General features: G+C 39.8%; 3 protein-coding genes across 6 annotated transcripts; 1 reads left to right on the forward strand and 2 right to left on the reverse strand.

The window, feature by feature from the left end:
- Nucleotides 1-12,530: 12,530 nt before the first annotated feature.
- Nucleotides 12,531-21,576, reverse strand: LOC127428262 (sterile alpha motif domain-containing protein 13-like). 2 transcript variants are annotated; one of them, XM_051676494.1, is made up of 5 exons: nucleotides 21,469-21,576; nucleotides 19,986-20,151; nucleotides 19,138-19,177; nucleotides 16,895-17,006; nucleotides 12,531-13,642 (listed from the first exon to the last, which is right to left on the reverse strand). In XM_051676494.1, exons 3-5 carry the CDS (start codon nucleotides 19,173-19,175, stop codon nucleotides 13,499-13,501), a joined length of 294 nt encoding a protein of 97 aa, XP_051532454.1. In that variant the 5' UTR covers nucleotides 19,176-19,177; nucleotides 19,986-20,151; nucleotides 21,469-21,576; the 3' UTR covers nucleotides 12,531-13,498. The 2 variants fall into 2 exon arrangements, with proteins under 2 accessions (XP_051532454.1, XP_051532452.1); XM_051676492.1 differs by having other exon boundaries at nucleotides 12,534-13,642; nucleotides 19,138-19,180.
- A 1,494-nt stretch (nucleotides 21,577-23,070) lies between these two features.
- LOC127428000 (cAMP-dependent protein kinase catalytic subunit alpha-like) lies at nucleotides 23,071-40,318 on the reverse strand. The gene is made up of 10 exons (XM_051676031.1): nucleotides 39,978-40,318; nucleotides 30,868-30,929; nucleotides 30,656-30,784; nucleotides 29,235-29,333; nucleotides 28,981-29,063; nucleotides 25,637-25,763; nucleotides 25,435-25,530; nucleotides 25,213-25,335; nucleotides 24,619-24,783; nucleotides 23,071-24,517 (listed from the first exon to the last, which is right to left on the reverse strand). The coding sequence occupies exons 1-10, from the start codon at nucleotides 40,153-40,155 to the stop codon at nucleotides 24,392-24,394; spliced, it is 1,188 nt and encodes a 395-aa protein (XP_051531991.1). The 5' UTR covers nucleotides 40,156-40,318; the 3' UTR covers nucleotides 23,071-24,391.
- A 1,898-nt stretch (nucleotides 40,319-42,216) lies between these two features.
- LOC127428164 (tubulin polyglutamylase TTLL7-like) lies at nucleotides 42,217-178,672 on the forward strand. Of its 3 annotated transcripts, none has more exons than XM_051676301.1 (21): nucleotides 42,217-42,384; nucleotides 68,682-68,930; nucleotides 69,272-69,406; nucleotides 70,861-70,982; nucleotides 78,639-78,706; nucleotides 78,817-78,975; nucleotides 88,834-89,050; nucleotides 90,003-90,167; nucleotides 94,243-94,401; nucleotides 115,561-115,655; nucleotides 121,956-122,103; nucleotides 123,260-123,333; nucleotides 128,308-128,443; nucleotides 140,634-140,720; nucleotides 141,941-142,103; nucleotides 148,546-148,871; nucleotides 154,025-154,150; nucleotides 156,971-157,051; nucleotides 160,667-160,827; nucleotides 164,437-164,610; nucleotides 175,381-178,672. In XM_051676301.1, the coding sequence occupies exons 2-21, from the start codon at nucleotides 68,906-68,908 to the stop codon at nucleotides 175,496-175,498; spliced, it is 2,739 nt and encodes a 912-aa protein (XP_051532261.1). In that variant the 5' UTR covers nucleotides 42,217-42,384; nucleotides 68,682-68,905; the 3' UTR covers nucleotides 175,499-178,672. The 3 variants fall into 3 exon arrangements, with proteins under 3 accessions (XP_051532261.1, XP_051532259.1, XP_051532260.1); XM_051676299.1 differs by having other exon boundaries at nucleotides 164,434-164,610; nucleotides 175,381-178,671; XM_051676300.1 differs by lacking the exon at nucleotides 42,217-42,384 and adding an exon at nucleotides 42,893-43,042 and having other exon boundaries at nucleotides 164,434-164,610; nucleotides 175,381-178,671.
- The last annotated feature ends 109,686 nt before the right edge of the window (nucleotides 178,673-288,358 follow it).

Genomic DNA, 288,358 nt, shown 5'->3' on the forward strand with positions numbered 1-288,358 from the left:
TCTGGACATTATAGTATTTCAAGGTAGGTGGACTAGAAATCCTGTGCTTCAGATCTTCAAAAGCATCCTGATGCTGTTTAAACCAGCACCATTCTGTGTTTTTACAGGCCAGCTCACACAGAGGGGCAGACAGCTCACTAAGGTTCGGTATGAATTTTCCTAAGTAATTAATCATACCCAGGAAGTGCTGCAGTGCAGTTACATTGTCTGGTGGCAGCATTTCTGTGATTGCTTTTGTTTTTGCTGGGTCAGGTTGTAGTCCCTTGCTTGTGAAAATGTGACTGACATAGCTCACCTCACTTAGGCAGAATTTGCACTTTTGAGGGTTCAGTCTCAAATTCATTTCACGAGCACGGTCCAACACTTTCCTTAGATCTGCATCGTGTTCCTGCTCGCCGTTACCACCCACAATGATTGTCATCGACTATGACTGCGCACGGGTAGCCAGCAAAGATCTGTTCCATAGCACGCTGAAAGACCTCGCTGGCTGAATTAATGGCAAAGGGCATCCGAAGAAATCTGAATCTTCCAAATGGCATGCCTAATGTAGTCAGTAGGGAAGACTTGTGATCCAGCAAAATCTGCCAAAAGGAGCTTTTGGCATCTAGCACTGAGAATACTGTGGAGTTTGGCATCTGCGCTGCCACTTCCTCCACTGTGCACATGGGGTGATGTGGATGTTTTAGAAACTTGTTTAGGTCTCTAGGGTCAATACAAAGTCTTATTTCATCTGAGTTTTTCTTGTGAGTGGCCAACATAGATGACACCCAATCGGTTGGCTTAGATACAGGAGTGATAACGCCTGTAGCGACCATTCTTTCCAGCTCTGCTTTTACCTTGTATTGCATTGCTGCAGGAATTCTACGTGCTGGACGGACGACAGGTTGAGCTTCTTTGTCGAGTTTCATGCAGTATGTTACAGGAAGCCTTCCTATTTCATCTCGGAAAATATCTGCATATTCTGTGTTAATCTGCTGGGCAAAACTTGAGTTTTCTTTTAGACTGACCTGGTGGATGCATTATTGAGAGAAATGAGGCCCCTTTTGATGATTTAAGGCAACTCCATCTATAAAGAATGAGTCTTCACTGCTATTTGAAGCTTTGGCAACCTCTATTTGATTTGCAGTCTTTTTTAGATTTGGTGTGCGATGAATTTTCACTGATTTGCAGCATTTTTGGAAGTGGTTCCATTTGTTGCACCTGTGACATTGCTGTCCACACCCAGGACATTTCTCCCGTTTTGCCTCATGGTTGCTTCCGCAATTGCTGCAATTATGAATTTGTTGTGGGGCAAACTTCTCTGACCTGTGTTTGGGAGTACGAAACGGTTTTCTTTTTACCGTTTGTTGAACACTGTCCACATTTGCCAAGTTGTGCTTTGGTCCTGCTAGTGTTTTAGTGTGCTGATCTGTCAGTTCATGTATTTGGCATATTTCAATGGCTTTTGTCAGCGTTAGCTCATTGTCACACAACAGGAGTTTTCTCATTCCATCATTAAGTATCCCACACACAAGTCGATCTCTTATCACTTCCTCCTGTAAATATCCAAACCTGCAACTCTGTGCCTTGTGTCATAGGTCACTTACATATGCCTCTATTGTCTCTCCTGGCTTTTGGTTTCTTGAATTAAATTTGTGTCTTTCCATCGTTATGTTCGTTTGTGGACTGCAAAGTTCACGAAACTTGCGTTTCAGACATTCTGGATCCTCACATGATTCAGCCGGAGTAATTATTCGTCGGTTTTCTCCCTCACCCGTATACCCCGCAGCGGGGGCATATACGAATGTTCGTTCATGCTCAATTGCTTCTGAGCCGGCCAGATTAAGCACGAGGGCTCAGGGGAGGGTGGGGGGTTCCAGTCCAACCCGACACTTGCGGCGGCCTGGGCAAGCATGGCGGTCAGCTCTGCGTCGGCCTCAGACTGGGTGGACAGACCCGAAGGTGGCAGCCCAGTCGAGTCCTCGGTGTCCAACATCGCCAGTGCGCTCTCTGACGCAGCGATCAAGGACTCATCCTGCTCGCGAGCCCTGAAAGAGATGTTAAGCTGGCCGTGAGGCGAGCTGGTCTCATCTCGGAACTCGACGGGGGCAGACAAGCGTGCTGGGTAACGGGAGGTCTGCGGGGAATTACCTGGTGAGACCGCGCCCATTGAAATCCCCAAATCACCTCCGCCGCCACCCAGGCTGGTCTCGTACCCGTAGGTAGAAGGCGCAGCACGGGGGGCGGCTGGAGTGGCTTTCCCTCGGAGGAAGGAAAGCCGCAACCACAACGTTGCCATGGTCATGTTCTCGCAATGAGAACACGAACCATCCACGAATGCTGCCTCAGTGTGAGTGCGGCCCAGACACGTGAGGCAGCGCCCGTGGCCGTCGGAGGCGGAGAGATAATGACCGCATCCAGGAATCACACAAAGACGGAAAGGCATCTTTAAAAAGACGTTCACATCAACGTGTTGCTCTGATAGAGGAAAATATACTCTTTGCAGAAATATATACTCTCTCAGTAGCGCTGTCGAAGCACCCAGGGGCGTAGTCTGCACTAAGCATGCAGAAGGAGAGAAAGCCGCTGAAATGCGCTGTATATCCAACAGCATACGCTTCTTTCTGAGGTGAATGGACTGGCATTGGAATTCAGCTCGCTGACACACAACCGCTCGGCTCCAAAGAAAAAATCTGAATGAGTGGTTGCGAGCCAGCTCCTTTTATACCCATATGTCCGGGAGAGTGTCATGCAAATTCCACTTGCCAATTCTCATTGGCCTTTTCTCAAAGATTAGAGGTGTTTGGGGCTCCCAAGGGTGACCCCTAATGTCACTACATCGACAAAACGTCGAGTGAGTGACAGAAGGGGAATCTGGGTTACAGTGAGGCACTTACAATGGAAGTAAATGGGGCCAATCAAAGCAGAAATGTGTAGCTAATAATTTATAAAAGCAATTACATTAATTCTTCTGTCAAACTCATATCTTATTTGAGCTGTAAAGTTGTTTAAATTTGTAATTTTTACACTCATTTTAGGGTTTGTTGACATAACATCGTCATGGCAACGAAGTTGTAAAATTGGCTATAAATTTAGACTGAAAAAGTTAGCAATTTTATAACACTAAAAATCATGTTATTACATATATTTGTCATGCTTTGCAGAGGCAGGACCCAAACGCAGAGTAAAAACAAAAAGGTTTATTTAATAAGAAAAACAAGATAACAAATATAAACTACCCCGAAGGGGAAAACAAGATTCCAGATGATGATAAAAAGGACAAGCTGGGCTGGAGCAAAAAGGGAAAAACCCACAGGACCGACTGGACAGGGAACAAGAACAAAGAACATGACCAACGAAGAAGATGAACTGGCACTGGACAGAACACATGAGGAGACTAAAATAGGGAAAGAAATCAACAGGTTAATGGGCAGGGCAGGTGAGACAAATTAACTAATAATGGGCAAACAAGGAGGCGGGGTATGACGTAGTGATGGAAAGATCGGATAATTTTACTGACTTGAATCTTTGAGTCTCGTTCAGCAAAATGATGGAATCTTCATTCAAGTCATTACATTAATTTTGTTCATTTGAGCAGAATTAAATGAAAATGTAAAATTTTCAACAGCCAAATCCCCCCAACATGTCTACTTACGCAAACTTTGATTATAGTCCCAATGAGGAAAAAATTATAATGCAGCCAAGGACAAATTATGAGAAACAGAAAGATTAGTTCACCTCTGAAATCTTCTTGTTTGAGTCGTTTGTTCTTTTGTCACGTGACAGCCGTATACACTATGAAGGACGAACGACTCGGACCAGATGACTCGAGAGGTGAACTAATCATTTCTGTTTCCTGTGTGAGCAATGCATAGTGTATACGGCTGTCACGTGACAAAAGAACAAAAGACTCGGACCAAGTGTTGTAAGGTGAACTAATAATTTCTGTTTCCCATACAGCGCCTTTGCGGTTTTCACGTAACAAATGAACGCGGCCAACACAAAATGAATGAATCACTCTCTGAGACTACTCGTTGTTCTGAGTCACATAAAAGATTCATTCAAAATGAACGAATCGTTCATGAACGACCCATCACTAGTATGACGGAGGACTGAGAGATACTAGGCAAAACAGAAACAAAACCACGTGTTCTCACAAGACACAAACACACGAATGGCACGAACGCACACCGCCCAGACAATAAGGCAATATGCGATCATGCCTACTGACAGATAGGACGAGAGAATGCATGGCAACACCAACAAAGCAATGCCATGCATTCTCACACTAGACAAAGCCTGAGCATACATCGCGAGGCAAACACCACACATTGCACGCAACAGGCGACAACACAAGAAAAGACACCTGTGCGAGACTTAAGTAACCGAACCTCAGCACAACGTGAAGACAGATCGTGACCCGAGCACACAGCGCGAAGAGAGCGCAACGCTCCGCGGTCGTGAGAGACAGACACAAACGATTGACGTGAGTGCATGCTGCCAAGATGACATAAGCACAATACACTCACGGCAATAAAAGACAAGACATGGAGCATGAGTGTACAGATCCCGACATCAAAACCAAAACCGAACCAGATGGAGAAGTCAGGATCCAGACACCACGCTCCAGACACCGACTGAAAAGCGCACAGCAGGGAAACCACAACCGAAGCCATGCGCTCACACAAAGACAGAAAACGAAACACAAGAGAGACACAGAACAATGATGTCTCGATCCTGTCACACAAAAACCCAGACTGACAGAGTGACTGGATCGTGACAATATTGTTTAGGTCTTGTAGCTATACTATTGAAAAAGTGAGTTTTTTAAAGGGTTATTCAACCAAAAAAGAAAATTCAGTCATTGTTTACACACCCCTGTGTTGTTACAACCCCATATGACTTTCTTTATTTTTCTCAACACAAAGGGAGAAATTGTGAAAAAATTTTGTGCTCAGTGATGTCATACAATGGCAGTTTATGGTGACCAGCTTCAAGCTTCAAAAGCACGCAAAAGTATAATTCAGAAGTCTAATAAATTATTCCATGAGAGTCATGATTGTTATGAAAGTGTACTAAGTGTATTAAGGTTTGGTGAGAAACAAAGAACAGAACACAGCTGCACGCAAACCAGAGAACAGAACTTACTAAATATGTCTGATGAGTTTGTTGTCTGAGATTAGATGCATTTCTATGCCCAGCCTCATTTGTTTGAAACGGAGCACTCAATCAAACCGAGAGATAGAGGAGGCGGGAATGTCTTTTCTACGGAGCCCTGCACATGACTTTCGGGGGAAAAAATTTATATCGTGGCCATGAATTAAGAAACCGTTCCCACGACTTATTAATATATGAGCACGTTTTATTAATTTGTTCCCTCGTTTTTGTTAAATCATGGTGACGTTTTACTAATTCGTTCCCTCGTTTTAGTTAAATATTTGCCACGTTTTATTAATTTGTTCCCTCGTTTTAGTTAAATCGTCACCACGTTCAATTATTTCGTGCCTTAGTTTTAATTAAATGTGACCAGTTCGTTCGTTCATTTATTACTCTGTCCCCCCTTGTGAAATGTTTCTCAAAAGCATCATTATCTAAGTAGTTCGTAAAAACTTTCGTAAATTAACGAGAGCTTTGAACCGCTCTTAAGTCCATTAAGTGCAACTTAAACATATCTTTCTGGCATCTTTCACAGTTTGTCAAAGACAATGGGACATTTAATAAATTGTATTAATATATTTTGATCAATGGAAAGCCAACTATTTTAGAGGATTAAAATTTTTTGAAAAAGCGCTATGAAATCAAAAGTCAGTCTCCACAGTCTACGCATGCAATGTGATAGGTCTAAATTTACAAGACACGTAATAAAGTATAACGTTATATTAGCGCTCTTTGATAAGCATAATTGTAATGGCAATAGAAAGACAATATGCTCTTATTAAATAGATTATTTAAGATGTGAGTAATGTGACCATGCAGTATAAAACTTAAATAAATATGCTTAAATAAATGATTAAAATATGGTTAACAAAGGAGATTAGAGTGAGAGTGTGCAATGAGAGATTTCCTATCTCTCTTCCTCCTCCTCTTCTTCATTCCTCCAATGGCTGGTTCAAATCGGCTCGCCTATAGTCTTTTTACAAGGCAGGTCTTTTTGCAACACTAACCAGCTGATCTATTAATACATTTATTTAGATAGGTCTATGAGTAGGCCAATACTTATGGCCGTCATTTTAATCCTGTTTTTTGTGCATTTGTTCAGTTTCCAGCCAAAGTAACAAAACTTTAGGCTACGTGAGAGCCCCTTATGATTCACATCGTGGACATTCACGATACATGCATTTATTGGGTCACTTTCACTAATCTCTATGATTGATAATAATCTCTATAATACATCTGAAACTCCATCTTCCTAAAGCCATCATTATTTCTTTAATTAAATTCTGTAATGGTTAACACATTTCGGCGCCTGGACAAGGCTACAAACAGGGTTGGGGAGTAATGAAATATGAGTAACGGGAATACATATTTAAAATACAAAATATAAGTAACTGTATTCCACTACAGTTACAATTTAAATCATTGGTAATTAGAATAGTTACATTCAAAAAGTATTTTGATTACTGAAGAGATTACTTTGCATTTTATTGTCATTTGCTTCATTTAATATTTAATCCTTTCAGATGGAAAAATTTATACACATAAATGATGCGATCCAAAGTGCATTTGAACAGCGGTGAAACACTTTCTTATGATGTGTTACATTAATACGAGCAGACAGAGAAGTAAGTTTGAAGTAAGTTTGGAGCAGAAGTAATAGAAATAAACCTTGTGTAAATTGTCAGCTTTACGCTAAGCTAAAATGCTATTTCTATTTTTTTAGCAAGAAAATTCACGTTGGATCATAATTTCTTTTTTCTAGTAAGACCTTTGATATTAGGGCACAAATCGTATTATTGATAATAATTTTTGTATTGTTTTCCTGTAAAAATATCTAAAAATCCTTAAAACAAGATCAATTTGATGTATCTTGTTTTAGAAACAACACTGAATAAGATACTCAGGTTTTTCAGAGAATGTATTTTTAACATGTGTATTTTGTCTTACTGTACTGGCAGAGTTTTTATAGTCAAAACAAGTAAAAAAATCTACCAGTGCTGAAGAAGTAATCCAAAGTATTTAGAATACGTTACTGACCTTGAGTAATCTAACGGAATACGTTACAAATGACATTTTACAGCATGTATTCTGTAATCTGTAGTGGAATACATTTCAAAAGTAACCCTCCCAACCCTGGCTACAAACAACTTCCATGTTTGTCAGTATTTCCACATTATTTTAATTTTGAAAAGTCAAACTCCTGGATATATATTGGCCAAAGTGACAGCTCCTGTAATGAAGCACTTAATTTCTACTTTATAACAAGTGATCTACGTGCTGGTTTGGGAAACAGGCGCTACTACATAATAAAATAACGAGCAACGTTAGTTAAAATGATCGTAAAAGCTTATGTTGCAACATTATCGGGAAACCCAGCCTCTGTCTATAACAGCAGCCATAGATGTCTCTTCACTACACAGTAAAATGACAATGGATTAATCAAATTGTGGACACAAATTAATAAAACGTGGCCACAATTTAACTAAAACGAGGGAACGAATTAAAAATCCGTGGCCATGATTTAACTAAAATGAGGGAACTAATTAATAAAACTTGCTCTCATATTAATAAGGTTAGCATTTGTGACAGACCTCCGACTGAAGAGAGCTCTACCTCAGCGAAAACATTCAGGTGTGATATTCTTGGCCAAAATCAAGTAGTTTTTAACCGGCTTGTGAGATGCTGCCTTCAATACACTGTTATGAGAAAGTTTTTGGACCGGTGCCAGTTCACAACGGGCAGGGTTGCAAGGTGCAAATCGCGCGATGCCAAAAATAGAAACCAAGCGATCGACGAAATGTATTGTCACGCATCACGGCTGGTTAGGACAAAAACTCTGATTAACATAGAAAATATACCTTTTATCACGTGTCGTTTGCCATCAGGTTAGGACACGGTGTGACTGTAGCTGCCTTAAGCCTCCTCTGTCTATCTTTCTCAGTTTGATTGAGAACTCTTTCAAATAAATAAAGCTGAGCATAGAAATGCATCTAATCTCAGAACACAAACTCATCAGACATATTTAGTAAGTTCTGTTCTCAGATTTTTGTGCAGCTGTGTTGTGTTCTGTTGTTAATATCGTTGTGGCGGACCTGTTTTAACCCTCAGGTGTCGGCGCGTCATGCTGGATTTTTTCCTCATAACAGCGGAAACAATTTAAAATACTCCGTCATTTTTGGGCATACAGATAAGTGTAAGACATCATTAGAAACTATAAAGGGTCTATTTTTCATTTGTGTACACTCACAATAACAACAAAACCTTGTGCTTTTGTAAAATAAAGAAAATAAACAGGGTGCACTTTCAGACGTCTCTGTCTCCGCGAGCATCTTTCTGAAACATGTCACAAAAATGAACTGAAATTCCGTGAATACTTATCAGACAAACATGACACATATGTCTAAAGAAAGCTTAAAATGTCTACTTTTAAATAAAACAATTCAAATTTAAAACAAATATTCTCCTGCAATGTAATCTGTATGAAACAAAGCGATGTACAGTTTCTCCTGGCTCAGCTAATCATCCCTGATGTGATCACACCCACGCGCAGAGGGCGCTATTCATACGGTAATGTGCTGAGGTGGTAAATGCCTCCGAGGCAAGTTTTATATATACTGTGTATATATATATATATATATATATATATATATATATATATATAATATATTTTAAAGCTGAATTTTCAGCATCATTACTCCAGTCTTCTGTGTCACATGATCCTTCAGAAATCATTCTAATATGATGATTTGCTGCTCAAAAAACATTTATTTTTATTATCAATGTTGAAAACAGTTGTGTACAATTTTTTTCAGGATTCTTTGATGAATAGAAAGTTCAAAATAACAGCATTTATCTGAAATAGAAAGCTTTTGTAACATTATACAAAACCATTCAAAAGTTTGGGGTCAGTAATAATTTTTATTTTTATTTTTTTTAAAGAAATTAATACTTTTATTCAGCAAGGATGCAATATATTGATCAAAAGTGACAGTAAAGACATTTATAATGTTACAAAAGCTTTCTATTTCAGATAAATGCTGTTATTTTGAACTTTCTATTCATCAAAGAATCCTTAATTTTTTTTTTTATATATTGTATATATGCCCTATATCAGATATTACATTTTATTCTGTTCCCAGGGGAGGGGTCTTTGTCTCCTCAGGTGTCAGTCATATCAATATTCATGATCATTCATGCCTCCTCGCATATGGCCTTTCTAACACTAAAAGTGTCTTACAAAAGTTAAATGACTATATTGTTTTGTATGAATGAGTGATCAGGATGGTTTTCACATCATTTTGTAGCAAAAACTCTAGGCTACAAGATCCAGTTCTCAAAAGTCCTGTGAACAAATGTTTAGTATGTGTTATATGGCCTTATTTTAGTGACTTAAAATTTTTTTTCAAAGAAACCACGCATAAACATTATTTTCTCAAAAATACAAACATGTACATACATGTTGTTCACATATTATTGTAGCCCAGTTTGTGCTGAATACAGTGTTATCAGACTTTTTCCATTAAGATGTTTTTAAGCAACTGAAAAAAGCACAAATGTCAAGGCATGTCAAAACATCTCCAGGTCCCAAAAACACCCTCAGACCCCAGAGGGTTAAATAAGCAAAAGAGTTTTCGCTTGAACGCCCCGTCTCGCAACAGATACTGCTCTCGTTCAGTCTCATAAACATGCAGAGGAGAGCAACGGTCGGTCAACAGTTTCACTAAATGATACATAAGATTTTGGTTTGTTTCTCATCAAACCTTAACAAATGCTTTCATAACAACCATGAATCTGATGGAATAAATTATTACACTTCTGAATTATAATTTTGCGTGCTTTTGAAGTTTGAAGCTGGTCACCAACTGCCATTGTATGACATCACTGAGTACAAAATGTTTTCACAATTTCTCCTTTTGTGTTAAGACAAAGAAAGAAAACCATTTGGGTTATAACATCAAAGGGGTGAGTAAAAAATGACAGAATTTTCATTTTGGGGTGAACTTTCCCTTTAACGTTTACAGATTGGTCCCATTGACTCCATTGTAAGTGCCTCACTGTAACCTCGATCTCTGCTTTTTTAAAGAAAAGGAGGGACGAGTCGAAATAATTTTTTTGTGGAAATCAATATTATGCCACAAATGCTGTCTAGAATGCTCCATTGAGAACAATGTGCAATGACTGATAAAGTGTAACATTTAGAAGTACAGGATTTATTATTGTATCCATTTTTTTCCCTGAATAAATGAAAACATTTGCTAATTTCTAGCACAAAACTGAAAATTATGAAAAGGGGTCACCATAAGCCTCCTGGTGTAAAAAGTTCTCATCTGATTTTTACAGAATGTATCAAATTTATCTGATTTAATTTTTAATAATACTTTAAAATTGTAACGATGTTGGCTGATTCACATTCAATACTTGACCAAGACACAATGGAAAACATGAGGCTTAAATACATGGACATGGGGGAACATAAACCAATGAACAAACAGAACTGATAACAAGGTAATTAAACAATAAACCAATGAAAACATGACACATGAACATGGAGGGAAAACAGAATCACATGACAAGGGAAACAGGAACTAAACATTTCAAAATAAAAGACATGAATCAACAAAATACACATGACATATCCCCCCCACTAAGGGGTGGCTCCTGACACCCCAACACATAAACAAAACACGTAAAACATGACATAAATTCAAAGAGTTGTCGGGAGCAGGGGGGGGGTGTGTGTGTCTTGAGGTGTGGGGCGTGGCAGAGTCCGTGGAGGGTGGAGCCATGAGAGGCTCAAGGGGCGGAGCCATGGAAGGCGGAGCCGTGAGAGGCTCAAGGGGCAGAGCCATGGAACTTGGTGCCCGAAGAGTAGCCGAAGACTCGAAAGGCCAAGGTGGAGCCAATGGCAGGGAGGACCAAGGCGGTGCTAGAGGCTCGGAGGAGCAAGGCGGAGCTGGGGGATTGGAAGACCAAGGTGGAGCCATAGGGAAGGAGGTCCCTGGTGGAGCTGACAGATCGGAGGGACGAGGCACAGCCAGAGGATCGGAGAGCCAAAGCGGAGCCAGGTGACCAACAGACCAAGGAGGAGCCGGAGGGACGAGAGACCCCGGCAAAGCCGACAGGCTGAAGGACTGCAGTGGAGCCGAGGGAATGCAGAGCTGAGGCAATGTCGAGGGACTGACAGGCCAAGGCGAAGTCCAGGGCACGGAGGGTCCAGGCGGGGTCGGAGGGCCGAAAGTTCCCCTTGCCTGCTCAGGAGAACGAAGGGTGGGTATAAGGGTGGGAACCATCTCCAGGTCCAACTGCTCAGATGTGGCTGTGACGTGGCATGGAGCAGGCTGAGGCGTTGCTGTGACGTGGCATGGAGCAAAAGATGGTGCTAGCTCAGCGACCATGACTAGGAACTCTGGATTGGCGGCCATGACGTGGAACTCTGGCTTGGCGGCGGCCATGTCGTGGAACTCTGGCTCGGCGGCGGCCATGTCGTGGACCTCTGGCTCGGCATCCGCCTCCCCCCACAGTGAACGTGGAACCAATGATCTGCAGGGCGAGGTCGATATACTGAGCGAGGGTAAGGGTACTCTGACCGCCTGGCATCAGAATGGAGATTGGCTCACTCAGTCCAAACCGGAAACAGTCTTTGAGTGCAACCTCATTAAAGTCCACCTGGATGGCCAGATCGCAAAAGTCTTCCACATAGTCCTCCAGGGTATGATTCCCCTGACATAGGCGCAGAAGCCGAACTGCTGGGTTCATGGTTCGGTCAAGTATTCTATAACGATGTTGGCTGATTCACATTCAATACTTGACCAAGACACAATGGAAAACATGAGGCTTAAATACATGGACATGGGGGAACATAAACCAATGAACAAACAGAACTGATAACAAGATAATTAAACAATAAACCAATGAAAACATGACACATGAACATGGAGGGAAAACAGAAATCACATGACAAGGGAAACAGGAACTAAACATTTCAAAATAAAAGACATGAATCAACAAAATACACATGACAAAAATGTAAAATATTAAATCTAATATTATATATGAAAAATGATGCATTAACAATTTTACATTAATTACATTTTGAGAGACAAATCAAATAACATTCATATATCAGAAAGGTAAACTTAAAATCATAACCTAAACTTAAGTGTCGCTTATACTAAATCCTGTGTAAAGGGATGCCTTATGAGGAATAGACTATAAATTGAGATCTAACTTTACCTTTTCCCTACACAAATATAAATTAATTCCCCTTGTTAAAGGGGGATATGCAACATTTATAACAAACAAAGTTTAAGCAACATAACCTCAAAATTATTCCACCGGAATAAATTTCACATACCGTATGTTGATGTTCAGATGAATTTAGAAGAGCACAGCCGTTCAATAAATGCGCTGGTGTGGGTTAATGTCATCTATGGTAAAAAGGGAAATCCAATCTTCCCCTTACATGTCAAAAATCTACATTATTTATAAAACTGTTTTGCAGTGGGAACCAATGTCATTGCAATGAGGATCAGACAGTAGATTTATTTCAGCACTCTGAAAAAGCACCATTTATTGCAAGCCACACTCAAGTCATGTTTTACACACTTCAACCTTTTTAAAGGACGCTGTTTCACAAACTGCTGTACAATTACAGTGTTGTACTGTCTATCAATGACAATTCCTCAGAAATCACATTGTTAGTTACAGAATTAAATAAATAAACAGAACGAATAGCAGAACAGAGCTCAGTCATTCTGAAAGGACTGCCGCAATTAAACCTCTAATGTGTTCCGCGATTACAGCTGTGAAACACAGCAAATACACAATTTTCAGACATTTGTGCTGTTACTTTATTCCAACACATTTTTATGAATTAAGAACAGGGAAAAACATAAAAGGAAAAAATGAACACCAAGATTCCAATTAAAGCACCATTGCGGCAGCAATTTACCTCTCAGTTCTGCTTAAAAGTACTTCATGCGTAACACAGAAACATCTTCAAAAAATCGTGTTTCAATTTCAGTTCAAGCCATTTTCATTTTACATTACACATCACATTATTAAACCAAGCATTTCATCTTAAAAGCAATAATGATGAATGTACAAATGCACAAAGTGAAGGTCAATGTTTTTTCTTTAACCAAATCTGAACAATAAAGACAATGTTAAGGGTCAGAAAACATCCATAAGACAAACAGTAAATGTGACTGTACAGCAGAATGAGACTTTAAAAGCAATAAATTCACCATGGAGTCGTAATTTTTTTATGTATTAAGATGCATAAGATGTATTAGTTGTGTCTGCAGTTACCCTGCGGTCCACTGCTGTGATTGTCTTCCATGCGCCCATGCGGCTGCAGCAGCTATGACACGTTACTTTTTAAGTGTTGGGTTTGGAGAGGCTTCACGTGATACTCGTATATCTTCAGTGCAGGACCCAGTTTTATTGACAGTCCGGTCAGAACGTCATTACGAGTCATTAATAAAAGGGATTTGCCATCGATTTCCTGTAGGGGGCACATGTTTATGTTTGAGTGCATCAGAAAAAGACATAGGAAGCTATTTTAAAAGGATAGTTCACTCAAAAATGAAAATTCTGTCTTCAGTTACTCACCCTCATGCCTTTCCAAACTAGGGATGTGCACGGTAACCGTTTTAAAATTTGGTTAACCCGCGAGGGTTCACGAATGGTTATAATGGTTATCGGGAATAAACGTTTATTGCAATAGATATACGTCAAACACTACTTAAAATAGCAGGTAATAAAGTGCACAGTGAGCTATAATCTTAAATAGCACAATTCATAGATCTTTAAATGATAAAAACACTCAAATTGAAGTCAAACAAAAATGATCAAACTGTCACTGACTGCAACATAGTATTCTTAACCAACAGAAAATACATAATTTAAATGCTAAACCTGATATGTGCTCTGCCCCAGGAGGTTCAAATGCCCATGATGCTGCGAACACTAGTACTGTCATGTGCATGCCCTTGCAAAAATCAGGAGTTCATTGCAAATTTGCCGCAAACTCACCACTAATCATTTTCACATGCAAATGAGCTGTGCGGCAAACTTGCGGCAATTTGTCCATTGTTGCCAAAGGTTTGCTGCAGGTTCATCATTACCAGTGAAGGGCAGCATACTTCTGGCAATCATTAGCGGCAAATCACAAGCTCATTTGCATATGAAAATAACGAGTGGCAAATTTGCGGCGAATTTGTGGCATGTTTGCGGCTAGTTTGCCAGAACTCTAGATTTTTTTAAAGGTGGAATTGCTGCGGTTTATTAGCCTCTTCAGGATGCTTTGATTTTTAAATTTATTTTATGGAATTATTTTCTGCACACCAGAGAAAAACTGAAAAAACTTTGGCTTACCAACCGTATCAAGCGCTGAAACTTTTCTAGGTGATAAACAATCTGGAATCATGTATAACATGAAGTCCTCTTTGCAACCTGAACTTCTTCAGAACGTTGAATCTTTGTGATATCTGTGCTAAAACAGCTAGACGCAGCACAACTAATGAAACACAATGCAGTTGTGTTGAGATGAGTTCATAAAAATTTCAGTCGAATCAAAAAAATGCAGCGACCCTGCATGAGATGCTGAAAAAAATTGTGGGATGCGCCACAACGATCAAAGACGTCCAACCAGTGCTTCTTTAGATAAAACAGCACAGACGTACACAAAACATTTGTGAACAGCCCCCAACTCGCCCTAAACTTGAAAAACTGACCCGAACCTGGCCCAAAATCCCGAAGGTTTGTCGCGTACCGTCAGGCTCGGATTGGGTTGAAGTCCTCTTTTGCACGAGTATAATAACCTAATAGTGATTTTGGTATTTAAATTTGAAGGAATAAAAATTCTCTCATGATTTAATAATTTACCCAGGTGTGTATGACTTTCTTTCTTCAGCAGAACACAGTAGAAAAATAGAAAATATCTCAGCTCAGTAAGTCCTTAAAATGCAAGTGGATGGTGATCAGACCTTTGAAGCTCCACAAAGAACAGATAGTCAGCATAAACGTCATCCATATGACTCCAGCAGTTAAATTAATGTCTTCTAAAAAGAAGACAAGAAGAAGATATTTTTTGGTGTGAAAAAGATCAATATTTAAGTACTCTATAACTCTAAATCCTCACTACCGGTCAGTAGAGGTATGTGCGTGTGATGTAATCGCGTTGGCATGTTCATGCGAGAACTGATGCACGTGCGACACACCCGGAAGAGCAGCGCTGTTTACAACTGAGAAGTAGGAACACTGTACAGAAGCTTCATTGGTTTTGGTTTAGATCTGTATTTGATCTGTTTGTTTACTCAATGGTGCATTTGTGTGCTTATCCTGGATGTCTCAACCAAGAGAAAAGTGTGAGATTACGTCCGTAACATGCCAATGCGAATACGTCACACGAGGACCATGTGAACTCCGCCCTCTCGTGAACGCACATACTGCAGCTGAATGGAAGCGATGCTTTATAGTCAAAAATAACTTAAATATTTATAATTTTTGCACCAAAAGCAATCATATCACTTTAGAAGACATTAATTTATCCACTGGAGTCGTCTGGAGCTTCAAAGGTCGGAGCACCATGCACTTGCATTTTAAGGACCTACTGAGCTAAGATATTTTTCTATTTTTCTTCAGATGTGTTCTACTGAAGAAAGAAAGTTAGATACATCTGGCATGGCATGAGGGTGAGTAAATGATGAGAGAATTTTCATTTTACCGAATGTCGACTAACTGTGTACATCCCTATTCCAAGACTGTATGACTTTCTTTATTCCATGGAACATTTATACAATGAAAAATGAATGGTGACCAGGGATGGAGCAACATGGACATTCTGCTTAGCAAGCTCGTTTTGTGTCCCATGAAAAAAAAAATAAAAAAAAAAATTAATTAATAATAATAATAATAATAATAATAATATATATATATATATTAACTTTCATTTTTGGGTGAAAATATGCAATATATATATCACACAAGTAAGAGTGGTGTACTGAATATCAGCATGGCTTAAGGTTGCAGGCATTCACGGCTGGGCTAATATTCAGGACGACAGCATGACTGCAAGTATGATATTAATTTAATACAACAGTTCTATAATTACGTGCTTAATTACACGTTTGGCTGCAGTTTCCCAGCAGGGGCGCCAAAAGCCATGAAAATGGTGTCCTAATCAGACAAGGTTTTAAGATGAATATTAGATGGAGGTTTTAAAGAGTAAAACATACCTCCCTAACCTAAGACTTTAACCTAAACGTAACCAATAGTGATCTAAAATAAAATGGGAGTTACATAAAAACAGACACCCATACCCTAAACCAATGCCTGAACCTAACAGATAATGAGAAATGAAAAGCAAATTTTCTAAAGCAACCACATCATTTGTTGTCGCTTCTATGACACTTTCGTCTCACGTGTGAGCTTGTGTGCTTGAATGATTTTGAATGGTAGTCTCCCGAGTACTGGAACTTTATAGTATCTTGTATAGTAGAAGCTGGATTAAAATAATTAATCGTACAGCTTAACAAAATGATAAAATGCATTTGAGGCTCTTATAAAGGGGTTAGGGGTTGTACTCATGCATTTATGCTGTATGTTGTATTTATGCATATTTTCCCTTAATTAAAATGAAGAGGGGGGATGGTACAGACCAGTAAGACCTGAATAATAAAAAAAAAGGGTTAAATGCACATCAGCATAGAAAAACATGGCTGTGGATTTCTGCCAGCACTCTTCCGAGCCCCACCTGATCCTGGAAAGCGTTGGCTTGCTCCTCAAACCCTGTAGCTTTAAAATAATTGACCACATCCGTTACGGCCCAGTGGGATGGATCTGTAAGCTGCCCATTCTCCACAGAACTATCAGAGAGAGAAAGATGTTTCATCAATGCATTAGTATCATTTAACCAAATATGCCCATATAATCATCCTTAAAACGTGAGATGTCACTTTGTTCTCTGAAAATGTTTGTGCTGAATATATGACAAATCTTTGCTTTGGTCATTACAGCTGATAAGGGCACTGGAACCCATTTTATATTAGGTGTTTTAAAGGGATAGTTCACCCAAAATGGAATATTCTGTCATCATTTACTCACCCTCATGTCGCTGCAAACCTGTATGACTTTTTTTCTTCTGTGGAACACAAAAGAAGCTATTTTGAAAAATGTCTCAGAGAGAGATTTATTTATTTTTTGTCCAAAACAATTCAAGTCAACGGGGTCCAATGATGTTTTGGACCATATTGACTTTTATTGAATGGACAAAAACAGTTGAAACATTCTTAAAAATATCTTCTTTTGTGTTCTACAGAAGAAAGAAAGTCATACAGGTTTGAAGCGACATGAGGGTGAGTAAATGTTGACAGAATTTTCATTTTTGGGTGAACAATCCTTTTAACTACTATGCACTTCCACATTACAAATAAGCATTTGATACAACATACATATTGTTTATAATAAGTGTTGTTACATGGTACTTACAAGAGTTCTCCATGTTATTACATTTGTAATTACATTGTTGACCCTGCCCCTAAACATACCCCTGACCCTATCTGTATCCTAACATGGGTAGCAAAAAAAGTTAATCTTGTGAGAGTTTTGGACAACACGCACTGTATGTACACAACAGACTGTATCAAATACTTCATTGTTTTAATCTTAGTACACCGCACTTAAAGACACATAATAAAATGAGGCATCAGGCACGGGAAGTCCTTTCAGTTTGGTAAAGATATTCAGCAATACTACAGCTGATGGTAGATGAAAATTTTAAATAAAATCAATGCTGAAATCCTTGGCAGGAAATGCCACGCAGAAATGGTTTTACAGTCCTGTTGCCATGGCTCTGCTCTCATGTGTAGTAACCGAAAGTGCATCCAAACATCCCACTGGCCCTAAAGACAGCACTTCCACTCTGACAGAAGGGCCAGAGCATAGGTTCTGAGGCTCAGGACACAAAATCTAAAGATTCGACATGGGTTATGTTTACACAACAGCAGAATACAGCTGTCAGTCCTATTTAAAGTGCTAAATACATTCTGTAAACAATTCACTTATGAAAGAGACCAACAACTGCATTCTACAAGCAAAATGATCAAATTAAGAGCGTTCCAGTTTAATGCATATGTGTGTTCCTGTAGTTCAACTGGTAGGTTGACATAAGGTCATGGGTTCAATTACCATGCAAACTTTAATGGACTTTTAAGCTGCTTTGAATAAAAGCATCTATGAATTGCATTAATATAAATGATGTGTGCTGTACGAATGTAACCACAGTCGACTACTAGTTGTCTGTCCAATTATTGACATACATATGACATGTGGTACATACTTTGTGGGTTATTCTTTGCTGTCAGTCACTAATGTTAGGGTTGTCAACCTCTCTCGGGTTTGAGAAATGGTAGAATATCGGGGTATTGTGCAGTCTGTGCACGAGACAAAACGCCTTTTAGGTGTTTTGTGGGATGGAGCAAAATGGACTAAAATCGAATTTGATGCAACCGAAGAGTTTTGGCTACATATGTGAGAAAATGAAAGCAACAGGAGCTGACTGAAAATTAAATCCTAAAAGATGCAATACAAAGTCTTGAAAGTTTATATTGTTATCTGTCAGTATGGTTACAGGCATTACTCAAAGCAATACAGATATTGTTTGTCATGTACAGTTGTCAATTCCAAACACTGCTTGTGTAAACATAGTCACTGTGTCTTGATGGACAAATTGAGGATTTAAATATTCGGCTAAACAATTCGGTTGGGAAGGAAAGCTCTGTTTCCAGACTTACTGGATCTAGAGAGGAGGAAGGCCATCAGAAACAATTCCTTTATGGTTTCATCTTTGAGCTTCTTTAGCTACTGGTTTATTTCATGTTGGACAAAGTTGACTGAACATTGCCAACATGAACTAACATGGACACACATTTTTTGCCCTCTATGTACCCTGTAAAATAACCATAGTATCAATACCCAGTTGATACCTTATACACTTACCTTATGGTGTCCACTGAACCATTTTCCTTGGTTTCCATGACTGCTGGATAAACACAAATAAAACATAACAGCTCATATGTTAGAATACAGTGGTATATATAGCGTAATTAGGTTCTCAATGGATTCAAAATCAATGGATAGTCTATCATCATCAGATCCTCTCATACTTTTCTGAGAGGTGCCATTTTGTGTATCATACAATACAATGTTGGAAATATAAGCAAATTCTGATTGATTTGTTGAGGTGGTAGTATAATAATAGAGGTCTTTGATATTGACAGCAGGGATGAACTGTAAAGAATGGAACACGGAAGTAAATGACTGCAGGTTAAACTTCAATAGGGAAATGGGAGCAAATGGGAGACCACGGCAAATATATTTGCCACTACTGACTTCCACAACTTTTCCAAAAAAAAAAAAAAAAAGAGAGTGATGGATTGCGACAGTCAGAAGAGAGAAGATGGCAAATTTACTGTCACTCTCTCAGCAAGTGTATTAGAAACCTCACCACATCTGTGGTAACTCATTTTTGAAAACTAATTCCAGGGTAATATAATACAAAGTACAATGTTATAAATGTAAACTTAATAAGTAAAAAAATAAATAAAATAAAATAAAATAAAATAAAATAAAACAAGTTTGAAAGATTTATGCTGCTAAATGAGGCAGAAACGCATCATCACAGCCCTGCCAACATGTTCTCTGACCCCACCAAAAAAATAAAGATACATTTTTTTTTAAGCAGTATATTTTTGATACATTAAGCAATGTATTTTTTAATATCTGCCAGAAATAAATATTTCTAAATAAAACCTTCTGATTATTGTGATCTGTAACTGATCGCTCACCTGCTTTTTAGAGAGTTCAGACCGCTCTATTCCATTAGATGTGTCCGGTTATTCTCTCTCCATTATTGGTGTTAATCTCCTGATGTGCCAAACTGTCACATTTTCCATACACGTACACAAACTTCCAAGTTTATGAATAAATCCTCACCTCGTCAGAGAATCAGTTCTGTAAAATAACAACAAAATAGCACTTAACACAGTAAATGATGAATGTCCTGAAGAAGATAATTAAGCATTCATTCACACAATTTCTTTAGAATCAAAATGTCAAAGCACTGTGATTTTAAATTGAGCAAATAACAGAATAATGGATAATGTACAGACAGCAGGCCATAATTGAAAAACTAAACCCAGTCAGAAGTAGAGGGGTCTTGTATCCCCCTGAAAGGTTCTTCTTATTTATTTATTTATTTTTTGCACTAATGACAGACTGACAGTAAACTATTCCACTTGATACATGTCTACATAGCAAATAATAATAATAATAATAATAATAATAATAATAATAATAAATGGACATGAAATATTGATTAAAATTGACATTTTATTATTATGTGAGAAGAATGAGGGGGCAGTGTGATAGGAGAGACATCTAACTAGCACAGCTATGCAGAAAATTGGTTGACCGGGACAACAGTCAATTCTAAAGATTAATGGTCATTGTGCAAAAATATCTGACCACACAATGTCATGACTGACCAATCAGAATCAAGTATTCCAGTCAATCATGTAATAAAGAGACAGATTGTCTGGGGAAATACAATTTTGTAAACAGAAAGGCAACCTAACTGGACATAAATCTCATTTTATTCTACAATGCAATGATGTTCACTACTTTCGGAGTAAAATGTCTACAACTGAACACTGTTTTGCACTGAAAAAACAAAAAAAAAAAACAAACAAAAAAAAACAGTTACTGCAAAAACTGTGAAAACAGCTCAAATTTCGTAGATAAAATATCACAGTCATAACAGAAATAAAAATACGAAGGTTTTCCTTCACATGTCAGCTGATTTGACAAGTTCAGTGTCTATGAAGAGAAAGACGATCAACAAAATAACAGCCATCGATTTTTAAAAACAGATCAGAATTTAAATGTATAAATAAAGCATCCACTAATTTATTGCAATTAACGCATCCAAGAATGTTTATTAATTACAACAGATTAATGTAGTATAACTAGTATTTGTATTAAGACCATGCATCCGTACCAGTATCACTGAATCTGTGATCTGACATGCTAAACAGAAGCATTTAATCATGAAACACATATTTAATGTCTTTATGAGTGTTTTACGATGATTTGAAACAGTCTGATAATTTATAAAGCAGATATGATGAACTCATTAGCCAGATAGCTTCCTTTAACTCAATATTTATAATATTTCCGCCTTTTGAAAAAAACAAAAAACAAAAAAACAACCAAACAAACAACAACAAAAAAAATATCTTAAAATATTTATCTTAAAATATTTTGTCTTACCAAATTTCACATATAATTTAAGTGGATGGATTGAATGTTACTGAATCCCGATCACTGGAACAGTATTTTTCACCAGCACAATCCGACAAATGAATGCGCGGGGGATCATGGGTAATGTAGTTTCGAAATATGGGAAATGTAGTTCATTAGCAGAGTTACCCTTCGTACCAAACGGCCCAAATGATGACTTCGGAGGGCACTTTTAAGGTATTACCGTCATTATCGCCATGCTTTAGGTCATTCCAAATGTAATTTCTAATAAACATTTCTTTAAAAGTGAATGCCAAATGACAACTATTTTTGAGCCCCACTCTTTTCAGCACTCCAAGGCTACAGTGGATGATAAAATTTTCGAAAGGGCTGTACTTGTTGAGATAATAATTGATTGATGATTATCATAATTTTAAATGATAATTAACAACAACTATTAAAATCAGCAATATTTTTGTATTAAAATATTTTTAATATTTTTCTGTTGTAATTCCCTTACTTTTAAGGTGGTCCAGTTTGTTAATATTATTAACAATAATATATATATATATATATATATATATATATATATATATATATATATATATATATATATATATATATATATATATATCATTTATTTATTTATTTATTTTTTCATTTACTCTAATGCCTTTTATCCCATTAAATACTTTTTTCTTGCAGCAGCATTTCTATAACCGGCAAAAATGTCTTAACATTCTTACAACTTAGCCTAGTCTTAGTAACCTTGAAAAGGACTTAAAGGATTATTCTCTGTTCAACTCAAGTTAAGCGCAGTCGACAGCATTTGTAGCATAATGTTGATTACCACAAAAATAAAATTTTGACTTGCCCCTCCTTTTCTTTAAAAAAAGCAAAAATCTGGTTTACAATGAGGCATTTACAATGGATGAGTATGGGGCCATTCCGTAAAAGATAAAATACTCACTATTTCAAAAGTATAGCCACAAGACATAAACAATATGCATGCAAACATGATTTAAGTATGATAAAATTGCTTTCTAACCTTTTCTGTGTAAAGTTATAGCCAATTTTACAACTTCATTGCCATGACGATGTAATGTCAACAAACCATAAAACAACCAAAAAATAACGATTTAAACAACTTTCCAGCTCAAATAATACACAAGTTTTAACAGAAGAATTAATGTAAGGGATTTTATAAAATTATAAGTTTCACATTTCTGCCTTTAAACCCTCCAAAAACTGGCCCCATTCAATTCCATTGGAAATGCCTACTTTTACCTCGATTTTTGCTTTATTTTAAAAGAAAAGGATGGACGAGTCAAACTAATTTTTTTGTGGTAATCAACATTATACCACAAATGCTGATGATTGAGCTTAAGTTGTATGGATCCTGGAATATTCCTTTAAAGGTGCTGTAAGCAATTTTAACAGTTCTAAAACTTAACGTAGCAAAAGCAACGGAAGCAAAATAGTGTTCTCAAATTTAGCGTGTATTGACAACCATCAAACTTACTGCAGCCCGCTGCCAATTCATGTTTACAGAGACTAGCGCTGCTGTCACAGAAACAGGTATGATATTTCATTGCACACAGGGTATTGGATACAAGGGCACTGGACACAATCAAGACATTACAATACAAATAATTTTATTTAATTCAGTGTCAATATAATCTGTTTCAAAAATATATTACAGCAGATATTACACACATTTCCTTTTAAAATAAATGTAATCACACTGAAAAAAGTGGTAACCTGCAATTACTGGCTCAAGGATCTATTTCTACTTGATTTAACCCATCAGAATTACTTCTGTTGGTGTTACCTAATTTGTCAGGTAAATTTATTCAGATTAAATAACATTTTGTGAATGGAATAAAACCAGTTAATTTAGACGTTTTTTTTTTTTTTTTTTTTTACAGTGCACTTTGTCCATGAAAACAACAAGAAGGTAACTGTCTTTATGATTTCAGTGCAATTAAAGACACATTTGACTTCCTTTAGGGGAAATAAACATACAAACAAGCTAAAATATTGGACACGTTCTTTGAATCATGCTATCTTCACCTTTAGTATCATACACATTCACATTCCCTCACCTGTGGTTGGGAATCATGCTTTGCATTGCTAGAGTAACACTGAACATACTGTAGACATTGCTTTAATTGAAAGTTTAATTTTAAAATTGAAGCCTGTATTTAAAAAAAAAATGCTGACATAAAAGGCATTTTATTTGATAAATTAATTAATATAAACAATTCAAAGTAAATCAACAATAAAAAAACATAAATCTTAATAAAGGTGCTGTAAGCGATTTTAGCATTCTGAAGCGTTCACGTGCCGTTTAATTAGCCCCCCCCCCATTCCAGAACCCCGCACTCCAAAGATGATTTTGAGACCAAAACCAAGCAAAAGAGCAACATTGTTTGGTCCTGTGGCTGTCAAATTCAACTGTGGCACAATAGCGCCATCAACTGACAAACATTATGAATCATAGCCTCAATGATCTGCTTCAAAGACAACACTATGAGAACGTGCAAAATGTCAATGTCAGTGATCGACGGACACATATTTGTTTACTTTTTACAAAGTCTACAGTTGTCACAGAGACCGGTGAGATATCTCAGGACACTTATTTCATTAATATCTTTTGGAAAAATTTTTGGCATATTTTTCCATGAAAAAAAATTGCATACAGCACCTTTTATCATAAATGTTTCCAAACAGATAAGCATGTAGTCAGGTTATCTCTTTTAACACCTAATTCCAAACTGTATTCAGCTTTGTGCTAAAGGCACATACGAATGAATCTTCAAATCTCCCAAAGTCTCTTTGAATTACGAAAGTGGAAGTATTTACAATAAATTATGTTCTTTGATTCTGCTTTCAAGGGGCGAAACAAAACAAAAGAACCGAATAATCTACCAGAAACAGCTTTACAGGTGCCCTAAAACTCCAAGAACTCTTTTGGACATTTCTCTGTGACAGATACCCGGATGTCTTCTTCGTCATAGTCATCAAAGTTACTTGTGTCTCCAGGCCCTCTGCACTTTGGAATAATGGGGGCTTCAACCTGTGGAAATAAACCAGTGTTCTTGATCTGAATGCACAAGAATAATTCTAAAGAACCGATTAAAAACCTGAAAGTATCGAAAATGTTTTAGAGAACCACACCTTCTTCTCATAGATTGCAATCCAGTCTGTTGTACCAAACCATCTGTGATTTTTGATGTCGTTGATGCCATTTTTCAGGTTGCCAAAGCGTTTTGTGAGATCCACCTGCAGCAGATTGCGCAGAAGATCCTTCAGGTCTGAGCTGAAATGGGAGGGAAATCGAACCTACAGAGTGCAAAAATCATGCATCATTGATCATACAAGGCAAAAAGTACACAGGAAACAAAGAATATTCAGAATATTAACGTTAGTGTATGATTTCTTTTTTTTTTTTTATTGTTTTGGGAACCAATTGCTAACATTCTAGGAACATTCCATCAAATTGATTTGTGTAATTTTTAACTAAATTAAATCAATAAAACCTAAAATATTTAGTTAAAGAATACTCGATTCACTTTCATGGAATTATGTTATGAAATCGAAATGCATACATCGTACAATATTTTTTTTTAGTAAATGTAAAACCAATTGTTACATTTGCATTGTTGTAAAAGTCAGCAAATGTTGCAAGTCTTTAGAAGCCATTTGTTCTTGGGATATGTTTGAGTGTATAATTTGAGGTTATTAATTAAAGTTTATTAAAACTATTCTGACCTTGCCAGACACTATTTTCTCATAGATCTGAATAGGCTGATCAGCAAAGAAAGGTGGATAACCAGCAGCCATCTCATAGATCAGAACACCCAGAGCCCACCAGTCCACAGCTTTATTATAGCCCTAACAAGCAAAAAGAAAACCTGTTGATGTCTCATTTAAATTCCAGAGGAGTAAAAAAAATAAAAAGAAATAATAATAATTATTGTCATATTTTCTCACCTTACTGAGGATGATCTCTGGTGCCAGGTACTCTGGTGTACCGCACAATGTCCAAGTTCTGCCTTTGACTCTTTTGGCGAAACCAAAGTCTGTCACCTAAATCAAAGAGTAAATGACAAATTTACATGAATTCAGAACACATGGAAATCTTTAAAGATGAAAGTGAAGGAAAAAAAGTATGTCTAAAGATCATTTGCCACACCTGGATGTATCCCCGTTGATCAATGAGCAGGTTTTCAGGTTTAAGATCTCTGTAGATGAGCTCTAGAGTATGAAGGTACTCGAACGTCAGAACAATTTGAGCTGCAAAGAACCGTGCATTCTGCTCACTATGAGGAGAGAAAACACAGTTATTGTAGACATAATAGCTGAAACTTTAAAAAAAAAAAAAAATGTGAGATTTACTCACCTTCATGTTGTTCAAAACCCATATGCTTTTTTTCTGTGGAACACAAAAAGAGAATTTTGGAAGAATCTGTTTGCAGATTTTCCATACAAGTTCATAGTGACCACGGCTGTCAAGCTCCAAAAAGGACCAAAAAGCACCATAAATGGAGTCCATATAACTCATGTGCTATAGTTCAAGTCCTCTAAAATAATATGAAAACTCTATGTGAGGAACAGACTGAAATTTAAATATTAACAAAAAATATTTCCCTTCCAATGCAGCCCTCACATCTCATTCTCCATTTTGTATATTTGAACTGGCACGCCATGTTTGGTTTTGACACACGCAGACAAGAACCACTGGCATTTGGTGTCAGTGACATCAAACTTGGCACGATGCATCAACGTACCATTTTTCAATATGAATGCAAAAGAGATTTCAGAGCTTTGGAGGAGGGGAATATTATCACTGAATAACGACTTACATTTTTGAAATTTTAATTTGGGACATAGCGCACAAGTCATGTGGACCACTTTTGTGGTGCTTTTTTAATCTGAATGCAAATGAAATTTTAGAGCTTTAGAAGAGGTAAATATTATTAGTGAATCACAACTTACAATTTCATTTTGGAAAATTTAATTTGGGACATAGCGCACAAGTCGTGTGGACCACTTTTGTGGTGCTTTTTTATATCAAAACAAATGAGATTTCAGAGCTTTGGAGGAGACAGATTTCTGTAAATAATAACTTACATTTAAATTTCAGACATTAGTATTTGGGACATAGTGCACTAGTCATATGCAACACTTTTGTGGTGCTTTTTTTTATTTGAACACAAATGAGATTTCAGAGCTTTGGAAGAGGAAAATATTATCAGTAAATAACACATTTAAATTTAGATTTTGGAAATGTTTATTTGGGACATAGTGGACAAGTGGTATGGTGCTTTTTTAATCTGATTACAAATGAGATTTCAGAGCTTTGAAGGAGGGGAATTTTATTAGATTAAATAAATAACATTTACATTTTGGAAATTTGAATTAATCGTCATATGGACCACTTTTGAGGTGCTTTTTAAATCTGAATGCAAATACAATTTTGGAGCTTTGGAAGAGGTAAACATTATTAGTGAATCATGACTTAAATTTGATTTTGGAGGTTTTAATTTGGGACATAGTGCACAAATGACATTTTAGAGCTATGGAGGAGCAGAATATTATCAGTGAATGATGACTTAAATTTCAATTTTCTAAATTTTAATTTGGGACATAGCCCACAAATCGTGTGGACCACTTTTGTGGTGCTTTTTTAAAACGAATGCAAATGAGATTTCAGAGCTTTGAAGGAGACAATTATCATAAATAAAATAAAAACGTATCTTTAAATTTAGGAAAATTTAATTTTGGACAGAGCGCACAAGTCGTATGGACCAATTTTGTGTTGCTTTTTAAATCTGAATGCAAATAAAATTTTAAAGCTTTGGAAGAGGTCATTATTATTAGTAAATCACGATTTAAATTTAATTTTCGAAATTTTAATTTAGGACATTGCACACAAATTAGATTTCAGATCTTTGGAAGAGGGGATATTATCAGTGAATGACAACTTAAATTTCGATTTTGGAAATTTGTATTTGGGACATAGCTCATGATTTGAATTGATCACTTTTGAGGTACTTTTTTAATCTGAACACAAATGAGATTTCAGAGCTTCAGAAGAGGAAAATATTATCTGTGAATAACGACTTAAATTCCAAATTTTGGAAATGTTAATTTGGGACAGCGCACAAGTCGTATGGACAACATTTGTGGTGCTTTTTTAATCTGAATGCAAATTCAGAGCTTCGAAATAGGAAAATATTATGTAAGGGATAACGGACAGTCAGACGGTTGTTTTCGCAAAATGCATCCTATTTCAAGACTACTTGCCAAATAAATAAATAAATGCACATAAAACATTGATTTGAGTTTAAATTATTTTATAAGCTTACTTGTAGAGATCGCACAGTGATCCAAGAAGCAGGACCGTTGGCTCACAATACCCGGATGAGCCATCTGATACGTGGATGTGCTGTTGTTACTGAGCAATATCATGATGGCACCATCGACCAATCAGAATTGAGTATTCCAGAGAGCCGTGTAATAACTGTGAATAACTACTTAAAAATTTAATTTTGGAAATGTTAATTTGGGACATTTTCGGCACAAGTCGCACCGACCACTTTTGTGGTGCTTTTTTAATCTGAACACAAATGAGATTTCAGAGCTTTGGAGAGGGGAATATTATAAGTGAATAACAATTTACATTTGAATTTTGACATTTTTATTTGGTATGTAGCACAAAAGTTGTATGTACCACTTTTGTGGTGCTTTTTAATCTCATTGTAAATAAGATTTCAGAGCTTTGGAAGAGGTAAATATTATCAGTGAATAACTACTTAAATTTACATTTTGGAAATGTCGTATGGACTGGTGCTTTTTTAATCTGAATGCAAATGTAATTTTAGAGTTTAGAAAGAGGTAAATATTATTAGGAAATCATGAGTTAAAATGTAATTTTGAACATTTTAATTTGACACATATTGCACAAGTCATATGGAACACTTTTGGTGTGCTTTTTCAATCTGAACGCAAATGAGATAACAGAGCTTTGGAAGAGGGGAATATTATTAGTGAATAACGGCTTAAATTTAGATCTTGCAAATTTAAATGTAAGACATCACATTAGTAATATGGACCACTTTTGTTGTGCTTTTTTAATCTGAACTCAAATGAGATTACAGAGCTTTGGAGGAGGGGAATATTATCTGTGAATAATGACTTAAATTTGGATTTTGGAAATAAAAAAAAAAAGGATTTTGTAAAGATTTAAGACCACTTTTGTGGTGCTTTTTTGGTGTTTGTTTGTACTTTTGGAGCTTGACAGACATTGTCACTATGGACTGTTGCTATAAGGAAAAGAGCTGCATTAAGAATCATCAAAAATTCTTCTTTTGTGTTCCATAGTAAAAAAATAAGGAATCAAAAACATCATACGGTTTTGGAATTACATGAGTTACTAATTTTCTATGAGCTACCTCTTTAAAGTTAAACGAGTCAGAAAAGATCTAAATGAGCATAATGCAATTTTTTTTAGAAACTAGCTTTTAAACTGTTCACCTGAATCTTCCGATCCGCCTCAGATGTGAGAACATCTCTCCACCTTGGATATATTCCATGACCATGTATAAATTTGAATTATCCTGTTAAGAGTAAACATTTAACTGAAATATCAGATGAAAACCATAATGTTACTGAAGTACATTTAATTCATGTGTTTATGTGAAATGGCTATATCTTCGAACATCCCACAATCCTCTTGTCCAGACACTGATGTTCTTTTATTTCTGCTCTTAAATCATTTATTTCCATACCTTAAAAGCATACTCCAGTTTCACAAGGAAAGGAAAGGACACTGCTTGTAGTATTCTCTTCTCATTTAATGTGTGTTCGATCTGTTTCAGCTTCACCACCTGAAAAAAAAAAAGAAAGTTATGGAATGCAAATAAATACTTATAATCTAAGAAGGAACCTTATCTAAAAAGTTAACATTGAATAAGAAAATATGCAACAACCAGATTTTTACATTTTCTCAAAAGTTGCTGCCATAATGGGTCTTCAGGGTGGTTGCAGGGAATTAATAGGTGTTGCTTACTGGCCTAAGTCAAAAAAGTCTTTATGATATTTTTGTCATTAGTTATGGCTCATGTCCCTCCATCAGTCTACGTCTATTGCATGGAATTTTTTATGCTCATTTTATCTGATCGCTTAGAAGAATAATATTGCACCTCTCCTCTACATGCCCCATAATTTCCGACAGGGCCGACACTAACATGTGATTTTTGGGGAGGCATTTTGATTTTTAGAGTGGGCAAGATTTCAGGTATCATTTATGTCTATTAGTAAGGAACAAGTTACGCACCAAAGTTTATTAATAAATAGGGTTAGGGGTTTGTTTAAATATTTAAAGCAAAAGTATAACCCCTTATATCTCCATTTACCTTTTTTCCATAAAAAATTCAAAGAGATAGTTCACCCCAAAATTAAATTTTCCTCATTATTTACTCACCCTTATGATATCCCAGGTGTGTATGACTTTCTTTCTTCACCAGAACACATTTGAAGAAAAATTTCTTAGCTCAGTAAGTCCTTAAAATGCAAGTGAGTGGAAATTTCTCTTTTAAAGCTCCAAAAGTCACAGACAGTCAACATAAACGTCATCCATACGACAACAGATGCTAAATTAATGTCTTCTAAAGCGACACGATTGCTTTTGGTGCGAAAAAGATCAATATTTAAGTACTTTTTTAACTCTAAATCATGCTTCCATTCTGCAGCGGTAAGCACGTGTGACACGTGCAATGGTTTACGGTTACAAAGTACTTAAAAATGTATATTTTTTCATACCAAAAGTGATCGTGTCGCTTTAGAAGACATTAATTTAACCACTGGAGTCATATCGATGACGTTTATGCTGACTGTCTATGATTTTTGGGTGAACTATCCCTTTAAGTGACTGGTGACTGGATGAATTGTCCCTTTAAAAACTGTGTGTGGAAACATTATGGCTACACACTGTGGTTTGATGCTGTCAGCAGAGGAAGTTTCCATTTCCTCTCTCTGTAAATACATTTGTAAAATTTTTACATTACATTTTTCACATGAAAGGACACTCAGACCAGCTAGACTCAATTGAAGTTGTGACATTAAACCTGTTTTTGAAATTCCAGATAAAGCACATTTTGTTGCTTACCCGCCCAAAGACCTTTTTACAGTGTTTTTACAGTTCGCTCACATTTTGTTTGTCCAAGATCTTCATAGCGTAGTATTGCCCCGTTTGTCTGTGTTTGACCAGCATCACTCTTCCAAAAGAGCCAGTGCCAAGAGTTTTCAGTCTATCAAAGTCATCCAGGCATGATGTGCTCTGCAAAAACAAATGCCAAAGGTCAGTCTATTGGAGACCATTTGACTTTAATATTTACAGTGACAATGGGAAAGCTCCCGTACCTGTGGCTGACACTCCCATTTTCTTAAGAAATCTTCTTTGGCATTTGCTAAAAACTCTTTCACTGAACAAAACATATAACAACAGAATTAACATCACTGGGGACGATAGCTCTCACACAGCTACATCTTCTACCCAAAATGCTGAAAGACTAGCCTAATTAAGCATTAGATACAATGTATTTATTGTGTAAATATGTATTGTTCTGTGAAACTTGCAAGATTCACATTTGCGGCTATAACAAGGTTGGGGTAGGCTTAGGGTTAGGTTTAGGGTCAACAGAAATTACAGATGTACCTTCATGTCATTACTTTAAATGTGAGCACATGCAACTTGTAACAAGGTGCAACATGTACTGTATATACAAGCACATTAAAATCCTTTTTTTTTTTCTTTTTTTTCATTTAAGTACATAGTAGTTAAAGACACCTATGGTAATGTAAAGTGGGCCCCATCTTTTTTTTTTTATCAGTGTGACATTTATAAACAAACATTTAGCAGATTGGGCAGCAATATCCATGTTAAGATGCACCATAAGAAGATGTATTATTAAATCACCAGAGAAGTTATGACTCAAACAATAAATGAGAACATTACTCGCTAAATGGCAATGTTTTCATAAAACCAGCTGCAATATGTTGATTGAATACATCCTAAAATCTTATATAATCCTTTTTTTATTATTATTTTCTTGGCCTAATAAATGAAAATAATTGGAAACTTAAGTAAATAGTTGAATGATAATGTTTTTAGTTTTTTTTCTGTAAAAATTATGATTGGATCTTAAATAGACACCACTTAATGTAATGAAGCTACAGTAGATTGTCAATATGACAGCAATGCAAGTTTTCTGTTGAACTGTTAACAATTAAGTATGGAATACTCATACTTGTTGTGTTTTGGCAAGGCTGTGCACACAGAAAAAAAGTGGTAATCTGCGATTTGGAGAAAACATTTTTCAGTAGTTCAAAAATAAATCCAGCCTGTTATTACATTAACTTACTCTTAAAGGAATAGTTCACCCAAAAATGAAAATTCTTTCATCATTTGTTTCTTCTGCAGAAGATTTTTAGAAGAATATCTCAGCTCTGTAGGTCCTCACAATGCAAGTGAATGGTGGCCAGGGGAAAAAGCATGTAAAGGCAGCATACAAGTAATCCATATGATTCCCATGATTAAATCCATGTCTTCAGAAGTGATATGATAGGTGTGGGTGAGAAACAGATCAATATTTAAGTCCTTTTTTTTATGGATTCCTTTAATGCTGCCTTAATTTTCTTTTTGGAGCTTCAAATTTCTGGCCACCATTCACTTGCATTGTATGGACCAACAGAGCTGAGATATTCTTCTAAAAATAGTTGTGTTCTGCAGAAGAAAGAAAGACATATGGGATGGCCTGAGTTTGAGCATAAGATGAGAGAATTTTCATTTTTTGGGGGAACATTCCTTTTACGGTAACAATTATCATTGGCCTGGAAACAGTGTGAGAGTGTGAAAGTATAGATTTGTTAATAAATGTGACAGTCTATGATCTCAAATTTCACTTTACACCCTCACTGACACTAGACATGGTGATGAGAAATGAGCACAACGCATCTAGATTTCACCATAGTGTGCAGCAACCAACGTGCAAAAACAATGCAATGTTTATATTACCAAAGACATATTAAAGTTTAAGATATTGGATATAGTTAGATATAAAACAAAATTAAATATAATGCTTGCACATATTTGGGATGTTGTGAAAATGTTATTAAAGTAAAAAATAACATTAAAATGTATTAATTTTACAGCACATACTATAATAGCAAATGCAATTGTTTTGAAGGGCTCATTATCATATTTAGATGTCTAAATGCAAAATGCAAAATGGAAACTGTGCTCTTCCTGTCTGAAACCACAGAAAGTCAGACTACAAGTGTAGATAAATATGCACATAGACACAATACCAAAATGTTTTACTTTGCACTTAGCCTTGGGCAAAAGACTGACACCATGTGAACTGAATTTGCAAATTTTCTATCAGATCTAGTAGTTAATGTAGATAGAGCTTTAATTGTTGGTGACTTCAACATTCACATAGATAATGAAAATGACACTTTGGGATTAGCATTTATCGATATTCGCAACACTCTTGGAGTCAGACAAAATATGACAGGACCAACTCATCACCATAGTCATATGCTAGATTTAATTCTGTCATACGGAGTTGATGTTGATACTATAGAAATTCTACTGCAGAGCGATCAGTTGTCACTCAATCTACACCACGCAATCGTTCAGGTTGAACTATTCTTTCAAACACAAAAGATAGCTTCACTAATAATCTTCCAGAATTGTCTCACATACTCAGTAAGCCATAAAGTCTAGATGAACTTGATGTAATAACAGAAAATATTAATACAGTCTTCTCTATCACTCTTAATAGTGTCGCCCCCTTCGATTAAAGAAAATTCAAGAAAAAAGCCTCGCACCATGGTACAATGATCACACTCATGCTCTCAAAAGAGCAGCTCGGAAAATGGAGCGCAAGTAGGAGAGTACAAAATTAGAGATATTTTGTGGTGCATGCAAGGATAGTGTCTGTAGCTACAGACAGGCACTAAAAGCTGCCAGGTCAGCATATTTGAGCAAACTCATAGAAAATAACCACAACAATCCAAGGTGTTAATTCAGTACTGTGGCTAAATTGGTTAGGAATAAACCAGATATTCCATCGCAGCACAACAGTAATGACTTCATGAATTTCTTTACTAAAATTTAGATAATCAGAAATAAAATTGGAACTATGCAATCAACTGTCACAGCACCTCAGAAAACAGTGTCTCATAATTTTCCTCACAAGCAACTTCAATCCTTCGCTGTCATAGGTCATGAAGAGCTAACAAAACGTATTAAAAAAATAAAAAGCCACAACATGTATGTTAGATCCAATACCAACTAAGCTCTTTAAAGTGGTATTCCCTGTAATCTCAGAACCTCTTCTTAATATTATTAACTCTTTGCTATCCTTAGGACATGTCCCAAGAAACTTTAAAATGGCAGTTATCAAACCGCTTATTAAGAAGCCACAGCTTGATCCTAGAGAACTGGCTAACTACAGACCGATTTCAAATCTACCATTAATGTCGAAAATACTAGAAAAGATAGTGTCCTCCCAACTATGTTCATTTCTACAGAGAAATGGTATATGAACAATTTCAGTCAGGATTTAGGCCCCATCACAGTACAGAGACTGCACTTATCAGAGTTAAAAATGACTTGCTCTTATCATCTGATTGCAGCTGCATTTCTCTACTAGTGCTTTTAGATCTTAGTGCTGCCTTCGACATGATTGATCATGACATTTTCTTGAATAGGCTGGAGAATTATGTTGGCATTAGTAGACTTGCATTAGCATGGTTCAGGTGCTATTTATCAGACCGCTACTACTTTGCATGTGTAAAAAGTGTCAAATCAAACAAAAGTTAAGTATGGAGTGCCACAGGGATCAGTTTTAGGGCCTCTGCTTTGCTCCTTATACATGCTTCCCCTGGGAGATATTATTAGGAATCATGGAATAAGTTTCCACTGTTATGCCGACGATACCCAACTTTATATTTCTTCTAAACCCAGCAAAAATTCACAATTCTCCAAATTAGCCAGAAATTTCCTTCTACTCAATTCCGACAAAACTACTCATTATTGGACCAAAAACCTCTAAAAATAAGCAGCTAAAATAGAATTGGACTCTCGATGGATGTACTGTTACGTTGTCTTCTACAGCGAAGAACTTAGGTGTTATATTTGATACCAATCTGTCCTTTGAAAATCAAATTTCCAATGTTTGTAGAACAGCATTCTTCCACCTCAGAAATACTGCTAAGTTATGCAACATGCTCTCTGTTGCTAATGCCGAAAAACGAATTCATGCATTCATGACCTCAAGACTAGATTATTGTAGTGCATTACTGGGAGGATGTCCAGCAAGTTCAATAAATAAACTTCAGTTGTTGCAAAATGCAGCTGCCAGAGTGCTGACAAGAACTAAGAAATATGATCATATTAGCCCCATTTTATCATCGTTACTTTGTCTACCTGTTAAATTTTGTATTAATTTTAAAATTATGTTAACTACTTACAAAGCTTTGAATGGTCTAGCCCCACAGTACTTAAGTGAACTTCTGACATGCTATATTCCATCACGTTCATTATGATCACAAAATTCTGGCTTGTTAATAATTTCTAGAATATCAAAATCCATGAAAAGAGGTAGATCCTTTTCCTTTTTGGCTCCTAAACTATGGAATAGTCCCCCTAACACTGTTCGGGATGCAGACACATACTCTCAGTTTAAGTCTAGACTACAGACTCATCTATTTAGCCAGGCATACACATAATTTATACATCAACTCACATTTAGGCTGCTTTAGTTAGGTCTGCCGGAACCAGAAACATCTATCATGATCAATAACTCTGCATACAATTGAATGGCATCTACGCTAATATTATTCTATTTGTTTCCATGTCTCAACCTCAGGATTCATATCCAGAGGTTACCAGAGCCGACCAGATCCAGCTCCGTTCCTGCTTGGTGTCTTTTACAATGGACTTCAGAGGATGAACTGATGCCAACTCCAATTGTAAAACATTGGATACTTCATATGCCACTGCCTGAACCTTGGATTTATGATGGACCCCACCGAAATGACCTGCTGGTTGAACTGCGATGCACCTCATTGATCTCTGCCTGCATCACCTTTGTCTATTGATGGACTGTACTCTTAAAATAGAATACATAGACTACCAATTAATTGCCAAAAAAAGCCTTCATCAGCCATCTAACAAAGGACAATGCATCTATGTGAACTTCTGCAGTTAATCCAGGATTGACTTTAAAGACATTAGTCATTAGTCTTCAGTTCATAAAAAATATTTTTTTAAACACTGGACCTTAACACTTACTTACAAATTTTAAACCATGACTTGCACTGCACACAAATAACTAATATTGGCATTATATTCATGTTGTTTAGCCAGAGGGGAACTGGCCCCCACAGTGAGCCTGGTTTCTCCCAAGGTTATTTTTCTTCATTAACCAACTTCTTATATCGGTGTGGAGCTCTTAAATTCTTTTGTTGTTTTGTTTGTTTGTCCTGTGTTTAGTAATCTTTTTCCAATCAGTTTTACCAGGGACGAACTGCTGAACATTCAGCAGCACATACCAGACAATCTTTTCCCGGTTTTTGACTATTCAGACACTTTGCTGGACATTTTATTCGAAGGCGCAGCTATGTTGTTTAAGAGATGCAGGCAAGGGAAATGAGCCGACGTGCTGGTCAAGCCAGCGCAGATTTCGAACTGCGCTGCTGAGTATTCATCTAGCGAATCCCCGCTCTCTTCCTAACAAAACGGATGAACTACATCTCCTCAACCGAACAAACAAGGACTTTTCAACCTCTGCTGCCTTGTGCTTCACAGAAACCTGGCTGAGTGAAACCACTCCGGACAGCGCGTTACATCTGCTGGGCTTTCAGCTGTTCAGAGAAGATTAATGGGGAAAACGAGAGGTGGTGGAATATGCTTTTACATCAATGAAAGTTGGTGTACAGATGTAACAGCGTTAAAGGAGATGTGCTGTCCTAATTTTGAAGCGCTCTTTATTAACTGTAAGCCTTTCTACTCGCCGCAGGAGTTTTCCTTGTTTATTCTGGTGAGTGTTTATATCTCGCCACAAGCGTGCGTGAATGCAGCGCTGCAACAGCTGGCTGATCAAGTCACAGATACGGAACAACAATACCCAGACTCAGTTATTATTATTCTTGGGGATTTTAACAAAGCAAACCTCACACGTGAACAGCCCAAATACAAACAGCACATTGCATTCCCAACCAGAGACGGAACTATACTGGATCATTGCTTCACAACAATAAAGGATGCATATTGCTCTGTCCCTAGAGCAGCTTTGGGACTCTGATCACTGTCTGGTTCATCTTCTTCCAACCTACAGGCAGAAACTAAAATCAGCTAAACCTGTAGTAAAGACTGTAAAGTTGGCAAGCCTGCTTTGACTGCACTGACTGGAGTGTTTTTGAGGCTACAGACACCAATCTGTACAAGCTCACAGATACTGTGACATCATATATCAGTTTCTGTGAGGATATGTGCATTCCTACTAGGACTTATTTACAAACAACAATGACAAACCATGGTATACAGCAGAACTCAGGCAGCTTCAATTGGCAAAAGAGGATGCTTACAGAATCTAGTACAATCAGGCCAGGAACACACTGAATTAGGAAATCAGAGTGGCTAAAAGAAGCTATTCTAATAAGCTGAAAAACAAGCTTTCAGCTAACGACCCTCCATCAGTGTGGAGTGGCCTGAAACAGTTTACTAACTACAGGACTCCTACCCCCAACACTGTACTGGACCAACAACTGGCTGACGACCTGAATGTGTTCTACTGTAGATTTGAAGGGCCCAATCTTACACCCCACACCTGCTCTGACCTTCACTTCACACAAACATCAACACCTCCTGCAACCCCCCTCCTCCCTCCTCCTGCTACTCAACCTGCACTTAAGATCTGTGAATAAGAGGTGTGCCATGTCTTCCGAAAATAAAAGACAAGGAAATCACAGGGCTCAGATGGTGTTTCACCCACTTGTCTAAAATCCTGTGCTAACCAGCTGGTCCCCATCTTCACACTGATCTTCAATTGATCACTGGAGCAGTGTGAAGTCCCATGCTGCTTCAAATGCTCAATCATCATTCCTGTCCCAAAGAAACCCAAAATCACAGGACTTAATGACTACAGACCCATCGCTCTGATGTCTGTTGTCATGAAATCATTTGAGAGACTGGTGTTGGCCCACCTCAAGGATATCACCTGACCCTTTCTAGATCCCCTTCAATTTGCTTATCGAGCAAACAGGTCTGTGGATGATGCAGTCAACATGGGATTGCATCATATCCTACAACATCTGGACAGACCAGGGACATATGCAAGGATCCTTTTTGTGAACTTCAGTTCGGCTTTCAACACCATCATCCCAGCTATTCTCCAGACTAAATTACACCAACTCTCTGTTCCCATGTCTATCTGTCAGTGGATTACCAGCTTTCTGACGGACAGGCAGCGATGAATACATGTATACAGAAGGGAGGTTGAAAGGTTGGCTCACTGGTGTAGTCAAAACAGCCTGGAGCTGAACACGCTCAAAACGGTGGAGATGACTGTGGATTTTAGGAGCAACATCCCAACACTGACCCCCCCTCACCATTCTATACAGCACTGTGGCAGCAGTGGAGTCATTCAGTTTCCTGGGGACTACCTCTCACAGGACCTGAAGTGGGAGACCCACATTGGTTCCATTGTGAAAAAGGCCCAGCAGAGGTTATACTTCCTTCGCCAGTTGAAGAAGTTCAACCTGCCACAGGCGCTGCTGATACAGTTCTACTCAGCAGTCATTGAGTCTGTCCTCTGCACTTCAGTAACTGTCTGGTTTGGTACAGCTACGAAATTGGATATCAGAAGATTACAAAGGACAGTTCGGACTGCTGAGAGGATTATTGGTTACCCCCTGCCCTCCCTTCAAGAAATGTGCAGGAAAAGAGCTGGAAAAATCACTCTGGACCCCCCTCACCCAGCCTACTACCTTTTTGAACTGTTGCCTTCTGGCAGGCGCTACAGAGCACTGAACACCAGAACCGTCAGGCACAGGAACAGTTTTTTCCCTCAGTCTATCCATCTCATGAACTGTTAAAACTGCCCCACTGAGCAATAATTATGTGCAATACACAGCTTGATCTATTTATATTTATCCAACATACCATACCTCTTCTGTCATTACATTCCCTTGCTTCTGTATCCTAGATTTGTTTTGTATTTGTATATTGTACATGTAAATACACTATATGGCCAAAAGTTTGGGGACACCATATGTGCTTGATGAACATTTGATTTCAAAGCCTTAGGCATCAATTTCCCTCTTTGCTGTAATAACAGCTTCCACTCTTTTGGGAAGGCTTTCCACTATACTGTATGTAGTAACATGGCTGCAGGGATTTGCTCTCATTCAGACACAAAGCTATCAGTGAAGTCAGGAACTGATGTTGGTCGATGGGGCCTGACTTACATTTGCTGTTCCAGTTCACCCCAAAAGGGATCAGTGGGGTTCAGGTCTGGGCTTTGTGCAGGCCAGTCAATTTCTTCCACGCCAGACACAGTAAACCATTTCTTTATGGACCTCACTTTGTTCATAGGGGCATTGTCATGCTGGAACAGAAAAGGGCTATCCCCAAACAGTTGCCACAAATTTGGAAGCACACAAAGCCCAAGCCATTACATAAAGAAACATTAAGATTTTTCTTTACTGGATTTAATGGAGTAACCAAATTCGTTAATTAAAAGGGGGTGTCCACAAACTTTAGGCCATATAGTGTGTATATATATATAATTTTTTTTTCTATTGTGTATTTCTATGAATACTTTATTTTCTATTCACTTTTTATTTTTATTCTGTTTTTTTTAATTATTATTATCTCTGTATTCTTGCTGTATTGTTTGTGCACTGGAAGCTTATGTGACCAAGACAAATTCCTTGTATGTGTAAGCATACTTGGCAATAAAGCTCATTTTGATTCTGATGCTTATGGAGTTTTGTGTTCCTTGTCACAGTCGCGTTCAGCTTGCTCACAGGGGCTCTAAATACAATTGTTATTTAATTATAAAATTTTTATACACAATTTACAATCATATTTAATCAAACTGAACAATTATCATATAAGACTTTATAGATATTACAGTTAAATGTTTTTGTTAATGCAAGATTTTCTGTAAAGCTGCTTTGAAAGTATGTGTGTTGTGAAAAGCACTATACAACTAAAAATTACGACCTGACACAATATTCTTCAATCATATTCTTTAATCTACAGTGGTTGGGACAGTAGACAAAGTTTCAAAGGCATGCACTGAAAATGCATAGGTTTGAATCAATACATCGCATATCATCAGTCAGTGTAGATCAAGATTAAACCAGTTTAAAAAATATGCATAAGACAGATTTTGAACAGAATTTATGCAACAAAGCTAAATATTCTGTTTCTAAAAAAGCTTGATTAGACTTACTTGTTGCATCCCAATGGGTGGTATACTCTGACACATGTGGCCCCTCATTCTCAAGTGTTTTCTCCTGGTTCCCTTTCCGATATTTGTAAAAAAATCGGCTGGCTAACGTGTCCAGCCTTTGAAGGGCAGAGTTAGTGCCCGCTGATTGCCCAAGGTTTGGATCTTTTGCCTGGGCCATGAGACACACTGTTCGTACACAAGTAAAACTCTCAAATTGCTTGATAACCACAAACGCTCTTCAACTAAAGCTTTTGGAGTGCAGAGAAGTCATAGTCATTTCCTGTTTGACATGCATAGTCTAGATTAACATTGCAAGTCTTTGTCTTACCACCAACTGAGCTACAGTAGTTATACTTCCTGTTAGAATATTCTTTGTTAATGAAGAAGCAAATATGGATCACCAGGCCCTTTGCTCAACTCTCAAAACAGTCTGGTGGAAAACAAAAAGACACTATGAGGTTTCAAAGGTCAACACAGCAAGTATGTACTGATTCTCACTGAGTGATAACTTGCGAAAACTACACTAACTAGCCACACTATCCTCAAAAATACAGAGCTGCAGTTAAGTTAAATAGTTTATACAATTAGTTAAATGACAACATCCAGATGTTGACCACACAAAAAGTACACAATTAAGGGTCTTAATTGTTCAATAAATATTTAGATTTTTTAAAGTTCCTTAACATCTTTATGCAATAAACTATGGCACTGTCAGACCGAATATTTCTGTATTTTTCAAATTTTTTATGTCAATATTATTATTTTTTTCCCCCACTCACATCATTATGGAAAACACATCAATTTCTCATATTTAGGCCTATCTGGATTAAGCAGATGTCACAGTACAGTATAATTTAAGTAAATAGAGACAAATGTAAACATGCCTATATGTTCATCTGACTGTAAACTTAAGATAGTGAATTCCAATTTCACCACATTAAGGATACAAGTGTAAATATATGTTATCTTTCACTCGTATAACATTATGTGTGATTATGTACTCTATAAAACAATTACGTAATTAAGCCGATTACATAGTTCAATGGTACTACTCAGTCCTCACTTTTGTAATTTCACTGCAGTGTAAGGCATGACATTATTATCATTATGAAAGTTTGGTGATGTTGAGTTGACTAATAACTCTTCATTCTCTCAGTGGTGGAGTTTCAGTTTCTGATGATCACGATTATAGTCGATAATAACCGATAAGAGCCGATGTAAAATTCACGGACATCAAGGCTTTCTCAGTGTACAGTGCTGTTACTCTGTGAGCAACTTTCAGTAAAACAGTCACCGATGCACTTTTGATGGCAGCTGGCACCCTCACAAACAAAGGTATGCAAAGAAACAAATAAAACCCCCAAACCTCAGCCAATACGTGAAAATGACGTGTGTCAATTAACTGCAAGATTGAGCAATGGCGCCATTAAGCGGAGACCGGTGGTGAAACACTAAAATAATAATAAAATTGCCTATTTTTTTATTTATTTTATTTTTAAATTAATAATAAAAGATTAAGGTTAGGATATTAAAACTTACATATTTAGTTTTTATTTTATTAAAGATTACTAAGCACTACTATATCCACCAAAAGCATAGATGGATGGATGGATGGATGGATAGATTACTATTATTATTATTATTATCATTATTATTAAAACAGCAACAGTAAGCAATTTTAAATAATAGACGAAAGGAAAACTATTACAAAAAGTATATTTATTTGCAACAACAAATTAGCAGCAATAAATAAGAGATTCCTGTTGTAAGAACAGCTGCGGTGCGTCGTCATGGTAACGTTTAAGGCGAAAATAAAGTGGAAGTGACGTATGTCTTTCATTACTCCCTTCATCAAGGGTGTTCCAAACGGCCATACATGAGACGCGAGTGCCCTGCTCCCTTCAGAGTTCTCACTTCAAGGGCTCAGCCCTTCGGAGGGAGTAGGGCATAGGGATACTCACTTCCGTTTGGATTCGCCCTGAGAGTCGGTGCGCTTTGGAAGAGACTATTTATTTTACAGTGGGTAAATGAGTGTACTTTAGAGAAAACAAACATGCAAAAAACATGCATTTATTACCTCAGATATCAAAAGTCATTTAAAACATTTTATAAGCCATATTCAAAAATTTTTTTTATATATTTTTGGTATTATTAGTATATCCAGAGAATACAGTCAATATTCCCCTATTTGAGGAATGGGTCGGTCCATCTTCATCGTACACTTGCTTTGACAGTATAACATACAGGACAAATTCAGTGCTTTCATTTATTGCCAAACATTCCCTTTGTCTTTAAAACAATAGCCTAATAATAAAAAAGACAATACGGTCAAGAATAAAACGTATGCTCGAAAGGACAAAAGAGCAAGGTACAGCGACAGTATCGCAGAAGATTGAAGAGACCGTGTGTAAGTAATCACCCCAAACCTTCTTTTTTCCCGTCATTATACATCTGATCATCACTGTTACATTGTTTTTATAATGTGACTGCGTCAATCAGGTTCAGTCAGTCCTTTGACTGTAACTCATCAGTTTGTGTCTATGTCAGGATGCGGCGCATGAACGGTGCGCATCTCTGAAAGATCAAAGCGATCACCTGCAATTTAGGCTATATTATACTGAGGATTTGCTGTATTAATATTTGCTGTACTTTAACCTGCGTATTACTCTGATCCAATCTTTTTTGCAGGTCCGCTGCATAAATACTGGCAATGCAGCACGGATTTTTATTATCATTTGGGCCTCGTTGCATCAGTGCATCATGCAGAGAATTACGTGTCAAAGTCATATGACAGCGCATGAGCGCAATGTATGCCGTATTTAACAGTGAGTTAAGAAGGGTGGTTTAGAGTGTTTAAAAGAGAAAAGTAGCTGTATGGATGTAGACCTGCTCGTGAACATCCTCATATGCGGCCTACCCACAGGCCAAGTCCTCCATCCCATACTGAAAATAAACTCACTAGTGCACATGGGCCAGATCAACACAAACTAGGACAAATGCAACAGTCTGTCTGGATGGCTGGATGGTAGTTCAGTGGTGGCGTAGTGGGCTAAAGCACAAAACTGGTAAGCAGAAGGTTGATGGTTTGATCCCCACAGCTGCCACCATTATGTCCTTGAGCAAGACACTTAACTCCAGGTTGCTCTGGGGGGATTGTCCCTGTAATAAGTGCACTGTAAGTTGCTTTGGATGTATGTAAATGGGTGGATGCAGGATTTCATCTATGCACAGAAATCTGCCTTGTACAAGCTAATCTAGGGGAGTCTGGGCATGCTCCCCCAGGATAATTTTTGGGCAAAAACAACACCAAAGCATTCAATTCTGATGACTTTGAGAAAGCATTTTTTTTCTTGAGTATGAGTAGTGTTCAAGTAACTATTGGCTAAAGCATTTCTTCCAGTAACCGTTCAGAACAGACATGTTCTCGTGCTAAAAAAGCAAAACGCACCACAACGAAAACGTTGTTATCAGTTGAAGTTTTTTTATTTATTTAAAGCGGCTTCTAAAAATACAGCACTCCCGTAAGACATGCTAAAAACAGAGTGAAACGTGACGTAGTTGTCAAAAGACATCCATATAGTGAATGTTTACATGGAAAACGATTGAAAAGCAGCACGAGTGAACCCAAAAACACGTTCAGTTGGAACAACCCCTTGTTCACATGACACAGCACTAGCTGAAGTTTCTCAAAGTTACCTCTAAGAAAGATAGCCTTTTGTCTCAATTGATTGTAGGTACATTTCCATTGTATTCAGCGCTGTTTGTTCTCTGTTTTCGTAAATATCCCGATACTGTTTTACTGTGTGAGAAACCGCACCAAATGATTCAGTACGAGAGTGCTCTGAATGAATTGTACTGAATCATAAATTGATTCAGACAGATTTGGAAGCCCGTTTGGCCATTTCAATGACTCAAAAGAATTATTCATTCGCAAACTGGTCATTGCTAGTTCTTTTAAACTGCCTCGGGACGCACTTCATGACTGATGAAATATTCTGAGAGTAAATATTTCTCATGTCAGTTGGAGCGCTCATGGTATGCACAGTGCATAGGCCTATGGCCGTACAGCTGCAGGCACCACTGGATGGATGGATAGATGGATAGATAGATAGATAGAACTTCTAGGGTATAAGTCTGCCTTTCTTTCTGTAAAGTTGTTTATGCTGTGTGTCATATAATTTCGGCCATTCGATTTTGAAATTCAACATCAAACTTAACAGGCTTTATGGCTAACTATAGAAGTTTCCTATTTTGAAACTAACTAACCTTTTCTTTCTGAACCTGTATCACAGCAAATATTAATATTACAGGTTATTAAAACAGCCGTTTGTATGAATGGTTAAACTCATTACAGCACTGCTTCATTATGTTATCTTCAGCTTCATTACAAATCAGCCAACAATTGATCCCAATCCCAATTGATAACTCTCAGCTGAAGTTCCTTTATTGTGGTTGGTTTTGCAGGACGTTATCGGTAGACTTACAGTAAGATATTGTATGTCTATGCTGTGCCATGAGCTCTATGCCGTAACAGACCAGTGATTGAAATCTAACAATAGATTACATCACTGAAGTCCTCTCTTCATGGGAGAGAATGGTTTCTGAGTTGGTGTTGTTTACTGATTTGTACTGTTTGACTAAACAGTTTCATCATTGATTGTCCAGAGTTGAAGCTTTTGAGAATCCTGGTGACTGTAGTAATCTGGGTGGCCAGGCATATTATTTTTATTTTTATTTTTTGCATTAGTACGACTGGTATGGCTAATATGTTGCCAAGGAGACATACAGTATATGCCTAAGAGCTGTTCATTATTTTAGATGTACATGAAACTTAACACCCCATGCTTAGTGTGACTTCGCACATATGGCTTATCAGAGGTTTGAGTCTTTTCTTAGACTAGCGATTTGTCTTGATGGCTCAATCCAATTCAGCTAGGATTTCCATAGATGACACAATAACCTCAGTGATGAGCACTACATAACATATAAAAAAAAAGCACTGGTTATAAAATGATAAATCGGCCAGAGCTGCATTTCCCAAAAGCATCATAAGCCTAAGTAGATCATAGAAATGATCGTACAAATCTTCTTAGAATTACGGGCTGTTTTCCGAAAGCATTGTAATGTAAGTTCTGTAGTACTTAAAAAAATCATTGTAGATCTTCAAGTGCTCTGGAATAATTATAGAGTGCTTAAAAGAATTGTTAGGACATACTTGTTCAGACACCTGCAGGAGAATGGTGAAATTATAATTGTTACAATACATTTAAAGAAATAGTTCACCCAAAAATGAAAATTCTCTCATTATTCACTTACCCTGATGCCATCCCAGATGTGTATGACTGTCTTTCTTCAGCAGAACACAAATGAAGATTTTAGTAAAATGTTGAAGCTCTGTAGGTCCTTGTAATGTAAGTAAACGGGTGCCATCAGGCTGCTGGATATTTGACGGTCCAAAAGGCATATTTAGGCAGCATATAATTAGTCCACATGACTCCAGTCGATCAATTAATGTCTTCTGTAGCAAATCAATGGATTGGTGTAAGAAACAAATGGATAATCAAAACTTTATTAACTTAAAATCGCTTCCTGCCAGCAGTCGACGCATCAGTGATGTAAACGCAATGGCGCGTTCATGCGAGAAGTCAGAACCGCTGTTTTGTACACAACAGAGGAATGAACGCCATGTGAGATTTGGTTAATTTCAAACAGCATCCCAGCGCTGGCTGAAATCAATGGTTTAAAGTTAAAAATGTTTTAATTATTGATTTGTTTCATACACCAACCTATTGATTAGCTTCAGAAGACATTAATTGATGGACTGCAGCTGTGTGGATTACTTTTATGCTGCCTAAATATGCCTTTTGGACCGTCAAACAGCCAGCAGCAGCCTGATGGCACCTGTTTATTTGCATTGTAAGGACCTACAGAGCTTCAGCATATTTCTAAAAATCTTAATTTGTGTTCTGCTGAAGAAAGACAGTCATAAACATCTGGGATGGTATCAGGGTTAGTGAACAATGAGAGAATTTTAATTTGTGGGTGAACACTGCAAACACATATATAATGAACAAAGCAGTGATTGTAGAAAAATAATAGATCTTTATGCACAAAATGATAACAAAACTATTTTATTTTGTAGTTGATTAATTGTAATAATTTCCCAGTAAATAAGTATTAATATGTTTACACACAAAGCCGCTATAATTGAATTATAGTGACAAATGATACTAAAGGGTCACATTTCAGCATTTCACATATGGACAGTTACTCTTAACAAGCACTTAAAGTGCACGTAATTCTCTCAGCTGATAACTGTGCCTGAGGGTCGAGTAACAAAAGTTACAAAAAACAAACAAAAAAACATTCACTGTTTTTTTTTGTTTTTTTTGTGAATTTTAAATAAATATTGTAAAATAAATAAATATAAAATAACTATTTTATTTAAATTCAACAATTTTGTGTACATCTTATTTCAATTGCAAATTGTATTCCATACATTGCTGGTTTGTTCCAGACTGATCCCACTGTGAATTTGGCTACAGTAGTTTAAAAGTTCTGTTGCTGAAATCGGTTTGTGCTTGCTGAAATTTGATTAGTTCCACCCAGTGGCCAAAGCTGGAAACATTTTCTAAATGTATGGCCACATGTGAGCTCCAGGGTCCGGTTGAAATATCCACAGAGTGGTGCAAAATTCGAGTTGAATCAGTAGTTAGAAGAAAATGTGCTTGCACTTGAATTGATGCTAAAGTGACTGATGGTTAATACTGCTTGTCAGTAATTCGACTGAATGGGGTTGATTTCAGGGTACATGAACTTTTGCAAGCTACATGTAGATTTGCTGTGTGATGATGTTGTTATATATGCCACTGGCCACTCATTAAAAACAAAACAAACAAAAAGACAGATTGGTCAACCACTTAAAAACAAAGAGGAATAAGAAATAACAAAGAATGTCTGATGGATGCACAGACAGTTTTCAATACTTAACACTTTTTGCAGTATGTTGGTCACTTAATGCATTTTTATTGATCGGATAGATAGATCCGATCAGAACGCATGAAGTGTAAAAACCCCCTAAATGTGTAATTATCTAAATACTATAAATAAATAGTTTTTTTTAATAGCAAAACACAATGCACATTGTCAAAAAAATTTATTTTTGTGAAATGTTTTGCTTGAAAATGTGCTTGTGCTATCTTTCATTAAAATAAATGCCACTTGGATTGATATTTTGCTAGTGTCCAAATAACACTGTAAAATAATTTGTGCAATCTGTAGGCTTATCTAATAATATTCTTTGCTTATATCACAAATGAAATAAGAACAGAAACACATTTATTTGGATACTATGTTAATTCTCTCCAGCAAAATGTCAAAATCGCCGGCTCGTCTCACGGCGAGTCTGGCTTCTTGTTCGGAGCTCGCGAAGATGATGAGCTCTTAACCAAAATGGTTAATTTTAAATAATAAGTTTAATTAATAAATTGATAGCATGTATTTGCCATTTTCGGCAAGAATCTGTAAATAATTTAATACACAACTATATTGCAATTATTTTAGTCTTGCCTCAGAAGGGCACTGAATCTTGGTTTGTTAAAATTGTAAATGATTAATACAAGTGTGTTTAAGTTTATTTTTCTCTTGTTAATGAGTTAATCAGAATAACTCCTTTCCTGTTTGTGAAGCAAGCACACTCATTAACATGGGATTTGGTTTTCTGTTCTTAGTGTTTACATTGGCAGGTCTTGCTAAATTTGAAAGGTGTTTAAAATCAGGAAGTTCTGGTATATTTTGGATTGTTTATTAATGCCATATATATTTTTTATCCAACAAATCAATACTGGACTCACAAACCTAATGCCTATTACCAAAGTAGTTTTTTTGTTTAATTTTTGTTTGTTTGTTTGTTTTTGGCTATGTGATTAGTTTTTGAAAAGTTGGTATCAGATTTTATTTGGATTGTTTTAAATGAAAGAAAGAGTTAAATTTACGGAATTTTGTCTTGTGAGGTTTTTTAAAGCAGAACACACTTGTTCCCTGTCTGTCTCTCACTCGACGTTGTGTTGATGTAGTGACACTAGGGGTCACTCTTGGGAGCCCGAGACACCTCTGGTCTTTGATAAAAGGCCAATGAAAATTGGCGAGTGGTATTTGCATGCCACTCCCCCGAACATACGGGTATAAAAGGAGCTGGTATTCAACCACTCATTCAGATTTTCTCTTCGGAGCCGAACGGTCATGCTCATTGAGCTGAATATCACTGTTTATTCACCTCTGCTGGATCTGACAGTGCATTTCAGCGGCTTCTCCCTCCTCTGCACTGGTGCACTGCAGAGAACGCCCCTGGGCGCTTCGGCAGAAAAACTAGAGAGTATATTTTCTGAAAGAGCATTTTTCCCCTCTAAAAGAGTATATATTTCTCTAAAAGAGCGCACACACAGAACGTCTTTTTAAAGACGCGTCTTTTTAAAGATGCCTTTCCGATTGTGTGTTATTCCTGGTTGCGGTCGTTATCTCTCAACTTCGGATGGTCATGATCACTGTCTTTCGTGTTTGGGCGTGACCCACACGTAAGCAGCATTTGTGAATGTAAGAAAGCAAGCCACCCCAGCGGCTCCCCGCCTCGGTCCTTCTACCTACGGGTATGAGGCCAGCGCGGCTAGCACTGGGGGCGATTTGGGGACCCCAATGGGATCGTCTCCACCGGGTATCCCCCCGCGGACCTCCCATTCCCCAGCACGCTTGTCTGCCCCAATCAGGCTTCCGGATGAGTTCGCCGGCTCGTCTCACGGCGAGTCTGGCTTCTTGTTCGGAGCTCACGAAGATGATGAGCTCTCGAGCGCAGCATCAGAGAGCAGGCTTGTCCAGTCGGGGACGATCGCCCAGTCACAGGCCGATGCCGAAATGACGGACATGCTTTCCCGGGGGCGGCCGTGAGCGTCGGGTTAGAGTGGAACCCTCTGCTCTCCCCTGAACCCTCGCGGCTTGATGATTGGTTTCTGGGCTCGCGGTGCCGCTCAAAGCAGCCGTGCCTCGCTCCAGTGCCATTCTTCCCGGAAGTGCATGAGGAGCTGACGAAGTCGTGGGAGGCACCTTTCACTGCCCAGCCCCGACTCCGCAGTTCCCCCGCTCTCACTACCCTCGATGGCGGGGCGGCCAAGGGCTATACGGCGATTCCCCTGGTGGATAAGGCGCTCGCGGTGCACTTATGCCCGCAGTGCGCCGCCACCTGGCGTGGACGCCCTAAGCTCCCGTCCAAGCCCTGTAGGCTCACATTGTCCCTGACGGCTAAAGCCTACAGTGCTGCTGGACAAGCCGCCTCTGCCCTGCACGTCATGGCTCTCCTGCAGGTCCACCAAGCCAAGGCGCTGAAAGAACTGCACAAGGGTAGTTCTGCCCCAGATTTGATGCAGGAACTGCGCTCGGCAACCGACCTCGCCCTCCGGGCGACGAAGGTCACAGCACGGTCTCTCGGGCGGACGATGGCCACACTAGTGGTCCAGGAGCGCCACCTTTGGCTAAACCTGCTCGAAATGGGCGAGGCCGACAAGACACGGTTCCTTGCTGCCCCCATTTCCCAGGCGGGCCTATTTGGCGACACCGTCGAGGACTTTGCCCAGCAGTTCTCAACGGTGAAGCAGCAGACGGAGGCAATCCGGCACATCCTGCCCCGGCGCGGCTCAAGATCCCACACCCCATCTGCACGTTGCCAAGGGCGTCCCCCCGCAGTGACTGCACCGGCTCCGCCGCAGCCCACCCCTTCGGCCCAGCCCCGGCGGTGGAGCCCACCGCAGGAAGCCGACACCACCCGTCTCACAGCCGGCGCCGAAGAACCCACGGAGGTCCTCGAAGCGCCCCTGAGATGGGCAACCCAGGGACGAGGGAACCCACTTACGTGGAGCTGGTAGGCAGACCACTCCATTCCCCGGTGGAGGGCTGGGTGGAAAATCTTTTGTTGCCTTTTTGTTTGATTTCGCCGCACGCCCAAGTGGCTGCGGTACCCAACAGTTCAGCAAAAGAGCGGCTTCCTTCCTCCCTGGGTCACATACCCGGTGTGTACAGTCGTCACCACGACTACCGTCCACGGGCTTTTTCTTGCAGGATTGGCACTCCAGCGGTGCCCTTTCCGCCCCTGAGCGCCCAGCTGTGGCACACAGCCACCCCCGATGTGGCAGCCTCCACGGGTTACGAGGACAGGCCTCTTCCTCCCCCGTCCCAGGCTGTTCCGGGGGTGGTCACAAGGAGCCAGGTAAGTGCTTCGATGTCCCTAGACTCAGCATGGCCACGACGTGCTGTGGCACATCGCGCTCCGCCCTGCCGCGAGGCCCCACCTGCCTTTACATCCAGCGACGTTGTCCCCTTGGTCCCCCTCATGCGGAATTTGGACGCGTGGCTTGCGCTTTCCAATCCGTCGCGGTGGCTGATCCGGACCATCCGACTCGGCTACGCGATTCAGTTCACCAGGCGCTGGTATTCACTTCACCTTGGTCAAGGGCAAAAACACTGCCACCCTGCGCGCGGAGATCACTACCCTCCTACGGAAGGATGCGATAGAACCTGTCCCTCCAGCCGAGATGAAGAAAGGGTTTTACAGCCCCTACTTCATTGTACCGAAAAAAGGCGGTGGGTTGCGGTCAATTTTGGACCTGCGGGTACTGAACCGGCTTTACACAGACTCCCGTTCAAGATGCTGACGCAAAGACGCATTCTGGCGAGCATCCGGCATCAAGATTGGTTTGCGGCGGTAGACTTGAAGGATGCATACTTTCACATCTCGATCCTTCCTCGACACAGACCCTTCCTGCGGTTCGCGTTTGAGGGTCAGGCGTATCAGTACAAAGTCCTCCCTTTCGGCCTGTCCCTGTCTCCTCGCGTCTTTACGAAGATCGCAGAGGCTGCCCTTGCCCCGTTAAGGGAGGTGGGCATTCGCATTCACAACTATCTCGACGACTGGCTAATCCTAGCTCACTCTCGAGACGTGTTGTGCGCACACAGGGACCTGGTGCTCTCACACCTCAGCCGACTAGGGCTTCGGGTCAACTGGGAAAAGAGCAAGCTCCTCCTGGTTCAGAGCATCTCTTTTCTCGGTTTGGAGTTGGACTCAGTCTCCTTGATGGCATGCCTTTCGAACGAGCACGCCCAGTCGGTGCTGGCCTGTTTGAAGGCGTTCAAACAGGGAACAGCAGTTCCACTGAAACTTTTTCAGAGACTCCTGGGGCATATGGCGTCCTTGGCGGTGGCCACCCCGCTCGGGTTGATGCATATGAGGCCGCTTTAGCACTGGCTCCAGACTCGAGTCCCGAGACGGGCATGGCGCCATGGGACACGCCGCATGGCCATTGCGTCGGTCTGTCACCGTCTTTTCAGCCCTTGGACCGACCTCTCGTTTCTATGAGCAGGTGTTCCTCTAGAACTGGTCTCCAGGCGCGTTGTGGTCACGACAGACGCCTCCAAAATGGGCTGCGGCGCTATTTGCAATGGGCTATTTGACACGGGCCCGCGACTGCATTGACACATCAACTGCCTCGAGTTATTGGCAATTCTGCTCGCTCTGCGGAGGTTCCGGCCGTTGATCCAGTTCAAGCACGTGTTAGTTCGGACGGACAGCACGGCAGAGGTAGCATATGTCAACTGCCAAGGCGGTCTGCGCTCTCGCTATATGTCACAACTCACCCGCCGTCTCCTCTTCCGGAGTCAGCAGCACTTCAAGTCGCTGCGAGCCACTCACATCCCGGGCAACCTCAACACTACAGCGGACGCGCTGTCACGGCAGGTTTCCCTCAGGGGAGAGTGGAGACTTCACCCTCAGGTGGTCCGGCTGATTTGGAGTCAATTCGGACAGGCACAGGTGAACCTGTTCGCCTCCCAAGAATCCTCCCACTGCCCGCTCTGGTACGCCCTCACCGAGGCTCCCCTCAGCATAGACGCGCTGGCACACAGCTGGCCCCCTGGCCTACGCAAATATGCGTTTCCCCCAGTGAGCCTGCTTGCACAGACCCTGTGCAAGGTCAGGGAGGACGAGGAGAAGGTCGTCCTGGTAGCACCCTACTGGCCCGCCCAGACATGGTTCTCGGACCTCACGCTCCTCATGACAGCTCCCCCCTGGCGAATTCCCCTGAGGAAGGACCTTCTTTCTCAGGGACAGGCACCCTCTGGCACCCGCGCCCAGACCTCTGGAATCTCCATGTCTGGTCCCTGGACAGGACACAGTGGTAGACACGATCACTCAGGCTAGGGCCCCCAGTATGCCTTTAAGTGGTGTCTATTCGCTAAGTGGTGTTCTTCCCGATGCGAAGACCCCCAGAGATGCGCAGTCAGATCAGTGCTTTCCTTCCTGCAGGAGAGGTTGGAAGGGAGGCTGTCTCCCTCCACCTTGAAGGTGTACGTTGCCGCCATAGCAGCACACCACAACGCAGTTGACGGTAAGTCCTTAGGGAAGCACGACCTGATCATCAGGTTCCTAAGAGGCACCAGGAGGCTGAATCCCTCCAGACCGTGCCTCGTTCCCTCATGGGATCTCTCCATAGTTCTTCAGGGTCTACAGAGAGCTCCCTTTGAGCCTTTGCAGTCAGCCGAGCTTAAGGCACTCTCCTTGAAGACTGCCCTCCTGACTGCGCTCACTTCCATCAAGAGGGTAGGTGACCTGCAAGCGTTCTCTGTCAGCGAAACATGCCTGGAGTTCGGTCCGGGTTACTCTCACGTGATCCTGAGACCCCGACCGGGCTATGTGCCCAAGGTTCCCACCACCCCTGGTGGTGAACCCAGGTGGTGAACCTGCAAGCGCTGCCCCAGGAGGAGGCAGACCCAGCCCTGTCGTTGCTGTGTCCGGTGCGCGCTTTACGCATCTATTTGGATCGCACGCAGAGCTTTCGAGTCTCTGAGCAGCTCTTTGTCTGCTTTGGTGCACAGCAGAAAGGAAGCGCTGTCTTCAAGCAGAGGATCGCCCACTGGCTCGTTGACGCCATAACTATGGCATATCTCGCCCAAAACATGCCGCCCCCGGTAGGGCTACGAGCCCATTCTACCCGAGGTGTAGCGGCTTCCTGGGCCCTGGCCAGAGGTGCCTCTCTAACAGACATTTGCAGAGCAGTGGGCTGGGCAACACCCAACACCTTTGCAAGGTTCTACAACCTCTGGGTGGAACCGGTTTCGTCCCAGGTAGTGGCATGCAACACAAGCGGATAAGCCCAGGATAGCTGGCCGGGTGTATCGCTTGCACAAAGCGCCTTCCACCTCCTTTGTTCCCTGGTTGACTTCCTCCGAGCCCTGTGGCAGTCGAGTCTTCGGAGAGACTCACTAACTAACACACGCTAACTAAGAGCCCTGTTCTGGGGTAGGTGCTCCGCATGTGGCGGTTCCCTGTAAGGCTAACCCCATGTGATATATATCTTCCGCTAGTTTGTTTCCCTGCTGGCAAACTGTGTCTTCTTTGGGCAGAGCCCCTCTGCCCCAGTCTCCATGTTTGTAGTAACTCCTCTCCCATTGGGCAGGATCTACCTTGAAGGCCCTCCACATGGTTGGAAAGACCATGTGATGTATTCTTCCACTTAAATATCCCCCCTTCTCTTTGGGCGAGGTGTGGTCTCCGCAGTGTCTTCCCCTTGGGAGGGACACCCCCCGACTAGACCTGGCGGCCCAGTCGGATAATTCCCCTTCTTTTTTAGGGAGTGGAAAAAGAGAAGGGGAAAAGAGGCCATGACGGGGTTAAGCCTGTCTCTATCTTTGGGTAGTCGACTTGTCTCCAAAAAGGGCCGTTCGACACTCAGCTATGTTGGGGGAGGTTACATGTCGACCTGGTGCGCTGGCTATGAGGCACACAGCAAGTCTGCCCACCACACACCTCCAGTTCATGTAACACAGTTCAGCCTTGTAGCGTTTCGTATAGGGTCCCCTAGTGTCACTACATCGACACAACGTCGAGTGAGTGACAGATAGGGAATGTCATGGTTACTGGTGTAACCTCCGTTCCCTGATGGAGGGAACGAGACGTTGTGTCCCTCCTGCCACAACGCTGAACTACCCGTGTGTTCACCTTCTCCTGTGGTGCGACTAATTGCTCCTCAGCATAAAACCTGAATGAGTGGTTGCATACCAGCACATTTTATACCTGTATGTCCGGGGGAGTGGCATGCAAATACCACTCGCCAATTTTCATTGGCCTTTTATCAAAGACCAGAGGTGTCTCGGGCTCCCAAGAGTGACCCCTAGTGTCACTGCATCGACACAACGTCTCGTTCCCTCCATCAGGGAACGGAGGTTACACCAGTTACCATGACATTCTTTGCCTCCCTGCCCTTGTAGAGATTTATCAGAGGAAAATCAGAGGAGATCTTTGACATTTCACTTTTTGTGTTAGTGATAGAATTTTCTGTTCCAAAATCTACCAATAGTCTTGTCAATGAATAATAAACTTTTCTGTTTTTATATATATATTTTTTTAAAGTAAAAATTGTGTAAAATGAGTATGAATTTAATTTTAGAAAATTTTTTTCAGCAAGTTTTATATGCCATCACTAAATTGTATTTTAGATTTTAATATTTAACACGGAAATTTGACATGTGGCTACCAACATCTGCCCATTCTACCGAGTTACTATCAAGCCCCATGTCCCATCAGACATTTTTGCATCAGTTCAGGTGTGTTCACCTTCTCCTGTGGTGCGACTAATTGCGCATGACTTCAGCAGTGTGGGAAACCTGGGTTCTCCTCTTGTGTTGAAACCAGGAAGTAATTGCTTTTGCATAGTCAGTGATGAGTGTGATTCGGCAGTTCCATTTTCCCTCTAAGATGACATTTTTACTCCACTGATGGTTAGGTTTAGGGTTGGGGTTTGGGTTAGGGGTGTAGAGTTAATAAAATATGCATTCCTCTTCACTGGATTACTGTATATTAATTACAGTTAAAAACATCTCACTTTACAACTCGCTTTTGGCGCCCCTCTATGAACATTTTACCCACAAATGGGAGCTCACACATGCCCTTACGCACCGAGTTACTGTCAAGCCCCATGTCCCACCCATTAACATCAGTTCAGGTGTGTTTGTCTTCTCCTCTGGGGCGACCGATTACATGTTGCGTCAGTAGTGTGGGAAATCCGGGTTCCATTTTCCCTCTAAGGTTACATTTTTACTCCACTGATGGTTATAGGGTTGGGGTTTAGGTTGGGGGGTAGAGTTAATAAAATATGCATTCCTCTTCACTGTATAACATCATTTACATCTAAAAACAACTCGCTTTACAACTCCCTTTTGGTGCCCCTTTGTGAGCATTTCACCTGCAAATGGGAGCTCACACATGCCCTTATGTTCAAAAACACTTCCCACTTTGCCTGCTAGGGGCAGTGCTTCAAATTTTGGTTGGCACAGACTGAGATTAGCTATAGAAAAGTCAACCGTTTCAGAATTCACAGTGAGAGGAGTCTGTTATATCGGGTATCAGCTGCCCTGCTCTCTAGATATAGGTATAGGCATTGGTCATTGAAAAATCTGTACTTGTCAGCCACTAGTTTCAGTAGTTTGGCTCTTGTGTTTCTTTATTGCTGCTTATGTTGTAACACTAGGCAACATTTATTGATTGTTGAATTTATGTATCATACTATGAATACTACTATGCATGTTATGGTTCTGATGAAAATATGCATAAAGGTTAGTGTTTTTTGCTGTTAAATAAAAATGAGAAATTGTTTTTATTTTTTATTTTTGACTGTTTAATGTTTTGATCACATAAATATAAAACAGGAGGAAACAATGAACTGAAATCAACATGGGTTATGTTCAGAATAGAATAATAGCTAACAGTTTATTAAATATTGTGCAGTATAGGCTACTGAATATTGCCTGCTATATTACAATAAATAGTAAGTAACACAGATCAGTTTCTGATAAATGTTTCGAATATTAGTATGCTACATTGTTGTCACATGACCTCATCATGAAATAATTTTTTATTTCACATTTTTAAGCACATTTTCAGTAGAAATTACTTTCTCGAGATGTGTCATCAAAGGCACCAGACAGGGAAGAATAGAAATCAATTTCACATTTTTAAGAGCCCTCCAAAGAAATCAGCTACAGACAAAACATTTATTTTTTATTTTTTTATAATATAATGCAATATTTACAATTAGAGGTCGATCGATAGTGAATTTTGTCAATACCAATAACTAACATGAAAAAGGCAGATATCCAGTTAATGGTCCGATAGTTTTTTAAAATCGATTTATTGAATGTACTTTTCTTACTATGACAGGCACAAACATAAAGGCAGCAAGTCTTCAGCAAATTTAAGATTTGGTGCATAGTGTAGGACTTTTAACTACTGCACTGTATAAACAAGCCCAAAACACACTAGGGACTCTTATTTTGAAATGACAAAGACTTGCCTCCCTTACAATGTTTATTATTAAGTATTTACCAAATTAAGTGTTTATATAGCCATTATATCCACCAGTTGGATGGTTTTGTGTATGTACATATTTCACCAGATTAAGTTTAATAATGAACAAGGTTTATTATTATTCACAAGATATGAATTTGAAGAGATAAATGTATGTGCTGACAGGGCATGTTTCTATAAATACGCATTGTTTTTTGTGTGTCTTCGCTTCAATTGAAAACACTTGATTATCTAATCAAAATAACAAAATATGCTTTGAAGTGAGGATAAAAATATGGATGAATATTGTCAATGGCGAATGATTTAGAAATAGCGAATCTGCATGAGGTTGTTTTTAATTCACTTCTAGAGGCTGCTGTTATACTGTAGAATCAAGCCATTCTAACTGTAGAATCTTACAGCGCCGGCCACAGAGGAACACGGAGGAATAAAAAAATAAATAAAAAACTGTCAGCAACTATCAGCTTATTTTTGCAGATAAACGTTAGTTCCAAAAAGCAAATATCGGCAAAGAATAATCGTAAAACCAATATATCGGTCTGCTTCTATTTACAATTTATTTTTCTTGCAAATAAACAAAACAAACAAAAAAATAAAGTAAAATAAAATACACTGCTATGTTTAAAAACATGCTTTTATGTGAATAACAAAAGACAAGGAAAGCACAGGGCAAAGACAGTGTTTCAACCACTGTCTAAAATCCTGTGCTAACCAGCTAGCCCCCATCTTCACACTGATCTTCAATAGATCACTGGAGCAGTGTGAAGTTCCATGATGCTTCAAACGCTCAATCATCATTCCTGTCCCAAAGAAACCCAAAATCACAGGACTTAATGACTACAGACCCGTCGATCTGACGTCTGTCGTCATGAAATCATTTGAGAGACTGGTGTTGGCTCACCTGAAGGACATCACCTGACCCTTTCTAGATCCTCTGCAATTTGCTTAGAGCAAAGAGGTCTGTGGATGCTGCAGTCAACATGGGATTACATCATATCTTGCAACATCTGGACAGACCAGGGACACATGCAAGGATCCTTTTTGTGGACTTCAGTTCAGCTTTCAACACCATCATCCCAGCTATTCTCCGGACTAAATTACACCAACACTCTATTCCCACGTCTATCTGTCAGTGGATCACCAGTTTTCTGATGGACAGGCAGCAGTTAGTGAGAAAGGGAAAATTCACTTCCAGCACCTGTACAATCAACACTGGTGCCCCCCAGGGTTGTGTGCTCTCCCCACTACTCTTCTCCCTGTATACCAATGACTGCACAGCCAAGCTCTCTGTCAAGCTGCTGAAGTTTGCAGACGACATTACTGTCATCTGCTTCATCCAAGATGACGATGAGTCTGTATACAGAAGGGAGGTTGAATGGCTGGCTCACTGGTGCAGTCAAAACAACCTGAAGCTGAACACGCTCAAAACAGTGGAGATGATTCTGGACTTTAGGAGGAACACCTCAACATTGACTCACCATTCTAAAGAGCACTGTGGCAGCAGTGGAGTCATTCAGTTTCCTGGGCACTACCTCTCACGGGACCTGAAGTGGGAGACCAACATTGACTCCACTGTGAAAAAGGCCCAGCAGAGGTTGTACTTCCTTCGCCAGCTGAGGAAGTTCAACCTGCCACAGGCGCTGCTGATACAGTTCTACTCAGCAGTCATTGAGTCTGTCCTCTGCACTTCAGTAACTGTCTGGTTTGGTGCAGCTATGAAATCGGACATCAGAAGACTACAAAGGACAGTTTGGACTGCTGAGAGGACTATTTGTGAGACCAGAGTGAGAAAAAGGGCTGGAAAAATCACTCTGGACCCCACTCACCCAGCCCACTACCTTTTTGAACTGTTGCCTTCTGGCTGGTGCTACAGAGCACTGAGCACCAGAACCGTAAAGATATATATATATATATATATATATATATATATATATATATATATATATATATATAGATATATATATATATAGATATATATAAACTCAGCAAAAAAAGAAACAGCCCTTTTTCAGGACACTGTATTTTAAAGATAATTTTGTAAAAATCCAAATAACTTTACAAATCTTTATTGTAAATGGTTTAAACAATGGTTTAAGCAAAGGCATGCTGCATGGAGGCATGAGGACTGCAGATGTGGCCAGGGCAATAAATTGCAATGTCCGTACTGTGAGACACCTAAGACAGCGCTACAGGGAGACAGGAAGGACAGCTGTTCGTCCTCGCAGTGGCAGACCACGTGTAACAACACCTGCACAGGATCATTACATCTGAATATCACACCAGTTACAGGATGGCAACAACAACTGCCCGAGTTACACCAGGAATGCACAATCCCTCCATCAGTGCTCAGACTGTGAGAGAGGCTGGACTGAGGGTTTGTAGGCCTGTTGTATGGCAGGTCCTTACCAGACATCACCGGCAACAATGTTGCCTATGGGCCCAAACCCACCTTCGCTGGACCAGACAGGACTGGCAAAAAGTGCTCTTCACTGACGAGTCGTGGTTTTGTCTCACCAGGGGTGATGGTCGGACTCGCGTTTATCGTCGAAGGAATGAGCGTTACACCGAGGCCTGTACTCTGGTGTGGGATCGATTTGGAGGTGGAGGGTCCGTCATGGTCTGGGGCGGTGTGTCACAGCATCATCGGATGGATCTTGTTGTCATTACAGGCAATCTCAACACTGTGCATTAAAGGGAAGACATCCTCCTCCTTCATATGGCACCCTTCCTGCAGGCTCATCCTGACATGACCCTCCAGCATGACAATGCCACCAGCCAAACTGCTCGTTCTGTGCGTGATTTCCTGCAAGACAGGAATGTCAGTGTTCTGCCATGGCCAGCGAAGAGCCCGGATCTCAATCCCATTGAGCATGTCTGGGACCTGTTGGATCGGGAACTTGCAAGTGCCTTGGTGGAAGAGTGGGGTAACATCTCACAGCAAGAACTGGCAAATCTGGTGCAGTCCATGAGGAAGAGAGGCACTGCAGTACTTAATGCAGCTGGTGATCACACCAGATACTGACTGTTACTTCTGATTTTGACCCCCCCTCCCCTTTGTTCAGGGACACATTATTCCATTTCTGTTAGTCACATGTCTGTGAAACTTGTTCAGTTTATGTCTTATGTCTTTTTCAGGACTCAAGATTACACCTTATTGTCTACGACAGACAAACACTTTTGGACATTGGTTCAGCAATTTCACACTGTAAACCGGACTTCAAATTCCTCAATGCCGACCCGCTGTTTACAAACACGCAAGCGGAGCCATTTGTCTGGGCTGCACGGCCGTGGAAACGCAGGAGGAAAAGGGGAAACAGAGCCGGCGTTCTCATCAGAGTAAGACGCCGTGCAAATCGACCCCCGCTACCCAGTATTCTACTGGCAAATGTTCAGTCTCTGGATAACAAGCTCTGCGAGTTGAAAGCGCGGATCTCTTTCCAACGAGAGACGAGGGACTGCTGCATTATCTGCCTAACAAAAACTTGGATGTCTGCGGAGATTCCAGACTCAGCCATTGAACCCGCGGTCTTCTCCGTGCACTGAGCGGACAGAGTGAAAGACCTCTCAGGTAAAAGCAGAGGTGGTGGTGTATGTTTTATGATCAACAAATCCTGGTATGATCAAAGGAACGTACATTCTATCAAGTCTTTCTGCTCTCCTGATCTGGAATTTCTCATGCTTCTGTGTCTACCATTCTGGCTACCGAGGGAATTCACAGCGGTCATTATCACAGCTGTGTACATTTCCCCACAAGCCGACACAGACCGGGCAATCAAGGAACTGTATGGGAGTATAAGTCAGCAGGAAACCGCGCACCCTGAGGCCGCGTTCATTGTGACCGGGGACTTTAATAAAGCCAGTTTCAAATCAGTCGCACCAAAATACCACAAGCACATTAGTTTCAACACACGAGGGGACCGGGTTTTGGACCATTGCTACTCTCCCTTCCGGGATGGCTACAAATCCCTCCCCCGCCCACCATTTGGCAAATCGGACCACTCTTCCATTCTGCTTCTGCCCGCTTACAGGCAGAAACTGAAACAGGAAGTACCCACCCTCAGAACAATCCAGTGCTGGTCGGACCAATCAGATTCTACGCTACAAGACTGTTTTGATCACACAGACTGGGAGATGTTCCGGTCCGCCTCTGATGACGACATCGAGCTTTACGCTGATAGCCTAATGTGTTTAATCAAAAAGTGCGTGGAGGATGTAGTTCTGACCAGAACAACACGGATCTATCCGAACCAAAAGCCATGGATAAATAGCGATGTTCGCGCGGCACTTAATGTGCGGACCTCTGCTTTCAATTCCGGGAATGCGGAGGAGCATAAACAAGCCCGTTATGCCCTCCGAAAAGCAGAACAGCAAAACACCAGTACAGGAACAAGATTGAAGGACAGTTTAACACCACCAACTCTAGAAGCATGTGGCAGGGAATTAACATCATCACAGACTTTAAAGGGAATAAAAACTCCGCCATGAACACTACTGCCTCTCTCCCGGATGAGCTAAAAACTTTTTATGCTTGTTTTGAGGGAAATAACACCACCCTCGCGGAAAGAGAGCTCTCGCGGCCGAAGCTACAGAGGTTAGTTCACTCTCCGTCTCTGTAGCGGATGTAACCTGATCCTTCCGACGGGTGAATATCCGCAAAGCTGCGGGCCCAGACGGCATTCCGGGCCGCGTCATCAGAGCGTGCACAAACCAGCTGACTGGTGTTTTTACAGACATTTTCAACCTTTCCCTCTCTTTGTCTGTAGTCCCCACATGCTTTAAAACATCCACCATTGTGCCTGTCCCAAAGCAATCAAAAATAACTTGCTTAAATGACTGGCGTCCTGTTGCACTGACCCCCATCATCAGCAAATGCTTTGAGAGACTAATCAGAGATTACATCTGCTCTGTGCTGCCTCTCTCTCTAGACCCATTGCAGTTTGCTTACTGCAACAACCGCTCCACTGATGATGCCATTGCATCTACACTACACACTGCTCTCTCCCACCTGCAAAAAAAGAACACTTATGTGAGAATGCTGTTTGTAGACTACAGCTCAGCATTCAACACCATAGTGCCCTCCAAGCTAGATGAGAAACTCCGGGCTCTGGGCTTAAACAGCTCGCTGTGCAGCTGGATCCTGGACTTCCTGTCAAGCAGACGCCAGGTGGTTAGAATAGGCAGCAACATCTCTTCATCACTGACCCTCAACACTGGAGCCCCACAGGGCTGTGTTCTCAGCCCACTCTTGTATTCCTTGTACACACATGACTGTGTGGCAACACATAGCTCCAATGCCATCATTAAGTTTGCTGATGACACAATGGTGGTAGGTCTGATCACTGACAATGATGAAACAGCCTACAGAGAGGAGGTGCACACTCTGACACACTGGTGTCAGGAGCACAACCTCTCTCTCAACGTCAGTAAGACAAAGGAGCTTGTGGTGGACTTCAGAAGAAAAGACAGAGAGCACAGTCCCATCACCATCAATGGAGCACCAGTGGAGAGAGTCAGCAGCTTCAAGTTCCTGGGTGTCCACATCACTGAGGAACTCACATGGTCCATCCACACTGAAGTCGTTGTGAAGAAGGCTCATCAGCGCCTCTTCTTCCTGAGACGGCTGAGGAAGTTTTGAATGAACCGCCACATCCTCACACTGTTCTAAACCTGCACTGTAGAGAGCATCCTGACTGGCTGCATCTCCGCCCGGTACGGCAATAGCACCGTCCACAACCGCAAAGCACTGCAAAAGGTGGTGTGAACTGCCAGACACATCATCGGAGGTGAGCTTCCCTCCCTCCAGGAAATATATACAAGGCGGTGTGTGAAAAAAGCTCGGAGGATCATCAGAGACTCCAGCCACCTGAGCCATGGGCTGTTCTCACTGCTACCATCAGGCAGGCGGTATCGCAGCATCAGGACCTGCACCAGCCGACTCCATGATAGCTTCTTCCCCCAAGCAATCAGACTTTTGAACTCTTGATCTCCCACGATCAAAATACATCAGCACTGCACTTTATTACTCTTACTCTTATATCTCACACCGGACTGTCATAAATTATATTATTATTATATTATATTCTCTCTTAACAACTTACTATCAACTGACAGCCTGAATGTCAATACAGTACAATATAACCTACTGTACATTCTATATATACTACTATATATACTTTTTTTTTTTTTTATTGAATAATGTGTATCTATATTGTGTGTATTGTATACTGTACAGTGTATGCTATTATTTGTATATTGTTGTGTGTAATTATGTGTATATTAGACTTTAAATTGTGCTGTGTTAATTTGATGTTATTGTAAATTGGTATATGTCTCATCACTGTCACGACTACTATGTTGATCGGAACTGCACCCAAGAATTTCACACACCATTGCATTTGTGTATATGGCTGTGTGACAATAAAAGTGATTTGATTTGATTTTGATTTGATTCTTAGTTGTTGAATCTTTTTATGTTCATACAAATATTTACACATGTTAAGTTTGCTGAAAATAAAAGCAGTTGAAAGTGAGAGGACGTTTCTTTTTTTGCTGAGTTTATATATATTGTCTTATTGTGTATTTCTATATATACTTATATTTTCTATTCACTTTTTATTTGTATTATTTTTTTTATTATTATCTCTGTCTTGTTGCTATATTGTTTGTGCACTGGAAGCTTCTGTCACCAAGACAAATTCCTTGTATATGTAAGCATACTTTGCAATAAAGCTAATTCTGATTCTGAATATGGTGTAGTAACAACATCTGCCTGTAGGGGCTAACTGGCCCATACTAAGCAGCCAAACTTTAACCCATTGTTTGTATAAGAGCATTGAACTTGTTTTACTCTCTGGCTCTCTCTGCCGCTGAGAGAGGTTGTCCGCAGGAAGTGTTATGATGTCTCAGAGGAAATGAAGTGTGAGTAGATTGTGGGTGGTGGAGCTGTCAGGGTGATGCATGAGAGCAGGAGATTACTCAAGCACTCATTTATCATACACAGACCTGCCTGTCAGAGTGTTGCTGTGTTGTGCTATAACAGATTGACTACAGCTTCATAAATTTAGGGGCTGTTCTAATTGCATTAGTACTTTACAATTTGGAAACTGTAGTGATAGTTACTAAAGCAGATGCTTTACATCCAAAGAAACTTTCACTAAGCTAATGGCAAGCACACAATGGTGACAGGGTTTTCCCAGAAACAGCAGTTCATAGGTTGTCTCTGCATGGAATAAAACCTTTGACGTTTGAGTCCCGAAAGGCTTGAGCTTTGTACTGCCACTTCTTTGAAAAACTAACATATTAATTGTAAAGGCCTTTATTGAAAATCCCATGTCTGATCGCACACTCCTATATGCTCTTCTATGACATTTTGAATGTATTATAGGGTTAAAGAATATATATATGTAATTTTTTTATTGTTAAAATAATTTCTCCTTTCTCAGTTTATTATGCAGAGTCACCTATAAGCCATTAATATGCTGATTTCCCAGAAAGGTGTAATTACTGTAGTTTTGTGGCTCTATAAAAACTGTTTGTTTGAGCATCCCGACCCACCAGACACAACAACTTTGGTTCAACCAATGGTTTGACCAATGGCAAATGGGGGGAGTGTTCAAGAAACCTCTTTTAAGACAGTGGCTGTGTTCGGAAATGGCATACCACTCATACTGCTTCTGACATATCAATGTATGGCATAAATAGTAAGAGTAGTATGGTAGTAGGCTTGGTATCAATGCCTTTTTCATGCATCGATGAATTTTTTTTCCCAAATTATTATCGATCTATATTGCCATTTTTTTCAGAAATAATTAGGGCTGCTTGTTTCACAGTAGTAGACTTTGTTTCTTCATACATATTTCTTAACACAACTTTGGTAAAGTGTTAGCTGCAGGGTAACTTGTAACAGATCACACACCGGACACGTCTGGTGGACAGAAGTGTTCCCAAGCCCATGTCATGATATCCATTACAGATGAATGACATTTTTTTAAGACAGCGACATCTGAGGGATCTGAGATCACGCGCATTCAGAGGTGATTTTCCAGCGGTACAATGCCAAACCACATACTGCCCAGATTGCAAGTGCATGGCTGCGTGAGCAAAGAATGCGGTTGCTAGATTGGCATACATGCAGTCCTGACCTGTCTCCAAATGAGAATGTGTTGCACATTATAAGGCACAAAATATGGCAATGAAGGTCCCGTACAATTGCGCAGCTGAAGACATGTATAATGGATGAATGGGGGGGGCCTGTTGCAATCATTTGATTTAAAATGAGTGTAAACAATTCAGTTCACAAGGTAAAACATCAATTAATAAGTTGTTGTAGTGCTTTTCTTTCCCCGAAATTGGGGTTGTGGTGTAAGTAGGGTGAAAAAGCAAAGAGAAAAAGAGTACTACGAAGAAAGAAAAAAAGAAAAGCGCAACAGATGGGTTCCAGAAGAATAAATCCCATAAATATTTTCCTTAGTCAAATAAATTTTTTATTATAATTTATAAACCTTAAAAGACAGACCTACCTTGATCTTAGGGCAGTGGTAGCTCAGTGGTTAAGGCTCTGAGTTACTGACCACTTATTGTGGCCAATAAGCACCGCCCACGTGCATGACTTTCAGTGAATGATGCAATCATCCCAAACATTCACACTCTAAAACTACTTACATATTTGTAAATATTTGATACATTTCTAATGAAATTAATATATATTGTTTCTATACTTATAATGAATAACTTTTATATTTTTCCATTGTTATTAGTTCAATTGTCATTTGCAATGGGTCATGAAATTGTAGTTTAGGCCCTCATAAAATGCAGTAATTACAAAGTCTTGTACCTTAGTCTTTTTATTTGATTTTCAAGTACTTTTTGCTTCAAATCAAAGTTTATAATGGTGTGATTCACCTCATGGCTTAGAACTCTTTTATGATGTATTTGATGAAATCCATATGGAAAAAATGAATGGGTGAAAAAGTGGACGTGCATTGTTGTGTTGTATTAAATGATGTATGTTATAAATGATGAATGTGGTAACTACTGAAACTTCAGTGAAGACAGCACCTTGCAAATGTGAGTTGAATGCTTTTCCATCAACTCACGCTATGTGAATACGTACATTATTTGAGACATAAGTGATGATCCGAGGTTGGCTAATGCGCTAAAGCTAATGGCAGCATATCATGTGCGTTTGAAACGTCACTTCCTTAAACTGAAAAATAGTGAATGATTCTGTGTAATAAAAAAATAAAAAAAAAAACATTAAATTTGAGATGATACTACACTTTGAAAACCTATACTGTAGTGTACGCACAGTGTATAGTGCATAATTTGAGACACTGCAGCTAGTCATCGTGTTTGCAATTCCAGTTGGTGATGCTTGTGGCGTGCAAATTACACACTATAAATTAAAACCAATGTGTTATAAAGGAAGTTGACAAATGGACATGAACACGATTGTTTGTTTTGTTTTAGATGCTGTAAAAAAATTTTTTTTCCACCACTTTTAAAAAGCTCTTTGATTTCACTAGTTCATTTAATTCTTGCTGTGTGACAAACTTTTTTAAAATAACAAATATTCAGTGTTGTTTCACAATTAATATGAGGGCCTGATAATAATCCTCTTCGGGGTGCTTTGATTTTTAAATGGTTTAAAATCAAATGGCATTTGACTTTTCTTATTATTGTACGTATAAATATGCACCAGAGCAAAAGAGAAACTACAGGAAAAATATCTAGTCTTACTGTTTATCAAATACTGAAACTTTGCTCGGTGTAAAACAACCTGGAATCATGTTTAATGGTGTAACATTCTCTTTTTTTATTCTGTAGAATAACAGAAAAGTGATTTCACCAAAATAGTGGTTTTGTCGAATAGTGGCGTGTCAAATTGTTAACCGAATATCGACTATTTGTGCACATACCTTCTTGTCACACCAAGGTTTCAAGGTATTAAGCTGTTGACATATTGTTTCCAACAGTAGGACTCCCATATCCTAGCTCCCACACAGATAAGTTTAACCTATTTGTCTTATTTTTAACAGATTTATGCTGATTAAGGCTGAAAATATATATTTTAATGACATGTACTGGCATCACACCACAGGACTGAATAAATGAACATGAAAGTAGTTCCACATGATCATTACAATTAAAGAGTAGGAGCTAAAAATCTCCCTTTTCCTAACTTAAAAGCTTGAAAGATGTCTTTTTACAGATCCTGTTGGCTTCCTGATTAGCAAAGTTTTCAGTTATTCCTAAGAGCTTGCCCAATCAGAAACAGATTTTGTGAGTCATTCCACAGGACTCAATAATTGTATAATAATGGTATAGTAAAAGTAAAATAGTATATTATGTAGTATATTTATAGACTTTTTTTTACATTTTAGGGCAATATGTACATTCTTGACCAGTCTTTGTTTATTTATTTATTTATTATATACAGGATTGGGACCCATGCCAACAGCTCTTACGTTTATGTGCTCCAACAACCAGTCAGCCTATGAATGGCTTACTTATAGTGCATTAAAATGGAATAGAAGTATTTTAACATCCACAAATTTAAAAATAATAGACTATCCTTTTGCATTGTTTTGTGTGTGCAAATGTATTTTTAACATACACCACCAGAGTTCAGTGTTGTCCTTTATATTGCAACATGGCACTTTCCAGAGCGTTCGGTGCCATCTGTAGTCTTACAATAACATTTAATGCAGAAATTATAAGATAAAATATTTTAAAACAAGACATTTTCCATGTCCTTGATTGCTGAATTTTGCAGAATAAAACATCGCTTATAAAGAAACCCCTATAAGCAACATCTTTTCCACAATAGAATGTAAATTCAAACATTTTCCAAAGCATCCTTTCTCAAGCATACAAAAATACAGCATGCACATTTTAAGGATTTGAGATACCTTTTCTCCCTTGTAAACAGTATGCAATTTACATTTTATCATCTTTATATAATAACAAAGAGATGCCAAATCTGTAATATCTTTTTGTCATCATGAAAATAAAAGTTCACTAAAAGTGTCTCTTGATGTACAGTATTTAGATATTTTAGTATCTGCTGAATTATAATGGACTCAATTACATTTGATCTAACATGTTGGGATTTTTTTAATTGTATTATTTTTGTTTATTACCTTTCTCTTTTTTCATATTGAGTTAAATGTTTGTTATTGAAAAGATGAGGAATTCAAATAAGCCCATAAGTGTTTCTTAACTCTCCTGCAAAAAAAGTAAAATGTGGGGCAAACAAATGCCCTCGTATTTGTTTTTTTGTTTGTTTTTTCAGGTAAGATCTGATATACAGTAGTTCTTAATATTCTATTATGGTCATAGTTATATTATGACATAAAAACTGAGTGATATTAATTTAACTCTTAAGGTAAGAGGTAATAAATTCTCAATCTTCAGAATTTGTATTAATGAATTGATTAAATTAACGTATTTCAAGTCATCAATTTTATTTATATAGTGCATTTCCCTACACGCATCGTTTCAAAGCAGCTTTATGGAAAATTATGCATTAATAGAAAATGAGGACCCTAGCCCTCCTTTTGCGTTTTAAATGAATAATGCGATTGAAAATCATGCCTTAAAAATGAATGTCTTTAGGTCCCCAGTGAGCAAGCAAAGGAGACTTTGACATAAACAGATGAGACACAGTTTATGTTTATATGTTTAGAAAAAATATGCCCACACAAAGTGAAAAAAATGACCCTGAAAATCAATAATCCAATAAGGAACAATCTTAGCATTGTGGTGGTGAATTTTGCACTGGCAACCACCACTAACATTTTCGTTAGAAAATGCACAAATCTAGTTTGGATTATGTTATATTTGTAAATTAAAGTAAAAAGAAGATTCATAGTAGGTTGCCATCAGTGCTGTATTGTTGAATCAATAGTAGCCAAGCTTTTGTGTTTTTGCTCTTCTATTGAGCATGATATTATAGTATTAGTTTTTGTAGAGCATGTTGTTCTGTTAGACATGTGCTTTAATACTTGACAGATTACAGGCGTGTAAAGCAAACATTAGAATGTTAAACATGCAGAAATTTCACCGGCTGATGAGGCAGTGACGCTAATGTTGCGTTACTTTGACAGACAGCAGACAGACCCTCATCTGCTGAAGCCAGTAAGAGCTGATCAGTGAGGTGAAACCCGCTGTCAGTGGAGCTGATATGTTTGAGTGACACAGCAAACGTCTGGCCAGACTGTGCAGTTCCCTCCAGCACTTCTCTTTGTCTGTCATTACCAGTCTTACTGTTTCTCTCTCTCTCTCTCTCTCTCTCTTTCTTTCAGACACCTTGTCCATCTGTGGCTCTGTGGAGAAGCCCTGAACCCTTTAAGATATACAGTCAACAACCACTCTTCACAACCGTTCTCTGCCCCGTTAACCTGGAGTACAGATGATCTTGCCATGTTCTAAAAGTATTGCTACAAAGAAGACGAGGAAGTAGATCGGTGCCAAACCGGGCCTTAGGAGTGTCAGGGGCCAGGCAGAGTGAGGGTTATCTGTTTAAGAAATGCCCTCGCCCCCCAATGATGGAGGTAAGTATGATCAGAGACATTTTAAGATGATTAGACAGATCACTCAAAATAAAATGAATGGTGACTGTAGGGGTGGAAGCCTTGCAGTTTAAAGAGCCAATCACCTGTTTTGCACAGGTAAGCACTGCTCGCATTTTCTTGTGAGTGAGAAAACGAAAATCTCTAGTTATTCTGTCAGGAGGTAAGCACTCTGGTGGGAATTGAAGGGGTTTTTGTGATCCAAGGGCAGAAATATATATATATATATATATATACTTTCATGCAATGATGTGCAATCAATTTAAATGCTAGAAAATAAACATGCATTTTTCTATATTTCATCCCATCTTCGTTTTCCACAGACGATCAAGGAACGTCCCCCGTGAACATGCCACCGGCTCTCTCCAATCAGAATGGAGTGAAGAGGAAGGTTCACACCAAGAAAAAGAAGAAGGGCTTTATCACAGCCAACGTTGTAGGAACAAAATATGAGATTGGTAAAACAAATTTTACATGCGACATGCCAAACGCGTTAATGTAATATTTAATAAACAGATAAAACAGAACTCCTACAAGAAAATCCCTTTGTCATGTGACATAGTCATAAATGTGAATTATAGACACTGATTTTATTTTTTTTCTTTCCTACATCAGCATAGATTCACTCCCCCTTTCTTATTTTATATTTTAAATCACAATAGTAGATAATTTGCTCAATTTGTGAACAATTACAATAGGGAAAATACAGGGGGTGTAAAGTATTTTTACTGTACTTTATTACTATATTTAAAGGAATATTCTGGGTTCAATATATGTTAAGCTCTGTCAATATCATTTAAGGCATTATGTTGATTACCAAAAAAATAAAAAATAATATATATATATATATAGTTATATAGTTAGTTTAGTGTTTGAAGAGTTTCGTGGTCATGGCAATGAAGTTGTAAAATTGGACATAACTTTAAACAGTAAAGTGATTTTATCACACTGAAATCATAAGAAGCATATTATTTACGTTTTGTGGCTATATTTTTAAAACAGTGAGCATTTTAATGTTTATAGATTGGCCCCATTCACTTCCATTTTAAGTGCCTCACTGTAGCCCAGATTTTTTTATTTATTTATATTTAAGAAAAGTCAAAATTAATTTTTGTGGTAATCAACATTATGCCACAAATAATGTCGACTGAGCTTAAATTATAGAACCCGGAATATAAGCATAGCGACCAATGTGTTTTAATGGCCCACGCTGATTGGCCGGTAACCAAAATTATGCTGATTTATACATAAAACAATAATAATTATAGCAGATACACAAAAACACTTTTTCACAATATTTACTCAAATCTGTAAATAAAATTTTTGAAAACAGAATATGGGCACTATCTCTTGACAAGGCTGACCACTTCTGTTTATCACATTCCTGTGAATTTGACTTTTATTTAAAAATAAAAGAAAATACTACCTCTGGTTGATAGTGTGTTTGTTGTTTAAACTAAATCCATTTTTATGTTGGCAAGGGTTCTCTGCTTTGAAATATCCTTATAATAGTAATTATCATAACTGTTGGCAATAAATCAATCAAATATTTACATAGCAGGGTTGCCATGTATTCTAGCTTGGGCTTAAATGGATTTCAGTGTAAGCATTATTGATTGTTGATTTATCCTTATCCATCACATCACATCATTATTATAATATTACCAATTATTGCAATTAACTAATAATTTTTGTGGAGGTTAATGAAATGCAGCTTAAAGCATTGTGGTTAAAGCAAAAGCATCATTAACACATAAACAAAACATGTTTTCATTTCAAGAAATGAACAAGATGATTTGTGTTGATGAAATGGATTCCATGTTTGTGTAAATTCTGTCACTGAAACGGAAATATGATAACATATTGTAAGAGTCAATGCATATCAAATGAATGTAATGTGATTTATTTGCAGTTCGTATTGTAATTGAGGAGATGATCTTTCATAAAGCCAGAGATGATGATGAGATGGCCAATCTCATCTGGAATGACTCCGCTGTGCAACACGAGAAAATCGCTGAGCTCAGGAACTACCAGGTACTGTGATTTGATTTTTATTTTCAGTTCAAAGAAAGAAAAAACAAACAAAGGAAAAAAAAAAACAGATAAAATCTGATACAAAAAATGTGCTTACTAAGAGATGTGACTTTACCACGGCTTATAAACACTTTCTTACCGTCCTTCACAGACATTTAGGGTTTAACCAACAGAACTGCTCTATCTAATGCTCATGCCCACAAGTAGTCAGTGTTGGGGAGTAACGGAATACATGTAATGGGATTACGTATTTAAAATACAAAATATAAGTAACTGTATTCCACTACAGTTACAATTTAAATCATTGGTAATTAGAATACAGTTACAGTCAAAAAGTATTTTGATTACTGAAGAGATTACTTTGCATTTTATTGTCATTTGTTTCATTTAATATTTAGTCCTTTCAGATGGAAAACATTTATACATATAAATGATGCGATCCAAAGTGCATTTGAACAGCGGTGAAACACTTTCTTATGAAGTGTTAGATTCATACGAGCAGACAGAGAAGTTAGTTTGAAGTAAGTCTGGAGCAGAAGAAATAGAAATAAACCTTGTGTAAATTGTCAGCTTTACGCTAAGCTAAAATGCTATTTCAAGCCATTTCACATGCACATGTTACCAGGCAGGATCATATTTTTTTATCAAGAAAATTCACATTGGATCATAAATTCTTTTTTTCTAGTAAGACCTTTGATATTAGCGCAAAAATCGTATTCTTGATAATAATTTTTGTATTGTTTTCCTGTAAGAATATCTACAAATCCTTCAAACAAGATCAGTTTAATTAATCTTGTTTTAGAAACAACACTGCATAAGATATTTAGGTTTTTCAGAGAATGTATTTTTAACATGTGTATTTTGTCTTACTGTACTGGCAGAGTTTTTATAGTCAAAACAAGTAAAAAAATCTACCACTGCTGAAGAAGTAATCCAAAGTATTTAGAATACGTTACTGACCTTGAGTAATCTAACGGAATACGTTACAAATGACATTTTACAGCATATATTCTGTAATCTGTAGTGGAATACATTTCAAAAGTAACACTCCCAACCCTGCAAGTAGTATAGTAAAGCGTCTATTGAGGTTAAACCTGCACCACACTTGCAGATTCCAAACAACTCGATTTTGGCCGAGGGTGTCACACATGCAGACTGTTTTGCTGAGATCTTGCACTCTTCAGTCAGAGGTATGACACACTTGCAATCCAAAATGGTGGAGGGGTGACAAACATACCAACTCACTGCAACTCTCTCTCTCTGATTCCCTTTCATGTGGAGCTTGCAGAAATAACAACAGGAGAACATAAACAATAGGGTGTGAACAAAATGACTAAAGACAAAATATGTGAGCATAAACAGTTACAATAAAGTGTTCTAGGGCATTTTCAGACATGTAGCTTGCTTGATTTGTGTCCATACAGGGGCTAAATGCATTGTTGCATTTTCGTCATGGTTTGGTTCGCTTTCAAAATATTTTAAAGGACCAAAACTGTAAAAACTTCCATTGTGGTTATTTTTATCCACCAGTAGTTGCTTTTGCATTATTTCTGGATTGAAAACTATCTGTTCTCACAGTGACAGAACACCTCCCACCCCCACATACCCACATACACACAGAAAAATTGAAACCACGTTTTTATCTGTCAAAAAGTTGCTGATGCCGTCCTACCTGTGTCTGTTCTGCCACTATCCAAAAGAGAGAAGTAATTGTAAAGATCTACTTATATCTAATAGAGCCACCAAAAACGTATATCTGCATTTTGATGATGAAATACAGTGATGAGCTGTCCAACAGAATTCTTCTCCATCCAGGTGGACTCTGGACCGATTGTTTTAGTGCAGACCCGAGTGCGATTACCGTGTTTATATATGCCTATACGAACCAAACAAAGGAAGAAAACCCACCAGGTTCTGAAACAAATGCTCCAAATGAGCCAGGTGTGAAAACGCCCTTAGGAAGTGATTCATGGAGAAACTTTGCCTTGTGAAAGTGCGTGATTGTGTATTTATCCCCTCGAGGCTTGCCGTAGAATGCGTATGTCCATATGCAGCCTTCAGTGAGTAAAGAAATGGTGTTCTATAACAACAGACTGTTGTGCCTCCACTTTCTGATGTCATTTTAGTGTAGGAAAAAAAAGACAGGAAAAATGCTTGGTCAGATTCACTTTGGATTATAATCAGCGTTTGTGATGATATGCAGCTGAGTACGATGAAAACATTCAGGTCAGCTTGTCGTCTTTTCAGTTCTTCAGTAAAAGAAGAAGCTCATTGGTCACTTGATGAGAACACCCCGGCAACAGAAAGATTTTTTTTCAAGCAAGCCAGTGTGCTTTTTCAGTTTTTAAAGACATTAGCTCAGCAGGGAGTCCCGACGGTCAAGTGATTAATAGTGTTTAAATTTTTCAAACATAGCCCTGGATACTTGGATGTTCTTCACCCATAGCTCGTCGTTAAAGGGGATCCTCACAATCCGCCAATCCTGTTTTTATGCAGGCGCTCCTAGGTACAAAGTGGCTAGGCTGTGTATTGGAATAGCAGGACCGTTTCTGAACATATGAGGGCCCTAAGCAAAATCCTGCTTGGAGGCCCCCTGCAGACCCCCCTCAGCCCCAACCCCAACATTACATTCTCCCTTCCCTCTCTTGCCACAAGGGGGACCCCTATACCTGTCTTATTCAGTAATAGCAGATGCCTGAGATTTTCTCACAGTTTTTAGTATATTTATTCTTGCCTTGCGTGGCTCCCTGGTGGCTCAGGGGCCTTAAGCACCGGCTTATACCACTTATATCTAGAAATGGCCTTAGGGAATAGCCACTTGAGCCCTCTTTATGTGAGCTATTGCACCTATTCTGCAACGTCTCCTGGTAGCATTTAATAACATAATGTATAATTGCTCTATTGTAGCTAATACAACTCTCCCCATAACATGGATGTCGCTCAGAGGCTCCATGATACAAAGCAGGCTCCCTGAAGATAATGCGCACAACACAGTTGATGGAAACACGTCAATGTTTTGAATTTACTTTAGTCAAATGTTCACACATGTGCATAAAAAATGTGAAATATTTGGATGGAAATCCCGGTTCCCTATCTGTCACTCACTCGACGTTGTGTCGATGTAGTGACACTAGGGGTCACTCTTGGGAGCCCCAAACACATCTGATTTTTGAAAAAAGGCCAATGGGAATTGGCGAGTGGAATTTGCATGCCACTCCCCTGGACATACGGGTATAAAAGGAGCTGGTATGCAACCACTCATTCAGATTTTCTTTTCGGAGCCGAGCGGTTGTATTCAGTGCACTGAATTCAATTCCCTCCAAAGACGCACCTCAAAACTGCTGGATTTACAGTGCATTTCAGCGGCTTCTCCCCCTCTGTACCCGTGGAGTGCAGAGAACGCCCCTGGGCACTTCGGCAGAGCAAAAAAGAGAGTATATTCTAAAAGATTATATTTTCATTCACAAAAAGAGTGGCACACGGAACATCCAGGTTTTTCCTGGTTGCGGTCATTATCTCTCCGCTTCTGAAGGCCAGGATCGCTGTCTTACGTGTCTGGGCGCTGCCCACGCGGAGACATCGTTCGTGGATGGGTCAAGTCCTCATTGCGAGAACATGACCATGGCAACGTTGTGGTCGCGGCATGCTTTCGCAAGAAAGCAAGCCACCCCAGCAGCTCCCCGCACCGTTCCTTCTACCTACGGGTTTGAGGCCATGTCGGTTAGCACTTGGGGCGATTTGGGGACATCAATGGGACCACCTCCGCCGGGTATCCCCCCATGGTCCTCCCATTCCCCAGCACGCTCGCTTGCCCCGGTTGGGCGCTCGGACGAGACCGCTGGCTCATCTCAGGGTGAGTTCGACCTCTTGTTCGGAGCCCGGGAAGACGATGAGCTCTCCTGCAAGTACAACAAGCCAAGGCGCTAAAAGAGCTGCACGAGGGTAGTTCTGACCCGGGATTGATGCAGGAACTGCGCTCGGCGACCGACCTCGCTCTCCGGGTGACGAAGGTCACGGTGCGGTCTCTCGGGCAGGTGATGTCCACCCTGGTGGTCCTTGAGCACCACCTTTAGCTCAACTTGGTTGAGATGCGAGAGGCTGACAAGGCATGGTTCCTTGACACCCCCATCTCCCAGGTTGGCCTGTTCAGCGACACTGTCGAGGACTTTGCCCAGCTGTTCTCGGCGGTGAAGAAGCAGACGGAGGCCATACAACACATCCTGCTCCGCCGCGGCTCAAGATCCCGCACCCCGTCTGCTCGTCACCAAGGGCATCCTCCTGCAGCAATGGGGAAGCATGACTTGATCATCAGGTTCCTGAAAGGATCTAGGAGGTTGAATCCCTCCAGACCACGCCTCGTCCCCTGGTGGGACCTCTCTGTAGTCCTTTGGGGTCTATGGGGAGCTCCCTTTGAGCCCTTGGAGTTAGCTGAGCTTAAGGCACTCTCTTTGAAGACTGCCCTCCTGACTGCGCTTACTTCCATCAAGAGGGTAGGGGACCTGCAGGCATTCTCTGTCAGCGAATCATGCCTGGAGTTCGGTCCGGGTTACTCTCACGTGATCCTGAGACCCCGTCCGGGCTATGTGCCCAAAGTTCCCACGACCCCTTTTAGGGATCAGGTGGTGAACCTGCAAGCGCTGCCCCAGGAGGAGGCAGACCCAGCCTTGGCGTTGCTGTGTCCGGTGCTAGCTTTACACATCTATTTGGATCACACGCAGAGCTTTAGAAGCTTTGTCTGCTTTGGTGGACAGCAGAAAGGAAGCGCTGTCTCCAAACAGAGGATTGCCCACTGGGTCATTGGCGCCATCGCGATGGCATATCAGGCTCAAGACGTGCCACCCCCTGCGCGGTTACGAGCCCACTCTACCAGGAGTGTGGCGGCCTCCGGGGCCCTGGCCAGTGGTGCCTCTTTGGCAGACATCTGCAGAGCAGCAGGCTGGGCTGCACCCAACACCTTTGCGAGGTTCTACAATCTCCGAGTTGAGCTGGTCTCATCCCGTGTATTGGCAGGCACGAGCAGGTAAGTTCTGGGATAGCTGGCCGGGTGTACCGCTTGCGCATAGCACCTTTCCTCTCCCTTGAGATGAAGACGTGCGCTCTTGACTCCCAGTCGTGTTCACAGACTGTGATCCCTGGATGACTTTCCTCCTTAGCCCTCTGGCAGTTGAGTTTGCGGAGAAACTCGGTGCCGGCCCAGTACGTGCGTTAATGAGGCCCTGTAGTGAGGTAGGTGCTCCACATGTGCTGGTTCCCCGAAGGCTACCCCATGTGATATCTTGCGCAAAATCATTTCCCTGTCGGTAAACTGCATCTTCCTTGGGCAGAGGCCCCTCTGCCCCCGGTCGCCATGCTTTGTAGAAACTTCGCCATGCTTTGTAGTCCCCCTTCGGGTAGGACCTACCATGGGACCTCTCCACATGACATACTTCTGACAAGGCTCGGTAAGACCATGTGACGTATTCCACTCAAAATACCCCCCCCCCCTTTTTGGGCAGGGTGTGGTCTCCGCGGTGCCTTCCCCTTGGGAGGGACACCCCCTGACATAGACACTTATGGCTCCCAGTCGGTTAACAAATTCCACTCTTTTTGGGGAGAAAAAAGGAAAAGAGGCCTCGGCTGGGCTAGCCTGTCCCTATTGTTGGGCAGTCGACTTGTTCCTGAAGGACTGTTCGATGCTCATAAGAGCGTTGGGCAGGTTACGTGATGGCCTGGTGTGTTGGCTACGAGGCACACAGCGGTCTGCCCGTCATGCACCACCAGTTCACGTAACACAGTTCAGATAGTTGTGGCGTTTTGTATAGAGACCCCTAGTGTCACTACATCGACACAACGTTGAGTGAGTGACAGATAGGGAACGTCATGGTTACTTTCGTAACCTCCGTTCCCTGATGGAGGGAACAAGACATTGTGTCCCTCTTGCCACAATGCTGAACTACCCGCTGAAATGGCCGGGACCTGGTCTTGGCTCCTCAGCACAAAACCTGAATGAGTGGTTGCATACCAGCTCCTTTTATACCCGTATGTCCAGGGGAGTGGCATGCAAATTCCACTCGCCCATTCCCATTGGCCTTTTTTCAAAAAAGGAGAGGTGTTTGGGGCTCCCAAGAGTGACCCCTAGTGTCACTACATCGACACAACGTCTCGTTCCCTCCATCAGGGAATGGAAGTTACGAAAGTAACCATGACGTTATGTCATACAAGCATCCATCCCTGACCATGAGAAATGGGGGTATAATTGGGTCTGTAGAAGTCAAAGTCTTTGATAAAGGTGTTGGAGAGTTCTTTGTACTATGAAACATACTGTACATTTCAGAACTCAAAACTTTCTTCCCAGTCCAAAAAGAGCATTTATTGAAACTAAACTGCCAAAACAACTCATTCTTAGCCAGATTCATTGATTAACACATGACAACCCACATTTACACGTCAACACATGCACATTTACATGTGTTCAGAAACTTGGCCCGCCTAGTCATGGTGAGGTAATAAGGAGGTAGTACGATGGATACTATTATTCCTAAACACCAGAAGAAATAATGATAAGAGTACATGTAGAAAAATCTGACAAGCTTTGTGTGTTTCTTGACTCTTGTGTAGCACCTGCCACTCTTTATCTGAATGTATCTGTTTTATCAGCCTTGGCAAAATATTGGTCAACCACTACTTTAAGGCACGGCAATAAACAACAGCCTGTTAATTATAAGCGTCAGAGATAGGGTAGAAAATGGTCATGAAAAAATAATTTATTGCTGTTGGTGCAAAAAATTCTTATGTTGTAAATGGACATCAGGGGAAAAAAATGGACCCCTATAACCAAGCATAAAACTAAGTAAAACCTATACATCGTATTTATAAAAATTTATAATAAAAAGAATTGCTTAAAACATTTTTAGAAAACATAAGGCTGATCCTTTCTCCAACTTGAAATAAATGACTTTTTCTCTCAATGTACTGTACGTGGCATTATAAAAGTGCAATATGAAACACTACTATATTGTGCTTGTGTAGCAAAGGGGTTGTTTTTATAATGCAGCCTCTATATGTCTGATAAAAATTCTCTGTCACATTTTACAGAATTACAGCAACAAAGACAAATACCTCAAACAATTGGCTTTGACACTCTGCTTCATGAAACTGTTTATATAAAGCTCTGTGTTATTTTCTCTTTTAGATATCCATGTCTTTCTTTCACACTTATTTAAAAAACTTGTTCAAAGTTTCTACCTTCTTCTGCTTTCCTGTGATTGGCTCGGCTGCCAAGCTACAGGTCATATGAGTCAAATTAATGGCCCTGTTCAGCCTCATTTGCTCAAAGAATACAGAAAAACTTCCCCCGCCCCCACCTTTCCTTTTTGCATTCAGAGCAATTCATTCATCTGTCACTACTTACAACTACACAAGCTCTGATGCAGAACCAATTACCTTGGCCCTTAGAGTCAAAAATGTTCTTCTTTTTTATTTTTAAATTAAAAACAATGTGGAGAACTAAATAGGGGTAAAGAAAGGTCTGACAACCACCTTTTGTTTTGAGTCCGTAATTGGACATAAATGTCAAAATATTATAGCCTCAGTTCAAGACTTTGGCTCTAATGCTGTGTTTTTCCTTGCAAAGGTGAATAACTGAATGCCCTCTAAAAGTGTGATTATTTTCCTCAGAGGATAAACCATTTCCCGGGAATGGGTGAGATATGTCGGAAAGACTGTTTGGCAAGGAACATGGCCAAGTAAGTTCACAAACATGATACAGTACCAAATACATGACAGATTACAGCTTCCCTGCACTCAAGTTGACTTTACTCTTCGTTTTTGTTCATTTTAATATCCTGTTTCTTAGAATGATAAAAAGTCAGCCTCAGGAATATAACTTCATCCCTAAAACCTGGATCTTCCCAGCCGAGTGCACTCAGTTCCAGAACTACGTGAAGGAGCTGAAACGAAAGCGCAAGCAGAAAACATTCATCGTTAAGCCTGCAAATGGAGCTATGGGTCATGGGTAGGTTACTGCAAAACAGAAGCTTTGACTCCTGTATGTTCGTGTGTGAATCGGTGGAGTATTTCTGCCAGCTCTACTGAAAAGATTAGCTTAAACCAGCATGAATTTCCATTCTGGTCCTGGCTGCTTTAAGCAAGTTAGTGTCGAACTAAATTAAAGCTGTTCACCAGCAAAACTTACTTTGAAGATTGTCATCTAGGGGTACGTTTCCCAAAAGCATTGTTAAAAAACAAATTTAGTCATTACCAACATACTTCAACGATTTAGTGTTTCCCGAACCTGTGGTTCCAACAAACATTCACAAACAGCATTGCAAAGTTGTTTGGTTGGAACTACAGCTCTCAACCTGTGGTTATAAGCATATTTCCTTGTTAGTTTGCTTTGTGCACATCATTTGACTTGGCTGAGGCTTCTATCTCTTTCATTTTATATACAGTATATCTTTCAATCTGTCAACACTTTGACCACATTTACATGCATTTAAGAAAACGGCTTATTCCGGGGTCTTGCAGAAAATGTCGCTCTGAAACTTCATGCAAACGTGAATGCAGCCGTTTAAGGGATTAAAGGCTGTTAAGAGAAAGTGCTTTCATCATACATGATTTCTGTCGGAGAACACAGCTTTTATGTTTATGTTAATGCATAAGTGACATTTATATGTTTGTGAAGAGTGTGCATGTGCGTATGTGCTCGAGTAGGACAGGGGTACCCCGAAGTCTGTTGTAGAGGGGAACCCCAATATTGCAGCGCAATGCATCTGTCGCATTACACAGTGCATGCCGCCTTTGTGTCTTCTGTAGCTTTTTTGCATTAAATGGCTTTCTGGTGTACGTGTAAATGAGAAATTATGATTTGATATCCGCAGAAGGTAATACTCAACCCCCTGCGTAACGTCATTAACAGCAGCTCTATATTATTGAATGGATGTGGTTTCGGGAAACAGTTGTTATTTTCTCCAATGATACATCAGACTATGGTGGTTAAGCAGTGAGTTACGTCATTGTATGGGAAATGCACCACAGCATGGTCTTTCTGGTGTAGCTGTTAGAACAGAAAGTTTTGCTGGTTAAACTACTTAAATTTTCTATAAGGTCATGGAAATCCTGGAAATATCAGGTAATTTTAAAAATGTGTGTTCCAGGCCTGGAAAAGTCATGGAAATTTATAAAATCTTCAAATTCATGGAAATTTCTGTAGTGGATATGCAGTTTTATAGTTTTGTTCTCCTCAAAAATATTTCAATTTGTGAGCGAATCGATCTTTTGAGTTGTCTCTTTTCAATGAATTGGTGGAGCCGCTTCACAAAATGGTTTAAATGAATCATCAGCGAAACTGTCTGAATTTGAATAATTTGCTAAAGGCTTAGGGAAGGGCTCTTCAGCTACTTTCTTTTGGGGGCCAGATTATCCATATTACTTATGATTTCATTTAAATGTAATTTTCTTTTTGGAAAAAAAAAGAGAAAATTTCTATTCTTCCATTTTCTCTATAAAATATCATCCTATGAGGAAAAAATTAGTTCTGCAAATATTGTGAATTTGCACACAATAGCCAGTGCAGGAGCCAGATTTTTGTGTTGGTAATCATTGGCAAAAGAATAACAAACTGATTTGATGGTGTTCGTGATTGAGAGGGCTGACTCACAGCTGTATCCACATTTTTCCTGAACGCAGAAGTGTTCCAAATTTGACTGTTTTCAGTTTCCGGTCTCCATTGTTTTCACTTGCATCAGCGTACATTCTTAGCGGGTAATGTAATGTTTAAGGTATTACATTTGTAAAAACTGTCAAAAAACATGTGGCTGTATAGTGCCGACACTTCACAGAGTTGAGATGACCGTATTTATTTGACAGTGCCTCAACTGGCATTATACGACCTGACATGAAGTGATGGTCCGAGGTTAGTTACTGTTGTTATGTTATGACAGACAAACAGCACAAGTTGAGCCTGAAATTAATTTTTACTCCAAGAAAACTTAAATGGTTGTTGTTCTCTGTCTGAATCGCTCGTTTGAGTAGATTTGCGTCAAGTTTTGCAGCATTGAGTCTCGAGACCAGATACAGAAAACAAGGCAATTTAAATAATCATGGTGCTGCCCAGTGGTTGCTCAGGTAAACTGTGGATAGAACCAAATATAATCAGGATATTTGCAGGTTCAGTTTCACGTTATAATTTTTTTCCAAGCCCTACAGACCCTGAACAGATGAGACACGATCGTTCGACCCTTCAAAATAGTGAATAAAAGCAAACCTTTCAGCACATTTTCTTTGAACGTTCAGTTTTCGTAATTGATTGCTTTTGTTGCCTAGTGTGCATATGCACTGACAACATTTCTGTCACAACTGCGGTGATCATTTTTTACATCTGTAGATTTGACCGCACTCCACTAAACCAAGTAATTTTATATAAATATATTTGATTGAAAAAGATGCTATAAAATGCTCACCTAAACGTTGTGATCCAAATTTAGCAAAGCAGTTTAACTAAACTATCACCAGAAAAGCTTAAATGCGCACTCTGGTCTGAACAACTTATGACGGCTGAATGCTGTTGCACGTGCCAATGAACGTTGATTGAATGATGATTAGTGGGCCGGATTTGGCCCGTGGGCCACCAGTTGACTAGCCCTGGTTTAGGGCCTTGTGCAACATTTCTGTCTACCAAGCAGGGCTCTCTGATTTTATGAGTAAGTTATAGTTAGGGCTAGGGATGTAAATTTTCAGACATTTTCATAACTGATTTTTGTGGAAATTAACGATAAGTTAATCTAATACTTGTTAACATTAATACTGCAAATCGTGCATGGAGGACTCCAAATAATATTTGCCTGGACCCTACTGTTTAAATATAATTTAAATTGATACACTTAATAAATGCAAGTATTGGCATTTCCTCTTAAAATATTCTTAGTTCAGTGCATTTTAAGACATTTAGGCTATGTTTAGTATGGATTTGTGAACTGTTTAATGACTGTTAATGAATTAAATTTAATAATAAATTGCATAGAAGATACATATTTAAGTTCATTAAAACTTCACGTTGGGGATCATGGGGTATTTCGGCCCTTTGGATTTATCTTTTTATATGAAATTAAGTCAAATCATAACACGCAGCATAAACATCACATAACATAACATTTATCAGAAGATGGTGAGATGTCAGGTGAATGTACAATCATGCTCTCCCAGTGATCACTGACGTAATTGTATGGTTGGGATAGAGGAATGCTGCCACTCTGATTACATTGAGCTTGCTTCATTTTTACAAGTGAGGAAGTGAAGGATGTTGCCGACAAGACTCGTCATGCAGCGCATAAGCGGCAGTGTGCCCTCTAGCGACGGATGACTGTATAGACAGTCTTTTTTTATAACTTGTTTTTTTATCCCCTTTTCTCCCCAAATTGGAATGCCCAATTCCCACTACTTAGTAGGTCCTCATGGTGGCGCGGTTACTCACCTCAATCTGGGTGGCGGAGGACAAGTCTCAGTTGCCTCCGCCTGAGACTGTCAATCTGCGCATCTTATCACGTGGCTCGCTGTGCATGACACCGCGGAGACCACGCACGTGGAGGCTCATACTATTCTCCACGATCCACGCACAATTTACCACACACCACATTGAGAGCGAGAACCACTAATTGCGACCACGAGGAGGTTAACCCATGTGACTCTACCCTCCCTAGCAACCGGGACAATTTGGTTGCTTAGGAGACCTGGTTGGAGTCACTCAGCACACCCTGGATTCGAACTTGCGACTCCAGGGGTGGTAGTCAGCGTCAATACTCGCTGAGCTACCCAGGCCCTCGACACTCTTTTTTTTAACATCTGCTGGCATGCTTACTGAATGCAGTTGTTCTGAAATTGATTAATAAACTTATGCTGCCTTCATGTGCTATCGGAATTATCCTACTACCAACTTCTGAAGTGGTAATTACGAGTATGTCGTGTTCACATGCTTTGGTGTCGGAAAGAACAGGAAACATGGACGACGCCAGGTTCATTCATTCATATTTCTTGAGGAACTTTTATTTTGACACCATAATACTTATCACTCAGTTAGCTTGCTGACGATAATGGAATTTTGGTCAAATACAAGCTATTTTCACAATGTAAAAATGTACATGCAGGGCCTGTGTAGCTCAGCGAGTACTGACACTGACTACCACCCCTGGAGTCACGAGTTCGAATCCAGGGCGTGCTGAGTGACTCCAGCCAAGTCTCCTAAGCAGCCAAATTGGCCTGGTTGCTAGGAAAGGTAGAGTCACATGGGGTAACCTCCTCGTAGTCGCGATTAGTGGTTCTCGCTCTCAATGGGGCGCATGGTAAGTTGTGCGTGGATGCCGCAGAGAATAGCGTGAATCCTCCACACACGCTATGTCTCCGCAGTAACGCGCTCAACAAGCCATGTGATAAGATGTGCGGATTGACGGTCTCAGACGCGGGGGCAACTGAGATTCGTCCTCCACCAGTCACTACGCAACCACGAGGACTTAAAGTGCATTAGGAATTGGGCATTCCAAATTGGGGAGAAAAAAATTTAATAATAATAAAGTATATATATATATATATATATATATATATATATATATATATATATATATATATATATATATATAAATACAATAAAAAAAATAATAGAAAAAAGTACAACATGCATAGAATTGTTGCTGATATACATAAATTAATTTGCCCAAAATGGCAAGCACTAACAATTAGCTTTATTTAGGAAAATGAACAAAACCTGTCATTCACTACAGAAACTTTACTCTCCTCCGCCATGTTGAAAGTTTAGGACTGCTTCCATCTCGGAAACTCGGGTATCAAAATTATCTCTGAGTTTCCCAGTCGTAATTACGATTTAAGGGGTTATTCATGTGCAGCTTCCGAGTGGGAAACTCGTATTTACGATAATTCCGATAGTACGTGAAGGCAGCATTAATCAAATTATTAACAGCAATTAATCGATTATCCATTAATCAATAACATCACTAGTTAGGGCTATACTTTGATTGGGTTTGGGTCAGTTACAAGTGTTGGTCAGTCTTTAAAAGACCCTTTTAAAACATGTTTCCATAACATGTAAATCTCAAAATTTTCAAAATCTCCTGTCTAGGAGGGGCTAATATGTTAATGTTCTGTTCTCATGTAAATATCTTATACGGTATGACATAATGAACTATCTAATATGAAGGAATTACACAGATGAGGCAATGGCACACACAATCTTTGCTGAACACAGCGTTATTTTGGTGCTGATTGCTGATTGCTGATTTTTGCACTAAAATACCACTGTTTAGTAATATACAACTGTTTAGTGAATTTACCCCTGTGCTTACACTTGAATGCTATCTGTATGAATAAGTAACCAAAGTCAATCTCCTTTTTTATTCTTGTGATCTATTCTGTACTCCTATAACCATAGTGACAGTGACAACATTAAATATCAAAGATGGCAACTTTTTATTTTTAACTGAGTGTAGATTTTGGTTATAGACAAAGTCTTTCTAGCAAGTCAGTCCACTGTTGGCCATCTTTGGAACACTCTCGGGAGGCTATTTCCAGTCATGACAGTGCAGCTCCTATCTACTTGAATGGGAAAAAAGAAATCTCCAAAATGGTTGGTCAAGATTACTATCAAAGAACACATTTAAAATCAGCAATAAAATTTGACAACACTGAAATCATAATTTGTACTTTTTTTAACCGATATTACACTAAAAAAAAACAATTTTCCTGGCTTGTATAGCTAATGCGCATTCTCGAGTTGATTGACAGGCAATGTCTGTATCTAAATGGTGATTGGCTCTTTTACCTGTAAGGCGGGACTTCCTTTCTGAATCCGTTGACCATTGGGCGCTAGAGCTTCTTGGTTTAGCGATCCAATTTCTCCCATTCTTTTCTATAGAAGTGGTCTGTCTCTGCTAAATAGTCTCTGGTTATAGAGTGCTGTTTTCACTCTTATTAATAATGGAACTGTGTGTGAACATAACCATATTTAGCACTCTAAAACAGGACTGACAACCATATTCTGTTGCTGTGTGAACATGTCCCCATCCTAAACCATTCTGCAAGTCTGAATCTTAAGCTAAGCGTACACTACATGACTTGCAGTCTGCGCTCTGCGACTCACAGTCTTGTTTTCGTCATGCTGGTACGCACAATACAGGACTGTAGTGTATCAACTATATGACCATTCATTCCCGACTGAGGCCATGTGTACACTGGAATTACAATGCATGTTGGGTGATCTGATCACAAATGTACAAATGAGACAGATCAGTGTTACATCTGGTCATCTTTTTATACCACTTGTGCTCGGATTTCAAGGAGAGAGTCTCTGATTTCATGAGGATATACATCAATCACAACATCTGTGTATTACTGAATGATAATAAAGCGCAAAAAAGTAAAAGACGAGAAAACTGGCACACAGTTTCTCTTGATTTTTCACCATGACGTTTAGAGCAGAATTCTGAGTTATTTTAGTACAGTAACTGTAACTGAGCTTCTAGTATGCATGCTGCTCATATCCGAGTCCCTTTTGTGCATGTTCATGCATTCGCTTTTTTAAAGTGTTCGATGGTACACTTATATCCCTTTAAATCTGCACGGAACCTGTGAAAATCCAGCCGTTACAGCTGCCTTTAGCGTCGTCCTGTTTCAAATGGATCACCCAAAATGCATCTATTAAGATAATGAAATTCATTCACAAAAACATGCAGTTTATTCTTGATAACATGTCAACAAACATGAAAGAACGGCTCTCGACTGTTTTTGCGCTTATTGGCACCATTTCTTAAGGAAAAAAAAATTTATTAAAAAAAAAAACTGCCGAAAATACTTAAAAACAGTGAGTAGGGAGATGTGGGTGATGTTTTATTTTATTTTCTAATTATTTTTGTCTCCTGTTACCCAATACCTTGCTCTCCTTTTTCAACAAACATGAAAGAAAGGCTCGCACCTGTTTTTATACTTACTTCCTAATACCTTACCCTTCTCTTTCGCTCTCTCTATATTTAATTGGTTTTGGCTCATAATGGTCTCTCACTCATCGGGACAGGGCTCACACCTGACGACAAGACGTCTAGATTTCAAGCCGTATCGTCTGGGACTAGTCTCAGCATGTTGCAGGAGTGCACACACAATAAGGCCTTTTGTCGTGATCTAAAGGCCCAGGTATACTTCGTTTTTGTGTGTTCCTGATCGGCTTGTGCCTGGTCGACCACGTTGCCTTTGTGAGTATATTCTTCTGACCACGAGCGAAAATGAAGGTGTTTGATGCATGCCCACTATAACTTCTTTGTGATACTCTTTTAGTAGAGTCAATGGCTGGCGCATGCGCCGACGAAAAATCTGAAAATCTGTCCGGGGCACGGTTAGCCCGCGCGGACTGGATTATGACAAAATTTACATCACGCATACTGTGTGCGGCGCGATTATCACCGCAGACTCGCCAAGTATAAGTATACTTTGGCCTTAAGACTTCTCATCACAGGCCAGTCGTTGACTCAAAACATCGAAGGAGATGAGCTTGAGTCATGTAGTGTCCACTAGGCATTAACCTTCTAATAACTCTATCCTCAACCTTAGTCCTTATACTAAGCCTAACACCTTAAACCCTTACGGTACCTAACCACAACCCTATATTCAAATGCTTAAACCTATTTAAAGCTTAACGTGTACACCAGTAGATGGGGCACTACTGTTTTTATGACTTTCTATGATCCAGTTGGTAAATGAATGCGTCTGTGGTCAAATAGTACAGCAAGCCATTACTTATTAAAATGAGAAGTCATCAAAGGCTGAGTTATTTTGACAGATTTAAGAAGTGAAAGTAGATCGTCTGCTTGGCGGAGCAACGGCTGCAGATTAAATTTGAAAATCGTAGTGTGATGCAGGAAATTAAGTTATATCTTCCTCTGTAATTTATTTTTCAGGCTCAAAACTAAATGAAAATTGTTTGTGTCTAAGCAGAGGCTTGTTAAAAAGTGAGGAAGGCTCCACGGTGCAAAATTAAACAGCCAACAAAGTGGGTTTTGATTACCTTCCATCAGCCCTCATCAATCATGTCATGCAATTCAAACAACCACATTATCCACAACACAACACAAGCTACTGGATGCTAAACACACCTGAGTCAACGGATGCTAAGTGCAGGACTAGAGACTGTGTGTCATTTCAGTGGAGATTAGGAAGGTTGGCCAGAGCATTGCTTTTGACTGAGAACCAAATTCAAGTACCGTGAGTTCCTTCTCAACAGCTGATTCAATTAAAATTTAATTTTTAATTATAACATAACTTTATTTATAAAACAAAACCAGTTTTACTGATCAGTAGTGATAGATGTGGCATTTTTCTATTGAAAACAGAAAACATTTGAAGTGTAATAAATCCTAGAAACCCCACAAGAGCGACTTATTACCCTATAGAAATGAGACTCAATCACAGTAAATCATTTTTAATCATTTTAATTGGGAAAATTGAGTGACTCAGTGTTACACAGGTCTTTTTAGGACTTTTTTTTTTTCATTTTCTGCAATTTTGCTCTCATTCAATACAAACAACTATAAAAGGCTTGACTATTTTCATAAAGAACTAAAGTCACAAGAGCATTTTTAGTGCCAGGGTGTTGCTTCAGTTACACACACTTTTGATTTGATTTGATTTTTTGAAACTAACAGATTTCAACTTTAAAAATTTTTAAGGTCACATTAAAACCATGCATTTATTATTTACTTTTACTTTTCAAATGCCTACATTTTCCCTTGTTCCAGACCCAGCCTCTCAATCTTAAAATAAGAAAATCCATCATAAAAAATAATTACAATACAAAATTAATTATTACATTGTAAAACTATGATACTTTTAAACATTTCATTATTTATTGTGTGAAAATGATTTATGGCAATATTTACACAAATTACAACTATCCCTCTATTGTGGCATAATGATCACCACAACCTAAAATTCTGCCTCTAATAGCGTCTTTTCAAAACTTTTTGTCAGTGAAAAGCATGCTTAAGATGAGAAGAAAAAATGTTTAAGAAAAAATAAATGAAATATGATGTGAAAATAACAAAAAATGACAGATTTCTCCTGTGATGCATGTATGTCCACTGTTGGTCATTGTTAGCAGACAAGTTAAATAAGTCAGAGTGTAAAAGTGTGTTTTAAAGGATATTTTCTAAAAGCCCACAAGGCCAGAATAGATCATGGCTGAAGAAACATCCAGCAAACATTTTATGAGAGCATTCAGCTGTGATCCTGCTAGTGCCAAAATTCTACGTCTAATTGGACCAAGAATAAACCGGCAAATTTAGTTGCGATATTTATCAGCTGACATAGCTAGCAAATGAGCTGTGATGACCATGCCTTCCTTCAGTGACTCTGGGTCTTTGGAAAGTTGGCATCTCAAATGTTGGGGCCACATGCAAACCAGAGGAAGAGAAACATGTAACCAATTAAGCCAACACAGACCGAAAGCCGTATATTTTACCATCCAAACTAGTTTTTCTAAGGCCCCTTTGTTTGTAAATCACTACTTTTTAAACACGCATTTGAGTACGTATCGTCGTCTGTATACTATTAAGAGCAATGCACTGGAGACCTGCTCAGGCTCAAAACCAAAGGAAATAAATGATGGTGGGACTTGAAACAGACCACAATGTCTGGTCTTATTAACCTGGCCCTAGTCAGGGTCCAGAGACCGGTGATAGAGACAGCACCTTAATAAACCCACTCTCTCTGTTACACTTCAGAGGTTTGTATTCTTAACCAGCATAATAAAAGTTTCTAAAATATGTATGCAGCATATTTTTTGGGATGTTCGCAGATGGAATCTAATGAATTTCCTTTCCAGGATATCTCTGATTCGGAACTATGAAAAGCTCCCAGTCCAAGATCACTTCATTGTGCAGGAATATTTAGACAAGCCCTTCCTCATGGAGGGATACAAGTTTGACCTGAGATTCTACATCCTCGTCACTTCCTGTGATCCACTGCGTGTCTTCCTCTACAACGATGGCCTGGTGCGAATGGGCACAGAGAAGTACCATGCACCCAGCGAGTCAAACCTGGTGAGCTGGGACATTTAATGCTTTATGACGTCATCAAAGCGATGTGAAGATTTTAGGCCTATGCAGTATATGTACTCAACACTTGTACATAATTGATATAATAGACATTAGTCAGAGTTCTCAAGACAAGAGACGGAAGAGACAAGTGACATTAGTCCATTCAATGGCTCACATTCATGATACACAAGTGAATTTCTGTATAAATCATTGTTAAAATGTTTTGTACGTAAATCGGTGCATGAAACAATTTTGGTAATAATGGTTTTTCAAACAACTTGCTCAAATTCAGCTGGGCATCAATGCAACAGTTTAAATAAGAAAAGCAAAGCAAAAATTATAGTTATAGTTACGTGATTCTATGAGACCAAGTTGCGTATTTTGCAAATGAGGCCCATAATGTCATATTACTTTGTTGTGTTCAATCGCTCAGCATTGAAAAAGTTGTATTTTAAATGTTTCTGAAGCAGGGTTTTCAAAACCCATAAAGGTTTGTGATGGAACTGCATGGGGTTTGTGAGATTTTGATAGTATGCCAATGATTAAATAAATTGATATACAGTAAAAATTTATATTTTTAAAGATGATTAAAATTAAAATGATCAAAATAGATCACTTTCACGATCTTATAAAAATGATTAAATCTGTTTTTTTTTAAATAATTGATCATTTGCAAATAACTTGTGTTGTGATGTTGTGAAATATATTGAAAAGTTAACAAAAATAAATATCAGTATAGTCTTGTAAATATTTGAGATCATAGGGGTTCAGCCAACAAAAAAGTTGGGGAACTCCTGGGCTAGTGAATTGACACCCAGGTATGCAAGAATATGACATGTTGAATGGATTGTATTTGCATCCTGTTTGTTTTGTTTGTTAAATATGGCATTTACTCTGTCTACAGTCTTTAATTTCAACCACTAATGGACCTGATTTGTATTTGTTTTTCTTTCAGAACCAGCTGTACATGCACTTGACCAACTACTCTGTCAACAAACATAACGAGAACTTCGAGCGAGACGAAACAGTAGACAAAGGCAGCAAAAGATCCATCGGTTGGTTCACAGAGTTCCTCCGAACAAATGATTACGACGTGGCCAAATTCTGGGGCGACGTATCAGTGAGTTTGCATTTTTTCTATGTAAATCCTTCACTATTTGTTGATGCTGTTTTTCTCTTGCCTTTTACTTCTATTTTTTATCCTTTCATCAGCCTCACTGGCTCCAGTTTCTTAATTTTCTCATTTTCCCTTAGAAAACAAATCTGTTTCCTGTCAGTGTGGAAGCAGTGTGACAGCTCTGCCCTTATCTTCCCCCTCTTTGTTTGCACTGCCTCTGTCTCCTTGCTGTCCACTTCTCTCTTTTGACTTCATCTCATTCCTGTATCTTTTAGAATTTTTAATTCATCCATGCTTTGTGTTTGTTGACGTCTTTGCCTTGTGCATGCAGAAGGGTTTTGTAGGGAAGAGGCGAGAGTGTCAGGATCCAAACGTAGAACTTTTATTTAAACAAATAGAAGCGAATACAACTCTGAAGGAATCTTATGAAGAAGGTAACACAAACATAACAGCAGTATGCTGGTTACCAAAGCGGTACATACAAACATAACAACAAGGACCGACAAAGGAACCAGGAACAAGAGGGCATATATACACAAGGGCTAACAAGATGACGAGGAACACCTGTGATACAATTAGGACAAGGAACTGAAGACAGAGACAATGGAGGGAAACAAAGGAACTTTCAAACTAAGTGTCCTTGTAAATTTCAAATTAAGAGTCCTTGGGGAGAAAACATAATGACGAGATGTGACAGAACTCCCCTCCTTAAAGGGTGGCTCCTGAAGCCCAAAAAAGAAAAGTGACCATAGTCCAGGGCAGAGCCGGTGGCCAGGGAAGTGGCTCCAGGAAGGGAGCGGGGTCTGGCGGTTTGGTTGGTGACTCCAGAAAGGGAGCAGGGTCCGGGTGGCGACTCCAGAAAGAGAGCGGGGTCCAGTGGTTTGGGTGACGACTCCAGAAAAGGGATGGGGTCCGGAGACCAGGGAGGTGGGTCCAGGAAGGGAGCGGGGTCCGGAGGCCTAGGCTTCGGAACAGGGCCCGACAATGCAGAGTGGCATGTTGGAATCACAGGGGGTGGGGCTGCTGGGGTTGCAGAAGGTGGAGACTCAGGGGGCGGAGCTTCCAGGGATTGAGGCTCAGGAGGCAAGGGCTCAGGGGGAGGAGTGGGCGGAGCCGCTGGAAGAGGAGTCTCAGAAGAAGGCTTGTAGGGCGGAGCCGTGGAGATCTTCGGAGGGCGGAGCTGTGGAAGGCTTGGGGGGTTTGGGGGTCAAGGCGGCCTGGAACTAATGCGCTCTTTCTGGGACAGACAAGACTTCAGGCTCTAGCTCTGGGACAGACAAGGCTTCAAACGCTAGCTCTGGGTCGGCAGAGGCTTCAGGAATTGGCTCATTGACCGTGGCAGGCGTGGGCACTGGCTCGTTGACCGTGGCAGGGGAATGGCCTCCATGGCTGTGGACGCTGGCAGTGGCTGTGGATGCTGGCAGCAGCTGTGGACGCTGGCAGTGGCAAGGGGACGGCCTCTGTCGAGGGAGTCTCCCGGACCACTGGAGCTGAGAGCAGAGGGGCCTCTGTCGAGGGGGTCTCCGGAACCACCGGAGCTAGGAGCAGAGAGTCCTCCGTCGAGGGGGTGTCCGGAGCCACTGGAGCTGAGAGCAGAAGGTCTGCCTTTATGATTTCAGAGAGAAAGTCTTGGAGACAGACGATCACAGTCCAAAGGGACCAGTTTCCTCACCTGGCCATTGAGTCCCAACCAGAAATGGTCCCTTGGGAAAGCTGCTCAAAAAGTTCTGCTGGATCCATTTTGCTGGTTGGCCCTTCTGTCAGGGTTGTGAGTCAGGATCCAAACGCAGAACTTTTAATTATAAACAAACAGAAGCGAATACAACTTTGAAGGAATCTGATGATGAAGAAGAAGAAGAAGAAGAAGAAGAAGAAGAAGAAGAAGAAGAAGAAGATGAAGGTAACACAAACATAACAGCAGTATGCTTGTTAACAAAGCGCTACATAGAAACATACCAACAAGGGAACCAGGAACAAGAGGGTATATATACACAAGGGCTAACAAGATGATGAGGAACACCTGTGATACAATTAGGACAAGGAACTGAAAACAGAGACAATGGAGGGAAACAAAGGAACTTTCAAACTAAGGGTCCTTGTAAATTTCAACGTAAGAGTCCTTGGGTGGGGGGGGGGGTGGACATAATGATGTGACATGACTGCAGGCTTTGATATTGTGTTACGTGCATGCTTTGAAGTAAGTTATACTATTACTAGGGTTGTCAATTAATAAAAAATGTTAAACAAATTAGTTACATGATATGCCGATCAGTAGATCAAATTAATCTCATATATTAATATTTGCTGATAAAGGCCCCTCCCTAAAAATGTATTCAATATATAATGAATAAATATAGAATAGAATAGAATAGAATAGAATAGAATATATTTCAAAATATTTGAATATTTGATCATTTATTGTGGTAGGCAGGTAAGGCATTGATTAGACAATACAAAAAGTGTCTTAAGAAGACAATATATTGTTTATTTCCATATGACTGAACATAAGCCTATTATTGGTCTACAGTCCAAAACAATCCATATTGCAACTGAATTCGTAAAACCTGTCCGAGGTAGACTTATTATAAGGGCCTTTCAAAGGACTCGTGTATGTATATATGCATCAGACGGACAAATTTAAGTGTCTCTTTTTGGCTGCCTTGTGCTATTAACAAAGGGGTTTTTTGGACGCTGTGTTAATTTAAAGTGATAGTTCACCCAAAAATGACAATTCTCTCATCATTTACTCACCATCATGCCATCCCAGATGTATATGACTTTCTTTCTTCAGCAGAACACAAACAAAGATTTTTTCAGAAGAATATCTCAGCTCTGTAGGTCCATACAATGCAAGTGAATTGTGATCAGAGCTTTGTAGCTCCAAAAATCACATAAAGAAAACACAGAAGTAATCAATAAGACTCCAGTGTTTAAATCCATATCTTCAGAAGCAATATAATAGGTGTGGGTGAGAAACAGATCAAAATGTAAGTCCTTTTTCAGTCTAAATCTCCATTTGAACTTTTTGGGTGAACTATCCCTTTAAGCGCAATTTAAAACTCACAAAAACACAAAATTTAATAAAACTTGAATAACACGTGAAACTTAGAAAAAAGACATTGTAAGTGCATTGGTAATGTTTTTCTGTTTTTTCTTTTTTTCTCATATTTTTATTAACAGAATGTTTTAATTAAAGTAATTTAATTATGATGTGTCGTGATGTATATTTTTCATCTTGTCTTCGTTATCGTAGGCAAAATCATAAAACACTTTATCAATGATCAGATTTGTCAGTAATTTTGTTGACAAGATGAACACTTCTTGTAATCCAGTGGCTGGACATTGGCTTACAGGCCTTGATATTAAAGCCATCCTTATTTATTAAAATAATTTCTCTGATGTTTAAGCCGAGAATAGTCCTGGGAACTATTGTTAAAACCTCATTCATGTGTCAAAACAGATATGGATGAACACTTTCAATCTAGTGTAGGACACACACCAAGACACACACCTCCTTCTGTTCTCTCTGGAGGAGTATCCATGCTGGGTTCTAACCTGTTTCTCCGTATCTATACCTTTGGGGTCTGCAGGACACTGTGCAAACGCCCGCCTGTTATCTCGCCCTCATACTTCAACACAGTCTCTGTTTAATCATGCAGTGAGACCACCGGCCTGCCAGAGCTCTGATAAGGGTGGTCTGCTCCTGTTTTTCTGCGCTCTGTCCCTGTTTTTCCTGTAGCATGCTGTCAGTCTTTGACCAATCATGTGTCTTCTGGGAGCTGGGATTTTAATGAGTCCCTCATATGGACTGTTTGCACATGCAATGAGATTTTACAAGCACATCCTCATTGAGAGTTGCAGTTTTTGCGATTAGAGCAATTCAATGGTTCAGAGAAGTGAACTTAGTTCTGAGAAAAGGCCCAGCACCATATGTTTGCAGATGACATTTTTGTTTTGATATTTGTTCTACTGCAATGAAATGCATGCATTATTAAGTGAGACGCAAGTATCCAAACGTGTTCAAATGCTCTTTGGGGCCAATGTATAACCGCAGAATGTCTTATGTATGCTTTTGCAGGAGCTGGTGGTGAAGACCCTGATAGTGGCCGAGCCGCATGCCCTCCACGCTTATCGTATGTGCCGTCCGGGACAGCCACCAGGGAGTGCCAGTGTCTGCTTCGAGGTGCTTGGATTTGACATCATCCTGGACCGCAAACTCAAGCCCTGGCTGCTAGAGGTCTGTTTTCACAGAACACCTTCCTCCTCTCAATTAATCTATCAAAAGTCCCATTTCATTTTACTACTCAAGCTAAACTACGAAAACAAGGTCCACCCAAAAGTCCAGTTTTTTCAATGGCAGAAGCCCAAGACTTAAATTTAAATTGCTCTATTTATCAATAATCAATTGCTCTTAAATGGGGACAGCATGTCAAAAGGAATTGTTTTTTTAGAGGTAAAGCTATACCAAAATATCAGGTAGGTTTATAAAGTGGCCTCTAAAGTATGTTTATAATGTGTGAATGTTTATGTTGGACAGAGGGAGAAAGGTCTTGCTGGCTGATTCTGGATAGTCCCAAAACCTAGTGAGCTAGGGTCTATTCCAAAACCTAGTGAGCGTTCTCCAGAGGCAGCATTTTATGACATCATAGGCGCGCTCCTGACGCAATGGCTGTTCCAAATCTTGATCTTAATTATTCTGCCTTGTAAGATATCTCGTTTTGGCCAAATTCTAAGGTAGCATCATATGCATCCTTCTCCGGGTAGACGATCCCAGAATGCACTGTGATGAGCTCGGTGGAAAAATAAATTCAAGATGGCGAATGAAACAAGATAAATTTAGATTAGAAATATACTTATTATCCATTCAATACTTAAAAGTAGCGATAAATAACAGTTTAATTTGATGCAAAACCGTCTATTTTACCCAAAATGTGTGTGTCGTGCATATTTATGCTCATTAGAGTTAGCCTGCCACTCACACTTTACCAAAGTTGTGTTGAGAAATACTATATATATGAAGAGACAAAAACTATTGTGCAACGAGTAGCCCTATTTACAGTAAATCTGAAAAACGTATGATATAGATTGATAATCATCGGGAAACTTTTCTGACTATCGATGCATGAAAAAGTCATCGATCCCAAGCCTGACAATAATGCATTAAGTTTGTAGGCAATAAGTAAGGGATAAAATACAGTCAGCCGGTTGTCAACGCAAAATAAACACCGACAGGGTGATCAGGACAGGTCTGGTATCACCCTGAAGGGGTTTATTTTGTGATAACAACCAGCTGGCTGTACATTGTCCCACTTATTACATGGCTACTAACCAAATAAATAAATAAATACATGGACATATAATATTGATTTGTGTTGAAATTTTTTAATTTGAGAATTACACCTGTGATGCCTAAAAATGCTCTTTTGGTAGGCAGCTCACTAGATTTTGGAACCATGGAGTGGTTACTGGTTTTTCCTGATTTAGACAATTTAATTTATCTTCGTCATGCTAAAAATGTCTGGGGTTTTGAGTCCTTTTGTTCACCTTTCACCGTTTAAAGCAAAACTTTCCATTTAATCCGGTGACTCTCATTGAGAAATTATTCTCATTACTAAAGAGGCAGTTGTTTATGTATCCGTTTTTGGAAATCCAGGGTTCGGTATTTTTTGGTTCTGTTTCCCATTTTAATTTGCTTTAGCGGTGGTGTTTTTCAATTTTGGTTGACAGTCCTCTAAACAACATTTTCCAGTCATTCCTGGTGTGGTCATCCTTTAACTCTACAAACATAAAATGATTGCACTGGCTGTGCCACTCCACCATCTGTTTTTCATGGTGATTACTTAATTTAAAACATCTCTTATGGCAACTACAATTTTGGGCGAATTACAGAGACACTAAACATTTGTAAGGCTTATATCAAGGTGAATGTCAAATTTGTGGATTTTTTGGCTAGGGGAGCGTGGCTGCCTTGTGTATTTCAAAGTCTAAAGTGAGGGTCCTGTCCAACAGCAAGGATGAATGCTCAAATTGCAGCGTGTTCAGGACTGACGTTCAGCATAAACACTGGGCTGAGTTTGCTTACACCACACACCAGAGCGAGAACAGACTCTTTTTCCTCTCTTTCCTTTGTTCAACAGACACGCTGCAGAAATGTAGGTCAGTACTGCAGGTTAAGATGGTTAGGATGCAGGAATGCTTCCGTTCTTACATGAGGGGTAATGTGCAGTTTGCTCTTCCTGAAAGTTCCATGTCAGGTTTTCGGGATTGCCTGCACTTCTGTGATGCAGTTAAAGTGTGACCTAAATCTTTAACCCAAACTTCTGGCTGCAGCCTCCCTCTTACCAGCCGGTTCTAGGATGTAAAAGGCTTGGGGATGATTATTTTGTCATGTTGTTAAACCCCCTCAGAATAATTTGTACTTTTTAAAGAAATGTAATTTTTTTGGGCTTTTTGCAACTGTTCTGATATTTACATTTTCTAATTTGCACTTAAAAAAAAACTTGAAACTGATTTTTTTTTACAAATTTATTTTGGCACTTTATTAATAGAGACAATAGAGAGTGGATAGGAAGCTGTGGGAATTGGAATACATTGCAAGCTGGATTAGAATCTGCACCCCCCCCCCCCCCATGAGCACCACACAATTTGCAATTGAAGCTGTCGATTTAATGCATTAATTCAACTTGTTAAAAAAATTAACACAGTTAATCATGACATCTGACCATACGTAAATTCCATAATAAGAAAATTTCCTTTCAACAGAGCTTTAAGTATCACCTTAATGTTTTTACGAGCAGGGGGCAGTCAGTGCAACTCCAGCTGTACAGGAAACAATTTGACAGCTGTTCAAAGAAAGTTTCTTAAGACAGCAACTTAAAGGAATATTTTGGGTTCAATACAAGTTAAGCTCAATGGACAGCATTTGTGGCATAATATTAATTACCACAAAAATAAATTTAGCCTTGAACCTCCTTTAAAAAAAAAAAAAAACCTCTGGGTTACAGTGAGGCATTTACAATGGAAGTGAATGGGGGCCAATTTTGTATAGCCACAAGACATAAACAATATGCATGTAAACATGATTTTAGTGCAATAACATCACTTACTAACCTTTTCTCTGTAAAGTTATAGCCAATTTTACAACTTTGTTGCCATGATGATGTACTGTCAACAAACCCTAATACCCCAAAATGACTGTGAAAACGACTAACAACTTTACAGCTCAAATAATACATGCGTTTTAACAGAAGAATTAATTTGAGTGCTTTTATAAAATTATTAGCTTCACAGTTCTGCCTTGAAACCCTCAAAAAATTGGCCCCATTCACTTCCATTGTAGTGCCTTACTGTAACCGTGATTTTTGCTTTTTTTTAAAGAAAAGGAGGGTGTTAAAATAAATTTTTGTGGTAATCAACATTATGACACAAATGCTGTCAATTGAGCTCAACTTGTATTAAACCTGGAATATTCCTTTAAAACTGCATTTTAACCAGTGTCTTACAAACGCTGCAGTTTTGGCTAGAGATGCTAAAAACCACTGTAACGGGATGCAACCACAGTGAAATGTGTAACAAATATAGCGCTGACAGAACACAAGAATGCATGATTAATTCAATTGATTAATCGGCATATTATGTAGTAATTTGATTAAAAATTGTATCGATTGACTGCCCTAATTAGCATGGGATCATTTCGCAGGCCGTCATGACCACCATAGCTCAACATGTCAGGAGAACTAGCACTAACCACTAGGTCACAATTCACAGCTTTTATTTAATTGTTGTTTTAAGCTGAGTCATTGGAAGTTTGTCGCAGGCTTTTAGGAATGTCTGGTAGTGATGGAAGTTCTCTGGCAGTTTCCCGGCTTTGTGTGCGTCCCTGCAGGTTTTGGGAGGAGAACACAAACTGTGGTGGTAGACGCAGTCGTTCAGCCTCAGTGCTAATGATCCCTCAGTGCTACTAGCAGCCCGCCACAAACTCCCATCAATTAACATCCCACAAGCTCCTCACCGAGGGTGAAAAAAGCTGTTTGTTTTTCACGCTACATTTACGGAGCGAACATTTATTTCCGAATTCAAGTGATTAGTCAAGACACATATCCACACTGTAGCGTTTGACGGAGAGAGGCAGGAGGTGTGATTTTCTGCTCTCTGTTCTCTTATGAAAGTTTCAATGCCGACTGTCGTAATCTTTAGCTGATAAATATTAGGAATGGTCCGCCACTGCTCCTCCATTTAATTTATATTTTGATGGCTCATTCTTATCAGATATTCTATGAAATGTATTTCTTTCATGCAGAAATTATTATCTGCTGCAGATGCAATAAAAAAAAAGATTGCCCCCTTATTTGACCAAGAAATGACATAATCTTCTTTATTTTCTTTGCTTATCAACAGCGTTGTTCATGTTATTTCCAGGTTATTTTTCTTCTTAATTACAAATGAGGCTGAAATGTCAGCAGGGGTTTTACAATACCTCTAAAACTGACAAAACACATACATACACAGACACACGTAACAGAGAGCTTGTGTTCTTAAAGAACCCCAAAAGGGAGAGTAGAAGAGAAAAATGCTTAAATAAACATCATAATGCATTCACACACATTCAGCGCACAAATGATAAAACCAACACTACGCTAACTAAAAAAACACCTTCTAAAATGACTCTAACTCACAATTTCAAACACACAGTAAATGCACATTATTAAAACTCCAACACTAACGCACGCACCCAAAAACACACATGATTAAAAGACCATCACACTAAGTGCCCTATTTTAAGAGTGCTAGTGCTTAGCCCAGCGCTATGCCATAAGTCATAAGCGCAAAGTCAGTGGGCATGACCATGAAGTTTTGGTATTTTTGCGCAAGCATGTGCTAAGTCTAGGCGCAAGTGGGTTTGGCAAAATTGTGCATGCAGTACGTTAAATGGGCTGGAGCAGTATAGTTCTTAGGTACTTCTTCGGTTATTGAACCGTCTGTGACCTATTTAGTCCATTCCCTCAAGCATCAGCAATATAAACAAAGACTGCACATTCATAAAAAGTGCAAATTGAATGGATGCAGTGAATTAGAAGAATAAAAATATGGACACGCTCTTTTATATGCTTAGAAAAGGTTATTCTCTTCAGGATTTGGATGTACGCTCCTTTAAATTATAGAGGATGTAAGTATTATTAAGAATTTTCATCTACTGACACAAATCATGGCTATTATTAATAGTGATTGTATCAGCACGCACTTCACTTCTACCAGTCGATTTTGATTTCGAACAATTAAATTCATTTATTGAAACGTAAAAATAAATAAAAAATCATTTTACTGTCCAACTTCTTTCATCGTTATCTTTTGCAGTGACTTAAAAATCACTCTATGACAAAAGGTGGAAAAATACCAATCCAAATTAGATCATAAATACAGTTTTGAATATAAACATAATAAAAATAATTGACAAATAATCCTTAATTAGTTTAACACAAATCTCATAATATTTTGTTTCATAAGACGGCTACAACACGATTGTCAGCGACATAATTTGATGTTCCACTATATTTTTAGAGTTTGGACATGAACTGTATTACCACCTGCTGGTGGTATCTTCAAACTGCAAATGTAGGAACTGAATTTAGACTTTGCGCTGAAAACAGACCTGCTTTTGAAATGTCTTAGCGCAATGACCTATTTCTCAGGAAAATAACAAATTGTGCTTTGTGCCACTTCATTAACATACTGTACAATACACCCACCGTTTGCTCGCACACACCCACAGATAGCAGAAACACTCCCACCCACGCAGCACTTTGCACTGGTACGATAATTGAATTAGCGCTCTCATGAAAATTGGATAAGACGTAGCACACGGTCGTTGCATTTTGCGCACTCACGAAAACAGAGCCCTAATACTCAACAAAAACACTCATCTGTAATAGATATAGTAACATTCACAGCAGAAAACAAAAACACATTTAAAATTACTCTAAAAACACACACACACACACACACACACACACACACACACACACACTCACACACACACACACATGTTGGTGCGGCTATCCTTATGAGGACTCTCCATTGACATAATGATTTTTATACTGTACGAGCTATAGATTCTATCCCCTAACCCTACCCCTAAACCTAACCCTCACAAAAACAGATCACTGTGTGCCTCGTAGCCAACGCACCAGGCCATCGCGTAACCTTCCCCAATGCTCCTACGAGCGTCGAACGGTCCCCCGTACCTGGGGATAAGTCGACTGCCCAAAAAAATGGGGACAGGCTAGCCCAGCCGTGGCCTCTTCTCCTCTTTTTTCTCCCCAAAAAGAGTGGAAATCGTTAACTGACTGGGGGCCATAAGTGTCCACGTCAGGGGTGTGTCACTCCCAAGGGGAAGACACCGTGGAGACCACACCCCTCTGAGCGTAATCCATCATGACAGCACGTCCACCGTGGTGTTGAGGTCACCCGGGATATGAGTGGCTCGCAACGACTTGAGGTGCTGCTGACTCCAGAGGAGGAGACGGCGGGCGAGTTGCGACATGCAACGGGAGCGTAGGCCGCCTTGGCGGTTGATGTACGCTGCCATCGCCTTGTTGTCCGTCCGGACCAACACATCCTTGCCCTGGATCAACGGCCTGAGCCTCCGCAGGGCGAGCAGCACTGCCAGCAACTTGAGGCAGTTGATGTGCCAACGCAGTTGCGGGCCGGTCCAAGAGCCGGGGAGAGCTTGCTCTTTTTCCAGTTGACCCAAAGCCCTAGCCAGCTGAGGTGCCTGAGCACCAGATCCCTGTGCGCACATAACAAATCCCGAGAGTGAGCTAGGATTAGCCAGTCCTCGAGATAGTTGAGGATGCGGATGCCCACTTTCCTTAGCGGGGCAAGGGCTGCCTCTGCGACTTTCGTGAAGACGCGAGGGAACAAGGACAGGCCGAAGGGGAGAACTTTGTACTGGTAAGACCGGCCCTCGAAAGCAAACCGCAGGAAGGGTCTGTGTCGAGGCAAAACCGAGGTGTAAAAGTACACGTTCTTCAGGTCTCTACCGCCGTGAACCAATCTTGATGACGGACGCTCGTTAAAATGCGTTTTTGCATCAGCATCTTGAACGGGAGTCTGTGCAAAGCCCGCTTTAGTACTCGCAGGTCCAAGATTGGCCGCAACCCACCGCCTTTCTTTGGTACGATGAAGTAGGGGCTGTAAAACCCCTTCTTCATCTCGGCTGGAAGGACAGGCTCTATCGCACCCTTCCGTAGAAGGGTAGCGATCTCCACACGCAAGGCAGCGGCGTTCTCGCCCTTCACCGAAGTGAAGCGGATGCCGCTGAACCTGGGCGGGGGCCTGACGAACTGAATTGTGTAGCCGAGTTGGACGGTCCGGGTCAGCCATCGCGACGGGTTGGAAAGCGCAAGCCACACGTCCAAACTCCAGGTGAGGGGGACCAAGGGGACAATCGCGTCGGACGTACCGGCTGGCTGGAGCCTGAGGCGCCATGTTGAGGGGGCTGGAGGGGGGAACAAATTGTTTGTGACAGATAGGGAACAAATTGTTTCTTCCATTGTCTTAATGGGTCAATTCTGACCCGAATGGGAACATCCATTTGTAACCTTTCACCTTCAGACTTTCTGGATGTTATGAAGCTTTAAATGGTTTTTTGTATTTCTTTTAATTAAATTTGACCTAAAAATATTACAAATTTTCTCAAATTTAGCCCCTACCCCTACGCTGTTCTCTAGCTTTCCCACCTGCTTCATTGGGTACTGCATTTTTCCTACAAATTGCATACTTTCCTCTCAAACGGGGTTTGTGCACACATGCACACATCCACACACACAGAGAGAGTATTTTTACAGTTTTGAACTGTATGTTAGTAAATACGTTTATTAACGTGATTATATACATTGCATCCGGAAAGTATTCACAGCGCTTCACTTTTTCCACATTTTGTTGTTACAGCCTTATTCCAAAATTGATTAAATTCATTATTTTCCTCAAAATTCTACAAACAATACCCCATAATGACAACGTGAAAGAAGTTTGTTTGAAATCTTTGCAAATTCATTAAAAATAAAAAACGACAAAAACAATCACATGTACATAAGTATTCACAGCCTTTGCCATAACACTCAAAATTGAGCTCAGGTGCATCCTGTTTCCACTGATCATCCTTGAGATGTTTCTACAACTTGATTGGTGTCCACCTGTGGTAAATTCAGTTGATTTGACATGATTTGGAAAGGCACACACCTGTCTATATAAGGTTAACAGTGCATGTCAGAGCACAAACCAAGCCATGAAGTCCAAGGAATTTTCTGTAGACCTCCAAGACAGGATTGTATCAAGGAACAGATCTGGGGAAGGGTTCAGAAAAATTTCTGCAGCATTGAAGGTCCCAGTGAGCACAGTGGCCTCCATCATCCGTAAATGGAAGAAGTTTGGAACCACCAGGACTCTTCCTAGAGCTGGCCGCCCGGCCAAACTGTCAAACTCTGACAGAGCTCCAGCGTTTCTTTGTGGAGAGAGGAGAACCTTCCAGAAGAACAACCATCTCTGCAGCACTCCACCAATCAGGCCTGTATGGTAGAGTGGCCAGACGGAAGCCACTCCTCAGTAAAAGGCACATGACAGCCCGCCTGGAGTTTGCCAAAAGGCACCTGAAGGACTCTCAGACCATGAGAAACAAAGATTGAACTCTTTGGCCTGAATGGCAAGCGTCATGTCTGGAGGAAACCAGGCACCGCTCATCACCTGGCCAATACCATCCCTACAGTGAAGCATGGTGGTGGAAGCATCATGCTGTGGGGATGTTTTTCAGCGGCAGGAACTGGGAGACTAGTCAGGATCGAGGGAAAGATGAATGCAGCAATGTACAGAGACATCCTTGATGAAAACCTGCTCCAGAGCGCTCTGGACCTCAGACTGGGGTGAAGGTTCATCTTCCAACAGGACAACGACCCTAAGCACACAGCCAAGATAACAAAGGAGTGGCTACGGGACAACTCTGTGAATGTCCTTGAGTGGCCCAGCCAGAGCCCAGACTTGAACCCAATTGAACATCTCTGGAGAGATCTGAAAATGGTTGTGCACCGACACTCCCCATCCAACCTGATGGAGCTTGAGAGGTCCTGCAAAGAAGAATGGGAGAAACTGCCCAAAAATAGGTGTGCCAAGCTTGTATCATCATACTCAAAAAGACTTGAGGCTGTAATTGATGCCAAAGGTGCTTCAACAAAGTATTGAGCAAAGGCTGTGAATACTTATGTACATGTGATTTTCTTTTTTTTTTCGCTTTTTATTTTTAATAAATTTGCGAAGATTTCAAACAAACTTCTTTCATGTTGTCATTATGGGGTATTGTTTGTAGAATTTTGAGGAAAATAATGAATTTAATCCATTTTGGAATAAGGCTGTAACATAACAAAATGTGGAAAAATTGAAGCGCTGTGAATACTTTCCGGATGCACTGTATGATAATGTACAATACGGCTAAAGGCCCCCCAATGGCTGAGACCTATTGAATGTCATTTTCTCCTAAAATATTAGATGGCAGAATGAACTATTACGACACCTTCCTAAACCCCTGTAACACTTCAACAAATTGTTTGTCATTAGTGTGAAATATTATAAAATGCCAAAAGTTATTTAAATAAATGGAAATTGAGATGTCCTTGGCCAATGTTTGCCAGTTTTTCAAACTTTGATATTTAAAAATAAAAAATAAAATAAAAAATGTCTTCAAAAATGATGCTAGTCCATTAATATTCAGAATATAGCAGTTTTTTTTTTTTTTTTTGACCTATGATTATACACTTAAGGTCCACAAAAAAAAAAAAAATAAAATAAAAAAAAAATAATTCTGTTAAGGGGAGAAGAATGTATGCATTTTAATGGTTTTCAAAGGACAAAGGGAGAGTGCAGTTCCTTAAGACAATTGGAGGGTTAAACACTCAAACACATCATTAAAACAATGCTAACACACATACTCGAGCTAAACTGAACTGACCTAACACACCCACGCTCAAAAACACATTTGCTAAAGAAACACTACTGAAACACACAGATTAATTCACTTTAACACACAAATACATCGTCAAAACACAGCTAACACACTACGCAACACACACTGGCTGGAGAAACACACTTAACAGACTTTACACACTTACAGTAAACACATTACAGATAAAATCACACCAATTCAAATGACGCAAATGCACACGAACACATCATTAAAACAACATAGATAAAAAACATGCACACTCAGACTCACAGACTCGCTAAAACAGCACCAACAACACATTAAAATACGGCTTAAAATACGCTAAAACACACTCTCCAACACACACCATCTGAAATAACACATCGACTAAAGCAACACTAGGTCACACACTCTCAAACATCAGAAACACACACACACGGCTACAGTTCTGGTCGTACTGCTAATGTTCTGAGGCTTTTCTTCTGATCTTATCTTCTCTGTGGGTTTTTATTCTCCTTCCACTGACATTCAAAACATTTGAGTCATTGATACGAGCACAGACACAAACATGGAAACCGGAGAAACCTCACTTTCTTTAGCTCGCCTCACATCATCTGTTAGACGCGCTGAGGCACCCTTGTCCACATCTTCACCAGAGTGCATCATTAACATGTTAATCTGAGCGCTGCTCATTCGCAGGGCTGTTGGGAAGGTTTGTCCACTCCACAGGTCAGACAGAAGCGGCCAGAGGGACCTGAATAGCCATTAGTCAAATGCTGTGGTGCAACATTGATATCACTCCCCTCTGGACCCTCTCGATCCCCACCCCTGCTCACACTGGCATTAAGCTGGCATGACGAATAATGCAAAAGCACAGCGAAAGAGAGAGAGAGAGAGAGAGAGAGAGAAAATATGGCTTCTCAATTCTCCTCTTTCAATGAGTAGACCAGTGTTTGGGTGACTTTGACATCATTTATTAGCTGTGTTAGAAAACCTGGTGAGCATTCGAAGGTAAGCAACATTGTGCAGCCTTCTAACATACCATATACTGGACAAATTCTAAATTCTTTGCATGTATCCTTCATGGTTAAGGCAATCCCAGATTGGGACAACCAAGATGGCAGACAAGTCAAGAGAAATGCAACATTTATTGCACTTTTATTTCATTCAATATTGATGTTATATAAAATATAGTCCAATCCTAATATCTGTCTGCACTTGGTATTTTTTGTGCTTATAACCCCATGTTCAAACTAGGTGCATAATAAAGCATGTGATAAATGGACAAGCGCTAACAACTCTTCCATGTTAATGAGACTTTTTGTCCTAACCAACCTCGAGCAACGAGAGGCAGGACATTTTGTTGATCGTTTGATTTCTATGGCTGCGGATTTGGGCTTGGTAGCCTTGCTCATTGTGAAATCTAATTTGTCCAAAATTCTGCTCCACACTGTAAATTTTCACAATGTTTTTTTATATTAGTCATGACGAAAATGTCCTTTATATTTTCAATATTACATAATTGTCCTTGCAAATATTTCATATGTCATATATTCATTAATTTTAGTTAATTTTACTAAAAATTACTTATTATTTTATTGGCAGCAATTGTGAGTTGTACCTCCTGTGAGCTACATGTGATGCGCAGATTTGCTGCTTGTGTAAACTGTTCCAAATCAGTCATTGTTTGGTTGCTGCCTCAGAGGGTAACTGCCTTTGTAGGCAGTAGACAGCAAGACAGTTAACTAGGTGTTGGAACAGGGCTACACACACACACACACACACACACACACACACACACACACACACACACACACACACACACACTATAATTTCAGTATAGCTGAAAGGTCTTTTTCTAACCAATAAACTACTGTAACGTAAACAAGTACACGCCACGGTTATTATACTAAATATATACTAAAAATAAAACTTGAGCAAAAATATTCATTTAAAAACATTTTTGTGAACGTAAAAAAAAAACCATAATATTAATACAAATGAAAAACAAAACAAAACAAAAACAGTGCAAAATGAAGTCATGATGTTTGGTCACAAGACACGATGAAAACCAATGAGGTTTTCTTATCAACAATCTTATCAACATAGATGCCATATTTGATTTACGCGTTTTACTTTATTCATATGATTTGATTTGAGAGTGAATAAACACTTAAAGGAATAGTTCTCCTAAAAATGATATTTCTCTCATAATTTACTCAAAGATGTCAAGATTTATAATGAAAAAGAAGTTACATTTTGGCCTGTTTCTCACCTAAAACTGATCATATCGCTTTAGAAGACATGGATTAAACCACTCGGGTTGTATGGATTACCTTTATGCTGCCTTTATGTCCCTTTTGGAGCTTGGCAGTGTTGGACCCCATTGACTTGCATTGTATGGAAATATTCACATCATATCTTCATCGAAATATCTTTGTGTTCCCCATGCAAAAAGAAAGCCATACGAGTTTGAGATGGCATATAAGGGTGGGTAAATGAGAGAATTGTAATTTTTGAGTGAACTTTTCCTTTAAATTTCATTCTCGTATCGATTACTTTTACGGTGGCTTTATGGTAGTTTTTTGTCCTTTTTCGAGCTTGACAGACCAAAGTCTCTGTTCACCTATGGCAAATAAAACCTCTGAAAACTTTCAAAAGAAAACAGTAAAAATACAGCTTGTGTGTTTCATGGAAGAAAGAAAGTCTTATGGGTACATTTTTGGGCAAGCTGTTCCTTTAAAATAAAAGCGAATTTGATAAAGCAAAACAATAATAACCTTGGTACGTTCACACATACTCTCACATTGACGCCGCTGCATACCAGTTCCATTTTCACTAACAAAATTGCATCAGCATTGATGAAACCAATGTTCTCTTTTTCAGCATGGGTTGGATGTTATTGCAGAGACTGTGCCAGCAATAAGGACAAAGTAAAAACAATCAAACAAATGGTCTTTATTTGGTGTTTAGCTCTTTTGGAGGTCGCTTTGACACTGTTGGTTGTCTGACAGTCATAAGTTAAGCGGCGAGTGTCTAGGGACAGGAAGTGCTTGTCAAGTGTGAGCCAAGCACAGGTCAGGAAGAGCTTTAAGAGCTCATCGACACACCCAGCATGGTGAAAGACTCGCTCATCTCATCTTTAATGCTCATCCCTCCCAGTTCATTTTTTTTTTATCTGTCTCTTTCTCTCTGGATCAGATTTATCAAGAAGTGTCATTTCATTTATGAGTTAAAGGGATAGTTCACCCAAAAATGAAAATTCTTTCATCATATACTTATCCTCATGTTGTTTCAAACCCGTAGGACTTTCTGTCTTGTGTGAAACACAACAGGAGATATTAGGAAGAATGTTAGCCTCAATCCCCATTCACTATCATTCTATGGAGAAAAAAAAAAAAGTGAATGAAAGTGAATGGTGACTAAGGCTGTCAGTCCCTAACATTCTGCCTAACATCTCCTTTTGTGTTTGAAGGAAGAAAAAATCTTAATTTTTGGATAAACAATCCCTTTAATGAATGGTTCTTTTAAGATGTTGCTCAGTGCTCGTCTTAAACCAGTACTCAATTGCAACAAACCTTTGAGTTAAAAAGAAAAAAAAACTGGCTGCAGGACTTTTTAAGTTCTACATCTCTCCTGTTGCAGTACAGTTTCTAGGCCTGACATAAAAAAGGGAACCCAATGTTGAGAGACATGAAGATAACATGCAAAATATGTGGAAAAAAAAAAAAAGAAAGAAAAATCACATAAAAAATTAAAGACCCTAAAAGCAGATTTTAAATTCTCCTACTGAAATGCATCCATGTTTTTAAGCACTGTGAATCTGGTTAAGGGCATTAAGAATTCATGCATGAAACAGAATTTTAAAACTGCCAACATCGCTAAGATTTCTCACAGGATGATCATAAATTATGCAACACATGCATCATGATATCACATGTCTGCTTTAACACATATGTATCCATATATCCCTTCTCGTACACCTTATATAAACTGTATACCCCTGCATAAATTTGCCATCACACTTCTCTATTTGATTTTTCTGCCCTTAATTGAGTTATTAAAGCCGCGTTTTGGTCCGTTGGAAACTCTAGATGGCAGTGTTGCTCTGTTGTGCTTCTTTTTTCAGGTTTATTAAAAAATGATTACAGTGATCCATTCATCAGTCTGTCTATATCTGAACAAAACTAAATTACTTTGCTTTTTTCAAAGTAGAATCCTTTAGGCCTACATCATGCTCTGAAATTAATCTCTTTTTTATCAGAGTGTTTATTTTAAGCAGTAGGACAGGTTGTGCATTTGGGAATCACTGTTAAGTGTCAGGTCACTCTTTGGCTCTGAACAGAAACACTGATTGGGTTTCAGTGCAGGAATCAGCCTCACTGAATGCGACAAAAGAACAAAACAGTGATTGATAAGGATGTGAAATGCAATCTGTCCTTCACTCTATGCAGCTGCTCCATTAGTAGAGCTCAGATCAGTATTCCTGAGTGTTCAGACCTCTGTAAATTTGAGTTTTTTGCTGATGTAGTTGTTTATACTGAACATTGTTACACATGCATGGCACACTCAGTGCTGCTACATTATAATGTGTTGCATGCATGGAATCATGTCAAATGTATAAAATAGGTTATAGTCAGGTATTTTAGCACGTGTCTTTAAAAAAATAATTTCACACCTGAATATTTAAAACACACACATGTTTATATATGCACTCTATTAAACCTCTGATACATATTCTGATTATTTCATAAAGTTTCTCTTTGTGCACAATATACAACATGAAGGAAAACTCATTATTAAAATTAAAGTAAACTTTAAATTAATAATATGCATTAGATTGATTGCACAGACATCATAATCTCCTCACTGTGGTTTCTTGGATTACTGTCTACTGTCTTGGACTAAAAGTTACATGAAGAAATTGCATAGAAATTAACTTTGAAGTTGTTGTGGCTTGTATGATAACAATCAATCAGTACACCAGTATTTTCCTGCATAATGTTTTTTCAACTTTTTTGATCTGTCAATTTAATAGAAAACCTTTGAACATTATTGTTAAACCTATGACGCCTGAGAAAATGCATATTGGTTTGCGAAGACCCCACGAAATGGCTTGACAAGCACAGTTTTCTTTCCTGTGTTGACATATTTCCTATTAAAACAGGAAGTTAATGTAAGACATATTGAATGGCTCATCCTTTTATTTAGCATAGCCAGTAGGGTTTAGTTTATGTAACAGTCCCACAAATCCAAGGAGATCTATTGTTCCCGAAGAGAACAATTCGCATTCCCACTCATTTCAATAGCATTTGCTTGGCTGGCTCATGCATCCCTGGAAGTAAATGACCTGGATGCTGTCATCTTTGTTGGCACCCAGTTCTGTAATTTTTTATCAAACATGTGCATTCTTTATCCAAAGTGAAAAGATAGCCTGATGACGATAAATATTATGGAGGATGAGGGTTTAAGAGATTTAATGTGCATAAACAGGAAGTTTATTTTGCATCACAGCCCAGCAAAACCATGATTTGCTGCTGTTGCTTGTCAGTGGAAGGTGGTTTTAGGGAGAAGGGATGCTTCTATTCCAGAGAGCATTTTATTGGACAAAAATTTGAAATTGGCACTTTGAACATGATGAGTCATCAATATTTTTGGTCAATTTTCCAGGAAAAGAAAGACTGTAAATTTTCCATTGTGTATGTCTGATTTTTATCAACTTTTAGGAGATCACTAGTATATATAGGTGGTCTCAAAGCTTACAAACATGGACTACACAAAGCCACAAAACTAAAATTCTATGGTGTCTACGGTGATTCATTACAGCAATCTCAGCATAGCAGAATTTCCAATTGTTTGACACAACCACAACTACACCACAAGTCCCAGTAAAAACACAATGTAGAAGTTTATTAAAAATCAGTTCAATCTTTTGATGGCTGCGAGGAGCCTTTGTGAAAATCCACTTGTGTCAGAATGATTACTTCAAAAGACGTTGAATTATTAAGGACAAAATCGAAAACATGGCTGACATCCTAAATCTACAAGACTCCTGCTTGGAAGATCTTGATGAGGCGTCTTTGTTGCTTTGTAAAACGGGCCATCTGCAGGGCAGCTACCCAGCGAGGGGTAATGTGGCCCAGTGCGGAGGGCTCAGAAAGTGTGAGCTGGATCAGCTACCGCTGCTACGGTTACTGCTGCTAGGGTTACGGCTGGTACAGTAAATTCATTGATTTAGTCCACCGTTAGCCATCCCTCCCACCGAAACCCCCTCCGATGCTCAGTTGTGATGTAAATATTATTTTATGCTTCTCTCCTAAGCGATCAACTTTCTGAGAGAGATTAACATCGGAGTGGGCAGCTCTATTAAGAACCCGGTGAGGGGCTGACTGTGTCTGCTGTCATCTCTCCCTGCGGCTGCCATCTTTTTCAACCCATTTGTCCGATCTGACGCTGAAACACTAATGCAGTGTGTCTTACCCATGGTAATGTGCAAACCTAGACCCGAAACCAATTTTTGCCATATCGGAGCTGGCAGCAGAGTGAGTGAATGCCTCTGGTGTATATTTGTTGAGAGTCATGGGTGGAATAAAAAGGATCATATTATTGTCTGAGGTCAAGAAAACACTTTACCTCCTGTTTACCTCCTGATAAATTATGCCTGTGATTAAAGGAAAATGTTCCCAAAAATGGATAGTCTGTAATCATTTTCTCACTCATGTCTAGCCAAACCCAAATTACTCTCTCTCTACTTTGGAAGGCAAAAGGAGACATTTTGAATAAATTCATGCTGCTTTTTTCCACACAATGAAAGTAGACAGTGACCATAAGCTGTTAAGCTCCAAAAAGGACTAAGAAAAGCACAATATAAGCACCATGAAATTGTCCATGATTTGTGTGCTACATTCCAAGTATTCGGAAGACATACGATAGCTTTGTGTGAAGAACAGACAACAATTGAAGTTGTTATTCACTGAAACTCTTCCCTTCCACATTCACAAACTTGCCAGTAGAAAACAAATAGCAGCACATTTTTATTGTGGCAGGAAAGTGAGTAGATGGTACATTTTAACATTTTGATTATAATATTATTTTCTATTTGTGATTTATTATTTAATCAAACTAGAAGCCCTCGAGAGTAAGATAATATCTGGTCCATTGTGGTGTCCATAGTGACTTTTCATGCTTAAAGCGATAGTTCACACAAAAATTAAAATTATCTTATAATTTACTCACCCTCATGCCATCCCTGATGTGTATAACTTTTTTTCTTCTGCTGAACATAAATGAAGATTTCTAGAATAATATCTCAGCTCTGTAGATCCATACAATGCAAGTAAATGGTGATCAGACCTTTGTAGCTCCAAAAATCACATAAAGGAAACATAAACGTAATCCATGACGCCAGTGTTTAAATCCATATCTTCAGAAGTGATATAATAGGTTTGGGTGAGAAACAGAACAATATTTAAGTCCTTTTTCACTCTAAATCTACACTTTAACTTTCACTATCAGATGTGAAAGTGAAACTAAACAGGCACCACATGTGACTTTCTGATGTGAAAGTGAAAGTGGAGGAAAAAAAAGACTTATTTTTATCTGTTTCTGACCCACACCTATTATTTTGCTTCTGAAGATATTAATTTAACCACTGAAGTCATATGGATACTTCTGTGTTTCCATTATGTGTTTTTTGGAGCTACAAAGGTCTGATCACCATTCAGTTGCGCTGTATGGGCCAAAAGAGCTGAGATATTTTTCTAAAAATCTTTGTTTGTGTTCTGCTGGAGAAAGAAAGTCATACATATCTGTGATGGCATGAGGGTGAGTAAATGATGAGAGAATTGTTTTTTGGGGTGAACTATCCCTTTAAAGCCTAGTGTGACCGTAGCTTCATCTTTGCTACTGATATGACTGGATTGTGCATTGTTACAAACATAATCATCTAAAGTACTCTGTAATTTAGGTAATTCAGGGGTAGAAATTTTTTTATTTTTATGGAAAATTTTATTTCTTGAATTTGCATATTTGGACGTATGTCAGTGCAAATGAACTGCAAAAGTTGAACTAGCAAAGAGTTTTGGTCAGCATTACAAATAATGTAGCACTAAGCAGGGAAGTAATGAGTCAATATTTCCATACATCACAACGATTGTGCAGATATCACGAGCTGGACTCAATTCCTGTGCTTTTGTTCAGTTCCACAGAGAAAATAAGTCTGGCATCTGATGAATTGGCTTGCGTTGACAGGAATGCGACAGATTATACTAATGCACTGAAAGACGTTCTATTGCTCAATTATCTCTAATTAACTGCTCAAATGCCTCTGAATGGTTATAAATTGTGTAATTCAAACAAATTTGTAAACCTGAATGCAAAGGTTTGGTTCTCATGAGTTCAGATCGTGCTACAGTATTGTACTAGCCAAACAAAGCAAAACAAAACAAAGCAGATCTGATATTGAGAAATACGAAGCATAAAGGCACATCTGTCACACTGGTTGATGACAGTGACAGTTTACCGATGAGTCTTATCCCGGTAAGCTGTCATACTTCCAGTGTGGCAGTGCTTTAAAAAAAAAAAATAATTTAATCACCCAAAGTTTTGTTCTAAACCTATATGACTTTCTTCCTTGGAACAAAAAAGGAGCATTTTCCACGCTTTTCCATACAATGAAAGTGAATGAGGACTCGGGCTGTCAAGCTCCAAAATTACAAAAAAGTACCATCAAAGTATAATGAAAGGGGCCCAAATGACTTAAGCACTATATTCCAAGTGTTCTAAAGCCATATGATTGCGACTGTATAAGGAACAGACCTAATTCAAGTTGTTGAAATATAGCACTTGGAATATAGTGAATACACACAAGTCATTTGGACCACTTTTTGCTATAGGTTGAATATTCTCCAAAACTCACTTTTTGTAATGCAACCATGTTTTTTTTTTTTTTTTAAGATCATGGGTAGGACTGACCAATGTCAAACCAGAAAACTTTGTAAGCTTTGATTTTACACAGAATTATTTGAAGTCCCTTTCATATGACTCATCGGGTCTTCAACATTCAGTACCTCTTAATACAAGCATCATGCAATGTTTTACCTCCACATGAATAGTATTTCAGATAGTGGCGTGGGAGGGCGATTTTACAAGGTACACAGCTTTTCTGCGATGCTTTGTTTTTCTTTGAATGTCACAATATGCCCTTGCCATTGTATAGCTCAATGTAGATATCAGAGACAGTATAGGAGGAGATGAGCCATTCATATAAAACATGAATGGAAGTAATCACAACACTCATTATGGTGGCTGTAGAAATTTTGTTTTCAGTTAAAAGAGCTAGTTTGTTCAAAGTGTCACCTGTTTCTTTGTATGCTAGAATGTTTGTGATTATTAGGTTGATCAACCTACAAAATATATATTTTTCGCATGATTTCAGCCGAAGTAACATTTATTATACCATTGCTGTCGGATTATGTTTAAATGTGAAACTTTTGGGTTCTCCCCATTCAAGTCAATAGGAGCTGTTCTTGTACTGTACCTTGTATGCCTGTAACCTACATAGAATGTAGCTGCCCGTGTGTGTGAACAGTATGGTCACTGAGTAAACTGACTTGCCTTAAAGGGACTTTGTAGATACAGGATCAGCATCTTGTTTTGATATTTGCATCGACCACATATTGAAACGTCACACAGAGTTTCTGTGATCTTTGGCTGCACTTTGAAAAGTTAGAAGCAAACAGGGTCAAAGTTGAAATTTTTGGATTAAGCATCTGGTTACAACACTTGACCTGAGTGCAACGTGGCCCTGAGGGTAGCATTGTAGCTTGATTCTTCTCCAACAGTTTTCAATGCATAGAGGAGCATTAACCTTGTGCGACCCCGCATCCACATGTGTGGACTTTGTATTTTTGCATCACTATAGGCAACGCATAATTTAAGTGAATTAAAACCGACTGAATACTGTTCGCAAGACTCTATACTGTCATTTAAGCTTCATGTATCATTCATGTATGGGTTCAACCTCTGGCGCACTATGTTACGTTACACCACAGCGTGACGCTGATTTCCAAGAAGTGCTGCTACTGGCGCAGCGTCAACAAAAGAGCCTCTGGTAAGAAACCTCATTACGTTTTTTTGACTGAAACCTGTTTGGTTGTAAAGAGTAGCGTCTCTAGTTTCGTTTGGTATGCCGCTATAAAAAATCCATTCATTTTTCATGCTTCAGTGCACTGATAAACATGATGTCCACATATGTTGAAATTAGGACCACATTCCCTTAAAAGTTGAAAAAAAAACAAAAAACCAAATATGTTAGTTATTTTGAATATTTTTCAACATTAACACATCTGTGGGTCAGATCGCTTCATTTTAATATAAATTTTGTTATTGTTTTATTTTGTTATCACTGAACAATATGGTTTTATTCATAAACATTAGTAAATGCATTTCTATGTATTTACTATGCATTTTCACATTGAGAATAAATATATTCATGCAAAAGCTGAAACATTTTGCTTTTAGAGGCTTTATATGCAGTTAGGATGAAAATAAGGTGCATTTCTAACTGTTCTGAGACTAGTGCAGACAGACAGTAAACTAAATAGGGAGCAAGGGAGCAAGGGTGCATCATATATCTTTCTATGCAGCTCAGTGCATTCACTCCTAAAATCCGATCAAAATTTCAGTTTCAGGCTGCAGATGATGTTTAGACCGCTCGACATATTTGGCAGACATGAGACAATGATAATCAGTACATAGATTCTGAATTTTATAATGCAGCATTTTATTTTAACATGGTTGGCAGTGATTTGATGATGCTGGCCATTACTTTTAATCAGAATTATTAATTCAGCTTTATAGAAAATCAGCTGTAATGTCTATAAATTATATGAATAACCAACACTCTTTGACATATAATAAACTATTTGATGAAAAAAATCTGACTTTCTATAGCTTAGTAATACTTAAAATTTCACAACTTAGTCCCGCTGTCCACATATGTGGAAACATATTTTTAGGAAAATTTGTTCTAGAATTATTATAATTTTTTGCTTGTTTATTAGGTGCTACTAATTACAAATCAAAAAGGGAAATGGAAAATGCACACAGCAGTCACGCGAGGGGTCTCAGGAGGTTAAATGAATCATGTGAAAGGACCTTAAAGCTGAAGTGTGAATTTTCTGTGCCACAGTAGCATCACTGGAATAGCCAAAATAATGACTGTTTTCAAACTGGTTTCCTGAGCACTTTCCTCTTCTGAACTTGTTTCTCTGAGAGTCGATCCTAAACCTTAAGTATTGTGATACAGCGACCGTTTCCACTTTGTTCTCAGTCCCTCTTAAAAGTTGGAGATTGCTTTAGGTTTTTAATCAAGAAAGAAAACAATATGAAAGCAAAAACATCTGTCTGATTTTTTTCCCCCTACAGATCAATCGTGCTCCGAGTTTTGGGACGGATCAAAAGATTGATTATGATGTGAAGAAGGGGGTTTTGCTCGACACCCTAAAACTGCTCAACATCAGGTATGAAGCAACACTCTCTCCAGGGTCCCATTAGGAAGAGAACAGAAAGAGTTAATCAGAAAGCTCACAATCCGCTGACGGCCGTCCACCACTTATTGTGAGCACATAAAACACAAGACATGCAGTTGTTATGATCTGTTGTGTTGTGAAGGAGTCTTCATCTTTGGCTATGTTCGAAACAGTGGCATAGCATCTGTGTATGCACCAGAAGCGTTCGCTTACAAATTCCAGCAGCACCACCAGCAACAACCTGCAGCAACCAGCAGCACCTCTGCCAAGGGGGGCCTGGGAATGCTCGTTGCATATGGGCCTGTACCACACAAGCTAAGCCACTGATTCGGAATAAGATACTAACATACTACTTTTACCAGTTCTGCAGTATATTGTATTTCTAGTGTGATGAATGAACAGGAAGTAGATGTGAGTTTTAATACCTTTTTTTTTTTAACACTCATTGTTTGATCAGACTGCCAAAAGTTAAGAAATTTTCCTAAAATAGAATAATAATAATAATAATTTCGATTATTTTAATTTTCAAGATGATAACTGGATGTTGCATACTTCTGGTAGAATCGTTTATTGTGGAAAAAGTGCTTGCTTTATAACTTAAAATTATTTAGTACATTTTACAAGTATTTATCAAGTAAGTATAAGCTATTACATTCCGAACATAGCCAATGTGTGGGTATGCATTTTTTCATGTGTGTGTTGGAGATTGGGAGTGCATGATTACTGTGGCCAGTGTTAGAAATGAACTTTTTCATGAATTGACAATATTCACTCAATGGACTTGATTTTCAGAGGCATTTTATTACCTTTATGATGGCATATTGTTCTAACTAGGGATGTGCCCAAAGCCGAATACGCTACTCGGAAAGGCACGAATAATGACTTCAAAAAGAATAACGGATTCATCCGAATAATATACAAAATGTTAGTTTGACTGATAATCCAAGAAACACAAGCATAAAGCGACATGACATTACAACGAATTTATGAATCTGTGCAGCCAGTACCTAAAGTGTAAACCTTATGAATGTAAATGTGCACGTTGTGATTTCAGATCGGATGGCCACGGTCTCGACTCCGTTTGCGGTCTCTGGTAATTGTGTGCGTCGGGAGCTTGTCAAGTGTAATATTAACTAAGATATGACATCATACACACTTTTCACTTCTTGAAATGTCTATGTTAATGTATCACAAAATTCATACGTGATTCCCATGTATTTATTTATAGCCTAAACCTGAGCACAATGTTAAATTCCTGACCTGAAGTGATGATTTCACGTCGGAGCTCGTCTAGCCGTCTCTTTAAGTTGACCACATTTATATTCACATCAGCAATTAAATTAATTATCTGGTTAAGATGAAAGAAGTTAAAATGCTCCATAAAGGTTTAAATGCTAAATGTAGTATTCATCTATCTGGAATATTCCTGCATGTGTAAAACAAAGAAACTGAAACTTGCTCTGTCTTTTTTCTTCTTGTTCTTATATAAGCTGATAAAACATGCGAATGTTAAGTGTCCTTGAGCTCGGAAAAGGTGCTGTATAAATTTAACATTATTATTATTATTATTATTATTATTATTATTTAACTAAATAAACTTTCACCTGTTTGTAGACTATATTGATTTATTATATTTCTTTTAATGCTTGATTTTGTACTTATTATTCACTGCAAAATGTGTGATTGACATTTCACATTTTGCTTGACACCTCCTGCCTCCAGAATAATGTTGTTATACATGAACAGACAAACAAATATTCTGTTTCAGGCAGATGTTAATATCAGAAATACCAGGAGAAACCACAGTTACCGACATATTCCACAGTTAATGCGGCCAACAAATTCAGGTTCATCTGGTAAGAAAAAAAAGAATTAAATTATAATTTAAATAATAATTGTAAAATAATAATAATAATAATAATTAGGCTATTATTAGGAAAAGGCATACACAAGGCATATTTGTTTAATAGAAGCTAAAAACATAAGTGTAACATTTCAAAATAGTTGTTTCATTAAGTTTAATGCACTTCTGGTTTAAACCCCGACCACACCCGGTTCTATCTGAATACAGAGACAGATACAGATCATTTTGTCATATGAACAAATGCATGCATGAAAGACTGCTTTGGGATGCTCTTTATTACAGTTAACACAGATGCTTAAAGGTGTGCGAGCTTACAAAAACTGGGCAGCATTGGACTGCTGATGACATAGTGACATGCAGAAAACTGAAGCATACATTAGCCTAAAGCCTTAAAAGGTTTTTAAAGGCCATGAGAAACTCAGTGTGATAAATTCAGTGTGTTTAAACTTGTTACTGGTAATGTACTTCAATTGAATCAATTAATTGAAATAAATTAAGTCATATACAAAAGTAGCTATATATAATGCGCAAGATTTCAGATTAAAAACACACTTTGCTAGAATACAGTACATTTTACATAACTGCCCCAGTCTTTACGTTAGATATGTCTACCATCACAGTCATCAGAGTTTTTGGTCAAATCACTATTTGAAGTTTTGGAGTTGTTGGGAGTGTTGTCCTCACTTTCAGTGTTTTTAGAGCTCATTTTGTTTAACTTAATTCATTTTAATTCCACATTCAATAACACTCGCCTCTGAGACCTTGCAGTGTCAGCAGTCACTAAACCTATAACTGGATAAGCCTAGAAAATAATATTATGAAATCTACAGTGGCCCCAAAAAGTACACTTAAAAGTGTGCGAATGTCATTTTGTTAGATAACAAAAAATCTACTTATACACTTAAAAGTGTGTGAACGAATGATTGTTTGAGCAGTGGTGCCCAAACTTTTTTAAACTGTGGCACCCCTTTATGTTTTTTCCCCCACAACACCCCAACCACTGAAAAGAATAAAATAAATAATCAAATATGTGATTGAAAACACTCCTTTATTTAAAAAGTTCATTATTGATATAAATATTAACAAATTAAATTAAAATAATATAACCATCAAGTGTTTCTCTTAAACATTGCTTCAAGTAATTATTCAAGAGCTAGTAATGAAACAGAGTAACAAAGTATAGAACAGCATCAATTAATCATTTAAAAATTGTGATATTAAATTTTTAAAAAGCAATTCAATGAAAAATAGATCTTAAATTGACTGTGTTATTATTAGATATACATTATTAAAGATTCAGTACAGTCAGAGTTTGACTGAAAAGCAGACCTGTTATTGAAATTTATTGGGCTTAAAGCTTCTGAAGTTATCAAGCCAAGGACGGTGAGCGCTCTTCTCTTTGTCTTGTCAATATTGTTGTTTGATTAATATTAATGATAGGCTTATAACAGCTGCAGCAGGTCTATTAGGCTGCATTTACACATCACACAGATCGGACATTTTGATATAAGATTTTTGTCCTGTCTACATCACGTAATACATTAATGGCTTCCACTGATATCACGTCAAGAAGCGCATTTAAATGTGCACACGCCTAGCTGCATTCACCATGAGAAACGAGCGCTCTATAGAGAGCACGTGCACATACGCATGCAGGGTTTTTCCTGAGTCAAAAAATAGTCTTTGGTGGTGGCTGATATCCACGTATACACGTTTTTTTTTTATTTTTTTTTACATAAATGCAATTATTATTTCAGATATGTAGTTGCATTTCATATTTTTTTGTACTTCAAGGTACTGTGGGAAATCAAACTAACTTAACACCTTATTTCTATAGGGCCAGTTATAGTATTCATAGTTAACCACTTTACTGATTTGGGACTGTGCTTCTATAGAGGAAATGTTTGTTTCCTACTCCATAACAGATATTGCTTTTCTTTTATCAGACTCTTAATTATTGGGAATCATTTTGATTCTAGGAATATCTGAAGCCAAACCAGGCCAGTTTGTTTCCTAATCTCAAACACATTTTTTATTAAAATATTACAATATAATTATTAGCTGCATGACTTTGTTCATAATTTATAAAGGTCCAGACTTTTATTCTACATTGTAGACTTGCCCTTGTGTTTACCATTAAGACCATGGATGGCTCCTCATTTCAGTGGTTAGGTATTTTTTTTTAATGAACAAATAATATCCTAAACACATTTAAAAACGTAACTTTTTAAATACAACTGCCACAGTTCTATTAAAGTTTACTATGAGTAGATGTGAAAAGTCTTGTAACTGATGCTGGTGCAGGTGTTTCTCTTTCCCTCATCAGTGCTGTTCAGAATGTCAGTGCTGTAACCATTTGAAATGTTTGAATTACTCCATATGCTTTAAAATAGAAAATTCTCATGTAGAATTCAAATGGGTCGCATGAGGTCTATTATGCGCCGTGACATCGTGGGAACCCCAGTTTAATTGCACGTGTGATCCGCTCTGCGCTATCCTGTTACCGGAGCTCACATATCGAAGGAAGCCCGGTTTAGGTGCATGAACCCGCATGCAATCACTTGCGCGAGATATTCTCAGTGGATCGCATGAGACGCACACGAAACCAGTCTTCAGTCACCCCGCGCACATCTGCGTCATGCATGAGAAGTATATTTAGCGCTTGTAAAGTGCCAAAAGCAAGATGAGTATTATGAAATCTGCTTCAGCGGATCGAAATTTCGCTTTGGTGGCTGCCGAAACATTTTCAATGCAGGAAATTCTCTGGAATGTGACCGTTTAAAAAGCTTCTGGCTGTAGACAAACAGCATGTGGGTACGGAAGTCAGTACTCGGTACTGCCGGAACTTTTAACTGGTGGCTATTAAATATTAAATTGAGCAGAAATTTTGCTCACCCACGTTAGATGAAAAAAATCTACTCATACACTTAAAAGTGTTGGAATGTCATTTCGCTAGATAACAAAAAATAAAACGAAATGGTAACTGCAAACAAATAATTATTTTCTAAGCTTTTCTCAGAATAAACTTCAACTTTTCTGTGACACTTTTGCAGTGATTTTTAACCAGTTGATGTTAAGGTGATTTTTAGGGTATGTATGAAGTCAGTTCCCCTCAGGTTCATGCAGGTGTCCTAGCAGAGTAACCACAGGTGTATTTTATCACATTAACTATGAACATGTTCCTCTAATGTTTGACAACCAGAAAAAAATCAAAATACTCTCTGGAACTTAATTTTAAATGCTCCAAATACTTCATTTTGAGCAGTATATACAGTTTTACAAAATATAAAAATAGGCGGCATATTTATATATATATCCGTGTTCCACATGACATGCATATTTAGCTCTTAATCATCTTGCTTTTGGCGTTTTATATCATATAATTTGCTTAAGCGGCCCGAAATTTCGCTTCAGCAGCTGCCAAAAAAATTTAACTGCAGGAAAAACCCTGCACGTTATTAGATTCCTTTCACAAACATGAGAGCATTAAGACAGAGAAGTTTTAATTGCATCTCTGATTTAAACTTCAGTACCCAAAAGGCTGATAAAGCTTAATTGCTGTGAATCAGTTCACTCTGTCCATTTCAATGAATGAATTTAAATCGGAATCTCAGATTCAGTGATTGATTTGCTTCATAAAAACAAATGTAATAAAAATGTTAAAGTAAATAATATATGTAGGTAAATATTGCTTCTGTATATATTGTGATATTGTTGCATATAAATGAAAATAATTCAATATTGTGTTAATTTAATGAAAAACATGCCTTTGTTATTTTTAACCAGTTATTTTAATTATTACATCAAACATTTTAAATCTGTTTGGCAAAAATAACTTTCTTTTCGAGTCACTAAAACTATCATTTTGACAAAACAAACAAAAGATCTTAAAAAATATTAAGATATAGGCTTATATTGAATATAAAAGACTGAAAAATATCGAATTCTGTTGAACAAAATCTCACTGTAGCACTGGATCAGGTTTCAAGTGTGCATTGCTACTATTCTGTCAGACTGAATTTCTTGATAGTCCCAGTGGACATTTACTGTGTCCCAGCTGATCCCAGACTTCTGACTCTTCAGCATAGTACCCCATTGAACTGACTGCATATCAAAGCCACCCCGGTGTTATTTCCCCAGCAGTGACAGGAAAAAAACAATGATTTGGTGCCTTTCTTACATGCGCCGACATGAACTCAATATGAAAGACGTATCAATAACACGAGAGGGTTCCCCAGTGGTTCAAGAGCCCATTGACCTTGAGTGGCCACTAACAACAGAAAATTTAAGGGTCCAGTGAGCAATGAAATCATGAAGTGCTGAATGCTGTAGAGTCGAGTGATGTATGGAGGTCCGGAGTCTGTCAGAATTTAGAGTTGGGACTATTTTGACTGTGATTACTTGAGCATTTCCATTTTTCTACCCAGAGCGAGTGATAAACGGCGAAATCTGGCCCAACAGAAGGCGGAAGCCCAACGGCGACTGTACGGACAGGGATCCATGCGGAAGCTGACGGCTGGATCATCGGAATGGGAGAAACAGCGTCACCTTCTGGAGCGCAGGAGAGAGGAACTGGTGCGTACCATTCGGCTGCTACGAAGCCTTAATTAATTCATTTATAAATACTAAAACAATTTTAGATAATATTCAAAGGAATACTTCAACAAAAATTTAAATTCTGTCATCATTTACTGGAACACAAAAGGTGAATTTTTTTTAAGAATGTCCTGGCCTCTAATTTCCTCATAATGAAAGTTAATGGGGACTGGCAACCTTCAGAAAGACAAACAAGCACCATAAACATTTTCATAAGAGTTGTCCATATGATTTATGTGCTATGTTTCAAAGTCTTCTAAAACCATCTGTCTATCATAGATAGCTTTGTTTGAGCAATGGAACGAAATTAGATGAAGTGAAGGATTATCAGTGAATAATGACTTAAATTTCAGTCCATTCCTCACACAAAGCTATCGTATGTCTATCATGCTTGAAATGATGACAGAATATTCTGAACTGGAAATCTCGGCTGCAACCTGTTTTAGTCTACTTTCTCTGTCAATAAAAGTGGCAAAACCCCCAAAAGTAAAATAGGAAAATAAAAGCACAGTATTTAAATATTTATTTTAAATTGCATACTTGCGGACAAAGTACACACAAGTACAAAGTGCAGTTCAGTAAAAGGTGCTTTGTGCACCAGTCCACTATCTTGATTGGTCTTTCGATCTATTTTTATTATATGAAGAGATGAATGAGTATGAGATGACTGCAGGTAGGTGGTATTTTCTAAGGGCAAAGCTGGACGCAAAAGAGGAGTGAAATTGGGGATTGGGGGCTGAGTGAATATGCCTGTACCAGCATTTAGCAGAGATCAGTGACCATTAAAGAAGACAGCCTGCTGCGCCACTGCAAATTGACTACCTGACCTTTCCACAATTACAGTTTTTGATGTATTAAAATGGTACAGTGGGAGTTAAATCTATATGAATTATGAACGGGCGCTCTGTATTACCAAGTGTAGAGGAGAGGCTGTCATTTGTGCCCGCTAACTCTCAGACTTCATTAAGGTGCCTCATAATATGGGAAACGAGTCATTCCTTGACATTGTTATGCGGTTTTGGGGTGTCTAAATTACACTGCAGGATATTGCTAGCAGAAACAGGGCTTTATTTGCACAATTCTTTGTCGTTTTTTTCCACGTCTTACCACTTATTCACATGTGATGTGCTTTCAGAAAGAAAGACTGGCCCAAGTTCGCAAGCAGGTCTCCAGGGACGAGCATGAAAAGCGCCACCTGGGGAACTACAGGTAGGGAAGCCACTTGGCATTTGTTGTCCTCTAAGAATGCTCGCTTACTCCTATGGAGTCTCTTGATGCTCGGTTTGGGATACATGAAGGTAAGAACTGCCTTTGGGACTCTCAAGTAAGGATGTAGCAAGGACAAGGGCTGTGTCCGAACCCTGAAAAATGTGGCAGAAATGTGAAGCTTATAATTAGATAAAAGCATTTACAACAATTCTTCTGTTAAAACTGGTATATTATTTGAGCTGTAAGGTTGCTTAAATCATCATTTTAATGGCTGTTTTAGTGTTTATGGTGTTATGTCGTCACAGCAACAAAGTTGTAAAATTGGATATAACTTCACACAGAAAGGGTTAGTGATTTTATCACACTAAAAACACATATTGTTTCATCTTGTGGCTATACTTTAGAAACAGTGAGTATTTTAATGTTTACGGATTGGCCCCATTCACTCCATTGTGTGTCATTGTAACCCAGATTTTTGCTTTTTTAAAGAAAAGGAGGGACAAGTCGAAGTTAATTTTTGTGGTTATCAGCATTATGCTACAAATGCTGTTGATTGAGCATAACTTTAATTTGAACCCAGAATATTCCTTTAATAGCAGTATCCTAACCAAGTGCTGTGCGATAAGTTTCAAGCGACTAAAAATTGTCTGTCCACACTGAGCGCAAAGCTGCAGCATGAGCTGATACAATCACAGCAAATCGGGAGATACTTATTTAATATTCTGTTATGTAGAGCGGAATATTGGACCAATGAGATTTTACAGTGGGCAGGGCTACCCACAACAGTGCAGCAGAAATAAAAACTATGCAAACAACAAAATGTCCTTGTCAAACAAACTGATAAACCTGTGACAAAATAGCTTTTATCATCACGCCTGGTTAAGAAAGAGTGAAAAGAAGTAAATGAATTCATGTCTACTGTTTCATTTATTTCAACTTATGATTCCATTTCTAGTGAGAAATAAGCTTTGTAGTCATTAAATATTTACTTGATTTTCCTCTCAAGCTCACTTGACTTTGTTCTAGATCATTAAGCATGACTATATGTCAGCAAGGCAGCTGCCCTCGGGTTTCAGACACAAGATGTTGAAAACATGAGAGAAGAGACCTGACATTGTTGCAGAAATTCAGGAACAGCCAAACCCTAGCACAAAGTCTAGAAGGACCAAAAGTCATCAATATTTCATATATTTCTGACAAATATGGAGATGATCAGAACATGAATCTGGATCTCAGTGGGACACGTGGTGAGTTGTGCGTGGATGCCGCGGTGGATGGTGTTAAGCCTCCACACGCGCTATGTCTCCGCGGTAACGCGCTCAACAAGCCACGTGATTAGATGCGTGGATTGACGGTCTAAGACGTGGAGGCAACTGAGATTTATCCTCTGCCACCCGGATTGAGGCAAGTCACTACGCCACCAAGAGGACTTAGAGCGCATTGGGAATTGAGCATTCCAAATTGGGGAGAAAAAAAAAGGGGAACAGAGAACCAGTTCTTGTTCGGAACCGGTTCCATTAAAAAAAAAAAATACCAGAACCATTTAATTTTCATGACATTCGGTTCCTTTAACGGTTCTCGCACGTGCAATTTTCCGCTGATGCGGGACGAACACACTACTAAAATACAAAAGTTTTTTTAGTGAATCAAAAACACTTATACATCAATCAGGGCCTTGTTTACCAAAAGCATCGTAAGCCTAAGTAGATCGTAGAATCCATCTTACGATTCATCTTGTTTTTGTGGCCCGATTCCCAAAAGCATCATAACTGAAGTAGTACTTGAAAATGCTAAATACAGGTCTAAACGGGGTCTAAAACATTTTGTGATTGAAAACGCATCTGAAAAAATCACATTTGAGGTGTAAGGGAAGTGTGTCCTGGCAGCAGTGAAGCACCACCCCTCAGCTGTCAATCAACTGCTGCGCTAAAACAAGAGTTTCAACTTTTAATGGATGAATAGATTAATTAGTAAACAAATAAAGTTATTTGTGTGGACTAGTTGGTAACAGCAAAGTGGTGGCATGATTGATCCAGATAACTGTGTAAATTAAAATCAGAGGGAGAAGAAAAAAGTCAATAACTGCATGAAAATTGTCAGTATATATTGGCTCATCATCTTTGTCTCCTCTTCCAATCTGACACCCAAAGGCACTCTCGTCAGCACTACAAGCTGTGTCTCACTGCAAATGAAGTGTTGCCTAAAGCACATCTTCTAAATGTCCCCTTATTTTGCGCTGCGTGATAAGCACAGCGAACCTCGTAATATTCAATGAAAGTTTGTAATTAGCAGGATCATACAAAGGGCCTCCGCTCTCTTCACTAATCCTGGAAGCTTTCATATCGAGAGAAATGGATGAAAACGAAATGTTACACATTCACACCTGATTATGGATGCAGATTGTGTAAAAGAAATAGATCGTTCCACACAAAATTATTGTAAAACAAAATGTAAATATGTAGTTAATTAGGTTGAATATTTAGGAAAATATTTTAAACAAATATTAGCGAGGTAAATTGCAAGTGATTGTTAAGTTACGCACAAATATAATGACGTTACAATGACGAGCAGCACTGTACAGTCACATTTCAGCACTGTCACAAGGACAGCGACTATCATAAGTAGCACTTAAAGCGCGTCCTCACGCATTCATGTTAAGTGCAGTTTTGGGAAACGCATGTAAAAAATAATGAACGTTCGTAAAATCGCTCGTAGAAACTGAGATCGATCGTTATTGGGAAACGAGGCCCTTAACGGTTACTGAATTAATCTTATACTTATAATGAATTAAGAAATTTTAAAGTCTCACAAGCATGAAGTATAACAGTAGGCTACATAACATAAGTCTAAACTGTCTCTGGAACTTTTACTGTTTATTTAGTGTTGTACTTCAGACCTGTGAGAATTGAGTTTCTTAAATCCAAATAAATCTTCCTCGAAAGTTCTGAAAGAGTCGTTAAGAGGAATCAGAATCAGAACCAGAATTGGTACGAGGAATTGGTATTGGAACCGGAATCGTTAAATTCCTTACAGTTTCCAACTCTAATAGCCACAAGACATTAACATTATGCATGTTTATATGATTTTAGTGCGATAAAATCTTTTACTAACCTTTTCTTTGTAAAGTTGAATCCAATTTTACAGCCTCATTGCCATGATGATATAACGCTGCAAACACTAAATCCCTAAAACGTCCTTAAAAAAATATGATTTAAACAACTTTGCAGTTCAAATAAAACACAAGTTTTAACAGAATGAATGCTGCATTTATATAGCGCTTTTCTGACACTACACTCAAAGTGATTTACACAGTGAACAGGGGACTCTCCTCAACCACCACCAGTGTGCAGCATCCACCTGGATGATGCGACAGCAGCCATAGTTCACCAGTACGCTCACTACACACCAGCTATTGGTGGAGAGGAGAGAGTAGAGTTATAGAGCCAGTTAGTGGATGGGGATTATTAGGAGGCTATGACTGAGAAGGGCCAATGGGGGGAATTTAGTCAGGACACCAGGGTAACACCCCTACTCTTTATGAGAAGTGCTCTAGGATTTTTAATGACCACAGAGAGTCAGGACCTCGGTTTAACATCTCATCCAAAGGACGGTGCCTTTTTACAGTGTAGTGTCCCCGTCACTATATTGGGGCATTAGGACCCACACAAACTGCAGGGTGAGCACCCCCTGCTGGCCTCCCTAATACCTCTTCCAGCAGCAAACTTAGTTTTCCCAAGGAGGTCTCCCATCCAGGTACTGACCTGGCTCAAACTTGCTTAGCTTCAGTGGGCAACCAGTCTTGAGCTACAGGGTGATGTGGCTGCTGAAGAAGAATTGGCCCTATTCACTTCCATTGTAAGTGCCTCACTGTAACCTCAATTTTTGCTTTTTTTTTTTTTTTTTTTTTTTTAAAGAAAAGGAGTGACAAGTCAAAATAAATTTTTGTTGTAATCAATATTATGCCACAAATGCTGTCGATTGAGCTTAATTGTATTGAACCAAGAATATTCCTTGCAAAGAAGCCAAATGCGTAAGCATGACACCAGGTTCTGTCAAACAAAGACCTGGTGTTAGAACTTGATTAACCTAACCTCATTTTACACGAGCATCTCAACTAACCCTTTGTATTTATCATAGTGAAGTTAAGATAGGTTGTCTACTTCAAAGAGAAGCTATGGCATTTAGCATCTACTGAATTTTCTGCACACCTCTTTGAGTAACTATAACGAAACACTCAGTACACACAGCAATTCGGCCTCTACTTCACAGCATTCCTAAACAACTTCCTAAATAGGTCATTTTACGCCCATGCGTAAAAGATGCTGAAACATCAAGAAAGGTGTTTGAGGTTTGTGGGTCAGACCTAGATTTCAACATGTGCCATATGCCCAAGACTAAACCCCACTTACTCTTACTAGATTACCGCCGCCACACAAGTGTGTCCATCACGCATGTAGTTCTTAATGGATTTGGGGGGTTTATCATCTGATCTGACTGAACATTTACGTTACTTGAGCTTTTGATTATGCTGGAGTGCAAAGGAACTGGTTTAAAGTCTCCCACACAGAGTGAGGATTAGTTTATTAGATTTAAACGTGGAAATATCATATGTATAACATATATCGCTGTCTCCACCTTCACTGTTTATTCAGATTAATGCCCTACCATTGTTTTGATTATATACATGACCCGAAATGGCGCTGATTTGAAGATCAATCACACAGATATAGTGAACCGTTTATACGTCTCTGGCTTTTGTTTAGTCTTAACGTCTACTATCAAGACTAGTGTATTAGTCATTAGTGTATATGCAGCATTAATGGACATATGCATGTGTGAAAAGAACGATTGAGATTTGCGGATTAGAAAAGAAGGCAGACAAGGTGGCTAAATCAGATAATCAGATAAAACAGTCTCTCTTCCTCTATCTCTCTCTCTCTCTCTCTCTCTCTCTCTCTCTCTCTCTCCGTACAGACGTATTTACCCCCCAGATGACAAGCTGCTCTTGGAGAAATATGAGAGTCTCCTTTCAGCCGCCTTTCAGACATTCCTCACTGGGCGAGCAGCTTCACTTCAAAAGGAAATGAATAATCCACTGAAACGAATGAAGGCACGTACCTGAGCCACAACCCAACAATCTCTCGCTCTCTCTCTTTCTATTTCTCCTTCCATTACTCCTTCCTTTTTGCTCTTTTGGAGTATTGTTTTACTTTCTTTGCAATTCTTGTTGTGTCCTTGATTCTCATAAGTGATGTTTGCTAAGGCAAGCATCACTATTTTTATTATTGCTCATATTTAGGTTTAGGGATTTAAATAACCCCCTAACCCTAAGTATTAAAAATGATACCTGCAGACAAAAATGATACCTCAAATCATGTGGCTTGTTGAGGAGAGGTGTGATTTTTTCTTAACCAATCAGACTTACAATTTTCACCTAGTGGACAATAAAACAGGCAAAAAAAAAAAAAAAAAACAATGGGGGAAGACAGGGACCAGAGCCATATCTAGGGACCAGAACATCATAGAGACTTTTTTTTTGGGCCAGTAAATAACCAGCCACCTGCCCTTTTAGCATTTGTTTTTTTTTTTATTAATGAAGGCCTCTGTTCTGATATTCAGTATTCAGTTGAAGTTCATTATTAGCTGTTCGGTGTCTCCAGAACTTCTAGATGTTCATTTTACGGGGATTTTAAAGGCTGGATCTGTGCATACATATGAATGTGGCATATTGTTGGAAGGGTCTCGTCACATTGATGGAATCTGAAACTTGACTTTGGAGTGGGGTTGCACATGAGCTTGAATTGCTGAGTGGTAGCTTGCTCGCAGTGGCGAGATTGTTGTTGGGCAGGTTTTAGTTTCTAGGTGGGAGGCGTCTGTTGATGTGGCAGGGGAGTGTGTGAGCTGTTTCCTACAGTGTTGGGGTCTGGCTTATTTGGGAGAGATTCAAGAGGCCTGAGGTTGTGCCATTGCCATGTGGTCTTTGACCTTCCTCTCTGTCAGTGTGCTAATTCCTTTCTTGTTTGAGAAATGAACAGTTTTTCAGTATGCTAATCCTTTTTGCATGAGTCTAGGGTCTGTCTACCTCTCACAACTTTGTACAGTGTCCAGCAGTGCTAGGTAAGTTCCTCCACAAAAGTAATGAGTTACTACTAACTAATTACCTTTTTCAGAATGTGATAAGATTACTTTACTATTTACTCTGTCTGAATAGTGATCACATAATTCATTACTTCTGAATTAATTTCTAAAAGCATTATCAATCTTGACAATACTAGGATAGACACCAAATTGGTCATTAAATGTAAGATAAAAAAAAAATAATTAAATTAAAAATAAAAATGTTAAATCAAATTAATCAAATTAATTTATTCACTTAATTAAACACACACACACACATACACACACACACACACACACACACATATATATATATATATATATATACACACAGGCATATATATATTTTAGATTTTGCTCTTATGGAAAGAAATTGGTACTTTTATTCACCAAAGAGGCATTCAGCTGATCACAATGTATAGTCAGGACATTAATAATGTGAAAAATGACTATTACAATTTGAAAAAAAAAAATTCAGAACTTCTTAAACTACTTCAAAGAGTTCTCATCAAAAAATCCTCCACGTGCAGCAATGACAGCTTTGCAGATCCTTGGCATTCTAGCTGTCAGTTTGTCCAGATTCTCAGGTGATATTTCACCCCACACTTCCTGTAGCACTTGCCATAGATGTGTCAGTCTTGTCAGGCACTTCTCACGTACCTTACAGTCTAGCTGATCCCACAAAAGCTCAATGTGGATTAAGATCCATAACACTCTTTTCCAATTATCTGTTGTCCAATGTCTGTGTTTCTTTGCCCACTCTAACCAAAAGTGGCTTTTCTTTGCAATTCTTCCCATAAGTCTTCTCTTTACTGTTGTAAATGAAACTGGTGTTGAGATTGGTAGAATTCAATGAAGCTGTCAGCTGAGGACATGTGAGGTGTCTATTTCTCAAACTAGAGACTCTGATGTACTTATCTCTTTCTGTCCTTGTTAGTGCCAGTTATCCTTTGTCTTTGAAGACTGTAGTGTACAACTCTGTATGAAATCTTCAGTTTTTTGGCAATTTCAAGCATTGTATAGCCTTCATTCCTCAGAACAATGACTGACTGACGAGTTTCTAAAGAAAGCTGTGTCTTTTTTGCCATTTTTGTCCTAATATTGACCTTAAGACATGCCAGTCCATTGCATACTGTGGCAACTCAAAAACAAACACAAAGACAATGTTAAGCTTCATTTAACAAACCAAATAGCTTTCAACTGTGTTTGATATAATGGCAAGTGATTTTCTAGTATCAAATTAGCAATTTAGCATGATTACTCAAGGAAAAGGTGCTGGAGTGATGGCTGTTGGAAATGGGGCCTGTCTAGATTTGATGAAAAATGCATTTTTTCAAATTGTGATGGTGCTGTTTTTTTACATCAGTAATGTCCTGATTATACTTTGTGTCAGTTGAGTGCCACTTTGGTGAATTAAAGTACCAATTTCCTTCAGAAACCGAAAAAATCTGTACATTATTCCATTTATATATATATATATATATATATATATATATATATATATATATATATATATATATATATATATATATATATAAATATATATTTGTTAACATTTTGATGGTTAATTTCTATTTTTTGATTTTGATCTTAAAAAATGTAATGAGCAATTTGGTGCCATATATATATATATATATGTATATATATATATATATATGTATATGCTGTATAAAAAAATAAAATAAAATAAAATAATTGACAAAGTAAAGCTTTGTGTGATTAAATGTGGTGTCTCCGTTAAACTTCAAACTGTTCACAGAATGAGCATACACCTGTATGTGTTAACCAAAATAAAAGCGGCTCAAATCAATTTCATCAAAACAATATTCATTATTGGATGTTAAATATAGCTATTAAAGGGGCCACATAATGAGAAATGGAATTTGTTTTGCTCTTAAAATAGTTCATTGTGCAATGAAAACGTAAGCTTCAAAACGACTTGTTCAAATTTCCTATGACAGACACCATGAATTTAGATTTAAAGGCCCAGAGAAAGGGCAAAAAATGGTCATGGTTACTAAATTATGACAGTTTGAGTACAAAAGCATGACTATCATTGTAAGTGGACTTAAGGGAAAAAAATAAAACGATGAAAAATGTGTGATACGACCCCTTTAAATTAACTGTTGTAAATTGAAAGCACATATGTAATGCAACAACAGAATGTGTTACATCCAACACAGGTGTCCACTGAAACCCTCAAACTTTATTCCTTAACATAAAAAAAATATCCTCAAAATCGAGGCTGTCAACAACAAAACCAAATATCACAAACATCTAACTGTAGCAACACTGGCAAATATTGACTTATCACCTGCAGTCAGCGCGTAGGCTTATTGCAGCCTACTCTACTTCAGCTGGCTGTCTGAACAATGAGACTTATTCTGGATCTGAGGAACAAAGCAAGGTGGCGATGAGCAAAAAAAACAGGGTTTAATGCGCTTAAAGTTCCCCTCCATCTGAGCCACAACAACAGATCAATGCTCAGCTTATTGAGTTAGAGCTGGGATAATATTTCTGCTTGAAAAGCATGCAACACTTGTAATCGAGAAACATCTGAATAAACCAGATGCAGATCATAGTGTTTTGTAAGAAAAATAAATATAATGTGTTGGAGCACAGATTGAGAACGATATTGATCACATTCTTGATTGTGATTACTCAGTCTTCACCAAAACACATTTTTAGAAAAAAATTAAATAAAATTAAATTAAATAAATAAATTAAATTAAATTAAATTAAATTAATAATAATAATAATTCTATATTCCATATTCTATATTCTATATATAATATTCTATTGTTTTGGCTTGTAAAAATTTATTGAAAAATCCATTTTGAATTATTATTATTTATATTTTTTTATCAATCAGTAGACATGCAATATGCATTTTAGATTAGAATACAGATAAAAAATACCTGATCTAACCCTTAAAATTAGATTTGATGGTGCAACCTAATGTATTCAGGTTGATTCAGACATGTTAAATAGTGTGGTTGGCTTGAATAAGACAAGTTTAATTAGGTTACCACATGAAGCACAGGTTAAAATATTTTCAGTGTGTACTGTAAAAAAAATATTCTCAGGTTTCAGTAAGGTAAACATATAATGTGTACAAAAAAAAGAAAATAAAAAAAGGAATTGGTTTTAAATGTTATTTAATCAAACTAAATTAACCTGACTGTGGAGCGGGACATGGTCATGTATCTGTCACTGGGGAGAGAGGAAGCGATAAGGGCCATCACCTGGTGATTAATGATACGTAACACCTGTGTCTCCTTACAGTGACGATGGAGATGGGCTTGAAAAGGCCACCGAGAATGCCAGTGGGGTAGAGAGTTGGGAATAAGGAAACCGCGAAGTAGTGAAGCTGAAGTATATTATGTTGTGAAGCTGAAGTGTATTTAGTTGTGAAGCTGAATTGTATTATGCTGTGAAGCTAAAGTGCATGAACTGTTGTCAATCTGAAAAGCCCAAAGACTGTGTTTGTGAAACTGAGAGACTATTAAAACTTGACTTACCTGGACTGCCACCCCGCTTCCTGCTTCCTTCCTTTTATTGGAACTTTTACACTGGTGCCGAAACCCGGGAGAAGGAAGAAGACTGCCGGAGGCATCCCTGGGTTTCTTTGAGCAGTCGGCCACTGCCTCCGGCTGGCCGCGAACCCAGTGGACCCTCCACCTGCTGCCGCTGCTTACCGGGGAGGCCCAGCTCGCAGCGCAGCAAGTACCAGCTGAGGACTGCCTGGATTACATCAAGCTGAAGACAGCTGTCCTGCAACGAGTTGGCCACAGCCCCAAACAACATCATCAGCGGTTTCGCTCCCTCAGCCTGAATGACTCCGGCTGCACGTTCGCGTTAGCCCAGCAGCTCCGTGATGCCTGCCGAAGATGGGTGCTGGCCCAGGAAGGCCCAGGCGTGGAAGATGTCATCGTGCTGATGGTGCTGGATCAGCTAACCGTTCACCTGCCCAGAAGAATCGTGTAATGGGTCCAGTGCCATCGCCCGATGTAGGTGGATGACGCCGTCCAGCTGGCCAAAGCCCACATGGCGGCCTACCCGGAAGCCAGGGAGCAGTCCAGATCTCTGTCTCTCTCTCCCCCTCTTGCTTCTCATCCTCCTCTTGCCCCTCCCTCTCCTCCCTCTTGCCCTATACCTGCTCCCCGGAAATGGGGAGTGGTTCCACCCAAACCGGTGCCCCGCCTTTGTGGGTTGCACTATGCGCCGGCCCCCTCCCGTACCCCTCTCCGTCGTCCTTCCCATGTTAATGTGTCCGCCGCCACGGGTGCAGCCGGGAAGCCTGGGCCGGTCTGTCAGGGTTGCGGGGAGCCGGGTCGCGTCCAAGACTGGCATCCAGTGATGGAGGTGGAGACGTGAATTTGGGTCCCCGATATGCCACAGTCTGCCCCCGGTCAAGCAGGGACGTACAGGATTCCAGTAAAAATTAAGGGGTGTACATACCAAGCCCTGGTGGATTCGGGGTGTGCTTGACGTCATATGGGAGGTGTGGGAGAAAGGACCTTCCCAGAGCAAAAATGAAATTCAGTACGTCCTTGATCTTCAAGCAAAGCTACACACTGGGTCAGTTGTCACAACAGAATTTGCTCCAAGCTCAAGAGACACAAAGCCGGCTATATATAATAGGGGTGCCCAGCTACGGGAATTTGCACTGGGAGACAAAGTACTTGTATTACTCCCCACATCATGCTCGAAATTACTCGCCAAGTGGCAAGGACCCTTTGAGGTTACATGGTGAGTTGGGGACCTCGATTATGAAGTGATTATGATTATGAACGGATAGAGGTGGGGCATGTCAAATTTACCACATCAACCTCCTTAAATTATGGAGAGAGGCGGTACCCGTGTCCATGGCGACGGTAGTTCCGGAGAGGGTGGAGCTCGGGCCAGAGGTGAAGTTCAAAGTCGACCCATTCATTCGACCCGGTCCCTTCGACCCATTCATTCGACCCGGTCCCTTGTGGAGACCACCTCTCACCATCCCAGCTCACGGAGGTGTTCTCTCCTCTTCCCGGTCGGACTTACCTCATACAGCACCATATTGAGACCCCACTGGGAGTGGTTGTGCGTAGTCAGCCATACCGCGTATCCGAGCACAAGAAAAAGGTGATTCGGGACGAATTAGAGGCAATGCTCGAAATGGGGGTAATAGAAGAATCGCACAGCGATTGGCGAGCCCGGTTGTTCTTGTACCTAAGAGTGACGGGTCAGTACGGTTCTGTGTTGATTACTGGAAAGTCAACGCGGTGTCTAAATTTGACGCATACCCAATGCCCCGAATTGATGAACTGTTCGATCAGTTGGGTGCGGCTCAATTTTATTGGCATATCCCCTTAACTCCATTATCCTGAGAAAAAATTGCCTTTTCCACACCTTTCGGATTACACCAATTCATAACTCTTCCATTTGGTTTGTTCAGGGCTCCCGCCACGTTCCAGCACCTCATGGATAAGATCCTCCGGCCACACGCCGCATATGCCGCTGCCTACCTGGATGACATTATCATATACATTAGTGATTGGCAGAGGTATATGCAGCATCTAAGAGCCATACTGTGGTCGCTGAGGCGGGCTGGACTCACGGCAAACCTGAAAAAGTGTGCAATTGGGTGGGTGGAATTATGGTATCTGGGCTTCCACTTGGGTCATGGGTAGGTATGACCCCAAATTGATAAAACCGCAGCGATAGCGGCCTGCCCACGTCCAAAAAGGAGGCTATTACAGAAGGTTTGTCACCAGCCCCTTGACTGATCTCACTAAAAAGGGGGTGCCAGATCCAGTCCAGTGGACGGAGGCATGCCAACAGGCTTTCATGAGAGTGAAATCTGCACTCTGTGGTGGGCCGCTCCTACATGCTCCTAACTTCTCTCTCCCCTTCATTTTACAGACATGGGTTGGTTTAGCAGGCCGAAAATTGCCCAGGCCTGAGTCGGGCAGTGGGGGTATGTGGAGCGGGACGTGTCATGTGTCTGTCACTGGGGAGAAAGGAAGCAGTAAGGGCCATCACCTGGTGATTAATGATATGTATTACCTGTGTCTCATTACAGTGACGACGGAGATTGGCTTGAAAAGGCCGCCGAGAACGCCAGTGGGGGAGAGAGTCGGGAACAAGGAAACCGCAAAATAGTGAAGCTGAAGTATATTATGTTGTGAAGCTGAAGTGTATTATGATGAGAAGCTAAAGTGCATGAACTGTTGTCAAGCTGAAAAGCCCAAAGACTGTGTAGGTGAAACCGAGAGACTATTAAAACTTGCCTTACCTGGACTGCCACCCTGCTTCCTGCTTCCTTCCTTTTATTGGAACTTTTACAGTGATAATTTAGGTTACACCAATGGAAGCAATTATTATCGGTTAGATCAAGTAGAAATACAGTTAATCCTTGAGGTAACAGTTGCAGGCTACCACTTTTTCAGTGCAACATTAAGCATTTGACTTTAAAGTTATACTCAGTGACATTTTTTGACTCATTAAATCAAATTATTATTATTATTGTTATTATTATTTAAATGGTATGAAAGAAACCAACATGTATATGACTTGCACAATATTTGCTGGTGTTCCTCACCTGAATCATTAGTTGTAATTCATCACAATAGAACAAATGTCTAAAACGATGGAAAATTTTATTTTTGATATTCAAGATTTGTATTACTGTGATCTTGTAATTTTAGAGTCTTTAAAAGTTATGGACATGGTCGGACATGAACGGAAGTTGTTGCAGAATTCACATGGCTTTCTGTACTTCAACAAAACCCTTGCCTCTAATTTATTCCAAGAAATTGTTTCATTGACTGGTCATGGGGGCGTGGTCGTGTGTCTGTCTGCAGGAGAGAGAGAGTGGTAAGGCTCGTCACCTTGGTTGTCATTAACTCTAACACCTGTTTCTTGTTGTAGTGGATGGCGGAGGGAGACATAAAAAGGCACGCGAAGCGTCAGAGTGGGAGAGAGAGACTGTACCTGTGTGTGCTCGATAGAAGCCTTTACTCGTTTGTTTGTGTGTGTGTGTGACTACTTGGCCACTGAGTGCCTTTTTGTTTATGTTTTATGAACGACGCTGAAGAGTAATAAACATACTCACGTTGACATTTCGCTGCCTCCTGACTCCATTACCCAGACAACAAACCTTTTACAGTGACACAACATGTGCTGTTCAAATTTAGCCATGTTTCATGAAATGACTTGTCCAGCTACCAAAACATTGGACATTTGTTTGTTGCTAATTTCCCTCAAACAGTAGTTAGATGGCATTTAAGGACTAATTGGTTGATTCGTTTGTTGAGATAGTTATTACTATCGTATTTGGTGTGGTAGTTATAAAGTCATTATAAGCCACAGCAGGGCTCCACTCTAGGATCTGATTCTGTTTGTGTGTCTCATTCTATCTCTGGTTCTGTGTGTAGGTCTGATTCTTATTCTGATTCTTTTTGTGGGTCTAGTTCTGAATCTGATTCTGTTTGTGGGTCTGACTCTGATTCTGATTCTTTTTGTGGGTCTGACTCTGATTCTGATTCTGTTTGTGGGTCTGATTCTGACTCTGAATCTGTTTGTGGTTCTGATTCTGACTCCGATTCTGTTTGTGGGTCTGATTCTGGCTCTGATTCTGTTTGTGGTTCTGATTCTGTTTGTGGGTCTGATTCTGTTTGTGGTTCTGATTCTTTTTGTGGGTCTGATTCTGACTCTGATTCTGTTTGTGGGTCTGATTTTGAATCTGATTCTGATTGTGGGTCTGATTCTCTTTGTGGGTCTGATTCTCTTTCTGATTCTGTTTGTGGGTCTGAATCTGATTCTGTTTGTGGTTCTGATTCTGACTCTGAATCTGTTTGTGGGTCTGATTCTGACTCTGATTCTGTTTGTGGGTCTGATTCTGACTCTGATTCTGTTTGAGGGTCTAATTCTGACTCTGATTCTGACTTTGATTCTGTTTGTGAGTCTGATTTTGAATCTGATTCTGATTGTGGGTCTGATTCTCTTTGTGGGTCTGATTCTCTTTGTGGGTCTGATTCTTTTTCTGATTCTGTTTGTGGGTCTGATTTTGAATCTGATTCTGATTGTGGGTCTGATTCTCTTTGTGGGTCTGATTCTCTTTCTGATTCTGTTTGTGGGTCTGAATCTGATTCTGTTTGTGGTTCTGATTCTGACTCTGAATCTGTTTGTGGGTCTGATTCTGACTCTGATTCTGTTTGTGGGTCTGATTCTGACTCTGATTCTGTTTGAGGGTCTAATTCTGACTCTGATTCTGACTTTGATTCTGTTTGTGAGTCTGATTTTGAATCTGATTCTGATTGTGGGTCTGATTCTCTTTGTGGGTCTGATTCTCTTTGTGGGTCTGATTCTTTTTCTGATTCTGTTTGTGGGTCTGAATCTGATTCTGTTTGTGGGTCTGATTCTGACTCTTCGGTTTGTGGTTCTGATTCTGACTCCGATTCTGTTTGTGGGTCTGATTCTGATTCTGACTCTGATTCTGTTTGTGGTTCTGATTCTGTTTGTGGTTCTGATTCTTTTTGTGGGTCTGATTCTGACTCTGATTCTGTTTGTGGGTCTGATTCTGACTCTGATTCTGTTTGTGGTTCTGATTCTGTTTGTGGGTCTGATTCTGACTCTGACTCTGATTCTGATTCTGTTTGTGGGTCTGATTCTGTTTGTGGTTCTGATTCTTTTTGTGGGTCTGATTCTGACTCTGATTCTGTTTGTGGGTCTGATTCTCTTTGTGGGTCTGATTCGTTTTCTGATTCTGTTTGTGGGTCTGATTCTGTTTGTGGTTCTGATTCTTTTTGTGGGTCTGATTTTGAATCTGATTCTGATTGTGGGTCTGATTCTCTTTGTGGGTCTGATTCGTTTTCTGATTCTGTTTGTGGGTCTGAATCTGATTCTGTTTGTGGGTCTGATTCTGACTCTGATTCTGTTTGTGGTTCTGATTCTGACTCTGATTCTGTTTGAGGGTCTGATTCTGACTCTAAGGCTATGTTCAGACTGCCACTAAAAATCCAATTTTTTGCATATCCAGATTGTATCCAGATGAGTTTTTGATAGTCTGGACAGCAAAAAACCACATGAAATCTGATTTTTCCAAATCTAATTCAAACCACATCGGGAGGTGGTCTCAAATGCGATTGAAATCTGATTTTTTCAGATGCGTCTCAGTCCGGACACTCTGGCTGCTCAAATCGGATTTCAAATGGTCTTTTGTGTCACTCTTAACGCGACACACAATGATGATGTCAAAAATCGTGACTGCAGCACGGAACAACACAATATTTACCAGTCTCCTCCATCGCTGAGTTTTTCTTGTACAACGGAGGAGTTCTGCACCGCTACTGGACAGGGTGCTTATTTGGAGAGCGAGATGATGCACCTCCATTTTTCCTGCATCTGTTTTGAAAGCATCGTCACGTGGGTACGCCTACGTTGTTACCAAAGCAACCCATGGAGATAGGTTGGTTATGACTGAACGTGCAAATCTGATTTGATCACTTGCAATTAGTAGTGCGGACAGTCTGCCTGAAAAGATCTGATTTGAGAAAAAATCAGATTTGCCTGCAGTCTGAACATAGCCTAATTCTGTTTGTGGTTCTGATTCTGACTCTGATTGTGTTTGTAGGTCTGATTCTGACTCGGATTCTGTTTGTGAGACTGATTTTGTATCTGATTCTGATTGTGGGTCTGATTGTCTCTGTGGGTCTGATTCTTTTTCTGATTCTGTTTGTGGGTTTAATTCTAAATCTGATCCTATTAGTGGGTCTGATTCTGAATCTTTTTCTGTTTGTGGGTCTGATTCTTTGATTCTGTTAGTTGGTCTGATTTTAAATCTGATTCTGACTATGATGCTGTTTATGGTTGTGATTCTGAATCTTATTCTGTTTGTGGTTCTGACTGATTCATTTGCGGAACTTATTCTGACTCTTGATTCTGTCTAGGGGTCTTATTTTTACTCTGATTCTGAATGTACTGTAGGTCTGATTCATTTTCTGATTCTGGTTTGTGGCTCTGATTCTGATTCTATTTGTGGGGCTGTCTCTGATTTTGTTTATTAGTCTGACTCTGATTCTGTTTGTGGTTCTAATTCTGACGCTGATTCTTTTAGTGGGACTGATTTTGACTGATTCTGTTTTTTTGGATCTGATTTTTACTCTGATTCTGTTTGTTGGTCTGATTCTTATGCTGATTCTGTTTATGGGTCTGATTCTGAATCTGATTCTGTTTGTGGTTCTGACTCTGATTCTGTTTGCGGAACTTATTCTGACTCTGATTCTGTCTAAGGGTCTTATTTTAACTCTGATTCTGAATGTACTGTACGTCTAATTCATTCTCTGATTCTGTTTGTGGGTCTGACTCTGAATCTGTTTATTGGACTGACTCTGATTCTGTTTGTGGTTCTAATTATGACTGATTCTTTTTGTAGGACTGATTCTGACTGATTTTTTGTTGTTGTTTTTTATCTGATTTTACTTTGATTCAGTTTGTGGGTTTGATTCTGAATCTGATTCTGTTTGCGTGACTGATTCTGATTGATTCTGTTTGTGGATCTAATTCTGACTCTGATTCTGTTTTTGGGTCTGATTCTTTATTGATTCTGCTTGTGGGTCTGATTCTGACTCTGTTTCTGTTTGTGGGTCTGATTCTTTCTCTGATTCTGTGAGTGGGTTGATTCTGACTCTGATTCTGTGTGGGTATGGTTCTCTCTCTGATTCTGTTTGTGGGTCTGATTCTGAATTGATTCTGTTTCTCTGTCTGATTCTAAATCTGATTCTTTTTCTGGGTCTGATTCAGAATCTGATTCTGTTTGTGGGTCTTATTCTGACTCTGATTATGTTTGTGAGTCTGATTTTTACTCTTAATCTGTTGGTGGGTCTGATTCTTTCTTAATTCTGTTGGAGAGTCTGATTCTGTTTGTGGTTCTGATTGTAACTCTGATTCTGTGGGACTGATTCTGACTGATTCTGTTTGTGGGTCTAATTTGTACACTGATTCCATATTTGGGTCTGATTTTTTTCTCTGATTCTGTTTGTGGGTCTGATTTTAAATCTGATACTGTTTGTGGGTCTAATTTTTACTCTGATTCCATATTTGGGTCTGATTCTAAATCTGATTCTGTTTGTGGTTCTGTTTCTGACTAATTCTGTTTGTGGCTCTGACTCAAATTCTGGTATTTGTGACCCATTTTATAGGAGGAAGATATCTTAGACCTGCTGGAGCAGTGTGAACTGGATGATGAGAAACTGATGGGAAAAACCTCCAAACAGAAAGGACCTAAGGTACGCACACAGAAACTCACACACTCTCCACGTGTTGAGGATCACAGTACAGGGGCTAAATTTCAAACATATTAAGCCTCTAACAGGATAACTGCAGTTACAGACAGTATTTGCCGTGAAATTACAGTAATTTGTATGGTTCACTTTTGACTTAGCGGTGTATATATTTCATTTCTCCTTCCTCCAGAGGTTTTGCAGACACCACTATCTGCTCTGATGGATAGAAACAGACTAACAGCGCCATTATGAGGCCATCTGGAATAATCAGACAAGACAGAAATTAAGCAATTGAAATTGTCACAAGCATCTTCTCTTAAAGACACTAAGAAGAACCACTACATCAAAAAGAATGAGATGTACAGCGGCCCCAAAACGTTTGGAGTCTGTACCAGATGTATCAATGTCTTTGCTTTATTTAAGAAAATATCAAACTATGTGGCATTTATTCTAAAGAAATATAGCTCATACACTTTTCAAGCAAATAATTGTACAAAAATTAGTTTGTTTGGTTTCTACTTAGGTTTAAGACAACAAGTATTGGGACACTTTCTGGTTGTCAAATGATAGTGAATCACTGTGGTTACTCTGCCAGGTCACCTATGTGAAATTGAGAGGAACTGACTTCATACATCCACTAAACATCTCCTTGGGACCAGTTGCAAAAATGGCTTAGGGAAGTGAAGTTATTTCTGAGAAAATCTCTAACATCATATGTTTTCATGTGCCACTGGTATTTAGTTGTCTAATGCAATGAAATTCATACATTTTCAACTGTGACTTAAAGGTCCTAAAGTGTCTCCATGTTTCTTTTTTTCTCTCTATCTATCTTTTCTTTTTGCTCCGGGAAATTTCTTTCAGAACTCTCTTTGTGATTACTCCCAAAGTGTTAATTTGGAAGGAGTGTTGAGCCTAATTGTGGTTGAAAAGTTTAAATTAATCTGTTCATGAGGTTGATAGTCAGTTCTTTCCAAGTGTGGGACAGATATTCAATTCATTGTTCGATACTTCTTGAAGGACATAACAGATTAATTCCCCAGACATGCATGCATGTGCTTCAGATTAAATGAACATGTTTCTGCAGTGACATTAATCAGACTCGCTTCGTCAGGCGTGCATCACTGCCACAGTGGCAAATGTTAATTGGACTCGGGTTGAAGGCTGCAGGACTGCCATTTTTTATGGTCTTCTAATGTGATCTCTCCCTGTGGATGTGTTTGTAGGTCTTGTCCTCCATGCCTGAGAGCAGCCCGTCGCCCAGGGGGCACAGAGACCCCCAGAACTCTTCAGGAAGCTGCAGCGACAGCAGCTCAGGCTCGGATGCTGATGGAGAGGATGAAAGTAGCAGCATCACGCAGGAGAAACTCAATCGCCCTGAACGCTCCAGTGAGTCTCACTCTGTTCCTCTCCTTGGTCCTGTGAAGAAAGGTGGTCTGGGATGCTTTTTATCACCTGTGGGTGGAGCATCTTTGGGTAGACGGGGCAGTGCTGGTGCAGTTACGATAGTTAAACTACATCCAAGTTACCCTTTTGGAAAAGTAGTTAGCTACATTACAAGCTACTAATAAAGAGTAGCAAACTTAGAATATATTTCTCTTTTTAAATATATAACTATAATAATCAGGAAGACAGCATTAAACAGAATTTAAACAGATCAATTTACCCTAAATACCTCCAATAAACTTAGAAGGCACCTTACAGGATTCCCACAGACATAGAAAACCTGGAAATATCAGGGAATTTTAAAATAGGGATTTCCAGGCCTGGAAAAGTCATGGGAATTAATAACATCTTGAAACATCATGGAAAAGTCATGGAAATTTCTATAGTGAATTTAAGTTTTTCTAGTTATGCTCAGCTCTAAAATATTTCATTAGCTAGAAATTTCTCTTTGTGAGTGCAATTTTCATTAAATGATTTAAAAAAACAGAGTGACTATTTGCACCCAGGTGTAAATAGCATCTGCCACACAGTGCGGCTGTTTGCACCACAATAGTCTAGTGGAAACAAAGAAATTTATGACAAACTGCATTGTAAGCATCACTGCAGTGGCGTGAAGGTAGTTTTACTATAGTAATATTGTAGTAACCATGTTTTTGACAGAAACCATAGTTCTTATGCAATTAACCATTGTGTTACCTCTGTAATATGGTATTAATATAGTAAACATGTTTAAATTTGTGGTTAATATGATTTTACTACAAAATACCATGGTGATACTATGGTTACTGTAGAAAAACCATGGTTAATTTTTGTAAAGGAAGGTTAGGTTTAGGTTTAAGGGTATGGGTTGGTGTAGGGTGTATGTGGGACTCTAAATAAACACAATAAACACACTGCAATGATACCCATATACTGTATGTTAGTACTTAAATAGGGATCCAAAGAGTATCTACCACTATTTGCCCCAGGGTGCAAATAGCATTTAGCATTACTTGTACTAGGCTTGGGGTGTAAATAATATTTGCCATTATTTGAACTGGGGTGTAAATAGCATCTACCTGTATTTGCACCAGGGTGCAAATAGCATCTGCCTTTTAAAAATCCTTTTCAAGTAACCACGGACACAGTTAAAGGACTAGTTCACCTAATTAATACAAACATGAAACTTCTGTCATTATTTACTCACCCTAATGCCCCTCCAAACCTGAATGAATTTCTCTCTTCCATGGAACACAAATTGTGTAATTTGAGTAAGTCTTGTGTGTAAAAATGGTGTAAGTCTTCATAGTTTTTTTTTTTGCTATATAATGCAAGTGAATAATGATTCCAGTCTGTCAAGCACAGAACAAAAAAAGAAAAACACACACACACACCATTAAACCACAGTAAAATAAAACAATATGACTCATGCACTAGATTCCAAGTCTTCTGGAACAATATGATCGCTTTTTGTGATGAACAGAATAAAATTGTTTTCAACTCTCAAATCAAATAATAAATAAATGCTGAAATCAAATATGGCAGCTACTTTGATCACTTCAAACTTAAGTCAGGGAAATTATCCAATAAAGAAAGACTTTGTATCTTTTCCCAAGAGAAGAATGTTTATTCAGTACTGGGTGAAGTTCTCATACACAAGTGCAAGAGGCTTGAGCGGAGAAGTCACACAAGCAAAATCAACCAAAGACAATTTATATCTCTGAGTCAAGGATTCTTGCACATCTAGCAGTTCTAAGGATTAATTCTGATTCGTTACATTTCTTTAAACATCAACACACCTAGATGGAAAGAGGGCATATTGACCCTTATTATTCTGATAATGTGTGTGAATGTACCACAAGTCTTTGTTATGTTTAGCCACTTGGTGCCTCAGAGACAGCTCTGAGTTATTTGTCAAGGCCTAGACAAACACACACACACACACACACACACACACACACATCAGCAGAATCATAGTCAACAACTCTCATTCTAAAATGTAATTCTAATACCTTAGGGGTTAATATTCAACTTAACATCTAAACATTAATATCATAAATGCAATGTAGTCAGAAACACATTTCTCCCACACTTCATTGGTTCTTGCGACATGACATCATGACGTTTGGTCATGGACCACGGGTAGCTGCCATATTTGATTTCAGCATTTTATTATAGTTTGGATTTGAGTTGTATCAATTATTTTACTGTGATTTAATGGGGTTTTTTTCTTTAGTCGTCGTCCCCCCTTTTTCGAGCTTGACAAACCGGAGTCACAATTCACTTGCATTGTATAGAAAATAAACCCGGAACAAAGAAAGTCACATGGCTTTGGAGCGACATTAGAGTGCATAATATTTAGTAAATAAGTGACAGAATTTTTATTTTTGGGTGAAATATTCCTTTAAGGCACCAACTGTGTGTAACCACTTTTTTTGTAGCGTTTTGTACAGCTAGACTGCTTCATGTTTGAAAAGTAGCTTGTTACTTTTATCTGTCCCTCAATGTATTCCAGATGACTATAAGAGCTGCTTATTACTTAAACTTTTAAGCAGCTTTTTTCTTTCAGCCCAGATGCATTAAATCTTCAGTGCCATTTGCACTTGTATCGAAGTATGCAGAAGTATCGAAAATCCATCTTTTTTAATTAGGGTCACAGTATTTGCTGGCCTGGTACGGTGGCTCTTAATTTGATTTGCTGGCTACAGCAGGTGATGTCGTGAGAGGTCCCCCGGCTCTGATGCGTTGCGGCTTTAATGAGCTTTTCTGATGTTTCAGTCCATTGGTTTAAAAGGAGACCGGGCACTCAGCTTGGGGAAAGCACAGGTTAGGGAGAAGTTCACAGAAGCACTTTTGGCGTACCTTGAAAACTGGGCAAGCAAGCCCTGGAAAATGTTTGTGTTTTAAGGTAGAGCTGTTTTGGAAGTGTTCCTTGGGGTCCATCAGCTCAAACATCCTGCGCATAAGCTTTTTTCTTTTATTGTAGTTTAGAAGCTACTTACACTATTACACTATATGACATTTTATTAGCATTGCTCATACCACTTTTCACAAAGATTTTACAGAATAGGACTTGAAAATTGTTATTATTATTATTATTTAATCTTTTTCAACAGTGTCAGTGCAAAGAGGTGCTTAAAGGGATAGTTAACCAAAAAATGAAAATTCTCTCCTCATTTACTCACGCTCATGCCTTCCTAGATGTGTATGACTTTCTTTCTTCTGTAGAACACAAGCAAAGATTTTTAGAATAATATCTTAGCTCTGTAGGTCCATTCAGTGCACTCCAGTGGTTAAATCCATATCTTCAGAAGCGATATACAGTACTAGGTGTGGGTGAGCCAGAACAATTTTTAAGTCCTTTTTTTGCTATAAGTCTCCACTTTCACTTTTACATCTGAAAGTGAAAGTTAAAGTGGAGATTTAGAGTAAAAAATAACTCAAATATTGTTGTGTTTGTCACACACACACCTATTATATCACTTCTGAAGATATGGATTTAACCACTGGAGTCTTTTATGTTTCCTTTATGTGTTTTTTGGAGCTACAAAGGTCTGATCACCATTCACTTGCTTAAATATTTTTCTACAAATCTTTGTTTGTGTTCTGCTGAAATAAGTCATACACATCTAGGATGGCATGAGGGTGAGTAAAAGATGAGAGAATTTAAATTTTTTGGTGGACTATCCCTTTAATCTTTAGAAATATTGTTTTCCCACCTTAATAGGTCAAACTAAATATTATATAGTCTGTTTTATTTTCTATTTATTTTATATGAGGTTTGTGATTTTTGCAACTCTGTTACCAAAATTTGGCTCAAGTCTAAATACAGTTTGAAACAAAAGTGTGCGTGATTTCATAATTTTCTTGAAATAAATATTAAATGAAAATAAACATAAATGAATGTATAATATATAGTAATATATAACACATTATATATATATATATATATATATATATATATATATATATATATATATATATATATATATTATTGCTTATTTTATTTTACATTTGATTAAATATTTGTTTACAACAATATTATTATATAATAGAAATATATTAATAATACATTAGTAAACAAATATTTAATGCAATTTTTAATCAAATAAAATAAATATTATGCTTTTAGCAATTAAAATGACTTAATTAACAATTGTTGTTTTATTAGAATAAATATCAATTCAACATATACAGTAATGTCAAAATGTTGACGTTGTATAGTTGAGAAAGACTAAACCTCTGAGACTGGATTAGCCAAAATGACAATTTTAATTTGATGTGTTTTAAACTAGCTACTTCTTAATGCTAGGTTAATTTTATGTTAGATGGTAGTTTTTCTAAAATATATAATAGTTCTCACTCCAAAGAACTTCCCATTTGTGCCTTTATTGCTTTAAAAAAATTATGGGTCGCCAAATTGTTCCCTATTAGTGGAAAGTGCCATAGATTGTGCAGTATATTGATTATTCTTCCCTGATGCAGTTAAAGCAATAACTTTTCCATTAGCCACTGAAAAAGGGACAAAGCTAATGGAAAGCAGCAAGCTGACAGTTTTATATAGTGTGCGAGGGGTTGTCAGTGATTGGGTTGCCGCGGGAGAGGGCGTTAGGCCATTCTGGGGTGACTTTGTTTTCCCCCTATGCCCCACACTACCCTGAGGCCATCTGCGGAGGTCTGAGCTAAGCTGCTATAATTCTGCATTTGGCAACTTCCTTCCCTCAATATTCACGGATTGAGCAGCAATGCTGCTGGCCAGCTCACAAACTGGAGGTCATTCAAAATTGCAGAATCGTGTATGTGTGTGTTTATGTGTTTGGATGTGCTGTCCGCCCTGATCCTGAGTTGGAAACCTGACAGCCACCCAGACCTGCAACATGGTCACGTGGTGTAGTGAATAATTAAAGCCTTTGAGTCACAGTTGATGAGCCGATTTCAGATGCTAGACTTAATTTCTGTGGTGATGTAGGATGATGTGTTTTAAATCTTTAAATAAATAGTTCAACCCAAAAAGGACAATTTTATCTATTACTCATCCTCATGTCGTTCCAAACACTAATGACTTTCTTTCTTTCAAAGACAAAAGGAGACATTTTGAAGAATGTTCTTGTTGCTCTTTCCCATGCAATTACAATGAATGTGGAATTGAGTATTTAAGCTTCAAAAAGGACATAAAAGTACCATAAAGTGCACAAAATACATATTGGCCTTTTTCATGCACTGCGAAAACTCATCTTCTTAATTAGTATTTTTGTCGTGTTTTCCAGTTAAAATGTCTAAATATCCTGAATACAAGATATATTTACTTGACAAGCAAAATGGATAAGATATTCTTATTTTCAGAGAAATCTGACAAAATTTAGTAAACTTTATGCCTAAAACTAGAAGAAAAAAATCTGCCAGTGGACTAAGAATTTTAAACTTTGTTTTTAATAAGTTTATTTTTCTTACCCCATTGGTAAATAGTTTTTTTTTTTCTTCTTCTTCTTGTTTTAAACATAAACTAAATTAAGTTAGATTTCTTTAAAAACAAGATCAAATATCCTATGCAATTTTGCTTGTGAAGTGAATTTATTTTTACTGGAAAAAATACAAATTAAGATTGAATTTTCCAAGTTTAGTACAAGTTAAACTCAACTGACCGCATTTGTGGCATAATGTTGATTACCACAAAAATGAATTTCGACTCGTTCCTCCTTTTCTTTAAAAAAAAAAAAAGAAAAAAAAAGAAAAAATCAAGGTTACAGTGAGGGCCTATGAAAGTGAATGTGGCCAATTTTTGGAGGGTTTAAACACAGAAATGTAAAGCTTATAATTTTATTAAAGCTCTTGCATTAACTCCTCTTTTAAAACTTGTTTTTTATTTTAGCTGTAAAGATGTTTAAATGGTCATTTTTACAGTCATTTTAAGGTATAGGGTTTGTTGACATTAAATCTTCATGGTTTAAGTTGTAAAATTGGCTACAACTTTACACAGAAAAGGTTTGTAAGTGATTTTATTGCACCAAAAAATCATGTTTACATGTGTATCCTTTATGTCTTGTGGCTATTCAACGTTCAAAAGTTGGCCCCCATTCACTTCCATTGTAATTACTTCACTGTAACCTCGATTCTTGCTTTTTTTTTAAAGAAATGGAGGAACGAGTCAAAATAAATTTTGTGGTAATCAACATTATGCCACAAATGCTTTCAACTGAGCTTAACTTGTATTGAACCCAGTCCCTGTTCATTGTATTGAGATGTGCGATCAGTACAATACAATTCTTGAAAAAAAATTTCACTTAGGTAAAAAAAAGTCATATGGGTTTAGTACGACATGAGGGTGAGTAAATGATTACTGACTTTTTTTGGGTAAATTGCTCCTTTAGATAAAATGCTTTGCTAATGTCTTGTTTTTCTATTTTAGGCCGTGTTCATTGGAAACCCTCCCCTAAACCGCTCAGAGCTCCTTCCTCCTCCCCCAATCTTTCTGGACTCATTCGCCGTTCCATGTCCTGTCCACGCTCCATATCCTCTCTGACTGCGCAATCACCTACCAACGAGACCAGACGGCCAAAAACAGCCACTCACACGGCTAATGTCCCGACTGCAGCCACCCAGACAGCGGCAACCATGACGCCCATGACTCTAGTGCGAACGCACACAGCATCTCGCTCCCAATCGCTCAGTCGCAACAGCTCTGCAAACAGAGTTCCACACAGCTGCAGTCTGGGTGCCATTCACCCCAGTACGGCAAGTGTTGCATCTCTCTCACAGAGTACAAACATAGGATATGTTCAGAATGATGTACCTCCATATTACACTGCTATATACTTTGCACAGTATGCCAATTTTTTGTATGCATGGAAGTTTCAGTTTGACGAATGAATTGGAAGCCATATCAGCCATAATTTTTCTTTCATATGTGTCCATGTTTATAGTGATTCATTATATGAATGGACTGACAAATGTTAAAGGGATAGTTCACCCAAAACTGAAAATTCTCTCATCATTTACTCTTACCCTCATGTCATCCTAGATGTGTATGTCTTTCTTTCTTCTGCTGAACACAAAGATTTGTAGAAGAATATTTCAGCTCTTTAGGTCATCATAATGCAAGTGAATGGTGACCAACATTTTGAAACTCCAAAAAGCACATAAAGGCAGCACAAAAGTAATCCATATTCACAGTGGTTAAATCCATGTCTTCAGAAGCGATATGATAGGTGTGGGTGAGAAACAGATCAATATTTAAGTCCTTTTTTTTACCATAAATTTTCCTCCCTGCCCAGTAGGTGGCGATATGCATGAAGAATGTGAATTGCCAAACACAAAAGAAGAATATGAAAGTGAAAGCGGAGATTGATTGTAAAAAAGGACTAAAATATTGATCTGTTTCTCACCCACACTTATCAAATCGCAATAGACACAGGTAGTGCATTGTGTATTATGTCAAAAATATGTTGCATCACAAATGATGTAAAAAAAACAAAAAACTCAAATTCTGACTGAAACACATAAGAAAAGTTTATAATTAGATTTCAAACCACAGAATACTACATACTATTTGCAAGTACGTGGTTTACAGTATACTATACTGTATATTACACAGTGTGTAGTAATCTGCACACTAGTACTCCATTCTGAACATAGCCATACTCTCTCACTCTCTCTCTCTCTCTTTCACTCTCTTACACACACACTTACACAATCAAATACACACACACCTACACAGACACATCTATCTTTTTATTTTTCTCTAGAGAGGTCTAGACAGATGTTCACAAAGATGGGCTGATTTAGTGAAGATCTGGCAACACTCCTCTTGTAAAAATTACAAATATCATTTTTATTTTCCCATCGTCGTCCTGAGTCGATCCAATCCATCAAACCATACAGATTTACCACACATACATTCACAATCACTCACACTTGTATGTTTTCGTACTCTGTCTGCCTCTGATAGTTTTCACTTTCACAGTTTTACATCCGCTCACACTCTTCTGGGTGCACCTCGGAGAGAGAAATCTGTCTTATTTGTGGAAACATTCAGAGAAAAAAGTTAAACTGGGCCTGTATTTACGAGCACATACGTCTCATGAATGCCAACGCTCCCCCTTGTTCAAACTCTCATTAAATAATATTAATCAGAAAATACACACACTACTGCTGCTTTGTTTTATGCTGTTTAATGAGACTTTAGCTTGTGTTTAGCAAAATGTTCTACAAAAGCTACATGCTCTGTTCACAGTGGTTGGATGTAGGCTGCATAAGCATTATATTTATGCACTAATAAGGCTTTATTTTCTGATAATGAAAACTGGTTCTTTGTGTAATTAGGCTATGTGCTCTTAGCGTAAAATCATTCTAATTATAAGACTTGTGCTGTTTGCAATGCTTCGGGCTCTGTCTTTAGAAAGCTTTTGCTCAGTCCATGTAGACTATTGTGTGAATGTCACGAAAACCTGTCCAGGTCATAACACTGCCAGTTTGGACATACCTACATGTACTCATTCTTTCTTATAACTATTTACACCTTTTCAAAAAATAGTGATAACACTTTACAATAAGGTTTCATTTGGTAACATTAGTTAACAACATTAACATGAACTAACAATGAACAATACCTCTACAGCATTTATTAATCTTAGTTAATATAAATTTCAACATATTCTAACACTGTACATTTTTTAAATAAAAAATGAAATGAAAAATGTATTTGTTAAAATTACCATGAATCATGAACTACCAATGAACAGTTGTATTTCTATTAACTAACATGAACAAAAATTATAAAATGTTGTAAATAATAAATTGTTAATTGTTTGTTCGTGATATCTAATGCATTAACTAATGTTAACGAATGGAACCTTATTGTAAAGTGTTACCTTAGAGTAATAGTATATATACTGTGTGTGTGTGTGTGTGTGTGTGTGTATATATATATATATATATATATACACACACTCACCGACCACTTTATTAGGAACACTATGGTCCTAATAAAGTGCCCAATGTGGTTTTCTGTTGTTGTAGCCCATCCGACTCAAGGTTCGATGTGTTGTGCATTCTGAGATGCTTTTCTGCTCACTACAATTGTACAGAGAGATTATCTGAGTTACCGTAGCCTTTCTGTCAGCTCGAACCAGTCTGGCCATTCTCCCTTGACCTCTCTCTCATCAACAAGGCGTTTCTGTCCACAGAACTGCCGCTCACTGGATGTTTTTGGCACCATTCTGAGTAAACTCTAGAGACTATTATGCGTGAAAATCCCAGGAGATCAGCAGCTACAGAAATACTCAAACCAGCCTGTCTGGCACCAACAATCATGCCACGGTCGAAATAACTGATCAATTTTTTTCCCCCATTCTGATGGTTGATGTGAATATTAACTAAAGCTTCTGACCCGTATTTGCATGATTTTATGCACTGCACTGCTGCCACATGATTGGCTGTTTAGATAATCGCATGAATAGGTAGTTGTACAGGTGTGGTTATTTTCTCAACCAACTTCATGAGGTGCAAACAGTATTGAAGTAGTTCTTCAGTAGTTGCTTTTCTTTCAATATTTGGCCCATCTCATCTGTTTAAAAAATAACAGTTAAAATTGTAGTTTTGTAACTGTAACTAAGCATTTAAAGTTTTAGCCTATTGATCAAAAGGATTTTGACTGGTAGTGTATTTCACCCAGGATTGGCCATTGGGAGAGTCTGGACTTTTCCCACTGGGCCGGCGGTTCGCTGGGCCACTCACAGGCTAATGTACACATTATGATATATATATACAGTATATACTGTGTGTGTGTGTATGTGTGTGTGTGTGTATATATATATATATATATATATATATATATATATATATATATATATATACACTACCGGTCAAAAGTTTTGAAACATTTGACTGAAATCTTTCTCATGATATTAAAAATCTTTTGATCTGAAGGCATATGCTTAAATGTTTGAAATTAGTTTTGTAGACAAAAATATATACAATACAATATAATTGTGCCACCATCTTAATTTATTTCATTATAAAACTAAAATGTAATTAAAACAAAAAAAATTTTTAAATTGATGACTTGGACCAAATAATAAAGAAAAGCAGCCAATAAGTGCCCAACATAGATGGGAACTCCTTCAGTACTGTTTAAAAAGCATCCCAGGATGATACCTCAAGAAGTTGATTGAGAAAATGTCAAGAGTACATGTCTGCAAATTCTAGGCAAAGGGTGACTACTTTGAAAATACTAAAATATGACACCGTTTTGATTTATTTTGGATTTTGTTTAGTCACAAGATAATTCCCATAGTTCCATTTGAGTTATTCCATAGTTTTGATGACTTTACTATTATTCTAAATGTGAAAAAAAATAATAATAAATATAATAAAGAATGAGTAAGCGTTTCAAAACTTTTGACCGGTAGTGTATATATATATATATATATATATATATATATATATATATACATATATATATATATATATATATATATATATATATATATATATATATATATATATATATATATATATATATATATATATATACACACACACTCACACACACACACACACACACAAATTAAGCCCAAATTAAACAAAAAAATCTCCTTGAAAATACTACAATAGTGCTGTACAATATAGAGTATTTAATATTAAAATAAAAAACGACCGTCAAAATGCTTCATTCCTTAATGTTTCACTCGCCCATCTTTGTCGTCAGATCAAAGAGGATCAAAGGCAATGCCTAAGTGGAATATGAGAGGAGGTTTGCTCTAAAGTTCCTAAAAAAGTTCCTAAAAAACAGACTTTATCAAGCTGATAACAGTGTTCTCTTACAACTACTTTTTCCTTAAAGGTAAGACCCTCCATGGGATTAGTTGTATGTGATTTTAATAAGTATTGGAATTTAAAGTGCATTTACTGCCATAGGGCCTCAATATCAGCAGTTGTGTGAAATACCTAAAACCATGCAATGCAAATTATATGGTTTTTACTGAAATTCATTTACAGTATTTTCTCTATAAAAATGTGTGAAATAACAATTTTTGTTTCCTAAATAAACACATTTTCATTATTGCTATTAGCCTATTTACCACCCAGCTGCATAAAGTTAAGCACCCGAGAGAGAGAGTAAATGAGGTTGTGTGTCATGTAACAATTTGAAGGCATCAGTCAGTCACAGCATGGATCGATCTATTCTATTTATGCGCTACACCCATATATGAATCAATAATAAATAATACTACCACTAATATTAATAACAGATGTATTAGATATCTATGGTGAAACCTGTGGTGGACCACAGGAATCCTGAAATTCCTGGTAAATTTTTGTCTCCCAGTCCGACCCTGATTTCTCCCCAAAAAATCTAAAGAAAAAAAGTAAGAAATTACATTTATGCATAAAGAAAATGAAGTGTATTTTAGGACCATAAAATATATATATATATATTTTTGCATTGTAACATTGTTTTCATGACAATTAAGCGTGCTCCCTTTTTTTTCCCCCATTGCCATAATGATCATTTTCACTGAAGCAAATTGTATGTCTTTTCTTTTGATTTTGGTATGAAATATCACCTGGACATGTTCTTGTTAAGTTTTGTGAGGTTCACCCTTAAAAAGTTTTTCGGCTCTGATAAACCTGTATAGTCTGTATTTTATCTGTATAAAGATTTTTCTCATTTTTATAAAGCCTTATTTCAGAAAGTAGAGATTAAAGCACTAGTTTTTTCCACGCTGTTCCCTCTCACACAGAGCAGTCAGCTGCCATATGAACGCACTGCTGCGATGTCTTCCAGCAAGACTGTGAGAGGCCGAAACGAACCTGATGACTGCGGAGAAAAGACGCTGTTCTCTCATTCATCTTATTGTGTGGGTTCTTTGCATGTGCGTGTGCAGGGGGAGACTCAGCTGAGTAAAGAGCAGGAAGCCGAGCTGATGCAGCAGACGCTGACGGCACTCGGGGAGATGCGGATTCGTTACCCGGGGAAGAGTGAAGAGGAGGCCGAGGCTGTGCTGGACGAGGTGAGATACGCTGCTGAGAAAATGCAGTCGGTCACTGCACTGGCTGCTCAGCTTCCCTCGTTCCCCAAACTCATTTGAGGATGGTCGAACTCGCCCGGTTCCCAAAGTCTCTTGTTGTATGTAGAGTCATTATCCATCCACCTGTATACTTAATGAGAGCCATTAGCTGTCCGAGCAGAAACACAGCTGGCCGACAGCACCTGTTTAAGACTCTTTCAAGCATTCATGGATCTGGCATATTTTTTCACATTAACAATCACAGGGTAAACACAGGAGAAGCACAATCAAATGGCCCTTTATTAGTGTAGCTGTGAAAATTAGGAATTAGAATACATTGGCAGTGTTGTATGTGGAACCTTGTAATTAATATTTTTCAGAGTACCGGTCTGATTCACAGTCTAAATTTGTCATTATTTGTTCATGTCCTGGCCACTTTTTTTTTTTTTTCATATAATGAAAGTGTATATGTATATGGAGTTGTCAGTCTCAACAAAGACAAGAAAGCACCATAAAAGACTCATACGACTCATACAGTATATTCCAAATCTTACCCATACCTTTGTGTGAGGAACAAATTTCACCCAAAAATGAAAATTATCTCATCATTTACTCACTTCCAGCCCAGATGTGTATGACTTTCTTTCTTCAACAGAACGCAAACAAAGATTTTAGGATAATATCTCAGCTCTGTAGGTCTGTACAATGCAAGTGAATGGGGATTGGACCTTTGTAGCTCCAAAAATCAAAGGAAATATAAAACTAATCCATAATACTCCATTGGTTAAATCCATATCTTCAGAAGCAATTAATAGGTGTGGGTGAGAAACAGATAAAACATTTTTTTACTCTAAATCTCCACTTTCACTTTTACTTCTGAAAGTCACGTGGTGCCTGTTTAGTTTCACTTTCACATCTGACAGTGAAAGTTAAAGTGAGGATTTAGAGTAAAAAAGGACTTAAATATTGTTATGTTTCTCAACCACACCTATTATATAGCTTCTGAAGATATGGATTTAAACACTGGAAACATATTACTTCTATGTTTCCATTATGTGATTTATTGATCTACAAATGTCTGATCACCATTCACTTGCATTGTATGGACCTACTGAGCTGAGATATTCTTCTAAAAACCTTCATTTGTGTTCTGCTGAAGAAAGAAAATCATAAACATCTTGGATGGCATGAGGGTGAGTAAATGATAAGAGAATTTTCATTTTTGGGTGAACTATTGCCTTTCTGTAAGCTGTTAACCACTGACCGGATCAATGAGTCAATGAACCCGAGAGCCGATCAGTCCGATTCACGATCGAATCATTCAGACTGGTTTTGTAAACTGGATCTAATGATTAATTGAAAAATATTATTCAAAAGAATGACTCTTTTACAAATCGGACATCACTTCTTCTGTCATAAATGTGCCAAGGAGAGCTAGGACAGATATCAAGATTTTGAGTGAATAATGATTTAAAGAGCCATCATATGTCTTTAGAAGAATTTGAATATAGCACGTGTCACATGGTCCATTTCTATATAGTTTATATTATTATTTTGTTATTATGGAGCTTGACAACCCTTAGTCCTTATCCACTTTCATTATATGAAAAAAACAAATGTGAACAGGATATTATTTTAAAATTCACTTTTATGAACCATTCCTTAAACAATCACATAAACACTGTGTTTAACAAATAGCTGAAGTGAACAGTCACTCTTATTAGCAGAGCTGTGTAAATTGAGAAATTCAAATATTTTTGCAGTGTTGCAAATGAAAGCTTCTCATTAATATTTCTCAGTGCTTCGTTCTAATTTATGATCTAAATTACTTATTAATGATTTATCCTGGAAAATAAATGATGATGGCTATATTGATGCCATCATTTCGAACTCTAAACATGGACATAGCTCATTGACTCACATGTCTGAGAATGTATTCACCAGAAGCAGCATTCAGAGGTGCGTGCTGAGCCAATGGGACTCACGAGCAGAGATAATTTATTTTATTGATCATGTAAATGATGTAAATATATTCAAACATTCAGATCAATGCTCCAACATGTTAAAAATTAATATGATATGGAGAGGACCCATGTGAATGCACTGTTCTTATTCAAGGTCCTTGTGTTTGGAACATGAAAGAAAGAGAGGCCTGCAGCAAGGTGATAGATAGACAGGCAAAAAGACTGATAGGTAGGTAGGTATGTACAGGGCTCAACAATAAGGATGACCTGCTGGTTAGGTCCAGTGAGAGAGAGTTTCATGCCAGTTAATAGAACTGTCATTTGCCCCATACGCAATAAATATTGCATCCGTTTTTATCATTGCCCTGGTTTGTGTGGTATTGAACATAGCAAATTCTGCCGATTTCAACTTGTCACCAAAGTATTGTTATTTAGGTGTCTAACATAGATGAGGTTTAGTAGAAATTGCGAGAATGACTTGTGATAGTCTTGTTAGAATAGGTTTAAAATCATAAACTACTATATTATATAATGTAATATATTACTGTATTATAAGCTACTATATAAGGCTATTTTTATTCTAGGACTGTATTATAAAAGTGATATAGTAATGTTTTGCATCATATGCCATCATTTTCCAGCAAAAGCATGTTTATTTATTTATTTGTAAAAGAAAGCTAAAATATAATGAAAAATATTAATATTTTTTTCAAATAGGTATTAAAAAATACATGGCTACATACATTGAGAGATAGATAGATAGATAGATAGATAGATAGATAGATAGATAGATAGAATTGTAATTATAATAATTGTCCATGTTACAGTGACACAAAATAATTTTAATTTGCTCCCTCAGATTCTGAACAACTGGAAATACCATAAACCAAAAGTGGCATCTTACTGGCTGGTGAAGTTAGACGCCACCAAACAGCGGAAGGTGAGTGGACTAAGAGTGGGAAGAAAATTTAAACATTTAAATTATTGTTTGATCAGCAAGAGATGCAGGTGACCAAAATGTATGGTGTATGGGGAAAAGAAGAACCAAACAGATATAAATGCTTATTGATTTAAAACAGTCTTGGTAAAATGGCATTTGTACAGTATCTGTCTTTATTGAACAGAAATGATGCAACAAAATGAAACAGTTCAAAGGCACTGAATTTCAGCACAATGAACGACAGGTTATTTCAGCAGGTTACAGTTGTTTTGATTTGAAACAGTAGGGTGGGCATGATGGACTGCTTAAATGAGGGATTGTCTCGTTCCATGAACTTGTTAGCCGAAGTTTGAGGGATCAGTCAGAAAAGAGGTAACGTGCTTCACACAAGGCCATTAAATCAGCCATATTGTTGAAAGTCACATCACAGATGTCGACGAGCAGAATAGAGTGAGGGAGCTGGAGAGGAAGATGGGCAAAAACTGTTTCGGGAAAACTCATGTCATTAATCTTATGTCGTTCTTCTTCCAAATTTTAGTTTGCACTAGGGGTACTAGGGGTGTGAATCAGCAGGGACCTGGCAATGCATAATTATATCGATAATGTGACAATATTGCGTTTCTTTAGTTTTGTGTATTGTGATACAAAACTGTGATGTATTGCAATGTTTTTCATTTATCTTCATTGTACTTCGCATAACAAGAACTTCCAGCTTCATTGTAGAGCCTTAGCAATAGCAGTTGAATAGCAATAGAGCAAAAGTGCATCAGTATCATTAAAAATACAACAACATGAGAGAATAGTGTACCTTGGTTCCTGTGTGTTTATCATAGCATGAAAACCTCATGAAAGATTTTGATTCTTACAAATTAACAAGTTATAAACCTGAATTCTTATCTTATTGTAAGTTGGTCGAATAGAAATAGTTGAATGTTTGGCTTCTCACAGACTCTTCCCCCCCAAAAAAATATTCATATAAAAATGTAACTTACAATATTGATTCTTTGGTCTGAGAATATCAATACAGTGTGATGAGGTAAAATATCACAGTGCTATGAAATATCGTTGTTACTCCCACCTTGTGTGTAATCCTATGTCTCTCACCATTGCATGTGTTCTTTCTTTTACCGTCACTTACACTGAAAAGAGAATATAATAAAGGATCAGTCTTGGAGAGTACCTAACTAAAATTAAGCAAAAAAAAACAAAAAAAACGTAATTAACCCTTAAATGCATGGGTGTTTTGGCAAATATTATAAAATACCATACAAGATATCTATAGTTATCACAAATGGATCTAAAAAATGCCCAGACCAGTTCTGTTGGTGTTTACTTTGTAAAATTGACCGTCTGACTCCTCAATATTCAGCCTATTACAAGACTGCTTGCCAAATTAACAAATAAATGGACATGAAACATTGATTTGCGCTGAAATTATGTAATTATGTGAGAAGAAATAAATCACTGAACAGCTGAAATCCACCTTAGGTTTGCGTCTGAGTTCTGTTTGTGTTTACTTTGTGAAAATGAACGTCTGACTCCTCAGTATTCAGCCTATTACAAGGCCACTTTCCAATTAAATAAATGCACATGATACATTGATTTGAGTTGGAATTTTATTAGCTTACTGTTAGAGAATGCAGAGACAGAACCCAGGTGCAGAGTTGAAGAAATAAAAGGGAATTTATTAAATTCAAACTAAAGGGAAAAACTCAACCAAAACTCCCACAAGGGGGAAAACAAACATAAACAATCCCGTAGGGGAAAACAAACAATCCAGGGCTGAGGCAGAGGGAAACGGGGAACCAGGACCAACCGGACAGGGATGGGATGAGAAACAAACAAGACCGACCGACTGACTGACCGACTGACCGACCGACCGACCGACCGACCGACCGACCGACCGACCGACCACACAAGATCGACTGGATAACACAAGACTGGAAACAAGACTGGAAACAAGACGAACTGGCACTGGACAGCAAACATGAGGAGACTAAAATAGGGAGAGAAATCGAACAGGTTAACAGGGGACAGGTGAGGTAAATGAACTAATAATAAGCAAACAAGGAGGCGGGGTATGACGTAAGACAGAGAGACACGTGGTGATACAGAAGTAAAACAAAGCTACGTGCTCTCACAAGACAACAAAACACCCGAATGGCATGAGCGCACATCGCCAAGACAATAAGGCAATGTACGCCCATGCCAACCGACAAACAATACGAGAGAATGCATAGCAACAGCAAACAAAGGGATGCCACGCATTCTCACACTAAATTAAACCTGAGCGTACATCGCGAGGCAAACGCAATGCTATGGACGCAACAGGCGACAAAAACAAAACATGACACCTGTGTGAAAGTTTGGCCACACACACACCCGACAACTTAGACCGAAGTGACCAAACCTCAGCACAACATGAAGACAGCTCACGACCCGGGCGCACAGCGCAAAGCGAGTGCAGCGCACATCTGCGGTTGCGAAAGACAGACATAGATTATTGACACGAGTGCAAGCCACCAAGATGACTAGTGCAATTCACTAAGATGACAAGTGCAATTCACTCATGTCAATACAAGACAAGACATAGAGCATGAGTGTCCAGATCCCACCACCAAAACCGAAACTGAACCAGACAGAAGGGTCAGGATCCAGACACCATGCTCCGGACATGAAAAAAGACAGGCTGAAGAGCGCACAGCAGGGAAATCAACCGAAACCGTGCCCTCACGCCAAGACAGACAACGAAACACAAGACAGACATGGGACGATGATGTCACGGCCCTGTCAGACAGAAACCCAGACTGACAGAGTGACAGGACCGTGACACTTACTTGTAGAGGTTGCACAGTGATCCGAGAAGCTATAGAGATGGCTCGCAGAACCCGGATGAGCGGTCTGGTACGTCTAAATCCCCGGATGTGCGGTTGTTACAGAGGAATATCTGACCGCTGGATGGCGCCATTGACCAATCAGAATCGAGTATTCCAGAGAGCCGTGTAATAAATGAATATAGTTAATGAATTGTGTAACTTTTTCAGTGTCAAAATTCTTTCTCCTCTACCAGCTTAAAATGCAGAGGCAACTATAATTAAGCCATTTGTTGGTTAATTTTCTCAAAAACTGTAAACATTGTCTTTGTGGTGCTTTAAAATTCCTCTGTTCGTTTTGAGCGACCCATCCAGCCCATCACTGCAACATTGACTCAACCAATGATGTGAGATGGGAGCTGAACTATTAGTTTGATTTATCAATCATTTGATGGGAGGTGTATTCGAAAGGTTGTTTAAAAACATTATTATATTATTATTATTATTACCACCGTTAGGTGGTACTAATGGCTCAGAGACTAAATTTTTTTTTCCAGCTTTAATAAACTAAAAAGGTATTGCCACCTTGATAGCTTCAATGAAGTGGGTTACTTTAAAACAAGTAGCTTGTTAAACTACTTTAAATTATTTATAGCTTGGCAAACGACACTTTCAAAATAGCTTTAACAACAATGTAACGACTTGAACAACATTACCTCTGTCACAATGTAGTTATTTGTTTTGTCACTTCCTGTCAATTCTTGTATTTCATTCACTGTTTTTAATTGATCTTTGTTTGAAGGTTTTGGACATTGTTCATACCAACATCCGCTTGGTGCTGCAGAGGATCTGGAGTGAGCCAGATATGGAGAGTCTACGTCTCTATCGCCTTTTCAATCGTGTGTTTAACCGTCTACTCTGGAGTCACGGTCAGGGGCTCTGGAACTGCCTGTCCAGCTCTGGGTAAGAGACTTACAGTATCTTCAGCATCATGATGTAAAAATTGTCCTCATCTTCTTCCTCACATTCCTGGTCTTATTGTGAGCGATTCATATGTTATTCCATCTGACATTATTCCAAAAAAGAAATGTCTTTGTAATATTAAAAGAAAATGTAACATCTTTCTCAGCTTCTGAAACGACTTCCACTCTCTGGCTAAGGTCACCAAGCCTTCTTATTTTTTAACCATCATATGATCCATATGGAGCTTTACACAGTCTTATTAAACTGCAGTGGATGAAATCAAGTCCGTTCTACATTTTTTTTCTCATTGAATATCCTGTTTTACCCAGAAACGTGCCATATTGTGGAGGTAAATTGGGTTGCAAGCTGCCTTGAAGGTGCACTCAGTAAATTTTTCCCCATTAAAAAAGTTTTACTCCTAAAAAAAATGTATTGTAATTTTGAAACATATGTATAAAATCATGACCACTAACATGAGATGTCTTTAGATGTGGAGCAGGGGTGCCCTCATTGGGGCTGCCATTTTAGAATCACATGACCAGCTGAATACTACTCGCTTAAACTCAGTAACCGACACTTTCACTCTTGGATTAAATTAATCATGACTGATTGTGAATAGTGAATTTATACAATGGCATCTGTAACTGAATACTATTGATTTGGAATGATGCTGCATCCACACAACTAGGTGTCACTTTAAGTCCAAGATGACACAAACAAACAGTTAAAGAGAGCACCTTTAAGCTCATGCCATTGGTTTCGCCAGTGTTGCTTTGTCAGGGAGGTGGGGATACTCAAACAAATGAGCACCACAAAGCCAGTGTGTTTACACTTTTCATGGAGATCAGCCTATGTGTGGTTTACTTATAGAAGAAGTATTATAAAACACTTTAGCTTTATGGGCCTGTAGACTCGAACAGAAATTTTGATTTTTTTCTTTTTTTTTTTCTTGATTGACTGGATGGTAAAGGTCTTGATACAGACATTCAATTCCTTGGAGGTGCACGTATAGAAACATAGAGGCTTGCTGTTATATAACACATATACTCACACGTGCTGTGATTTTATCAGCTCTAAGAGCAAACAGCAGGGACCTCCTCTTATTGATCGCCTCTGTCCCTCTAGTCATTGCAGGGGGCTTCTCAGGGGCTTTGTACAGCCCACTCAGTCTTGTAATTGCCACAGAGTGAAGGATGTTATATAGCTAGCTTAGACCATTCAGTTGATGAGAGCGAACGCAGCTCTGGAGAATCAGAGGCAATGCCCGCGGCCCATGCTGCTTGCGTTTAATCAGGGAGTGCCATGTGAAGGTGGCCCGTGAGATGTTAGCACAGCAAGGAGATAACAGTGGGAGAGAACTGTAGAGCCTCCCTGCCTGTAATGTACAATTCAGATGCTCAGATGGTACATTTCATCATCTCTACAATCAAACAAAACTCCTCTCCCATGCCAACACTTTGATTAAGGCGAGACATTTTATCGTTTTGATCCTCAACATGAGTCAAATGAACGAGAATCAACTTTTACGGGCACTTTGTTTCCAGTATATACAAATATTTTACATATACATAATATATACTGTAATATATTAAGTACAACCCCAATTGTATATTAAAAAAATTAATGAATAAAATAATGATAGGGTAAGATAAAACATAAATTAATGTGTTGTTGTAGTGCTTTCAATATAGCACAGGGTGAATCAGATTGACAAATCACTCCTTTTTGATTCTGTTATTATTTTCCATAATGTCCCAACTTTTTCGGAAAATGTACTTACTATGTTGTAGTTTATTTGCATAGCGGTTTTCACAATACACATCTTTACAAAGCAGCTTTACAGAAAATCATACAATGTTTGTAATCTCTTTAATGTCTTAAAGTCCCCGGTGAACACCTTCCCTATAATGAAAACTAGAACTGGGCAGCATGACGGTATATACCGTGTACGGTAGAAATATGCCAGCTGGTAAAGATACTTCTATACCCCGGAAGATATATTTGCAAAACTATCAGTGATCAGGACTGCGTTCTGCTATTCGTGCATGAGAGTGGTGAATAGTGATGTCCGATTCTTGAACGAATCATTCTTTTGAGCCAATTCTCAGCAAGTAACTGGTCGAGCTGGTTCACAAAATCTAACTGAATCAAACTTTAGTTAAGGGTTGATGACACAAGACGCACAGCTAAAGTACTTGTACTGGTAAGAACCGAATGAGCCGGTCCCTCTGACTGTCAAAGTTTGCTGAGCATTACCGAAGACATGCAATGTGTTGAGACGAAAATGGCAGTAGCCAAATAAAACATTAATAAATGTACAGGTGTTTGTTTCTGTGCTATTTATGAATTAGAATTAGACTTAAGCATTTTTACTCGAGGATGTTACTAATATAAATGATTAATAATATATTCGTTTTCCAGTTGTGTTTGTATTTTTTAAGTAGATTGTGTAGCTAACTGTGATGGACATTTTCAAGAAATCTGAATTCATTAACTTATATATCAGCAACAACATGCCCGAGAACGAGTTCAAAATGAATGACTTGGACTCATACAGGCTAGATGGCTCTTATAAGTTACTAAACCAAAGAACCTGTTCGAATTGAACAAATCAAACCTACAGGCAGAATCGAAAGTCAGCTTTTCGGGCGTGTCCGACTCAAAAAGAGCAAATGAGCCGGACCAAATTACTGTCGAAGTATACAGAGGATTACCAAGGTGTCTGATGAGTAAGCTGCTGATACTATGAGCATGCGTGTACTGGTGACTTGAACGTGCCTGGAGCGAAATGTAATTTGCTTTAATAACAAACAAAATATACTGGAAATATGCTTATGACTAGTTTTATTAAATACATATTTTATTAGAACATGCAAAAACTTTTCAGTCGAGAGAGGTAAATACATTTTACTACCGTTTATTGTGCATGCAGATTATATTTTAAATTGTTATAAAGTGAATCATGGTTTTTGGTTAGTTTATTAAGACTAGTTTATTCTCTTTATATGCTTTAGACACATAGAACATATCTGCATTTGTTTATTAGTGTCTGTTGGGTGCTTTAGGTGCAAAAGTTTTATGTAGGAAACTTATCCAAGATGTAATCAGTGGCCCCACTGACTTCCATTGTAAGTGCCTCACTGTAACCTCGAGTTTCACTTTTTATATATATATATATATATATATATATATATATATATATATATATATATATATATATATATATATATATAAGAAAATGAGGGCCAAATTGAAATTATTTTTGGTAATCAATCTTTTTGGTTTGTGCCCATCAAGTTCCAAATGAAAAGAGAACATATTCAACTGAGATGAAGTATGTTATATTTGAAAAATATTTAATTTATGGGATTATTCATAAAATAGCATTACCGCATGGTTATTTAATATACAATCCATTTTTCATCACATTTCCAGCAAAAATAACAATATTGTGATATACCATTACTGTGATATAAATTAACTCATGCTGTGATATAAGATTTTGGTCACCGCCCACCCCTATGCTTTAGTATGCATCATGTGTGTGTGTGTGTGTGTGTGTGTGTGTGTGTGTGTGTGTGTGTGTGTGTGTGTGTCTTCTCCCAGCAGGTCGTCGTGGGAGAGCATCTTCAATAAGAGTAGTGAGGTGTTGTCTGTGCAGGAGCTGAGATGCTGTCAGCATGTCGTACAGCTCTGTAGAGACTGTCTGCTCGTGGTCTACAAATTTGTAGCTGACTCCCGTGGTTCGCTCAGTGGACTCAGCCCAGACTGGGATGATACAAGGTAGATACCTTCCACTGGTTGAGTCCATGAGAATTCTTCTAAAAGGAAGAAATGACCATCACCTTATCATTTACATCTCATTACGCCAATAGTGTTCACACTGCAGAACTGTATTCAGTATTAAAGTCCAAAGATTTAATCAAGAAAATGAAGTGATTTATTGTTAGATCTTGCAAAACATCCTCAGTCAAAGCGGGGGACATCTTTGTAACATCTAAATCAAGAGTGTCAAACTCATTTTAGGTGAAAGACATTTTATTTATTTATTTGTTAAACCTTTGTGTATCCAAGCAGAGTGCGTACACAACACATGCTCTTATAAAGTCTAGAATTAACTTACTGCTGCTTTAATAACCAATACTGGTGTTAAACAAAGGTAGCTAATGGAATTTAATCATTTCATTCACCAGAGTGAATGCCTTTAGAGTATATATTGGCCTACTCCAAAATTGGTGATTTGGGAAATAAGGGAATATTAACCAAACAATTAATTTAAAAAAGATAAAACCACTGACTGCGGCTGGATAACTTTATCTTTATGAAGGCATATAAAACCAAACATTAACACAAAGTTAGGCCTGTATATTTATATTACAGGCTTGCATCTCAGTCAAGCTTCGACAGCATCAAATCAGTAGTATTAATGTAAACCTATCATATCTATTAAAGGAATGTTCCAGGTGCAATACAAGTTAAGCTCAGTTGACAGCATTTGTGGCAAAATGTTGATTACCACAAACATGTACAAAAATTACAAATTAGAATGTAAAACTATTAAAAAGAAACTGACCTGAGACACAGACACCTTTCTTGTGAGCTGTTTGACAGCCCTAACATTGGCTGTTGAGTGCCATGTTACACAGACGTAACATTTGCCCTTACATTTGTCTGCTGGATGGCTCTCATCCTGTGATTTTACCCCCATGACCTTTATTTTTTGGTTTTGGGTCACTCTTTTCCCCCCATGTCTCCAGTATTTCCAACCTTTGTGCACCTGCTTGCTACTTTCATTCGTTTCTGAACATGGTGTCCTGGAAGGGGCGTGGCCTGTGAGAAATCAGCCAATCATTTTCGTTTTCCTCTCCACTCACCATCCAAGCCAACATGCGCTCTCTCTACTCGTGTTCTCTGAGGACATGTCTCATTGCCGACTCAACGCTGGAACGGCCCATGGGGATCAGTTATTTTTCAGTCAGCCGGCATCTGCTTTGCCTTGTTAGGAAAATTATGGCCAAGTTAGGGTGCTTCTGACATTTCTGAAATTGTGCATCCTCATTTCCTTGCCTTTCTTTCTTTCCTCGCTAGCTCCTCCCTCTCAGAAAACGAGGAAAGGATCCAAGGAAAGGCTGTTTCTGCGCAGCTGCATTACACTGGAGCGCTTGACCTTATATTGTTGAAACTTGATCATTTTATATTTTCATAATAAAACCTAACAATTCAAGATGCATTGTTGAAGTAGGTGACAATTATAGTTTATTTAAACCACAAAGGTGAAACATGAATTAAAAACTGTTGTGTCAGATGTGAAGAAAGATGATAAGTTGGTTCCTCGACCAAAAAGTCTTCCGCATAGGATCCACCTGTGCTTCCTCGCTCAAGCGAACTCTGTAAGCTTCCTTTATCCTCGATCCCCGCCTTGCGGTGCATTTAGAGAATTGATACATCCTTCATGATGGTGGACTTTAGTCGGTTTCTGGGTCACGGGCTCGAGGATGGAGGAGCGAGGAAACGAGTATGCACAATTTAGGAAATGCGAAGCACCCTAAGAGTCTCATCCTGGCTTCCTTACTCCATTCTCTTCCCCTGCTTCCTGTCTGGATTCATCAGGTGATTGTTCTCTCAACACAAGAAGTCTTGTACTTTGTACTTTTACTTTTTTAAAGCATGTTCCTGGTCTAATTGTGCATGATTCATTGGTACAAGTTATTCCAAAGAAATTGAAAATGTTTGTCTTTGGAATCTTTTATGAAAATGTAATATGTTTCGCCACCTCTAAAACAACTTTTCTTTTCGGGTGACGTTACCCTCTTATTTTTCAACCCCTCCCCTCAACCACCTGATATTATAGTTTTCTGGTATGGAATGATCACATTTTACTCACTTTTTCTGATCCAATCAATTAACTATGGACAAAAATCAAATCATGCTTTACTTTTTTACTGTTTAACATCCTATTTTTCACATAAAAAAAGATGTCAGATTATGGAAATAAAAAGGGGTTGCGAATATAGTTTCATGCTAATTATTACATAATCATGAACTGTATCAGAAGTGTTACTTTTTAAAGTAATGTATTACATTATTACATGACTTCAAAACAGTAACCATTATTAAACATGGCTACTTTTTATTAAAAGCAACACCTTTTTTCACTATTTTTTCTCACCATCATTTGGCTAAGATTACTGGGGACATTTTTTTATTGTATTTGTCAGTATATAAATAGAAGCACAAGTTACACCCGTACAATTGTTTTTGAGAAAGTAACAGACATTTTGGTGCAAATTCCAAAAGTAATGCGTTTCTTGGCTCGCTGTTTCCAAAAAAATTACACTTAACATTAGGCTTGGTATCGATGCCTTTTTCATGCATTGATAATCCGAAAATTTTCCAGATGATTATCAATATATATCAGCATTTTTCCGATATAAAAAGGGCAAATCATTGCACAATAATTTTTGTCTCTTCATACATACAATATTATGTATACAGTTGAAGTCAGAAGTTTACATACACCTTAGCCAAATACATTTAAACTCTTTCACAAGTCCTGACATTTAATCGTAGAAAATATTGCCTGTCTTAGGTCAGTTAGGATCACTACTTTATTTTAAGAATGTGAAATATCAGGATAATAGTAGAGAGAATTATTTTTTCAGCTTTTATTTCTTTCATCACATTCCCAGTGGGTAAGAAGTTTACATACACTTTGTTAGTATTTGGTAGCATTGCCTTTAAATTGTTTAACTTGGGTCAAATGTTTTGGGTAGCCTTCCACAAGCTTCTCACAGTAAGTTTCTGGAAATTTGGCCCATTCCTCCAGACAGAACTGGTGTAACTGAGTCAGGTTTGTAGGCCTCCTTGCTCACACACACTTATTCAGTTCTGCCCACACATTTTCTATCGGATTGAGGTCAGGGTTTTGTGATGGCCACTCCAATACCTTTGTTATTAGGTACCAATTGACTTTGTTGTCCTTAAGCCATTTTGCCATAACTTTGGAGGTATGCTTGGGATCATTGTCCATTTGAAAGACCCATTTGCGACTGAGCTTTAACTTCCTGGCTGACGTCTTGAGATGCTGCTTCAATATATCCACATACTTTTCCTTCCTAATGATGCCATCTATTTTGTGAAGTGCACCAGTCCCTGCTGCAGCAAAGCACCCGCACAACATGATGCTGCCACCCGCATGCTTCACGGTTGGGGTGGTGTTCTTCGGCTTGCAAGCTTCACCGTTTTTCCTCCAAATATAACAGTGGTCATTATGGCCATTTTGTTTCATCAGACCAGAGGACATTTATCCAAAAAGTAAGATCTTTGTCCCCATGTGCACTTGCAAACTGTAGTCTGGCTTTTTTATGGCGGTTTTGGAGCAGTAGCTTCTTCCTTGCTGAGCAGCCTTTCAGGTTATGTCGATATAAGACTCGTTTTACTGTGGATATATATACTTGTCTTCCTGTTTCCTCCAGCATCTTTACAAGGTCCTTTGCTGTTGTTCAGGGATTGATTTGCACTTTTTGCACCAAAATACGTTCATCTCTAGGAGACAGAATGCATCTCCTTCCTGAGCAGTATGATGGCTGTGTGGTCCCATGGTGTTTCTACTTGCGTGCTATTGTTTGTACAGATGAACGTGGTACCTTCAGGCGTTTGGAAATTGCTCCCAAGGATGAACCAGACTTGTGGAGGTCCACAGTTTTTTTTCTGAGGTCTTGGCTGATTTCTTTTGATTTTCCCATGATGTCAAGCAAAGAGACACTGAGTTTGAAGGTAGGCCTTAAAACACATCCACAGGTACACCTCCAATTCAGTACACCTCCTATCAGAAGCTAATTGGGTAATTGTCTAAAGGCTTGACATCATTTTCTGGAATTTTCAAAGCTGCTTAAAGGCACAGTTAACTTGGTGTATGTAAGCTTCTGACCCACCGGATTTGTGATATAGTCAATTAAAAGTGAAACTGTCTCTAAACAAGCCTGTCTCTAAACAATTGTTTAAAAAATTACTCATGTCATGCACAAAGTAGATGTCCTAAATGACTTGCCAAAACTATAGTTTACTAATATAAAATGAGTGGTTAAAAAATTAGTTTTGGGGGCCTGAGTAGCTCAGCGAGTAAAGACGCTGACTACCACCCCTGGAGTCGCGAGTTCGAATCCAGGGCGTGCTGAGCGACTTCAGCCAGGTCTCCTAAGCAACCAAATTGCCCGGTTGCTAGGGAGGGTAGAGTCACATGGGGTAACCTCCTCGTGGTCGCCATAATGTGATTCTCACTCTCGGTGGGGCACGTGGTGAGTTATGCGTGGATGCCGTGGAGAATAGTGTGAAGCCTCCACATGCGCTATGTATCCGCGGTAGTGCGGTCAACAAGCCACATGATAAGATGTGCAGATTGACGTCTCAGACATGGAGACAACTGAGATTCGTCCTCCGCCACCCGAATTGAGGCGAGTCACTACGCCACCACGAGGACTTAGAGCGCATTGGGAATTTTGCATTCCAAATTGGGGAGAAAAGGGGAGGGGAAAAAAAAGAGTTTCTGATTTCAACTGTATATAACACAACTTTGGTAAAGTGTGAGTGGCAGGGTAAATTAAAGGGGGTCGCACACACAGGATGCGTCTGGCGGATAATGTGCCATGTTCTAAAATTAGAAGTAATTATTTTCTATGAAGGTACGTTCACTCAGCGTCTGTCGGTAGCACCCAGCTATGACCCTGGAGGATGCTCAAAATTCTGCAGTGCCATGGAGTGCAAATAACTAATAGTTTTCCATTAAATTCGACCCAGATCAAAGGCCCTTATCAAAGGACATAGATTGCTTACTCGAGCCATCACTGGATGATATATTGTGTATATGTATCTTTCATATAGCATATGCAATATATTTGCAGTTACAAGTGTCTTTTTTTGTGGTTTGACATCTTGAATGAAGCCTTTTCAAGGCTACGTAGAGAGAAATTGCATGATAAACCTTGCCATTTCTAATTGTTCAGTTTGCGTAGTTACACCAGTTTCATACACTTAAGCTGCAAACTCATCAATGACACTTTGTTCATTCTTGAAGAGTACAAAAACCATGGTAACTTTTGTGTGTATGGTGACTAGATTCGCAACTTTGGACTACCACCTTCACCACATTGACACGTCCTTCAGTATTAAGTACTATATATGTTATATCACCCCTTGTGGTCTCCCAAAGCTATTACATCAGACTACATTAAACAGAATAACTGACAGTGAATTGGGAAGCACACAAATTAGGCTTCTAATTTAAATGTCAGCTAATGTTAGTATTTTGATGCCTCAAAAACACATTAAGAAAATTACGTGCCAATCAATAACGCAACGTAAAAAAATAACGTAATACCTAACAATCATTACTTGTAATGCGTTATTCCCAACACTGATCATATGCATTAAAGGTAACAGCAACCGAGAATTGTGTTGTGATATACATAAAAATGGGACACTATAGCAGTTCTGTAACATGTTGTTTAGTTTCTTATCAATTATTATCAAGACGTAGAACTACAGAGACCTACTGTATCTCCCAACTTTTAAAAAACGTAATACGACACTTGGTGAACGAGGAGCTCTCAGTTTTCTCTCAAAGTTTTAAGCTCAGCATGGCAGATGGGTGAAAGAGTGTAGGCTTAAAACAAGCAAACAGATGAGAGATATGTGCAGATCTCTGAGCGATTGTGTGTAATTAGTAAAGCACACACACTTTGGAAGGTTAGACAGCTGGCGTGTCTCTGGGGGCTTTGCACTGGCAGGTTTTTTTCCAAGAACTGCTCAATGATCAAAAAGCCAAAGACCTGGTGGAAACTTCACAGAGGTCCAGTTAAACACTGCCTGCAGCCTGATTGGACCCTGAGTAATTGAGCTCTCTGTCATGGATGAGACTTCATTACAGGGAATTCTTCAGGGCCAAAGAGGCCCACCTCCATATATGTTCATATTTGAATTTCATATTCCTTTGACATTTCCTTTTGTTGACCAAACTCAGCAGTCTGTAGTAGAAAATATGGTAAAGAGGCTCAACCCCTATCCAAATGCATTTCCTGAGAACTCACCTGTCTTGGGCTTCCAGGGGAAAGAACCTGAAAATCGGGCCCGATTTTTAAAGCTTTAATGAAAAGCAGGAAATGATAATGTGTATATGATGTGAAAGGTGGCTCAAAATGTTGGTTTGCAACAGAGACATCAATATTCATTGTTGCCCAAAGTTTTTATGATCCATAATACCTTTGCAAAACAGGCAGTAGGATGTCCCCTTTCATTATTAAACATTGGTGAATGGAACAAATGTGCAAACATGTGCTTAGCGAGGTGTGGCACCGTAGTGTACCTTTGCAAATTCAAGGACGTTCTTCTTTAAAAGTTAATTTGATTCTTCCTTGGTCTCTTGAGTCTGTCTTTCTGTTGCAGGGCTCTTTAGAACCAAAAAAGTTTTTTTTTACTTAGATATGGAGCAGGCCTAATTTGTTATGACAATACTATATTGTGGTCATAACTACAGTATTGCACTCCACTTACATTTTTACTATAATTTCAAGTAAAAGGGTCAATGATATGAGTATGGATCTATTCATTTATATAAAAATAAAAATGCAATTCATACAAACACTGACTTGCAGAATACACCTCTTCTGTGATGTACCATTTCTGCATTAAAATTAGTTTAGTATTTTTGTGGAGCACAACGTCTAAAATGTTCTTTAAAGGTGGTGTAACTGTCCTTTGAATGTAACAAAGAAAAAGAGGCTCATTAAAATTCGGAAATTCTTGAAGAAAAACAAAAACTCTCTAAAGTAGTTTGCCATATTTTTGATTATAATCAAAATAATCAGGTAAGCATCTTATCTATATTTATATACTTAAATCAGTGTGGTATAACCAACATGAAGGAAATAAATTTGCCGTCATGTCAAAAATGTTTAAAAACACTATATGTAATGAAAATATAGTTCAGTCATGACAGCTCTCTTGAAAGATTTAGCATGTTAATATGGGTATTATTTATTGATAGGATACTGGTCTTGGCAGACTAGGTATGCTACGCTGCTGCTGTAGAGCAAGTATGGAGACTTTCTTCTGCTAGAACATATACAGACATACTGAGTTAAGCATGTGGACATGCTGCTGCTGCTGCGCAATTAGAAAAACACAGGACATGCTGCATCAAGCATGTATGACATACTGCTGCAAAATTAGACATAAATAAAATCCCCATGTAGCAGATCTAGACAAGTGGAGCTGGGGAGGTGGAGGGTTTCAGAGAAAATGCTGCAGTGAAAATAGAGTACATAAGTTGATTGGCTACCCGATTACATGACAAAGGATCAATAAGCTAACATCATTTGAGCTGATTGGCTTGACATATTACATGTGAGCAAGCTAATTGGCTGTCAGATAACAACTTCAAAGTATCTAACAGCTTACACCATTCAGAGTTTCGTGCCTGGCCCGGTGGCATAAAACACCTTAAGTTTTTCCCGTAAATATAACACTCAGAGCGTGATTTCCCCTTCACTAACAAAATTACTTGAGGTAGGGTTCCCACATGCAGTAACGCCGCTCCCTATACTCATATTACGCAGTCTGCGTAGGGCACCAACTCCCTAGGGGGGCACCATCATACCATAGGGGGCAACCTGGAACTCCACCGGCTGCTCTTTCACGCATGTTATATGTTATTGAAAGACCCAGTAGCAGTCGCAGAACACGTCGCGCTGGCACTTTCTCAACCTGCCCCGCTCTCGCACATTCTCACCACGCCTAAGCACCGTGTGCACCCCCCCCCCGCCATTTATTTTAAATAAATTCACACCCGAGGTGGTTGCGTGGTGATGCAGCCTTTACAGCTTGGTATGTAAATTAATTTTTAAAAATTCAATGATCGGAGTCTGTTTACACCGCCATTACCACATGTAGGGCCTTAAGACTTCCGTGATATGGAAAACAATGGTGGAATCACTGAGTCCTATAATAAAAATTGCATTAGCTATAAGATGCAGAATGTCATGGAATCTGACACATTTGGAACAAAAATGAATGTTTGAATGCACAATTAATCAAATTAAAATATCAATATGTCCAAGTGTGATTATTAAACCACTAAAGTCTGCGATTTAATAAAATAAATATATAATCTGCATGTGCTGCATGCTTCAAAATAAATGTGTGAATCCGGCTGCTCTTACGCTGATAACACCTCTCATATGCATCATGCGTGCTCTGGGTGTGTGTATGTTTGTAGTAGATCACATTGAGCAGAGCGCTCTGAAGCATGCAGCACATACAGTCCATGGATTTATTTTAATGAAATTATAGCTTTTTGGGGTTTAATTATCACTCTGGAACATGTAGCAAACTGTGTATGCAGAGGTGAGAAACTACCCGCAAAAATGCACAGAAATGCCAAAAGAAAAGTTTTATTTTAATGGACACGTGAAATGGGACAAAATATCATGTTTAATGCAATCAAATAATAATTCTAAAGCAATATCTCACATCTATGATGTTCTGTTGTGCAGCATCTCATTTGACAAAAATATGTCCAGTGTTGTTTCAGATTGTGCTGTGAGGATTTTGTAGAAAAGCACTTTATTTGATAAAAAATAATGCAATGTTATGTTGAAAAATTTAATTAAAATAATTCTATGCTTATTTAATTACATTTTTAACAAATTAATTTGGTTAGACACCATTTCGATGATTACGTTTAATTAAACTGTCAAATACAGAATAATAATAATAATAAAAAAAATAAAAAAAACTCCAATAACCACAATTTTAATGACCTCTCGTGTGCTTTTGCTTAAATATTACAACCGTGTGGCACATAAAATGTCCTGGAGAATTGTGCCTTGAAGAGAGTGGAAAGCTTGTGAGGGTTTTGCATATAATACCGTAGACATTTCTCTTAGATATAGGTAAACCGTTAAGGGATTTACTACAGTGAGCCAGGTTTAATAAAATTCTTCTTTTTCTATGGAAACGTTCAACATGTCCCATGAAACATGAAAAACATAGTATAAAGTTCCAGTATTTTCTGTGGTAAAATTGACCAAATGTTTTTTTATGATTGAAAGTTTACTTTTTCTAACTCCTCATACACTGTCCATCGGACTCTAACCAAAAACATGTCACAAAGCTTCTTTTGCTGCTCATGGTGCCGATAATTGTCTTGACCCCGGTATTGCTGCTTGTAGCTATATTTCTCCATGTTTTTGTGGTCAAAGGTGAATCACTACGCGACCACGAGGACTTTAAAAAAAAAAAAAAACGCACTGGGAATTGGGCATTCCAAATTGGGTGAAAAAAGGGAAAAATTCCACACACACACACACACACACACACACACACACACAAAAAAATAAGAAGTAGAAATAAAAACTAAATTAAAATTCGAAACATAATAACCTTGGTTGTAACGACTAACACAACTTTCACTTTGTTTAGTCTGTGTTTGAGTGGAGGGGAAAAAGCAACAAATAATTGAAATGTCAGCAGAACACAATAAGAATTGTGTTGAAGGACAGTTTTGTCTTCATACTCCTAAAGCATTTGCTTTCATTCTGAAACCACTTTGAAGTTTTTTCAGCAGGATACTGATCATAAAATATATATGAAAGGCAACAGAGGTGTTTTTGTTACATTTATATTGACAAACTGTTTTTCTTAGTTGTGAAGTTTAAAATAAGCTTAAAATATTGATGCTGAGTTTACGGTTACAATTTTAATTCAGATTCATGAACAGATTCATTCAGAGTCGACTCGGACTCAGCCAGCTATGGACTCGGTCTTGAGTCCGACTCGGCCCCTTTTGGACTCGGACTCGATAGTTTAAAGACTCGGACTTGACTCGGACTCGACTAAGGTGGACTCGCACCCAACACTACCACTTAGACTCATTACATCAAAAAACCAACATCAGTTTCTAGATTTTTAGAAACTAAATATTTATTTTGTATAATTTTGGAAACCCATATTGTCATTGATCCAAAAAACAGTTTTAATGCTAACATAAAAAAAAATAAAAAAAATGATTTTAGCAGTTGTGTGTTCTAATAAATCAAGGAATTCAGCTTTGTTTAGTACAAGATGTTGCTTTATTGTCATTATGTTATTTAATTAATTCGCTCTTTAAATTGCCTTATTTCGAACCGAAATATTATGAGACTATTCTGGTATTACCCAATGTGGGTCGTCAGCTGTCTCTAATGTTTACCCTCCCTGTCTCGTTGTAGGCCCTAATTATCTTACCTGTTATTTTGTCCCGGACAATCCTGCGCTTTAAACAAGTTCTTATGTATTAAAACGTGCCACGTCCAGCCACTTGTGTCACTCATTGTTAAAAATGGCACCGTTTAGACACGAGGGTCAGGAGAGGGGATGGGAATCTAAAGCTGAAGGAAGATTTGAAGCACAGAGAGAGGGAGAGTGCTTGATCTCTTTAGGTGACCTTTGTTCCTCTAATCCTGCCTTTGAGTCTGGCTCCAATCCCCATTTCTGTGTCCTCTCTCTCCGTCTGTGCAGGTATCTGCTGCCAGTCACCTCCCAGTTCATCATAAAGTGGCCATCAGTGAGCTTTGGCCGCTCGGCGTCCTCGTCGCGCCCCCGAAGTGTATTTACAGCACGAATGGGCCACTTCTGATGGCTGCTGGACTTCAACGCCAAATCCAGTGTTGGAAAGGCATCACACCTGGGACCTCCACAAACTCCAGCAGCATATTTAAAGGGGTTTGCCTGCATGCATTGTTCATGCATCAGATGCAGATGATTGTGCAGTCCCTGCATCCTATTTGCTGTAAAATATTTGCTGCACTGCTAAAGATGAACATATTGCATTTATTTTCAAGACTGTAAAATTATTCCATGAATAACCGTGAATGTTTCAGTCTCATTGAGTAAACAGATCATGTTCACATTTGAGGTTTGTTTTTGTTGTCAACGTTTTCCTGCACAACATGATGTCACTTCTTAACATACACTTTATATTTGAGTTCAGTTCTTCCCAAAGGAAACATTACAAGTGTAAGGGGGCGTTCAGACAGGATGCGTTCTTGCATCCAAAAACAGCTAGATTATTTTACTTGACACGGCATAGTCTCTGTAGTCATATAAACAACCACTCAGTACCTAGAATGATTTAAGTTTCACTAATATTACAAATTAGCATTTTAACATGCTTTTCAAAATGCACACATAAACAATAATGGTTCTTGATTCATTTTTAGTATAAACATAGTTTAACTTGTGGCTCTGTGAGCATTTAGAGCTGATTCAGTCCATGATTTAGACCATTGACGTAATTGTGTTCAATTCAGTCTGATTCATCAGTTGGTGGATTGGCGAGGACAGCGCAATAAAACAGTATGTTCACTTTTTATTGTCAATATATGATTTCGCAGCACCCAGGCTATCTCTCTCACAAGCTCACAATTCACAAGTTCACAACAGATAATGTACAGTATGTGTATATATATATATATATATATATATATATATATATATATACATGCCTAGATATATATATACTTGTAACAATTAAGGATGGCAAAGGAGGAAGCTGGAACTTGCTTGACACATAGACATTTAATAACACTTTTCAGTGTATAAAGAAACAAAAACACGCACTGCTTTTTAGCCAGCTATGTCAAATCATAAAACACACACAAGAACGCGGACAAGCTACGTGCATCTCTCTCCCATCTGCCGCTGTCTCTTCTCCTTAAATACTCCCGCCTCCCCTCACTGGAACGCGAGGCCGGTGTGGCGCGCAGGTGAAAGTCATTCGCCACTTATCTTCCCGGCCTCGCTCTGCCCAGACGCCACTCGGCTCCACCCTGCTCACCACAATACTGTATGTATATATATATATATATATATATATATCAATTCCTGTGGCAGCGCTCCTGAATACCAGTGCAGAAAACATTGGTATACATAGACCAAGAATGAAAAAAACAGTGCAAATGGAATTCAAGAACGCACCCTGTGTAAACGCCGTTTAAGAATGATTCAGAAAGGGTCAGGGTTAGTTTTAGGGGGTTAATAAGTTAGGTTAGGGTTTAGGTTTAGTTAGGATTAGGTGTTTATGGGAGTTATAGAGTTAGGAATTATAAATGTTTACTGTTTGGAGTAAATGCTCTACGTTATACTAGACTATAGTTGCCTGTTCTGAACCTAAAGCTAAGATCACCTATCAACTTAAGGGACATAAGTCTCCTTTATATAACGTTATGAGCCATATTGTGTAGATGCAAATATTAACCTCACTGTCTGAGCTGTCTGATGTTTGTTTTTGCAGTAAAGATGAGTGGGGACCTTCAGTATTGCTGCTGGTAGAGTAAGAAAAATATGCGAAAACTCGGATGGTGGCATCTTAAAGATACTTGAATTAATTTATGCTATTTATTTTATTAAACAATTTCTGTATTTACATTTATATCTTATTTAAAATATTAATTATGTTGAACCATTGCATTACCAATGTATAAGTGATTTTACATTTCCATTCATAAACTTTTTATGAAAGTACTGTAATAAGTGCTAATTGCAGAGCTTTGCTTTGGATCTAATTAGGATAAATGTTCATGTTTGTGTTTTAGTAAGTGACCTGGAAGTGCCAGCTCATACCACGCTGTGCCAACACTACTCACAACCAGCAGTATGTTTTAATTCGATGGACTGTTTAGGAGCTGTGACTGTCTGCAATATTCATTTAATACATTCATGATATTTCCAGGACAGAATGTGTCTTTTAAAACAGTGGTTCTCATCTGGCTTCAATCAAACATTGAGGAATTTATTGTTAATTTAGCAAAGGTGTTTTGTTAAAATGACCATCAAAAACTTCCTATTTTTTTGTTTGTAAATTTCACTAGAATTTCAGTGAATTTAAACTCTCTTTAAAGCCAATAATTCACTGTTTAAAACAAACTGTGGTTGTCACAAACCATGTTTATTTTCATGTCAAACTGTATTTAATGTAGTCTGGTTCACTTTTTTTGTATTTTTATTTTATATATTTTTGTTCATTTAAATTTTTTTGAGGATGTCGTGTCTCGTAATCTTTTCATGTGGGTGTCTGCTAACCTGGCTCGCTTCTTCCAGATGAATTTGCGCCAAAATACAGTAAAGCTTTACGTATTTACATTTTTTAAGCCTATTTATTTTGTTAATCTAAATATGCATGATTATATTGTATGTTTAGTTGCATTTTCATAATGTGCATTTACCATTGACCACTGATCACCAGTTGAGAACCACTGCCTTAAAAACCTTGGCTGGTGTTTTTTTTATTTTTTTATTTGTTTATTTGTTTAATAAAAGACTTATAGTGACAATGTTTTGACAGCCAACAAAAACTTCTGAAAATGGCGATATCCTAACATTTATTCAACAGGCCATTTCACCCACCTTTCCATCATGCCACAATGCCAAATATTATTTTTGCCTGAATTTTCATTCAGGATAATGGTTTTTAATAGCAATAAAAGGCTTAAAACATCTATAAAAAATAAAATAAAAAACTCCACAGAGTTTTATTTGGGATTCCTGTTGTGTCTGACCTGTCTTACTTTTATTTGTATCTCCTGATGGTGTCTTAAAATGAGGTACCTCACACACACTTACAAACCACAGCCCATACAGAACTGACACTCCATGTCATTCCACACAGTCTCACGTGAGATTCCAGAGCATAACTTTGTCATGTTTTGATCTAACCTAAGGTCATTCCTTAACAATAAGAACTAGTCTGTTAAACTCATTGTTTCCTTTTTCTTGCAGCAAAAGAATGAATGTGACAGCATTACTTATCAATAGCCTAGAGAATTGGATAAAATGAAACAAGTGTTGACATGTTAGTGTGATTTATTTTAATCAAAGAAATCATTAAGCTATGGACAATTCATTTGAGTTTTGATTAAAGTCAATAAATTTAATTTTGATTAAGGACCACATGAAATCGGAATTACAGTCTGTGCCTATTAGTTCTGAAGCCATCCATTGTAGCCTGTATGCTAGTGACTCCTAAAAGTTGACAAAGGTAACCTTTAGCAGACATTTGCATTTAAACTTTACAGTCTTTCTCTTCTGATAAAGCAGACCAATCCTATTATTGACTAATCGTGCACTCACTGGTGTATGCAATTTTTTCTCTCTTAAAATGCTCTCTAGAATGGGAACATATCTCCCTCTAATACCACTGACAAGCAATAGCATGTAGCACATTTTCACAGCTTTAAATGTAATCTGAAGCCTATTGCCTATTGTTTTTTTTTTTTTTTTTTTTTTTTTATATGTCCCAAAAAGTGTGATCATCAGTCCATTTCATAGGTTCTTTAAAGTCAGCACAATTGGCTTTAAGGTTATGACTTGCTAATGTTTAAGGCTGAGACATTAGTCCAAATTGATTTTCAGTTGGTAGTTTTCTTAGTTGTCAACAGTTTACTGTAGCTGTCCACAGTTTAAGGAATAGTTTGACCAAAATGTTTTTTTCTAAACATTTTCCTCACCATCATGCCGTCTCAATCTCTTATGACTTTCTTTCTTGTGCGGAAAACAAATGAAGATTTTTTTGAAGAGTATCTGTTTTTGTCCATACAATATAAGTCAATGGGTCCAAAACTTTAAAACTCCAAAAAGGACATAAAGGCAGCATAAAAGTAATCCATACAGCTTGAGTGGTTTAACCCATGTCATCTGATGTGATACAAACAACGTGTGTCTGCATGATCACACGACAACGAGAGGATGTTATTTGTTGAATTCTGCCACCAATTGTCAATTCTTATTGAAAATAAATGCGTTTGAGTTGCTTTATTACTGAAAATCATTGTCATTGTGAACGTAAATGATAAAGTGTGTAATTCAGGCCCCACTAGTGGCACAAAACAGAATTAAAAAAAATAATGATTGTTTGCATACAGATTTCCCAAACACTCCTACTGCCCCACATCTGCCAATGTTCAGACAAACAATTAGTCAAACCCCAAACTCACTCCATTGGTTTAGGCAGAAGTGTTGTAAATATAGTGTTTTTTTGCATTGCAATGTTGCGACGAAAATTTTATACTACAAGCAATACTGATACATTTGGAAATTATACAGTATATCATAGTCTTATGTCTCAAATGAAGTACAGAACATTAGAACAAACAAAAACAGCCTCATCAACACCATCACCAGCTCAGTTTTTTTTAATATAAATAAATATTAGAGACTTTTCACATCAGTGGTGCCACATTCTTCATTCACAATCTTTATTTATTAAAGGGTGTGTCTCTTTTTAGAACAAATAGGGAATATAACTTTCTTTTTGTGAATGCCCTTCACGACCGTGGAAAGGCATGTTTGAATTACTGTCTCTGGAGTCCTCTATTCTACAGCCTTTCTACTGCCCACATATAAAAGTCTCTGGGTGCCTATTTAACGGATCACAGCAACAGACGGCTTCATGTGCTGTAAAGTGCCAGTTTAAAGCCTCAGATTACCTGTGAACGGCCAACAAGATTATTATGAGTCTGATTGCTGCCACTTGAGGATTTGAAAGTACCTATAGTGACGTTTGCTTTCCTTCGCCTTCCTGGCACTAAACTGGCTCCAACAACAGTATGGGCTTTTCCACCGTTAAGCTGTGAGACAGTGTCGGAAGAAAAGCCCATCTGCTATGCGGGGGCTCGTCTGGGATCCTTCTGAGCTTCTCAATGCCTCCACTTCAGCCAGTTTTGCAGACAGACCCCTATGTCCTGACTTTCAGAGCTCAGGGACTCAACAGCTGTCTGACGGTCTCGATGCCAGACAGCATCCGTCTCTCGCTCTCTTTCATGTCAAGTGCTGATGTATTCGACAGTCTCATTCAAAGCACTTGGCTAATTAGAACTCTTGTGTGTTGTTTTGAGTGTGGTGATTCATACCCTTAACTTTGGCTCCTTTAGTCATCGTGAAGGACAGTTTGCTAAATGAAAATGGATTAATTCTCACTGATTAATTTATTTAGCTATTTTCATTCCTCATTCTTCTTTGGTAACACAAGTGTAGCTTGCCTCCTGTTCGTCTCCACTTTGACCCACTTGCAGGTGTTGATTTAAAGTTACAAACAGCCACATTGATGGCTCTATTCTCACTGAACTTACTTCTAGAAAGCTGAGCAGCTACTGTGAGCCATAGTACTTAATTAATGAGGAGAATGAATGGCCTTTTCATCCTGTTTGGTGATTTAGTCAACACAGCTAATGTTATTTATTTGTAATCTAAGACATTTCTCCTTTGACCTGCACTCATTATTCATGCCTTTTCTTCTGAGGTTTCCAAGAACCGGAATAACAAGACCTGAACAAACCCTGGAATATTTATGAACCCCACATGGTCCCAAATGAGACCAGACGGGACTTCTCTTAAGCTTAACGTGTTTCATGATTTACTCTCCAGTTCTGAACATAATTAAGTGTGGATTGATGGTAATGGTTATAATGATTATATTTCTTAGAAGAGACTTGAATTAAATAAGATTTGCTTTCTTTAAGAAGGCAAAGTGAAATCAAAATATATATTTTTCTACTAAAAATTAGTGGGAGTGTTTTCTTGGTAAATATATTAGTACCTCACTGACTTGCCATATCAAAATTATTCTAAAGAGAAGTATTATTGATCACAGAGGACTGAGCTGATTGACTGACTGGACAATACCACTATTATCTGTTTCTTATCGTACTGTTTGGCATCTTATGCAGCTCTTGTGTTATCAGTCTCACAGTGCAAATACATGCTTGTAATGTGGGATTCTTGCAGATATCAGTGTTTGCTCTCTGAACTTTACCCAAACTGTGACAGTTCCACCAAAACCCTCTGCACTCTAGTCTTACACTCTGTGGATTAACTGTAGGGTACTGTCTCAAATGACTCTGATATAAAATTTCACTCCACTCTTCTTCAACAAGTGCTGTTATTAAAAAAAAAAACAACTGTATGTTCCCTATCTGTCACTCACTCGACGTTGGTGTCCATGTAGTGACACTAGGGGTCACTCTTGGGAGACACCTCTGGTCTTTGATAAAAGGCCAATGAAAATTGGCGAGTGGTATTTGCATGCCACTCCCCCGAACATACGGGTATAAAAGGAGCTGATATGCAACCACTCATTCAGATGTTCTCTTCAGAGCTGAACGGTCATGCTCACGGAGCTGAATACTACTGTTCATTCACCTCTGCTGGATCTGACGGCGCATTTCAGCGGCTTCTCCCTCCTCTGCACTGGTGCACTGCAGAGAATGCCCCTGGGCGCTTCGGCAGAAAAACTAGAGAGTATATTTTCTGAAATACTCTTTTAGAGGGGAAAAATGCTCTATGTTTCTCTAAAAGAGCGCACACACGGAATGTCTTTTTAAAGACGCGTCTTTTTAAAGATGCTTTTCCGATTGTGTGTTATTCCTGGTTGTGCTCGTTATCTCTTGCCTTCTAACGGTCACATTCACTATCTTTCGTGTCTTGGCACTGCTCACGCGGAGACAGCGTTCGTGGATGGTCACGTTCTCATTGCGAGAATATGTCCATGGCAACGTTGCGGTCGTGGCTCGCCTTCGTAAGAAAGCGAGCCACCCCAGAGGCTCCCGCCTCGGTCCTTTTACCCACGGGTTTGAGGCCAGCGCGGCTAGTACTGGGGGCGATTTGGGGACCCCAATGGGACCGCCTCCGCCAGGTATCCCCCCGCGGACCTCCCATTCTCCAGCACGCTCGTCTGCCCCGAGCGGGCTTCCGGGTGAGTCCGCCGGCTCGTCTCACAGCGAGTTCGACCTCTTATTCGGAGCCCGCGAAAGTGATGAGCTCTCGATCGCAGCATCGGAGAGCGGGCTCGTCCAGTCGGAAGCCTCAGCTGGGCTCCTCCCTTTGGGGTTGATCGCCCAGTCACAGGCTGACACGGAGATGACGACATGCTTTCCCGGACAGCCGCGAGCGTCGGTTAGAGTGGATTTCACCGCTCTTCCCTGAACCCTCGCGGCTTGGTGATTGGTTCCTGGGCTCGCAGCGCCGCTCAAAGCCACGCCCCGCCCCACCCCGTTCCTTTCTTTCCGGAAGTGCATGAAGAGCTGACAAGGTCGCGGGAGGCACTTTTTACTGCCCGGTCCCGATCTTTTCAGCTTCCCCGCTCTCACTACCCTCGATGGTGGGGCGGCCAAGGGTTATTCGGCAATCCCCTGGTGGATAAAGGCGCTGGCGGTGCACCTATGCCCGCAGAGCGCCGCCACCTGGCGTGGGTGCCCAAAGCCCCCGTCCAAGGCCTGTAGGTTTACGTCATCTCTGACGGTCGAAGCCTACGGTGCCGCTGGACAAGCCGTCTCCGCCCTGCACACCATGGCACTCCTGCAAGTCCGCCAAGGCGCTAAAGGAACTGCACGAGGGTAGTTCCGCCCCGGGATTGATGCAGGAACTGCGCTCGGCGACCGACCTCACTCTCCGAGCGACGGAGGTCACGGCGCGGTCTCTCGGGTGGACGATGGCCACACTAGTGGTCCAGGAGCGCCACCTTTGGCTCAACCTGGTCGAGATGGGTGAGGCCGACAGGACACGATTCCTTGCTGCCCCCATTTCCCAGGCGGGCCTATTTGGCGACACCGTCAAGGACTTTGCCCAGCAGTTCTCGATGGTAGAGCAGTAGATGGATGCTAGCCAGCTTATCCTGCCCCGGCGCGGCTCAAGATCCCGCACCCCATCTACTCATCGCCGAGGGCGTCCCCCTGCGGTCACTGCACCGGCTCCGCCACAACCCGCCCCTCCGGCCCGGCCCCGGCGTGGAGCCCTCCGCAGGAAGCCGACGTCACCCGTCTCACAGCCGGCACCGAAGAACCCACGGAGGTCTTCGAAGCGCCCCTGAGACGGGCGACCCAGGGACAACGAAACCCGCTGCTCTGGAGCTGGTAAGCAGATCTTCATCTTTTTGTTACCTTTTGCATTTAATTGCGCTGCATGCTCAAGTGGCTGCAGTACTCAAGAGCTCAGCAAGAGTGGTTTCCTTGTTCCCTGGGTCACATATCCGGTGTGTACGGCTGGCATCACGACCACCGTCCACCACTCCATTTGGCAGGTTGGCGCTCCAGCGGCGGTCTCCCGCCCTGAGTGCCCAGCTGTGGCACAAATCCACCCCCGATGTGACAGTTTCCACGGATCACAAGGACATGTCTCTTCCTCCCCCGTCCCAGGCTGTTCCGGGGGTGGTCACAAGGAGCCATATAAGTGCTTCGATGTTCTCGGACTCAGCACGGCCACGATGTGGTGTGGCACCTCGAGCTCCGCCCCGCCGCGAGGCCCCACCTGCCGGTACATCCGATGACGTTGTCCCTTTGGTCCCCCTTGCGCGGAACTTGGACGCATGGCTTACGCTTTCCAGTCCGTCACAAGGGCTGGTCCGGACCGTCCTACTCGGCTGCGCGATTCACTTCGCCGGGCATCCGCCCAGGTCCAGCGGTGTCCACTTCACCTTGGTGAAAGACGGAAACGCTGCTACTTTGCGCGGAGATCGCTACCCTCCTACGGAAGGACGCGATAGAACCTGTCCCTCCAGCCGAGATGAAGAAGGGGTTTTACAGCCCCTACTTCATTGTACCGAAAAAAGGCGGTGGGTTGCGGCCAATCTTGGACCTGCGAGTACTGAACCGGGCCTTACACAGACTCCCGTTCAAGATGCTGACGCAAAGACGCATTCTGGCGAGCGTCCGGCATCAAGATTGGTTCGCGGCGGTAGACCCGAAGGATGCGTACTTTCACGTCTCGATCCTTCCTCGACACAGACCCTTCCTGCGGTTCGCGTTTGTGGGGCAGGCGTATCAGTACAAAGTCCTCCCTTTCGGCCTGTCCCTGTCTCCTCGCGTCTTTACGAAGATCGCGGAGGCTGCCCTTGGCCCGTTAAGGGAGGTGGGCATTCGCATTCTCAACTATCTCGACAACTGGCTAATCTTAGCTCACTCTCGAGACGGGTTATGCGCACACAGGGACCTGGTGCTCTCACACCTCAGCCGACTAGGGCTTTGGGTCAGCTGGGAAAAGAGCAAGCTCCTCCCGGTTCAGAGCATCTCTTTTCTCGGTTTGGAGTTGGACTCAGTCTCCTTGACGGCGCACCTTACGAACGAGCGTGCCCAGTCGGTGCTGGCCTGTTTGAAGGCGTTCAAACAGAAAACAGCGGTTCCACTGAAACTTTTTCAGAGGCTCCTGGGGCATATGGCGTCCTCGGCGGTGGCCACCCCGCTCAGGTTGATGCATATGAGGCCGCTTCAGCACTGGCTCCAGACTCGAGTCCCGAGACGGGCATGGCGCCACGGGACACACCGCATGGCCATTACGTTGGTCTGTCACCGTCTTTTCAGCCCTTGGACTGACCTCTCGTTTCCACGAGCAGGTGTTCCGCTAGATCTGGTCTCCAGGTGCGTCGTGGTCACGACAGACGCCTCCAAGACGGGCTGGGGCGCTGTTGGCAATGGGCACGCAGCCGCCGGCCTCTAGACAGGTCCACGGCTGCGTTGGCACATCAACTGCCTCGAGTTACTGGCAATTCTGCTCGCCCTGCGGAGGTTCCGTCGATGATCCAGGGCAAGCACGTGCTAGTTCGGACAGACAGCATGGCAGCGGTAGCATATGTCATCCGCCAAGGCGGTCTGCGCTCCCGCTGTATGTCATAACTCGCCCGCCGTCCCCTCCAACGGAGTTAGCAGCACCAAGTCGCTGCAAGCCACTCACATCCCGGGCAACCTCAACACTTCGGCGGACGCGCCGTAACAACAGGTTACCCTCAAGGGAGAGTGGAGACTCCACCTTCAGGTGGTCCAGCTGATTTGGAGTCGATTCGGTCAGGCACAGGTGCACCTGTTCGCCTCCCAAGAATCCTCCCACTGCCTGCTCTGGTATGCCCTCACCGAGGCCTTCCTCGGCATAGACGCACTGGCACACAGCTGGTCCCCTGGCATTCGCAAATATGCGTTTTCCCCCAGTGAGCCTGCTCGCACAGACCCTATGCAAGGTCAGGGAGGACGAGGAGAAGGTCGTCCTGGTAAGCACCCTACTGGCCCGCCCAGATGTGGTGCGCACTTTACGCATCTATTTGGATCGCACGCAGAGCTTTAGAATCTCTGAGCAGCTCTTCGTCTGCTTTGGTGCACAGCGGAAAGGAAGCGCTGTCTCCAAGCAGAGGATCGCCCACTGGCTCATTGACGCCATAACTATGGCATATCTTGCCCAAAACATGCCGCCCCCGGTAGGGCTACGAGCCCATTCTACCCGTGGTGTAGCGGCTTCTTGGGCCTTGGCCAGAGGTGCCTCTCTAACAGACATTTGCAGAGCAGCGGGCTGGGCAACACCCAACACCTTTGCAAGGTTCTACAACCTCTGGGTGGAACCGGTTTCGTCCCAGGTAGTGGTACGCAACACAAGCGGATAAGCCCGGGATAGCCGGCCGGGTGTATCGCTTGCACATAGCGCCTTCCACCTCCTTTTGAGCTGAAGACGTGCGCTGTTAATTCCCAGTAGTGTTCACAAAAGTTGTTCCCTGGTTGACTTCCTCCGAGCCCTGTGGCAGTCGAGTTTTCAGAGAGACTCGCTGCCAGCCCAGTACATGCGCTAACTAAGAGCCCGGTTCTGGGGTAGGTGCTCCGCATGTGCCGGTTCCCTGTAAGGCTAACCCCATGCGATCTATATCTTCCGCTAGTTCGTTTCCCTGCTGGCAAACTGAGACTTCCTTGGGCAGAGCCCCTCTGCCCCAGTCTCCATGTTGTAGTAACTCCTCCCCCATTGGACAGGATCTACCTTGAAGGCTCTCCACATGGTTGGAAAGACCATGTGATGTATTCTTCCACTTAAATATCCCCCTCTCTCTTGGGGCGAGGTGTGGTCTCCGCGGTGTCCTCCCCTTGGGAGGGACACCCCCTGACTAGACCTGGCGGCCCAGTCGGATAATCCCCCTTCTTTTTTAGGGAGTGGAAAAAGAGAAGGGGAATGAGGCCACGACTGGGTTAAGCCTGTCTCTATCTCTGGGTAGTCGACTTGTCCCCAAAAAGGGCCGTTCGACACTCATAACTATGTTGGGTGAGGTAACGTGTCGACCTGGTGCACTGGCTATGAGGCACACAGCAAGTCTGCCCACCACACACCGCCAGTTCACGTAACACAGTTCAGCCTTGTGGCGTTTTGTATAGGGACCCCTAGTGTCACTACATCGACACCAACGTCGAGTGAGTGACAGATAGGGAACGTCATGGTTACTGGTGTAACCTCCGTTCCCTGATGGAGGGAACGAGACGTTGGTCCCTCCTGCCACAACGCTGAACTACCCGCTGAATTGGCCGGACCTTATATCGGCTCCTCAGCGTAAAACCTGAATGAGTGGTTGCATACCAGCTCCTTTTATACCTGTATGTTCGGGGGAGTGGCATGCAAATACCACTCGCCAATTTTCATTGGCCTTTTATCAAAGACCAGAGGTGTCTTGGGCTCCCAAGAGTGACCCCTAGTGTCACTACATCAACACCAACGTCTCGTTCCCTCCATCAGGGAACGGAGGTTACACCAGTAACCATGACGTTTTGCTTCCTTTTAATATAATGTTTTTTCCTGACCAGTTCAGATATTATAATTGTCTTGTGCACAAATTATAATTGTCTTATAATTGTCTTTTTATACACATAATTAGTTTTATATAATTAATAACACTTCATTAATGCTCACACAAACACACACACACACACACACACACACACACACACACATATATACAGTATATATATATATATATATATATATATATATATATATATATATATATATATATATATATACAGTATATATATATACACACACACATACATACACACATACAGTATATATAGTACTGCCTATTTTTGGGATTGGCCACCTAACCCGGGACTTCGATTGGCTGACCATGGGGGAGCATCCGGGATGGGGCGGGGCTGTCCATGAACAGCCTATTCTGCCCCCTTACCACCTAAGTGACACCACTCACCCATTGTGATCGGAGGACCACCGCAGACCACCCCCCGCATCCAGGAACACCCTAAGATGCTCCCTTACAACCTATTTTTATAATTACATATTTTTAATAAAATAACACATTTATATGACTCTGCCAGTCCCCCTGAACAATATGCAACCTTTGTAACCTCAAAATTCATCCGTCCATGAACAGCCTAAATTTTTGAATGGGATAAGTTGTACATGGGATGTCCAGATCTCAGATCTCTGGATGACATTAGAAGCTGAAACTCACAGTCCTCTGCTTGTCTTGATGTCCCCATTCCATGGTGTGAACTTCAAAAAGATTGGAGAAACTTGAAAATTCAGCTCACCCCCTTTGAGTTTTTTTGGTTAAAATTGTTGACTCTCTAATCTTCTTCATATGCACCATGAATAGAGGATACTGAGACAAGCATAGAAATGCAAGTTTCAGCCTCCTATGTTATCCAGAAACTGAGATTCGGACATCCCATGTTCAACCTATCCTATTAAAATATTTTGGCTGTTCATGGACAGAGGAATTTAGAAGTTTTTATAGATGAATATGCAGTGGAATGAAGTGCAGAGCCACCTAAATAAGTTTTTTTATTAAATTAAATGATTATGCAGCTTAAAAAAACATCTGTCCACGGACAGCCTACGTGGAGCCTGTAAAATCAGTTGCAGGTGGGATGCAGTTTTGGACAGCATTTTTAAGCTATGGTCTCCCAAGTACAAATTATTTGATGGGCCTCAGATAGGTGGTCTCTGGACAATCCATTTTCAAGACATATTTAACATAGTCCAGGCGGTCCGCAGCTGGCAGTTGTTGCGCTGTGAGTTGGGCCTCCCCGGAAAGCAGCGGTAGCAAGTGGAGGGCTCACTGGGCTTGAGGCCAGCCGGAGGTGGTGCCTGAGTGCTCAAAAAGGCCCAGGAACACCTCTGGGTCGTCCTGAGGGCCCATCTTCATCAGAAGGAGGTGCGGCTTTGTCGCTGCCTCCAGGGTCGCAGGTTCCCTTTGGTTCCCTTCCATCATCGGTTCTTGTTAGTTTGTTTGTTAACGTTAATTTAAATGTTACATTCATATTGACCAGCATACTGCTGTGACATTTGATTTTCCTTTTTCTCAAGTGTTTATTTTCATCTTTATGTCATAGTTACATTAATAAAAATAGTCTGTGTTTGGATCCACACTCTCCCGTCTCGTCCTTCCCATCAACGTTACATATATACACTGATCAGCCACAACATTAAAACCACTGACAGGTGAAGTGAATAACATTTATTATCTCGTTACAATGGCACCTGTCAAGGGAAGGGGTATATTAGGCAGCAAGTGAACAGTCAGATCTTGAATTTCATGTGTTGGAAGCAGAAAAAAAAATGGGCAAGCATAAGGATCTGAGTGACTTTGACAAAAGCCAAATTGTGATGGCTAGAAGACTGGGTCAGAGCATCTCCAAAACAGCAGGCCTTGTGGGGTGTTCCTGGTATGCAGTGGTTAGTGCCTACCAAAAGTGGTCCAAGGAAGGACAGCCAGTGAACCCGGCAACAGGGTCATGGGCACCCAAGGCTAGCCCGTCTGGTCCAATCCCACAGAAGAGCTACTGTAGCACACATTGCTGAAAACCTTAATGCTGGCCATGATAGAAAGGTGTCAGAACACACAATGCATTGCAGCTTGCAGTGTATTGGGCTGTATAGCCACAGACCGGACAGAGTGCCTATGCTGACCCCTGTCCACCACCGAAAGCGCCTACAATGGGCACGTGAGCATCAGAACTGGACCATGGATCAGTGGAAGAAGGTGGCCTGGTCTGCTGAATCACATTTTCTTTTAGATCATGTGGACGGCCGGGTGCGTGTGCATTGTTTACCTGAGGAAGAAATGGCAGCAGGATGCACCATGGGAAGAAGGCAGGCCGGCGGAGGCAATGTGGTGCTCTGGGCAATGTTCTGCTGGGAAACCTTGGGTCCTGGCATTTATGTGTATGTTACTTTGACATGAACCACCTACCTAAAGATTGTTGCAGATCACATACACCCCTTCATGGCAATGGTATTCCCTGATGGCAGTGGCCTCTTTCAGCAGGATAATTCGCCCTACCACACTACAAAAATTGTTTAGGAATGGTTTGAGGATCATCTATGGGATGTGCTGGACCAACAAGTCCAATCCATGGAGGCCCCACCTTACAACTTACAGGACTTAAAGGATCTGCTGCTAACATCTTGGTGCCAGTTACCACAGTACACCTTCAGAGGTCTTGTGGAGTCCATGCCTTGACAGGTCAGAGCTGTTTGGCAGCACGAGGGGGACCTACACTATATTAGGCATGTGGTTTTAATGTTGTGGCTGATCTGTGTGTGTATATAATTTATGGAGAGAGAGAGAGAGAGAGATCAAACCAAGTGGCATTTACTGTATTTTAAATAAATGCAGTATGGCACAAATACACATTTCACAAGCAAAACATTTCACAATAGTTAAATTAGTTTAGACAAAAAGTATTTGGAGACTTTCTAATTGCCAAACTAACTAGTTAATTTGATGAAATGCACCTACGGTTACTCTGCTATAGAGAACCTGTGTGAACTTGAGGGTGAACTGATGCAACAACTAAAAATCCCCTTGGCGATGAAACTGAAATTCATTTTTAAATGTGACCCAAGTGTCCAGAATTGTCCAAATACATTTGTGGCCACTGTGTGTAATATTATTATAAATTATATATTTTTAAACTTGATCTGTAAGAGGGTGTAGTTGATGTCGTGGTAGATTTCTTCAAAACAGCAGTCGAATTGCAGTGGAGTCAAAGATTTCTTTAGAGCAAAGTTTTGATTCTAAATCTTTTTATTCGTACCACCCGGCCGGGGAGAAGTTCCTGTCTTCTGCCCCCCTTACTTTATGACAGGCTTATATAGGATGTACTTATGTATAGTTCCTTTGTTTATTAATATGTTACATGTGATTTTCTCCTCAGCAGATTTCCATGTGATATCAGCAAAATATATTTTAGGATGCATTTGTATACATTTTGTATTACTCCAAGTTTGTCATATGATCAGATAATAAGGAGCATGCACTTTATTACAAAGAGACATTTGTCTTTTGCTCAAAAACAGGATGTTCCATTTGAACTCATGATCACAATACCATAAACAATGCTTTTCTAGCTGCAAAGTACCTAATCATTATATTTTCTTTCACACTAGCAAAAGCATAACTATTTCAATTTATATGCATAAAACCACTATAATGATTTCATACAGTTACATACTAAATGATTAAATGAAAATATACCATATATTTCCCCCCTTTGAGACTTTATAGAGTCCCACTAATTTAGCCTAATTCAAAAGTGCTACTTCATAATCCAGTCCCTTCACTTATCACTTTCTATTGACCAATTTTAGGTCACACAGTCTCTCTTACTAATGACCAGATCATGGAACAGCACTCCTGTGGAGCATCAGGACCAAACATCTCCTCCCACTCTTATCAAGGGAGGAGTAAAAGATCCTGTCTCCCTACACTCAAGAGATAGAATTTTGTTTTAAGCAGGAGCATGTAAATGGTTCAGCACTTGCCCGTGGTTTCATGGTTATGTAGAATATAACAGAAAATATCATTAAAATCATAATATTTTGATTATAGTAGCATGAAAATCAAAAACCTAGTAAATATATCAAAAATATCTAAATAAAAAGTTCCTTTCTTTCAAAGATTCCATTAACAAAAGATCTTCAACCCAGATACTTTGTGTAACGTAGAGGGTCACCTCTGGGGAGAGGTTAAGCTAGCACTTTCATCCCGGGGCATGGCTCATCATTCATTTCCTCATATATCTATTCAGTGGAGGAATCAATTTTCTCCCATTTTGTTCTTTCTGTCCATCCAGAAGAGTTGTCATTGATCAATGTGAATGGTCCACTACAATACAATGTCATCTGCTTCACTGTTGCTCGGATCAAGAATGATTTTATCAATGGTAACACACAACAGAATATTATTCCTTCCACAAGGATTGTTATTCCAATCATTATGCCAATTTTAGCCAACCATGCACCCTATTTTCCTAATGATAAGTCTAACCAATCCCAAATTTTTTCATCTCTTCCTGCATTTTCTGCAACTTACTTTCTTAATGCTTTCAATTTTGTCATGGCAACAGTAAATGCACCTTCCGGTGCTGTGTTGTTAGGAATATAAGTGCAACATTGGTCTCCAAACAGTACACATACACCCCTTATCTGCTAATATCCAGTTTAATGCCTGTCGATTCTGCATTATAATTCTACTCGTTGCATCTGCCTGTTCTCCCAATGAAGATAAAGCAGTATCAGTATAATTGATAAACCTCTGTTGATTATAGTAAATATAACTGATCCATTCTGTATTCTTATTTGGTGTTATCCAAACAAATATTGACTCAAATCCTGCCTTTGTTTAATCTCTAGCCTTATATTCATTAGGTATACCTCTTGGCTGACCTATGGAGTCTAAATATACTTTAGGGTCTGGTCTATAAGGTTTATGAGATCTTTTAGCTCTACAACTCCTCTCATTTACCTTTAGGCAATCCTGGTTCCCATTCCACTATGTTGACCTCCTGAACAATCCGTACTCTAGCACATATACCTTTCCATTCTTGCGGTAAGGAGGCCATAAATCTATTTTTTCCACAAATCCAAAAGAAATCTGCTACAACTACTGTCTGATGTATATACAACTCCAATGAAGGTAATTCTATAGTTTGATTTTCACACTGTTCTGGGATTATTTCCATTCCCTACAAAAGGATAACAATGCTTATGATGCTGTTGGGCCCCGACGGGCACTTGAGGACTATGAGGGTGGGGGAGCATTTTTAGTGCAATACTCTTGAAAAGAGTAACCGATGCTTGATGTATTTGAGCCCCGAATTAGGCAAGCATTCGGTTGTGCAATACTCTTTTTGTGATTAACATTTTTTTTTATTCATATATTAAACAAAGAACAGCAAAACATATACAAACAGAATCAATACTTAACCCCCACTTAAAACACCAGATATTTGCCCCATTTCCTCACAAACATGTCCAAATTCCCCAGTCTTCTAGATGACCCTTTCTCAAAAGCCGCCACCCTCCCAATCTCTGAGCACCACTCCCTAAATGGTGGCACTCCAGCTGACTTCCATCCCCTTAAAACCATTTGTCTGGCGATCATGACGCTGGTTAGGACCCAACTCTTTTTCTGATCATTCGCCACTGACCACATGATATTAATGAAACGCCTAATGTTATCAGAAGGCCCTGTATAAACCCCACCTGATCTATATGTATAAGAGAAGTCAACTTAATTGGTTTTCCAAAATATTTGACAATATTTTAAAGTCTAGCTGGATCAGGGAAATTGGATGGTAACTCTTGCACTCAATTGGATCTTTGTCCTTTTTAAGAATCAGACTGATCCAGGCTTGTGTCATGGTTGGCGGAAGCTTTCCATTCGTTAGTGATTCCATATAAACTTCTAGCAAAAGTGGAGCTAGTTCTGTAGCATAGGATCTAAAAAATTCAGCTGCAAAGCCATCTGGTCCCAGAGCCTTGCCTGTAGGCAAGGCATTAATTACCTCGCCAAGCTCCTCCAAGTTTATCTCAAAATCAAGATAATTTTTTCATCAATTTAGATAGTTCTAATGGTTCCACAAAGTTTCTAATATCTTCATTGGTAGATGAAGATGTGGAACTATAGAGATCAAGATAGAAGTCTTTAAAAGCATTATTAATATCAATGGCTGAGGAAAATATTTCACCACCAGCAGATTTCACTGAGGGAATGGTACAAAAAGACTCTCTCTGCTTTATGTATCTAGCCAAAAGCCTTGCCTTGAATAGCCAAAACTCCACCTTCTGTGACAAAATAGTATTATATCTGCATTTCAATTGGATCAATTCTCTGAGGCCATCAGACGACATTCAACACTTCAGCTCTGCCTCTGCACTTTTAATATTCCCTTCCAATTCCACGAGTTCTCGTGCTTTGGATTTTTTGGCGAATGAGGCATACTGTATAATCCAGCCCCTAAGAACCACCTTAAGTGCCTCCCAAGCCACACCCACAGAGGATACTGAGGACCAGTTGGTCTCCATATAAACATTGATTTCAGACTTTAACATTTGTTGGAATTCAGGATTTTGCAAAGGGATACATTAAAGCACCAACTAAATGATTTCTTTCTCTCCGTAAGTGGCAACACCTCTAAACAAACAAGGGCGTGATCTGAGACAAATATGTTTCCAATTGAGAAATCAACAACAGATGAAATGAGAGACTTAGATATGAACTGATAAAAAAAAAAAAAAAGTAAAAAAAAAAAAGAAAATGTATAGTCCTACCAGATGGGTTTAAAATCTCCAAATATCTGCAAGACCCAGATTTTTACACATCCTGTGAAGCGTCTATGTTGCTTTAGGGGGTTTACACACTTTTGCATCACTATGATCAAGGACTGAGTCCATCAATAGATTAAAGTCTCCTCCCAATATTATATCATGAGGGGTGCCAGTGACTTGCAACATCCCTTCAAGATCTATAAAAAAAAAGCCCTGATCATCAGCATTAGGTGCTTAAATATTAGCCAAAATCAACCTTTGTCCCTGAATTTTTGCTAAAACAATAAGGACTCTTCCTAATTTATCTTTAACCTGTTTGAGACATTTGAATTGTAGATGCTTGTTGTGCAATACTCTTGAAAAGAGCAACCTATGCTTGATGTATATGAGCTCCGACTTGGGAGAGCATTCGGTTGTGCAATACCCTTAAAAAGAGGAACCAATGTTTAGCTATAGTGAGCAATGTTTGTGCAATACCCCCGCAAAGATAAACAATGCCATCATCAAAAAGAAGATAAAGGAGTATAACCAATAACATAAAACTGCACTGGAATGTGACAAGACATAAAATGTAAAAACGCATAAACATTATAGTAAACAGAAAAACACACATGATTTACCATGAAGCACCCTGCACTGCTGTTGTAATGTCAATATTTTCCAAGCGATTGCTGGTATTTGTATAGGATATATTGTAAGCTCACGTGAGCAGTTATGCACTTTTTGTTTTTTGTTTGTTTTTTGGGAGACCACAGCCTGTGTAAACATTTTTTTCTAAAAAGCATTTACTGCTGGTGTATGATGAAAATAATGAGCAGTGAAAGAAAAACATGAAACCTAAATCCCCATCAGCCACCAGCTAGATGCATGATATTTGTTTCCCCCAAAAGAAAAGAAACTGTGAACTTAAGTATCTTGAATGTGGTGAAACTCTGACTAAAAGTCATAATCATACCATACACTGAAGACTTATGCATAAATCAACGTGCATGCATGCTGATGCACAATGCAGGAATTACAACATGCAAACACTGTTGAAAACAGATGAGCAAAGAATGTAGAGTTGTAGAATAAGTTATCCGACGTGGCACAGCAGCCGCTATATGCCAGGACACACAAGTTTCCCCACAACATGAAATCGGTGTTGGCCGACTGAATTTGTAAAATGTAAAAATTTTTGTAAAAATGATTTGGGAAGCGATATGTTAAGATGAACAGAGAACACTGAAAAAGCTTTAAACCCCATTGCTCGAGAGCAAAGGCATAGCGTGTGTTCCGCTCACGTGCGTGAAAGCAAACAGCGACATAATGAGAGGTGAACAACAGTTGGAGCTTATGAAGCGGAGGCTGGGTTATGATTGGATGAGATACCTGAATTGATTGAAAGGCATGGAGCTACTAGGAGTCACCCTGCGAGAACTACCGCTTATGCTTCCATTTCCAGAAACTTTTCCATGATTGTTTCTCACTGCTGGGACAAATTCTCATTCAATTAAGCCTTCAAACTCTTAATTGTAATTTTAATCAAATTAAAAAAAATATTGTTATATTTGCATGATACTAATACAAGTTAATCAATTTACATTGTTATTTTGTTGTGTTGCACCACTTGCTGGCACTTAAGAACCTCAGGGGGTTCATGAGAAAGTAAAGAGGAATGCATACTGAAAGATTTCCATCATTTTCAGAATTTTAAAAATATTGACGGATGATTCTGAGTGTTGTCATTTTCGCAATTAAAAAACAAGAAAGAAAACAACTTAAACCAAGCTACAAATTACACACTACTATCTATACAAAGTAATAGATATAATTATCTTTAATTATAAATACTTTTAAATATGATTGCACTGCTGAGAATTAAAGTAAAATTGGAGTCAAAAACGGTCATGGTTACTTGTGTAACCTCCGTTCCCTGATGGAGGGAACGAGATGTTGTGTCGATGTAGTGACACTAGGGGTCACTCTTGGGAGCCCGAGACACCTCTGGTCTTTGATAAAAGGCCAATGAAAATTGGCGAGTAGTATTTGCATGCCACTCCCCCGGACATACGGGCATAAAAGGAGCTGGTATGCAACCACTCATTCAGGATTTATGCTGAGGAGCCGATACAAGGTCCAGCCATTTCAGCGGGTAGTTCAGCATTGTGGCAGGAGGGACACAACATCTCGTTCCCTCCATCAGGGAATGGCGGTTACACAAGTAACCATTTCCTCTGATTCCATGGCTCAAGATGATTCGATTGCACCCTATGATGTCATTTTCCATCATGAAAATTCAAAATGGTGGAAAAATTATCTGAAAAACCTACTTTTTCGAACTCGTCCTAGGCCGTTTGTCCGATTGGCACAAAAATTGGCCTGCATCATGGAGAGGCACTCACAACAAAAAGTTATTCACAGAATTTTGATAAACCATACTGTTTTTGAATGGTGCTTTAATGAATCCAATGAAGAACACGCAAAATTGAACTCGAGGCTGTATCTCCGCAACGCTTTTAGGGACTGGGACGAAACTTGGTACGTGTCTTGGAATTTAGCCATAAAATGCTGCATTTTATGAAAAATTTGGCGTATCATTACGAGACTTGGTATGTGTATTTGGCACCATGCTCTGAAGGGACTCAAAGTTTCTGGACAGCGCCACCTTGTGGTCAAATTATAATGCTATTTCTAAAAATGCTAATAGCTATTGACTCCTTTTGCCTACTGTCATGAGACTGGTCTTGATAGATTCCGTGGTTCATGCCGAGAACAATGATACCAATTATGTTATGATCGAGCAAACTTCCTGTCCGCCATTTTTAAATGTTTTGAAAACCTACTTTTTCGAACTCCTCCTAAGTGTTTGTCCGATTTGCACAAAAATTGGCCTGCATCATCTAGAGGAACTCACGACAAAAGTCTTTTGATAGAATTTTGATAAACCATACCGTTTTTGAATGGCGCTTCAATGAATTCGACGAAGAACGCACAAAATTGAACTTGAGGCTGTATCTCCGCAACGCTTTTAGGGATTGGGACGAAACTTGGTACATGTCATCACCATTAGGCCCTGAGGGTACCTGCAGCATTTTGGCACACTGCCCCTACTGGTCAGGCTTATAACTCTCGAACGCTTTCCTGCATGATAACCATCATACCCAGATACTACCTGAGCAGTTTCAGAACAGCACCACATACCAGACAAAAATTCTAAGATGTAGCTATTTTTTGTTATTTTTAAAATAAATGGGTTTTTTTATGATTGAAAGTTTACATTTTCTAACTCCTCATACACTGTTCATTGGACTCCAACCAAAAATATGTCACAAAGCTTCTTTTGCTGCCCATGGTGCCGATAATTAGCTTGACCCTGGTATCGCTGCTTGCAGCCATATTTTTACTTGTATTTGCATCCAAAAGTAATCTGCACACCAGATAAAATGTCCCATGAAATATTCCATGAAAATGTGTTATAAAAGGTTTTAATTACAACATTTTAGACCATTCCCAACCCTCCAGAAGCAATAAATAAATACCTGTATTCCTTCCTCACACACATCCAAACACACACATGCCACTGCATTGTTAACATCCACTGTGTGCAAAAAATAACCTCATCGAGGTTAGGATTTACAATACTTTTCCCAGAGTACTTTGTGTGTGTTTTTGTGTGAAGAAGCATACTGTTATTTATAAGTTCTGGAGGCAGAATTGTATGTTGTACCATTCTAAGAAAAAAAAATAAAAAAAAATCATAGAACAAAAGCGATGCTGGAGTGAGTAATTGATACTCCTCAGAGGAATCTATGAAAAATATGCTGTAATAATGCATAACTGTGACTTTGTACAGACATTCAACACTGAACTGAATTATGTTCCTTTGACCATTGCCCACTCGTGCCTCATACAAGCTCTGAAAACAAATGGCTCTCCTGTAAACAGGCTGTTTATAGATACAGTCAGCCAAGCCTGAGCACAAGATGTCCTGGGGATGTTGATAGGTCATGGAGGAACATCAGGAGAGAGAGAGAGAGAGAGAGAGATTTCAACACAAGATAGAGTCCAATTCAGGCTCTGTTAGTGAAGTGAAATGAAAAACATTTCCCTCCTCCACCCTCATGTCCAATGTTTCACCTCCACAGACTCTGGATTGTTTTTGCAGGCATAGTGAAATCTTAGGAATGGAGGTTTGGAACATTTAAGGGTTAGAATCTATTATTGTACTGCAACTGACCCTATATTACTGATGGAAAACACAATAAATCAACAAAGGACTTGCTGTGTGAATTATTTGGCCAAAAGCTGCTGATATACTCGTACTAGAATGCCACTTATATTTACTTACAGTGTGACTATTTCAGCCAAAAATTTAAATTCTGTTATCATTTACTCATCCTCATTTCCAAACATGCATGACTTTCTTTCTCTGCAGAACTTAAAATATATTTTGAAGAATGTTTACACTGCATATTTAATTTGACACCAGATAAAACAATGCAGTGAGGTATAAAAGTATTGTTTATTTAGTCGACAAAATACTCCAGAATACATTATGTGGTGTAAAAATGACATGTGACTTAAAGGGATAGTTCACCCAAAAATGAAAATGCTCACATTATTTACTCACCCTCATGATATCCCAGGTGTGTATGACTTTCTTTCTTCACCAGAACACATTTGAAGAAAAATAGAAAAATAGAAAAATAATCTTAGCTCAGTAGGTCAATTCCAGTGGGTCAGAAGTTTATGTTCACTAAGTTAACTGTGCCTTTAAGCAGCTTGGAAAATTCCAGAAAATTATGTCAAGCCTTTAGGCAATTAGCCAATTAGCTTCTGATAGGCTAATTGGCTAACTGGAGTCAATTGGAGGTGTACCTGTGGATGTATTTTAAGGCCTACTACAGACAAAGTTTTCTATGATTAAATATCAGGACTTGTGAAAAACTGAGTTTAAATGTATTTGGCTACAGTGTATCAAAATATTAAGCTTAATAATTAGTCCTAAAATGTTATTAAATTATTTTGTATTCATAATTATTTTCCAAAATAGGCTAAAGATGAAAATAAAAATGGTGGGATAATTTGCACTATACAGGAAAACCCCCCACAAAACTATCGGATTCTAATTCATTTTAGAAGTAATAAAAAAATGAATAATATTAAAAAATTGGTTCATAATTTAGATCATCCATTTGTGACTTCGGAGTTCAAAGTTTGTAGTGTTTTACTATAATCTCTTTCCCTTTTCATTTAATGGCACGAACAAAATTCTAATGATCCAGAGGATGGAGTGGTGGTACCAGAGATCCACTGCCCTTTATCAGACTAAAATCTTGCTATTCTGCACAGATAAATGCATCCCCTGACATCACCTTTGAATGACCTGGAGCTCCAGACACTATCATACTATGATATTATGCAGAAAATGTTCTACTAAATTTGATTGAGTTCTAGATTAAAACAAACACAATTCACAAGTACCCAAATAGTTACACTTTATTAGTCTATACCGGACTCTTTATATACGTTAGTCTCTGACTAGCATTCTGACAAACAAATGAATGTTGATGCCTGATATTGCACTCATTACCACATACTATAGAATGCATAATTGGGAAGGAACCTGCTTATGTGACTAATAGTCCACTAGGAAGGATCCTTGCATCAGGCACATTCCATTTCAAATTCAGGCTGCAGCTGCTTGCAATTTCTTATATTAACATCCTTTATGCTTATAAAAATACCTGAGACCACTTGAAGATATAGACAAATCGTAATAGTGTGTTTGTGTGATATTGGAAAGAATGCAAAACTTTTTCTCTAGACTAGAAACAGGTGAGTTTTATGGATGATAAATTATGATTGACTGCTGATCTCTAAAAAAATAAAAAAAACACATGTTTGATAATTCTCTAGCTTGATTTTGCATTTATTGATGTGTACCTCTGATTCAAATTAAGAAATTAATTTAGCTATTCATTATATACAGTTGTGCTCAAACGTTTGCACACCCTGGCAGAAATTGTGAAATTGTGGCATTCATTTTGAAAATATGACTGATCATGCTAATCTTTTATTTAAGGAAAGTGATCATATGAAGCAATTTATCACATAGTTGTTTGGCTCCTTTTTAAATCATAATGATAACAGAAATCACCCAAATGGCCCTGATCAAATGTTTACATACCCTTGAATGTTTGGCCTTGTTACAGACACACAAGGTGACACACACAGGTTTAAATGGCTGTGTATAATAGCTATTAGTGTCTGTGTATAAATAGTCAATGAGTTTGTTAGCTCTCACATGGATGCACTGAGCAGGCTAGATACTGAGCCATGGGGAGCAGAAAAGAACTTTTAAAAGACCTGTGTAACAAAGTAATGGAACTTTATAAAGATGGAAAAGGATATAAAAAGATATCCAAAGCCTTGAAAATGCCAGTCAGTACTGTTCAATCACTTATTAAGAAGTGGGAAATTCAGGGATCTCTTGATACCAAGCCAAGGTTAGGTTGACCAAGAAAGATTTCAGCCACAACTGCCAGAAGAATTGTTCGGGATACAAAGAAAAACCCACAGGTAACCTCAGGAGAAATACAGGCTGCTCTGGAAAAAGATGGTGTGGTTGATTCAAGGAGCACAATACAACGATACTTGAACAATAATGAGCTGCATGGTCGAGTTGCCAGAAAGAAGCCTTTACTGTGCCAGTGCCACAAAAAAGCCCGGTTACAATATGCCCGACAAAACCTTGACATGCCTCACAGCTTCTGGCACAATGTAATTTGGAGTGACGAGACCAAAATAGAGCTTTATGGTCACAACCATAAGCACTATGTTTGGAGAGGGGTCAAAGCCTATAGTGAAAAGAATACCATCCCCACTGTGAAGCATGATGGTGGCTCACTGATGTTTTGGGGGTGTGTGAGCTCTAAAGGCACAGGGAATCTTGTGAAAATTGATGGCAAGATGAATTCAGCATGTTATCAGAAAATACTGGCAGACAATTTGCATTCTTCTGCACGAAAGCTGCGCATGGGACGCTCTTGGAGTTTCCAGCACGACAATGACCCTAAGCACAAGGCCAAGTTGACCCTCCAGTGGATACAGCAGAAAAAGTTCAAGGTTCTGGAGTGGCCATCACAATCCTGACCTTAATATCATCAAGCCACTTTGGGGAGATCTCAAACGTGCGGTTCATGCAAGACGACCAAAGACTTTGCATGACCTGGAGGCATTTTGCCAAGACGAATGGGCAGCTATACCACCTGCAAGAATTTGGGGCCTCATAGACAGCTATTACAAAAGACTGCACACTGCCATTGATGCTAAAGGGGGCAATACACAATATTAAGAACTAAGGATATGCAGACTTTTGAACAGGGGTCATTTCATTTTCTTTTCTTTGTTGCCATGTTTTGTTTTATGATTGTGCCATTCTGTTATAACCTACAGTTGAATATGAATCCCATAGGAAATAAAAGAAATGTGTTTTGCCTGCTCACTCATATTTTCTTTAAAAAGGGCACATATATTACCAATTCTCCAAGGGTATGCAAACTTTTGAGCACAACTGATGCAGCAATGACAGCTTTGCAGATCCTTGGGATTCTAGCTGTCAGTTTGTCCAGATACCCACGCTTCCTGTAGCACTTGCCATAGATGTGGCTGTCTTGTTGGGCACTTCTCACGTACCTTACAGTCTAGCTGATCCCACAAAAGCTCAATGGGATTAAGATCCATAACACTCTTTTCCAATTATCTGTTGTCCAATGTCTGTTTCTTTGCACACTCTAACATTTTCTTTTTGTTTTTCAGTTTCAAAAGTGGCTTTTTCTTTGCAATTCTTCCCATAAGGCCTGCACCCCTGAGTCTTCTCTTTACTGTTGTACATGTAACTGGTGTTGAGCAGGTAGAATTCAATGAAGCTGTCAGCTGAGGACATGTGAGGCATCTATTTCTCAAACTAGAGACACTGATGTACTTATCCTCTTGTTTAGTTGTATATGGACCTTCCAAATCTCTTTCTGTCCTTGTTAGAGCCAGTTGTCCTTTGTCTTTGAAGACTGTAGTGTACACCTTTTGTATGAAATCTTTTTTTGGCAGTTTCAAGCATTGTATAGCCTTCATTCCCCAAAACAATGATTGACTGACGAGTTTCTAAAGAAAGCATTTTCTTTTTTGCCATTTTTTACCTAATATTTACTTTAAGACATGCCAGTCTATTGCATACTGTGGCAACTCAAAAACAAACACAAAGACAATGTTAAGCTTCATTTAATGGACCAAATAGCTTTTAGCTGTGTTTGATACAATGGCAAGTGATTTTCTAGTACCAAATTAGCAATTTAGCATGATTACTCAAGAATAAGGTGTTGGAGTGATGGCTGCTGGAAATGGGGCCTGTTTAGATTTGATCAAAAATTAATTTTTTCAAATAGTGATGGTGCTGTTTTTTTACATCAGTAATGTCCTGACTATACTTTGTGATCAGCTGAATGCCACTTTGGTGAATTAAAGTACCAATTTCCTTCCGAAACAGCAAAATCTGTACATTATTCCAAACTGTTGGGCGAGAGAGAGAGAGAGAGAGAGAGAGAGAGAGAGAGAGAGAGAGAGAGAGAGAGAGAGAGAGTGTATATAAATATAATCTATATAATTTTTAGTATATTGTGTTTTGTTGTCTGTATTTTGTGTACAATGTGTTTGTCATGTGATATGGATATTGTGTATTACGTGTACAAATTTTTCAGTGAGTGTTGTGTATTCTGTATATCTTGTAAATACATGACTGCAATGTTTAAAGTGATTATAAATACAGTGATTTCAATAACAATTTTAATCGTTAAATTAATTCAAACTTTAAAATCAATCATTAAGCTGGTTTGTTAAAAGTCACATTTGAAGCACTGTTTAAAATTTTTGTTAACAAAAAAATTTGGATTGAATATCCATGCAGTGCAATACCCTTGAATGTCTACATCCTGTGCAAACAAGCTCCATGCTTGATTGCGATTCTCATATGTTTAAATTCTACAGAATTAATAAAAAAATGTGCAACCAGTGGGAACTGTGATGGTTTGAGTGCATGTGCTAACAATGGGGTAATTAAGTGTGTTGTCATGGTGAAGGCATTCATCAAAGCTTATCACGACAAAGTAGTATTAAGAGGAAAAAACAGATATAATAAATGCCTTAATATATATCACTTAACACTAATGACTTATGAAGGTGCTTGCAGATTCTCGCAATTTTACACACAAAACTGAACAAGAGCTCGTTTCACTGACTGAATTCTACTTCCAGGTCAAAAAGCTGTCACTCAAATACTCACTAGCCAATGAGAACTCATCTCTGTTAGCCCCACCCATACGAGAGTTTTGTGACAGAACTGCAAACGAAAAATCAGGGAGCATAACGGAAAACTTTGGAATTGTGATTGAAAATTCTAGCAGCGCATTCGCAAATCCTGATCAGCAAATGCAGGCAGAGAATATCATTAACAAAGCATGCTGTTTATTTGAAGAGAAGACTAAGTTAAAATTTTGCCTTTGATTTTATTATTTTTTTATTTATTTGTTTTAGTTTTTTTCCCATTCTCACTTTATATTTTTATTTGTTTCTTAAAAAGTTACGTTCGAAACAACTGGCACAAATCTAATCCCATACAAAACCCCTACCTGGGTTTAGGTTACATTCACTGGTTCAAAACGTAATTACAGCTAAGAAATACTATAAATGCATAATGCAAATAGTAATTATAATTGATTATTACATTCCGTAATCAATGTATCAAAGTTTCAGTATAATATTGATGCATTTTTACACCCCAAGATACTATTATTAAGCAAATTAAAAAATCTGTATTTCATTTGGGTATGCAAGCCTTCATTTTTTTGTGGCATTTGCACACCCTGGAATACCCGTTGCTACGGCACTGCTCTATCGGATGGGCATCTCAGCAAAAGGGCAGGGACTCGAGCCCCTAGAGCCACCCCTCTGCATGTGCCTCATCAAATGGTCTACTTTTATGGTGTTTTCCCCCTCTTTAGTTGACAACCTCTGGTCAGCGTGTGTTTTTATTAGGAAAAAAGCAGCGTTAACATGATTCAGAATTTTTCCTTTTGAGTTCAGAACGACATAAGGGTGAGTAAATAATGACAGTTTTCATTTTTGGGGTAAACTATTCCTTAACACACTGCTGCTAAGTAATTATTGTCACATAAACACATATACTATAGAATTGTTCCACACTGTCATGTTCAACAAAATATACTTTTCAATGAAGCATACTATGCACATTTTACAATTACAATACAATTAGTGTTACTCTCCTGTTTGATTATAATGTTCTAGTTCACTGCTTTTCCTGAAGTATCGGAGTCTCGACTGCCAAGTAACATCAACCCAAATGATCTGAACTCTGCGCTCATTATGTAGCTCTGCTGCCCTGCTGCTTTTCACCACCACTACAGTGGACAGATGGTCACAAACATTGACCAGCTATTTCCTGGTCACCTGAGCAGCGAGGGGTGGCTCGCTTTGAGCTGGCTTCCCGCCTGCCTCTGTGGGTCCTGGGAAGGGTCACCGTGAGCTAGCATGTGAAAGGAGCCATACTGCCATATTTGTTATTCCAGTAAAGTCCTTTGGTGGAGAAATGGCCACCAACATCTTTTTGTGAATGATGAACATAGGTTTACAAGGTCTAATCAGATCTCAACATGGGAGTTAAAGTTACATTATACAGTACTTAATTCAATGAAAAAAAAATCTTAATCAGTATTTTTGTCTTGTTTTTACCATAAAATATCTAAACATCTTGAAAACAAGATATATTTACAAGAGAAGCAAAATTACAAAATATTAATTCTTATTTTCAACAAATGTAGTGACATTTATGCTTTAAGCTAGAAAAAAAAAAGTAAGACTTCTTATGACATTTTCTTATAATGTAAATGTGTGTGTACTTTCACTGGAAAACAAGACAAAAATACTGATTAAGAATTCTTTTTTTTTTTTTTTCAGTGTTGGCTTAAATTGGCTGCAAAAGCCTGCGAATGTTAAGCAGCTGATTCCTAGCAACCAAATGCAATAACAAAGATGTTTATGATTGATTAAGGAATAAAGCACTCCGGTTGAAGCTTTAGGAATTGCATAGTTCATTTGATCCTGTAGGATAAACAACAACCTTGGAAAGCACCCAGAGCTGCTATTCGTTGAGAAACAAGATGGTTTCCGAGCAGATGTTCCTATTTTACAGGAGTCTCTGGGAGATAAGGTTTGAATTATGAAGGGAAATATTTATCCAGGCGGGGGAATATTAGTCTTCCCTGTCACCGGGCCACACATTTGCACAGACGAGACATAATATCTAGGGGAAGTGGAGGAGTTAACCTCATATGTTGCCAGGGGTGATAAAAAACAACTCAAGATCAGCCAGTCAGATAAACACTACCGGTCAAAAGTTTTGAAACACTTACTAATTCTTTATTATAATTTTTTTTGTGCACATTTTAGAATAATAGTAAAGTCATCAAAACTATGGAATAACATAAATGGAACTATGGGAATTATGTTGTGACTAAACAAAATCCAAAATAAATCAAAACGGTGTTATATTTTAGCATCTTCAAAGTAGTCACCCTTTGCCTAGAATTTGCAGACATGTACTCTTGACATTTTCTTAACCAACTTCTTGAGGTATCACCCTGGGATGCTTTTTAAACAGTATTGAGTTCCCATCTATGTTAGGCACTTATTGGCTGCATTTGTTTTTATTATTTGGTCCAAGTCATCGACTTTTTTTTTTAATTATTATTAAATTTTAGTTTTGTAATGAAATATATTAATATGGTGGCACAATTATATTTTTTGTCTATAAAATTAACTTCAAACATTTAAGCATACGCCTTCAGATCAAAAGATTTTTAAGATCATGAGAAACATTTCAGTCAAGTGTTTCAAAACTTTTGACCGGTAGTGTACAATGACACATATACGGTAAGTGTCTCTGACTGCCTACTGCTTACAGTATGTATATAACTGTACATACAGTATACCATATATTCTGCATTGCATTACAGTATATGGGTAGTTGACATGAAATACTTTTGGGAATTTGATTTGTCCTGTGGTGTTACATGCTACTCCATTTTATTTTAAACAGAATTTTGGTAGTTCTATTATAATTAATAAGTATGCATGCAGCTTTTATAACCTCGTGTTAACTGACTACAGTACATGCAATATTTGTACTTAAAAATATTGTCAACACAGGACCATTAAAATGAACTTCTGATGGCAATAAGGTAATTAAAAATGTAAAAAAAAAAAAAAAAAAAAAATGTTTTAGCTTTCAAGCCAACTACTGTATATAGTGTAATGGACAGTACTACAGCCAGTCTACAGCTAGTATACACCTGCAAGTTGGTGAAATAAACTTTTAGCTAATACACAGTAAGCATTTAAATTCTGCATGATGACTTGTCTCGCACTAAAAAATTTTGTCCAATCAAATGTCCTTTAGAATGAGAATGTCCCTCTCCCTAATACCATCTGCAACCAACTAGCAAGTAACGCATTATGGGTCATGACTGTGACACAACCAAAACCTATTGGCTATTTAAAAAACAAAAAAACATAACTGCAGAGACCTTTAGTAATTTCAGCAATGCTCAAGTTGTCGATCAGTTGCGCATGATTGCATGTTATTATGTTCTTCAGACCCCAGTATCATGCCTTATTTACTTATGACCATAAATAACTTCAGTGCTTGTCTATTCAATAATAATCTTTCTGTGAATAAATCTTTTTAGCAGTGCACCGAGACATCAGCGGGTACCGAGACATCAGCAGGTGATGACACATGAAGATAAAATGCTTCAAAACTCTAGTTCTCTATTTTATAACCTCAACTGTGATGCTTCGTGATTTTGATTTAGGTCCAAATACAGCATAAATGAAATGTCATGACCATATTTGATGTTAATGAAATATCCCATTATCCCCAGCCTCCGAGATGACTTTAAAAAATAATTAGGAGATACATTAACACAGATCAAGCTACTCAACTTACCAAAGGAAAAAACACATTTGAACCACCCGGCCGTGAGATTAATGCTTTTATAAACATGATTAATGAGTGCTATTTGTGTTGACAGTTTTTGAGTGACATGTTACAGGTGTGAGGTACCCCATAACAGCTTCCTCTTAACAGAGACTTCACAGCTGTCCCCTTCATACCAAACTACCTTCTCTATCGGTGGCAGAATGCCATGAGCAGGAGCCACAGCCTTTGACTGTGATGATAAACATTTTCCAGGCTCACAAGGAAAGTTTTTGTTCACTTCCAAATCACAGAGCGTTCATGGTCCTTAACATTCCCAACAGACCAGCCGAATTGAAGAAATAGTTAAGCTGTCATCCACCAATAAGACTCAGCAGCCCACCAGACGTTCGGAAAGCAGTTGGCAGGATCTATACAAAAAAAAAAAAATAAAAAAATAAATAAATACATAAATAAATCAAAGCAACTGGAATTGGGATTCATGTAACAAGAATTCACACAAGATGACAGAACATGTCAGTAGTTAAAATTCCATAATAATCTCAAATTCCTTGATCCTTGCCTTTATTGATCTCTGCCTTTATTCGATCTTAATAAATAAATAAAAATGTTATGGAAATTACATTTTAAACATTTTTGGAATAAAATGACAGACACACCCAGACTAACACACTTTTTGCATGATTTGGCAACAGTACATATTAACTGGAAATGACACACAATGCACATATTCTGTAAACTCATATTTACCTTGATATGTCTCATATTTCATTTTAAGCATGCTCTTCACTGACACTGTTATCTCCTTTGAAAACAAGTAAAAAAAAAAAAAGGAAAAAAAAGAAAGTTAGTTGTGGTAGAAAAGATGCCACAACAGATGGACAGTCAAAATTCGCACATATATATATATTAATAATTTACAAAAATAAAATGTTCAAATGGCTTGTTTTTTTCACTCTTTGCTTAGATTGTCATTTTTTTTTAAACATTTAATCATGAATACTTTTATGATGGATTTTCATATTTGTAAGATTTAATAATTAACACTTTTATGTTTTATTTTCATATTTTTAAAGTTTGAGTCAAGGGTTAAACAATCAAATCTATGCTTAAAAGGCATTTGAAAAAAAGCAAAAATAAGTGATGAAGGCATGATAAAAAAGTTTCCAAAAGTTAAATGTGACCATCCTTTATCAAAAAGAAAAAAGTCTGTTTGAAATCTGAAAATATTTAAAGTTAAAAATGATCAACTCATAAAAATGCCTGTATAGTTGAAGACACCCCAAACAAAATAAATAAAGTAATAAATAAATACTCTTTATAAACAAGTTTTTTTTTTCACTTTACAATTAGGTTGCATTCAGTAAGATTAGTTAACTACACTAAAGCTGTGTGCTAAATAACTACATGTAAATGTAATGTTAATTTTAACATATACAACATTTAATTAAAAAAAATTATTAGTATATGTTAACATTAGTTAATACATTATGAACTAAAATGAAGTAACAATAAACAATTTTTTTTAATGAATTAATATTAACCAAGATTAAATTTTGTAAAAACATTATGTTCATTGTTAGTGCATGACACCTAATGCATTTACTAATGTTAACACATACAACCATATTATAAAGTGTCACATTATTGCATATGCTTTTTTGTCGAGAAAGATCTAAAGTATGTGATCCACAGGGGCTGTCAGTTCCGCAGGGGTCTGGTGTCTTGCTCAAGGGCACAGTGGTGATGGGGACTCTAATCTCAGTAACTCTCCAGTTCATGGATCACTTACAACAGAACAGGCAACCTTTGTGTAAGTGGCCCCGTTCCTATAGCCACCAGACCCACAAATTAGCCGGCCAGGAGGGAAACATTTCAAGTCACCAGCATTCCATGGTGGTCTCCTGTCTAGGCCGTAACCTCACCTGTGCTGAGATACTCTGATCAGACGGGGCTTGAAGTCTTGGGCCATCTGGCCGTAAAGAGCTACAGCAAAGTTTCATGTGCCAAATAATGGAGACAGTCACTTTCTTTGAGAAAGTACTATGGAAATTACAGATGCCTGAACCAGCCTAGCGCACACTACAAGACAGCTTGTCATCCACATTTTATATGTCAAAATACTCTTTAATCCCAGACTGATATGCAGAAACAACAAGTAAGCTATTCAAATGTTGATTTCCCCCAATCTGCAGAGTTAAGTAAGTTACTCAAAAAATTAATCCACTAAAACTTACAACAATGTAAATGTACTGTAAAACATCAAAGGGCAACAAGCTTGCTAGGCTTTCGAGCAAAGAAATTAGCTGTGTCCGAAATCGCATACTTTGAGATTATGTACTGCATTTGATGTAAAACCTACTGGCAAAGAGACATGGGCACCAGTACAAAAATGTATTTCTTTATTGTAATGAAATAATAATAATAATAATAAATTGATAAAACCTGTGGTTGACTGGGTTGAACAGATGTAACTCGCCTATGCACCAGAACAAAACTTAAGAAAACAAACAAAAACAGAGACTTCACTGGGCTGAGGCTTACCGGTAGAGTAGGCTAGCTGAGAGTTTATCTGATCCCCTAAAAAGCACTTCACTCACACACACACACACACACACACACACACACACACACACACACAGTGATAAATTGGATGCAAGAGGCAAGGCACAGCACTCAGTGAGGAAACACTACCACCAGGGGACGGAGACCGCTAGCCTCTCTACACGTCAGCCACAGAGGTATAGGTGCACTTAATTTATTGACCACCAGATGGCAGATTATTGAAGTGTTCAGAAGCTTCGAGTAATGAACCCATTTTCAATACATTTGTATTTAAAGCCCCATTGCTTCAGAAAGCTTAATTTTGCCATCTCTACCAAACAGCTACCACAACATACCTTATGCAAAATGGGAGATGAGTGATGACCAAACAGGGGTGGTACTCACAATGATGCATACCCAGGTGATGCAATCCAGCCCAAGAACGGGTGGACACACAACTGTGACACACTCACAGGTAACATATCTGTGCTGATTGGTTAATCATAATCAGTAACATGATGGGTGTGACAAATCACTTTTACAGGGAGGTGACTGTCTATCCTGCTACATAGAGAACCAAACAATTACTAATTATTTATTTAGCTGATGCTTATATGTAAAGTGACTAACAGTACATTTATTACAGGGACAGTTCCCTTGAAGCAACCAGGGGTTAAGCATCTTAAAAGCACAATGGTGGTAAGTTCATGAATCAGCCCTTTTGGGGTTTGAACCTACAAACTTTCAATTACCAACCCAGATCTTTAACTGCTTGGATACACCACCCACCTAAACACTATTTAATGTCGTTACCCACCCAGAAAATTGTATTGGCCTTGGTTACTGAAAACTTTGTGGATGTTTTGTTGCTATGCTGTAAATGACATATCAAATAAGACATCTCCAATGTAAACAGACAGAATAGAAACAGGTGTAGACATCACTGATGCTCAATGACTATGAGGTCACAGAAAACCTCACAATTCCACCCACCGCATTAACTCTACCTCTGAAACCCCAAATGCAACCCACCCCAGAAACTCCACCCCAAACCACTCACTATAGCCCACTCTACCCAGCCCATAAACACTAAGCCTAACAGGAACTCTCATCTAAAATTTACTGCTGTTTTGCTCTGCTAAATAATTAAAAAAATAGGTCAGCTAGAATTCCCATCTTAACCATTTCAACATTTCTGAAGAAAAATGTGAGGTGCTGGCCTGCAGAAAACTCGCCACCAAAATGCAAGGCTGTCTTGTGTAGTTGCCAGGGGATTTCTTTGTAGTTGTAAATGGAATAGTTCACCAAAAAATGAAAATTCTCTTATCATTTATTCACATTAATGCCACCCCAGATGTGTATGACTTTCTTTCTTCTGCTGAACACAAACAAAGATTTTTTAGAAGAATATCTCAGCTCTGTAGGGCCATATAATGCAAGTGAATAGGTGACCAAAACTATGAAGCTCCAAAAAGCACATAAAGGCAGCATGAAAGTAATCCATAGCCTTGGACTCCAGTGATTCAATGTCTTCTGAAGCAATCCAATTGGTTTTGGGTGAGAACAGACCAAAATATAACTCCTTTTTTCACTATAAATCTTGAGATCAGCAGTATCCTTGGTAATTGGTTTTTGGGTAATTTTGGGTCATGGATTAAATCATTTAACTGAGTCATACAGATTACTTTAATGCTGCCTTTATGTGCTTTTTTGCACTTCAAAGTTTTGGTCACCATTCATTTGCATTGTTGAACCTACAGAGCTGAAATTTTCTTCTAAAAATCTTCATTTGTGTTCTGCAGAAGAAAGAAAGTTACACATCTGAGATGGCATGAGGGTGAAAAAATTAGAGAATTATAATTTTTAGGTGCTCTGGGTGGTTGCTTATACTGGTCCAAGTCAAAAGAGTCCTCTCCCAAGTCTCAGTGATATTTTGGTCTCTAGATATGACTTGGGTCACTCCTTCATTGCAAGTTTAATGGATTTTCTCATCAATTTTATTATATTTCACCAGGCAGAAATCATCAGTTCGCTTAGAAAAGTAATAGCACAGCTCTCTTCAACAAACAGCTTAATTTGAGTTGTGTGCTATAGTATGTACTTAGTACGTATACTGCTTGCCTTAGCAAACACGCCTAATTATAGCATGTCATTCCCATAAAAAAGAGCATTATAAATAAATAAATAAGCATGATACATAAACAGCATAAAAGAGTGTTTGATTGCTTTATAAATAAATAAAAAAAACAGTCCCTAGATTTGGTTACAATTCAGTGAATCTCAGAAATGTATAAAAAGGAAAGATTCAGAAAATATTCTCTTGATCTTGAGTCTTGGTAATCTGTCTATGGGTCTGAACGACCTGTATGCAGGTCTGTAGGTTGCCAATTGAGTGCCAATATCCCCAGCACACAGCTGATATCATGATCCAGACTTAATCCTTACTCCCAGAGCTGAAGCTGATGGCACGTGCGTTTTGCCAGCGTTTTGATGTAGTACCAATACATACCAGATGGTGGTGTTCTCCGCAACCGTTCCATAAAACAAGCCCTTTTCATCGGTGTTCTATCCTTCCTTATTCATTAAAAAGCTGCGAATAATAAGTCCCAGAGAAACACAGAGCATGTGATGAAGACATATTTAATAATGTATACATCCAATCACTTCCACCTTTCCTCATTTCTCCATCCCTGCTGCAGTGGTGACTGCTGAGGGCATAAACTCCCTTTTTTTTCTTCAGACGTTTCCTCCCAAAACACACACACACACACACACGCACATGCATGCTCATGAGGAACTGAAGCAAGCAAGCATTTAAATGTTTTATATACCTTTAAACATGACACTACATGCCATGAATATAAATCAACATGCATTCTTTTATATGGGACAGTAAATACGGATCAAATACTGTACACCTCTTTCCGCAAGCTGACAAATATATCAGTTAGACAGACTAGTATATATATATATATATATATATTTGGGTGAATAATGTTTAAAAATGGCTTTTTTTGCATATGTCTAATTTGCTGTTATTAAATAATATTTTGTTGAATTGTATTATGTACAACATATCGGCATTATATTGACCATCTGCTAGATATCGGCATCGCAATCGACCGATATCAGGTAAAATAAAATAAAAAAACAGGTTAAAAAACATATCGGTCGACCACTGGTCAATTAGACAATCACTAGTCACTACACAAAATTTTTCGCTCATTAAGCACATTTTCGGAAAAAAGTAATACCAACCCATGTTAATCACATGTCATTTTAGTTCGGAAAATTTGCATTTTAAGACCAGTAAAGGAGTAAAGTGGGGCATCCTGTCACAGACAGCTTGACATGGAGGATTTAGAATGTGTGGGTGTCTTCACAGACAAAAGGCAATACAACGTAGGCGTGTGTGTGCGGCTCAGAGCGCACCTGGCAAAATGTGTTTCTAATAATGAAATGAATTTTACCTCATAATCTCCTTATGCAGATGCACAATTATGTTCTGGTAGATTTTATGTCAGAAATTGGCTCAGCTGGAAAGCCTGATACACACAATAAGCCAGTATCAACATCACCAGCGCACACTACTACTATACCAGCATACACAATGGGTGTGTGTATGAGTGGGTATTTGTCTATACTGTACATATTTTTTTCTTTGTTCCATATATAACATCAATGCAAACCTAATAAGAAATAAAACTTAAAATGCATTCATTTTAAAAGAAATAATTAGAATTGGTAATTAATTTGGCAGTTATAATCTGAGTCACATATTCCTTTTTTAGTCTTAATGCTTGTTTTTGTACACGCATCCACGCGCGCGCACACACACACACACAGTGCAATTCTGCATCCAACTCAACTTTTTCTGCCTGTCTGTGACAACACTCCAATCCAACGCTGATGAGATTGTTAATTAGCTCTCTCCTCTATCACATCTGAATTTGAGGACTATGAACAGTTGAATAGAACAAAAAGAAAATGCTTGCAAACAATTTTGCTGGCACACATGGCTAATCAAAGAGTGAAATTCCTTAATTAAGATAACTAAATGTCCCTTCATTTTGAAAGGCATTGGGACACATTTATTTAATAGTTTTGAGTGAACATGACTCTTTTGGTGTGATAACTTTGTTCAACAAATCCATTTATTTTCATGCCTATAATCGGCATATTTTGAGAAATTACTCATATAATTAAAATGGCACAAAGACACCATATGAAACCATTCATTCCACTGATAAAAAGAGGGCAGTACATTTGTCAGATTCTTGAGATTCAAGCTGGGATATTAATATAGTGTTGCACTGATCATTTCTACTGAAATTAATCTATGAGAGTACTCTAGTGTGGAAAATATTCATAGTAAAACTACACAAAAGACTTAGAAAAATAAAACTGATCATACTTTAATAATTACAGTTGACTTTACTGTCATCATAAGCATAACTAATAATGATGATGATAATAATAATAATAATAATAATAATAATAATAATAATACTTTCATATATGGTGGCTCCCAAAATTAGCCAATTTGAAGGCTTAATCAACACTTAAAAATGTATAAATGTGATTCCATAAAAGTGGCGGGAAAGATATAATAAGCACACTTTTCAGGGAAAATAATTCACAAAAAGATGTTTGCAAGGTTTCAACTGATAAAATAATATTGTTCAGAATTGAGACAAAAATATTTGCTCACTTTCTAATTGCAAAACGTTAATAAAACATGTCCATAGTTAATGTGATGAACTACACATGTGGTTACTCTATAATAGGACACCTGTGTGACTTTCAGGGGAATGACTCCAAACATCCACAAAAAATCAACTTGGGACAAATGAGTGACAAGTCATTGCAAAAATGGCTGAAAAAATTCTGAGAAAAGGTGTAGGTCTAGGCCCTTTGTTTGCAGATTCCCTTTTTAGTGTTACCTAATGCAAATAAATAAATGAATGAATAAATAAATAAATAAATAAATGGTATATTAATGTGATCATGACATTTAGGTCATTTTATTGTGTTTCAGCTTTACATAAAAAAAAAAAAAAAAAAAGGTCACAATGCAACTTAACATCCTTTAAAAAAAATATAAACTTGATTATTCACCCAAACACACATGGACATCTAAGCTTATCCAGTAGAGAAAGTGCATGCAGTGGACAGACTGCATGGACCACAGCAACCCCAGTTCAACTCAATCGGAATCAACACCTTTAGGTAACCGAGACGCCATCAAATTAATGCAATGGAATGTCAAGATATGTTTAGCCTCTTTAATGATAAAATCCCTTGTTTCTGTAAGAATTAACAGTAGCTTTTCTTTCACCCCATTACGAATATTTGCAGGTGATGAAATGCCAGTCAAAGCACAAAGGCGACTCAAGATGTTCAAAGGAGTGTTGGTCGATGTGTATCTGTGTGTCGGCTCTAATAATCACCATCTCACATGCTGTGCGGCTGTAATCCCGCTAATTAAAACCCGCTGACAGTTCAAGCACACTTCATTGTTGCTGACCACTGAAGCTTTGGACACAAATACTGAATTAAACATGCGGATGCTGCACACATTCACAACAAGGCCAAGACTGAACAAAATACTCACTGAATACACTACACACTGTATACTGCTTGCTTTTTTTTAAAAAAGAAAAACAAATAAAAAAATTAAACAGTGATATGCTACATTGTTGTCATATGACCTCATAATGTTACGTGTTTAATGTGTGTCCGCAGCATTGAACAATCATTTAGAGTGCTGTCCAATTGTCATTTTCTAAATAAAAAAGATTACTTGGCCTTTTTAATCCAATTTTCTGTTTACATTTTTTAGTCTTATGTTGGATAAAAATAAAAAATAAATAAAAATAAAATAAAAACAATTGCAGCTGATATTACTTTTGGTTCATTCATCACATTAGAAATGGAAGGTCAAGTCAAGTGCTGTGCAAAGAACACATACTATATACAGCAGCAATAGTAAGGTAGTATGCTACACAGAGTATTAAGGTAGTATGCTATTCCTAACATAGCGTTACTTACTCTAAAGCACACATTTATAATCTATCCTGTATGTTTACATCCATAATCCATGATTAAATATGAAATATCCTGCATTAATAATGTCTTTTTGAATTAACACACTTGCATTTTAACACAAACCGCCAAAAGTGTTGCTATCCAGACACAATAGTCTACGTAGTGGCAATCTTACTGGCTGGGAAGCATGCAAACTGAGTCTATTCCCGCTGGCCAGTCGGAGCCACTGAGAGATGAAACCAGTGCTTTACCTCGAGCCCGCCCGAGGCGAGTCATTAGGGGGAGGAATTTGATGCCCCGTACCAGTGCTCAGCGCTCTCAGATACAGAAAAGTTAAAACTCATCACTTTCCTCCCCCCAAAATCAGCATATCCTTGCATGTCACCAGTAGAAGACCCGTGGAAGGGTGGAAAATGGAGAATGTGTGGAGGGGGGTGGGCTACAGCCTTTAGGTGTCACTCTGCTTTCAAGAATGGCACAGTAAATGCACACTCAAACAAAATGATGTCTTGTGCAGGACCCCATTTGCAACCAAAACCCAGATTTACTATGACGTGCCTTAACTTCCTGTCTAATTGGTGCGGCATCCTTTGGGTACCTGTGGTTCTTGAAAAAGCTCCAGTTGCTTTTGTGTACTAAAATATCCCTATTGCGATGGGGTAAATGTTTTCCCCTCTTAAGCATGCCTGTATTTGTGAGCACCCTGGCAGAGAAACTTTCAGTTGCAACATTTGCAGCCGAGAGGCGACCTGTCCATACAACCCTCCCCAAACAAAACAAAAAAATAAGAAAACAAAACAAAAGAAAACAAAAGATTGGGAAAAATCACTGAATGATCTCAGCAGAGCTTTTCAAACACTGTGTATGTATGTTTTTAAAGACTTCCAGATGTGTTGTGTTCTGGACACATGAATGTGGTTTTGTTTGAATAGCTTCTTTTCAGAAAGGATATTTGTAGATGGCTAGATTTAAAGAAACATTTTTTCCATGCATGACTTTAATGCCATGGAATTAAGTCAGATAGCATCAGCACCCAAAGATGCGGATTCACGTCACTATCGGGCTAGAGATGGGCTTTTATTTCTGTCATGCACATCATGAAAACCAGCAGCAGATTGTAACCATGCAGTTAAAGCTGAAAAAAACTTGCTAAAAAGTACTGCAATGGAATTTATTGTAAAAGGCGGCTGAATGATGTGTGTGTGGGGGATAAAAGTTTGGATCTCTTTGAACACCGAATTCAAATATTTTAGTCGACAAAAGCATGGAAGTACAGATGTTAAATCATTTTGTGGTTCGTTTTAAGGAGTAGAGATCATGTTTCATAGGATGTGAGCATTGTTCATGGATATGTACCTTCAACAACATATAAGAACATAAAACATTGAGTACGCTACTGCAGCGCGCATCTACTGCAATAAAGTGTCAGGTTTTGTCTCCAGAGACGTGGTGTCATTAGATATTCCTGATATGTTTCTAAAAAAAGCAAATGCAGATTGAGACTGGATGGAACAAAATACGACTCTTGTTTTTGTCGCAGTGATAATCAGATTGATATGATTGGGTGAGCAGCACAAACTGTATTTTTTACTACAAAGCTGCATTGAGGAACAGGAACAAAACTTTGAACTCATGAATGTGTAGCATCTGTAACCACATGTCTGGGATTTCCATGCCAGAAGAAGATCATTAATACCGTGTCCCACCTCTCTCTCAGATTCTGCCAGGGCAATTTCGAAAAACAAAAGCGTTTAGGCAAGTTCACCGCAAACTTGCATGTGTGTGTGTTCGAATCAGAGAGCAAAAGGAGCTGCCAGGGATAAATTAATGGATATGGTGTATGTGTGTGTGTTAAATTGAAGATAGGAGGTCCATGTTCCTGGTTTTCACTGACCCAGTTTACAAGTTTTGGGGGAGAGAAAGAGAGGAGTGCTGGGTTTCAAATCCAGTGGTCAGACAGTAACGCTGCCAGATGACCTTGGGCCGGTCCATGACCATCTGCCACCTCCATCTCTCAGACAGAGCAACGGCTGTCATATACACATAAGGAAAGTTTACTTTAAATATTATAAGGAAATAAAGAGTGTTTAAATTCTTTAATGTATTAGGTGTGTCCCACTATAAACTGCACACTTCTGCACTATCCACCTTTTACCTTAAAGCGCCTATTTTCGAATTCCAGTCTCCAGTGTTTTCACTCGCATCGGCATATATTCTTAGCAAGTAATGAGATGTTTAAAGTAGTATTTTTTTTTTTTTTTATTAAAAAAACATGTGCTTCTATTGCGCCATTACTTTGCAGTGTAAAGATGCCATTTTTTTGACAGTGCCTCACCTGACTGGGCAGATGATATGAAGCGATGGTCCGAGGTTAGTTACGTTGATATCATTAACTACTCTGAGTTGTTATGACTGTAAACATCTGCACAAGTTGAGCCTGATATTATTTTTACTCCAACTAACACTTGACACCTCAGAAAACAGGCAGTTAAAATTATAATGCCGCCTCACAGTGGTTGCTCAGGAAAACTGTGGATTTTAAGTTATTTTGTAGTGTTAGTAGTGCAAGTAGTATGTTAACACTTATGATGCAACACAAAAAATATTTACCCGGATGATGCAATCCTTCAAAACATCCCGTCAAAACAAAGTGTGGAATGTTGGATACTTCATTCACTCAGCACTTGCAGCATGCCGTGTGTTGTGGAATTACATGGCTGCGTTGCTGGTCTGACAAAACAGTTGTAAATAATGGAGAATGTAGCAAATAGCCAAATTTCAGTGAAGACGGCACCTTACAAACCTTACACCATCACCCCACGTTGTGTGAATATATAAGTTGTTTGAGATACAAGTGTTGAACTGAGGTTTGCTAATGCACTAAAGCTAGCACTAACACGTGTTTGAAACGTCACTTCTATCAGCTGTTAAACGGCAAATGCTTCCGTGAAGTAAAGCACCGTTAACTTTTCCATAGACCTTATTCACGCTAGCGCCATCTTTGATTTTTAATGGGGATGACGATGAGACTGTGAGGGATATGCTGCGTTCCATTTGTCTCGGAATTTGGAGCACGGGACTCGGATTGACGTCATATCCGTTAAAAAAAACAAGAAATCCGAGTTGGATGCGTTCCTTTTACACACAACACGACAAGTCGGAAAAAAAGATGGACGCCTCCAGGAAAGTAATTGTTGCACTAGCTCTTTTGGAGTACAGAGAGCTACAAAATAATTATGCCCTTCAGAGACCTCGAGGAAGATGACAGAATGCGGAGAAGGTTTGTTAATGTTTCCGCGTATTTGATTGTATCAAAACATGTTAACCACGTTTTAATCAAACCAGTGGTGTAAATAAACGGCAATGCCCTATGGAAGTACAAACATATATTTGCAATATAAATTTGACTAACTGTGTTTTGTGTAAAGGTTTTACGGTTTGTAACGTTAGGCAGTGTTGTTGTAGCAACACTGACCATTGTTCTTGTAGCAGCAGCAACCATTGTTGTTTTTAGAAGCAGCGACCTAGCCAATTTTAGCTGTACCAGTTTATAAACAACACATTAAGCGGTAATTCACGCATAACAGGATCGTAGCAACATGCCTATATGCAACGGTAATACAGTATTGTGTATACGACTTACTAAATTGGACACAAAAAAGACAAAAGTGCTTAAAAAAAACTTTAAACCCACAGCATACTACAGTCGATGCTCTTCGCAGCCATCTTGCTTTCTGAACTCGGGGTCTTCTGAGTTCGTCCGACTTTCCGAGTAGGATTTCTGACATCGGGGGGCGTTCCATTTGTCAGTTCCGGTCTCGGAACTCGGAAAATAACTCGGAGCTTCGACTTCCGAGACAATTGGAACACAGCAATAGACTTACAGTTTCTTAAATGGACTGTACTGCAGTTTAAAATGTTTTTGGATCGTCGTGGATGATGTCTATTTTAAGTGCTTTGTGTATAATGCATCATTTGGGACACAGCTATTGAGTTATATATTTACCTCAGAGCTAAAATGCTAATCTAACATAATATATTCTCACTCAGAACTGTATTTATAAGTTTGGGAAGTCATAACACACCTAAATATAGGGATCTTCTGCCACATGACAACCTCCTGCAAATTTTCCTCCTTGTTGTCCTCAAATAATTGAAATTTACATTCACATTTATGTTCTTGGCAGATATTTTCTTACCAAAACAAACCACAAGAAAGTGATACTCTTAGCAGGTAAGCAAAACCTCAAAGGATAAGAACTTATTATTATGAATGTATTATTATTGGTGTTGGTGCTCATATTAAGAGTTGGAGATTTTAGTCTAAATATTAAACTTTGGTATAACTTGTCCCTTGTTGTCCCTTGACAATACAATGGGTCAAGGGGTACAATAGGCTTACCCTGAAGGCAGGACCACTTGGGCCAGTTAGCAACCATCTAGAACACCCTAGCAATCACCTTGTGATGCCCTGGCAACCACCCAAAACACCCTAGCAACTGCATAGCAACACCCTGGCAACCACTTTCAACACACTAGCATTGTGGTGGTGAGTTTTGCATGGCCAACACCACACTAGTTACAAATTTAGAACTATCAGTAAGATCACATAGGTAACTGAAGTAGACAAAAAAAAAAAAAAAAAAAATCCAGTAAAACATTAGGTCTCACCCCAACGCTGGAACACCTGATGTTCTCTAGCTCCAAATTTCCTACAGTGAGCGCACTTACATGCACGTACAAGCACAAGCAGAGAAAAACTCGATTATTTCAAAACTCATGTAAGCTTGGTTTTCTTGCTTTGTCTGATTTTTTGAATAAGCTAATTTTTGAGAGTTATCAGCATATTGGTGTGCATGTAAACAGGCTCACTGACCATCGAGGAATGTTCCTCACCCATCATAATTGTGTTCATTATCTGCTGCTCTTCAAGGGTGTATGAGGAGCATCTGGACTCTGCATTCCAGAGGAGAGATAAGAACTGAAGGATCAGGCTACTTATTAGTGTCGTAATCCTTTAAATGAAGCCTCCTGACATTTCTGGCTGCAGCTTTAGATGAACATCTTCAGTTCATAAATATAAGCGCTCACTCCACACAAGCTCAATTCTGATCTAAGGCCTGAGATTTAGCAGAAAACTCTGAGCCAAAATGATCACCAAACACTGATGTGCCATTCAAGAAGGTAAGGGTTCCATGATGGCTGTTGTAGATAGGTGAGTTATATGTAATATTGGACTGCACTGGTTAAACTGCTTGCATTAAACTTATAATTATATTATAATAACATTATAATTAGCAATTTTCATAATCTGGCTTCAGATTTCTGTTCAGATTTTCACAGTTCTTTATTTAAGCAGAAAACTCCAACAAGATCCTTTGCATTACAGTGATTTTACCATGGGTAAGTGGTGTTCTTAGACACAGCGTGAAACCTACACCCCCTTAACCATGGTAAACTCACCATAATGAACTCACAATCACTGAGCTGCTTTTTGCTTTGATGAAACTGCGGCAACAGTAATACACTGTAAAAAAAAAAAAAAATAAAAAAATAGTCATTACACCATAAAAGTAATATTTACTGGTCAGGTCTGGTAGAAATAACTGCTCAAGAAAACAACGGCACATTTTCACTTTTTACAGTGTATGATAAAGACACTAATTTTCAATAAATATTCTAAGGGATAGTTTTCTCATAATGAACCCGTATTATTATTATTATTTTTTCCCCATGGAGCACAAAAGCCTATTTTAGGCAGAATGTTAGGGAGTCTGTCAACTGTCATTGTATTGAAAAAATAGAGCAGCGTCAACAATGATAACAGAATTTTCATTTTTGGGTGAACTAACCCATTACATTTATTATTCAAAATCATAATAAACAATTCTTCTGCCAAGTAATATAGTTAATTACCCTAAATGTAAGTTGTTTACAGTATCAAAGCAACGTCGCAAGTCGACGCATTAATGTAGAATTAAATAATGTGTGGTCACAGCAGGTCTGCGTATATCAGCATTGTACAGCGGCTTTAAATTAAGTTTGTCCAATCAGAAATTAGAGTCGAAACAGTTTTATAATAATAGTAAGTTCAGACCAGCTCAGTTCAAAAGAAACTAGGCTCAGTACTCTCAGACAGCATTTCGGTAAATTTAACTTCATCCATTACCTACTGTACTTCTCATATATTTCTCTGCCTACAATTTCCCAACTGTCCCTATCTGAAAATGATATAAGAGGGGAGAGTATTGTTGGCCTCAGCTCTGACTTTGGGAAATTGCAGGAACATTGTAGTTCTTATGAGAGGAAACAATCTGACATATGCCGAACAGGATGATGGTTTGAGCTTGAATCCAAGAGGGGAAAAAAATTCTCCCCGCTTTCATTTACACATGGAAAGAGCACCTCACCTATCAGGTTACACCCCCTCTATCAGCTCATAACTGATACACACACACACACACACACACACACACACACACACACACATGCACACATGCACACAGACACATACACATGTTGGTGCGGCTATCCTTATGAAGACTCTCCATAGACATAATGATTTTTATACTGTACGAACTATACGAACAATAGATTCTATCCTCTAACCCAAACCCTACCCCTAAACCTAACCATCACAAAAAACTTTTAAAAAAAAAAACATAGTTTAGAATGTTTTTTTAAGCATTCTGAATTATGGGGACACTAGAAATGTCCTCATAAACCACATTTATAGCATAATACCCCTGTAATTACCAGTTTGTAACCTAAAACAATGTCCTCGTAAACCACCCAAACCCGCCCACACAAACACACACACACACACACACACGCACACACACACACAAACATACAGAAACGGTCAGAATGCATGTTTATATAGAATTGCAACTGCAATAGGAGTGACATTGTAACATCAAATAGACAGAAAATTTGAACGAGTTAGCGCTTTAAAGGAAAAGGAGAATGTGTTCGGATATGTACAGTGTGGCTTGTGGAAGTTTGAAGGATCTGGGAACAGAACATTCAGTATTCTGTGTGAACAACACACACTTAAGGGTCACACACAAACACAACCCCTGACACACACTTTTAAATGAGTCTCTCTAAGAACAAAGAAGAAAGTGAGAATGGTAAAATGATCATCTTTACCGTGATCTAGAGGTAGACCGATATATTGGTTTTTTTGCTGATTAATCGGTGCCGATAGTTGCTTTTTGGAACTATCGTTATCAGCAAAAAATATATGCCGATAGTGTACAATAGTTTTTTCATAATTTTGTAATTTCAAAATAAGAGTCCCCGGTGCATTTCTGGCTTGTTTATACTTTAAAGTTCTGTGTTATGCACCACATCTTCATTTTTTCCATTTATTATTGGGATTTTTGTTGAACAATAAACTGCATCTGGGATTTTAATCATTTTTGACTCTTTGTCTGTGCCAGTCATAGTAAATAAAGAATAAGAAAAAATAAAAAATAAAAAAAACCTGACATTCTATAAATTGTTTTTATCAGCCTTTCCCATTACCTTGGTAAAAAATCCACTATGGATCGACATCTACAGTGATCACCTTGCACATAATTCACAAAATAATAGAATCCCCAGCACCAAACAGTTAATGGTGTGGTGGAGAGCTATAAATGTGCAAATGTAAAATTATCAGGAGAATGACTGGCACTGTAAACATAATTACAGTGTTTACATTATTTTTATAATTTAACAGCAAGTTTTGACTCACATGCACATAAATCCCAATTTAATTAATGTGCTTGGAACTCCTTAAATACTGTCCGAAAATAAGTTGGTTGAGATAATGCAAAGCTGTAATATAGGCAAAGTGTGGCCACTTTGACTAAGCTAAAATATGAGACTTTTTTTCAGTCACTGCTTAATGTTAAAGCTTTACTCATATTTTAAGCTACTATTATTTTCAAATGTGAAAAATAGCAATAATAAAAAAATTATTCGATGTGCCCAAACTGATCACATTGTTTGATCAAATTAGTTCACATATACTATGTAGTCTATTAAAAAAAAAAAGAGTTAATAATGTTGACATATTATAAAGATGTATAATTTGTCAACATTATGAACAATTTTGAACAGCACACTATATGGTAAATGTGAATTAATTCAAGCAAAGTAAAGTCAAACCCATGGGTGGGGTCAATGAGCATCAACAGATTCAACAGCTTGCTTTTCAGCATAATCTCAGCACGCACTCTTTCAGTGTGTGTGTGTGTGTGGGTATCTCTCTCCTCACTGGCATCCGGCTCACCCTTAAAACGCGTCTCCACTCTCACTGCAATGACAAACAGCTGTTAGAGACAATCATTGCCAGGTGATGATCCTTACCGTTCTCATCTCCTGATCTCACTCTCCATTCACAAGCCGGCGCTCAACCACGCCCCTATCACCACATACCCCCATCAGCCATCTGGCCTGCCCAGTACTCCCCCCAATTTCTGGAAAGAAGGTCTGCAACAGCCATCTGCGTCCCCGGTCTGTGGACCACCTCGAACTTAAAAGGCTGAAGAGACAGATTCCAATGGATGATCCACACATTGGTATCCTTCATGCGATGGAGCCACTGGAGCGGGGCATGGTCCGAACAGAGGGTGAAAGCCCATCCCAGGAGGTAGTACCGAAGGGTGAGGACTGCCCACTTGATGGCCAGACACTCCTTCACAACGGTGCTGATAAAAGCTTCAGGCTGATGTACAGCACCGGGCGCTCCTCCCCCTCCACCACCTGGGAGAACACAGCTCCCAACACCCTGTCCGATGTGTCGGTCTGTACAATAAAAGGGAGAGAAAAATCAGGAACATGTAACAATGGCCCACCACAAAGTGCAGCTTTCACCTGCATAAAAGCCTGCTGGCATGGCTCCGACCACTGGACTGGGTCTGGGGCTCCCTTTTTAGTGAGATCGGTCAGTGGGCTGGTGACGTCCAAATAATTAGGCACAAACCTCCTATAATAGCCAGCCAGCCCCAGGAACTGTCTCACCTCCTTTTTGGTCTTGGGTCTCGGGCAGGCAGCAACTGCTGCAGTCTTATCAATTTGGGGGCACACCTGACCGTGACCCAAGTGGAACCCCAGATACCGTACCTCCACCCATCCAATTGCGCACTTCTTGGGGTTTGCCGTGAGTCCTGCCCATCGCAGCGACCTCAGAACTGCCCCCAGATGCTGCATATGCCGCTGCCAATCAGTACTGTATATAATGATGTCATCCAGATAGGCAGCGGTGTATGCAGAGTGCGTTCTGAGGACTCGGTCCATAAGGAGCTGCTCGGAGCTTCTAAAGCTCTGCATGCGATCCAAATAGATGCGTAAAGCTCACACCAGACACAGCAACGCAAAGGCTGGGTCTGCCTCCTCCTGGGGCAGTGCTTGCAGGTTCACCACCTGATCCCTAAAAGGGGTCGTGGGAACCTTGGGCATATAGCCCAGTCGGGGTCTCAGGATCACGTGAGAGTAACATGGACCGAACTCCAGGCACGATTCGATTTGTCCAAGAGCCGGCGGCTGTGTGCCCATTGCATACGGTGCCCCAGCCCATCTTGGGGGCGTCTGTTATAACCACGATGTGCCTGGAGACTTGCTCTAGGGGAACCCCTGCCCGTAGAAATGCCAGGTCGGTCCAAGGGCTGAAGAGGTGGCGACTGACCGGTGTGATGGTCACACGATGTGTCCCATGGCGCCATGCCCATCTCGGGACTCGAGTCCGAAGCCAGTGCTGAAGTGGTCTCATATGCATCAACCCGAGCGGTGTGGTCGCCACTGAGGATGCCATATGCCCCAGGAGCCTCTGAAAGTGTTTCAGTGTAACCGCTGTTCTCTGTCTGAATGCCTTCAGACAGTTCAGCACTGACTGTGCGCGCTCGTTCGTAAGGCACGCTTTCATCGAGACTGAGTCCAACTCCAGACCAAGAACAGGCCAACCTGGGAGATGGGGGCGTCAATGAACCGTGCCTTGTCAGTCTCTTGAATCTTTACCAAGTTGAGCCAGAGGTGGCGCTCCTGGACCACGAGAGTGGACATCGCCTGCCCGAGAGACCGCGCTGTGACCTTCATCACCCGGTGAGCGAGGTCAGTCGCCAAGTGCAGTTTCTGCATCAATCTCAGGTCAGAACTACCCTAGTGCAGTTCTTTTAGCGCCTTGGCTTGGTGTACTTGCAGGAGAGCCATGGCATGCAGGGCGGAGGCGGCTTGTCCAGCGGCACCGTAGGCCTTAGCCGTCAGAGACTACGTAAACCTACAGGCCTTGGCAGTGCCAGGTGGCAGCATTCTGCGAACATAAGTGCACCACGAGCGCCTTTTCCACCTGGGGGATCACTGAATACCCCCTGGCCGCTCCGCCATCGAGGGTAGCGAGAGTGGGGGAGCTGAAAGATTGGGACCGGGCAGTAAAAGATGCCTCCCATGATCCTGTCAGCTCCTCGTGCACTTCCGGGAAGAAAGGAACCCCGAGCCCAAGAACCAATCATCGAGCCACGAGGGTTCAGGGGAGAGCGGAGGGTTCCACTCTAGCCCGACGCTTGCAACCACCCGGGAAAGCATGTCCATCATTTCCACGTCAGCCTGAGACTGGGCGACTGTTCCCGAAGGAGGAAGACCAGTCGAAGCCTCAGCGTCAGACCGGACAAGCCAGCTCTCCGATGCTGCGCTTGATAACTCATCATCTTCCGGGGCGCCGGATGAGATGTCGAACCCACCCTGAGACGAGCCGGCGATCTCGCCCGAGAGCCCGATCGGGGCAAGCGAATGTGCTTGGGAATAGGAGGTCTGTGGGGGGATACCCGGCGGAGGTGGTCCCACTGAGGTCCCCAAATCGCCCCCAGTGTTAACCGGCATGGCCTCATACCCGTAGGTAGAAGGACAGAGGCGGGGAGCCACTGGGGTGGCTTGCTTTCTTACGAATGCAAGCCGCGACCACAACGTTGCCATGATCATGTTCTCGCAATGAGGACATGATCCATCCACGAACGATGTCTCCACGTGAGCAGTGCCCAGACACGTAAGACAACGATCATGGCCATCAGAAGTGGAGAGATAGCGACCGCAACCAGGAATAACACACAAACAGAAAGGCATCTTTAAAAAGACGTTCCGTGTGTGCCACTCTTTTATGAATGGAAAATATACTATTTCAGAATATACTAATTTTTTGCTCTGCCATAGCGCCCAGGGGTGTTCTCTGCACTGCACAGGCACAGAGGGGGAGAAGCCGCTGAAATGCGCCGTCAAATCCAGCAGTCTTTAGCGAGGTGAGTTCTTTTAAGAGGAACTGTATTCAGTGCACGGAATGCAACCACTCGGCTCCAAAGAGAAAATCTGAATGAGTGGTTGCATACCAGCTCCTTTTATACCCGTATGTCCGGGGGAGTGGCATGCAAATTCCACTTGCCAATTCTCACTGGCCTTTTTTCAAAAGATCAGAGGCGTTTCAGGCTCCCAAGAGTGACCCCTAGTGTCACTACATCGACACAAAGTTGAGTGAGTGACAGATAGGGAACTAAGGTTGCTGCTGGAAGAGGTGTTAGGGAGGCCAGCAGGGGGTGCTCACCCTGCAGTGTGTGTGGGTCCTAATGCCCCAGTATAGTGATACTATACTGTAGAAAGGCACCATCCTTCAGATGAGATGTTAAACCGAGTTTCTGACACTCTGTGGTCATTAAAAATCCCAGGGCAGTTCTCATAAAAGAATAGTGGTGTAACCCCGGTGTCCTGGCCAAATTCACTCCATTGGCCCTTCTCAGTCATGGCTTCCTAATAATCCCCATCCATAAAATTGTCTCTATAGCTATTGGTGGTGAGGAGAGAGTAGAGTTAGTGTGTGGGGAGCATACTGGTGCACTATGGCTGCCGTCGCATCATCCAGGTGGATGCTGCACACTGGTGGTGGTTGAAGAGAGTCCCCTGTTCACTGTGTAAAGTGCTTTGAGTCTAGTGTCTGAAAAAGCGCTATATAAATGCAATATTCATTCATTCATTCATTCAAAGCCATGGGGACCACCTCCCTCCATGGTTTTAAGAGGTTGAGGTGGTAAATTTTAAGAGGTTGAGGTGGTAAATTTGCCCTCATAATTGACTTCCCCAACTCACCGTGTGACCTCAAAGGGCCCTTGCCACAATTTAGAGCTTGATGTGTGTAGGACTTTATCTCCCCATGTAAATTCCTGTAGCCGAGCTCCCCTGTTATACAGGACTGACGTTCTTGAGCCTGTAGCAAATTCTTCTGTGATAGTTGCCCCAGTGTGTGGAGTTTTGCTCTCAGGTCAAGAAGATATTTCATTTAGTTTTTGCTGTTTGAAGGTCCCTCCTCGCAATTTTCCCTCACGACATCTAAAACACCACGAGGCTTACGCCCATACAATAATTAAAATGGGGAGAACCCCATGGAGGCTTGCAGGACCTCTCGAACTGCGAATAACAGGGGTTCAAGCCACTTATCCCAACTCTGAGCATCTTTGTGCACATACTTATGAATCATGTTTTTCAGGGTTTTATTAAACCGTTCGACCAAGCCGTCTATTTGAGGGTAGTACACGCTTGTCCGAATCGATTTAATACCCAATAATTCGTATAGTTCACATAGTGTACGTGACATAAAAGTAGTGCTTTGATCAGTGAGGATTTCTTACAGAATCCCCACTCGAGAAATAATTCTGAAGAGTGCCTCCGCAACACTACGTGCTGAGATGTTGCACAAAGGCACTGCTTCCGGATATTTCATTGCGTAGTCCACCAGAACCAACACAAAACGATGCCCTGCATGCCATCCACTCTAATGGCCTGACAAGGTCCATACCAATTCTTTCGAAGGAGACCATGATCAAAGGAAGTGGGCGCAAAGGCAAGCTTGGTGTGTCCTGTGGCTTTACTAGCTGACATTCATGGCATGCCGCACACCATCTGCGAACATCCCCATGAATGCCCAGCCAATATAAATGGGCCATTAGACAGTTCAGTGTCTTTTACTCTCCTAAGTGACCCGCCTTCGGATTATAATGAGCTGTCTGGAATAACATTTCCAGATGATTCTTCAGTATCAATAACTGGGTTGTATCTTCCTTTGTCTGAGCGTCCTGCATCACTTGATACGACTGGTCATTTATAATAGAAAAGTATGGATATGCGAATGCAATATCTGGCTGAAGACGTTGACCATCAAGCACTCTCACTTGGTCATAGGCGTGCTTAAGAGTCTCGTCCCGTGTCTGCTCCAGAGGGAAATCTCCGGTGGGGAGTTCTCTATGGGCTGGGGAAGCCGAGACTTCCCCCTCCCTTACGTCATCCTGACCCGGAGCTGATGTAGATGGCCCCAGCTCTGCCTCCCCAGACAGCGCATCACAAATCCCACACCGAGATGCTCTGTTACAGGACCCATCTGCACAAATTTCCCTTAATAATGTGGAAAACGCTGTCCAATTCGTGCCACCTCGACACCATGCTTTTGTCCCCAGAATTAAATTGTCACAGTCACTACAGGATAATTATGGATATCCCCATGCACACACCTTACCTTCACCTTGTGACTAGCACCCAAAGCCTTGTCTTTAACCAGGCATTGATGGATGGAGGTTTTGCTGCAATGTACCCCCCTTAATACTCACGGGTATACAGTACGTCCCAGCTCAATTGGGGGCGACCTGCAGCATGTTAGGGACCCAAACCAATGTCCCCACCTCCATCACCAGGCATTGGTCCCAGAAATGCCTGGGCTCCCCGCAGCTCCAACAGACCAGCCCAGGCTCCATGCCCGTGCCCCGTGAACCTGGGAGTGAGAGCAGAGAGGGGCAGGGGAATGATACTGTGACTGGTGGATGCTGGTGAGGGTCTTGAATATTTCCTTCAGAGGTGAGGCCTCCATGGTGGCATTCTTCCTCCTTAATACTCCCGGGTTTCGGCACCAGTGTAGCAAAGTTCATGATGGGGTGTAAGGAGGAAGCGGGAGACAGCAAAATTAAACTCAAACAGGTAATTTATTTTACACCAACTCAAACAACTTGCTTTTCAACATAATCTCAGCACACGCTCTTTCAGTGTGTGTGTGTGTGTGGGTATCTCTCTCCTCACTGGCGTCCGGCTCGCTCTTAAAACCTGTCTCCACTCTCACTGCAATGACAAACAGCTGTTGAAGACAATCATTGCCAGGTGATGATTCTTACCATTCTCATCTTCTGATCTCGCTCTCTATTCACAAAGTAAATTGTTAATTTACTCTATACCCTTTGTTTAGATTCCCATTTGTTTAATGCTGGATAATACATTTTAACGAATGTCACTTCATGTCCCTTGGATATCATTTGCTCATAGTAAATCTTCTTGAAAAAGATAACATTTGATTTTGACCCATTAATCTTAGGTTTATCGCATCGTATATCGCTGTCACATTATTCAAGTTTATCACATATCTCATTTTTCCTCTTAACTGTGGAGCCCTAGTGGTCGGTTTTTAATGTGTTTCTTCCTTAGAATTTTTTAAAAAATGCTAATACACTGCTCAAAAAAAAATCAAGGGAACACATAATCATCACAGTATAACAGCAAGTCAATTAAACTTCAGGGATATCAATCTGTCCAGTTAGGAAGCCTAAGCGATTGCGAATCAATGTCACCTGTTTTGGTGCAAATTAAAGTGACAACAGGTGCACTGGAGAGGCAAAATCAAGACAAACCCCCAAAAAGGGAATGGTTTTGCAGGTGGTGGCCACAGACAATTGCTCTCTCCTTATCATTCCTGACTGATTCTTCTTTAGTTTTGTGTTTTGCTAGTGTCTTTGTCACTACTGGTAGCATGTGGCGGTACCTGCAGCCCATTCAGGTTGCACAGGTAGTCCAGCTCCTCCAGGATGGCACATCCATACGTGCTGTCGCAAGAAGGTTTGCTGTGTCTCCCAGTACAGTCTCAAGAGCATGGAGGAGATACCAAGAGACGGGCTGTTACATGAGGAGAGCTGGACAGGGCTGTAGAAGGGCATCAACCCAGCAGCAGGACCAGTATCTGCTCCTTTGTGCGAGGAGGAACAGGAGGAGCACTGCCAGAGCCCTAAAAAATGACCTCCAGCGGGCTACTGGTGTGCATGTTTCTGACCAAACTGTCAGAAACTGACTCCATGAGGGTGGCATGAGGGCCCGTCGTCCTCTAGTGGGACCTGTGCTCACAGCCCAGCACCATGCAGCTCGATTGGCATATGCCAGAGAACACCAGAATTGGCAGGTCCACCATTGGCACCCCATTCTCTTTACAGATGAGAGCATGTTCACACTGAGCACATGTGACAGACGTGAAAGAGTCTGGAGATGCTGTGGTGAACATTATGCTGCCTGCAACATCATCAAGCATGACCGGTTTGGCGGTGGGTCAGTGATGGTCTGGGGAGGCATATCCTTGGAGGGTCGCACAGACCTCCATGTGCTAGCCAACGGTACCCTGACTGCTGTTAGGTACCGGGATGAAATCAGACCCATCGTCAGACCTTACGCTGGTGCAGTGGGCCCTGGGTTCCTCCTGGTGCAGGACAATGCCCGGCCTCATGTGGCCAGAGTGTGTAGGCAGTTCCTGGATGTCGAAGGCATTGATGCCATTGACTGGCCCTCATGTTCCCCAGACCTGAATCCAATTGAAAACCTTTGGGACGTTATGTATCGGTGCATCCGACGCTGCCAAGTAGCGCCACAGACTGTCCAGGATCTCACTGATCCCCTGATCCAGGTCTGGGAGGAGATTCCCCAGGACACTATCCACCGTCTCATCAGAAGCATGCCCAGATGTTGTCGGGAGTGCATACAGGCACGTGGGGGCCATACACACTACTGAGTCACATTATGAGTTGCCGTGATGAAATTCACACAAGTTGGAACAGCCTGTGGTTTCAATTGTTTACTTTGATTTTCGGTGTGAGTTTGAATCCAGCCCTCAGTCGGTTGGTGATTTTGGTTTCCATTGACCGTTGTTCCTTCATTTTGTTCTCAACGAATTACACAATGTACAGTAAAGATTTTGATCTTCAATATATTTTGTTCATTGAGAGCCGATGTGTGATTTTAGTGTTCCCTTAATTTTTTTGAGCAGTGTATTTAAAACAGTGGGGCAGAGCAATACAAAATGAGACTTGTTATATGAGGTAATACTGTTACTTTGTCTGTATTACCAGACTGACTTTCCATAATTTTTTTATTTTAAACATATTGAATGTTATCCTTGCAATATATCCCAGTCAACTTTCAAACCAAACCTACACCCTTGACTCACTCATTATGGCATCAGTAGTGCTAGATGGAGGGGTAATAGTGATGAAATGATGCAAAAATGTCTGATGGGGGATGGCACTTGTCAGTAATTCAGAGGTACGGGGTTGATTTTGGGTTACATTAACTTTCGGAAGCTATATGTCAATGTGTTCTCATGTGATCATGTTGAACTTTTGACAGTTAAAATTAAATGTTCCTTAGTAAGTAATTCTCATAAAATAAAACAGATAGTTCAGACTGCAAATTCTGTTTGGATGAGCCTTGTTTGAAGCCATTGCAAAATGCAGATAAAAGCACACCTGTGACCGCATATACTATTATCATGCAATAAGTTGCTACATTGCTTCGTAACCATCTGTGCAGTTGTGTTAGCAAGCTGACAGCTAAATATTAGTGGAAATTTAGCATTTAAAAGCACAATTAAAAGCACTTACTAATCACGTTTTCTGGTCTGACTGCAGAAGAAATGGGGCTGAGAGTACGACTATCTTATTGACTAGTTTATAAAATAAAACACAGGATGGTTGGTACAGTGATTTTATGACCGTTAAGGACGTTTTAGGCATGTTGTGCCTAACAACACCGCATTCTCATTGTAAAATCACTTTATCCTATGTAGCTTATTAAGTTTATTATATAGTTTGTCATCAAAATTAAATAATGCACAAGACATTTTGAATAAAAAAGCCTTTTTGGAACATAACACAAGTGCCTATTTTGCTATTGCTATTATAATGAACATACCTTGGAGGTCTGGAACTAATCTAACAATATTAGCAAAACAACAAGAAAGCACTTGTTACAATCCCAAGCAATGCTGCGCTTCAAAATACTATTACAAATGTCAAAACAAATCTCTTATGTTTTGCCAGGGGAACTAACACTGACTGAATTGTTCTATGTTGTGGCAGGCGATGCATTTTCGTAAAGTGATGTCATGTTGCCTGCTGCGTTCATCTGCGAGAGGTGGCTAGAAGTATTTCTCCTTTCAGCCACTCACGGTTGGAGAGCGACTCCATCTCTTTCTCGTTTGCAGGGAGTAAAGGGAGAGGTAGGCAGAAATACCTTGGCTGGTAGTGCAAAGTGCATCCAAGAATTACACTAGGGCAATACACACATTACCTTTGTTGTGATCCAACCTCACCATTCTGTACCCATATTACAGTAATTTAGTCTCTTAGAGAGACAAATCTTTATTTCATCACAGCGGGATTTTGTTAGTCAGTCGAAAACAACAGTTGATAACAAGAGTTTTACCAGACAAACTCCTAACAAAGTCCAAGCAAATGACCAATAATTGTAATTTCTCAGTAATTCCTGAAACTCTTGTTGCACACTTGGCTTTTTAAACTGGAGTGGACATTAGGGAAACACTAAGGAGATATGTATTCATACTGATAATTACTTCTGCAAACTCTTCTTGGAATTGCTTATGATTGACCACTTTCAGTGAAAATAATTCCATAGTCAAACTCAGAAATGTATCCTTCCATTTTCATATGCATACAGCTGCTCCAAAAAGCTTGGACACCTAAGTTACACCTATAAATGTATGATTTTCAGTGTATTGGAAAAAAATATCAAACCCAGTGTCATCTGCAAACAAATTATGCTAGATATTTTCACAGTACCAACTTCGCTTTTCTAAACCATTATTTCCAATGACTGTTCATCAAGGTAGTGTCATCGAGGTATTTAGTGTATGTAACTCAATTTCCCTTAAGTTCACACAAGTGTCTTAACAGAGTAACCACAGGTGTAGTTCATCACATTAACTATGGGTATGTTCCATTAACTTTTGACAACCAGGGGTGTTTCACATTTCTGCAACTGTGCATCCTGTTTACTTTTCTTGCATTCTAGCTCTACCCTTTTAGAAAAACGAGGAAGGGATGCAAGGAAAGGAAGCGAGGATGGAGGACTCGAAGCAAGATGTATTTGTAAAATGAAATGTCCTTGCTCAATGCTTACTCATGTGTCACTTCAGAGGTGCTTATCATTTCTTAATTGTGCATCCTTGTTTCTTTGCTCCTCTGTCTTTAAGCCTGTGTCCCAGAAACTGATGTAAGTCTGCCATCATAAAGGACATATCAATTCTCTAAATGCACTGCAAGGAGGTGAGGACCAGGGACAAAGGAAGCTTACCGTGAGTGTTTGAGCGAGGAAGCACATGTGGGTCACATACTTTAACAGTGCATCTTGAATTATTAGGTTTTATTATGAAAATATCAATTAATCAAGTTTCAACAACATTGAAGTGATGCGTGAGTGAGCAGGGCATTCCATTTTACAAATTCGTCTTGCTTTGATTTCAATGGGTGCTTCTCATTTCCTGAAATGTGCATCCTTGTTTTCTCACTCCTCCGTGCTTGAGCCCGTGACCTGAAAACCGATCAAAATCTGCCATCATTCAGGATGTATCAGTTCTCTAATGCACCACGAGGAGGTGAGGACTGAGGAAACTTACCGAGGACGCTTGAGGGAGGTAGCATAGGAGCGTCTTATATGGAAGACTTTTTGGTCGAAACACCTGATGCACGCATAAATTCTCCTCCCCCTTCACATCTCACACAAGAGTTTTAATTCATTTTTCACCTTTGCAGTTTAAATAAAACATAATTGTCACATACTTCAATGGTGCATCTTGAATTGTTTGGATTTATTATGAATATATTAATAAATAAAGTTTCAATAACATAATGGCAAGCGCGTCAATGTCCTGCAGCTGCGCAGAAACACGCAAGTGAGCACGATATTTAATTTTACAAATCCGTCTTGCTTCGATTCCTCTATCCTCATTTCCTTTCCTTCCATCCTTTCAAGGAAATGTGGAAAAGAAGCAAGGAAAGGAAACGAGGATGCACAATTTCAGAAATGAGAAGCACCCTATGTCCTTGTTTCCTTACCTTGGAACCTTTCCTTGTTTCCTAAGAGGGAGTATCTAGGAAGTGAGGAAAGGAAGCAAGGAAAGGAAACGAGGATGCACAATTTCAGAAATGAGAAGCACCTCAGGAAGTGTGCAAATACTTTGTGTCTTCATTTTGCACTAAACATATATTGTTTTAAAATTTGAAACCTAACAAACTTTTTTTTAATGTTTGTGCTTTCTTTAAAAAAGGACAATTATTCAAATTCAGTGCAAAGACATTTAGACATTCTTAAGTGTGGCTTGAGTGCTCAGATAAATGTGTCAATATACCAATAAAGCAATGTTTGCTAACTTAATTTTTCACTGTGCAATAAGAGTGAAGAATGACAACCAGAATAACATAAATAAATATAAAACTAATGTTCAAAAATTACTATTATAATTTAGGGCTGCAACTAACAATTATTTTGATAATTGATTAATCTAACGATTATTAGACTATCTGGCGATTATTGCAATGATTAATCATTAGCTCTTAACCAATTATTCAGCTTGTGCCCTGACTTAAAAGTTGTATTTGTTATGAACTCAAGGACTCCTACTGCTCACCACCAGAGGTCTCCCTCGCCTGAGTTCTGAGGGCACCACGAACTACACTTCCCAGCATGTAAACCTGGACTGATTACACTCACACCTGTTTCCTATTTCATAGACTATTTAAGCGCTGTTCAAACAATAGTCCTTGCGAAATCTTCTTTTGCTCCTGCTAACATTCCTGACCGTTTACCTCTGTTTATATTGCCTGCTTGTGTTTGACTTCTGCCTGTTACCCACCGTTTGATACTCTGCTGCCTGCCTTGTTACCTATCATTTACCTGGACTTCAACAACACAATCCTCAAATCTCTTGGCGTGAAGGACAGATTTCCCGGTGGGACTCAACTTGCTTCTCCAGCTGCCCAAAGCCCATTTCACCTGTTTCCATCGGATCCACTACTGTCACGGAAGTTCCCTCTTCAGTGCTCAACCTACCCTCTGAGTATAATGACCTCGTTGTTGCCTTTAGTGAGGCCAAAGCCTCTCAACTTCCTCCTCACCGTTCCAGTGATTGTGCTATTGAACTGTTGCCCGGCACTACATTACCACGAGGTAGGATATTTCCTTTGTCTGAACCTGAGTCTGAGGCTATGAAAAACTACATTGAGGACGAACTGGCAAAGGGCTTCATCTGACCATCCACCTCACCCACGGCAGCCGTGTTCTTCTTCGTTGGCAAGAAGGATGTTGGGCTCCATCCTTGCATTGATTACCGCACTCTCAACGACATTACAATAAAGTTCTGTATCCTTTACCTCTGGTCCCAGCAGCACTTGAACAGTTATGCACCGCTAGACACTTCACCAAGCTCGACCTTCGCGGTGCATACAACCTCATATGCATCCAGAAGGGGGACGAATGGAAGACAGCATTTTCCACCAGCAGTGGCCACTACAAATATCTGGTCATGCCTTTCGGATTGGCCAACAGTCCTTCGGTCTTCCAGTCATTCATTAATGATGTCTTCAGAGACATGCTTAACTGGTGGGTTATTGTCTACATCAATGATATCCTCATTTATTCAAACTTTCTGGAAGAACACATCACCCATGTTTGAGCAGTCCTTCAGCATCTGATCCACCACCAACTCTATGCCAAAAGCGAGAATTGTGAGTTCCATCAGACCTCTGTGTCTTTCCTTGGCTACGTCATCAGCCCAGAGGGGGTCACCATGGATGACAGTAAGGCACGCGCGGTACTAAACTGGCCTCAACCTACTTCCGTGAAGGAGTTGCAATGCTTCCTGGGGTTCGCCAATTTCTACAGGCGATTTATCTGAAATTTCAGTTTAGTCGCTGCCCTGCTGACATCCATGTTAAAGGGAGGGGGCTCCAAACTGTGTTGGTCTGCAACGACCCTCCAAGCCTTCAAGAACCTGAAGTCTTGCTTCACCTCCGCTCCCATCCTGCACCAACCTGACCCCAACAGTCCTTTCACGGTTGAAGTGAATGCCTCTAACATGGGAATCGGAGCCATTCTCTCACAACGTCATGGAACACCCCCGAAACTCTACCCTTGCGCATACTTTTCCCGTAAGCTATCTCCTGCTGAGCAAAACTATGATGTGGGCAACCGAGAATTGCTGGCTCTGAAAGCGGCTCTAGAGAAATGGCGACATTGGCTGGAGGGGGCGAGATATCCTTTTCTCGTGTTAACAGACCATCGAAACCTCGAATATCTACGCTCTGCTAAAAGACTGAATCCAAGGCAGGCTAGGTGGGCATTGTTCTTTACTCAATTCAGTTTCACCATTACATATCGTCCAGGTTCCAAAAATTCCAAAGCCGATGCTCTCTCTCGTCTGTTTGAGTCTGACACTCAGAACCAGACATCTTAACCCATCATCCCCACGTCACTAATCTTGGCTCCGGTTCAATGGGATATTATGACTGAGATCGCCCAAGCTCGGATTTAGGACCTGACTCCCCATGACTGCCCTCCTTAGAAAACCTACATTCCATGACTCCTTTGGGAAAAGACCTTACAATGGGTCCATACTACCACCAGTTCTGGACACCCAGGTATCGCAGCCACACTACAACTTCTTTGGAACCATTTCTGGTGGAACACTAGGCAGGCGGAAACCATTGCTTACGTCAACAACTGTCCCACCTGTGCAGCAAACAAATCTCCTCCAACCTCTGCCAATTCCCCATTGTCCATGGTCTTACATCGCCATTGACTTCATCACTGATCTCCCTGTCTCTCAAGGTAACACCGTCATTCTTACTGTCATTGGTCAATTCTCGAAGTCATGTCAATTAATCCCTCTGCCCAAGCTCCCCACAGCCTTCGAGAATGTAGAACATCTAATCCATCAGGTGTTTCGCTTCTTCGGGCTACCTGAAGACATCATCTCCGACAGGGGTCCACAGTTTACATCCCAGGTCTGTAAGGCGTTCTTTCAACAACTCAACATCAACATCAGTCTCAATTCAGGTTACCATCCTCAATCAAACGTCCAGACCAAGCGCTTAAACCAGGAGATCATGCGCTTTCTCAGAATGTATTGTCACCAGAACCAGGCTGACTGGAGCCGTTATCTGCTTTGGGCCGAGTACGCCCAGAACTCCCTTCAGAAGCCATCCATGGGCATGACCCCCTTTCAATGTGTGCTGGGATTTCAACCCCCTGTGTTCCCCTGGTCTGGAGAACCCACAGAGCTACCGGCCATCAATGACTGGCTTTGACGGGGCAAGGAGGTGTGGGACCATGCTCATGTCCATCTCCAAAGAACTGTTAGGAGGAAGAAGGGATAGGCCGATCACCATTGATGCCTTAATCCCGTCTACACTCCCGGCCAATGGGTTTGGCTTTCCACACGTGACCTTCGTCACCATCTGCCTTGCAAGAAAATCAGTCCCAGGTATGTGGATCCTTTCAAAGTTCTTAGACAAATTACTCCAGTGAATTATCGCTTTCAACTGCCCTCTATCTATCGCATTTCTCCCACCTTCCATGTTTCTCTGCTTAAACCCGCTAGTGGCCCGAGGGAGGAGGAGGAGATCGATGACCCAAACCCCCTGCCCATAATCGTAGATGGCGAGGAGGCTAATCAAATTCGAGAGCTCCAGGACTCCAGACGTCGGGGTTGTTTTCTTCAGTACTTGGTTGACTGGGAGGGGTATGGCCCGGAGAAGTGATCCTGGGTCAGAGATGATGATATTCTTAACCCCACACTCACCACTGAATTTTACAGGACGCATCAGGAAAGAACTGCCCCTTGACCCCGTGGAAGAGCCCAGCGTGGAATGGTTACGAACTCAAGGACTCCTCCTGCTCACCACCAGAGGTCTCCCTCGCCTGAGTTCTGAGGACACCACGAACTACACTTCCCAGCATGCCAACCTGGACTGATTACACTCACACCTGTTCCCTATTTCATAGAGTATTTAAGCACTGTTCAAACAATAGTCATTGTGAAGTCTTGTTTTGCTCCTGCTAACATTTTGTTTGGGCGTTTACCTCTGTTTATACTGCCTGCCTGTGTTTGACTTCTGCCTGTTACCCGCCGTTTGATACTCTGCTGCCTGCCTTGTATACCTATCATTTACCTGGACTCTTACTGTGATTGTTTTTTGCCTGCCCTGACCTTTGCCTGTTTATGACTACGTCTCTCGTCTGCCTAGGCTGTTCCATTACTGGTGATTTACCCTACCTGTCTGTTTATGAGTTGCACGTTTACTATTAAACCGCATATGGATCTTAACCTCTGTTCTCCAGAGTCTGTGTTACAGTATTAAACGTGCTTACCAACAATAAAGAGGACAAAAACATCTTTTAAAAATACCTCTACATGACATTCATTGAATTAAGGGGGGGGGACTTTAAGTTTAATTCAGTTAAGAAATTCACTGCAAAAAAATCCTATTGTTATCAAGTGTTTTTATCTTGTTTTTTATTTAAAATGTTCTAAAAATCCTTAAAACAAGATACATTTACTTGAAGCAGCATTTACAATATTTATACTTGCTTTAAGAGAATGAATCATAAATATAAGTGTACTTTGTATATAAGTGTATTTTTTCACTTGGTTATATTTCTGCGTGTGCAGTAAAGACAAAATATACTTATATTCAAGATGTATTCTCTAAAAGAAAGTCTAAATATCTTATATGCTGCTTCTCAGGTGAATGCATATTTTTTAAAGGATTTTTAGATATTTTAAAATATTTGTATTTTTAATATTATATTCAACATTCTCAGATAACGTCATGGTTACTTGTGTAACCTCCGTTCCCTGATGGAGGAAGTGAGATGTTGTGTCGATGTAGTGACACTAGGGGTCACTCTTGGGAGCCCGAGGCACCTCTGGTCTTTGATAAAAGGCCAATGAAAATTGGCGAGTGGTATTTGCATGCCACTCCCCCGGACAGTCGGGTATAAAAGGAGCTGGTATGCAACCACTCATTCAGGTTTTATGCAGAGGAGCCGATATAAGGTCCGGCCATTTTAGCGGGTTGTTCAGCGTTGTGGCAGGAGGGACACAATGTCTCGTTCACTCCATCAGGGAACGGAGGTTACACAAGTAATCATGACGTTCCCTATCTGTCACACACTCGATGTTGTGTCGATGTAGTGACACTAGGGGTCCCTATACGAAACGCCACAATTGGCTGAACTGTGTTACGTGAACTGGTGGTGTGTGGTGGGCAGACTACTGTGTGCCTCATAGCCAGCACACCAGGTCGACACGTAACCTCCCCCAACATAGTTATGAGTGTCGAACGGCCCTTTGGGGACAAGTCGACTACTCAAGAGATAGAGACATGCTTAACCCAGTCGTGGCCTCTTTTCCACTCCCTAAAAAAGAAAGGGGATTATCAGACTGGGCCGCCAGGTCTAGTCGGGGGGTGTCCCTCCCAAGGGGAAGACACCGCGGAGACCACACCTCACCCAAAGAGGGGGGTATTTAAGTGGAAGAATACGTCACATGTTCTTTCCAACCATGTGGAGAGTCTTCAAAGTAGATCCTACCCAATGGGGGAGGAGTTACTACAAACATGGAGACTGGGGCAGAGGGGCTCTGCCCAAGGAAGATGCAGTTTGTCAACAGGGAAACGAATTAGTGGAAGATATATATCACATGGGGTTAGCCTTACAGGGAACCACCACATGCGGAGCACCTACCCCAGAACAGGACTTAGTTAGCACGTATACTGGGCCGGCAGCGAGTCTCTCCGAAAACTCGACTGCCACAGGGCTCAGAGGAAGTCAACCAGGGAACAAAGTTTGTGAACACTACTGGGAATTAATGGCACACGTCTTCAGCTCAAAAGGAGGTGGAAAGCGATATGTGCAAGCGATACACCCGGCCGGCTATCCCAGGCTTATCCGCTTGCATTGCGTGCCACTACCTGGGACGAAATTGGTTCCACCCGGAGGTTGTAGAACTTTGCAAAGGTGTTGGGTGTTGCCCAGCCTGCTGCTCAGCAAATGCCTGTTAGAGAGGCACCCCTGGCCAGGGCCCAGGAAGCCGCTACACCCCTGGTAGAATGGGCTCGTAGTCCTACTGGGTGTGGCATGTCCTGGGTGTGACATGCCATAGTTATGGCGTCAGTGAGCCAGTGGGCAATCCTCTGCTTGGAGACACCGCTTCCTTTCTGCTGTGCACCAAAGCAGACAAAGAGCTGCTCAGAGATTCTAAAGCTCTGCATGCGGTCCAAATAGATGCGTAAAGTGCACACCGGAAACAGCAATGACAGGGCTGGGTCTGCCTCCTCCTGGGGCAGCGCTTGCAGGTTCACCACCTGGTCCCTAAAAGGGGTGGTGGGAACCTTGGGCACATAGCCCAAGGGGTCTCAGGATAACGTGAGAGTAACCGGACCGAACTCCAGGCACGTTTCGCTGACAGAGAATGCTTGAAGGTCTCCTACCCTCTTGATGGAAGTGAGCACAGTCAGGAGGGCAGTCTTCAAGGAGAGTGCCTTAAGCTCGGCTGACTGCAAGGAATCAAAGGGGGCTCTCTGTAGACCCTGAAGAACTACAGAGAGGTCCCATGAGGGAACGAGGTGCGGTCTGGAGGGATTCAGCCTCCTGGCACCTCTCAGGAACCTGATGATCAGGTCGTGCTTCCCTAAGGACTTAACGTCGAACTGCTATGGCGGCAACGTACACCTTCAAGGTGGAAGGGGACAGCCTCCCTTCCAACTTCTCCTGCAGGAAGGAAAGCACTAATCCGACTGTGCATCTCTGGGGGACTTCCCATCGGTAAGAACACCACTTAGTGAACAGACGCCACTTAAAGGCATACAGGTGCCTCGTAGAGGGGGCCCTAGCATGAGTGATCGTGTCTACCACCACAGGTGTCCTCCATGTCCCATCCAGGGGCCAGACATGGAGATTCCAGAGGTCTGGTCGCGGGTGCCAGAGAGTGCCCCATCCCTGAGAAAGAAGGTCCTTCCTCAGGGGAATTCACCAGGGGGGCTGCCGCAAGGAGTGTGAGGTCCGAGAACCACGTCTGGGTGGGCCAGTAGAGTGCTACCAGGATGACCTGCTCCTCGTCCTCCCTGACCTTGCACAGGGTCTGTGCAAGTAGGCTCACTGGGGGAAACGCATATTTGCGCAGGCCAGGGGGCCAGCTGTGTGCCAGCGCATCTATGCCAAGGGGCGCCTCGGTGAGGGTGTACTAGAGCGGGCAGTGGGAGGACTCTTGGGAGGCGAACAGGTCCACCTGTGCCCGTCCAAATCGACTCCAAATCAGCTGGACCACCTGAGGGTGGAGTCTCCACTCTCCCCTGAGGGTAACCTGTCATGACAGCGCGTCCGCTGTAGTGTTGAGATTGCCCGGGATGTGAGTGACTCGCAGTGACTTGAAGTGCTGCTGACTCCAGAGGAGGAGACGGTGGGCAAGTTGTGACATACAATGTGAGCGCAGACCTCCTTGGCGGTCGACATATGCTACTGTTGCCATGTTTTCTGTCCGAACTAACACGTGCTTGCTCTGGATAAACGGCTGAAACCTCTGCAGGGCAAGCAGAATTGTCAACAACTCGAGGCAGTTGATGTGCCAATGCAGTCGCGGGCCCGTCCACAGGCTGGTGGCTGTGTGCCCATTGCAAACAGCGCCCCAGCCCGTGTTGGAGGCGTCTGTCATGACCACGACGCACCTGGAGACCAGTTCTAGAGGAACACCTGCCAGTTGAAACGAGAGGTCGGTCCAAGGGCTGAAAAGATGGTGACAGACTGGCGTGATGACCACGCAATGTGTCCCGTGGTGCCATACCCATCTTGGGACTCGAGTCTGAAGCCAGTGCTGAAGCGGTCTCATATGCATCAACCGGAGCGGGGTGGCTACCGCCGAGGATGCCATATGCCTCAGAAGCCTCTGAAAAAGTTTCAGTGGAACCGCTGTTTTCTGTTTGAACGCCTTCAAACAGGCCAGTCACCGACTGGGCACACTCGTTCGTAAGGCGCGCCATCAAAGAGACTGAGTCCAGCACCAAACCGAGAAAAGAGATGCTCTGCACCGGGAGGAGCTTGCTCTTTTCCCAGTTGACCCGAAGCCCTTGTCGGCTGAGGTGTAAGAGCACCAAGTCCGTGTGAGAACATGTCTCGAGAGTGAGCTAGGATTAGCCAGTCGTCGAGATAGTTGAGAATGCGAATGCCCACCTCCCTTAACGGGGCAAGGGCAGCCTCTGCAACCTTCATGAAGATGCGAGGAGACAGGGACAGGCCGAAAGGGAGGACTTTGTACTGATACGCCTGACCCTTGAATGCAAACCGCAGGAAGGGTCTGTGTCGAGGAAGGATCGAGACGTGGAAGTACGCGTCCTTCAGGTCTACCGCCGCAAACCAATCTTGATGCCGGACGCTCGCCAGAATGCATTTTTGCATCAGCATGTTGAACGGAGTCTGTTCAGTACTCGCAGGTCCAAGATTGGCCGCAACCCATCCGCCTTTTTTCGGTACGATGAAGTAGGGGCGGTAAAACCCCTTCTTCATCTCGGCTGTAGGGACAGGTTCTATAGCGCCCTTCCGTAGGAAGGTAGTGATCTCCGCACGCAAGGTAGCAGCGTTTTCGTTCTTGACCAAGGTGAAGTGAATACCGCTGAACCTGGGCAGGCGCCTGGTGAACTGAATTGCGTAGCCGAGTCGGACGGTCCGGATCAGCCATCACGATGGACTGGAAAGCACAAGCCACGCATCCATGTGGGTGGGGCCTCGCGGCGGGGCGGAGCTCGAGGTGCCACACCATGTCGTGGCCATGCTGAGTCTAGGGACATCGAAACACTTACCTGGCTCCTTGTGACCACCCCGGAACAGCCTGGGACAGGGGAGGAAGAGGCCTGTCCTCGTAACCCGTGGAGACTGCCACATCTGGGCACTCAGGAGCGGAAAGACCACCGCTGGAGCGCCAATCCTGCAAGGAAAAACCCGTGGACGCTGGTCGTGATGATGACCGTGCACACCGGATATGTTACCCAGGGAGGAAGGAAACCGCTCTTTTGCTGAACTGTTGGGTACCACAGCCACTTGGGCATGCAGCGAAATCAAACAAAAAGGCAACAAAAGATTTTCCACCCGGCCCTCCACCGGGGGATTGAGTGGTCTTCTTACCAGCTCCTGGTGAGTGGGTTCCTTCGTCCTTGGGTCTCCCATCTCAGGGGCGCTTTGATGACCTCCGTGGGTTCTTAGGCGCCGACTGTGAGACAGGCAGCATCTGCTTCCTGCGGTGGGGTCCACGGCGGGGCCGGGCCGAAGGGGTGGGCTGTGGCTGAGCCGGTGCAGTCACCACAGGGGGACACCCTTGGTGACGAGCAGGATGTGCCGGATAGCCTCCGTCTGCTGCTTCACCGCCGAGAACTGCTGGGCAAAGTCCCCGACGGTGTCGCCGAATAGGCCAGCCTGGAAAATGGGGGCAGCAAGAAACCGTGTCTTGTCGGCCTCACCCATCTCGACCAGGTTGAGCCAAAGGTGGTGCTCCTGGACCACTAATGTGGCCATCGTCCGCCCGAGAGACCGCGCCGTGACCTTCGTCGCTCGGAGAGCGAGGTCGGTTGCTGAGCGCAGTTCCTGCATCAAATCTGGGGCAAAACTACCCTCGTGCAGTTCTTTCAACGCCTTGGCTTGGTGGACCTGCAGGAGAGCCATGGCGTGCAGGGCAGAGGCGGCTTGTCCAGCAGCGCTGTAGGCTTTGGCCGTCAGGGACGACGTGAGCCTACAGGGCTTGGACGGGAGCTTAGGGCGTCCGCGCCAGGTGGCGGCGTTCTGCGGGCATAGGTGCACCACGAGCACCTTATCCACCGGGGGAATCGCGGAATCGGGGCCGGGCAGTAAAAAGTGCCTCCCACAATTTCGTCAGCTCCTCGTGCACTTCCGGGAAGAAAGGCACTGGAGCGGGAAGTGGCTGCTTTGAGCAGCGCCGCGAGCCCAGGAACCAATCATCAAGCCGCGAGGGTTCAGGGGAGAGCGGAGGGTTCCACTCTAACCTGACGCTCGCGGCCGCCCGGGAAAGCATGTCCATCATTTCGGCATCAGCCTGTGACTGGGCAATTGTCCCCGAGGGGGGGGAGCCCAGCTGAGGCTTCTGCGTCCGACTGGACAAGCCTGCTCTCCGAAGCTGCGCTCGAGAGCTCATCATCTTCGCAGGCTCCGAACAAGAAGCCAGACAAGCCATGAGACGAGCCGGCGAACTCATCCGGAAGCCCGACTGGGGCAGACGAGTGTGCTGGGGAATGGGAGGTCCGCGGGGGGATACCCGGCTGAGGCGATCCCATTGGGGTCCCCAAATCGCCCCCAGTGCTAGCTGCACTGGCCTCATACCCGTAGGTAGAAGGACCGAGGCGGGGAGCCGCTGGGGTGGCTTGCTTTCTTATGAAAGCAAGCTGCGCCCGCAACGTTGCCATGGTCATGTTCTCGCAATGAGAACACGAACCATCCACAAACGCTGCCTCCGTGTGGGTCGCGCCCAGACTAGAAAGACAGCGATCATGACCATCCGAAGTTGAGAGATGACGACCACAACGGGAATAACACACAATCGGAAAGGCATCTTTAAAAAGATGCGTCTTTAAAAAGACGTTCCTTGTGTGCCACTCTTTTAGAGAAATATACTCTTTTAGAGGAAAAAGCTCTTTCAGAAAATATACTCTCTGTGTTTTCTGCCGAAGTGCCCAGGGGCGTTCTCGGCAGTGCACCAGTGCAGAGGAGGGAGAAGCCGCTGAAATGCATCGTCAGATCCAGCAGAGGTGAATGAACAGTAGAATTCAGCTCAATGAGCATGACTGTTCGGCTCCGAAGAGAAAATCTGAATGAGTGGTTGCATACCAGCTCCTTTTATACCCGTATGTCCGGGGGAGTGGCATGCAAATACCACTCGCCAATTTTCATTGGCCTTTTATCAAAAACCAGAGGTATCTCGGGCTCCCAAGAGTGACTTCTAGTGTCACTACATCGACACACCGTCGAGTGAGTGACAGATAGGGAACCATTTTTTCTATTGCAGTATAGCTGCTAAAGAAAATGTATATTGTTTAAAGGAGTTTCAGATATTTATATTGGAAAACAAGCCAAAACAAAAACAAATCAAAAACGTATTTTGTTGCAGTGTATAACGGGGCGAAAACTACCACTCTCTTTCTGTTCACTTCAATCCATCTTTAACTCATAAAAAACAAACCCTCTCATATTAATAAAGCTGCATATTCTCAGTTTTCTTCACGATAAGAAATGCACAGTGACATATATTATGATTCAATAAGTCACGAGCCATCACGTTAAAATCTAGCTGCAGCAAGCGTGCACACCTGATGGCCAACCTTCCCTGTGACAGAGTGTGCCTCAGCCGGGTGCAGTTTCAGTCTCTCCCCCTTAGATTGGGACATTCGCTACAACTCATAGAAGAGGCACTGACTGCACAGAGAAATGCCAGTTTCAGAGTTAGTAGTTATTTATATGATCTGCTTCCATATTATTTGAACTTTAATAAAATTATAACTGAATTTAAGATGTAACGCCGGGGTGTTTCCTTTAAAGAGCTCCAGCTCAACTTAACAATGAGAGTGCTTCTGTATTTACTTATTTTGTATTTTTGCATTATAATTCCCTCATACTTTGCAATCTACATCACCTGAAGCTGCTTGGAAAGTTTAGAGTGCATCTGGACTGTGAGCTGTGTAATTCTTCCTCTCCTCAGTCAGGCGCGAGCTGCAGTGCTGCTCTCGTGCGCCATCATTAGTTTAATGTGATCTTGTGTGAGATCAAATGACTATTCGACAACGAAAATTTTTGTAGACAATTTTTTATTGTCAAAGTTGTCGATGTTGTTTCAGCCCTATTATAATTCTAGAAAAAAAGAAAAAAAAAGTGCTTAAAATATGACATACAGTAGGTCTATTAGTGCATTTAAATGCTTGTGATTCACATTTAATGCTCCTTGTTTATCCATTTAGTAAACATTTTGGTTAGTTCTTTTAGGTACCATTACTGCACCCCTTTAAATCTATTTCACATTTTATGCAAAATTCAGCAGATTTTACTTTAAAAAAACCATGCAGTTTCAGTGTGAGTGTAACTGGTCCTGCTCGACCTGCTCCAAGTGGGATTTGAACCAGGGCCTCCGGCATGGGAGGCGGGCACACTAACGAGAAGGCTAAAGGCTACAGCCTCTAGCATCAGTCGGTAGCACGTCTCGAGGCCAGGAGAGTGAGGTTTTCACATACCGCACAGCTATCACGTACCAGCTGGCTCCCATAACACTTACCCCCCTAAACCTCACTCCCATCTGGGTCATAGCACCACTGTAACTGGTCCTGCTTGACCCACTCCAAGCGGAATTTGAACCGGGCTCCCGTTACATGAGGGTAGTAATTGCTACAGTTTCACTAATTCTTAGCTATCAAATTTTTAACACATACTAGTAGAAGACTAAAAAACAGCCAAATTGCATCACTGAGAAAAGCAATGTGATGTTTATCTTGATATACAGTGCACCGGTTTGTTTATATCCAGAGGATCAGATAATTATAAGCGCTACAAAAAAATAAAAAAAAATAAATAAAAAAAAACATAATATTACGAAGCCTATAGCCCTGAAGTATTCTCAAATATATAGTATACTTCAGTATATGCTTTTATACATCAGCATATCACGGTACACCTTAGTACTGTTGTTATAGCTCTGTTATACTCTAATATACACTGGGAGCCAAAAGTTTGGAATAATGTACAGATTTTGCTGTTTTGGAAGGAAATTGGTACTTTAATTCACCAAAGTGACATTCAGCTGATCACAAAGTATCATCAGGACATTACTGATGTAAAAAACAGCACCATCACTATTTGAAAAAAGTAATTTTTGATCAAATCTAGACAGGCTCCATTTCCAGCAGCCATCACTCCAACACCTTATCCTTGAGTAATCATGTTAAATTGCTAATTTGGTACTAGAAAATCACTTGCCATTATATCAAACACAGTTGAAAGCTATTTGGTTCATTAAATGAAGCTTAACCTTGTCTTTGTGTTTGTTTTTGAGTTGACACAGTATGCAATAGACTGGCATGTCTTAAGGTAAATATTAGGTAAAAATTGGCAAAAAAGAAAAAGCTTTTTCTAGAAACTCATCAGTTAATCATTGTTTTGGGGAATGAAGGCTATACAATGCTTGAAACTGCCAAAAAAAAGATTTCATACAAAGGTGTACACTACAGTCTTCAAAGACAACTGGCTCTAACAAGGACAGAAAGAGATTTGGAAGGCCCATATACAACTAAACAAGAGGATAAGTACATCAGAGTCTCTAGTTTGAGAAATAATACCTTACATGTCCTCAGCTGACAGCTTCATTGAATTCTACCCGCTCAACACCAGTTTCATGTACAACAGTAAAGAGAAGACTCAGGGGTGCAGGCCTTATGGGAAGAATTGCAAAGAAAAAGCCACTTTTGAAACTGAAAAACAAAAAGAAAAGGTTAGAGTGGGCAAAGAAACACATACATTGTTCAACAGATAATTGTAAAAGAGTATTATGGATCTTAACCCCATTAAGATTTTGTGGGATCAGCTAGACTGTAAGTTGCGTGAGAAGTGCCCAACAAGATCATAGCCACATCTATGGCAAGTGCTACAGGAAGCTTGGGGTGAAATGTCACCTGAGTATCTGGACAAACTGACAGCTAGAATGCCAAGGATCTGCAAAGCTGTCATTGCTGCATGTGGAGGATTTTTTTATGAGAACTCTTTTAAGCAGTTTAAGAAGTTCTGATTTTTTTTTTTCAAATTGTAATAGTAATTTTTCACATTAGCAATGTCCTGACTATACACTGTGATCAGTTGAATGCCACTTTGGTGAATAAAAGTACCAATTTCTTTCCATAAAACTAAATCTGTACATTATTCCAAAGTTTTGGCTGCCAGTGTAATATAATCTTTCACCTTGTTATGTCTGGCAATAAAATAAAACAATGAACAATGAGTGTTTAGCCTTTATGGTGAATGACTGCTGCATAATGTGAACAATCAACTACACTCAATGGCTGTTTAATTAAATAAAGTGCTTAAATAAATGTAATTTCATTTGCACCAGAGTTACTTGGAATAAAAGAGATTTCTTGAAATACAAATAAATTGCTACCAGGGAATAGCCAGCAATAGTGCAAACAAATTTGATGACCAAAAAGGAGCTAGATTAACAGAAAAAGTAAATACGTGACTAATGATTGTAATTACATCAGAGTAATATCAGCCCGGGGGCTGCAACGTAACTTCCTCTGTTGGCTTTGTTCACTTGCCATGTCTCATCCTCTTTCCAGGCTAATTGAGAGTATTTGCATGTCGGCTTGCTAATGAAAGTCTAGATGTGCCCGTAGCCTCTACTGTTACGCTAATTCAGATAAAAGCTTGACTTCAGCTGCCATACTGACATTCTAGGTGCAGGACGTCTCAGTTCTCCACTATCAAAATGGCCATTATGAGCTGAGGAACCTAATTAGCACAACAAGATCTAAAATACACAACTCCTCCTCTTCACAGCATGCATCCCTTAATCAGAAAGATTGTGGCTAATTGCTAAGACACAGAGTTGATATCCACTGATGGAGTGCATGAGCATGCAGGGCCTGACTGAAGATCTTATGTGTAGTTATGAGCGCGTTGACATACATAACCTGTCAAAAATTCAAAAGCAACACTGCCGGTTGTGTTGGGCAGTATGAGACATGCATCAACCAAGCTGTGGTAATAATAATCAGAAATAAAGTGCTTTGAAAAAATATTAGCCCCATCCTGATTTCTTCTGTTTTGTGTATATATAAAAAAATAAAACAAAATCTAACATAAAACAAAGGCAATCCGAGTAAACACAAAATACAGTTTTTAAACGCTAATGTTATTTATTGAAGCATGTGATAAGTTTGGACGTTCAGGCACAGGAGTCGGGAAACAACGAAGCAGTTCACGTAAGACTTGATTTGCTGTCTCACACTGCACACTCTTGGCCTCTTGGCCTCTTGGGCTCTTCACTCAAACGAAAACACTCTCTGAACATAAACTCTCAAAAACAGACTCTAAATAACATACACTCTAAATACACTCTCAGAATATCTCATGCCGCACTCTCGTGTTGCTCTCTCTCCTCTCTGGCATGTCTTGGCTGCTTTTTTAAGTCTCTCCCCGCTATCACTGTAACAAGAAACAGCTGTTTGAAATTACACCAACCAGTTTGACGATCCACACCACTCCTCTCCCGCAAACAGACACATGACCACGCCCCATCCCCACATACTCCCACCGCCCGAATCAGGCTGGGGCAACATCTGGCCTGCCAACCCCACAGTGCATTTCTGTTTTTATATTGTGAAAGGCTTTGGTTGTGAAATTATGTGAAATGCATTTTTGTTACATCTTTTTTTTTTTTTTTCTAAGATGGAAATAAATGTACATGGACAGGAAAAAAAGTATATTTTGAGTTAAATTTAAGAACTTTTGAAATCTGTGATTAATCACAATTAACTGTGAAAAATTAAGCGATTAATCACGATTATCTATATATCCTTCAGTGGAGCACAAAATATGTTATTTATTATAATGTTCATTTTGGGTGAACTATCCCTTTAACTACCCAGAGCCCTTTAAGCATTACTAGCAGCATAAACTTTTTTCATAACATGAGCCTGGTCTGCAGAGACCACCGACAAGATGATTTGAGCAGCATGCATTCATTCCACTTAAACAGAGCTGCAATAAAATAACGAAAAAAGAATCGTGGAAACAGATGAGACCCACCGCAGTCTGGGACGCCGGAGCGAAATCACATGAACTTCACCACGAGACGATGCAATAAAGAACCAGTTCAGCCGACCAACAGGGTCTGACAGTGAGAAGCGCTCAGCTCCTACAGCGGACAATAAATCAGACGTAGGCAAATTAAAAAACCAACAGAAGAACAACAAATATGATGTGTCTTGCTGGTTTTAAGTGTCTATACCTTTCCCCCTTCACTGCAGGAGGGGAAGAGCATAATAACTTCACCTCTCTCATTGTCACCTAGAGAAACATTGGGATGATTTTCAATATGTTTTTTAATTACATTTGCTTATTTCATAATTTGCTTAAAAAGAGCTTGAGTGCCAAAGGTGGCCTGGGTAGTGTGGGGATAAAATGACAGAGAAGAAGTGTCTGTGAAGAGACTCATGCACAAGGGAGGAGAGAGGAGAGGGTGATAAAAAGAAAGAGCGAGAGAGATGTGATGAGAGAGAATTGAGAGTGTTGATATGGTCGACAGAGTTTTAAGATGAGTACAAATGGAATATTACCATATTAATGTGGATAAGACAAATTTTGGCCTGATGCCTGATTACAAGAAAGTGCAGTAGGGACAGCAAGCTGCCTAACCGTCATGGAACCAAATAAGTATAGGTTCCACGTATATTGGAATATAGGCAGCAACTCACAGGCATCAACTCATAGGCAGCTAATGACATGATGCTTCAACCAAAGGTCCGAATTTGGGGTGGGACACTCTGTTTGAACGACCAGTAGCAGAGGGAGGGAGCATTCTGTAAACCTGTTTAAAAACAGTTATTATTTGCACAATTCAATTGTTCCATGGTGATGCTAGTGGCATAGAAATTGCACCCTTATGGAATAAAAAGTCATAAGACAAGAGGAAATAATCTTAAATCAAGTATTCGGTTGTTTATGTGTAGTTAGCAACAGGTAGATTGACTTGAATAAAGTAAGGTAAACTTTACTTCTTATTCCTGGAAACTGCATGGTTGTTTCAGCAATACATTTGTTGTCACTCTACTGCACAAAATGAAGTGCTATCTGGCTTGATCTGAGCAGATATGATGTTTCTATCCAGAATTTGTCTTCCTGTTGCTTGTAGAATGTCAGTCACACCAAGAGTGTTTCTTCCAGTGGCAGTGATACAAACCCAAAATAAAAACAGCTTCACCATGTTTTGTTTTTTTTCCATATGAGAATGGTGTGTCCATTTTTTTTCACCATACGGGTACACTTAAACATTTGTGTCATCCTGTAACATGTTCCTAAACTCTGTAGCAAAGAGCATATTAAATATGTTTTTTTGTTTGACTTGAGCTGCAGTAGATTTACCTTTACGATTCACCTAGTCTCACGTCTTTAAAGTGTTCTTGATTGCTTTTAACAGCTCAAGCTTTTATTTATTTTTTTGTTGAAAATATGCTTTTTTCTTAAAATTTCATCCTGCACTGCTGAGCTTAAAAATGCTTAATAATGCAGCTGCAGCTTCTTGACAATAGACCAAACACTTGATTTTGACATACCTAATGTTCTTGTCGTATCTTTCATTGATTTGTTGACTCTAGACGGAGATAACAGCAACAGACTTCAAATGCAAAGGCACAGCTAACAATGCAAGTGCACAACACACAGAGTTTCTGGCTATGGTTAAGAAATAAGGACAAAAAGTGGGGGGTTCAGAAGTAGGAAACTGAGGAATAGGGAACCTGGGTGATATGTGGTGAGGGCTTATGCTGGGGTAGTATGCCATACGGAACCAGTGGCACTGAGTTACCGAGAAATACGGTGCCATACGGCTGGTGCGTATGGTCGTGTCGAGGTATTATGACATATAGAACCCTGGTTGCCAGTTATTCGTGAAGGAAGGATGTCTGGATGGGAAGGCAAGGATGAGAGGCGTTGGAGGGGATTCGGTGTCCAGCTGTGGGGGGTGGCAGGGAGATGTGCCTGACCGCTGCCCCACCACCAGGAGATGTTCCAGGATTAATGGGGCGAAACATTGAAGATAGGTGGCTCCCGGCTGATGACCCCGCAGCTGGGCTGAAGGCACTGCTGGAGGTACGGCAGGCAATAATGCCCAGCAGGTTATTACACTTACCTGTGCATCTGTTTATAAAACTAACTTATTTCATATAATTCAAACTTTTGACTGTTTGTGCGTATGTCATTTATTTATTTATTCACAATATTTACATATGTGTAATTCCTCTTCCTCTATTTTTTTCTCATTAACCCTTTTAAAAAAATGTCATTACACCTTCTAAAGACAAATATGCAATCCAGCAAAGGATTCATTTTTTGGGTGACATCAGCTGGTCTTGTACTTTTGAAATAATGTCAAAGGTATTCAGTCATGTGACTGATTTTCAAAATGGAGGCAATAACACTTAATTTGTTGCAAGACTTCAACAAACCCACCATACAGTAAACACTGTCTGTACCAATAAGTTTCCGAAGCCAAGCCTCTTTTCTATTCTTGTGATAACCGTCATTAACACCTGTAACCATAGCGACAGTGACTAAATTAAATATCAATGATTGCAATGTCCATAATACCGGAAAAATCTTATCACACTTGATGCAAATGACTCCAGTCGAGATGTAAGCTCTGAATGCTTTATTAGCTAAGTGTCGTGCTAAAGATTTGTTTCTCATGCAGACCATAAAACTGATAGGAGCGTTTGGATCTTCAGCCGACACTTATCTTCATCTCTATGATTAACCAGAAGCCTACACTCCTTACACTCACTGACATCACATCACCTATGGAGTAGCTAAGGTTGCAAAGAGCAACTTTCCAATGATGTAGAAATAAAATAATCTCATTATCATAAATTTGTGATCAGAGTTATTGTACAAAACGGATGACATTTGTGTCCCTCAAACGTGTAAAATATGTAAAAATCACTTTGAATATGAATAGTTGATGCCAACATTTACTAAAGGCATTTTTTATAAACACATCAATAAACACCCTACTTGCTATGCTGGCAAATATGCACATTTTGAGGACAACATAATACAAGCATGTTGACATTCCTCTCTCTATACACATTATCATTATTTTATTTTAGTTGATATAATGGTTTTATTTAAAAACTTGATATTATGCATCAGCACTGTTACCATCATATTTCCCCCTTCTCTGTCAAAATGACATCAATACTTTCAAAAAGTGAAGTCAAGGATAAACTGATCTTATGTTTCGTTACGTTTGTTAATGGGGATGATCTTAAAATGTCAACACTGTTACAGTGACTTACTTATCAGCATAAAAATCTATTTTATTTGCATCTTGTAGTTTCGTGACCTTTGCCACAAGACATGCAATGTCAAATCAAACTGTAAAACTGTCGACCATGTTAAAATCGTCAACCATGTTACCTTTCTGAATTACAGCTGAACATATAATAAAATGTAATAATTTTGCGTGAGAAGGCAAAATGGAATGTATTAACCCTTTAAACACATTATTTATCTGATAGAATGTAAAACAAATTCTCTAAAAATTAAAAATGGAAAAGACACCAGTGTCCTACAATGCCCGATCAATGAATATTCAGATCTTCTACATTCATAAACGAAAGGCTATGAATTGTTTCAAAACCTTTAAAGCCTTCAAAACCTTGACTAAACATGCATCATTAGTGTTGTTTAGTCTAAATTGTGTTTTAATTGAGCATTTAGAGCCAAGAGTAAAGGTTAACTCAATGATTATTGAATTTCCATTTACCAGTTACTAAAAAGTCACTTCAGCTTAGCTACAATACAGAAGTGTCCAGATAGCAGTGGGTGTCATAGCGCCAACACCACATCACGCAGAATCGCTCAAGGGGGCACCTCATGTTTTGATACGCTGCTGTTAACATTCTCAGCTGGGGTCATGTTCTGTTCCACAGCCCAAAACAATGAAAGGAGTCCAGGCGTCCCTGTCAGCGCGAAACACGGCTGTTGTGTAGATAACAGACACCCATCTCCAGCATTATGGCATGGACAATACTGTGAGGAGTAATCCTTCTTCATGGGGTCTGATTCCCCTGTCAGTGCTGAGCATTAGGCTCGCTGAGAGGCAGCGTCCGTAAATGACATCAGCACAAAGGCAGAACCCAGGGCTCCTGCTGGAGGCCACTGAGCATAGAATCGGGAGTGATAGGGCAACAGAAAGTGCTCTGGGTTTCGAGGGGATGTGAATCATGCGGTGTGACCACCCATCAAATTCCCCTAAGAACTGACCCTCTGTGGCCCAAGGCCTGACAGTTGCTCCCAGAATTTTGTTCGTACAGAGCAAAGTCGCAACAAAAGAGCTTCAACTAGCTCAAACATGGCACAAAAGGTGGGCGGGCCTATGGTATTGTTTCCATGTTAATTACTTGAACATAAGCATCTTACATGTGCCAAGGATTTTCTCTCATTCACAAGCGTGTAGGTTGAATCTCAATTGTTTCAAACGTTAAAAAGGAATTCTTCTGTTACTTGACAGAAGCAAGTGAAATTAAACAGATGCCAACAAGGACAGGTTGCTTGACAACCCCTTTTTCTCGAAAACCATGCACAACACAATTCAAATTTAAGAAAAATAGAGAAAATGAAACCATTAAAATTCAAGAGACATTAAGAAACCAAAATTGTAAGTGTTTCTATTCAGCCTATGGCATTTCAATTATTTTGCATTTTGTTTTGGCATGGAGTTCATAGTAATATTGTTACATTTCAATGTTTGATTTCAATGAAGGACATTTTTGTTTACTTTTGTATGATAAACAATTTTAGTTCTGTGCTGGGTCATCACTTAATGTCCTTTGTAAAATCTGGGTCCTGAAGCAAAACCAATTGAGAACCACTGCTTTATTTCTCCATTGTGACATTCGTCACCTTTTCTAAAGAGCTAGTAACTTGGCATTTATGTAGAAATCTTGATTATGAAGAGCCACCTGCGCTCACAAGGTGGTTTCTCAGACATCTTTGGTGTCCTTTACTCATATATCTTAAGTTTATTGAGAGAGCCATTCATTTTATTAAAGGGGATATGAAGATGCTTATTACCATTGTAAATGAGATTTTCTCCCATGGCTGTTAAATTGTTTCTCATGCGCCTTTCCTTCTCAAGACTCATATTTCAGCACTTTTGATCGGCAGTTATTTAAAGCTCTGATCAAATATATACGTACTTAGCAGGGTATGTGGCTCTGAACATTAATATATGCTAATTACCAGATAACAAGGGGAATAACAGGCCAATGCTCATTAAAAGTCACACAGACTCGATTTCGTTTTTCATCTATTAAAACTTCGACAGAGACTTGATGAGTGAGTTGAACAAAAGTGATTGTTGAGCAGTGATTGAGTCATTAAGAGAGGACAATGATGAAAGACAGAGCACAAGGCATCACATTCGCATGAAATTGCACTCCCTTCATTAAAAAAGAAGAAGGAATCCGTAGGATTCAGAAATATGGACACTTTGATAAAGAATACATAAAGTAAGTACTTATTGGACTTTGGGTAATACTGTTTTATTGAGCCTATATAATGTATTATACATTTATTTTTAATGCATCATAATGCATTCTTAATGTGTTATACTAGTGCAGTGGTTCCCAAACATTTTAAAGTTACGTACCCCTCCAAACGTTCAACATCCTTTTGCGTACCCCCTCTCTAACACATAGACAACATTCACACAAGGTATTTTGAAAATTTGTATATTTAACATAATTATCTTTGTAAAACAACGCCCTTATATCATACATGTTATATTTGTACATGTTTTGTACATGTTGAATAAATGGCTTATGGATTAATGCTATAGGCTTGCAAGACATGACACAACTGCATAACTTGCAAATTACCCCCTCATAGTTTCACGGGAGCACGACACAGAACCAGCACTTTATAAGAGGTGCCAGTAAGCAAGAATCGCTACAAGAAACCTGTCAGGAATTGTGCATCATTGCAGGTATGGCATTGCCTGGCAACTTCGAGCATTTTGGGGAAGTACTGCTCAATTGTGCGGTCAGCCCAAGGTGCTTTTTTATGTCACATTTGACACTGTCATCAAAGTTGAGCTCATTTACAACTATGAAAAAACAGGGCTCTAGAGTGCAAGCAATGTGAGTGAAAATTAATGTGTGAATATGGAAAAACTTTTTGACATCTGTCATCAAAACTGGTTAACTTATACCATCAGAATCAAAACTCCCTATGCCTTTCACCTTATATACAAATTATGTTTCAAACTGTGATTAAAAAAATAAAATAAAATCAGGGATGACGAGAAGTGCCAGTCTGGTAATACAGAGAAGTACAAATATTACTTGCTATCACTTAGCTACATCACCTAGCAGTGTGGTGGGCTGGCGAAAAAAGATACTTGCGTTGCACACAACGAATGAGTAGATGCATTTTTCTAACTGCAAAAGATAGGGTTATTTCATTCCATGCTGTTTATCTAAACTTTATGACAACCATTTTGTTGTTTCTATGCTAAAGGGTGCACAAAATAAATTTTTGCCAGTAAGAAATGCATAAACTCGGTTTAATGGATATTTTAGACTGGGATCAAATTAAAAGAATGGTAAATCTCAGAATTTTGTTTGCGTACAACCATCGTTACTTCACATACGCCCAAGGGTACGCGCACCCCATTTTGGGAAACACTGTACTAGTGGTTTTCAAATGGTTGTGCTTCAGGACCCAGATTTTACATAGGAAAGTTAGTGGCAACCCAACACAATCCCAAAATTTTGCACCATAAAAAAATAACTAACATGAAATTGATTAATAAATGTATATGCCCAGAATGTTAAATAGTTAACTTGATGTTGACTGAACAGGAAAAGTGACAATTTTGTAAATACATTAACAACAGCAGAAGTGTGATTTACCAGCTTAACACATGGACTTAACACATCAACTTCAAATATATATGAAGGCTGTTTACTTCTCCCGTTAAAGATTAAGTCTATTTATTTTTCTATTCTAACAATGCACAACTATATGGTCACCATGCTCTCTAATTTTCAGCACTGGCAGTAACCATTAAAGAACCCATTTTGTTCACCCACTGGTTATAAAGCATTATGAATACCTTCAAAATACATTATACAAACAGGCTTAAACCTCTCAACCATGATATTTTTCATCATTTTACATACAGATATTGTATCAGTTTAATTAATTTGTATGGTTCTATAGCACTGTGATAGCAGACTGACGATGTATGTGTCTATTGTTCCAACATCACCTGCGCTGGCAACCCTGCAACACTGTTTGCCTCAACCCCTCCCCCACCAAACAACTACACAAACAAACATTTTACTTGTCTCTATTCCTAATGGACGCCACTGTTGTCCATTTTCTTTGCCCCAGGAAACAGGATGGACAGCCAAAGACATGATGCTGTTTATCTCCTAATTGAATCTCCGAGGAAAGCTGTAGATGGACAGCATCAGTCTGACATTGCAAAGCAGCATGCGTTAATAATGTATCATTGGACTTTTCATTGATATTCTACAGCTCTGAACTTCTCTGTTTCCATACTGTCAAATGTCAATGGCAGGTGCATTATATGGGTCAGTAGAAATGGCTTCTGCATATTAAAAACACACAGCAAGAAACACTATTGTTACATCCCTGGACGTATTTAGGGATGTGCCCGAAGCCGAATACCTTATTCGTAAATTACATCAAAACGAATAACGGATTCATCCGAATAATATAAAAAAATATTTGTTTGACTGATAATCCAAGAAGCACAAGGATAAAGCAACATTTTAAATACACATATCCAAAATTACAACGAATTTTTGAATCTGTGCAGCCAATATTTCTAAAGTGTAAACCTTATGAATGTAAATGTGCACGTTGTGATTTCAGATCGGATGGCCGTGGTCTCGGCTCCGTTTGTGGTCTCTGGTAAATGTGCACGTCTGGAGCTTGTCAAGTGTAATATTAAATATGATACGACATCATGTACACTTTTCACTTCTTGAAATGTCTATGTTAATGTATCACATGATTTACACGTGATTCCCATGTATTTATTTATAGCCTAAACCTGACCACGATGTTAAATTCCTGACTTGAAGTGATGATTTCATGTCTACTGAAATCAGCTATTATTATGAAAAGGCATACACAAGGCAAATTGTATTAATATAAAATATAAACATAAGAGTAACATTTAAAAATGGGCATTTCATATAGTTTTAACGCACTTCCGGTTTAAGCCCAAGGTGAGAGCACTAATGAGGAATTCTCCTGATTGGTCTGGCTGTGAGCTGATGGAGGATAAAAGCTACTGGAAAGCTTAATTCCCCATCTCCCCTCTCCTGGCTCAGATGTGTTGTTATGCACTCTTGTGAATTTGTTGTATATCACTTGAGATTGCATTCATGCCTATTGAGTGAACTGATGATAAAAGGTGTTAAAACTTATTGTCCAAGTGCCTTGGACTGATTACTTTGGGAGCATTTGTAGAAGGGCTGTGTCCAAAGCCGAATACCTTATTCGGAAAGGCACGAATAATGACTTCAAAATGAACAACGGATTTATCCGAATAATATAAAAAAACTATTAAAATGACTGATTATCCAAGAGGCACAAAGATCATGCGAAATTTTAAATAAACATATACAAAATTACAAAGAATTTATGAATCTGTCCAGCCATTATTTCTAAAGTGTAAACCTTATGAATGAAAATGTGCACCTTGTGATTTCAGATCGGATGGGCGGGGTCTCAACTAATTGTGCGCATCTGGAGCTTATCAAGTGTAACATTAAGATACAACATCATATACACTTTCCACTTCTTGAAATGTCTATATCAATGTATCACACGATGCACATGTGATTCTCAGTGTTGGGCAAACTACTCAAAACATTTAGCAAGCTAAGCTACAAAGTACTCAACAGAAAAACTAGTTAAGCTAAGCTAAAAACTACACTTCAGAAAAAGTAGCAAGTTACATTACAAGCTACACGACAAAAGTAGCTTGCTACATTTAAGCTACTACATATTTTTTCAACTGCAGATGCACGGAACATACTGTCATAGACAAAGCATCTAAAAGACTTATTCACATGATGTTTATCAAAGCCTCGGTACAGTATTGTGGCAATCAGGCTAATCAAGCCCACGAAACGGAAAGGAAGAGGCGAGAACCAGCTTGACAACATAAATAATCATTTAATGATGAACTTAAAGCAAAAGTGGTGGTTTTGTAGTGGACTAAAGCACTGAACTGGTAAGTAGAAGGTTGTTGGTTCAACAAGCCACCACCATTGTGTCCTTGAGCAAAGCACTTAACTCCAGGTTGCTCCAGGGGGACTGTCCCTGTAATAAGGGCACTGTAAGTCGCTTTGGATAAAAGCATCTGACAAATGCATAAATGTAAAAGACATATAACACAAATGCATACAGGGCAGCTGCCTGTAGCTCTCTCTCTCCTGAACTGCTGTCTCCTTTATCCCTCTTGTGGGCTTGATTAGCCTGATTAGGGGCAAGGGGTGTGTCATCATGGCCCAGCCCCACCCTCCTCCTTGCCACAAGTATATTACAGTTTAGGGCAATACAAGTATACAGTATGGTGCAATATGTAATGTTATTTGCACGTAAACACACACACACACACACACACACACACACACACACACACACACACACACACACACACACACAAACATGTAAATTCATATTTAGACATGCTACTTATACAAACCCATGTTTTCAACATTTAAAGTCACTATTTTTACATTTTATTTCTCATATTTATACTACTAATTCTACAAACACGTGTTCAATATGAAAATCACTATTTTTACATTTTATTTTTCATATTTATACTACTACCTCTACAAACACATTTTCAATATGAAAAATCACTATTTTTACTTTTTTTTTTTTTTTTTTCAGATTTAGACTACCTCTACAAACCCATACCTATTTAAACATAATTTAATTTGCACTTTCCTGTATAAAAACTCCGCATACATACAGTATACTATTCATCTATATATTCATCTATACGATACATAAATACAGCAGCTAGACACATAATTACAGGATATATCATCAGAGGCCAAATTTCTTGTATTTGTGTGTGTGTGTGTGTGAGTAGAGAGAGAGAGAGAGAGAGAGAGAGAGAGAGAGAGAGAGAGAGAGAGAGAGAGAGAGATAACATCTAGGCAATAACAATGTGATTTCTGATGGTATCAGATGATAATACCATGGTACTTTGATATACAATTACCATATTTATGTACCATTCTGTATTTGCATGGTGCTTCAATGTACTTCAAAGAATACCATGTTACTGTCATGGTAAATTGATATATGATTACCATATTCATATACTATTGTATTTACATGGTGCTTCAAAGTAATTAAAAAAATACCATGGTACTTCGCTATATGATTACCATATTCAGCCTACCATTGTATAAACATAGTGCTTCCAGGTAATGGTACATGTAAAAAACCATGTCATGATAGTTTTTTTTTAATGTGTTTTCATGTAGGCTATTATGTGTTTTGATACTCTTTTTGTTGGAAAATGTATTTACCTGCAGAAGTCATTTACAAGCTGCAAACGTGTTGAACTTTATAAAGACCTTCTTCATCACTGGCAAACGATAGGACGCATTTGCAGGTTTCATTTCCTTTGATTGTAGATCCACTTCAACCAGCTTTATCTTTATTTTCCATGTTATATAATACTCCTTGAGCTTATTGGCAAGTGAGAGAGCGCACAAATGATTCAGCAGCGCACGCAAGCTTTCTGAGGCATTCAGACTGAATCGTGAACCGATTCAGACTGTTTTCATATCACGTGTGACATTAATTTTAAAGGTCTGACTCAGATGAGCAATTAATTTGTGATCGGACATCTTTAGTTTTGATTCAAAACTGGCGATAGTAATCACCGGGTACAAGGCATGATGTAGCGGTGTAGCTTTTCTCAATGCTACGCCGCTATCTGGTCAAAAATATAGCTTCGCTACTGAAAAGCTACTTGATTTAAAAACTAGCGAAGCTACCACCTTGCTACTCAGAAATGTAGTTAAGCTAATAGCTAAGCAATTTGTAGCGAAGCTACTGCCCATTACTGGTGATTCTCATGTATTCGTGACCTGAGCGTGATGTTAAATTCCTGATTTCCGTCGATCTGTCTTTTAAAGTTGACCACATTTACATCCACATCAGCGATTAAAGAAATTATCTGGTTAAGACTATTCCCAAAAAAAAAAAGTTAAAATGCTCCATAAAGGTTTAAATTCTCCATAGAGAACACCCAGTTCTATACGAATACAGAGACAGATACAGATCATTTTGTCATATGAACAGATACAGACACAAATGCAGATAATGGCTTCGCTGCACACCCCTAATTTGTAGGGAGGTGGGTGTCATTTTGTTTAAACCTGTTGATGCTCATTGAACCCACCCATGGGTTTGACTTTACTTTGCTTAAATGAGTTCTCTGTATAATTTGTCAACATTATTAACTCTTTTTTGACTAGACTATATAGTAAATGTAAACTAATTTAAGCAAAGTGACATCAGTTCTGGGGGATGGGGGCATGCACATCAACAGGTTTTAATATCAGTTTTCTCTTGTTTTTGTGTAGAAAGGGAGTTTATGTAGTTTATTTCCATTTTCTTTTCTAGGAAAGATAGTTGACTCCCCCTTTAGGAATTATTGAACATTTGTTTGTTATTTTGCCTCCTTTTTCATTTATTATCAAATAAATGCCTTATTTTGCTTTCCAAAAACGTGACTATTTTTGAGTGCTGGGACGGAAGAGGGGAACCAAAACCTTCTTGTTACGGTTTTCCCAACATAGACTGGAACTAATCATAACAATTGGGGGCTTGTCCGTCAGCTCATTTGCTTAATTATAAAAATTAAGAGCTTGTCCGTCCATCTACGGGTATAAAAATTGGGGTACTCATCTGCCTAGAACCACCCTCTTCCTTGGTGAGTAGTTATATTTGTTGTTTGGCTGTTTTATTTTGTGTGGGGAGGAATTGGCGTAGAGCATAGACTATGGAGTCTGATATTGAATCCTTCCTCAATAATCCGACCACAGAGCAATTTGATCAATTTTGTTGCTACAAATTGCTGACATTTTGCCAGAAAAGCCGCAATCAGTTATTGAAGCTGCTAAAGGTGAGACTTTGAAGGATGGCACATCTGAAGAAAAGGGTTCGGCTGCCATTCCTCCAGCACCTGAACCCGACCCCATGTTGGCACTGAAATTGAAAGAGATAGAGTTGCAAATCAAACGACAAGAGCATGATACACGTTTGTTGCATTTGCACAAATTGGAGTTATTTCATAGGGAGAAGGAAAGAGAGCGTGCAGAGCGTGCCACAGTTCCGCCTCCCTCCACTCCTACTCATGCCGGTGTCTCTACTTCTGCCCAGTTCCACACAGACCGGGCACCTAACAGTGCTTCTGTTCTCTTTGACCCTGGCAGGTATATTAAACTTGTCCCTCCATTCAGAGAATCTGAAGTCAGTGCTTATTTTGTTGTGTTTGAGCAAATTGCTGCAAAACTGAATTGGCCAAAAGATATGTGGATGTTAATGTTACAGTGTAGCCTTGTTGGCAAAACACAGGAGGTGTGTTCTTCCCTTCCCATCGAATATTCCCTTGATTATGACCTTGTTAAAGCTGCTGTTCTCAGAGTCTATGAGCTGGTCCCTGAGACCTATAGACAAAAAATTCATGGTTACATTAAAACAACCAAACAGACATTTGTTGAGTTTTATTAGAGAAGTGGTGTGCTGCTTCCAAAACTGCAACATTCGAACAACTCCTAGAACTGGTCCTGTTAGATGACTTCAAAACCTGTTTGCCTGAGATGATAATTAAAACAGCCTAGCTAAGGCTGTGCAGGTGAGGTGTTATAAGAACACAAATGGAAGATTAATTTGTGTTTCTGTGTTCCAAACAGCTCAAATGACTTCACCATGTGGCTGTGAGAGAGTTAATTAATTGACATAAAGTGATGATGGAAAACCAGGGCTGCGTTCACTTCATTTTAAACATCCACTCGCTTACTTCCCTAAGCACTTCCCCTCGGGGGAATCCCCGACGCCATTTTGGAAGTCTGTCCTACTTCGTTAAGCTGGTGAGGGAAATTTCTGCTGACAGACACTCAACCCCTTGATTCTGACTGAGGGAGTGAGCCCACTCAGATGTACTCTTCAGGCAGCTCCATATCCCACATTGCAACTCGATTGTGACATAACTGCAGATCGTGCTTCACCTTACCCCCCTTACAAAAATTGAGTGTTCACTGCAAATTTGCTGCAAATTTGTCGCAAATTCACCACAGATAATTTTCACATGCAAATAAGCTTTGCAGCAAACTTGTGGCAAATTGTACATTGTTGCCAAAGGTTCCCAGAGGTTCACCACTACCGGTAAGGAGCTGCAAACTTCTGGCAAACATTTGCGGTGAATCACATGCTCATTTGCATATGAAAATAACGAGCAGCACATTTCTGGCAAGTTTTCAGCTAGTTTAGATTTTTTTGTAAGGGCCCACCTCACACAACTGTAGTGAAAGATATAACGGTAAGCTGTTTACAGCTGTAAGTGAAATTAGGTCAAATAAGCAGTTTAGAAGAGTTATATTTAAATTAAACCGCATAATATTTGTAGCAACCTTAAACTGACACAGACATAGCCTGTGTGCATTGCAATGTATAGTATTTTCATTTGTGTAAAACTTGATTAATCCTTTCTAAAATTAATTCTAATAAAAAAGTCCATTTATACATGACAAGAATTGTATATAACTTTACCTCAATCTGTAATTGCATCAATCTCTGAAGACATTGTCTTTTTAGGTGCAAAAATTGCCAAATATTTCCAAAAAATAACCAGCCCAATTTCAAGAGTGGTAATGAGCTCCAAGTGATCAAGGGCTTAGTCTGTTTCATTTCAACCCATTGCATACAACCCATACGTTTGTGTGTGTCTGTGTGTGTGTGTGTGTGTGTGTGTGTGTGTGTGTGTGTGTTTGGATGGACACTAAAAAGTACAATATCAATGCATTTAAGATACAAATCTTTACAAATCCACTGAAAACTATCCGGATCTCATAGCAGGTCTAATTTTTATCAGACATTATTTTGAAACTCTGTCCTGGATAGATATTTTTAAATTTATTTATGAATACATTCCAGATAAGGACTAATAAATGTAAATGCATTTGCACTCTTTGTATGGCTGAATTTATAATAAAAGTAATAAATATCTCAAGTATTAAATGTAAGTTAAACACGGTTGATGTTACAGTGTGAGATTAACATGCATTTCACTCATTTACTGAAGTGTGTGTGTGTTGTTGTGCCAACCTAGTCTCATAGAACTTTACTATAACTAAATTTTTGCAAACTGACTTTAACGTGCCGAATTCTATGTTTTGTCACAGAGAGACAGTGGTAAGGGTGCACACACCTGAGCGCTATAATGTCTAACACTTGTTTCTGATTGCAGTAAGCACTGGGGAGAGCGATAAAAAAGGGACCACGCCAGAGACGAGGGAGAGAGAGAGTTACCCGTCTGAAAGAGACTGTCTTGAATTTAAGCTAAAGAGTGTTACACTGAAAAGCCCTTTTAAGTTTGATTATTAAAGTTATATCTTTGAGTTGAAGCCCAAGTTTCCTGTGTCCTCTTCGTCACACTGGTGAAATTAACACTCAAGGTGCTACAACAACTGTGTGTTTTATTCGCTTTCACACAAATCACAACTACAAAGGCTGATTATGTATTTATAAACACTTGTTTTTTGCACTGTTTACTCACACACTGCTATGAGATGATATTGAAAAATTTTACTATAATGCTTCATTTGAAGAATAATACATTTTAGCTCTTGTATTACAGACCCTACATTTACACACTTATTCCAATGTGATTAGCTTGCGCGGTTGCTTAACTGATAACGTCTTGGACGTTGGACTTTGAAGTATCCGGTTTCAGATCAGTCAAGCGCACAAGCTGACACGTGAGACGAGAGTGTCATAGAAGCGACATGAGATGACATGGCTGCTTTAGAAAATGTGCTTTTCTTTTCTCATTTTGTTTTTGGACACTGTAGGTTAGGTTAAGGCATTGATTACGGGTAAGTATGTGTGTTTTGTGAAAGTGGAATGAAAGTGAAAGTGGAGATTTAGAGTAAAAAAGGACTTTAATTTTGATCTGTTTCTCACCCACACCTATTATATGGCTTCTGACAATATGGATTTAACCACTGGAGTCTTATGGATTACTTCTCTGTTCCCTATCTGTCACTCACTCGAAGTTGTGTCGATGTAGTGACACTAGGGGTCACTCTTGGGAGCCCCAAACACCTCTGCTTTTTTTAAAAAAGGCCAATGAGAATTGGCGAGTGGAATTTGCATGCCACTCCTCCGGACATACGGGTATAAAAGGAGCTGGTATGCAACCAGTCATTCAGATTTTCTCTTCAGAGCAGAGCGGTTCTTTTCATTGAGCTGAATTCATCCGCCGAGTTCATTCATCTCTCTCTGCTGGATCTTACGGTGCATTTCAGCGGCATCTCCACTTCTGCATCTGTGGTTTGCAGAGAACGCCCCTAGGCACTTCGGCAGAACATTTAAAAGAGTATATTCTAAAAGAGTATATTTTCTTTCTGAAAGAGCGGCACACACGGAACTTCTTTTTAAAGACGCGTCTTTTTAAAGATGCCTTTCTGTTTGTGTGTTATTCCTGGTTGTGCTCGTTATCTCTCCACTTCCGATGGCCATGATTGCTGTCTTACATGTCTGGGCACTACCCATGTGGAGACATCGTTCGTGGATGAGTCATGTCCTCATTGCGAGAACATGACCATGGCAACGTTGCGGTTGCGGCTTGCTTTCTTGGTAAGAAGAAATTCCCTCTCATTCCCCAGCATGCTCGCTTGCCCCGATCGGGCTCTCGCACGAGACCGGCGGCTCGTCTCAGCACGAGTTCGACTTCTCGTTCGGAGCTCCGGAAGACAATGAGTTATCGAGCGCAGCATCGGAGAGTGGGCTCGTCCAGTCTGATGCAGAGGCTTCGGCTCAGCTTCCTTCTTCGGGAACGGTCGCCCAGCCTCATGCCGACGTGGAAATGACGGATGTTCTTTCCTGGGCGGCCGCAAGCGTCGGGCTAGAGTGGAACGCTCTATTTGGATTGGTGCTTTCCTTCCTGCAGGAGAGGTTGGAGGGGCGGCTGTCCCCCTCCACCTTGAAGGTGTATGTAGCCGCTATTTCGGCTCATCACTATGCGGTAGATGGAAGTACTTGGGGAAGCACGACTTGATCATCAGATTCCTGAGAGGCGCTAGGAGGATGAACTCCTCTAGACTGTGCCTTGTTCCCCCGTGGGACCTCTCTGTAGTCCTTTAGGGTCTACGGGGAACTTCCTTTGAGCCCTTGGAGTCAGCTGAGCTTAAGGCACTCTCTTTGAAGACTGCCCGCCTGACTGCGCTCACTTCCATCAAGAGGGTAGGGGACCTGCAAGCATTCTCTGTCAACGAATCTTGCCTGGAGTTCGGTCCAGGTTACTCTCACGTAATCCTGAGACCCCGACCGGGCTATGTGCCCAAGGTTCCCATGACCCCTTTTAGGGATCAGGTGGTGAACCTGCAAGCGTTGCCCCAGGAGAAGGCAGACCCAGCCTTCGCATTGCTGTGTCCGGTGCGAGCTTTACGCATCTATTTGGATCAAACGCAGAGCTTTAGAAGCTCCGAGCAGCTCTTTGTCTGCTTTGGGGACAGCGAAAAGGAAGCGCTGTCTCCAAACAGAGGATCGCCCACTGGGTCATTGACGCCATCGCTATGGCATATCAAGCTCAGGACGTGCCACCCCCTGCGGGGTTACGAGCCCATTCTACCAGGAGTGTGGCGGCCTCCTGGGCCCTGGCCAGTGGCGCCTCTTTGGCAGACATCTGCAGAGCAGCGGGCTGGGCAACACCCAACACCTTTGCGAGGTTCTACAATCTCCGGGTTGAGCCGGATTCGTCCCGAGTAGTGGCAGGCACGAGCAGGTAAGTTCTGGGACAACTGACCGGGTGTATCGTTTGCACATAGAGCCTTTCCCCTCCCTTGAGGGGAAGATGTGTGCTCTTGACACCCAGTAGTGTTCACAGACTGTGATCCCTGCATGAATTTCCTCCTTAGCCCTGTGGCAGTTAAGTTTGCGGAGAAACTCGCTGCCGGCTCAGTAAGTGTGCTAATGAGGCCCTGTACTGAGGTAGGTGCTCCGCATGTGCTGGTTCCCCCGAAGGCAACCCCATGTGATATTTTCCGCAAAATCGTTTCCCTGTTGTTAAAATGCGTCTTCCATGGGCAGGGCCCCTCTGCCCCCAGTCGCCATGCTTTGTAGAAACTCCTCCCCCTTTGGGTAGGACCTATCATGAGACCTCTCCACATGACATACTTCCGACAAGGCTCAGTACCATGTGACGTATTTCCACTCCAAATACCCCCCCCCCCCCTTCTCTGGGTGGGGTGTGGTCTCCATGGTGTCTTCCCCTTGGGAGTGACACCCCCCCGACTCAGACACTTATGGCTCCCAGTCAGTTAACAAATTCCACTCTTTTCGGGGAGAAAAGCGAGGGAAAAGAGGCCTCGGTTGGGTTAGCCTGTCCCTATAGTCGGGCAGTCGACTTGTTCCCAATGGACCGTTCGACGCTTATAAGAGCGTTGGGGGAGGTTACGTGACAGCCTGGTGCGCTGGCTACGAGGCACACAGCAGTCTGCCCGTCACACACCGCCAGTTCACGCAACACAGTTCAGCTAGTTGTGGCTTTTGTATAGGGACCCCTAGTGTCACTACATCGACACAACGTCGAGTGAGTGACAGATAGGGAAAGTCCTGGTTACTTTCGTAACCTCCATTCCCTGATGGAGGGAATGAGACGTTGTGTCCCTCTTGCCACAATGCTGAACTACTTGCTGAAATGGCCGGGACCTGGTCTTGGCTCCTCAGCACAAAACCTGAATGAGTGGTTGCATACCAGCTCCTTTTATACCTGTATGTCCAGAGGAGTGGCATGCAAATTCCACTCGCCAATTCTCATTGGCCTTTTTTCAAAAAAGGAGAGGTGTTTGGGGCTCCCAAGTGTGACCCCTAGTGTCACTACATCGACACAACGTCTCGTTCCCTCCATCAGGGAACGGAGGTTACGAAAGTAACCAGGAAGTTTCCTTTATGTGTTTTTTTTTTTTTTTGGAGCTACAAAGGTCTGATCACCATTCACTTGTGGACCTATAGAGCTGTGACATTCTTCTAAAAACCTTTGTTGGTGTTCTGCTGAAGAAAGAAATTCATACACATCTGGAATGCTATGAGGGTGAGTAAATGATAAGAGAATTTTCATTTTTGGGTGAACTAACCCTTTAACGACTATCAGATGACTATCAAATGAGGCTTTTCTCAGTCAGTTGACTGTGATAAGCATTCTGATTCATTCAATCTCCTCAGTTTTTTGTCATTTTTGCATAATTTAACAGTTTCTGTAGAGGAAAACAGCAAATAAAAATGCTTTGCAAAGTCACACTTCATTCCAGCCCTTGTTAGAATAATATCCATGCAATTTTTACCATTTTAGGAGCACATTTGACTAAAAATCATATTGTTCACTCTGAGACATTCTGCAAAGCTTGTCTGAGCTAGCAATGGGAGGGTGGAGCTTCACAACGGGTCATCTGTTTTAGCTATAATTTAACACTGACTCATTAACCCTGCCTAGACAGATATCACTGTTTTTTTTTATTTTTATTTTTTTATAATATAATAACACAAACATTAAGATTTAAATAAAAAAATCTTTGGCTCATGTGAACGACTCAAACATGTGACATTTGCTTAAAACCCCATAGCTTTCGACTTCATCATAGAATGAGTTACAAGCAAGAATAATGCTCTGCCTTTAATTGACAGAGAAAGTTATGGAGGCCCAGATTCAGCAAAAGCATGGAGCTTCTGACCTTTTAGCTACACCATTCTTTAATAAGTGACAAAACAACAATAGTGGATCTTTTTGAGACGACATTTAGCACTAAGTGAAGGAAAAACAATGTAATTTCCATTATTTTCTTAAGAATTGGGAAAATGTCACCTACAGCATTAGAGCATAATTGTGAAACAGATACTTAATTAACCCAAGTGACAGTTAGTGTTGTCACAAACTGAGAAAGTACTGAATTATGTATGACTGTGCTGCTACAATTATTTATATGATGTCTTATAGTGTGGCCACTGAATATAATTGGTATTCATGTTTCAATGTAAGATAAAATGTCAAGGTCCTTCTTAAATCAAATAAACCTTAAGCTGTGTGGATGCTTTTGTGCTTTGGGTCATACAGGCTGCATTTCCCATGTCCTGTTTGTTATTCTCTGCGAGTTAACTAGTTTTTCTGATAGTACATTTGATTTGAATCACATTATAGTACAGTTTGAACATAATATAATACATGGAAATCAATAATACATCTATTTTTAATGCTGTTATTATTGTATTTGTTTTCTGTATTGTCAGCATTGTAAACTGTTCTATGTATACTGGAATTTAATGTTTCCATTATTACTATATAGATTTTTTCTCTCTCTGTGTGGAATTAAAGAAATGGTATTATAGTTCTTATCTATATTTATTATTATTTCATTGTTAATAAATCAATCATTTTATCATTCTAACAATTATCATTATATCAACTATAATAAACAGAAACAACAATAATACAATAATAATTATATGATTATTTCTTATTCATGTTTATGTAGCAAATATTTGTATAATAATAATAATAATAATAATAATAATAAGTATTATTATTATTATTATTATTATTATTATTGTTGTTGGTCTGAGCAAAAGTTTTTATGTATTCTAATGTTTAAGATCCTGTTACTGAAATTCCTTTGAGCCAAATAAAATACTTTTAAAGTACCAACATGTTACCATTTATTCACTGAGTCAGGATATCCATCAGTTCAAAATGACTGTAACTACAATTATTAGTATTTGAAAGAAGACCAAGTCTTCATCAAGTCTTTCATCATTCCAGAAAAGTTTCACTTCATTGCAGGTGCAAACTACATTTTTAATTAGGAAAAATGAGATTCATCATTTCATATTCCTCTCTAACACCAACAGCCAAAAAACGATAGCAAAGTTGCCAAAATCATCTTTGAGTCTCTGTGGAGGAAGAGACGGTGTTAGTTAAGTCATAACCTGCTTCTAAAAGCTCTGATCCTCAACACACACACACACACACACACACACACACACACACACACACACACACACACACACACATGCATGTTTGTGCAGCTATCATTACGATGACTCTCCATAGACATAATGATTTTTATACTGTACAGACTATAGATTATATCCCCTAATCCTACCCCTAAACCTAACCCTCATAAAAAATTTTCAGAATTTTTACATTTTCAATAAAACATCATTATTATGTTTTTTAAGCGATTTGAATTATGGGGACACTAGAAATGTCCTCATAAACCACATTTATAGCATAATACCCTTGTAATTACCAGTTTATAACCTAAAAAAAAGTCCTTGTAAACCACTTAAACCTGAACACACACACACACACACACACACACACACACACACACACACACACACACACATATGTTGGTGCAGCTATCATTATGAGGACTCTCCATAGACATAATGATTTTTATACTGTACAAACTATAGATTATATCCTCTACCCCTAAACCTAACCCTCACAAAAAACTTTCTGCATTTTTAAATTTTCAATAAAACATTGTTTAGTATGTTTTTTATGCAATTTAAATTATGGGGACACTAGAAATGTCCTCATAAACCACATTTATAGCATAATACCCTTGTAATTACCAGTTTGTAACCTAAAAAAAGTCCTCATAAACCACTTAAACCTTTCTTTCTCCATTCAGGTACATAGGAGCAACACTGGCATGACTGGAAATAGCCTCCCGAGAGTGTTCCAAAGATCTCCGACTTGCTAGAAAGACTTTGGCTTAACCCAGACAACAATCATTTTCTTTTGAAAATTTAAAAGTCTAGTTCAACACAGTTTTTCATTTTTTCTCGAACTCATCACCTGTATATGAATTTCACTTATGGTTAAAAGATGTCTTTTGTAGCCATCAACTATGTTGAAGCTTTGGGATCCCAGACGACAGCTCTAATCCATTAGCAGACACTGGAGTGATGTAACCTTAGAACGGATAAACCGGCATCCAGCACTGAATAGAGCCATGATTCATTTCTGCCTCTCAAAGAACCCCTGAGAAATTAAATAAATACATTAAAACTGCTCTGACCTTGTGATTGCGATTGTTATTCCAAGCAGGATAGACAGATATTCAGCTGCTTCTTAAAGTGACAGAGGCGAGTTTGCTGCTCTAGGCTAACAATTTAGTTTGGGTGTCCATGGGGGTGGGATTAGGTGTATTTGTGTGCATTTGTGCAAGCTTGTGAGTGTCTGTATTCCTCTGTGCACGAAGGAGTGTTCGTGCATGTGTGTGTGTGTGTGTGTGTGTGTGTGTGTGTAATCAAATTCTGCTCTCTGGTAATTAACTTGACAGCATGAAAAATGACCATGATAAACGGTCTCCTTCTATAAAACACAAATATCCCATTATATTTCTCACTGAAAACTCAATGAGCAAAAGATATCGGGGGTTTTGATTGCACTAATCATGTGTAGTTCTGAAAAACAGAAAAAAATGCATCAACATTTTGTGAAAACAGTAGAGTAATGATACTTCACAGTACTGCAGGCCTGTTACTCTGACCCAAATGCTGATAAAAGTGAAGTTGTAATATGATTAAGTTTCTGGTCTCTTGTGCGGTCTGAAACCAAATTAATGAGATATTTATACCGACAGTGGAAAATAGATGGAACATTTTAAACCTACTAAAACAAATGATAATGCAAAATTCTGCAACATGCACTTGCTCTACAATGAATATTTATTTATTGCAGAAAAAAAAAAAATACACAACGCTGATGTCAATAGAAATACAATAATGTTGTAAATGGGATTAGTCAGCCCTGTGTGGAGAGTTCAAATTCGATTTGAAATTTGAGAACTTGTCTCCAAAGCCAAAGCCATGCTAGAAAGGGCTAAATGTAATAAAGAGGCACAAAGTTTTAAAATGCATATTGCGCAGATAAGGAACGCAGTACTGTACCTTTTTCTAAAGTAATTAGGAGATATTTTTTCATTTCTGTCATTAGTCAAACTGACAGGAGCTCCCCTCAGGCCAGGCTCCCTTGCGCTTCCCTCCAAACACCTCTCTCAAACACACTACTGTAATGAATGTTTACAACACGCAGGTAATGGGGTAAATATTGGAGTCATCAATTATTGAGGTTGAGGGACAGGCAATCAAATCCCATGATTATTGTGTCTTTAGAAAGCAGCTTCATGCTGTCTTGTAGGCAGAGCTCTCTGGCATTGTCCTTGAGAGATGGTGCTGCCTGTTTTTTTTGTTTTTGTTTTTGTGTTAGCAAAACAAAAGGATGAAATGTCTGACATCGCTAAAACTGACAAAGTTGCACTACCTTTTTGTTTGTAATTGGTTGCACTGATACCTCATAAAAAAAGAAAACAAAGTTAGCAGCTAAAGATTTCCCCCAAAGATATACAGCACTGTTATTTATTTATAAGTCTAAGAATTATGGAATTAATTAATAGAACACAAACAAATACATACAAAATAAATATAGGGTAAGATGGGGTAAGACCCCCACTCAAGAACAATGTTCATTTACTTTTAAATTGTAACATATATAGATAAACTTTTAGCATGTACAGGATGATGATGCATCATCCAACATATTATCAAGGGAATAAAAAAACATTTGCTAATTTTGTTATCATAGCACAAAATATCATAGCACAAGTTTATTCTGCCCCCAGAGTAAACTTGTCAAGGTGTCATCCGATTTTTACAGAATGTATAAAATATTTCTGATATCATTCTTAGTAATGTATTTTTGAAATGTAAAGTAAAATATAAAATAAATATTTTTTTGTAATTGTTTATTTTCACAATTTAGTTAAATAATTGAATAACTAAACAATGACAGGCAAATCAAATAACAGAATCCCAGTCAAAGATACAAGGGTTGCACTGTAAAAAATAAATGTAATTTTACAGAGAAAATACAGTTTAATTTAACATTCATTCTCCATTTTCAGTAAAAGTGTGAAATTCCCCTAAAATACATTTATTCACACCAAATTTACATTTTCCCTGTTACTTAACTGGTAATAAGTGTTACTGACAAAATCAGGCATTCTCCTTTAAATGAAGGTAAATGTCATGTTTTTCACATGTGAAAATGAATTTTTAAGCTGAAATATCTGTAAAAATATGTCCGTAGAAAAATATTTTTTCCAGTGTAAAAAAAACAACAATATTTTTACAGAGAAAATACAGTATAATTTGAACATTAATTTAATATTTTTTAATAAAAGTGTTATAGTCCCATAAAATACATTTATTCACGACAAATTAAAATTTTCAGCAAATGTTGCTCATTGAAAAAAAAATATTTTACTTATAAAGTTATGTTTTGTACTTTATTTATCACTACATTTGCAACACAAGATATAAAATGTGTGCTGTATTCATAATAATGAAGAAACTCAACAAATAATTTTAAGCGTCAAAATTAATCTGGAGCTTTGTAAACTCCAAAGTAAAATACATTTTTGCTGCTTGTTCAGTTTACTGCATTAAAATGGAAGCAAACGAAATTTCACTAAGCGAAAAAATGTAGAAATTTTGTATAAAATGTACTTAAAAAATTAAATGTCTGTAATTTAACAGGAAAGGAATGCAAAAATGCTACTGTAAAAAAAACAGGTAGTTACATTAACATATACAGTAAAAAATTATAATATATTTAATAAGACAATACATGTAATTTTACAGTAAAATTTTGTAAAAATAAATAAATAAAAAATAAAAATAATAATTTAGACGTAAAAGTACCAAATAATTAATGGTAAAAATGTATATTATGTCTAACAAGAGATTACATGTACTTTTATGGTAAACTATTGTTCTATGGAACACCCCATTGTTCATAATTGATATAAAAAATAAGAAGAAACATATCTATTTCCATAAAATATAATGAAATGTACTGGCTCACACAGGAATTCTTGGAATGCCCAATTATTGTTTTTCACCGTAATTTTAACAATAGTTTACCGTAAAAGCAAATGTAATCTCTTGTTAGACATAATATACATTTTTAGTTAATGTTTATTACATAATTTTAGTGTCACCAGGATGGTGTTTTGTGTTTGTGTGAGTAACATTGTGCACTGTCTATACATGTGTATTAATTTAATTATTGTTCCTGGAAAGGTCACTCATGATGAACTTAAGTCATCATGTGGCCTTTTGTAGTTACAGTGTGTAACATTATAGACTAAAATAAATTAATACATTTTAAAAAGCAGATAAAGTGAAAAACAGATATTTGTAGTTCCAGAAGGCTCATATTTGAAGTTTTTAAACATTTAATAATATAAACGGTAGTGAAATGTAAATTTACGTTATTTTACTGTGGATTTTTTCCCCCAGCATGCTTTGCATGAGACTTGATGGGGAGAGTAAATGTTAAAATTAAGAGCAATTTTCTGTGTTTTTGTGAAAGATGAATTAAGGGTGAGATTTGTAAGTATTTAATGTTCTGTTATGTTGAGATTTAGAAGAGTTTCTATAATGTTGGAGTTTTGGGGATTACCACAGTGGTGTTGAGTTGCGCTTGAGCTTAAAAGCTCCTGAAATGCAAAGTTTCTAAGTCTAAATGAGTTTAAAATGCATGGTGGAGTAAACCTACTTTAACTCTTAGGGTTAAAAAACTGAAATGAGTTTGTTGGCGAGGCACAGTAGTTACAGAGAAAACATGTTGTTGTTTTTAATGAATGGTCTAACAATGTTATTTCTATTTACAGTCAAAACGTGTTTTTTAATTAACGGTCTACAAATGTTTCTTTTTAAAATGAACAGTCAAAACAAATAATTTCAATTTACACTTGAAACATGTTCTTTCAAATTACATTTTAAACATGTAATTTCAACTTGAGGTGTTAAAACGCTATTTGAAATGACTATTTAAACATGTTATTTTAGTTTATGGTTGAAACAGCTATTTCATTTTGCAGTCTAAACATTTTAATTCTCTTCATGGTCTAAAACTGTTATTTCAGTTTTTTGGTAAATGTTCGGCAGCCTTTGCTGCCATGCATTTACCATTATTTTATGTTGTGTGTTGTGTTTTGTTTTTTTACAGTGTGGGAATCTTACCTCAAGGGTCTAACTTTACCTTGTCACTTCAAAATAAAAACAATGTTTATATACTTTAAAAATCGAAATACTTTACTGTGTCCACAGATTCCTCATTAACAAATAGACATACAAATTTTGATATCAACATAATAGAATGTATCAGATCAATATTTCCAATGACAAAAATGTGATCATTTAACCTCAAAATTGTTTGGATGGAATAAATCTCACAAATGTTGATATTTAGATGAAATATCAAGATTAAGAGGAGCACAGACATTCAATAAAGGTGTTGAGATGAGATTTAGTGCCATCTGTGGTCAAGAGAAAAAATTAAGGTGGGGGGTCATCTTACCCTGGGGGGCATCTTCTCCCATCTTACCCTACTATATATTTTTATCTAATAAATGAGTAGTTGGCATGAAATACTTTTGGGAAGTGGTCATGTTCTGTGGTGTGACATGGTACACTATTTGTCACACCACAGGACCATTTAAAACAAACTAAAAGAAACATAAAGAAATGGTGACAGTTTACGGGATCTAAGACCTCATGTTAACACTTACCGTGCTCCACCACGGCCCGGCTATGCCCTCCTCCTCGTCACATGTATATATGTAAAGATGTATATGTTTTAGATGCTGTCAAAATGTCCATATTGTACATTTTATGCATCTTACCAAACATTATTAATCTAACCAAATGTACATCTAAATGTTTGGTTAAAATAGCTACATTTATTAAGGAGATCATGCTGAACATTCATATAATTTTTTACCTAAAATCTTGATGTTGTCTAAAACAAACTACCTAAATAAATAAATAAATAAACAAACATGCCATAAATTTCATTCCTAAGACATCCCCTCTTAAAATCAGCATGTTCATGGAATGAGCCACACACATCGACAGTCAGTGCAGAAGTGTGTCTGTGTATTCCTGTGTGTAGATATATAGAAATGTCATTTAAACTAAATTTAAAAAGAGCTTAATTTTTAGAGTTTTAGAACTTTTGTGCTGATGTCTACTGGTTTGTTTTGACAGAACTCACTTGTTCGTGTTTTCTAGTGTCAAATTGTGATATAAAAAAATGTAAATGACAGCCTAATGAATTCTGGACTGTCTAAAAGTAATTTGATGAACATTTAACACTTTTTTTCTTACCAACCTTTACTCATACATGATTGCATCATATGAGACATTTGAAAAGCTTTGTAAATTGCAGGTCAGCGGATATAGTTTGACAGGAATAAATGCACACATAAAGGTCTTGGGTCCAATCCTTAAAGGGATAGTTCATCCAAAAGGAAACTTCTCTCATTGTTTTCTCACCCTCATGCCATCTCAGATGTGTATGTCTTTTTTTCTTCTGCTGAACACAAAGATTTTTAGAAGAATTTCTCAGCTCTTTAGGTCCTCACAATGCAAGTGAATAGTGACCAACATTTTGAAGCTCCAAAATGCACATAAAGACAGCATAAAAGTAATCCATACAACTCCAGTCAGTGGTTAAATCCATGTGTTCAGAAGTGATTTTATAGGTGTGTGTGAAAAACATATCGATATTTGAGTCCTTTTTTGTCAGTCTCCACTTTCACATTCTTCTTCTTTTGTTTTTGGCGATTCACACTCTTCATGCATATTACCACCTGGGCAGGGAGGAGAATTTATAGTAAAAAAAGGACTTAAATATTGATCTGTTTCATAGTGACTTAAATACAGGTTTGTTTGATACCCAAATTTGTTGTATTCTTTCAAAAGACTTGGAATGTTGTAATATGTACTGTTTTATGCTGTTTTATCCTTTTTGGAGCTTGTCCTTTTTGGTCTACTACTTTTTTTTTTTTTTTTAGAAAAGAGCTGCAAAAAAATAAATAAATAAATAAATAAATAAATAAAATAAAAAAATAGATGTGTTCCACTAATAAAATATCAGTAAATGATTTCTGAACAACTCATGTGAGTAAATAATGAAAGAATTTTCATTTTTGGGCAAACTATCTCTATTTGATGAACTGAAGAGGCTATATTTGGTACCATGTTTGAAAGCTAATTTCAGACGGAATTTCAGGAAAACACTAAATGCCTCCAGGAATAGCCGTAGCCTGCACACACACACACACACACACACACACACACACACACACACACACATATGCGCACAAACCATTTAAAAGATCACAAATTTCATCTGAAAATCAAAGAACCTTTCACATTTTACTAACAACGACAGACAGCCTTTCATCATGGTCTGACTAACAAATGCGCATGCCATGTACTCACACTCAGACTGGGACATCAAGATTGAATTTACATGAAGGATTCGGCAATGAGCGTTTGGTATTGTTGCTCTACAATGGCACAAATGGGATGCTGTGGAAGAGCAAATGGAATTGAGCTCTAATTTGTGAAGGGCACTTAGCGCTAGCGCTAATGAATCCACATTAGAACCTAGCAGTGCAGCTGGGCTCATGCTGCAGAAGTACAGATAGGCCCATGGCTGGAGGTGAACCAACTTAGTCTGTTTACCCAGAGCATCCAAGCTCATCCATCCATCAGCTGAATGGAATACACAAAAAATAAATTATGAAGATTTTACTGGTTGCTCTTTTCCACAAAATTACAAAGACTGGAACTTTAAAAGCTTCAAAAAATATGCAAAAGCACCACAAATGTATAATAAAAATGGCCCATATGACCTATGTGCTATAATCCAAATATTCTGAAGCCACACAATAGCTTTGTGTAAGGAACACACTGAAATTTAAATTGTAATTTTTAATATTTAAATCTAGGACCAGGTATTTCAACTGGGGTCCATGGACTAAAATGTAAAACATAGTCATTTATTTAACAAATTGCTGTATATTTTAAAATGTATTTCTTAATGTGGTAATTTTTTTTGTAGCTTTTTTAAATAGAAAGACACAAGTTTATATCATGGCCATTTGATTGCTTCTACAGAGTGTAAATCCATCACTAAATAAATTTAAATATCTCTCTGTCAAACAATATGTGGCTTGATGAACGCAGATAATGGGGTCAAAGGAAGGATGCAAATGCAATTAAATGAATAGTTTATTCAAAATTGGCATTTTAAGTAAACTATTATATTACTATTAGCCTACTAATAGTAAACTATTACTCACCCTCATGTCGTTCCAAACCCAAGTGATTTAACAACCCAAGTTGTTTTAATGTATATACGTAGTTGGCCAGGTTTTCAATATAATGGTAGTGATAAGTGCCACACTTTAAAGCTTGCAAAATGACCCAAAAGTGTCATAAAAGTAGCCCATGTTTCAATTTATGTATAATCAAGTCATTTTTGTTTGTATAGCACTTTTAACAACACACATCGATTCAAAGCAGCTTTACAGACAATGGTGCTGCAACAGAAAATTATGCTGTAATGTCTTAAAGTTTTCGTTGTGCCAATATTAGTTATCTATGTTTAATACAAGTGTTGTTTTATGTGAGTAAACTGAGTTGATGTTGGTGTCCAATGTAAAACTAACAAAGTGTCTATTTGCACCCCAGTGTAAATAGCATCTGCCACAAAGTGCAGCTGTTTGCACCCCAGTAGTCTGGTGAAACAACAGGAATCTATGACAAACTAGACATTAGATTTAAATGCAGTGTTGTGGGGTATAAAGAAGGAGTGAATGTGTTGTGTTGTCCTAGCGACCCCAGTTCAAATCCGCCTTTTGTCCCACTCTTTTTCCCATCCGGTTTCCTGATTCCTAATATTTTCTTTAATACTAGTTAAAATAATAGATAAAAATGAATATAAATGTTGATTTCATCGCAGTGATTTGGTCACGTTGGAGAGTGCAGTGAAGAGTTTGTTCCGGAGGCGAAATCTGTCGGTCGCACTAGTTCCCTCCCGGGCTCGACATCGCTTGGGTGTATAGTAGATTGAACCACTGTATTTGTAATATTGTAGTAACCACGTTTTGTTTTTTTGCCAGAAACCATAGTTCCCTGTCTGTCACTCACTCGACGTTGTGTCGATGTAGTGACACTAGGGGTTCGATCTTCAGAACCCCAATCACCTTTGCTTAAAATAGAAAAGGCCAATGAAAATTGGTGAGTGGAATTTGCATGCCACTCTCTGCCCCGGACATACGGGTATAAAAGGAGACAGCGTGCATCACTCATTCAGATTTTTTCTTCAGAGCCGAATGCATGCTTTTGTTCGTCCTCTCACCTTTCTCTTACACTGCTGGATTTTACAGCACATATCAGCGGTCACCCTCGCACGGTCAAGTGTTGTGCTTCCCCTGGGCGCTTTGGCGGCTGAGTCTGCGGGTGGTAAAAGAGTATATTCAAAAGAGTATATTTCCTTCTAAAAGAGCTCGCGCAAACGCTTGCCGTCTTTTTAAAGATGTCCTTCTGCATTTGCGCTACTGGATGTGGCTGTTATCTCTCCCCTCTGGACAGTGCTTGGGGCGCCAGCACGCCGAGGCAGCTTTTGTGGAAGGGTTATGTTCTCATTGTGAGAACATGCCCATCAGAACGTTGTGGTCGTGGCACACTTTCTTCTTCATGAAGCAAGGAGCCACCGTGGCTGCTCCCCGACCCGCTCCGTTCTGGGCTGATGCTCATCCGGCTGGGTTGGCAAGCACTGCGGGTGATCTGGATGTGGATATGGGAGCGTTTTCACTGGCTCAACCCCCGCGGACCTCCCATCCCCCAGCACGCTCGTTCTATCAGGAAGAACTGTCGAGCGATACACACGGTCTGCCTCAGGATGTATTTACTGTGTCGTTCACGGCTCACAACGATGGATGAGCTTTCGGTCGCAGCATTGGAGGGTGGGCTTCTGCTATCGGAAACAGATGGATCTTCTGAGATCCCAGGATGAGGCGGATGCTGAGATGGCAGCCGTGCTTGCCCGGGCGGCTGCGAACATTGGGCTGAAGTGGAACCCTCCAACCTGCCCTGAGCGTTCATGGCTGGATGATTGGTTTCTGGGCTCAGAGCGTGACTCACGGCCGTGCCCCGCCCCTGTGCCTTTCTCCCCGGAAGTTCACGAGGTGCTAACGAAGTCATGGAAGGCACATTTATCTGCCCGTACACACTTCGCAGGCTTGTCCATCCTAACTACCCTCGACGGTGGAGTGGCTAAGTGATATGTTGTGCTCCCCTAGGTGGAGCGAACCGTAGCGGTGCATTTATGCCCGCAGGGCACAGCCACCTGGCACGACCGACCAAGGCTCCCTTCCAAGGCCTGTAAGTTCTCTTCCTCATTAATGACGAAGGCTTACAAGGCCGCGGGTCAAGCCACTTACACACTGCAAGCCATGGCCATCCTGCCGGTCCACCAGGCCAAGGTGCTGAAAGATCTGCACGAGGGTAGAAGCGACTGACTCCAGCTGGTCTGGCCCGGGTGAACTCTCCAGCCCCACCAACGCCCTGGGCCAGTGCATGGTAAGTATTATATCGCCGGGTGCCCCCTGGACCTCAGCGCCCACATGGTCGGTAAAACAGCAGTCTCCTCATTCCCTGGGTCAGCGCACTCGTGATGGCCAGGCACTGGAAGTCTTTCCGTTAAATCAGATGAACGTGAGTAACTCCCGTTCCCTCGTTCTCTGTCGAGAGAGCCGGTGAACAGGTAAGTGTGCTAGTCTCTGGGGCTGCTCGCCCACCCCAGTCACTGGCCACCGTTGTGGGCTTGCGGAGCAGCACGTCCCCCTTGGGCTGTCTTCCAGGTGAGGCGCCTGCTCTGCCTTGCAGCGAACCAACCTGCCCGGGCATGGTAAGTTCAGTCATCCCCCTGGTGCTGCAGTCGCGGAGGCTGGAGGCCTGGTTAGTGCTCTCCAGCACCTCACGGTGGCTCATCAGGATGATTTGCCTCGGCTACGCTATCCAGTTCACCAGACGCCCACCCCACTTCAGTGGCATCCTTTCCACTACAGTGCAGGGCGAGGGTGCCTCAATCCTCCCTTATTTTATCATGCCCAAGAGAGGGGGAGGGTCACGCCCAATCTTGGACCTGCGTGCCCTGAACAAGGCCTTACACAGGCTTCCGTTCAGGATGTTAACGCAGAAGCGCATCCTGGCATCAGTACGACATCAGGATTGGTTCGCGGCCATCGACCTGAAGGACGCGTACTTTCACGTATCACTCCTTCCTTGACACAGACCCTTTCTTCGGTTTGCCTTCGAGGGACGAGCATACCAGTACAAGGTCCTCCCCTTCGGTCTGTCCCTGTCTCGCATCTTTACCAAGTTTGCAGAGGTTGCCCTGGCCCCGCTGGGGGAGAAGGGCATACGCGTTCTCAATTATCTCGATGACTGGCCAATTCCTAGCTTACTTGCGAGATCTATTGTGTGCGCACAGGGACCTTGTGCTTCAGAACCTCGACCGACTCGGGCTTCAGGTCAGCTGGGAGAAGAGCAAGCTCTCCCCTGTGTAGAGCATCTCTTTTCTCGGTATGGAGTATGGTTCTCCCCCTCGGGTTGATGCATATGGCTACAGACTCGAGTCCCAAGGTGAGCATGGTGCCACGGCACCCGGCATGTGACCATCATGCCATAGTGCTGTCAGACTTTCATCCCTTGGTCGGACCTTGCATTTCTACGGGCAGGTGTTCCCCTAGAGCAGGTCTCAAGGTGTGTCGTGGTCACGACGGATGCCTCGAACTCAGGCTGGGGCACCGTGTGCAACGGGGAAGCAGAGTCAGGGCTCTGGACGGGGCCCTGACTCCAGTGGCACATCAACTGCTTAGAGTTGCTGGTGGTATTGCTGGCCCTGAGGAGGCTCCGGCCGTTGATTCAGGGCAAGCATGTGTTGGTCCGAACCGACAACACAGTGACCGTAGAGTACATAAACTGCCAAGGCGGCGTACGCTCGCGTCACATGTCGCAACTCACCCGCCGCCTCCTCCTTTTGAGTCAGCAGACCTTGAAGTCTCTGTGAGCCACTCACCTTCCGGGCATCCTCAACCGTGCAGCGGACGCACTCTCATGGCAGGTAAAGCTCTGCGGGGAGTGGAGGCTCAACCCCCACGTAGTCCAGCTAATTTGGGAGAGATTCGGGGAGGCACAGGTAGACCTGTTCACCTCCCAAGACTCCGCTCACTGCCCCCTGTGGTACTCCCTGTCTGAGGCCCCGCACAGCAGGTCTTCTGCCTGCGGTGGTAGACACGATCACTCAGGCCAGGGCCCCCTCTACGAGGCGGCTGTATGCCTTGAAGTGGTGTCTTTTCGCTAACTGGTGTTCTTCCCATGGGGAAAACCCACAGAGATGCGCTGTCAGGTCTATGCTGTCTTTCCTTCAGGAAGGGCTGGAGAGATGGCTGTCTACGGGGCTGCCATAGCAGCTCACCATGATACACTGGATGGCAGTCCCTCACAACAGCACGACCTGATCAACAGGTTCCTCAAAGGTGTGAGCAGATTGAACTCTCCTACATTGCGCCTGATCCCCTCTTGGGATCTCTCTGTGATCCCACCTGCCTTACAGAGAGCCCCCTTTGAGCCCCTGGAGCAGGCCGAGCTCAGTAGGAGGGCCTGTCTCTGAAGATGGCCCTCCTGGTGGTGCTCACTTCCATCAAGAGGGTGGGGGACCTGCAGGTGCTCTCTGTTACCAGCGAATGCCTGGAGTTCAGGCCGGCACACTCTAACGTGATCATGATTCCCTGGCCAGTTTACATGCCCAAAGTTCCCACCACTCCTTTTCGGGACCAGGTGTTGAAACTGCAAGCACTACCTTCAGAGAAAAAGACCCTGCCTTGTCGTTGCTGTGTCCAGTTCATGCCCTGCGCATCTATCTGGACCGCACATAGAGCTTTAGATGCTCGGACCAGCTCTTTGTCTGTTTTGGAGGACAGCAAAAGGGGAAAGCTGTCTCCAAAAAGAGGTTGGCCCATTGGATTGTGGCTGACATTTCTCTCGCATACCAGTCTCAGGACTTGCCGTGCCCCTTGGGAGTCTGGTCACACTCCACTTGAGGTGTTGCTTCCTCCTGGGCACTAGCAAGGGGGGCCTCTCTAGCAGACATATGCAGAGCTGTGGGTTTAGGCTACACCCAATACCTTTGCGAGGTTTTATAACCTACGCATAGACCTGGTTTTGACTCAAGTGTTATGCGGTAACAACAGGTAGACCGGGCAGCTGCTTGGGTGTACCGCTTGCATTGCACCTTTCCCCTTTTTTCAAAGGTTATGATGTGTGCTTTTTTGTCCACAACAGTTCCCCGTACCCGGTGAACTCCAGACACCTCTTTAATTCTTTAACACCGTTCGGTGACGAGCTCGGCGGATGATTAATGCCACCAGGCCCAGTACTCGTGGTATTCCCCTTTTCAGGTGAGCCTGTATGCTCGGGCTCAGTGCTCCTTGCATGGTGATTCCCCCATGGTAATCCCGTATGATGAGTTTCCACTGTTCGGTTTCCCCTTAGGTGAAACCTGTGTTTCCCCTTGTCAGAGATTTCTCTGTCTCGGCCACTGTGCTGCGTACCCTCTCTGTAGATAGGGTCCTCCTGTTGTATCATTCCATATGTGTACTTCCCCATTGGTAAGTCCATGTGAGGTATGCTCCACATGTTAACCTCCCTCCAGCAGGACGTGGTCTCCATAGTACTCTCCATCCTGGAAAGGGAAGAGTACTTCCCAGCGCTATTCTAGAAAGTGCTCGGTGGGAGATTGCTTAACAGCACATTAAGAAAGGCACCGCTGGTAGCCTACTGGGGTAAGTGCCTCCTCCTCCCATAACGGGACTAGGGAGACACCTTACCTAACTCGCTGGAAGGTCACGACGTGGTTGAGTGCTTGCTGTGAGTCACGCAGCAGCTTGCCCGTGTCCACTCTTCCGTACCTCATGACATGGTTCAGTGCCTGCGGCGTTTCCTATAGGAACACCTAGTGTCACTACATCGACACAACATTGAGTGAGTGACAGACAGGGAATGTCTTGGTTACTGATGTAACCTCTGTTCCCTGATGGAGGGAGCGAGACTTTGTGTATCTCCTGCCGCGGCGCTGAACCAGCCACTGACATGGCCGGGACTCTCTATCGGCTCCTCAGCATAAATCTGAATGAGTGATGTATGCCATCTCCTTTTATACCTGTATGTCCGGGGTGGAGAGTGGCATGATAATTCCAGTCGCCAATTTTCATTGGCCTTTTCTATTTTAAGCAAAGGTGATTGGGGCTCTCAAGATCGAACCCCTAGTGTCATTACATCGACACAATGTCTCATTCCCTCCATCAGGGAACATAGGTTACATCAGTAACCAAGACGTTTTAATGCAATTAACCATGGTAATGTGGTAGTAATATAGTAACCATCATTAATTGTGTGGTTACTGTAAATTTACATAAAATACCATGGTGAAAACATGTAAGACTGTAAGATTAATTATTAAGTGTCTTTGAAATCCATCCAGAATTGACTGCGGAAGTGCACCTAGATGCAGTGTCATTTTTATTAGGCTGTTGAAGGCTCTAGTTGTTATTAATTTATGGTCTATGTATTCCATTTTAAGATAGTGTACTCCATCCTGTGACCAAGGTGATGCAGGCAGTGGCCAGTAAAGTATCCCTTGCTTTGCATAATCTTAATCTATAACTCCTGCATCATTTCATAATGTATACTATTCCTACATTTTATATATATATATATATATATATATATATACAGGGTTGGGGAGTAGCGAAATACAAGTAATGGGGATACGTATTTAAAATACAAAATGTAAGTAACTGTATTCTACTACAGTTACAATTTAAATAATTGGTATTTAGAATACAGTTACATTCAAAAAGTATTTTGATTACTGAAGAGATTAATTAGCATTTTATTGTCATTTGTTTCATTTAATATTTAGTCATTTCAGATGGAAAGATTTATACATATAAATGATTCGATCCAAAGTGCATTTGAACAGCGGTGAAACACTTTCTTATGAAGTGTTACATTCATACGAGCAGACAGAGAAGTAAGTTTGAAGTAAGTTTGGAGCACAAGAAATAGAAATAAACCTTGTGTAAATTGTCAGCTTTATGCTCAGATAAAATGCTTTTTCTAGCCATTTTACAAGCACATGTTATAAGGCACAATCATATTTTTTTATCAAGAAAATTCATGTTGGATCATAATTTCTTTTTTCTAGTAAGACTTTTGATATTAGGGCAAAAATCATATTCTTGATAATAATTTTTGTATTGTTTTCCTGTAAAAAATATCTCAAAATCCTTAAAACAAGATCAGTTTGATGTAATCCAAAGAAGTAATCCAAAGTATTTAGAATACGTTACTGACCTTGAGTAATCTAACAAAATATGTTACAAATTACATTTTACAGCATGTATTCTGTAATCTGTAGTGAAATACATTTCAAATGTAACCCTCCCAACCCTGTATATATAAGTCTTCTGAAGGCATATGATCACTTTTTATGATGAACAGACTGAAATTTAAATGATTATTCACTCTCAAATCATTAATCAACTCATGTGCAGTATACAGAGCCCAAGTCAAAAATGGCGGCTTATCAAAAACATTAAAGTGTATTTGTTGTTGTGTCAAGAACCAATATGTGCAAGAACCAATGAGGTTTGATGCCATTGATTAGTCGCCATATTTGATATAGCTAGTAACTACTGAGTGATTGCTAAGTTTAATTCAATTTGTTCATTCAATGTTCAATTAATTTTTTTGTTATTTATTTTTTATTTTTTTGCTAGAAAATGTCAAACCCCATAGAATATAAATGAAAAATAACGTATCTAAAAATATTTAGATTGACCTCCTGATGTTGATGATCAACAGTTTCTGAAGGCGAAACGTCTATTTTCACTGACCATTTGTTGAGAAAAAAAACAAAAACAAAAAAAAAAAAACAGGCCTATTTACTGTATATAATATTTTTTTTTCTTGATTTTCAGGTCAAAATCTATTTTATTTTTCTATTTTGAAACCTATTCATGAAAAGGTTTGTTTAGCCTACTTTCTCCAACAGGTTCAGCAGGAGAAATCTGCTAACTGAAATCTTTACACACATTTACCCTGGAGAATCCATTATATGTCAATATGAACTCCTGAAAGAAAGGGAGAAGCAACTCACAAACCAGTAGTCAGCACTAATTGTTAATTTGTTATTAAGATGACATTTTTATCCAAAGCTAATTTTACTTGTAATGCTTTTACACTTTAAGCGACAGTCCCCCAAGAGCAACCTGTGGCTCATGTAAGCTAAATAAATAAAATAATAATAAATAAATGGCAAGTTCAGGTAGGAAACATGGCACAAGCTGATTCTTTGAACATGCTATCGTTATACAATCTGCTCGCTCACATGTGATATGTCAAGCCAAGCAGCTCACATGGTGTAAGCTGATAGGTCCTCTGACAAATAACAGCGTAGCCAATAAACCTGCATACTGTCTCTTTGTCTGTGTACTGTCTCTTTTTCTCATATTTAAATTTGCTCAGTTTGCAAGTAAGCTGGTTTCACTGCAGCACGCTACAAGAGTTTTCTCTGAAACCCCCCTCCTCCCCAGCCACAGCTTTTTTTTTTTTATTTAAAGGGGAGGTTCTTGGGTTTTGTGACTTCATAAATTACTCAATATGTCACTGTGTCACTGCATGTCGTTTAAGCGTAAAAAAGAAACAAGAATGTGTGAAAAAATCAGCACACAGTTTTTTCTCAGATATACTTGAACTGTAATATAAGCATAAATATGATATTTCAAACATAATTTCAGTGGACAGCCTATATTAAGTGATTTCGGTTGTGCATGCTTCACATGATCTGTGTCACTGCAAGTTGATACCAGGCATACAGAAGAAATTCTGAGATCTTGTACATGTATATACAGTGCATTTAGAAAGTTTTCAGACCACTTCATTTTTTTTTTTTTCACATTTTGTTATGTTGCAATACAATAAGTATAAGTACACTCAACAGAATAACAATGTACAAAATAACAATATGACTATGTACAGAATAACAATATAAAAATTTTCAGAATAACAATATAACAGTGTACAGATTAACAATATACAGAATGACAATTAGCAATATACAGAATAACAATATAACACTATACTGAACAACAACATAACACTATACAGAATAACAATACACAGATGTTTACACAGTTTGCATTGCACAATACACATTACACAATATACAAATTTAACAGTTGTAGCATGGTCACACATGGGAAAAAACAAATG

The sequence above is a fragment of the Myxocyprinus asiaticus genome, chromosome 37 (genome assembly GCF_019703515.2).
Source record: "Myxocyprinus asiaticus isolate MX2 ecotype Aquarium Trade chromosome 37, UBuf_Myxa_2, whole genome shotgun sequence".
Lineage (NCBI taxonomy): Eukaryota > Metazoa > Chordata > Actinopteri > Cypriniformes > Catostomidae > Myxocyprinus > Myxocyprinus asiaticus.

What these genes read in the sequence shown, in the direction of transcription:
- LOC127428262 (XM_051676494.1), bottom strand. Translation starts at nt 19,175, where the DNA reads ATGGAAACCAAGGAAAATGGTTCAGTGGACACCATAAG. An exon ending in GGTTCAGTGGACACCATAAG is followed by an intron (nt 17,007 to 19,137) that starts GTAAGTGTATAA and finishes TCTCTCTGATAG; the next exon opens with TTCTGTGGAGAATGGGCAGC. An exon ending in CCAACGCTTTCCAGGATCAG is followed by an intron (nt 13,643 to 16,894) that starts GTGGGGCTCGGA and finishes TGCCCCCTACAG; the next exon opens with GAAATCGATGGCAAATCCCT.
- LOC127428000 (XM_051676031.1), bottom strand. Translation starts at nt 40,155, where the DNA reads ATGGCCCAGGCAAAAGATCCAAACCTTGGGCAATCAGCGGGCACTAAC. An exon ending in AGGCGGATCGGAAGATTCAG is followed by an intron (nt 25,764 to 28,980) that starts GTGAACAGTTTA and finishes CTCTCCTCATAG; the next exon opens with TGAGCAGAATGCACGGTTCT. An exon ending in TTGCAATCTATGAGAAGAAG is followed by an intron (nt 24,518 to 24,618) that starts GTGTGGTTCTCT and finishes TTATTTCCACAG; the next exon opens with GTTGAAGCCCCCATTATTCC.
- LOC127428164 (XM_051676299.1), top strand. Translation starts at nt 68,906, where the DNA reads ATGCCCTCGCCCCCCAATGATGGAG. An exon ending in TCAAGCCCTGGCTGCTAGAG is followed by an intron (nt 94,402 to 115,560) that starts GTCTGTTTTCAC and finishes TTCCCCCTACAG; the next exon opens with ATCAATCGTGCTCCGAGTTT. An exon ending in CGCCACCTGGGGAACTACAG is followed by an intron (nt 123,334 to 128,307) that starts GTAGGGAAGCCA and finishes CTCTCCGTACAG; the next exon opens with ACGTATTTACCCCCCAGATG.